This window comes from Xiphophorus maculatus, chromosome 21 (assembly GCF_002775205.1).
Source record: "Xiphophorus maculatus strain JP 163 A chromosome 21, X_maculatus-5.0-male, whole genome shotgun sequence".
In the NCBI taxonomy this organism is placed as follows: domain Eukaryota; kingdom Metazoa; phylum Chordata; class Actinopteri; order Cyprinodontiformes; family Poeciliidae; genus Xiphophorus; species Xiphophorus maculatus.
Genome location: NC_036463.1, coordinates 15,880,386 through 16,088,929, shown reverse-complemented (window position 1 = coordinate 16,088,929; position 208,544 = coordinate 15,880,386). Strand labels below are relative to the sequence as shown.

The window sequence follows — 208,544 nt, the reverse complement described above, 5'->3', positions numbered from 1 at the left end:
TGTCCATGTCCGCGCAGGTTTTGTATTTCCATCTTTGAACGGTGGATTGAAAAATACCCTGAGAGCTCTCCAACGCTTGGGAAATTGTTTTATAACCTGGTTTAAACATCTCCACGTCTTGCAACACCACCCAGCATGTGTCTTTGTGCCGTAATACTGTTTTCCCGCATTTTTGAACATCACACTGTCCAAAGTCAGCAGTGTTTCCAGTAGCAACACAAGAATCATAGCCGTATCATAACCAGGACTCAGGATGTGACCAGCAGAGGTGAACCGATCTCTTTTCCAGACAGCTGAAACCCATTGCAGCAAGCACCTGTTCTACACACACACACACACACACACACCCACACGCCCACACGCCCGCACACACAAAGGGAAAGGGCTTTTCCACAGGACTGAATCACTCCAATAAAAAATAAAACATAAAAGCATGGAAATAAGAGAAAACCTTGTGTCCTCATCTGGGTGGCTATGAAACGGATGGTGGGTGTAGGAAAGTGACAAGTGGATAAAGCATAACAGAGAAAATGCAAAGTGAAATAAAGTTACTGTATATTTAAGGGAAATTGGAAACAAAAAGAGGTGGGAAAGCAGCTAGACCAGAAAAAAAATGCAGGGAAGAATGTGAGACGTTTAAGAAGGTGCTCACGATTACCACAAGATCTCCCCTTTCCCCCCCCCACTCGGGTGTTGAGGTTCTACCACTGCGCCTCTAACATGGAAGATTTCCAAAAAGTTGACATTCTTTAAGAGTTAGTTGCCGTTTAATCAGCAACTGACCACGTTGCTTTCGGTCCTGTTTGAGTCTTGCTCTTTGCATTTGTCCAGATCGCAGTTTGAGCTTTCGTTCCTTCCCATCTGTGCCGTGAAAGAACCGACACGGCGTTGCACTTTGATGCATATTCATAGCAGCCACTCGAGGACAGACACTGTAGGTGGGGACAGAAGCTGCCTCTTCGCAGACACTTGTAGGTTTAGAGCTTTCTTTGTCAGAGACCTGCTTCCTGCTGGGAAAACCATCAGGGGGAACCGACCAAAATGTGAAAGAGGCTTTGATGAGGCAGAAAAACAGAAGAAAAAGGCTGGAAGAACAGAGATTGGGTGCACTTCCATGGGTATATTTGTATTTGAAAAACAAAAAAACATAAAACAAAAACAAAACAAAACAAAAAAACCTTCAAAATTAATTATGTAAACTTCTTCTCCTCACATAATCTGATATTACAAATTCATTCTTCACATTTATTTGCAGAACAGGCAAAGATAAAACTGTAAAATAAGTGAGTTAATTAATGTTTTCACCATAATTGAACACAGACATTTCTAAAGAACCTTTAATTTATGCAGGTCAGTTTAGCGGGGAAATCCATGCTTTACTCAATCAGAGCTTTAGAGCATTATAGATAACCAATCAATTGATTGACCAACCGACCGACTGACCGAGCGATCGATCGATCGATCAACAAGGCTCAAAGTGCTCTAATCATTAAAACACCAAAATAACGAGTCATAACAACGTCATACTGTCACCAATTGAGAAACCACAAACAAACATCACATTTTTGTCGAGTGCCATCATGAAGATCATCAATACAAGCAATTCTACTCTGGTGGGATTTTAGCTTTGATTTAAAGGAGCTCAGTGTTTCGGCTGTTTTACAGTTTTCTGGAAGTTTGTTCCAGATTTGCACAGAAGCTGAATGCTGCCTCTCCATGTTTGGTTCTGGTTCTGGGGATGCAGAGCAGAACCAGAACCAGCAGACCCGAGTGATCGTACTTAGCAGTGTGAATTAGGTACCTTTTCAAATAATGATCCATTGTTTCACACTAGAGCCACTTGGATTTCTCTGCGTGCCAAAGAGCCTAATCTTTATCTAATCCTTACCAAAGCATAAAAGTTAAAAAGGTTCCCAGAAGCTTCTAGTTTCCTTTTGTGATGGTGGGACAGAGAAAGATGTTGCGAGGTTGCAGTTCATTAATCTACTCTTTCAAAGCAAATAATGTGACAAGGTCCTACTTGTATCCATATCAGATCCTTATGGTGTGAGAGAGTTTCTGAAGCAGAAAACAGGCCTTCCTTATGGGAATGAATGTGATGCTGCTGTTTTGTTCCAGAAAAAGAAAATGCTGGGACTTCTCTTGCAACCACGATGCATCCAAATATTTCTGACAGCCCACAAATCAGGCAGCTGCCATGTAGGCCTGAAGCTACAGCACTCTGAAGTGAAACTCAAGCAGACAGTATTTCACATGAGGCGAGCCATAAATGTCATCAATAACCAGCGAGGCTACATTTTGCCTGAGCAAAAGTCATGCATAAGAATTGACGTTTTATTCGTTTTGGATTAGGAGCAACACACGTTAAGGGTGCGTGCTGTCGTTGCAGAGAGGTTTGTTTTGATTTAGTCATTTTTAAAAATTTCTTTCAAAAAATAGAAAATGTAAATAAAAAAATAAAGTCATTACAGATGCTGTCACCTAGTCGCCGCGCTCCTGCTGGCTCTCATGGAAAATCTCAAAAAGGGGCCCAGCCTTGTTGAGCTCAGGCTGACATTACCAGCGTGTTGTGGCCAAGTCACAAAACAGATGTTTACTGTTTTTGTGAGCCGTATTTTTCTCTCCGCCTCGACACTGACCCCGGGCCCAGGCGGTTCGGTTTAAGAGAGCGCTGGCGTTTGAGGGGACAGACGGGGTCACGGTGCAGAAAACCAGGCGATAATGTTTTACTGTAAACGTGGGACCGACTGAAAGCATGTTTTCTGACGTGGGAGAGTTTATGACTCTGACAGGTGCTTGGGTTCATCCACGATTCAGGCGGCTGGTGTGATAAAGCGATCAGATGGATCACACGTTGGAAAATTGGGGCTGTGTGCGATCTCGTCCTGAATGTGTCACCCTGCGGGAGCAGTGAACGGGGTTGTGAGAGAGGTTTTTTTTTTTTTTTGTGTGTGTGTGTGTGTGTGTTTTGCTGTGTAGGCTGCAGCTTCGGAGAGTCTGCAGAGACAGTTACGGAGACGGTAAAGGTCTCTCCACAGAAGCCATTAAGCTGTGCGTCTGTTAGAATGATGTGTTTTCCTTGGCTGCGCGGCAGCAGCAGGTGCTGGGAGGACCAGCTTGGAGCCTCTGCTGCTGACCTGCTTTGATGTGCAGCCCAGGAACCAGCCTCTTTTTGTGTCTTTCTCTTCCATTTCTTTTTTGTTGTCATCCTTTTTCCACAACTTTGTTCCTCCCTCTAACTTCCTTCCCCCCCCCTCTCTATATTTTACATGCTGCTAAAAGGCTTAATTTTTTCCCACTGTTTGTTCAGTTTGATTTTTACCCTTCATAACATTACCGAGTTCCACTTTTACTCTTTATTTTTTTTCAAAAAAGGTTTTCTACTTTAGCCTTCTGCTCTGTTTCTATATCTCTCCTAGCAGCTAGCTGCAGCTGCTAAACATCCAGAGCCGTTCAGGGTGCATAGCCTTTAAATTATTTCATTAAAAAGATTTCTGGAAGAGAAGTGCCAGGAAGAGTCCAACAGAGACAAGTTTCCATTTCTTCTAGACATGGTTTGTCTGGGGCCTTAAGCAGAATAGTATTCAGGGGCCCCTCATCAGCACAACCAACAGCGTTTCAGTACAGATTTGGTGGAATCTTTACACCTTGTCAAATAAACCTAAATTTAAATGTTAAAAAAAAGTTACTTTTTTTTTTTTTTTTTTTAGCTTAATAGTATTCTCATTGTCAATAAACAAACGTAAAGATTCTTGCTCTCATAGAACATCTAAAAAGTTGATGTCCAAGCATTTATGGAGGGTCCCAAAAGTCTGGGGTTCCCTAAGCAGCTGCTTAGTTTGCCTATGGCTTGGGCTGGCTCTGTTTAATTAAACTAAACTAACTAAACTAATTAAAGCTCAGTTTAATTAGTTTTGTGCATTTCAGGGTTTAAAATGGATGAGCTGCAGAGAAACTGACCCAATTCAATACTTGGCATGAAGTCAACACAATTATGGAACTCCAAATGTGAATTATCACTTGACACCTAAATTAAAAGTATTATACTGCAAACTAGTTTATATCAGTTTGCATAAACTACAAACTGAGTTTATGCTAACTCAGTTTGTAGCATAAACAAGTTGCTGCAAACTTGTGCAGCAGTTTCCTTCCAGAAGGAAACGGCTTCCTTCTGGAAGGAAACTGCTGCACGGCTGACAGAGAAACGAGACTGCGAACCGAAAACCTGTACTCAACTTAGCTAATGTGTGAGCATGATTATTTACATACAGCACCCTCATTACATGTTGTCTCTGCGTATAATGTGTAAAAAAAAAGAAAAGTGCGCCAGCATATTCTCACACTAAAACGTTTGTAGAAAGATTAAGTTACCTCGAGTACATTCATTCTGTTTTGAACATTTTCTTTGTAAAGAAATGGGATTCTGGGAAAAGCTTTTTTAAATTTATATTCTATACAGATTGTTCTTTAAAAAAAAAAAAAAATTTCACATTGAAAAGCAAATTTCAATATCAGACAAAAATACCTGGAGTAAATAAAAAAAAAAGTTTTCTAAAAAAAGAGAGAAAGGGAGAAAACTATTTTAAGTAAAAAAAAAAAAAAAAAAACCAACAAACAAAACAAAACAACAACAAAAAAGAACAGCCATAACATTCATTGCTCAACATGGGCATCTTACTGACCAGTGTTAATCTTAGTGCCCTCCCTTCCCCTGCATCCTTCCCCCTCAGCCTCAAGGTAAAGCCATTACGCCTGAAACGATGGAGCAGCGAAGGCACAAGCCCACTTGGGTTCAGAGACACAGGGGAGGTAAAGCATGAAAAGAAAAAGCCAAGCGCTGTCCACAGCCCGCGAGGAGCGCTGCCTTTTATTTAAGATCCCACTCCCAGACATTCCTTTGCCAAGAAGCGGGGCCTCCCTGGAGAAAGCCAGGATGAGTGGCTGAACTCGCATTCAGATGGGGGGTTCAGAGACTTGAGATACACAAAATCTCATACAGTCTCTGCAGAAATGAAAAAGCAAAAAAAAAAAAAACCCCGTCACACACACACACACAGCGATGCCCACACCTTGTTCATCCACCTCCTTTGCCTTTCATTGTTCTGTCAGTCAGGATGGTTTTCTTAGCTGCAGTCCACAGCAGGGAGTTTCTGTTTCACGAATGGTCACAGACTTGTAAAAGAACAACTGATTGATTTATTGGGCTGGAGGGGGCAGAGGTAGGTGGGGTATTAGGAGCTCCTTGGAGATCTCAATGTGAAATTCCAGTTCAACAACAACTCAAAATGGCACAAAAAGGGCACCGATGCTTAGCTTTGAGATGTAGCCTCTACGTTAAAAATCGGGCTAAATTTGAAGATCTAGAATTTTACTCTCATGCTTACAGCCCGTTCAGACATCTGTGTTATTTGAGCTGCGCTGTATTTGTTTAGACTCGACCAGTTTACGTAGATCCTCGTATGAAATCAGCCCCCTGCAAACTTCCTTATGGATCTTGCTGAAAGGTTTGCATTAGAACAACATTGAAAAGCACATGTCAGGAGATGGATCTTCTCGTCACCCAAATGGATTTAAGGTGACAGTACTGTGAGGCCAATTTGTAAAGAATTTTGGCTGCAAACATCACATCCAAATCTGGAGACCACATGTTGTGCCGGCTCACAAAGAACTGTAGCTGAATTTATAGACCATCCTTACTTTTATAGCTTCATTTCATAGAACATTTACAATACTAAAAAAAAAAAAAAAATTGGCATTTAAAATCATCTGTGGGTGCAGCTAAACTTTAAACATATCGCTCACTTAATGATACAGACAAAAGATATGCTTTGAAAAGTGCCTGTGTTTTTTTTTTCTTTGGAGAACTTCTACTGTAAAATATCTGTTGGTTCAATCAGCGAATATAGGTGGACACCCACTGCATCAAGGCTTTGAATCATTCTTTATACTGTATCATTCTCCTTCCTGCTCCATGATTTCTCTCCTCCAAGCGATCCCCAGGCAATGAGTTATAAATATCGAATCTAAAAAAGCTCAGGCGGAATGGTTTTCCACAAAAAACTGGATCTACTGTAAGTCATGCGATGTGCTTCACACTGTGCAGAAGTTTAAAAGACAGAAGATGTAAATCAAGACATGGTAGGGGTGGGAGGAAGTTATTTTTAAGTCATCAAGAGGATTAATAGATGAGATTCTTCTTCTCGGTTTGTTTAGCATAAAAAACTTGGTTTAATAAATGACTTTGAGACATTTACATCAGTCCGCTGCTCGGGTTACTCTTTCACATATGCGAAGGACAATGTGAAAAAAAAAAAGAATTTCAAGGAAAAGATCTGTGTCTTACATCAAGCGAAAAAAAAAAAAGGCAGATCGCCATTTTGTAAATTACACAAACTGCCAGATTGATGAACCAGCGAACATCTGCATGCTTGTGTTATGATGCTTGGACTGATGACAAATAATAGGTTCAAAAGAAAAACACTTTTGCATATTAGATGCTTTTACTCATTATTCATTCATTCTTGAAGTTGCTGCTAGCTTTTGAAAAGCTGCAGCAAAGTGCTAGTTAGCATTTCAAATTATACACAGATTGTCTGGGACATTTTGAGGGAAATGTGAAAGAAGTTGTGGTTGTCAATGATGAAACCTGTAATTTTTACTTTTATTTTAATAATTTTTTGTCATTTATTTATATATAAAAAAATTCTCTTCCATGTCCACAAGTTGTCAAGCAAACAGGGAGGTTTTAGTTACTTTAAAAGTTAATTGTGTTCATTTATCAGTTTCACTTTTTCAAAAAAAAAAAACTTATTCCACCCAAAGCAGGATTTTTACCTTTCCAGCGGTTTACTAAGTGTACTTAAAGGAAAAAAGGAGGAGGATTTACATATATTTGTTTATGAAAAATCCATGATGGAAAACTAACAGTTTATTAATCATTAATAATTTCCCTGACAGGAGGAAAAGCAGGGCATATGGAGAGGACCCAAGGTTCTTGTGCAGTACATGTCTTCCAAAACGGCGCTTCTCCAGGCAGCAGGAAATTCTGGGACAGGAGTCATGGCGACGCACAAACCAGCCAATCAGAAGAGGAATCCAGCAAAACCATTGCAATGACTTGATAATTGAAGAAAAATTATCACCTGATGTGAACTTGTTTTACAGCATTTGAAAGACAGTGCTTATGCAGGTGTTTAGCATCAACACAGATGTTGATGCTAAACATAAATGTGGAACAATTTCATCTAAATTATAAAATGCAGTCAGATAAAGTGAGCAGAAGAGCAGAGTCCTTGCAGGTGAAAGATCACAATCAACATAAACTAAAGATTTGTTCATCCCATGCTATTATTTTTGCATAGTTCCTCTCCCATCAACCATGTTTTTTTTTTTTTTTTTACATTTGGCTGGTGTGTATGCACGTATATAGCAACAAAGAAAACATAAACTGATAATCACAACTAGCTACAGGCTGAAAAAACTTTTCAGATGGCTCTAAAGAAGTAGGTGTTGAACAAACTTATACATCCGGGATGATTTGTGTTACTAATAACAAAAGCCTGTTACAACACAATACAGCTGTGCGCCATTTTAAAAAACGTAATCTCTTGAGATAACAGCTGCCTTTAATTGCAACATTTTAGTTTTTTTGGTCAAGCGGAGATACAATCCCCCCCAAAAATACCTGGCTGATAATGAAAACAAGGAAAAATCAACGGTACAGAGGAGGTATGTGGCTGGCATTGAAGCCAGACATTCCTCAGAGCTCCAGGAATCCAGACGACAACAAGCTCTGCTGCTGCTGGTAGCCACCGGCCGATGACAACCTGCGCTCCACATCGTCTCTGGCCATTGTTTAGTCTGTGGTTGACCGATGAAGGTGTTTGTTGTTGCTGGACTCTTATCTGTGTTTCTTGGACGGCATTACGTTGACGAAGCGGCCTGTTGAAACGAAGCAGGCGCATAACATCGTGTGCTGTTCGGCCGTTTCAACGTTTTAGGCTTAAAAGATGTCAATGAAAAGAGTTATAAGATAAGATAAGTTGCTTTTATGTTGCACATTTTGTTTTGTCAGAAAGAAATTCAGTGCTCACTAATAAGGAAAGGCTGGCATTCATAGCGAGAGGTGGGATATTTAATCTCCAACACTTTTCGTTCAGTCGATTGCTTTTAAATGCCACCCAGTGCTCATTTTTCTAAAGCCGCCACAGTCAGAAAGTCTTCAGCATCCATTGCACACTACCCCCCAGAAAAATATCAATTTCATACCACAGATCTGAGATCTCTCTCTATGGGTGACTGTTAACTATTGCCAAAGAATTCATATTACCACAAGCATAGCTATCCGCCCAGGACCCATCACCGACTCCCTGGGGTGTTGTTATGTTGGGTTATTAACTTGAAAGTGCAGCCTTTTTTTTTTTACTGGCATTTTTGTTTTGTGGCCCTTAGTAATTTAGTAACAGGGGCCCATCAAGCTGCACAAAAGAGAAACAAGTGAGCATGCAGAGGCTGAAAATTCTCATAAGCCGACAGAAGAAAGAGAGGAAAGCACCTCCTTTCTTTTTATTGCTCCAAGAAAAAAACTGCCGAAAACTTTTTTCCTGATCGTCGTTGGAATGAAACTGAAAGGAATCCTTCAAGGATAAAAAAAAAAATAAAAAATAGACGGTTTGTGCCAAACTGTTGTCAGTCTCAGCTGAAGTCATCTGCATTATATTTCTTTCTTAGTGGAAGTTCAAACTCCACTGTTGTTTTCTCAGAGGTTTCAGAGAGTTCAGGTTTAGAGAGCGTCGAATGCTTGCATTTTAATCTACGCACTCGCAACATGAGAAAGATTTAACAGTGGAAACAGAACAAAGGACCTTTTAATTCAGATCTGAATGGCTGGACTTCAAAAGTCAGCAAATCGCTTCAAGACGTTCATATTGTCAGAGCAATATTTGAAAAGTTTGGAATAACTGAGGCTATGTTGAATAAAGTCTAGACAACAACACAAATTTTCCTTGTCACATCACAGACTGAGCCTTATGGGAAGGAAGTTAGAAAATATCAATCAATCAATCAATTAATCAATCAATCAATCAATCAATCAGTCAGACTCTTCATACACAATGAGTGCAATGCTGTTCTTTAAATCAGATAAAAGAAAAGCACAATAGAAATGAAGCAAACAATGGAATAAAAACATAAAATCTTATGAACTAAAGAAGAGATAAACGTTGGACTTAAAGCAGACAAAAACTTCCAAATGGCAGAATGTGTGGAAATGTTTCCAAGCTATTGTTTTGCCTAAATATTTGTATCTGTCAAAAGTAAATATCCAGTGTTCTGAAACAGCTTTTTTTTTTTTAAGGTACATTGCAAACCGGGACCAGTGAGAACATTCAAAGTTTTTTTTTACCCTGCTATTTTAAAAAACTAGAATTTGCAGTAGTGTCGCTTAAGAAAAGTATCAATATTCCCACATTCCTTTGCTTTGAGTGTCCATGTAATCAGATATGACTGGTTTGTAGGGAAATACTTTCTACACGGCATCAGCATGGAGGGACAGGAAAGCTCTCAGTATCTGACCGCTTTAACCATTGCCCCTTTTATCTGTGTTCCTCGCCTTGCCGAGCTCCAGCTGGGTGCCGCTGTTTCCTTCAGCATTTTCATTGGCACAGTCCACGGCCAGAGAGCACTTCACCGCCTGCAAAACAGGAAGAGCAGGCCGCTTTCAGACAGAAAACAAGCCGACGCGGTTTCCAGAAACACCAGGCAGCGAGCGGAAGGAAAATGATAACGCTACATTTCATCTGGTGCCCGTTTGGTGCCTGAGCGTGACTGAGTTTCATCCTATATGTCGTCGTGAGAGAAAGTCTCTCCGCTGGCTGGAAGCTTCCTCTTAATGTTGATCATACTTCTCACTCTCCATATGTGAACTGCCTCTTGTAAGGTTACAAGATTGTGATTCCTGATGCTGTTGCTCATCTTTTTCTTGGCCAGTAATCTTTTGATCGGCAGCTAATATTTTAGTGCCTGTTTCAGTTACACCAAGCAAAAAAACCCCCAACAAACCAACAAACAAACAATGAAGTAATTATAATATATAAACTAAGCAAATAAAATCTCACAACCAAAGTTATTAATTGTGAGGAAGTAAATGAGAAGAGTGAGGAACATCTTTGTGGCTGTGACTAAAAGAAGTTGGGTGTGAACAGCAAACAGAACGAAACGCTGCAGAAACTTGGTTTGATCAGGAAATGAAGCAAATGCTAAGAGATCTTACAAAAGAAACTCGGACAGACATTTGGTTTCTCGTTTACTTACGTTTTCGATTTATCAAGAGAGTTACCTTTGCATTATTTAATCAGTTACACGCACAGCGACTTTTCCTAATATCAAACTCGCATATTTGAAGTCAGCCCAGCTATTTGGACACATGTATCAAAAACTGTCTTTCTTACTTTTCTTACTTTGCTTTTGTTTTTAGTAGATGTGTGAGTGGAAATCTAAACCTCCTTCTTTAAAAAAACAATCTGCACACACACGAGATTGTGCACTGTAAAAATGATTGTGTTGAAGTGCAAAGGGAAGTAATACCCGGTTCTACTCTTTACTGTCATGCACTTTGTTCTCTGGCAAGCAAGGAAGGATTAAGATTTAGTCTTGTACATCCTCATGTTTCAAATAAAGAGATTGACAAAAAGCCTTCCTCTTTTTATTGTTCTTTCTTCACTTTATAAGTAAAAAAAAAAATAAAAATAAAATAAATAAAAAATAGAACGCAAACTGTAAAGCTGTGCTCTATGTCAGTGGAGAAATAATTTTGTGAAATCATTTCAACAAAACCATCTAAAAAAAAAAGGGACAACAACAAACATATAAAATGAGTCATATAAGTTGACATGAGGTCACATATTACCTGCCGTTGAGATAAACTAGGTTCATGTTTTTAAGTTCCTCTTGGCCCATTTCCTTTCTGGTGTCTTCAATAAAGGCGTCCCGTGTTGGAAAAAAAAGCACAAACTTGATCCGACATGTCGGCTCCTCACGACAACATGAGGAATTGCTGCTGTTTATTATATGAAAGCGTCAAAAGAAACTGGGAGCTCAGTTGTTGCTGAGATGGAGACAGGAAACATGATGGACCTGCGTGAATTATTTTACTGTTGCAGAAGAACAAAAAAGGCACCGAAGCATCCTTATATGTGTAGCTATAAGCTCGATTTTAATTTCATCAACCCAAACATTACATTTTTACTTGACCATATTGTCGCCCGTGTGCCTTTTACCGAACTCCAGCGGAGCGTTGATATGAGTTTCCTTCAACAGTGGTTTTCTCATCGCCACTCTGTCATACAGCTTTGATGTGTGAAGAGCCTTTAACTGGTTCTGGGTAATAGGTATCAGCCTTTCTCACCAGCCTCCTTCTCCTTGTGAGGATGTAATGATGATTGAGTTCACTGAAATCCACTGCCTAAGAGAATTTCTTTTGTCTCCATCCCCTGACTTATACTTTTCAGTATTCGTTTTCTCTGATTTCCTTGGTGTGTTCTTTGCGGTTTTCGTGCTGTAATGGTAACCGGGAATACTTATCAACCAGTGAATGGACTTTCCAGACATATGTGTCTAAAGTAAAAATAACGTTGTTTTTTAATTTCTTCTTTACAGCCAAATATGATCTTTGTCTTTGTTTAAAGTTCCTGGACACCAGTGAGATATGTAACTCCAATGTTTCATGAAGAAAAGTTATTGTTGGTATTCTGCAGCTGCTAATGAAGATACTATTTGCCACAACTATCAGGAAGCTCTATTTTTTTATCATCAATTTGTCAGCAATCTTTATACACTAGACATTAGAACATGTCCAGTGTAACATTGGAATCCCAAACTTAATATCCAAATCAATTAACTAATGTAAAAATATTAATATTCAAGAAAAAAGATTTTGAAGCAGGATAATAAATACAACAAAATTGGATGTTTGAAAGAAAATATGGATTTAGCTTTAGATAACTGTAAAAAACAAACATTTCATTGCGAACAGAAGCTAAGAATTTTTTGCATAAAATCCTCCACCTAATCCCTGTCACATTATTCAAACTGTTATAAACACTCAACGGGCTTCAGTGAGGTAAAATAAATATTTAATCAAACACACCCTGAGAATCTAATTGTGTACCTGACATCCTTTTTTTTACAGAAGAGGAAGAAACGCAGTTGCTGGTTTTCACACAGAGAAGCTGCTCTTTTGATTTTCTGTTCGCCAGGAAATATTTGCATATTTCTTCATTTGAAGCCAATTTGCTGAATTGGTTTAGCTCAATATTGATTGGGTAAGAATATCTTTATAACGTATGCAGTTTTTGTGACTTTTACTGAAAAAAAAAGTAACTTTTGTTTGTAATATTAACTGAACATAGTACGATTAATTTAACTTGACTTTGTTTTCAACAGGTTCTTCTGAAATCTTCTCCAGTTTGAGAGATGAAGGACCGTCAGCCTCTGATGGCGGCACTGAATGAGAACATGCTGATCGTCAACATGCTACTGAGTCTCTTCTTTCTTCCAGGTGAGATGTTTGCTCTGTTCCTTTCAAGTTGAGATGTAAAAAATATATTTCTAGTCTGACATATTTTATCTTGACATTTTTTAAAGGCTCAACTTGTAACATGGTACAAGTGAACAGGAGATGTTTGGATTATGAATTTTCTCTAAAGGCAGATTTTGCTCCACATTATGTTCATTTTCTGTCTGCTTTTCAGGTGCTTTGACTGTTTACTGTGGTGGTTATAATCCTGCCCTCAGGATCACTACACCAAATAACATGGAAGCTCTGATTGGATCTTGTTTGCAAATCCCATGTACCTATAACACAAAGGATCCTACATATAACAGCAGTAAAACTATCTATGGAATTTGGATGAAAGGTGGTGTAAATTTTGGGGTAAATCCAAGCCCTGTTATTTTCAACAGCAGTGGGTTAATTAACACCTTTTCACTGAATATTACTGGAAACCTGAAAGAGAAAAACTGCACCACTCTGTTTCCTAATCTAACAACAAGTCATACAAACAAATACTTCTTCAGAGTTGAGAACGGGCCATTCAGAGTGACAGCTTGTGCTGATCCTCTTCAAATAACAGTTAAAGGTAAAAACATTTTCTTCATGGAATGATATTATACAATGTTGTTCTGGTTAAATGGTTAAGCTTGAGTACTAGAAGCATATTTACACAATATGCTTTTACAGCCTTTGCAACAAGAGCTAACAAGTTTTATCATTAGTTGAGTATCATTAGTTAACTATTTATTAGTTAGTGGCATTTGAATGTTTACATTAAGATCTTTCTGGAAAATACTAAGATATGGTCCAAATATTTATTATTTTGTTAATGTAAGACCAGAAAGTATCAGTTAACTTTAAGAAATGTTGTCTAAGTGTGTTGCAGATAGAGATGTCATAGTTCTTTTGCTTGGAACAATTGAACTGTTTTGGAGCACATTCAACAACTCTTTATTTAGTACAATGAATGTGCACTCTTTTTTTACAATGTGTGCCTAATTTAAACCCCAGATTCTCCTTGGAGTCCCAGCATTAATGTTCCCTCTGACCTGAAGGAGAATCAGTCTGTCACTGTAACCTGCTCAGCTTTCACTCCGTGTCCACAATCACCTCCTGAACTCACCTGGAATCTCCAACAAGACTCTCTCAGACAAACAGAGAAAAACACAAATGGAACCTTTACAACTAAAATCCAGAAGAACATCACTCTGTCAGACACACATGATGGATACAACATCAGCTGTTCTGCCAGATATCCTGTGATTGGAGGAAACAAGACAGCAGAGACTAAAGTGACTCTTAGTGTTTCATGTAAGTGATCCAGTCAGCAGGTCATGGTTCAAAAATGTTTCTGATCAATAAAGTTCATGTGTGTCTCATTTTCCTCAGATGCTCCTAGAAACACCTCAGCATCCATCAGTCCATCAGCTTTGGTGTCAGCAGGTAGCAGGGTGGAGCTGAGCTGCTCCAGCAGAGCCAAACCTCCACCCAGCTTCACCTGGTTCAGGAACAGCAAAGATGGAGCCACTAAAGTGTCTGTTAGCCAGGTTTACAGCTTCAATGTTACTGAGGAAGAAAAGTTTTACTGTGTGGCTACAAATGATCTGGGTCAACAAAAATCGTCTGTGATTCTTGTTGATATTAAAGGTAATACATTAACTTACACGCATCTTGTCATGTTCTTTTAGGATTATAGTTTGTCTTGCATCATGTTTCAGAATTCATATTTTGTCACTTTTATAAAGAATTACTGTTAGTTCAGATTCTGGCTTATAAAGAAAATAAAAAACTTTAATGAAACATCCCATTTGAGATATTTGCAGTACAAAAGAATTATGAGGATTCACTTCATTGTCTTTCTTGTTGCAGATGATCAATCATCTGAATTCCAGATCCTTAATATATTGAAGATCCTGGGGATTGTATTGCTCTGCACTAGCATCATCATCTTTGAGTGGTGAGATGCTTTTCTATGAGTTGATACTTTGCAGCTGCTGCTGGACTTTGGTGTTTAAATATTTTTTGTTCTTTCAGCTGGTTCAGATTCTCCAAGAAACCAAAGAAGGTAAACTAACTGAGTTGTATGAATTGTAACACAAACAATGTGTTGCAATTTGTTAGAAAAGATTGTTCAGGCGACAATATTTTATTTGATGTCGAAGGATTTTAGAAATGGTTAATGTGAAAATCCAGTGTCCTTATCATAAATGATAAATATTCTGCATATATATAATATTTAAACTTCTAAAATTAGAGGCTACAGTGAGTTACATTCCCTCAAATACATCCATACACTGATGTACAGGATCATTAGATAACTCAGGGTTCAATTTTACCCAAAGACACTTCAACCATGATGAAAGGAAGCTGGAATTGAACTCACAACCAAATTTCAGACGAATACCACAAAACTACAATTTACCATCTCATTAAAGGACAAATGTTGTATTTTGTATGTTTAGCTTCCAGTGAGACTGAAAGCAAAGAGACCAGCCTCTATTTCCTCTGAAACAGTTTGAGCTCAAGTACATTTACTGTAAAATAAGTTTTGTTTTTTCTCTACACAGGAACCAGAAGAACCAACCTATGTCAACAATGTGATGGTGACTAAAGCATCATGAGCCACAAAAAGATCAAGAAGATGTCAAGGCCTCTGTCAGAGAGAGGATTTATTATTTCTATCCAATTGTTCAAGTTTGTGTCTCAAGAAGCTTTTTTCTATGTGCAAAGACCAATAGGTGGAGGTCTGGATACACTGTGGACGCGTCACCAGTCCATCACATCCCCATTCGTTGTGCTTTAGAAATTTCTTATTATTTCTTGACACTTATTTTTGCACTTAAGTTTGGTACTAATGGAGTATGCTGATGCTTTGTTGGATTGCTGTGTCAAAATAGAGGTCTCTTTCTATTTCAGGTGTAAAACATGCAATGTAAAATAAGATAATTATAATAACAGTACGTATATACAGTATACTTCTGTAAAACAAGTATGAACTGGATGTCAGAAGCATTTGTTATTATTTCAGGCCATATTACCCCAAATTGAGCAGATGAAACTAAAATAACCTCACAGTTTTAATATTGTTTATTTTCATATTTTCATATCTTTTATTGTTATTAGTCACAAATGACACCACACATAAGTTACACAGATTTGAAGTCAGCTCAGCTACGTGAACACACGTATCAAAAACTCTTTCTTATCTTGCTTTTTAAAAAAAATCATATTTCAGTGGAGATCTAAACCTACTTCTTAAAAAAAACAATATGTCCACGCAGAATTGTGCACAGTATCAATAAGTGCAAAGAGAAGCAATGGAAAGGTACTGTATACTCTTTATTGTTCTCTGCCAAGCGTGGAAGGCTTCAGATGTAGCTATATATCTGCCTTTTTCAAATAAAGACCCTGGTAAAAAAAAACAAAACTTCTTTTTCTTGTTCTTTTATTCTCATTGCGAGTGACAGAACACAAACTGCAGTGCTTCTCTAAAATGTGTTTTTCGCTGTAGTTCATCTTATGGATTTATTTACATGAATCTCACTTTAATAATTTGGTTTACTGATGACAACTTACGTTTTTTTTCTGTTCAATTAACTTAAAAGTTTCAAATCTAACTAACTTCAATGAACTTAATTAACTTGAAAGGAACTTCTAATTTTGACTTTATTTGAAACAACTGAGTTCCCAACATTACCCAACATCCTTTTTTAGAAGAGGAACAACAAACACAGCTGCTTGATTTCACACGGCATCGGCACAGAGGAATCTACATACTTACACATTCCTATATATTGATTGGGTAAGAACATCTTTACGTTACTGTGACTCTTATAAATATATATTTATGAAATCATGTTTGCGTGCTATGCCTCAGTTTGGCGTAAATAATTTTACTTGACTTTATGGCATGTTTTTATTCGAGATCAACCAGTCGACTTCTACTTCTACTGTAGGTAAGATAAGATCTTCTTTATTTTATACTTTACAAATGGAAGTATTAATTAATTGCCAAACATGATACAAACTTTACCTAAAATAGACTTTATTTGAAAAAAAAAAAAAAAAGACATGTAATTATTTTTTCTGACATCTTCTCCAGTTTGACAGATGAAGGTCAATCAGAGTCTGATGGCGGCTCTGACTGAGAACATGCTGATCGTCAACATGTTACTGAGTGTCTTCTTTCTTCCAGGTGAGATGTTTGTACTCTTCTATTTGGAGCAAACACATGAATAATTTGTAGTCAGAAATGTTTGATCCTGATTTTGTTTAAAGGTTTCACATGTAACATGATAAAGCTGAACTGGAGTTTTTTGGATTATGAACTTTCTCTACACTTGTCTTGCTTCAGATTATGTTCATTTTTATTCTGGTTTACAGGTGCTTTGGCTGATTACTGTTTTGATTTAATACCAGCCCTCAGGATCATTACACCAAATAACATGGAAGCTCTGACTGGATCTTGTTTGCAAATCCCATGTACCTATAACACAGAGCATAGTAACCACAACAGCAGCAGAAGTATCTATGGAGTTTGGATGAAAGGTGGCATAGATTTAGGGTCCGTTAGAAGCAATCTTGTTTTCAACAGCAGTGGGTCAATTAACACCTATTCACTGAGTATTACTGGAAATCTGAAAGAGAAAAACTGCACCACTCTGTTTCCCAATCTAACAACAAGTCATACAGACAAATATTTATTCAGACTTGAAAACTATCCATTCAGAGCAACAGCTTGTGCCGATCCTCTTCAAATAACAGTTAAAGGTAAGAATTTTTGTTTTTGTTTTATTGTAGCATAACATTAATATAATTGCTGCTCTGATGAATATTCAAAATACCCAGTCTTCCTCAGTATTTTATTTTAATGTTACAATATGCTTTTTCAGCTTAATGTTGTTTGAAGGTTCACTTTCGTTTCTTTTGAAAGACTCTTCTGTATAACTGTTACACAAAGAATTTAATAATGTTTGGTACAAGCAACATTAATTAGTAATGGTGGATAAAAAATATCTAAAAAATATACTTTGTATTCAGTTTTACTCATGATAAATGCTAGTGGACCCATTTAAAGAACTTTTGGTTGAAGTTGAGGAAGATAGTGATTGGATATTTGTTTTTATTTTAACAACTGTTTAGTCATTTTCTGAAAACTGGAAGTTTTAGTTCAATAAAATATCTATCTGATGCGAAACTCCTAGATTCTCCTCAGCGTCCCAGCATTAATCTTCCCTCTGACCTGAAGGAGCATCAGTCTGTCACTGTAACCTGCTCAGCTTTCACACCCTGTCCACACTCACCTCCTGAACTCACCTGGAATCTCCAACAAGACTCTCTCAATCAAACAGAGAAAAACACAGATGGAACCTTTACAACTAAAATTCAGAAGACCATCACTCTGTCAGACACACATGATGGATACAACATCAGCTGTTCTGCCAGATATCCTGTGAATGGAGGAATCAAGACAGCAGAGACTAAAGTGACTCTCAGTGTTTCCTGTAAGTGATCCTGTCAGCAGGTCATGGTTCAGCTGTTTCTGATCAATAAAGTTCATGTGTGTCTCATTTTCCTTAGATGCTCCTAAAGACACCTCAGCATCCATCAGTCCATCAGGTTTGGTGTCAGCAGGTAGCTGGGTGGAGCTGAGCTGCTCCAGCAGAGCCAAACCTCCTATCAGGAGCTTCACCTGGTTCAGGAACTACAAACGTGGAGCCACTAAAGTGTCTGTTGGCCAAGTTTACAGCTTCAATGTTTCTGAGCGAGGAGAGTTTCACTGTGTGGCTACAAATGATCTGGGTCAACAAAAATCATCTGTGATCCTTGTTGCTATTAAAGGTAATACATTAACTTGAACTCATCTGGTCATGTTTTTTTTTTTCTTTTAGGATGATTCTATTTGTTTTGTTTTCCAGATTTAACATTGAGTTATCTTAACTAATTAGTTCAAAAATTGGTTTACAAATCACATTTTAAATATCAAAACATTCAATATGATGTTTTTTACAGTAACAAATAATTATGAGGATTTACTGAATATACTTTTTTGTTGCAGATGATCAAACATCTGAATTCCAGATCCTTAATATATTGAAGATCTTGGGGATTGTATTGCTCTGCACTAGCATCATCATCTTTGAGTGGTGAGATGCTTTTCTATGAGTTGATACTTTGCAGCTGCTGTTAGACGTTGGTGTTTAAACATTGTCTTTTTCTTTCAGCTGGTTCAGATTCTCCAACAAACCAAAGAAGGTAAACAGTGTTCATTCTTTGCATCCTAACACACACAAAAAATACAAAAACTGTTCAGCACCATCTAAAATATATATGTCAGGTTTTATTAAAAACACTTTTATTTTATGTCAGAAGTTTTTAGAAATTATTAAGGTCAAAATTTTTAATGAACAGCTGATGAAGTTCGTTACCATAAATCAGTGGTGCCCAAAGTCTTTCCTCTAGGGCCTCCATCCTGCATGTTTTAGTTCTCTCCCTGGTTTAACATACCTGGATGAAATAATGGCTCATTAGAAGAACTAAGAAGAACATTAACTTGCTGTTAGTACCACAAGGGAGAGAACTAAAACATGCAGGATGCTGGCCCTCGAGGACTGACTTTGGGCACTACTGCCATAAATAGATATAATACTTAAACGTCTAAAATTAGAGGCTACAGTGAGTTACATTCACTCAAATACATCCATACACTGATGTACAGGATCATTAGGGTAACTTAGGGTTCAATTTTACCCAAAGACACTTCAACCATGATGAAAGGAAGCTGGAATTGAACTCACAACCAAATTTCAGACGATTACCACAGAGTTACAATTTACCATCTCATTAAAGGACAAATGTTGTATTTTGTACTTTTAGTTGGGAATCCAGTGAGACTGAAAGCAAAGAGACCAAACTTTATTTCCTCTGAAACAGTTTGAGCTCAAATAAATTTACTGCAGGGAAGCAAAACACAAGTTTGTTTTTTTCTGGCCACAGGAAACAGAAGAACCAACCTATGTCAACAATGTGATGGTGACTACAGCATCATGAGCCGCAAGGAGACCAGGAAGATGCCAAGGCCTCTGTCAGAGAGAGGATTTATTATTTCTATCCAATTGTTCAAGTTTTTGTCTCAAGAAGCTTTTTACCAGTCTAGTTTCTCTGTCCAATAATTAATGTTTGTGTTTCAATAAGTTTATTCCTATCTGCAAAGGCCAGTTGCTGAAACGCTGGATACGCCCCGAACGTTTCACCAGTTTCATTTCATTCATATCACCATTTATTGTGGTTTAGAAATCCCTTACTATTATTATTATTATTTCTTGATATTTTTTTCAGCAATTATGTGTAATACTAATGGAGTAAATACGAGTCCTTTTGTGGATCACTGAGTTATAAGAGATCTAAAAACGTCACAAAATAAAGAGGTTGTTTGAGTGAAGCAGAACTCCTGCTGGATGTAACATTTCTTTGTGTGAATAGAAGTGGATTGTTTTTGAAAGTTATCTTTTTGATTATTACTGCTACATATTGCCATTTTTAACAAATCTTTAACAATTGCACTGGATGTTTTGGCTGTCAGCAAAAGGCGTAAAATGTGATATATTCCATAATGTGAGGTTGAAAAGCTGTACTCTTTGTCTAAGGTTTTTATTTCTCATATTTCCCTGAACGGGAATTTCAGTGTAGGATGTTGTACAAAGGATAGTTGCAGTTACAGCAACAGCTAACAGGTGTGGACACAGGATGATTTCTTCATCATGGTTTCATAAAGTTGTTGATGTGATACATGTCGAATAAGGTTTAGTACTCTTGCGTAACAGGAAGATTTCAAATAGTGAAACACAGGTTTCAGTATTTAATGTGCGTAGTTCTGAACGCTTCTGGGGTTTTTTTCTTGGTGTTTTGGTCTTGCTTTATATGTCCATCCCTTCTCTTTTTACATTTTCGGTGTTTTTTCCACGTGTTTTCTTGTCTTCTTTTTTTTTTTTTTTCAATTTGCCGCTAAGATGTAATTCATTAGCTTTATCACTTTCTGTAAAGATTTTTGAAACAATAAATAAAAATGATTCTGAGAAAAGGAGTCATTGGTGCTTCATTTTCTGGAGAAGCTGGTAAGAGCCAGAGTCCTGATTGATTTAATTGATGTTAATTATTCAAAAGGAGCCAGCGCAAATGAACAAACGTACAATGTCGTCAAAATGAGGTATGAGGGAAGAATCTGACAGTGAACAAACAAAACAAAACAAACCAGCTTATACACTGAGGCAGAGGTGGAAAATAACAAGGAACTAATCAGAGGTGATGAGGAACAGCTGTGGCAGAAAACGATAAGGAAACAAAAGGAGAGACACCAATCAAGTTAAGTTGACTTGCATAGAACATTTCAGAAGCAAGACAGTTCAAAGCCTTTTAAATCATTAAAACATCATAGTGGAGTTAATTGTGAAACAAGCAATGAATATTACATTTTATTGAACTCCAGCATTATAATCATCAAGCAAATAAACATCAAATATGTTGATCAGGGTCCCTGTTACTGCTGATAATTAACACGACGAGGCACTCAGAGAAACTCCACATCAAGAATCCTGAAAAGAACAAAGCAACAAACTAAAACACCAAATGCAAAGGAATAACAATAATGCCCAGAGAGAAATGAGGTGAATTATGGCAAGATGTGATGACACAAAGAAACTCTGAAAAAAAAAAAGACAAAAAAATCAACAACTACTACCTGAAACGAAAACACAGTGGATCATCACGGTCATGACCATATTAATCCTTCTCAGCTGCAGGACCATCGTTATTTTTATTGGTAATGGTTATTTTTCATTCGTTTTTCAGCAGCAAATAAATACTGCCCGTTGATTGCCAAATCATTAAAATCGTATTTTTTCAGGATTGGTCATTGTATGATGGTGCTAGATAATAAAGAAAAACGACTGAAAGAAAATGTCAATTATGTTTTAAGTAACTGTAAAAAAAAAAATAGACATTTTTCTTAATAAACACTATAAATAACTAAACTTTGAAAACTAAACGAAATCTACTGTTTTTCATAAAATCCCCTACTTATTCCTCATCTACAAATTAAAACTGTTATTCAACACATAGTGGACGTCAGTGAGGTAGTTTATGGACATAATCAATCAACCACACCATAAAAACAAATTCTGTACCCAACATCCTCTTTTACATAAGAGGAAGAATGAGCACAGATACAGGCTTTCATACATCAGCTAGAGCAGGTTGCTTTTTAGATCTTTTCTCACCGGCGGAAATTTACGCTTTTCTTGATTTGGAGCAACTTTTATTCTACTGCTAATTGACTGGGTAAGGGCATTTTATGAAGTTCACATATTTTTCAACTTTTAAATCAGAAAACTAACTTCTTGCCATTAAAATAGTAGAATTTATTGTCCTTATTTTTACTCTATTTTGGAGACATGTAACTTATATATAAAGATATAAATGTGTATGTGGTTGAATGTGATTGTCTTCTAACACAGCAGGAAGTGTATGTTCCTGTCTACTTTCTAGTACATGAGATCTGTTTTAATTCCCTGCCAAAGACGATGCAAGCTTTATTTAAAAAAATACTTTGATGAGAAAATTGAAATGTTGCTGATTCTGAAACCTTCTCCAGTTTGACAGATGAAGGTCTATCAGAGTCTGACTGAGAACATGCTGACAGTCAACATGTTACTGAGTGTCTTCTTTCTTCCAGGTGAGATGTTTGTTTACGTCCTTTCATTGGTAGAGGCCAGATAAATTACTTCAAGTCTAAAATATTTGATCATGATGTTGTCTATAGTCTCCACATGACAGATGCTGCAGCTGAACTGGAGTTTATGGATCATAAATTTTCTCTGCAGGCAGACTTTGCTCTTTATATTCACTTTTTGTTTGGTTTACAGGTGCTTTGACCGTTTACTGTGGTGTTTATAATCCTGCCCTCAGGATCATTACACCAAATAACATGGAAGCTCTGATTGGATCTTGTTTGCAAATCCCATGTACCTATAACACAACGGAAAAATCATATAACAGCAGTAAAACTATCTATGGAGTTTGGCTGAAAGGTGGTGTAAATTTTGGGCCAAATCCAAGCTTTGTTATTTTCAACAGCAGTGGGTCAATTAACAACTATTCACTGAGTATTACTGGAAACCTGAAAGAGAAAAACTGCACCACTCTGTTTCCTAATCTAACAGCAAGTCATACAAACAAATACTTCTTCAGAGTTGAAAACTGGCCCTTCAGAGCATCAGCTTGTGCTGATCCTCTTCAAATAACAGTTAAAGGTAAAAACATTTTCTTCATGGAATGATATTATACAATGTTGTTCTGGTTAAATGGTTAAGCTTGAGTACTAGAAGCATATTTACACAATATGCTTTTACAGCCTTTGCAACAAGAGCTAACAAGTTTTATCATTAGTTGAGTATCATTAGTTAACTATTTATTAGTTAGTGGCATTTGAATGTTTACATTAAGATGTTTCTGGAAATATATTAAGATATGGTCCAAATATTTATTATTTTGTTAATGTAAGACCAGAAAGTATCAGTTAACTTTAAGAAATGTTGTCTAAGTGTGTTGCAGATAGAGATGTCATAGTTCTATTGCTTGGAACAATTGAACTGTTTTGGAGCACATTCAACAACTCTTTATTTAGTACAATGAATGTGCACTCTTTTTTTACAATGTGTGCCTAATTTAAACCCCAGATTCTCCTCAGAGTCCCAGCATTAATCTTCCCTCTGACCTGAAGGAGCATCAGTCTGTCATTGTAACCTGCTCAGCTTTCACTCCCTGTCCACAATCACCTCCTGAACTCACCTGGAATCTCCAACAAGACTCTCTCAGACAAACAGAGAAAAACACAAATGGAACCTTTACAACTAAAATCCAGAAGAACATCACTCTGTCAGACACACATGATGGATACAACATCAGCTGTTCTGCCAGATATCCTGTGATTGCAGGAAACAAGACAGCAGAGACTAAAGTGACTCTCAGTGTTTCATGTAAGTGATCCTGTCAGCAGGTCATGGTTCAAAAATGTTTCTGATCAATAAAGTTCATGTGTGTCTCATTTTCCTCAGATGCTCCTAGAAACACCTCAGCATCCATCAGTCCATCAGCTTTGGTGTCAGCAGGTAGCAGGGTGGAGCTGAGCTGCTCCAGCAGAGCCAAACCCGTCAGCTTCACCTGGTTCAGGAATGGCTTAAAAGAGTCAGAAAAACAAAATTACAGCTTCAATGTCACTGAAGAAGGAGAGTTTTACTGTGTGGCCAAAAATAACTTAGGAAATGAAACATCGTCAAGGATCTGTGTCAGTATTAAAGGTAAATGTTGTTACTTCTCGCTTCAAATCAATTCTGATTCTAGAAACGTAGATCAATAACATCAGAAGCAGTTACATGTGAGCACATAGTGATCAGAATCTGCTTGACCCCATATTTGGGATTTTATTATCTATTATCTATAATTTGTTCTTTTTTCAAGGTGTAATGGTTTTCCAACTTACACCTGCAATGATTTGAAAATCAAGCATTAAGAGCACAAATTTAAATTTAATGCAGTTTTTCTCTGATCCACCAACAAATCCAATTAGTTTTAGATGGTTTTGCCATTACAATTGATATTTGACCAGTGTTGATATCAAAAATGGTAGATTTTAATCTAGAAGAGACCAATCTATAAGCACAATGCCAGTCTTCTTTATCCACTTTTAAATTATATTGTGATGTATGTTAAAGGTCAAAGTTTGTCATGCACTCAGCTGTGGTAAAGCTTTATTAAACAGACTGCAAGTATCAACTCCAATGACATAAATGAGGATGTTTGAGGACCTATCCTGCAACCGTCAAAGCGTAAGCCTGTCATAAACATGGTGTTATTGTTCACAGTGAAGCAAGTTTCAAATCAAAATAGATTAGAGCAGTATTAACATAAAGAAAATAACATTTTCTAAACTATAAAACTTCTACATGCAGCCAAGAATATGTCAAATAACTTCTGAAGAAATGATTTATGGTGTGAGGAGACAAAGATTGATCTGTTAAGACACAATGAGGCTTTAAAAGCAAATTAGAGAGCATGGAAGAGGTGGCTCTATGGCTACATTGAAAGTAGCATATTTCACAAAATTGCAAAATATAAACACTGAGATTATGGACTTGTGTTTTACTGAATGTTGCAAATGTTTTTCGCACATTTGTAAAGGAAATGCAGCTACTCGTGCTGAAAACTTTAAAAACTATACTTGATGTTTGTCTAAACTCCAAACTGGTACTTCCTCAAACTAATAATATGTTTCATATCTTATGTCCCAGATTCTCCTTGGAGGCCCAGCATTAATGTTCCCTCTGACCTGAAGGAGCATCAGTCTGTCATTGTAACCTGCTCAGCTTTCACTCCCTGTCCACAATCACCTCCTGAACTCACCTGGAATCTCCAACAAGACTCTCTCAATCAAACAGAGAAAAACACAAATGGAACATTTACAACTAAAATCCAGGAGAACATCATTCTGTCAGACACACATGATGGATACAACATCAGCTGTTCTGCCAGATATCCTGTGATTGGAGGAAACAAGACAGCAGAGACAAAAGTGACTCTCAATGTTTCATGTAAGTGATCCTGTCAGCAGGTCATGGTTCAGCTATTTCTGATCAGTAAAGTTCATGTGTGTCTCATTTTCCTCAGATGCTCCTAGAAACACCTCAGCATCCATCAGTCCATCAGCTTTGGTGTCAGCAGGTAGCTGGGTGGAGCTGGGCTGCTCCAGCAGAGCCAAACCTCCACCCAGCTTCAACTGGTTCAGGAACAGCGGACATGGAGCCATGAATGTATCTATGGAGCAGGTTTACAGCTTCAATGTTTCTATGGGAGGAGAGTATCACTGTGTGGCTACAAATGATCTGGGTCAACAAAAATCAACTGTGATCCTTGTCAGTGTTAATGGTAAATGTTTTAGCTCCACTGAATCTTGCCTAAATGTTTAAAATTACCCTTCTAACACTAGCTATTTAATTTTTTTTGTCTGTTTTATTTGCTTGTCGAAAAGCCAACAGACATTTTGATACAATGGGAATCGCAGTGGGAGTATCAGTGACCGTCTTCCTTATTGTTTGCCTCGGTGTGTCTTTTTGGTGAGTATCACAATTAAAATTAAAATGTTACACAATGAAGATAACATTTTGTTCAAAACAGAGTGTGTTTAAAAACTATGTAAAGGTTTTAGTTTTAACAGCATGTCTTTCTTTACATGCCTTTGCATTTTGAATAGTGCACTTCCTGTTGCAAATTAAATACAAATAAAACCAGCAAAAATCTTAGTTCTTCCCTTCAGTGAAATGAGTCAAAGGGAATGTTTGGCTTGTAAAAAAAAGCTGCAGCTTCTTGTGGTTATATGTAGAGTGAAGGGAAATAATTAGGTTTTTAGTCATATTATGATACCACAGAAAAAGTTTTCAACCGTTTTCTTTTTATTGTCTGTAGCAGCTTAAGGAAAATTTGCAGATTCTTTGTCTTTTTTGGCTGTTTTGTGATTCAGTGGAGTGATAGCTTTATATTTCCTTACATTTCTTTGTGTTTCTGCACAGTCTATCATTTTTTGCCTTAGTTTTTCTATGTTTGCCACTCTCCAGTCAAACCTTTGTTCAAAAACACTATTCTCCTGAACTGAGAAAAATGCACAAATGTTTTAGTTTTCTGTAATTCTGGAATTAACACTGACTATGAAATGTTTTCTGATGGTAGCAGTGCAAATAGTAAACAGCATTTGCCATATAGACATATGATTTTGACAGTAAACTGTTTAATACAGCTACTGATGTTGGACGGCTTTTACTTGTTGTGGTGTTGTTTATGCTGAACGTTTGATCCAGGCAACATCAGACTTTAGATAAGTATTGATATTAATAAAAATGTAAAGAACGACCCAGAATGTTAAACAAATAGGAGAAAAGACAATGTATACATAAATTAGTAATATCTAGGAAGAATGAAACACATCTAACAGCTGTGAAACACTGCAGCCTAATGGACTAACAGCACAATAACAGCGTCTATGATTTCACCTTCTAGCTTCAGCAATGTTTACATTTGTTGCCAGAAAATGTTTTTACTTCACAGGTTTTACTAAACTGATGAGAGCCTCTTCACTGGATTTTTGTAATAAATTACATTTTATGCATCATGTTTTTGAGCAAACATTAGAAGATAATGTCAAGAAAATGTCAATTTCAATCAATCAATCAATCAATCAATCAAATTTTATTTGTATAGCACATTTCAGCAGCAAGGCATTTCAAAGTGCTTTACATCATTACAAACACAGAAACACAAAGCAACATAGAATCATAATCAAAACACAGCATTAAGTCAAGTTCCATCAATAAATTTGTAATTGATTACATTTCAAATACAATCCTAAACAGGTGGGTTTTTAGTTGAGATTTAAAAGAAGTCAGTGTTTTAGCTGTTTTACAGTTTTCTGGAAGTTTGTTCCAGATTTGTGGTGCATAGATGCTGAAAGCTGCTTCTCCTCGTTTGGTTCTGGTTCTGGGGATGCAGAGCAGAACCAGAACCGGAAGACCTGAGAGGTCTGGAAGGTTGATACAATAAGAGCAGATCTTTAATGTATTGTGGTGCTAAGCCGTTCAGTGATTTATAAACTAACAACAGTATTTTAAAGTCTATTCTTTGAGCTACAGGGAGCCAGTGCAGGGACTTTAAAACTGGTGTTATGTGCTCTGTCTTCCTGGTTTTAGTGAGAACGCGAGCAGCAGCATTCTGGATCAGCTGCAGCTGTTTGATTGAGATAATTCAAGAGATAATTCAATCAAAAGGAAAGGAAAGAATGACAATTTGTGGAAAATACTTAGCTTCAGAGGACTTGTCTAATTTTCTGTGTTGCCATGGTTATTGTTATCGTTGTCTAGACAAATTATTTCTTATATTACAAATGTATAACCAAACTGGTGTCAAATTAACACAATGAGGAAAAAGTATTTTTTGTTCCACTTAAAACCCTTAATATCCACTTCGATTATACCTGAAACTTTATCCTTGAAAATGACCTCTTGTTTGTCTTTCAGTTATTGTTTAACTTGACCAGGATGTGATTAAACTCATGTTTATCTTCTAATGTTTGCTTCACATAAAGTCTTGACTGTCTTGGGTCTTTGCATTATCACCTGAAGCACAGTAGAAATCTTCTGCAATCTAATGTCTTCCAGGTGCTTTAAGTCCAAACATTCAAATCTACAAAAGAGTCAGGTGAGGAAATGTTCATCGTCCGCGTGCAGCACTGCAGTGTGCTGTCATGTTTGTGGCCACATCAGCATGAATAACTAACGCATGTCTCATTATTTTCCACAGAGTCAAACAGGCATTGAGGCTGATGCTCCGATGTCAGAAGTCAACCAAACAGAAGGGGAAGTTAATTATGGGGAAATTAACTTCATCAAAAAGACACCCGAGGCTTCCTCTTCGCCAGTGCAGAGCAGTGACCAGCAGGAGACGGTGTACGCTCAGGTCAAAGTGTCAACGGCGGAAAACTCCTCGACACAGACCGCTGAGAGTCCAGAGAGTCTCTACGCTCAAGTGAAGAAAAAATAATGTTTCCTTGTTAAATATGAAACACTGAGTTTTATTTTCTTTTACACAAATCAATTAGTTCATGTCAGACTTTAAGGGAATCTGCTTCTCTCAATCTGTGGATCCTTTTTGTCACTTTTAATTAAATGCTTTTCAATGATTCAAGATGAATGGATGAATGAATGAATGAATTATGTGATGCATTCCACCGGATCAAAGCTAATGCTTACATACTGTATTCCATAGTTTGAATACATTTTATTATATGTTTATCAATTAATGCAACATAAATACAAATGAACAAGTTATATAGGCAGGAAATACTCATTATATGTAGTTGTAAAAATAAACACCCACACATGCACAAATACCTCACACTTTATTAGGGAATATGTCTGAAGAGGAGTATGGAGAAGTAGAATTTGTTTAATCACCGTCCTTCACATGCAGTGGTTGTTGACATAAATAATCTTCTTGTTTCCGCTGAGTCAAAAATGCTTCAAAGTCAAAATTTAAATGATATACAGATAACCATATGCCCACTCTATCAGTCAAAGACTGCTGAATATTATGAGCTAATGAATTTAGCTTCATACATCATCTGCGATGTTTGAAATTCTATCTAATCGGGCAGTGTGCAAAGACAGGAAATGATAAATAAACTATTAGTTTGGTCATAAAAACCAACCCTGGGAACCATTCTGATGACTATTTTTTGATATAAGGGTAATGGTCAAAGTGTTGCCCCAAACTTCAACACAGTAACTTAAATATGGCAAAATTAAGAGCATATGACCGCAGTGTGATTCAGAAAATGTCTAGATTTAACATATTTTCTGAGGTTTCCAGCAGATATTTGAATTAAATGTATTAATATTAGTAATTATTATTATTATTATTATTATTATTATTATTATTATTATTATTATTATTAAATGTGTTAATATTAAAACCCTCTTTCAGTTTACATAACTCTGAATGGATTTCTGCAAAGAAATGTTGTGAATTTTGTTCAAAAAATAAATGCATCGTCTGCAAACAGAACTGAATTAAGTCTTTTTGAAGCCTCACAAAAATGAAATACTGTCCAGAATATCAACAGTGTTAGTCCCAATACTGACCTCTGCAGGCCACCATAAACAATGTCCAAGCGTGATGACAATAAGTCACCCGCTTCATTTGTACAAATTGTTGCCTTTTGTTGAGACAGCTCTTCATCCAGTGTAGAACTTCTCCTCTTATACTAAAGCGCTCCAAGTTCTTGAATAGTATTTCATGATAAATTGTTTTATCAAAAACTGTTTTGAAATGAAGAAATGTCTTTTTGTCTAACAAGCTGCTGATTTCTTCTAATCTTATTGCTGTGAATCTTTGTGACCTAAATCCATATCGACTCTCAGAGAGAGTTGATGTTTACCAATAAATCTATCCAGTCTTCCAATAAGTAAGTTGTGTCCTTCGTCAGCTGATCACTAATATCATTAATTAGTTATCCACATATTGCCCTGCTTGCAAAAAGATTTTGACATGCTTATTGCGTTCTATTTTTGTTTCGTTTACATGAAAACAGCAAAGTCTTTGCACAGGAGTGAGTAAAACCTTTAATTACTTCTGTACCAAATGGATCAGATTAAACCCACCCATTCCTTCTCTGCACCTGCTTCATTTGGTTGACTTCACCAGATGGCTGTAACCTAAATGAAAGACGACAAAGAGCTGAGATGCATCATAGACAGGTCACCATAGGAACAGAAACAAGCATCTACACACACACCCACCCGCACACACACTCTTAAGGAGAATTCAGTGTTGCTGGTTATTCTGCAATAGCTGTTGGACCTTCTTGCTGTGAGCAGCAAAATCAGACGTCGAGTTTTGGTAACTCTAACTAGCTTGTCTGTGATCTTCACAGCAGGATCAGATGTTCTCTTTTATAGTTTTCTGATAATGTAGGTCAAAATTGTGCTCGTTTGCTTCAGTAATTGTGGTGTGATTGGTTCTCCCTGTGGGCTGAAAATTAAGGATCCTTCACTTTTTATGACCGGAAACCAAACAAATCTCATTTGCTGTCGAAGTCGAAGTCGTGTCGAAATATTCAAGCTGTTTTCAAGACACATTGAGGAATGAACTGTAAAAAAGGGAATGGAGCTCCCACTTAAATAACTGAGTTAGCTTGTTACAATTAATCCACTTAAGTTTGTCAGGCTTCATTTATTTGTGTTTGTTTAACATGACAACTTAATGAACTTAATATTTTCATTTGGATGCCACTTAATTTGATTATTTGTGACAACAAATCTCAGATATTTTTTTTTTAAGTTGGAGCATGTGTTTTGTTTTTTCAGTGTATCAATGTGCATTTCCAGTTGCTAATACATGCTCTGACAATCAAATTAAAATCAAACCAACATCCTCTTTTGAAGAAGAAAGCATAAATACAGCCGTTGTCTTTGACACAACGTTATATTTTTAAAAATAGAGAAGTTCGTCCCTGGATCCACAGCTCATCAGATGAAACACATTATTTGACTGAAAGGTAAATCCTTGAACATTTTTGGCTTCTGATTCAAATGAGAGAATGTTTGCGTTTATCTATTTATGACTTTGAGTCCCAAAACCACACGGCTTCTTACTTTGGAAACATTTTAAAATTTCTTCAAAGTGTGGTTTTCTATTTGAATTTTATCTTGTCCTTGGTTTGTCTGAAATGAAACCTGTGTTTTATTCAGCAGTGACGTTGATTTAAAACACAAATAGTGAACTGTAAATCTTTTTGTCCAGTCTAAGAGACTGGCAGCTTTGCTGACAATCAACATGTTGATATATAAACATGCAGAAAATAAGCTTAATTTTGAAGATTGATACGTCTACAAAATACTGACCTGAGTTTCTGCATGCTTGGTTGGCGTGTTTTCAAAGAAATTTCTAGTTTTGTTTAATTTTGTTAAGATGTGCTGACAGAGTAAAAAAAACATAAATAAATTTTTTTTAAATAAAACAAATAATGCATATATTGGTACATGTCATGTAAAGTAAAACATATTCCTGGCTTTTAACTTCAAAATGCAGTTTTGTTTCAAGTCATTTTGGGCCTAAATGTGTTTGTGTTGGATATACAATCACAACCACATCTTGTTAATATTGATTATCTTCATATTTTCATTTATTTTATTATCATTGGTTACAAATGACATCACACATAAGTTACACAGATCTAAAATCAGCTTCAAATCTGTCAAAAACTGTGTTTCTTCCTTTTCTTACCCTGTAGATTGGTGAGTGGAAATATAAATCTATTTTTTTCAAAAATGTATCTGCCCACAACACATGAGATTGTGCGCAGTAGAAATCGTTATGTAGAGATGCGAAGGGAAGCAATGCAAATTTCTATTCATTATTTTTATGCACTTTGTTCTCTGCCACGCTATGAATAGTTCAGAGGGAGGCGTACATCCTCCTGTTTCAAATAAAGGCATTGAAAAAAAGCCTTCTTCTTCCTTTTCTTGTTCTTCTTTTTGTCTCTTTGCAATTGAAAAGAGGGCTGACAGAAAACAAACTGCCATGCTTCTTCTTTTCAATGCTCCATGTTAATTCACACAATTTATTTTTGCGTGAAAATAAATCGTCATCCAAACATTGCATCCCCTTTTAGAACAGGAACAAAGAGATTGTGCTTGATTTCACACAACATATGCTTTTAAACAAACAGGTCTGCATGATTTTCTTATCGCCAGATGGTTTTAACACATTCCTTGATTTGGAGAAATGTTATTTTATTGCCTTAATTCTACATTGATTGGGTAAGAAGTGAACATCTTTATGAATTATACAGTTATTCACATTTGCCATGACTCTGTTAGCTCAACTTGTCTGCAATTGCACTATTACAGAGTAATTATATTTTTCTCAGTTTGGTGTAAATCATTTTTCTTCACTTCATTGTGTGTTTCTTATTTGAGTTCAATCAGTTGATTCCTACTTCTAGCACAGTAACACTTAGTAGTAACACTAACACTTCTAACCTGTCATTCTTCTGTATTTCCTAGTTTATATTAGGTCAGTTTTAATTCATTGTCAAAGACGATACAAACTTTATTCAAAAGAGACTTTATTTGAAAAAACTGAAATGTAATTTTTTTTCTGAAATCTTCTCCAGTTTGACAGATGAAGGTCAATCAGAGTCTGATGGCGGCTCTGACTGAGAACATGCTGATCGTCAACATGTTACTGAGTGTCTTCTTTCTTCCAGGTGAGATGTTTGTACTCTTCTATTTGGAGCAAACGCATGAATAATTTGTAGTCAGAAATGTTTGATCCTGATTTTGTTTAAAGGCTTCACATGTAACATGATAAAACTGAACTGGAGTTTTTTGGATTATGAACTTTCTCTACACTTGTCTTGCTTCAGATTATGTTCATTTTTATTCTGGTTTACAGGTGCTTTGGCTGATTACTGTGGTCCTAATATACCAGCCCTCAGGATCACTACACCAAATAAAATGGAAGCTCTGACTGGATCTTGTTTGCAAATCCCATGTACCTATGAGACATATCATCCTACATATAACAGCAGTAAAACTATCTATGGAATTTGGATGAAAGGTGGTGTAAATTTTGGCACAGATAGAGATAAAGTTATTTTCAACAGCAGTGGGTTAATTAACAGCTATTCACTGAATATTACTGGAAACCTGAAAGAGAAAAACTGCACCACTCTGTTTCCTAATCTAACAACAAGTCATACAGACAAATACTTCTTCAGAGTTGAGAACGGTGACTACATGGCATCAGGTTGTGCTGATCCTCTTCAAATAACAGTTAAAGGTAAGAGCATTTTTTTGTCAATATACTATTGTGATTCTATGGTGATCTGTTTTATATATTAGGGACAACTTGCTGGTTTCCCTGTGAATTTGTAAAGCTAGAAAGTTCAAGTTTCTTTCCAAAGACTTAGAAAAAAAAACATTTTCTGTGGTTACTACTCAAACAATATACGGTAACCGGAATAGACAACTGAATGAAATTGGATTTACTATGGTGACAGGATGTTTTCCTTCTGTCTTGGAAGAATTTTTCTTAATTGTGGAACAATACATTTCTCTAGTTCAATTGTCCACTCTACTGTACAGTAAATTAGAAGCAAATAGTGCTTTCATGGCGCTTGTTGTCGATGTTGGACTTAAAGTCGTGTAAGTTGTGTCCTTGTCAGAGACACTTCATCCTCCTTGCCTGCTGCTGATGTAGTCCAGGACAGCTGTGGCTACATCAGTGTGTGAATGAAACTTTGGAGTCCTTTGGTCTAGATAAAGTGCTACAGAAGTAAAGGCTATTTACCATTTAAACTGTTAGCAATTTATTTAAGAAATACCAATGTGTCTAAATATCTGTTTTGTTTCTAAGTTGTTGCTCTAATGTTTAAATATAGATTCTCCTTGGAGTCCCAGCATTAATGTTCCCTCTGACCTGAAGGAGCATCAGTCTGTCACTGTAACCTGCTCAGCTTTCACTCCCTGTCCACAATCACCTCCTGAACTCACCTGGAATCTCCAACAAGACTCTCTCAGACAAACAGAGAAAAACACAAATGGAACCTTTACAACTAAAATCCAGAAGAACATCACTCTGTCAGACACACATGATGGACACAACATCAGCTGTTCTGCCAGATATCTTGTGATTGGAGGAAACAAGACAACAGAGACAGAAGTGACTCTCAGTGTTTCATGTAAGTGATCCTGTCAGCAGGTCATGGTTCAAAAATGTTTCTGATCAATAAAGTTCATCTGTGTCTCATTTTCCTCAGATGCTCCTAGAAACACCTCAGCATCCATCAGTACATCAGGTTTGGTGTCAGCAGGTAGCAGGGTGGAGCTGAACTGCTCCAGCAGAGCCAAACCTCCACCCAGCTTCACCTGGTTCAGGAACAACAAAGATGGAGTCACTAATGTGTCCATGGGGCCCGTTTACGGCTTGAATGTTACTGAGGAAGGAGAGTTTTATTGTGTGGCCAAAAATGATTTAGGAAATGAAACATCATCAAGGATCTGTGTCAGTATTAAAGGTAAATGTTGTTACTTATCGCTTCAAATCAATTCTGATTCTAGAAACGTAGATCAATATCAGAAGCAGTTACATGTGAGCACATAGTGATCAGAATCTGCTTGACCCCATATTTGGGATTTTATTATCTATTATCTATAATTTGCTCTTTTTTCAAGGTGTAATGGTTTTCCAACTTACACCTGCAATGATTTGAAAATCAAGCATTAAGAGCACAGATTCAAATTTAATGCAGTTTTTCTCTGATCCACCAACAAATCAAATTAGTTTTAGATGGTTTTGCCATTACAATTGATATTTGACCAGTGTTGTTACCAAAAATGGTAGATTTTAATCTAGAAGAGACCAATCTATAAGCACAATGCCAGTCTTCTTTATCCATTTTTAAATTATATTGTGATGTATGTTAAAGGTCAAGGTTTGTCATGCACTCAGCTGTGGTAAAGCTTTATTAAACAGGCTGTAAGTATCAACTCCAATGACATAAATGAGGATGTTTGAGGACCTATCCTGCAACCGTCAAAGTGTAAGCCTGTCAAAAACATGGTGTTATTGTTCACAGTGAAGCAAGTTTCAAATCAAAATAGATTAATGCAGTATTAACATAAAGAAAATAACATTTTCTAAACTATAAAACTTGTACATGCAGCCAAGAATATGTCAAATAACTTCTGAAGAAATGATTTATGGTGTAAGGAGACAAAGATTGATCTGTTAAGACACAATGAGGCTTTAAAAGCAAATTAGAGAGCATGGAAGAGGTGGCTTTATGGCTACATTGAAAGTAACGTATTTCACAAAATTGCAAAATATAAAAACTGAGGATATGGACTTGTGTTTTACTGAATGTTGCAAATGTTTTTCTCACATTTGTAAAGGAAATGCAGCTACTTGTGCTGAAAACTTTAAAAACTATACTTGATGTTTGTCTAAACTCCAAACTGGTACTTCCTCAAACTAATAATATGTTTCATATCTTATGTCCCAGATTCTCCTTGGAGTCCCAGCATTAATGTTCCCTCTGACCTGAAGGAGCATCAATCTGTCACTGTAACCTGCTCAGCTTTCACTCCTTGTCCACAATCACCTCCTGAACTCACCTGGAATCTCCAACAAGACTCTCTCAGACAAACAGAGAAAAACACAAATGGAACCTTTACAACTAAAATCCAGGAGAACATCACTCTGTCAGACACACATGATGGATACAACATCAGATGTTCTGCCAGATATCCTGTGATTGGAGGAATCAAGACAGCAGAGACAGAAGTGACTCTTAGTGTTTCATGTAAGTGATCCTGTCAGCAGGTCATGGTTCAGCTGTTTCTGATCAATAAAGTTCATGTGTGTCTCATTTTCCTCAGATGCTCCTAAAGACACCTCAGCATCCATCAGTCCATCAGGTTTGGTGTCAGCAGGTACCTGGGTGGAGCTGAGCTGCTCCAGCAGAGCCAAACCTCCACCCAGCTTCACCTGGTTGTGGATCAGCAAACATGGAGCCACTAATGTGTCTGTGGGGCAGGTTTACAAATTCAACTCTACTGAGGAAGAAAAGTTTTACTGTGTGGCTACAAATGATCTGGGTCAACAAAAATCATCTGTAATTCTTGTTGATATTAAAGGTAATACATTAACTTCCACACATCTTGTCATGTTCTATAAAGAATTACTGTTAGTTCAAATTTTAGCTCATAAAGAAAATAAAAAAATAAAACATCAAATTTTAAATATCTGCAGTACAAAAGAATGATGAGGATTCACTTCATTGTCTTTCTTGTTGCAGATGATCAATCATCTGAATTCCAGATCCTTAATATATTGAAGATCCTGGGGATTGTATTGCTCTGCACTAGCATCATCATCTTTGAGTGGTGAGATGCTTTTCTATGAGTTGATACTTTGCAGCTGCTGTTTGACGTTGGTGTTTAAATATTTGTTGTTCTTTCAGGTGGTTCAGATTCTCCAAGAAACCAAAGAAGGTAAACTAACTGAGTTGTTTGCATCGTAACACAAAGAATGTGTTGCAATTTGTTAGAAAAGATTGTTCAGGTGACAATATTTTATTTTATGTCTAAGTAACTTAGAAATGGATAATGTGAAAATCCAATGTCCTTATTATCAGCTCATGCAGTTCTTTACCATAAATGATAAAAATATTCTGCATATATATATAATACTTAAACTTCTAAAATTAGAGGCTACAGTGAGTTACATTCCCTCAAATACATCCATACACTGATGTACAGGATCATTAGGTAACTTAGGGCTGAATTTTACCCAAAGACACTTCAACCATGATGAAAGGAAGCTGGAATTGAACTCACAACCAAATTTCAGACGATTACCACAAAGCTACAATTTACCATCTCATTAAAGGACAAATGTTGTATTTTGTACTTTTAGTTGGAAATCCAGGGAGACTGAAAGTCTCCAGTTTGCATTTTGTGTGTTGATCTTCCTTTTACCCTTCGATTCTTTATCTTTGTTAGTTGATTTTCTTCATTAAAATATCCACGATATGCTCCGTCTACCCAATGCTGAGATTGTGTCCACTGCCACACACATCATGATATTGAGTTTAAGTCAAATGATTTCATAAACGGTTGAAACTGCGGTATGTAAATTTAATTACATATTTTCTTTTTCAACTGTCACTATGTTGTGACAGCTTGGTGTGAGACATGCTATAATGATTCCCCCACTGAGCTCCTTCAGACTAGCCAGCAGCAATTTGCAAACACTTGCTTGAACTGTGCATCTGCTGAGCTCATTAAGTGCAACACTGCTAAGAGGTTAATAGAGGAGCAACGTTGTGATGACTTCCTGAATGCTGAGAGAGCAAAAGTTTCTTAAAGAGACATAGGCCCAATTTCAAGTAGGAAGTCAAATTTCTATCAAGTCACATTTAATATTTGTGTAATACATGCTTTTTTTTTTTTAATTGTGAATCCAGTGAGACTAAAACTAAAGGACTAGTTTTAATTTCCTACAAACAATTTGAGCTCAAGTGAGTTGACTTTAAAAAAAAGAGTTTTTGCTTTATGTCTACAGAAAACAGAGGAGCTAATCTATGTCAACAATATGGTGATGACTAAAGCATCATGAGCTGAAAGGAGACCAGGAAGATGCCAAGAAGAGGAGAGAGATGATTTTTTTTTATTATCCATCGATTTTTCTTTCCAATTGTTCAAATTGTTAAGAGGCTTTTTCCTATCTGCAAGACCCAGTTGCTGAAAGGCTGGATAGACCCTGAAAGGATCTCCAGTCCATCACATCACCAAGGCCTCTTCACAGTGGGAGGATTTATTATTTCTATCCATCCATCTAGTGTTTTTGTCCAGTTGTTAAAGTTTGTGTCTCAAGAGGCTGTTTCCTATCTGCAAAGGCCAGATGATGAAAGGCTGGAAACACTGTTCATCACATCTCCAGTCGTTGTGTTTAGACATGATTTATTATTTCTTGATACTTGTTTCTGCATTTAGATGTGATGATACCTATGGAGTAAATAGTAATGCTTTTGTGGATCACCGAGCGATTAAAACAGCTGTAAAAAATGCTAAAAAATAAAGAGGTGGTGGGAGTGAAGCAGAACTTCTGCTGAATGTAAAAGTTTCGTCTCTAAACAGGTGAAGTAGATTTATTTTTAATAGCTGGCTTTCTCTTTATTACTGCTTCATACAGGCTTGTGTGGTTTTAATTTTTTACTGATTTAAAAAAAAATTATACTGGATATTTCTGCTGACATGAAATGTGAAGCATAAACGTCACCAGTCTTGTATTTTTTTCTGTTTCAGATGTTTAAATGAGTAAATGTAATATCAGGGAAATTTTAATCAGCTGTTGTTTCCTGCTATCAGTGCATGAAATCATTCTCAAGCAGGCAGAACAAATATAGCTACATATATACATGTAGCTATAAACACAAACTATTTTCCTTGACTCTGTAAATTGTAACATTGAATTTGAATAAAGAAGAGTGAACATAACTTGACATTGGTCATGATTTTGTAACATTCAACCAAAGTCCAATGAATCTTTGGGTGTATATTGAATTACAGTGACTTTCATCAAATGAATTTCATCTATTTTCTTTTACTCAGCACTTGATTTAAACTAGTTGGAGATCTTTTGAGGTAAAAAAAAGTTTTAAAAATGTACTTTTTGTCTACACTGTAAAGAAAAACGTCTCTAATTTCCTGTAAAATACCAACAGCTGTGGTTGAAGGAATTTTACCGTATTTATCGGGTAAAACTCCAGCAACCACAGCTGCTGATATTTTACCATAAATTAGATATGTCTTTTTTTTATTAATTTTTTTACAGTGTAGTTAGATCAGACACCATTCGCTGGTGGACATGTCGTCTTCCTGTCTTCCTTTTTGCAGGAATCAATAAAGTGATGGCTGAATGAAAATCACTGATTGCTGTGTGGTAGCTGAAAGTGACACATTGTTTTTTTTTCTGTCTTTTAAGTTACAAATAGACAATGAACATGGTATTTCCCTCCTAATCCTGACCTTAGTGGACTTTAACCAGCCACTAGGGGTCAGCATTATCAACTACAAAGGGAGAGTTACACTTAGATTAAACCCATTTACAATTTATGGCATAACTTCATAAGGAATTTAGATTTTATTTTATTCCAGGGCATAAGTAGAAGTAGAATTGAATAAAAGTGCATGCCACATCTTTTGCATTTGTTCAACAAATTGATAATGGAAAAATTTCCTTTCACTGCGTTTTACTCTATTGCTCATCAAAGCAATAGATGAACAATAGAGAACAACAAGTGGTTGTTATGTGACATAAAATGAAAAACTTAAAGGGGTTTCATTACTTTTGCAAATAACAGAAATCAGAAAATAGGTCTGATTATTACCATGCTTGGTTATTCTACTGTTTTAAAAATTACTTCTGTTTCTCTAGTGGAATTATTATTTCACTTCAATCAGAATGGAAAACCTTTTAAACCTATTCATACCATTCTCACCAAATCTTTCAAAAGGGGCTTGCAAACCTTTTATAAACCCCAGCGCATTCACTTTAAAGGGGAATTTAGTGTTGCTGGTAATCCTACAATAGATGCTGGAGGAATCTTATAGCTGTGAGCTGAGTTGGAGCTAACCACCACCTGACTGCAGCAAAACCAGAAATCCAGTGTTGCTAACCCCACTTAGCTTACATGTGATGTAGTTGAAGCTCTTTTCTCCTCTGAAGTCTCCTGATGACGTATCTGTACATCCTGTTTGTTTTCTTCATCAGCTTTTGAGTCATTAGTTCTCCTTGTGGGTCAAAAATGAAGCAAATTTAATAAACTATGCTCAGCAAATCTGATCAAACTTGTTATGTACATCCATTTCTGAGCAGACTAACAAAATCCTCCACCTATTCCATGTCTAAATATCCAAACTGTTGTTCAACACAGTTGGAGGTAAGTCAGTAAGTTAAAATGTGTGTGTGTGTGTGTGTGTGTTTACAGGTGCTCATACATATTCTGACAACCAAATTAAAAACCAGCCAACATCCTTCTTTTTTTTAAAAGAAGAAGTTAGTATAAATATAGCCGTGGGCATCAAAACTGCTGGTTTGTAGAAAAAAAGAAGTGATTTCCTTTTCTGCCGCTCATCAGCTGAAATTCACACTTTACGTCATTTACAGGTAATTTATCAAACTATTTTAACTTCAGATTCTTCAGATGAAATTTCTTTAGCAGTTTTTTTATTCCAATTTTGTTTTACCATGAAAAATAAATTGCGATTCCTATGTTTAAAGTACCTGTCCTATATTTAATGGGCAATTTAAGTATTTTTTTTGCATTTTATACTGAAATTGTGAACATCTGAAGATTCATGTGGTTTTGATTATTTTTTCAACACAGCAAATTGGAATTTAAGTTTCTGATTTTGCTGCTTTATTTAGAAGTGACTTTGGTTTATAACAAAAATATTAACCCATAATTCTCTGGTATTTTAATCCATTTCTAAGAGAGCTGACAGAGGACTGTGAGAGTGATGGCGGCTCTGTCTGTGAACCTGCTGGCAGTACTGAGTGCCGTCTTTCTTCCAGGTGAGCCGTTTGTTTAATTCTTTTCACCTGGAGACATCACATGAAATGTTTCATCCTGACGTTGTTTTAAGCTCCACAAATTAAATGCTGTGGCTGAACTGGAGTTTCTAGCTCATAAAATGTGTCTGCAGTCAATCTTTTCTTCATGTTATCTGTTTTTACAGGTGACTTCGCTGGTTGTCCCAATCCAGATCTTATTGCTAACACACCTGGGCAGATTGAAGCTCTGTGTGGATCTTGTTTGCAAATCCCATGTAGCTTCAATTCAACACATTATACGTATAACAACAGGAGACTCATCTATGGAGTTTGGTTGAAAAATATCTCAAATTTCAATGCCAAACCAAGCCCTGTTATTTTCAACAGCAGTAGGTCAGTTAACAAATATTCACTGAATATGACTGGAAACCTGAGTGAGGAAAGTTACACCACTCTGTTTACTGATTTAGAGACTAGTTATACTGACAGTTACTTCCTCCGCATCGAGAACGGGAAATTTAAGGCAACAGATGTTTGTCATCCTCTTCAGATAAAAGTTAGAGGTAAGAAAATGGTTTTGTTTTTTTATACTATTGCAACAGCAATGTTGTTAAAAATCAATCATATCTTTGATATTTAGAAAAAGATTTTTTCACTCAAACAAGTTTTTTCCCTGATGGGAAATGAGATTTACAGATCTCAAATTCAAATAAAATATTGAAAGTAGGAAAGACAATGACACATTAAGGATCATCTGTTTTCACAAGAATGAGTTTACATAAAAGAAAAACCACTTACATGAAAATTATTATTAATTTCCTTCCAAAGAAAATTAAATTGGTATTCAAAACCTTTTCATAATAACTGATTTTTAAAATTATTTTATTTGATTTATTTTTAGTGACAAACTCAAAGGGCTACTACACCCTTATAGTAAGTTTATATTGTCATATATGTTTAGATCAAAAATTGACTGATGTAACATTTTAGCATGAAGCTTTTTCAGTCACAACACAATTTGTTACTTCAAAAACATTCTGATGTTGATCTTGATCCATAATCAAATTATTGCATATATAACCAATAGGAATATAAAGATATAACAAATGAACAGAGAAATGCAACATCTATGAAATTATACATTTTTCCTGGTATTTTTTGTTGTTTTCAGGACAAAAAATGGTTCAATGACAAACTTTTAGTCAATTATTGTAAAAAAAAACAACAAAAAAACACAACGTAGGAACCAAAGAGAACATATTTCCTGTTTGAACCTACTGAGAACTGTTGTGGTTTCTTTCTGCACATTTTACATACATTTCTTTTTATTCTGTTGGTTTAATGTGAAATCCTAGATTCTCCTCAGAGTCCCAATATTATTATCCTCCCTGATTTGAAGGAGCATCAGTCTGTCACTGTAACCTGCTCAGCTTTCACTCCCTGTCCACAATCACCTCCTGAACTCACCTGGAATCTCCAACAAGACTCTCTCAGACAAACAGAGAAAAACACAAATGGAACCTTTACAACTAAAATCCAGGAGACCATCACTCTGTCAGACACACATGATGGATACAACATCAGATGTTCTGCTCAGTGGAGCTCACATGAAACCCACCATAGAGTCAGACGTGCTGCAGTATGATTTATCTAAACAAAACTCCGCTTATTTGCCATCGAAACCAAGACCAGGTCTTACATTCTTCCAACAAGCTTTGAAAAGGAATGCTGGTAGCCATTTTGCAGACTTTATTTTTAAATATATTATTGAATGTTTTTTTTATGTTTGCTTTGGTCAAATGTGACGTGTAATATTTCTCCTGAGTTTGGCATTTGAGTTCTTCTCCACTCTTCTTATTCAACAAGTTTATTAGAATTGTTATTTACATTTCTCTCTCTCTACAAGATTTGTTCATTTTTTGGTAACAGAATATGCATCACCTTAAATGTGACAAAGGTTTTAAACCTTTTTATCGCCTTCTTTACACATTTTTGATTGGGGTGAGCAAATGTTTTATATCTGATAAAACAGAATGAATCATAAGAAACTCATTCATTATTTTCTGTACCAATTTCCTCCTGTTTGCTCTGCCAGAGCTCTGGAACCTTTGCAAGAGATGCCAACAAGGTGGGGCACTTTGCAGTAATTTACTGTGAGTAAAAGTGATTACCTTGGTAAAAATAAAAGACGAATAAAATAAAAGTTAAAAGCACCTTGTCAACATTTTACTTTAAAAGTTACGTAGCTCATTTCTATGAGCAGAAGAAAGTTCTGCTTGTGGTTTTCACAAAGCAAATGAGAACATGTTGGTCTCAAACTGTTTAAATTAAAGGAGCAACTTTATAAATAATAATGTAACACAAAATAAGACATTTTAGCAATGTGACATCATGAATATTTGGGAAGTATATAATATAATATGGGCATGGTGTTTCTGTGAAGCTTCTCTGTGGTTTTTCTTGTTCTCTGAAACTGGCAGATATTCATCCCATTGTTTGTCTAATAAATGCATTGTTCCTGCTGCCGAAAATTTTAATTGGTTGATTTAAAAATGAATAGGTTAACATCCCCTTTCACAACAATAGGAAGGATAAAAAGTGCACCAGTAAACTCTGAAGTGACATTGACTTCCAAACACAGAAGTTGCTTGTTGGATGTTTTGCTCACTGAGTGAAATTCCTACGAAACCAGATGAACATTTTTCTAGTTTTATCTGCACATTATTCAGGTAAGAACATTTTTAAAATGAAAAATGATTTTGACAATATGTCTTTTCCTAAACCAGTCTGTTTCTTTGCTATAAAAACTGCCACTGTTTTCATGTTTAAAATTGTTGTTTTAAATTATACATTGAATTTGTTATCAAAAAGCTATGCTGCAGTTGTTCTTGAGCTCTGGGTCATGTAGTGTAAGTCTGAAGATGGACCAAAATGAAGACAGGAGCTTGGACATGCTCTTTTACTGATTAAAAAAGGAGACCTGCTTTTCTCCTTGGGAAATCCTGGGAAAGTGACACCATATATACTTGTAAAATAAAGAGCTCTTCTTCAAACTGGCTTCTGGATTTTAAAAACAAAAACAAAAAGAATCACTAGTGTTATTTTTCTGGTTACCTGCCGATAATAAATCACATATTTGACTAATATTATACAATAAAAATAAACTCTAACCCTATTACTCTATAATCTCATTGTTATTCTGAATAAAGGAAATTTCATAATCATTTACTAATTTCAGAATTTCCACATTTTGGCAACAACTTCCCCAGATATTCTTTAGTGAAGATGTGTCTGTAATCATTATTTAATATTTTTCAATCGCATTAGTTATAACTAACTGTTGTACTTTTCCTTACTTTTTTATGTTTTGTGTTTCAATTCACAATTATGATTATTATGATTATGATTATGATTACGATTATTATTATTATTATTATTATTAAGCATGTTCATTGTTAAGGTAATCACAACTCATGTTATTCCTGTGTTTTTCTGACTGTATCAGCTTATATGTAGGCTACACTATTATATGAAGGCCCATAGTGTAGCCTTCACACATGCACACCCCCACATATCACACACATGAATTCACGAATGCACAAACTCTTCTTGCTACATGAAATATATCTCTTCAATGAACATTTCAATTCTTTTTTCCTGGGATTCAGCCAATTAATCTGACCTCTTAATCTTAACCAATCTGACCTCTTAACCGTGTCTCATCTCTCTCATCCTCCAACACCAATGAATCCCCTCATAATCTTTAATTCTCCCTCCTTCTCTGGTGCTGAATCTGCTCCAGTGGCTGAAGTTTGTGTGGTTCATATCAGTCAGGTTGACACATTTCTTCTGTGTCTACTTTAGCGCTCTTTAGTCATTGCTCTCACAACTTTTCACAGTTTTTCTGGACCTGCTCCACCACAAATCCCCTCCGATCTGCTGAAATTACAGAATTTGTATCCTTGAAGGAGAATGGAGGGATGGATCAAGGAGGAGAGATTTCATTGGATTAACAAAATGTCCTTCAAGAAAATGTACCAGTGCACTGTTGTGATTGATGAAAATTATTTTTAACATAATTGGCAAACAGGACATTGCTCAGGACGCTGGACGCCCGCTCCACTCCTAAAGAAAACAGGCTGGAGCACAAAGAGGAAATATAGATGAATAAATTAACTAACATATATTCATTAAAATGGCAACATATAAGTAAGCAAACTTACAAAGTGATGAATACAAACCCAAGTGAGACTAAAAGTCCAAATACATACAGATCATGACCTGCTTGTCATGATTCCAGCCCTTCAGCTCTGGCTTGGCTGTGCTGATTGCTCATTGCCCTCACCTGCACTGAGCTGGTCCCTACTTAATCAGCTGCTCGTCACCAGCTCAGTGCGAGATCGTCTGTTGCCCCTGTCACAGCTTTCAAGCCTTGTCTCATGTTTCAAAGTGTTTTCTGGTTTCTGATCCTGCCTGTTTTTGACCACAGATTTTTGCCTAATCCTTTTGCTGTTGAAAGTCCTGTTGCTGAACCCTGCCTGTTTCTGACCCTGCCTCCTGCCTTCTGGATTCTGGATTCTGGATTTTCACTGCCTGAGACCCTCCCGTGCATGACCCTGGACCGTTTCACGACTCAGCCTCTGGTTGGTGGATTTTGCCCCTGTCGTCTGTTTGTCCCCTGAGACTCCCACAGATCTCCCCTTGTCCATTCACCCTCCCCTCCCCCGGCTGGACTCCTGACCCCTGTGGATTCCTCGTCCCTGACCCACTAGTGTGACCACATCCTTCTACACCATTTACTTTAGTAATAAAACTTTTTGGTTAACCATCCTCTTATTGTGGCTGCGTTTTGGGTTCTGGTTGATTCTGCTTTTACCATTACACTGCTTAACAAATTGCTAAATTAATTTTTACATGAAATTTGTTTAAAACACTGGATTGCAGGAGTTGTTCTCATCTTTTTACAGTCTGATGGCGGCTCTGTCAGAGAACGTGTTGACAGTCAGCATGTTACTGAGTGTCGTCTTTCTTCCAGGTGAGATGTTTGTTCTCTTCCTTTCATTTGGAGACATCACATGAGTCATTACTCTGAAATATTTCATCTTGATATTGTTTAGAGGCTCAACATGTAACAGTTTCCTCCTTAACACAAGGAGCTTATAGTGGACTTCAGGAAGAAGTTTGACATCATGTAGCCACTTACCAGAAATAGAGACTTTGTGGATGTGATGAAGACCTGAAAGAGTTTTTACTTTGTACTTCTTAGAAGAAACAGCATCACTAAGAAACTGCTGCTGTCCTTTTATCTTTGCATTATCTTAACTTACTGTCTTTGTACAAAGTATTCCAGCTGCAAACTAACACAATAAAAAAAGCTCCACAGGTGCCTTAAGGTCTCTCAGCAGATAATCCACTATCCTCTGCCTGCAAACTAGAACTGTATAATTCTCGCTGATTCAGGAACATCATGAAAATTCTCCAATGACATGAACTTCTGCCTTTGGGCAGACGTTTCAGATCTGTAAGGACTAAAACCAAATAGACTGAGAAACAGTTTTTACCCATCAGCCATCACCATGCTGAATGCTGTTAAGTGGTCAATTTGACATTGTCTATTTTTTTTGTGTCTGTCTTTGGTATAAATTAATGTTTTAATCAAGGGAGAAGAGCAATATAAGTAATTATTTGTCATTTTTTTAACTGAGACATTGTTTTTATCTGGATAATTGCATTCACATTTTATTGTACATTTTTTCATTGTTACAGTGACAAAAAGTATATTCTATTCTAAGTATATCTGTACAATAAAAAATGTAGTCTATTCTATTCTATCAAAAATTTATTTGCAGGAAGATTTTGCTCCACATCATGTTCATTATTTTTTTGTTATTACAGGTGCTTTGGCTGATTGTCCCAATCCAGTCCTTATTGCTAACACACCTGGGCAGATGGAAGCTCTGAGTGGATCTTGTTTGCAAGTTCCATGTAGCTTCAATTCAACACATTCCGATTTTGGCAAAACTAATGATTATTATGGAATTTGGTTGAAAAATACTGATTCTTTGAATCACTGTCCAAGCTGTATTATTTTCAACAGCAGTGGGTCAGTTAACAAATATTCACTGAAAATGATTGGAAACCTGAGTGAGAAAAACTGCACCACTCTGTTTACTTATTTAAATACGAGTTATACTGACACATACTACCTCCACATTGAGAACGGGGCATTTAGGTCAACATGTCATTGTTATCCTCTCCATATAAAAGTAAATGGTAAGAAACGTTTTGCTTGTTTATACTATATCTGGCTGAACTGCTATAAAACAGTATTATCAAACATGTTTATAATATTACTTGTACTTTCACTCTAAAAGAGAATTGTGTGTTAAAATGGCAGAACTTTAAAAATTTTGATTACGGTACAAAATTTTCTTTAGGACGTTGTAATAGTAAACAAATAGTGAATTTATGATTTTGAATACTCAATAATTGACTGATGGACAATCATTGCCCAAGTTTTTTCAGACAGTACAAGAAATATTGTCCATGACTTTAAAAAAATGTCTAACTTTTGTCCTTGATACATGACCTAGGGATTATTGAGGATTTAAAACAATTAAAACAAGTAAAAAAAAATAGATGAATAAAACTTGAACATGGAAATGAGACGTCCATTTCTAACCTGTTTTTTTTAATGTGAAATCCCAGATTCTCCTTGGAGTCCCAGCATTAATCTTCCTTCTGACCTGAAGGAGCATCAGTCTGTCACTGTAACCTGCTCAGCTTTCACTCCCTGTCCACAATCACCTCCTGAACTCACCTGTAATCTCCAACAAGACTCTCTCAATCAAACAGAGAAAAACACAGATGGAACCTTTACAACTAAAATCCAGAAGACCATCACTCTGTCAGACACACATGATGGATACAACATCAGATGTTCTGCCAGATATCCTGTGAATGGAGGAATCAAGACAGCAGAGACTAAAGTGACTCTTAGTGTTTCATGTAAGTGATCCTGTCAGCAGGTCATGGTTCAGCTGTTTCTGATCAATAAAGTTCATGTGTGTCTCATTTTCCTCAGATGCTCCTAGAAACACCTCAGCATCCATCAGTCCATCAGGTTTGGTGTCAGCAGGTAGCAGGGTGGAGCTGAACTGCTCCAGCAGAGCCAAACCTCCACCCAGCTTCACCTGGTTCAGGAACAACAAAGATGGAGCCACTAATGTGTCTGTGGGGCAGGTTTACAAATTCAACGCTACTGAGGAGGAAGAAAAGTTTTACTGTGTGGCTACAAATGATCTGGGTCAACAAAAATCATCTGTGATTCTTGTTGATATTAAAGGTAATACATTAATGTACACACATTTTGTCATGTCCTTTTAGGATTATAGTTTGTCTTGCATCATGTTTCAAAATTCATATTTTGTCACTTTCATAAAGAATTACTGTTAGTACAGATTCTGGCTTATAAAGAAAAAAAAATAAAACATCCCATTTGAGATCTTTGCAGTACAAAGAATTATGAGGATTCACTTCATTGTCTTTCTTTTTGCAGATGATCAATCATCTGAATTCCAGATCCTTAATATATTGAAGATCCTGGGGATTGTATTGCTCTGCACTAGCATCATCATCTTTGAGTGGTGAGATGCTTTTCTATGAGTTGATACTTTGCAGCTGTTGTTAGATGTTGGTGTTTAAATATTTTTTGTTCTTTCAGCTGGTTCAGATTCTCCAAGAAAACAAAGAAGGTAAACTAACTGAGTTGTTTGCATTGTAACACAAACAATGTGTTGAAATTTGTTAGAAACGATTGTTCAGGCGACAATATTTTATTTTATGTCGAAGGATTTTAGAAATGGTTAATGTGAAAATCCAACGTCCTTATCATAAATGATCAATATTCTGCATATATGTATAATACTTAAACTTCTAAAATTAGAGGCTACAGTGAGTTACATTCCCTCAAACACATCCATACACTGATGTACAGGATCATTAGATAACTTAGGGTTCAATTTTACCCAAAGACACTTCAACCATGATGAAAGGAAGCTGGAATTGAACTCACAACCAAATTTCAGACGATTACCACAAGCTACAATTTACCATCTCATTAAAGGACAAATGTTGTATTTTGTATGTTTAGCTTCCAGTGAGACTGAAAGCAAAGAGACCAGCCTCTATTTCCTCTGAAACAGTTTGAGCTCAAGTACATTTACTGTAAAATAAGTTTTGTTTTTTCTCTACACAGGAAACAGAAGAACCAACCTATGTCAACAATGTGATGGTGACTAAAGCATCATGAGCCACAAAAAGACCAAGAAGATGTCAAGGCCTCTGTCAGAGAGAGGATTTATTATTTCTATCCAATTGTTCAAGTTTGTGTCTCAAGAAGCTTTTTTCTATGTGCAAAGACCAATAGGTGGAGGTCTGGATACACTGTGGACGCGTCACCAGTCCATCACATCCCCATTCGTTGTGCTTTAGAAATTACTTATTATTTCTTGACACTTTGTTTCAATATAATATTGACTAAATAGTAATGCTTTGGTAGAACACTGTAGTATATACAGAATACATACAGTATATATACTGTATATACTATACATATACAGTATATTTGTATACTGTATATGTGTGTGTACGTGGAAGGTTGAATAGCTTTATGCATTTTCCTTAGTTTTTCACCTAAGTTTGTAAGACAAAACTACTCATCATATTTTCCTGAATGAGAAACTCAGTGTAGGATGTCGTATGCCGTATATATTGCAGTTTCAGAAAGAGTTAGCAGGTGTGTACACAGGATGATTTCTAAATCATGCTTTCATAAAGGTGTTCATGTAATATGTGCAGAATGGAGTTTAGTACTCTTATATAGCAGATCCATGACAGGTTTCAGTATTTGTTGTGCGTAGTTCTGAACTATTCTTGTTTATGTTTTTGGTGTTTTGATTTTTCAACTTATGCTGAATATGTTCATTCCTTCTCTATTTGAGCATAGTATGTTAATTGACATGTCTAACTTTGAATAGCTTTTTTTTCCCACAAATTTTGCATGTAGAGCATCAGAAAAGTCACATTTTTGCCTCACATCATGTTTTGCACAGATTAATGTGCTTTATTATTTCTTTTTTATAACAATGGATTTCTTCTTGGTACTCATCCATAAAGGACATGTCTGAGAAGTAAACACCTAATAATCGTCCCTTAATCAAATTTTCCCACCTGAGATCAAAACCTTATCTTGGTGGGTTTGAAGTTGTGCTATTCATCGCTAAACTCAATGTTCAGGTAGAGAATAACATCATCATCGTCATAATAAACTGATTTTGTTTTACACTTAGGATTAAATCACAATGTATGTAAATAGTTTTAATCTTCCTATGTAATTGAAGTGCCTTATAATGATATTATCATTTCTGAATGGGAATTTTATGTAATTGTCCTACAGTTTCTTGAGATGACGTTTTGCTGTGAAATTATGCATAAAAATAATCCATATTGAAATTAATCAGAAAGTTAATGTATAGATATAATTCTCCTCTTCTGTGTTGTACACCATGGCAGATAATGTGTTTGAAAGGCTAACATCCTCTTTCACAAAAGAGGATGCACTTTTGTGCATAAACAAAGGACAAACAGCACTTATCAGCTTTGACTTAAAATTGACTTTCAAACACAGAAGTTGCTCTTGAGATGTTTTGAAATTCTCACAGAGCCAGAATTAGATTTTTCTTGCTGTTTCATCTGCACAATATTTAGGTAAGAACAGTGTCGATACATGTTTGTGACAACACGTTTTTTCCAGTCTTCGTCTTTCCTATAAAAACTGCAATTGTTTCTATTTGAGAACTAGTTGTTTTTAATACACCACTAATTATTTAAAAGCACAATTTATTTTTCAGCTCTGTGTCATGTAGTGCAACTTTTACCTAAAGGAGCCCAGAATGACCATTAGCTGCATGTTTAGTGATAAATAAGAAAACTTACAAAGATTTTGGCAGGGTAAGAATACAGCAGCGACAACAGAGAAAACTGATGAGAGCATCAGTGGAGAGCAATGATTATAAAAAGGTCTAAATACTCTGAGACTGACAGAGAGACGGAAGACGACAGACAACAAATAAAAGTCTAAGAGAGCAAGCCACATGCAAAGTTGACTAATTTAATGGACTTTTAATACAAGTTTCAATGCAATTTTGCACTAAACGTGTCATTATTTACCGAATGACACTTCATGCCAACAGTCGTAAACATTCATGAAAACGCCTTCATGTTCATCACAGGAGTTATGTCATGTTTATCACAGTGTAATGTCAGTTTTATGCACACCCCGTCGAATAAAGTGTTACCAAGTTTTCATACAAAGACATTACTAACAGCTACTTTTCGTCATATGGTTATCTGGAAACAAAAGACTAAATAAATATCGTTGTTCAAACTGGATTCCCAGCAGAGCATTCGCATTCTGAAGAGAAAGGTCAGCATTTTTCTCTTCGCAGCAGTTTTATTAAAATTTTAAACAGCATTGTCACTTCTCCATACATGGTGATGAGGGCTGTATCGATGTGCTTTGACATGATTATTTTCATACAGGCTTTTAAGTAGAATGTCAGTGAGCTGAAATCAAACCTGTTTCTTTCAGTAAAGGTGGAACCATGTACAGTTTGAAAGAGCTTGAACTTCAGTGCAAAGGGAAGTAATGGAAATTTTGACTCTTGACAGTCACACATGAGCTTTGTTCTCGACACTGCCTGACATTTTGGCCTGCATGTGTTAGCCAGACACTAAAGTTCGTGAAGTACCACAGACAGCTAACTCCTATACTGGAAATGGAAATAGAAGAAAATACATTTTTTGTGTATCAAGAATTGCTGAAAGACTTTGTTGGAGTAAATGATATCCAGCCGTACCAATATAACACTAAACAGACAGACAGACGTTCAGGATTCACTAGAAACTCTTCAGATTTGTACTCTGATGATCAAGACCGCCATCGCCAACAAGACGACACACATAACAAATAAAAGTTGGGAACGTAGAAAGATGAGCTTGAGAAAAGCTCCTCATTTCAATACAACAGCAGAAAAAAATGACAAGTGGTTCAATTTGTTTATATTTTGTCCTGGTCATATATTGATATATTTACAATTCAAAAATAATGGCTGTTGTTTTTCTGCAGCTGTTGATGAAGCTACTACATGCCACAAACACATTAAAACTAATCATCTATAAACAAATCAGTAAGCTCTATTTCTTTATCATGAGTATCAGGAGTCTTTATATGATTCATTTTATAATATGATACAAGTTTAATTATCAGTACTTACTGTTTTATTTCAAGACTAGACAGTAAATTAAACTTAATTTGGATGTTTGGAAGAAAATGTTGATTTTGCTTTTGGTTAGATGAACCCCTAATTTAACTAACCATTACAAAAATACAACAAATGTTCCTTATCTTCACAATCAAACTGTTATTCAACACACAATGGATACAAGTGTCATGTTACAAGGAAGTAATCAGTCAAACAGACTCTGAAAAGCTAATCTTACACCAAACTTCCTCTTTTGCAAACGAGGAAGAAAAAATACGGCTCCTTGATTTCATACAACATGAACTTTTAAACAGAGAAGTTGTTCTTTTGGATCTTCTGCTCACCTGCTGAAATTTATATTCTCCTTAATGTGAAGCGATTTTGTTACAGGTGTTGATTCTTTGGGTAAGAACATTTTATGAATTACATTTCTTTTGCAGCTTTTAAAGTAATAAATTACTTTTTTGCTGTTAAAAAAGCTGTTGAGATTAGTGTAATGAATTATACTTGACTCTGCTTGCATGTTTTTCATTTAGTTTAACCACTTCTGAGAAAAAGCCATTGATTTCCATCCTTTCTAACAGAGTATGGTCTTTATATTCTTGTTTATAATATGTCAGTTTTAATTTGCTGCCAAATTATTTATCCAAAAGAAACTTTGATTTAAAACCTGAAAAACATTTTTCTGAGATCTTCTCCACTTTGACAGACGAAGGACGACTATCAGTCCGATGGCGGCTCTGTCTGAGAACATGCTGACAGTCAACATGTTACTGAGTCTCTTCTTTCTTCCAGGTGAGATGTTTGTTCACTTCCTTTCATTTGGAGAATGTGACACATCACATGAAACATTTTTATTGTCTAAAATATTTCATCTTGATCTTGTTTAAAGTTTCCACATGTTACATGATGCAGCAAATCTGGAGTTTGTGGATCATGAAGTTTTCCTGTTGGCAGATTTTGCTCTACATTGTGTTTATTCTCATTCTGCTTTATAGGGACTTTGGCTGATGACTGTGGAAACATTATACCTACCCTCAAGATCATTACACCGAATAACATGGAAGCTCTGTCTGGATCTTGTTTGCAAATCCCATGTACCTATAACACAGATAATCCTACATATGACAGCAGTAAAACTATCTATGGAATTTGGATGAAAGGTGGTGTAAATTATGGCACAGATAGAGATAAAGTTATTTTCGACAGCAGTGGGTCAATTAACACCTTTTCACTGAATATTACTGGAAACCTGAAAGAGAAAAACTGCACCACTCTGTTTCCTAATCTAACAACAAGTCATACAGACAAATACTTCTTCAGAGTTGAGAACGGTGACTACAAGGCATCAGCTTGTGCTGATCCTCTTCAAATTACAGTTAAAGGTAAGAACATTTTGTTTTAATGTAGTGTAACATAGAATTGCTGCTATGTTAATGATGATAAATATTTAAAATTTTGTTATTGTGCAACAAGAGCACTTGACTTTCCTCAAGTTTTTCCAAGTCTTTCAAATTGTTAGCACATGATCTTTTAATTTAGTGTTGTTTGAAAGTTTACTTTAATTCTTTCCTACAAAATACAACATATATATGTATTTGGGACAACTGTCTCTCAAAATATATTAAATATTTTTGGGCTTTCTTCCACAAACTTATGAATGTCAAAATGACACATTTGAATTAATTGCAGGAACACCTTTTGATGAATTTCAAGGTCACACCTTTAACACACTGCTTTCTTGTTTGACACAATAGGAAAGTCAAAAGAAATCAGCTAAGATATCAGGAAGGAAATTGTGCAGTTGCACAAGTCGGGTTCCTTCTTGTGAACAATCTACCTATGACTGCATGTGCCAAATTAATTTGTTCAAACAATTATATGCAAATGTGGGAATGTCCAATGATCATAGTGCTCATGAAGGAGACGGTTCTGTGTTACAGAGATGAATGACTTTTGGGCTGCAATGTGTAGATTGACCCCAGAACAAAAGCCAAAGCTCCTGGTGTAGATTCTGCTAAAGAATGTTAAATATGATTATCCACAGAAAAACCAGTCTTGTTCCAACATGGGCTGAAAGACCACTCAGTGAGCATTAAACATTTACTTCAAAAGAAGCATTAAAAGCCAGATTGCAGTTTGCAGATAAACACATTTTTGGAGGCATGTCCTGTAGTCTGATGAAACTAAAGTGGAACAAATTGGCCATAATAACAATCATTACATTTGGAGGAGAATTGGGGATGCTTGCATCATCCTAACTGTCAACTATCGGATCATGATGTGGGACTGCTTGCTTCAGGGGGAACTGGTACCCATCATAAAACTGATGGCATCATGAGGAAAGATCACTATTAGCAAATATTGAAGCAACATCTGAAGACTTCAGCCCTGGTCTGAAAAGACCTGTGAGTGAGGCTGCCAACAAACTTGACTCAGTTTCACCAGTTCTGTCAGGAGGAATGGACACCAGCAGCAAACTATTAGGAAAAGGTTGTGGCAGAAATCCCAAAAAGGTTTGATCCAAGTCATATATTTTAAAAGACAGTGTCTGTTATTGTGCAATAGCCAGCCTCGCCCACTCCTCACAACTCTCTTGGGCTGACTACTGACCAGTTCTCTGTCTAACAGGTCCGGAAAATCTCTGAGACCTGGATATTACCCTAAAAGAGATCTATTAGAGATAATCTATTCAAACTGGTGGCGAAGGCGATTCGTCTAGCTCTAACTACCTCCGATCCAGAAGTTACGACCCTTCACAGTTAAGAAACAATCAGCTGAGTAGCCCTCGCAGCTGCATAATTCCAATAACCACTTCTGTTAACGGTAGCTCGCCTCCTAAAATATAACTCGCTCTTGGAACCGGCTAGATTAATTTTAGTGACTTAGATTTAAGTCCCAGGGTCATTATTTGCTCTCACTAAAGGAAATTATGAAGCCACATATTTACTAGAATCATGTACATTAGTTTTACCACAATTAAAAGAACTGAAAATTAATTAAATGACTCAATTAATCCCAATGTCCACCAATCCTCATTAGAATTTTATAGTATAAATTTATTGAGCAAGCTTAAGCAGGGATATGTGACATACAAATCAATAATTAATTGTATATAATTCAAGAGCAGTATAATAAAATCAACATGTATAACCATACTATCCTGTCTCTTTTCCCTAACCTATGTCGCAAGTTCTGAGATGGACTTTTAGGGAGCAGATTCAACTCACACCCAGTTGGTGGTGGATCTTAGCAACAGGAACATCTAGAATCCTTGGTCAGAGTCTTTGTTCTTGTGTGGAAAAAATCCTCCTTAGAATAGAAGCAAAGCAGAACGGGTCCAATTCCTTCGAAAACCCCGCTCTTTATCCCTCAGGGACCTTTGTCTATTCTCCAAGTCTGTTGCAGAGTTAGAGATCGTTGGGTTGAGGCAGGGCCAACGGTCGAATCAAGAACCAGGGCTGGGGCGGTAGGATCTTGTCCCTTCTTAGCGGCGCGAAGTCTCAACTTCCCCGTGGCTCCGAGGTGCGGTCCTCTGTTGTTCCTCAATCTGCTTCTCCGTGTTGACTCGTCTCCAGCGCCGCGGACTAAGAACAGTTGCTTCCTCATTTCAGTCCCCTTTTATACGTTTTTCCACCATGTGTGTGTATGGAGAGCTTGGTCTACGTGACTTTCTGAACATCTGCTGATTCTCGTGGAAAGCCCCGACGGTCCCCATCCTGTTTGCTGAGTCTTGTGGAAAGTCCCATCTCTCCCCATCTTGCGACATATCCTGACAGCAGGACCTCACCCATCATGCTGACTTTAACATTATAACTTCCTCTCTTTTCTATAACTCACTATATTATCTGTTACAATTCATTAACCACATTCAACCCATATTAAAATCATTTGAATCGATTTCAAATCATCTCAGCTTTGATATTCATTAAGAATTAATCACATCTCTTACTGTTTATGAATCATCAAACATAATCATTACATTGTTGTTACCATTACAGATCATTATTCAGGAATACATTTCAGAAAGTTATTTAGTGATTACTTATAAACATATTACCAATTGTATTCATACATATTCAACTTAATTATTATTTTAATGAAACCACAAGATTGCTTTATTTCTCTCAGGCCTTTATGCACTTTTTCTGCGTGTACCTGGAAAGATCTCACAACCCCATGCCAGTTTTCTTGACAACAGTTTCTCTGATAGTGACCAAATTTACGTAAACTTGTGAATTTGAGGAAAGTTTGAAAAAATTTATGTTCTTGCTGATTTTTCTTTCATTTAGCAAATAGAAATAATTTTGGTAATTATAGCTAATATAAAACAACAACAAAAAAAGGTTTCACTGGATTTAGTTTCATAGAGTCAGAAAAAAAGTGCATGTGTCTCTTTATTGTGTTTGTGAAAATATCTGGTGTCAACTGTGTATATGTTTGCATACGTAAAAACGTGTGTGTGGTAAAATAATCATTTGTTTCCTTTTTGTCTTCCAATTTGTTAATGCAAGGGTGATAAATGTCAATGGATCACTCGTCCATTTGAGGACAATTGTGTTAGCGTACTTCTTTTTCTGAGAATAATTAAACTTATTGAAAAATATTTTAACAACAATTTGGTAGTTTTGGGCACTAAAAGTCTGCTTTGTTTATTAAAATTTGTGTCTGTTGTGAAATTATAGAATCTCCCTGGAGACCCAGGATTAATATCTCTGATGGTGACCTGAAGGAGAATCAGTCTGTCACTGTAACCTGCTCAGCTTTCACTCCGTGTCCACAATCACCTCCTGAACTCACCTGGAATCTCCAACAAGACTCTCTCAGACAAACAGAGAAAAACACAGATGGAACCTTTACAACTAAAATCCAGGAGACCATCACTCTGTCAGACACACATGATGGATACAACATCAGCTGTTCTGCCAGATATCCTGTGATTGGAGGAATCAAGACAGAAATGACAAAAGTGACTCTCAGTGTTTCATGTAAGTGATCCTGTCAGCAGGTCATGGTTCAGCTGTTTCTGACCAATAAAGTTCATGTGTGTCTCATTTTCCTCAGATTCTCCTAGAAACACCTCAGCATCCATCAGTCCATCAGCTTTGGTGTCAGCAGGTACCTGGGTGGAGCTGAGCTGCTCCAGCAGAGCCAAACCTCCACCCAGCTTCACCTGGTTCAGGATCAACAAACATGGAGCCACTAATGTGTCTGTGGGGCCAGTTTACAAATTCAACTCTAATGAGGAAGAAAAGTTTTACTGTGTGGCTACAAATGATCTGGGTCAACAAAAATCATCTGTGATTCTTGTTGATATTAGAGGTAATACGTTAACTTACACGCATTTTGTCATGTCTTTTTAGGATTATAGTTTGTCTTGCATCATGTTTCAGAATTCATATTTTTTATCCCTTTTATAAAGAATTACTGTTAATTCAGATTCCGGCTTATAAAGAAAATACAAAAAAATTAATAAAACATCAAATTTTAAATATCTGCAGTACAAAAGAATTATGAGGATTCACTTCATTGTCTTTCTTGTTGCAGATGATCAATCATCTGTATTCCAGATCCTTAATATATTGAAGATCATGGGGATTGTATTGCTCTGCACTAGCATCATCATCTTTGAGTGGTGAGATGCTTTTCTATGAGTTGATACTTTGCAGCTGTTGTTAGATGTTGGTGTTTAAATATTGTTTGTTCTTTCAGCTGGTTCAGATTCTCCAAGAAACCAAAGAAGGTAAACTAACTGAGTTGTTTGCATTGTAACACAAACAATGTGTTGAAATTTGTTAGAAAAGATTGTTCAGGTGACAATATTTTATTTTATGTCAAAGGATTTTAGAAATGGTTAATGTGAAAATCCAGTGTCCTTATCATAAATGATAAATATTCTGCATATATATAGAATACTTAAACTTCTAAAATTAGAGGCTACAGTGAGTTACATTCCCTCAAACACATCCATACACTGATGTACAGGATCATTAGATAACTTAGGGTTCAATTTTACCCAAAGACACTTCAACCATGATGAAAGGAAGCTGGAATTGAACTCACAACCAAATTTCAGACGATTACCAAAGAGCTACAATTTACCATCTCATTAAAGGACAAATGTTGTATTTTGTATGTTTAGCTTCCAGTGAGACTGAAAGCAAAGAGACCAGCCTCTATTTCCTCTGAAACAGTTTGAGCTCAAGTACATTTCCTGTAAAATAAGTTTTGTTTTTTCTCTACACAGGAACCAGAAGAACCAACCTATGTCAACAATGTGATGGTGACTAAAGCATCATGAGCCACAAAAAGACCAAGAAGATGTCAAGGCCTCTGTCAGAGAGAGGATTTATTATTTCTATCCAATTGTTCAAGTTTGTTTCTCAAGAAGCTTTTTTCTATGTGCAAAGACCAATAGGTGGAGGTCTGGATACACTGTGGACGCGTCACCAGTCCATCACATCCCCATTCGTTGTGCTTTAGAAATTACTTATTATTTCTTGACACTTTGTTTCAATATAATACTTATTGACTAAATAGTAATGCTTTGGTAGAACACTGTAGTATATACAGAATACATACAGTATATATACTGTATATACTATACATATACAGTATATTTATATACTGTATATGTGTGTGTACGTTGAAGGTTGAACGGCTTTATGCATTTTCCTTAGTTTTTCACCTCAGTTTTTAAGACAAAACTACTCATCATATTTTCCTGAATGAGAAACTCAGAGTAGGATGTCGTACGTCGTATATATTGCAGTTTCCGAAAGAGTTAACAGGTGTGTACACAGGATGATTTCTAAATCATCCATCCATCCATCCATCCATCCACTTTCTGTTCACCCTTGTCCCTAATGGGGTCGGGAGGGTTGCTGGTGCCCATCTCCAGCTACGTTCTGGGCGAGAGGCGGGGTACACCCTGGACAGGTCGCCAGTCTGTCGCAGGGCAACACAGAGACATACAGGACAAACAACCATGCACACACACACTCACACCTAGGGAGAATTTAGAGAAACCAATTGACCTGACAGTCATGTTTTTGGACTGTGGGAGGAAGCCAGAGTACCCGGAGAGAACCCACGCATGCACAGGGAGAACATGCAAACTCCATGCAGAAAGACCCCGGCCGGGAATCGAACCCAGGACCTTCTTGCTGCAAGGCAACAGTGCTACCAACTGCGCCACTGTGCAGCTGATTTCTAAATCATGCTTTCATAAAGGTGTTCATGTAATATGTGCAGAATGGAGTTTAGTACTCTTATATAGCAGATCCATGACAGGTTTCAGTATTTGTTGTGCTTAGTTCTGAACTATTCTTGTTTATGTTTTTGGTGTTTTGATTTTTCAACTTATGCTGAATATGTTCATTCCTTCTCTATTAGAGCATAGTATGTTAATTGACATGTCTAACTTTGAATAGCTTTTTTTCCCACAAATTTTGTATGTAGAGCATCAGAAAAAAGTCACATTTTTGCCTCACATCATGTTTTGCACAGATTAATGTGTTTTATTATTCCTTTATTATAACAATGGATTTCTTCTTGGTACTCATCCATAAAAGACATGTCTGAGAAGTAAACACCTAATAATCGTCCCTTAATCAAATTTTCCCACCTGAGATCCAAACCTTTTCTTGGTGGGTTTGAAGTTGTGCTATTCATCGCTAAACTCAATGTTCAGGTAGAGAATAACATCATCATCGTCATAATAAACTGATTTTGTTTTACACTTAGGATTAAATCACAATGTATGTAAATAGTTTTAATCTTCCTATGTAACTCAAGTGCCTTATAATGATATTATCATTTCTGAATGGGAATTTTATGTAATTGTCCTACAGTTTCTTGAGATGACGTTTTGCTGTGAAATTATGCATAAAAATAATCCATATTGAAATTAATCAGAAAGTTAATGTATAGATATAATTCTCCTCTTCTGTGTTGTACACCATGGCAGATAATGTGTTTGAAAGGCTAACATCCTCTTTCACAAAAGAGGATGCACTTTTGTGCATAAACAAAGGACAAACAGCACTTATCAGCTTTGACTTAAAATTGACTTTCAAACACAGAAGTTGCTCTTGAGATGTTTTGAAATTCTCACAGAGCCAGAATTAGATTTTTCTTGCTGTTTCATCTGCACAATATTTAGGTAAGAACAGTGTCGATACATGTTTGTGACAACACGTTTTTTCCAGTCTTCGTCTTTCCTATAAAAACTGCAATTGTTTCTATTTGAGAACTAGTTGTTTTTAATACACCACTTATTATTTAAAAGCACAATTTATTTTTCAGCTCTGTGTCATGTAGTGCAGCTCCTACCTAAAGGAGCCCAGAATGACCATTAGCTGCATGTTTAGTGATAAATAAGAAAACGTACAAAGATTTTGGCAGGGTAAGAATACAGCAGCGACAACAGAGAAAACTGCTGAGAGCATCAATGGAGAGCAATGATTATAAAAAGGTCTAAATACTCTGAGACTGACAGAGAGACGGAAGACGACAGATAACAAATAAAAGTCTAAGAGAGCAAGCCACATGCAAAGTTGATAAATTTAATGGACTTTTAATACAAGTTTCAATGCAATTTTGCACTAAACGTGTCATTATTTATCGAATGACACTTCATGCCAACAGTCGTAAACATTCATGAAAACGCCTTCATGTTCATCACAGGAGTTATGTCATGTTTATCACAGTGTAATGTCAGTTTTATGCACACCCTGTCGAATAAAGTGTTACCAAGTTTTCATACAAAGACATTACTAACAGCTACTTTTCGTCATATGGTTATCTGGAAACAAAAGACTAAATAAATATCGTTGTTCAAACTGGATTCCCAGCAGAGCATTAGCATTCTGAAGAGAAAGGTCAGCATTTTTCTCTTCGCAGCAGTTTTATTAAAATTTTAAACAGCATTGTCAATTCTCCAAACATGGTGATGAGGGCTGTATCGATGAGCTTTTACATGATTATTTTCATACAGGCTTTTAAGTAGAATGTCAGTGAGCTGAAATCAAACCTGTTTCTTTCAGTAAAGGTGGAACCATGTACAGTTTGAAAGGGCTTGAATTTCAGTGCAAAGGGAAGTAATGGAAATTCTGACTCTTGACAGTCACACATGAGCTTTGTTCTCGACACTGCCTGACATTTTGGCCTGCATGTGTTAGCCAGACACTAAAGTTAGTGAAGTACCACAGACAGCTAACTCCTATACTGGAAATGGAAATAGAAGAAAATACATTTTTTGTGTATCAAGAATTGTTGAAAGACTTTGTTGGAGTAAATGATATCCAACCGTACCAGTATAACCCTAAACCGACAGACAGACGTTCAGGATTCAGTAGAAACTCTTCAGATTTGTACTCTGATGATCAAGACCGCCATCGCCAACAAGACGACACACATAACAAATAAAAGTTGGGAACGTAGAAAGATGAGCTTGAGAAAAGCTCCTCATTTCAATACAACAGCAGAAAAATATGACAAGTGGTTGGATTTGTTTATATTTTGTCCTGGTCATATATTGATATATTTACAATTCAAAAATAATGGCTGTTGTTTTTCTGCAGCTGTTGATGAAGCTACTACATGCCACAAACACATTAAAACTAATCATCTATAAACAAATCAGTAAGCTCTATGTCTTTATCATGAGTATCAGGAGTCTTTATATGATTCATTTTATAACATGATACAAGTTTAATTATCAGTACTTACTGTTTTATTTCAACACTAGACAGTGAATTAAACTTAATTTGGGGGGCGTGTCGTGGTGGCGTAGCGGTTAGCGCGACCCGTATTTGAAGGCCTTGAGTCCTCGAAGCGGCAGTCGCGGGTTCGACTCCCGGACCCAACGACATTTGTCGCATGTCTTCCCCCCTCTCCTTCCCTGTTTCCTGTCAGCCCACTATCATATAAGGGACACTAGAGCCCACAAAAATACCCCCTGGAAGAGCTAAAAAAAAAAAAAAACTTTATTTGGATGTTTGGAAGAAAATGTCGATTTTGCTTTTGGTTAGATGAACCCCAAATTTAACTAACCCTTACAAAAATACAACAAATGTTCCTTATATTGCAAAATGCCCTGTGTGTTAATTATCTTCATAATCAAACTGTTATTCAACACACAGTGGATACAAGTGTCATGTTACAAGGAAGTAATCAGTCAAACAGACTCTGAAAAGCTAATCTTACACCAAACTTCCTCTTTTGCAAACGAGGAAGAAAATATACGGCTCCTTGATTTCATACAACATGAACTTTTAAACAGAGAAGTTGTTCTTTTGGATCTTCTGCTCACCTGCTGAAATTTATATTCTCCTTAATGTGAAGCGATTTTGTTACAGGTGTTGATTCTTTGGGTAAGAACATTTTATGAATTACATTTCTTTTGCAGCTTTTAAAGTAATAAATTACATTTTTGCCGTTAAAAAGGCTGTTGAGATTAATGTAATAAATTATACTTGACTCTGCTTGCATGTTTTTCATTGAGTTTAACCACTACTGAGAAAAAGCCATTGATTTCCATCCTTTCTAACAGAGTATGGTCTGTATATTCTTGTTTATAATATGTCAGTTTTAATTTGCTGCCAAATTATTTATCCAAAAGAAACTTTGATTTAAAACCTGAAAAATATTTTTCTGAGATCTTCTCCACTTTGACAGACGAAGGACGACTATCAGTCCGATGGCGGCTCTGTCTGAGAACATGCTGACAGTCAACATGTTACTGAGTCTCTTCTTTCTTCCAGGTGAGATGTTTGTTCACTTTCTTTCATTTGGAGAATGTGAGACATCACATGAAACATTTTTATTGTCTAAAATATTTCATCTTGATCTTGTTTAAAGTTTCCACATGTTACATGATGCAGCTAATCTGGAGTTTGTGGATCATGAAGTTTTCCTGTTGGTAGATTTTGCTCTACATCGTGTTTATTATCATTCTGCTTTACAGGGACTTTGGCTGATGACTGTGGAAACAATAAACCTGCCCTCAAGATCATTACACCGAATAACATGGAAGCTCTGTCTGGATCTTGTTTGCAAATCCCATGTACCTATAACACAGATAATCCTACATATGACAGCAGTAAAACAATCAATGGAATTTGGATGAAAGGTGGTGTAAATTATGGCACAGATAGAAGTAATGTTATTTTCGACAGCAGTGGGTCAATTAACACCTTTTCACTCAATATTACTGGAAACCTGAAAGAGAAAAACTGCACCACTCTGTTTCCCAATCTAACAACAAGTCATACAGACAAATACTTCTTCAGAGTTGAGAACGGTGTCTACAAGGCATCAGCTTGTGCTGATCCTCTTCAAATTACAGTTAGAGGTAAGAACATTTTTGTTTTAATGTAGTGTAACATAGAATTGCTGCTATGTTAATGATGATAAATATTTAAAATTTTGTTATTGTGCAACAAGAGCACTTGACTTTCCTCAAGTTTTTCCAAGTCTTTCAAATTGTTAGCACATGATCTTTTAATTTAGTGTTGTTTGAAAGTTTACTTTAATTATTTCCTACAAAATACAACATATATATGTATTTGGGACAACTGTCTCTCAAAATATATTAAATATTTTTGGGCTTTCTTCCACAAACATATGACTGGTAAAATGACACATTTGAATTAATTGCAGGAACACCTTTTGATGAATTTCAAGGTCACACCTTTAACACACTGCTTTCTTGTTTGACACAATAGGAAAGTCAAAAGAAATCAGCTAAGATATCAGTAAGGAAATTGTGCAGTTGCACAAGTCGGGTTCCTTCTTGTGAACAATCTACCTATGACTGCATGTGCCAAATTAATTTGTTCAAACAATTATATGCAAATGTGGGAATGTCCAATAATCATAGTGCTCATGAAGGAGACGGTTCTGTGTTACAGAGATGAATGACTTTTGGGCTGCAATGTGTAGATTGACCCCAGAACAAAAGCCAAAGCTCCTGGTGTAGATTCTGCTAAAGAATGTTAAATATGATTATCCACAGAAAAACCTGTCTTGTTCCAACATGGGCTGAAAGACCACTCAGTGAGGACAAAACCTTTACTTCAAAAGAAGCATTAAAAGCCAGATTGCAGTTTGCAGATAAACACATTTTTGGAGGCATGTCCTGTGGTCTGATGAAACTAAAGTGGAACTGATTGGCCATAATAACAATCATTACATTTGGAGGAGAATTGGGGATGCTTGCATCATCCTAACTGTCAACTATGGGAGTGGCAGCATCATGATGTGGGACTGCTTGCTGCAGGAGGAACTGGTACCCATCGTAAAACTGATGGCATCATGAGGAAAGAGCACTATTAGCAAATATTGAAGCAACATCTGAAGACTTCAGCCCTGGTCTGAAAAGACCTGTGAGTGAGGCTGCCTACAAACTTGACTCAGTTTCACCAGTTCTGTCAGGAGGAATGGACACCAGCAGCAAACTATTAGGAAAAGGTTGTGGCAGAAATCCCAAAAAGGTTTGATCTAAGTCATATATTTTAAAAGACAGTTTCTCTGATAGTGACCAAATTTATGTAAACTTGTGAATCTGAGGAAAGTTTGAAAAAAAAGTTCTTGCTGATTTTTCTTTCATTTAGCAAATAGAAATAATTTTGGTAATTATAGCTAATATAAAACAACAACAAAAAAGGTTTCGCCGGATTTAGTTTCATAGAGTCAGAAAAAAAGTGCATGTGTCTCTTTATTGTGTTTGTGAAAATATCTGGTGTCAACTGTGTATATGCTTGCATACGTAAAAACGTGTGTGTGGTAAAATAATAATTTGTTTCCTTTTGGTCTTCCAATTTGTTAATGCAAGGGTGATAAATGTCAATGGATCACTTGTCCATTTGAGGACAATTGTGTTAGAGTATTTCTGTTTCTAGGATTAATGAAACTTATTGAAAAATATTTTAACAACCTTTTGGTAGTTTTGGGCACTAAACGTCTGCTTTGTTTATTAAAATGTGCGTCTGATGTGAAATTATAGAATCTCCCTGGAGACCCAGGATTAATATCTCTGATGGTGACCTGAAGGAGAATCAGTCTGTCACTATAACCTGCTCAGCTTCAACTCCGTGTCCACACTCACCTCCTGAACTCACCTGGAATCTCCAACAAGACTCTCTCAGACAAACAGAGAAAAACACAGATGGAACCTTTACAACTAAAATCCAGGAGAACATCACTCTGTCAGACACACATGATGGATACAACATCAGCTGTTCTGCCGGATATCCTGTGAAAGGAAGAATCAAGACAGCAGAGACAGAAGTGACTCTTAATGTTTCATGTAAGTGATCCTGTCAGCAGGTCATGGTTCAGCTGTTTCTAATCAATAAAGTTCATGTGTGTCTCATTTTCCTCAGATGCTCCTAGAAACACCTCAGCATCCATCAGTCCATCAGGTTTGGTGTCAGCAGGTAGCAGGGTGGAGCTGAACTGCTCCAGCAGAGCCAAACCTCCACCCAGCTTCACCTGGTTCAGGAACAACAAAGATGGAGCCATTAATGTGTCTGTGGGGCCAGTTTACGGCTTGAATGTTACTGAAAGAGGAGAGTTTTACTGTGTGGCTACAAATGATCTGGGTAATCAGACATCCTATGTGAACATTAACATTGAAGGTATTTCTTGACTCCATTACAAACATTTGAACATATTCTCTCACCATGATCCTTTTCAGTTTGTCTTTGATTTTCATGTTGTACTGTTTTTCTTAGGTCCTTCAACAAAAGCAGATTTTCCCACTGTGCCAATGGCAGTGGGACTATCTGTGGCCATCATTGTGGGTTTATGTCTGGTTTTAACTTATTGGTGAGTATCATAATTATTAAAATCATGCTGCACTTTGTGGATGTAGTTACCTTAAAAAGTTAGTTAATATCGAACTCCTCAAAATCGCTTTGATTTCCACACGTACATTTTGAACAATAGAATTTACATTCATAAAACACAAAGTATTTTTTGATTCCTTCTGCTGCCAGTCGGGAAAAGTTGTATTTTAAAGAATGAAATAAAACCGATTGTACAAATAACATAATTACAAAATAAAGAAGTGAGGCAGAAGAAAGCGTTTTCAAATCAAATTTTGTTCAACAAAAAAACTTAGAAAAGCAATAGTTACATTATGTAATGCATATTATACACTCAACAAAAATATGAATGCAACACTTTTGTTTTTGCTCCCATTTTTCAAGAGATGGACTCAAAGATCTAAAATTCATTCCAGATAAACAATATTACCATTTCTTTCAAATGTTGTCCACAAATCTGTCTAAAAGTTTGATAGTGAGCACTTCTGCTTTGCTGAGATAATCCATCCCACCTCATAGGTGTGCCACATCAAGATGCTGATCTGACATGATTAGTGCACAGGTGTACCTTATACTGCCCACAATAAAAGGCCACTCTGAAATGCGCAGTTTTGTCTCACAGCAAAATGCCACAGATGTCACAAGCATTGAGGGAGCGTGCATTTGGCATGCTGACAGCAGGAATGTCAACCAGATCTGTTGCTCATGCATTGACTGTTCATTTCTCCACCATAAGCCGTCTCCAAAGGTGTTTCAGAGAATATGGCAGTACATCCAACCGGCCTCACAACCGCAGACCACGTGTAACCATACCAGCCCAGGACCTCCACATCCTGCAGGTTCACCTCCAAGATTGTCTGAGACCAGCCACTCAGACAGCTGCTGAAACAATTGGTTTGCATAACCAAAGAATTTCTGCACAAACTGTCAGAAACCATCTCAGGGAAGCTCAACTGCATGCTAGTCGTCCTCATCGGGGTCTTAACTTGACTCCAGATCGTTGCCGTAACAGACTTGAGTGGCAAATGCTCACATTCGATGGCGTCTGGCACGTTGGAGAGGTGTTCTCTTCACGGATGAATCTCGGTTTACATTGTTCAGGGCAGATGGCAGACAGCGTGTGTGGCGTCGGGTGGGTGAGCGCTTTGCTTATCCCGATGTTGTGGATCGAGTGGCCCATGGTGGTGGTGGGGTTATGGTATGGGCAGGCATCTGTTATGGACGAAGAACACAGGTGCACTAGTCTCCTGTTTCAATGTTTCCATGGTGATTTTGTTGGTTAATTATACAGCAAGATGTGTTTGATCAAACTGGTGTCACTTACACACCATGATGAAAAATTAATGTTTTTTGAACAGTCGAAACCTCCATATGTACACCTGAAACTTTGTCTAGCAAAATGCATCTTGTTTTGTTTTTCAGTTTTTGTAGTTTTCTGTATTTAAATCTGATTACATTGATGATCATCTTTTAATGCGGTCGCCTCAAATACTGCAGAAATGTTCTGACAGATCTCTAATGTCTTCCAGTTGTTTTAAGGCCAAACAATCTTCTCCTCAACAGACTCAGGTGAGGAAATGATCATCTTCTCTATGCAGATCCTCAGTAATTGTTCATGTTTGTGACTTCATATGCATTTCCCAGCAGGATCTATTTTATATTACTACCCTTACCAGACTTTAAAATTCCAGTTCAGTTAATGTTTTGCATAAAGGTCTCAATAATAATAATACATCTCAGGAGGGCTACACATATATATATTTATTTTTCTATCCGACAGAGTCAAACAGGCGTTGAAGCTGATGTTCAGGTATCAGACGACAAAGAAACAAAAGGAGAAGTTCATTATGGAGAAGTGAACATCATAAAGAAGTCACCTGAAGCTTCCTCTTTGCCAGTGCCGGACGGCGAACAGACGTCGGTGTACGCTCAGGTCAAAGTGCCAATGGCAGAGAAATCCACAACACAGACTGCTGAGAGTCCAGAGAATCTCTACGCTCAAGTGAAGAAGGATTAATGTTCGTTTGTACGATAAAATCAGGATTTATTTGTGCAATAAGTAAGATCTTGTCAGACATGGTAGACATGTTTTTCTGAATGTGCTCATCCTTAGTTTAATTGTTCTGAGGCTTTTGATTTCATACTTTGTAAAGATCTCAGTTATTTTGTACTTGTTTTAACAGTGAGATCTGCAGATGGATCTCCTTGTCATGAAATGATTTTTGAAAAGAAAAAAAGTGTTAAAAGCAGAGAATAATTTATTTCCTTCTCATTTAAACTTTCCTAAAAACTGAAGGTTAATTTAAGACTGTGTGTGTGTTTATGTTTTATGGCTTGCTAGAGTGTCAACCATAACATTTTCAGTTTATCACCTGCTGGTCACAGAAAAACGTGTTGAAATAAAAATGTGACCAAACTAATTCAAGTAAGTTTGTAAAAGTAATTATTTTCACAGGAGCTACTCTAGTGTGGCACCTCTTACAGAAATATAACTGATATAAAAGTTAATGACTCTTTTTGTCTGGTTAGAACAGAAAATAGGCTGGGCAGCCATGCCGTGGTAGCTACGTCATACTTCCTGTAGGCCATAGGAATTGAATGCAGACAGTGTTTGGGTAGCATAGCGTTAGATCTAGTTACAATAGCGTTAGAACTAGTTACATTATGACGGGTTTCTTGATCAGACATTTGCATAGTGTTTACATAGGTTTTGTAGCAGTGGAGCCTTTATGTAATATGTAGTGTGTCTGACCTGTGACAGTCAGAGAGCCTCTCTGGCAGCCTGGCCTAAAAGTGGAGCTCACATGAAACCCACCATAGAGTCAGACGTGCTGCAGTATGATTTATCTAAACGAAACTCCCCTTATTTGACATCGAAACCAAGACCAGGTCTTACATTCTTCCAACAAGCTTTGAAAAGGAATGCTGGTAGCCATTTTGCAGACTTTATTTTTAAATATATTATTGAATGTTTTTGTATCTTTGCTTTGGTCAAATGTGACGTGTAATATTTCTCCTGAGCTTGGCATTTGAGTTCTTCTCCACTCTTCTTATTCAACAAGTTTATTAGAATTGTTATTTACATTTCTCTCTCTCTACTAGATTTGTTTATTTTTTGGTAACAGAATATGCATCAACTTAAATTTGAGAAAGGTTTCAAACCTTTTTATCGCCTTCTTTACACATTTTTGAATGGGGTGAGCAAATGTTTTATATCTGAAAAACAGAATGAATCATAAGAAACTCATTCATTATTTTCTGTACCAATTTCCTGCTGTTTGCTCTGCCAGAGCTCTGGAACCTTTGCAAGAGATGCCAACAAGGTGGGGCACTTTGCAGTAATTTACTGTGAGTAAAAGTGATTACCTTGATAAAAGTAAAAGATGAATAAACAAAAGTTAAAAGAACCTTGTAAACATTTTATTTTAAATAAAAGTTACGTAGCTCATTTCTATGAGCAGAAGAAAGTTCTGCTTGTGGATTTGCAAATGAGAACATGTTGGTCTCAAACTGTTTAAATTAAAGGAGCAACTTTATAAATTATAATGTAACACAAAATAATTTTAGCAATGTGACATCATGAATATTTGGGAAGTATTATAATATGGGCATGGTGTTTCTGTGAAGCTTCTCTGTGGTTTTTCTTGTTCTCTGAAACTGGCAGATATTCATCCCATTGTTTGTCTAATAAATGCACTGTTCCTGCTGCCGAAAATTTTAATTGGTTGATTTAAAAATAAATAGGTTAACATCCTCTTTCACAACAATAGGAAGGATAAAAAGTGCACCAGTAAACTCTGACGTGACATTGACTTCCAAACACAGAAGTTGCTTGTTGGATGTTTTGCTCACTGAGTGAAATTCCTACGAAACCAGATGAAAATTTTTCTAGTTTTATCTGCACATTATTCAGGTAAGAACATTTTTAAAATGAAAAATGCTTTTGACAATATGTCTTTTCCTAAACCAGTCTTTTTCTTTGCTATAAAAACTGCCATTGTTTTCATGTTTAAAATTGTTGCTTTAAATTATACATTGAATTTGTTATCAAAAAGCTATGCTGCAGTTGTTCTTGAGCTCTGTGTCATGTAGTGTAAGTCTGTAGATGGACCAAAATGAAGACAGGAGTTTGGACATGCTCTTTTACTGATTAAAAAAGGAGACCTGCTTTTCTCCTTGGGAAATCCTGGGAAAGTGAAAAAGAATTTAAAACAAAAATTAGACAAATAACAGGGAAACCAGTTTATTCTCATATATGAGAATTGAGGAGAATAAATTAGCTCAAGCACTGTGATTATCTCCATTCGTTCCTCAGAGTGACACAGAAACAGCCGAGGGACAAGAGCAGGCAGAGGAGGATAAACCGAAAGTTTAAAACACAGGGAAACTAAAGCTAATAGTTACTAATCTAAGAGAACCAGGACTGAACTGTCACAAAAAAAAAACTTCTCTGGCATTTTTGGTTTTGGCAGCTCAATATAATTATATGATATGTGAAGGTACATGACATACCAGAGGATATTCAATGTTGTGATTTGTTTTAAAATTTAAAATAAAGCAGAGCAGCCGACTTGGAGGAGAGTAACCATGTTAAAAAATATTAGATACCTTAGAGTTAAGATACCTTAGATGTATGACAAGTTTGTTATCTTTTTATGTAGATTGTTATGGTTACTATTTCTTTGTTAGAGTCTTGTCCAAGCTCTGTGTAATGTTTGGGTTTTTGCTTGGAACGTTTTTGTTGGTTTGTCTGCACAAAACACAATTTGAGGGAGGCAAGTTACAGCTTAACTTTGTATCTTATTTGTGTCTTTTTAAAAGACAGCATAAAGTAACATGCTGGTGTACTCTGAAGATGAGCATTAAGGCTTGCACATGGAACGTAAAAGGTTCTAACAATGCAATAAAAAGGAAGCTATCCTAAATAGTTTAGAGAAGGACTGGACCCAAGTAGCGTTTCTACAAATAACTCTTCTCACGGATGAGGAACATAAAAAATGTTTAAGGGAATGGGTTGGTCAAGTTCATTTCTCATCATATTCAACAAATAAAAGGGGAGTCATAATCTTAATACATAAAAATCTCCCTTTCACAGCTTTAGACACATTTAAAGACACAGAAGGTAGAATCATCTTGATTAAGGGTGCTCTATATGGAGAGAGTTTTTTGCTTGGTAGTGTACATGGCCCAAATATAAATGACGAGGATTTCTTTGCAGTCCTTCTCAAACAAATTGCTGAGATGGATTGACCAATCATACTTATCGGCGGTGACTTTAATTACTCTTTATGCCCTCTCATGGACAGGTGTCCCCCTCAAAACACCCAGTCTAGAAACTCTAGGGCAGTAAAAAATATTCTAGAGGAACTGGATTTAATAGACATATGGAGGCCTTTCAACCCCTTTACAAAAAGCTCTGTACTCTGAAAACATCAATCCTGTGATTTTTCATATTAAGGATAAGTTGGTGAGATGGAAGAAACTCCCCATAACTTTTTGGGGAGAGTTAACCTTATTAAGATGATAATTCTCCCTAAGTTAATTTATCCAGTGTCTATGCTGTTTTTGTTTAGTGACTTTATAGATTTAGCTGGAATCAATAAAGCAATATCAGAATTTATTTGGGCAGACAGGAAACCTAAAATTAAAATTGAGGTCTTACAACTTTCCAGAACATTGGGTGGATGGGGCCTGCCCAAGGTCAAGAACTATGCACTGTCTTTACATGCAAGAATTATGTCACTCTGGGCTACACACAAACATGCTAATCCATGGCTTGAGATCGAAGGAAGTGTTTGTAAACCTAGTCACCCTATAAATATGTTAAATAAACAAAACCGAGAACTCCCACTCACTGTCAAAGATAATTTTCTAATTACTAATACTATTAAGGCATGGGGCATTCTGAGGAAAATGTTTGGTCAGAATAAAACTTTTTCATCTCTGACAACATTGGTAGACAACCCGGATTTGACAGTAGAGGGTCCTGGACCTGATCTTAGGTCTTGGCAAGATGCTGGCATTACCAGGATACATGATCTATGGAATAATGGAAAAGTCAAGACATTTGAGGATTTAAGAACACAATATGACATTGTCTCCAGGGACTTTTATAAATATCTTCAGCTAAGACATAACGTTAAGGCAAAAATGGACTCACTTGAGTTCCCAGAGGATTATTACTTACTTGAAAAAAGTATTCTTGATTGTCATAAACGTGGGAGATTTGTGTCAGGATTCTATGATGAGCCCTAAGGAAAGATAATATGGAGAATTTAAGATCAACCTGGAATATAACTCTGAAAAGCACAATTGATTCAGAAGCATGGGAAGACATTTTGACTCTGCCTTCTAGAATCTCAGTATGTAACCGTTATGAAGAAATGCAATATAATATTTTACATAATATATATAGTAAGTACACACCAGGAAGTTCTCCAAACTGTCCCACATGTAAAGTAATTACAGGGACTAGAATTCACTGTTTATGGGAGCGTAAAAATATAGAGGCATTCTGGCGAGCAGTATGTCGAGAAATTAGCTCCACTATTGGACAAACTGTCAGGTCTAAATACCTATTAGAGACAATTTAAACAAACACAAGAAAGACAAGAGAGTTAGATTCTGTTATACTCGCGAGGAGAACGGACAGAGATGTGCTTCCAGTTACAAATCTCCTTCCGCTCTGGCAAACACATCTCCCGCTCCTCTATTTTATTGATTTCAGGAACCCTGCCACACGGGGCGCTGCAACTCTATGGGGTGGGGTCAAAGCATTCATCATATGGTTGCAGCGCTAAATAACATTCACTAGTCTAGACACACGTTATCTATACTCTAAATCCCTTTTGCTCCAAGCACGGTGTGGAATAAGACACGTTGCATAGCTTCAAAGCAACGGCTTTGTATCACAAAGCAGCACAGAGCAGAGTTTATTGTCAGGCTTGTAAAACTCTGCTGGGAGCAATTAACACTTCCGTCTCTCATAGGAAGTCCTGCAGGGCAACAGCTGCTGAGAGTAGCTGTCACCCCTATTTCCCAGGGAAATCTCAGGATAGAATCAAAGTTATTTAACACACAGAAACATTATCTAAATGCAACTGCAAGGCTACATGATACAACAAATATTTGATAATTACTAAAAATACAATTTACCTAACACAAACACTTCTGCCTAGTCCAGTCCTGTGTCTCCTTGGGTTCATGCCAAGTTATCTGGATACTCACAAAGAGACTGTGCAGTTCCTATTGATGTTGGCCAGAAAATCTATAATGCTTAAATGGGTTTGTTGTCATGCCCCTTCGATCCAGCTATCGAAAAATTTACTCTCTGAAGTTATTGTGTTAGAAAGATTAAGATACTGTCTGAATGGGAAATTCTCCGCTTTTAAAAAAGAGATGGGAACGTATTCTTGAATACTTCTAAATTTCAAAATTAAAAGTCCAGTAATGGGAATCCGAATGATGTATATGTTCACGTTTATGTATAAATTGGTTACTTTTCTCAAATGATTGCTGTAATTTATGTACATGCCTCCAGTCTTGTTTTCTGTATCAGTGCTGTATAAGTTTTGTCCTTTTGTTGTTTTTTCCATTTCTTTTGTATAAATGTTCAAAATACCTAATAAACTATATATATATATATATACATTAAAAAAAAATTAGATTCTCTCACCGTCCCTTAAATCTTTGGAGACCAACCTGAAGTAAAAGCGAATGTCAGAGAAACTCTGATGGAGAGTTCTTTTCACTGTTTTATGAAATATATTGTTTGTGCAAAACATATTTTTGCCCATACTGACATCATATATACTTGTAAAATAAAGAGCTCCTCATCAAACTGGCTTCTAAAGTTTAAAAACAAAAACAAAAAGAATCACTAGTGTTATTTTTCTGGTTACCTGCCAATAATAAATCACATATTTGACTAATATTATACGATAAAAATAAACTCTAACCCTATTACTCTATAATCTCATTGTTATTCTGAATTAAAGAAATTTCATAATCATTTACTAATTTCAGAATTTCCACATTTTGGCAACAACTTCCCCTAATAATCTTTAGTGAAGATGTGTCGGTAGTCATTATTTAACATTTTTCAATCGCATTAGTTATAACTAACTGTTGTACTTTTTCTTACTTTTTTATGTTTTGTGTTTCCATTCACATTTATTATTATCATCATTATTATTATTATTATTATTATTATTATTAATAATATTGTTATTTAAAAAGCGTGTTCATTGTTAAGGTCATCACAACTCATGTTATTCCTGTGTTTTTCTGACTGTGTGTCAGCTTATATGTAGGCTACACTATGATTTGACCCCATAGTGTAGCCTACACACAACACACACACACATATCACACATATCACACATGCACATGAAAATGCACGAATGCACAAACTCTTCTCGATACATGAAATATATCTTTTCTATGAACATTTCAGTACCGTTTTACTGGGATTCATTAATTAATCTGACCTCTTAATCAGTCTGTCCCCGGGAATGAAAATTATTTTTAACATAATTGGCAAACCGGACATAGCTCAGGATGCTGGATGCCCACTCCACTCCTAAAGTAAACAGGCTGGAGCACAAAGAGGAAATATAGATGAATAAATTAACTAACATACAGTACAGACCAAATCTTTGGACACACCTTTTAGTTCAATGAGTTTCCTTTATTTTCATGACTATTGACATTGTAGATTCTCACTGAAGGCATCAAAACTATGAATAACACATGTGGAAATATGCACTAAACAAAAAAGTGTAAAACAACTGAAAATACCCCTTATATTCTAGTTTCTTCAAAGTAGCAACCTTTTGCTGTGATTACTGCTTTGCACACACTCTGCATTTTCTTGATGAGCTTCAAGAGGTCGTCACCTGGAATGGTTTTCACTTCATAGCTGTGCCCTGTCAGGTTAATAAGTGGGATTTCTTGCCTTATAAATAGTCATGAAAATAAAGAAAACCCATTGAATTAGAAAGGTGTGTCCAAACTTTTGGTCTGTACTGTATATTCATTAAAATGGCAACATATAAGTAAGCAAACTTACTTAGTGATAAATACAAACCCAAGTGAGACTAAAAGTCCAAACAGATACAGATCATGACATGCAAAACAAATTGCTAAATTAATTTTTACATAAAATTTGTTTAAAACACTGGATTGCAGGAGTTGTTCTCATCTTTTACAGTCTGATGGCGGCTCTGTCAGAGAACGTGTTGACAGTCAGCATGTTACTGAGTGTCGTCTTTCTTCCAGGTGAGATGTTTGTTCTCTTCCTTTCATTTGGAGACATCACATGAGTCATTACTCTGAAATATTTCATCTTGATATTGTTTAGAGGCTCAACATGTAACAGTTTCCTCCTTAACACAAGCAGCTTATAGTGGACTTCAGGAAGAAGTTTGACATCATGTAGCCACTTAACAGAAATAGAGACTTTGTGGATGTGATGAAGACCTGAAAGAGTTTTTACTTTGTACTTCTTAGAAGAAACAACATCACTAAGAAACTGCTGCTGTCCTTTTATCTTTGCATTATCTTAACTTACTGTCTTTGTACAAAGTATTCCAGCTGCACACTAACTCAATAAAAAAAAGCTCCACAGGTGCCTTAAGGTCTCCCAGCAGATAATCCACTATCCTCTGCCTGCAAACTAGAACTGTATAATTCTCACTGATTCAGGAACATCATGAAAATTCTCCAATGACATGAACTTCTGCCTTTGGGCAGACGTTTCAGATCTGTAAAGATTAAAACCAAATAGACTGAGAAACAGTTTTTACCCATCAGCCATCACCATGCTGAATGCTGTTAAGTGGTCAATTTGACATTGTCTATTTTTTTTATGTCTGTTTTAGTTTTTATCTGGATAACTGCATCCAAATTTGATTGTATGATTTTTCATTGTTACAATGACAATAAAAATGTATTTTATTCTATTCTAAGAAATTTATCTGCAGGAAGATTTTGCTCCACATCATGTTCATTATTTTTCTTTTATTACAGGTGATGCGGCTGGTTGTACCAATCCAGTCCTTATTGCTAACACACCTGGGCAGATTGAAGCTCTGAGTGGATCTTGTTTGCAAGTTTCATGTAGCTTCAATTCAACACATACCGATTTTGGCAAAACTAATATTTATTATGGAATTTGGCTGAAAAATATTACAAATTTGAATGACAATCCAAGCTGTCTTATTTTCAACAGCAGTGGGTCAGTTAACAAATATTCACTGAAAATGATTGGAAACGTGAGTGAGAAAAACTGCACCACTCTGTTTACTGATTTAAATACGAGTTATAATGACACATACTACCTCCGCATTGAGAACGGGGCATTTAAGGCAACAGATGTTTGTCCTCTAAATATAAAAGTGAAAGGTAAGAAACTTTTTGCTTGTTTATGCAATGATCCTAATGTACAATGTTAAGAATTATTCATATCCAAGACATATTTAGATTGATTTCCGTCAATCGACAAGTTTTTTTTTTATTGATCCCAAAATAAATATTAAACTCTCAAAAGATAATAAAACAATGTCAAAGATTGATAAATTTTTAAACTTCTGCTTTTGTTTACATTCCAAAGATGAACAGAATGATTGTCTTTAATATCCATTTCCTTCAAAGAAAAATTTAGTTTGGATTTACATTATGGAAGTAAAAAAAAAATACAATTGTAATTTTTGATCATCTTCTTTCACATTTCTATCTGTATCTTAGCAATTTATTTGAATTATTTTCAGTGAAAACAGATGATATTAAAGTCAGGACTCTGGCTGAACAGCTATAAAACAATTTAATAAAATGTTGATAATATTACTTGTACTTTCACTGTAAAACAGCATTGTGTGTTAAAATGCAGAACTTTAAAACATTAGATTACATTAATTTCTTTATGACTTTGAAATTGTAAACCAAAAGTGAATTTATGATTTTGTATACTCAAAAATTGATTGATGGACAATCATTGCCCAGGGTTTTTCAGACATAACAAGAAATATTGTCCATGACTTTAAAAGAATTCTAACTTTTGTCCTTGATACATGACCGAGGGATTATTGAGGATTTAAAACCATTAAAACAAGTGAAAAAAAAAAAGATGACTAAAACTTGAACATGCAAATGAGACGTCCATTTCTAACCTGTTTCTTTAATGTGAAATTGCAGATTCTCCTTGGAGTCCCAGCATTAATGTTCCCTCTGACCTGAAGGAGCATCAGTCTGTCACTGTAACCTGCTCAGCTTTCACTCCGTGTCCACAATCACCTCCTAAACTCACCTGGAATCTCCAACAAGACTCTCTCAATCAAACAGTGAAAAACACAGATGGAACCTTTACAACTAAAATCCAGGAGAACATCACTCTGTCAGACACACATGATGGATACAACATCAGATGTTCTGCCAGATATCCTGTGACTGGAGGAAACAAGACAGCAGAGACTAATGTGACTCTCAGTGTATCATGTAAGTGATCCTGTCAGCAGGTCATGGTTCAGCTGTTACTGATCAATAAATTTTATATGTGTCTCATTTTCCTCAGATGCTCCTAGAAACACCTCAGCATCCATCAGTCCATCAGGTTTGGTGTCAGCAGGTAGCTGGGTGGAGCTGAACTGCTCCAGCAGAGCCAAACCTCCACCCAGCTTCACCTGGTTCAGGAACAACAAACAAGGAGCCATGAATGTGTCTGTTGGCCAGGTTTACAGCTTCAATGTTACTGAGGGAGGAGAGTATTACTGTGTGGCTACAAATGATCTGGGTAATGAAACGTCATCCAGGCTCTGTGTTGGAATCAAAGGTAACTGATTTGTTGCTACATGTTTCAGATTTAGGGCTGCACAGTGGCGCAGTTGGTAGCATTGTTGCCTTGCAGCAAGAGGGTCCTAGTTTCAATTCCTGGCCCGGGGTGTATCTGCACGGAGTGTGCATGTTCTCCCTGTGCATGTGTGGGTTCTTTCCTGGTACTCCGCCTTCTTTCCACAGTCCAAAAACATGACTGTCAGGTTAATTTGTCTCTCTAAATTCTCCCTAGGTATGAGTGCGTGTGTGCATGGTTGTTTGTCCTGTATGTCTCTGTGTTGCCCTGCAACAGACTGGCAATCTGTCCAGGTTGTTCCCTGCCTCTCGCCCGGAATGCTAACTGGACATAGGCACCAGCACCTCCCGACCCCTCTAGGGACAAAGGTGTACAGAAAATTGATTGATGGATTCATTTCAGATGTTTTTTACCTTGTAAAATATGAGGTGCTTATTGGAAAGAGACAGATTAATATTACCAGAGTTTCTTTTGACCAACAAGCAACTCTATAACATATAGGTCTGCTTGCACCAATATATTACTTTGCATATTTCTGTAAAATGTGTTTTAATTTATACTCCAGATTCTCCTTGGAGTCCCAGCATTAATGTTCCCTCTGACCTGAAGGAGCATCAGTCTGTCACTGTAACCTGCTCAGCTTTCACTCCGTGTCCACAATCACCTCCTAAACTCACCTGGAATCTCCAACAAGACTCTCTCAATCAAACAGAGAAAAACACAGATGGAACCTTTACAACTAAAATCCAGAAGAACATCACTCTGTCAGACACACATGATGGATACAACATCAGCTGTTCTGCCAGATATCCTGTGGTTTTGGGAAACAAGACAGACGAGACAAAAGTGACTCTCAGTGTTTCATGTAAGTGATCCTGTCAGCAGGTCATGGTTCAGCTGTTTCTGATCAATAAAGTTCATGTGTGTCTCATTTTCCTCAGATGCTCCTAGAAACACCTCAGCATCCATCCGTCCATCAGGTTTGGTGTCAGCAGGTAGCAGGGTGGAGCTGAGCTGCTCCAGCAGAGCCAAACCTCCACCCAGCTTCACCTGGTTCAGGAATAGTGAACAAGGAGCCATTAACGTATCTATGGAGCAGATTTACAGCTTCAATGTACCTGAGGGAGGAGAGTATCACTGTATGGCTACAAATCATTTGGGTAAAGAAGGGTCATCAGTTATACTAGTTACAATGACAGGTAATTATTAAACTTAAAAGTCTACTTTGAGAAATAGCTGCCTTTAATTATTTGTAATATATGTATCTGTTTTCTTTCTGTAAGGTGAAAAACTTTTGGTCCCCGTCACCGTGGGGATTATTGTGGTCATCTGCTTTCTTGTTTTTCTGGTTGTGTCTGTTTGGTGAGTTTCACCTATTAACATTTTCAGATGAAATAAAGGTCCAAGCCTAAGTAGAACGCTACACTGTATACATTACTTTTGTACAGCTTCAAATATATATTACTAGATAGGTAAGAGATTGGTTCAAAAAGTATTACATCGAATGTGAGTTATACAAAAAGGTTTGAAGGAGGATGTGTTTTGTTCATTTCACATTCGTTATTTTCAAACAGCCAAAAATATTACATTTGGAAACCTTTTAGTCAATAAATTAATACGTACATTAGTGAGCTCAAATTATCAGACTTAAGTTTTACAGATGACATTATAGAGATTTATTCAGATTGTTTACAGAATTTATTCACTCTTGGTGGCAGATTGTTGGAGTAGCCCTTTTTTTTTTAGACTTCTGTACATCATTTCATTTGCTCGAGAAATTGCAAGTTTGGATAATCATCTTCTCTGGTTTAGGTTTTTTACCCTTCCTTTTTAAATTTTACCCAGTTGCTATGATGCATACCTATGGCAACAAGATATTGTTTTCACAAATGGGAGCAATTATTAGCATCTCAACAAGTCAAATTATACCTGAAATATAGACTCAATTCCCACAGTTGTAAATGCAGGTTTCGTGGACGTAGAGCAGAACCAAAAAGCAGAGAGAGAAGGAGATAGTTTGAGCCAGATATTTCATCAATAATGGGAAAAGGTTCTATCTCTATATAGAGACTCCTAAGTCTCTGTCTGATCATGCAGCCAGACAGAGATTTAAAAAGAAAACAACATGTGGGTACAGTGTAGCTTACCTTACCTCTACCAGTGTGTGAATATGTGAACAATTGAAGGTACTATGAATCTGCAACTGCATAGATTTTACTTGATCCTAAGGTAGTAGTTGCTGACTACCACATTACCTAAAACATGGTTGGTCAAGTCTAGTCTTCAAGATCTACCATCCTCCCACCGAATCTAAATTTCTTGACCATATGCAACCCATATCTGACTTTTTCCCGACAGTATGAATAGCTCACTTCCAATCTTTCCAGCCCCATTAAAACCAGATTTGTGCCACTACTGTATGTGGTACCAGATGTGGAAACATATAGCGTATAATGTAACATGTAGTTTTGAAAGAAACTGCTGTCAGAACGGTCATGCTACATTCATCCAAATTTTACATCATTGCTGTGATCCGTGCATTATTATTCTGCAGCAGATGTAATAATTCCAGACATAAACAGATAACTGGAAATTATAATTATGAAATTATGAAATAAGTCTGTGTCACTGAAGCACATCACATGACAACTCCACCTCTCTCCTGGCTCCGACTACACATCCAAACTTCTCAACAGAAATTGCAGTCAATGTTCTGCAAAAGACCATTGCTATTAGTTGTTCTTCCTTTTTTATTGACTTTATCTGTGTTATGATTTTGTGACAATACTGCTGACTCCCGGTGTTGTCACAAAGATCGCTTCATAGACAGCTGCATCCATTATAACTTCTCTAAACAGTCTTCCGTGCAAGCGGGTCATTTTGGGAACTTAAACCATCCACACAGAAGTCTGAGTGCATCATTCAGTGAGTTGTATGAAGGACTATAAAAGAAATGGATTTCAGCAAAAAATAAAAAATAAATAAATAAATAGTGGAATTAAGCATCAAGACCTGCTATATTAAGGTAGCTTAAAATTTGCAGGATGGTAGCTCTTGAGGTCCAGACTTGGGCATCATAGACCTAAAACAAAGACTGAAGTTTTCTGGAGCCTCCTTTAGGTGAACACAATAAAACACTGAGAATGGGGATTAATAGGAAGCTTGACCTTCAAGTGGCCAATGTTTTGGTTCCACTCACACCTTATACCACTCCCTAAGCCACTGTGGATTATTCCTTTGCCACTGGTATTGTCACTGCTTATGTAGCAATCCCTAAGACATACAATGCATCCTGGGAGCCTGTTTGGGATAAACAAGGTTGGAGTTGACACCATTGGCCCAATTGGTCCTCACACTGGGCCGTTACAATATTGTAAGTACGGGGAATGTCCATTGATGCTCCCTTCATTGTTTTATGAAAATGACATTGTAGACTCCAAATTGTGACTGATCTGCCATGGAATCTGCCCCATGGTGAAGATAGTTTTTAGTCTCATGATGCCCTAGTATTGGATACACCCAACATCTTATTCAGCCAAAGAAACATAGAAACACTATGTCTTGGAAAAAAAAAAATCTTTGATAGCTCAACACTGTAGTCTAAAACAAAAACATCACAGAAACAGGCTCATGAGTCTGCGCTAGTAGCCATTCCCCTTTCATCTACAAATAAGTAACGGCTGTAAATTTGTTAGCTTTAGAAGACCATGAAAATGTATCATTCTTTGTAGGAAGAATGACAACAACAAAACAGCTAGCATCCTTTTTGGCAATTTCATTATATTCAGGCTGATTAGTGAGACAGCGTATGCTCCGACATGAAACTGTACTACAAATTAAACTCGTTAACAAAGCAATGTGAAAGAAACATTGTGCCTACTATTGGTTCTTTTTCATTTTCTTAGTGTACGTTCTAATCAGGTTTTCTCTAAAACAAAAGCTTGAAAACCCAACAGTATTTCAAGCTAACCAGATATAAATGTACGGTGGCCGACAGGTGCAAATGCGCAGCAAAAGAGAAAACATGCAAACAAAAAAGAAGACACCCCCGAATGAAATGCAGCAAATAAAAAGAGAGACGCAAACACCCCCGAATGAAATGCAGCAAATAAAAAGAGAGACGCAAACACCCCCGAATGAAATGCAGCAAATAAAAAGAGAGACGCAAACACCCCCGAATGAAATGCAGCAAATAAAAAGTGTTGAAAACGGAAGTGCTCCAGACCACTAGGGGGAGTCAAAGAAAATAGTATTCATTTCTATGGGACCAGATGCAAGATTCTTCTTCTTCTTCTTCTTCTTCTTGGTATTTATTGGCGGTTGGCAACAAACTTACAGTAGCATTACCGCCACTTACCAGTATGGAGTGTGGTTCGAGATGGTCTATAAACTTTCACTTTCTACCTTTTCCCTCCATTAACTCCTGATTAAACATACCCCCACACATACACACCTGCTTATATTATCCAACTTGCTTATAGCTTTATATACCCCTCTTTGATATTCTTTACACACTCACACCCAACTTGCTCTACTCATATCCTATGAAATAGCTTTGTTTTTTTAAGATACCGAATAATTATTTGAATATGTCTACTCCCGAAATCTCTCCTCAAAAATTCTATTAAATTAAACCTTTCTTTAATACCTACACACTCTCTCAGCATGCATCTTCTCTCTTCTTCATACTTACAACACTCTAAAATAACATGCTCTATTGTTTCAGACTTCTCACAATAATCACACTTTCCAGATGCAAGATTCAGAGAGATACCTTTACTTTCTTTCAAATTTCTTTCTCTGAATCTTGCATCTGGTCCCATAGAAATGAATACTATTTTCTTTGACTCCCCCTAGTGGTCTGGAGCACTTCCGTTTTCAACACTTTTTATTTGCTGCATTTCATTCGGGGGTGTTTGCGTCTCTCTTTTTATTTGCTGCATTTCATTCGGGGGTGTCTTCTTTTTTGTTTGCATGTTTTCTCTTTTGCTGCGCATTTGCACCTGTCGGCCACCGTATAAATGGGATTGAATTACGGCAATTATCTTTTTCAAATGTTTTTTGCATATTAGTCTTGACTCTCTCTCTGTTTGTGTTATCACCTGAAACACAGCACCATTATTCTGACAGCTCTCTAATGTCTTGCAGGTATTTTATGTCCAAACATTCACCTCCACAAAAGCTTCAGGTGGGGAAATGTTCATCCTTTGTGTGCAGCGCTCCTGTAAGATTCTGTTTACATATTTGTTGCCTTCTGAAATTTTCTTTTTCTGCAGAGTCAAATGGACATAGATCTTGGTGTTCAGAATCCAGCATTTGAGCAAGAGGAAGAACTGCATTATGGGGAAATCAAAGTAATCAAGAAGGCACCCATAGTTTCACTTATTCCAGTGCAGGACAATGATCAGCAGGAGACGATATACGCACAGGTCAAAGTGTCAACGCCAGAAAACCCTTCAACACAGCCTGATGACAGCCCAGAGAATAACTACGCTGAAGTGAAGAAAAAATAATGCTTGTCGTGAGATAAGAAATTTTTTCTTTTGTTTTGTGTCATGAATCTATTCACTTTAGACAAAAAGAGGATTTGTTTCTTTCAACCTGCAGGTCCTTAAGTTTTTATGGTCTGTATTCCATTTTCTCCAACGATTTCAACATTCAACTTTTTCTCAGCTCAGAATTTCAAACAAATCTTCTTTTTTTTTTTTAAATCAGGGCTATTCGGAAAAGTTGATATATATATATATATATATATATATATATATATATATATATATATATATATATATATATATATATATATTATATTATATTTATATTTATATATATATATATATTGAAAATGTTTAGCAAACTCAGCTTCCCTAAATATTTTTTTTTCCAGATGAATTGTAAAGCACTAATTTATGTGACTGATTTATGTGGCTGATTTGTAACCTTTCAATTGGATAAACTTCAAGATCTGAATTGGTTTGGTTGACTTTTCAAGTTAGCCATTTATACTCACATTCTTACTTTGAAAGGGGTTAAACTGTTTATGCAGCAGTCCAGTTTCCTTTCCTCATATTCTACCTCTTTTGTTCCTCCAATAACTTTATTTAAAATAAGAAAAGTACCGGACCAAATAAAATGGACAACAGAAACCAAGATATAAATATAAATACATTATAGAAATGCAAATTAATGTCAAAAGTATTGGTGTTCGAGGGCTGTAGTCTTTCAAGGGCTTTAGCATTTAAACTTGATTTTAAGGACACTAGAGTCCCACATTTATTGAAAATAAGAAAATCTGAAGTGAGTTTTTTTTTTGCAGATGCTTGGAGTCATGAATATGATATTTACCATAAATACTAAAAAAAGTTAACATTTAAAAAGTTTGTATCACTAAGGTCACATTTTTCTATTCCAAATAAAACAGCCGTATTTGTTACTGTCTGGTTAGGTCAGGCTTTTATTAAAAGTAAAGAACTCTTGATCCTTGGATCACTGAACTCAATGTTCAAGATAACCGTGTCAGCAGTTTGCAGCTAATCTGCTTTTGACTATGTTTCTTTTATAGCCAGGATTAAATCAAAATATATGTAAATAGTTTTGTTCTGCTTATGTGGTTGAAATGTACGGGATATATTTGATCATATATTTCTGGATATGAATTTGATGTGTTTGTCATAATGTTTCTTGAGATGATATTTGTTGTAAATTTGTGCTTCATAAATCAAAAGTAAATACAACTAAATGAAGCTCTTCACCTTTGGCTTCTCATGGTGCAGTAATCTGATTACTTTTATATAAGCTCAACTAAAGTACCAAAAGTGTCATTTGATAATTCTTCAGAGCCGGGTGAAATAAATGCAAATTAAAAATGATGTTTTTCATTCAAAATGAACAGCACCAAAACTTCTAGTTTTTTTTTACCCCCACACCTTCATCAGTTTCCCAGATTATTTCATATATTGCTTTTGACTTTGTTAAATGTTAGATGTAAAACCCCAGATTCTCCGTGGAGTCCCAGCATTAATCTTCCCTCTGACCTGAAGGAGCATCAGTCTGTCACTGTAACCTGCTCAGCTTTCACTCCGTGTCCACAATCACCTCCTGAACTCACCTGGAATCTCCAACAAGACTCTCTCAGACAAACAGAGAAAAACACAGAGGGAATCTTTACAACTAAAATCCAGAAGAACATCACTCTGTCAGACACACATGATGGATACAACATCACATGTTCTGCCAGATATCCTGTGATTGGAGGAAACAACACAGCAGAGACAGAAGTGACTCTCAATGTTTCATGTAAGTGATCCTGTCAGCAGGTCATGGTTCAGCTGTTTCTGATCAGTAAAGTTCATGTGTGTCTCATTTTCCTCAGATGCTCCTAGAAACACCTCAGCATCCATCAGTCCATCAGGTTTGGTATCAACATTATGTTTCTTTGAAGCTACTCTGTGGTTTTCCTCGTACTCTGAACCTGACAGTCATAATATTCATCCTATGCTTTGCCTAATAAATGCACTGTTCCTGGGTTTAAATATTAACAGGCTATCCTCCTCTTTTACAACAAGAGGAAGGATAAATATTGCACCAGTAAACTCTGACGTGACATTGACTTTGAAACACAGAAGTTGCTTCTTGGATGTTTTGCTCACTGAGTGAAATTCTTATGAAACCAGATTCACACTTTTTTCATTTTATCTGCACATTATTCGGGTAAGAACGCTGTACAAATGAAAGTGCTTTTGACAATGTGTTTTTCCTAAACCAGTATTTTTTCTTGCTATAAAAACTACCATTGTTTTTATTTGAAAATAGTTGTTTTGAGTTATACATTCAATTTGTTATCAAAAAGCTATGCTGCAGTTGTTCATGTAGTTAAAGTTTGAAGATGGACCAAAATGTATGAGGGGTCGTTCAGGACAAGAACTGCGTTTTCTCTCACACACACTACTACGGATTCTCACACAAACAGAAGACTAAAATTGCACTTACACACTGTTAAAATATCACACACAGCGAAAGGGTACCTATGACCGCCGATGTTGTGGCTATATGTGCTACCTCATCAGCAATTTTCGAAAGGTAGCATCGACAGATAGACATGGCTGTCTAGATCCGCTGCGGTAGGAAAATCTGATGAGGAAGCACAGATAGTCAGAACACCTATCAAACCAAAAGCCCAAATGTTGAGCACAGGTTGATATTGTCACAGAAAGTAGCTACACGGATGACTGCCCTTCATCTTTTCCCTTTGTCCTCTTTGGGAAGTTAACACTTCCACCCTCAGATTGAACCTCCCAGAGGCAAAGCTTGGAAACTAAATGATACTGCAGTTTTCATGTTAGGTTTTAGTTTTTCTACAATTCAGTGGCTCTTTTGTAGTTATTACCTTTTCAATACCTATCAGATCTGGACTGCAATAAACTCACCTTCTCATGGTGACAACATGTCGCAACAAATAAGTAAAACTGTACTTCCCTCAAACATGTAATTTTCTCTAAAACGTCCCACAAAACTTGCTTGACATCGTATAGAGATACAAAAGCTTTTTTTCAAATTTTTGCTAAAGCCTTTATTCTCGCTGGTGTTGTTGGCACATTCTTGTAGCACTCTATTGCAGTTCTCCTGTACCTACTTCTTTTGTTCAGTTCTGTCTGAATAAATCAAATCAGCTCCAGTTCCTTCTTAATATATCGTCCTTCCCCCCTTTCATTGTAAGTTTGTTACCTAACGCTACACGTCTGGCAAAACAGTTTCTACTTTATTCGTTGGATTGTCAACTAGACTATAGGATCACCGCTGCTCCAGCTGTTACTCAGGGTAAGAACCATCTCTCTTTTTAAGGCGGATTTCATGTCCTGCTTCGGATTGTTTGACTATCCAAATCGGTCAAACAGGCCTGTTTGACTGCTTTGACTATATAAATTTGGTGAATTTATATAGTCAAGCAGACTTATATAAATTCTGTCGAAACGTGTGACCTGTCTAGAAACAAAGGAGGTCTGTCAGAGTCTGATGGTGTCTGAGAACATGCTGACGGTCAACATGTTACTGAGGGTCTTCTTTCTTCCAGGTGAGATGTTTGTTTTTCTTGTCTGAAATCTTTGTTCTTTACATTTGAAGGCTCCGCATGTAACATGATGCAGCTGAACTGGATTGCATCAATCATGAACTTTCGCTTGAAGGCGATTTACTCCACATCATTTGTCTGTCTTCACAGGTGCTTTGGCTGGTTGTCCCAGTTCTTTCCTCTTTGTTAACATGCCTCATCAGATGGAAGCACTGAGTGGATCTTGTCTGCAAATCCCATGTAGCTTCAGTGTAACTCATCCTGACTATAACCCCACTAATTCGATCCTTGGAATTTGGTTTAAAAATACCACAGTTACCACCTCCAAACCAAACCCTCTTATTTTCAAAAGCGATGGGTCAGTCAACAAGTATTCACTGAACATGATTGGAAACGTGAATGAGGAAAACTGTACCACTGTGTTTCCTGATTTAAAGACTACTTATACTGACACTTACTACCTCCGCATTGAGAAGGGGAAATTCAAAGCAAGCGCCGTCTGTGAACCTCTTCATATAACAGTAGGAGGTAAGAAAGTTTTTGTTTAGTGTACTTTGATACTGATATACAAAGTTATTCCAAATTATTCACACCCTGATTGAAATTACTTTTCTTTAATCAAGAAGTTTGATTCCAGTGGGAAAGGAAATGACATCTCAAAAGAAATATATGTAGAAAGTACATTAGTACATTTTACACAGTAAAAAGTAAAATGACACATACATTTTATGTTAATATGGCACTTTCAATTGCTATAAAAATGCTGTATTGATTAAAACTATCTTCAGAATTTGAGGACTTGGAATTGGCCCTGTATCGCTACATCATAACATAATATGGAGCTAAACCAGGTCAATTTTGCATAATTTAAGAGATTACTTAAATCTTATAATTACCAGGGTACAAATAAATCTGAGTAAAACAGTGTTACAATGGTATGATTGAATTTTAAGGGTCACTCATTCAAATAGAATGCTTGAACGTTTTTAAAATGTGAACAAAAACTTTGGTTTCTATTTTCGTTTGCATGTGTATAAATCAAAAACTGACTCGTACAGCATCTTAGTACAACCCCTTTCAGGCATGAAGATACTGTACATTGTTCTTGATTAAAAGAACATTCTAACTTTTGTATCTGATACATCATCTAGGAATTATTGTGCAATCAGCATGAATAGGAAAATTATCGAAATAAGACATCTTTCTCAGAATTATCACCTATGTTGGCGATAAAATATTTTTTCAGATATTTTTTCTGGTCTTCAGGAACAAAAACGTAACACTGAAAACGGCAGAAGACCCCATACATGTTCCTTATGTTTAGAACAAGTAAAATATATTTGAAAATGATTGACAACTGTTGAGACTTTGTTGAATATTTTTGTATGTTTCACTGTATTCACTGTCTGATAAATGTGAAATCCCAGATTCTCCATGGAGTCCCAGCATTAATCTTCCCTCTGACCTGAAGGAGCATCAGTCTGTCACTGTAACCTGCTCAGCTTTCACTCCTTGTCCACAATCACCTCCTGAACTCACCTGGAATCTCCAACAAGACTCTCTCAATCAAACAGAGAAAAACACAGATGGAACCTTTACAACTAAAATCCAGAAGAACATCACTCTGTCAGACACACATGATGGATACAACATCAGATGTTCTGCCAGATATCCTGTGACTGGAGGAAACAAGACAGCAGAGACAAAAGTGACCCTCAATGTTTCATGTAAGTGATCCTGTCAGCAGGTCATGGTTCAGCTGTTTCTAATCAATAAAGTTCATGTGTGTCTCATTTTCCTCAGATGCTCCTAGAAACACCTCAGCATCCATCAGTCCATCAGCTTTGGTGTCAGCAGGTAGCAGGGTGGAGCTGAGCTGCTCCAGCAGAGCCAAACCTCCACCCAGCTTCACCTGGTTCAGGAACAGCAAAGATGGAGCCATGAATGTGTCTGTGGGGCAGGTTCACAGCTTCAATGTTACTGAGGGAGGAGAGTATTACTGTGTGGCTACAAATAATCTGGGCAATGATTCATCATCAAGGATCTGTATTAGTACTAAAGATAAAGGTTAGTTTCTTTATCTTTTGGTCTTTTCTTATTCTTTTAAAACACAAATATACTGTATGTAATGACACTGGGTGGGGACCCGGAAATTCAACCACACACAGGAGTTGCAAAGGAAAAAAAGTTTAATCAAATTTTCAGATACTGGTTGCGGCTCCGGATGTGGTCATCCAACACAGCACTGAGAAGAGAGGAGAGAAGGCTGGTGATGCACCGATAGAGGGGTAACTTAGATATGTTCAGCTTAACTGACCTGTAGTGCAATGGACGGGTGGAGCAGAGAACCCAGGAGGAGACTAAGACGATAATCAGGCAGAGGTCATACACAGGAGAGCAGAGAGAGCAAACTTAGCTTGAGGGGCAGGCAATAGTCGATGGTCGTGAGGCAAAGCTTGGGTCAGGGTCCAGAAATCCAGAACAGTTGGGATCCGTGAAGGGCTTGGCAGGGGTGGTCAATCGGTGGACAGAAAAGGGTCGAAGAAACACTGAAGGCTTTTAAGGAAACGCTGGATCTCTACTGGCTCGTGGCTGTCGATAATCTGGCAAGGAGGCAGAGGCTGAGGGGAGTTTAAGTAGGGCAGGGACCAGGAGGAACAGGTAAGCAATCAGCAGGCGTGGCAGGTGAACTGAATGAGTGTTAACGCACAGCATGGACAGGACAGAACATGAATCATGACAAGTATAATTTTATGACCATGTAAGAAACTCTGTTGAAACAAACATACAACAATTCATTCAGAGTTTGTTGTATTTTAGATTAATATACTTAGAGCTGATCTAAAGCTCATATATGTGATGTGCCATGAGAAAACCTGGAACATATCGCAGGTGCAAAAATGGAGAAAAAGAAAATAAACACTAAAAAATTCAGAGAATCATCAGCTTTCTTGATTATTTCATGTATTGTTTTGACTTTGTTAAATGTTTGTCTGATGTGAAACCGCAGATTCTCCTTGGAGACCCAGCATTAATCTTCCATCTGACCTGAAGGAGCATCAGTCTGTCACTGTAACCTGCTCAGCTTCAACTCCTTGTCCACAATCACCTCCTGAACTCACCTGGAATCTCCAACAAGACTCTCTCAATCAAACAGAGAAAAACACAGAGGGAATCTTTACAACTAAAATCCAGGAGAACATCACTCTGTCACACACACATGATGGATACAACATCAGCTGTTCTGCCAGATATCATGTGACTGGAGGAAACAAGACAGCAGAGACAGAAGTGACTCTCAGTGTTTCATGTAAGTGATCCTGTCAGCAGGTCATGGTTCAGCTGTTTCTGACCAATAAAGTTCATGTGTGTCTCATTTTCCTCAGATGCTCCTAGAAACACCTCAGCATCCATCAGTCCATCAGGTTTGGTGTCAGCAGGTAGCGGGGTGGAGCTGAGCTGCTCCAGCAGAGCCAAACCTCCACCCAGCCTCACCTGGTTTAAGAACAGTTCAGAAGGAGCCATTAAGTTATCTGTGGGCCAGGTTCATAGCTTCAGTGCCATACAGGGAGGTGAATATTATTGTATAGCCATAAATGATCTGGGAAATCAAACATCTCCAGTGATCTATGTTACTGTCACTGGTAAGTTGGTAACTACATGTATATTGTATCTTCTGTTCTGCAACATATAGATAATCTCTCTAAACTCAGAACGTTTTGTATGTTTCATTAAGGTTTGCCGTTTAACCCTCTTTACTGGGGAATCATTCCAGTAGGATGTATAATGTTCATCTGTCTCTTTGCTGGCTTTTGGTGAGTATCAGAAATTAAATTTGTGAGAAGCTAAACCCAGGTAACCCTGTCCAGGTACGCTTCTTCTCACTGCAGTGGGATTTTGTCCCTACTGGGAAATATGAAGGCTGAAAGAAGATCTTTTCCTTTTGCTCCATGAAGGGTGCTTGAACCTAATTGCAAACCAAATCTAATTTTTGAGATCATTACACATCCTCTCCAGTAATTAGATAATTTACACTTAAACATAATTTCAAACTTTTGTAGGTAAGAATTAACAGCATAAAAAAATACTTTGGTATAAAACTAAGAAGACACTTTCAAACTGGACGTCTTGTTTTGTTTTTTGAGTAAGTGTGTTGTTCATTTTGCTTTGCTGCTGTTCTGAATAGTGCATGTGTACAGGGATCAAGATTGCAAAATTCACAGAGTTCCGCCTTTTAAGGACAGAGTAAATTTATTTTTGCGCCATGAGATGCTTATTGTTGACTTATTATTTGGAATTACAGATTAACCAACAATGAATCCAACCCCGAATTATATTTCAGGGCTGGTTGAGTGTCTCCAATATATTGGATAATTATTATCTCAATAATTGAGAGAATAAGCCATGACATCGGTTTCAGCTTACAGTCATGGTACACATGTACAGCACATGTAGTGTGTGTCTTCAATCATGCAGTCGAATTATTATTATTATTTTGCTTATCCCAAAAATGTAGGGTAGGCAAGCTTATCTGGAGATCCATTTGTATATTGTACTGTTGTATCAAAGCCATAGTAAAATGACTTGTGAACTTTTTTTCTATGTCATTGAAATAAAAGTCAGTTACGCAATGACATGAATAGGGCATTGAGGCAAGAGGAAGATGTTTCAGTAACAGAGTTCTTGTTACTGAAATGTTGGCACTAAACCTACAGCATGAATAACTTTGGATCCTTGCTGGCAGTCCCCTCTCAAAATACTGTGTTGCTCTTGATTTGTATTTACATTTTATGTGTTACTGAAACAGATTTACCTGTCTATGTGATACTGCATGATTCTGGTAGAAAAAGTCCTTGACTTAATATCTGAATCTTAACATTTTTATTTTATGCCCAAGCTTTGTAATATTCTTTCATTCGCTTTAACATCCTGTAAAGTAATTTTGATTGTCTTGAGTATGTAGGACACCATATAAATAATCTTCCCTTGCCTTATTATCTATGTCTGCCAGGTACTTTATCTCCAAATACCGAGCTCCCAAACTGACTCAGGTGAGCAAATATTACAGTTGTATCTACAGAACTGCAATCAGTTTTTACTTGTACATTTTTCTTTCACATCATCTGCATGAACATTGTTTGTTCTTCAGAGTCAAAACAGCGATGTCCAAATGTCAGCCGCTAAACCAGAGGAACAATTGCATTATGGAGAAATAGCATTTTGCAGAAAGACGCCTGAAACGTCCTCCGAATTGGTGCAGCACAACGAACAGACTGTGTACGCGGAGGTAAAATTGTCGCAGTGAGGAATCAGCTCAAAGCAGACTCCTGAGAACCCCGAGGATCTTAGCTGTGAAGAAAAGAAAGAATAATTTCTGTTGTGTGATGGCAAACATCTAAGTTTTGTCTGTGTAAGGGGAAAGGTCATGATAAAGATGGAGAGTCTGCACCTCAAGACCTTGTCACCCTCCACTGCGCATGCTTCTGTCACTTATTAGGGATGAATGAAATTGATTGAAAGGTTTTCTATGATATTTTGTAATATTTATTGGAATAACAACAAGAGTGATGAGAAAACAGATTTAATTTCAATCTCCTTTGGTAAAAGACTATGGCTGTGAGTGAATTTCCCCTCAGTCAAAAGCTACGATCCATTTATCCATTTAAGCTGGAGTCGGATTTAGCCTCGCGCTCGAGGTAACAGCGTTCCAATTAATATAGTCAAAGAAATGAGCATTTTAACATGATGTCCAAGAAGAAATGGTTCACCATACCTCTCACAAACACTGCTTAAAGAATTACTATGCATACAAAAGCACAACTTTTAATTTGTTCAGTTTACAGTTACTGGTGCTACATGTAACAATGTAGCACTCTCCCGTCATAGATACTTCTGTTGATGCCTGGAGCGGCCATGTTGATTTGTGAATTTACCGTCACCAGTTGCAACTGTCAGAGGTGCTACCGCTGTCCCAGTGTGAAGTCCGACTTCAGGGGGTCATTTTTCCAACTGAGGAGTCAGAATCTTTGAGTACCAACTACAAATGGAGCGCAAGAAGTTCCTTAACTTTGAAATTTGAGTAAAAGAAATTTACTCAAATCTAGTAACATTAGAAAACCATGTAGAAAAAGGTTTGATTAAACAAAAAATCCTGTGGTTTTCTAGAAACACTAGAAAACCAGTTGTTTTTTTTTTACTTTAAGGTGGTTCTAAATAGTCATGGAAAATTTCAGAACCAAGTTATTGCTGTTATGTCCTAATACGTAAAACATGCAGACTATTAGAGTTTGTACTTTCTTTTTGTTTTCTCACTTTCTGTCTTTTTTTACTTAGACTGTAACTATATAGCACAATGTTTTATGTTGAATGATAGATTGCAGGTCAGTTGGTGTTTCTGGTAATGTCTGGACTTCCCATTTCTGTAGTGACTAGTGATTATTCACAATTTGTGGTCAAATTGTGCTATTGTACAAGACAGTGCATTAGTTCTCTGCATTATGAACAAGCTATTATGTGGACAATGTTGCTAATTTTTTTTGCTCAAAAAAGGAAGGGTTGCCTTCCCTTTTCCAAGGTTCAGTGAATGGCACACGATTTTAAAACTTAGTAAACGCACAAATAAGGAAGTAAATTTTTTTTTCTTTTTCTGAAGCTCAGAAAATGGTTGTTTTCTATACGTTCACCTGTTGCCAGTAAAATAATTAGCACATTTTCCGGAATTTAAACTTATATTACTCAGTTTGTGCTTTTCTCCCATTTTTCCCTTCATCAAGAAGTAACGGCGCTCGTAAAATAACATGCTTTAGCATTTGTTGGGTAAGTGTGCCAATGTGTGTTTTTTTAATCAAAGCTGGTGGGAAAATACAACTTCTGTAAACTTCTGTAAAAAAAAAAATCTTGCCTTATAAATAAGCTGGGACAATTATTGTTCAATTATTCTTTTTAACTTTCCCTTGACTTATGTAACATGTTAAATGCTTATTAGATAAAATGAACCCATTATTTTTTTTCTCTGTTTTCAATATCATTCCAATTTTTTTGTCTGAGTTATCAATTTTCTTTTTATGTCAACAGACTCATGTCACTATTATATAATGACTCATGTCTCATTTAGAAGGCTGTTTTATGTTCAAATAGAACTGCGGTTCTCTGAACATATGCCATTAAGGCATAAAATTATTTCAATCTGGAGAGACTCAGACGGAAAAAACAGCGATTAAAAAGGTTTATTGACATGCATGAATTTAAAGTTCTTTGGCGCTCGGGCCCCGGCTGAGGACATTGAGCTGTGAATTGCGATCAGCTCGGATGAGCATTCCCGATGTAGGTTAGGAATGTCATCCCCGGGACCCGACACTGGTGGTGGGGTCGGTGAAGGATGGGAGCCTGAAGAGTGGAGGTGGAGAAGGGGTGGAGGAGGGTTGAGCGCAGCTGGAAAGCGGAAGATGCCATGGATGGAGGTCCTTATCAACTGGGCCTTGGTCGGTGATTGGACGTGATGTGGCTTGGTCCAGCGTTGATAGGTCGGCGGTGATGAGCGGGACACGCCGACTGGATGATGCAGGTGGGGCTAAAGAGTCTTCCAGTTTGAATTTGCGCCTAGGCTTCATGACCACTGACAAGAATAACACTAATCTCTTGAACATGGCATCTAACAGCGGGTGAACTATATTAGTTAAACATTTGTTCTTAAAATTGACGTCTTAGAAGAAAGGATAACAGAAAAGCATAAGACTCTCAGCAGGCTTGACATATAATGCATTGTGATGGTTTGACATGTGGATCAGATTATCTTCAAAACTGGATTTTTTTTTTTTTGGTGTTTCTGGCCAGTATGTATCTAAATCTGTCCAAAGAAAGAACAGAGATAAACTGGGGACATAGAAATGGGCAACTAAGACTCGTGGAGAACAAATGCTGTTCTTTTGGCCTGTTCCTACAAATAATCTCCTGTAGCTGCAGTTCAGGAGTTCATCGTGCGTGATAACAGAGATAGTTTTGGTCTTGTTTACTTTGCCTACTGGTTTCTGCTTATTTGCATGAAAAACAACCACATGAAGCCGCCATTGTTACTACTTAGTAAGTTTTTCATAGATCAACAGAGGCAACAGTGTGCAGTGTAAGGGTGTGCACTTACACATAGCTCCCCAGGAACACGGTTCACACTGGATTTGAAGCGTAATAGAGACTTGAAACGGTGGTCCGAAGGAGTTGAGTTTGATTTAGATCTATTTTGTCTAAGCATCCGGAAAGGAAGACATACAGACATGCCAAGCTGCAGTTTGTGGAGATTTGTGAGCACAAGTCTTAATTTTTGGAGATGCTTATGAATCTCAGCTTGCTTAAAGTTAGATTATTATAACATCCAGCATCCTCTCAATAAGAAAATAAAAATAAATAAAAATTATGGCGTGCTGAGATGAGGGGAGGAAATCTATACCACCCTCAACATTTATTAGTACTCCCAGTAAAGACGTTATATAAAGTCTTAAAGGGGCAGGAGTATTATGTATTTCCCAGGCACACAGTGCCATTTTATTGCATAATCAAGTAACTATGTTGTTACAAAAAAGATGTACATATCAAAAATGACGAAAAACAAATTTGTGTATCGCAGGCATTTCTGACACCATTAACCCTGTCATGCATAGTGGTCACTACAGTGGACAGCTATCTAAAAGCCATTTTCTTGTGCTTCCTGTGGATTTTTATGTTATAAATGCACACAGACCACTGAAGTGGACACTAATGCATCATAAAATATACCATCAACTACTGGCCATCAGCTGCAAATGCAAGAAATTATTTTTGTTAAATACAATATGGCCAACAGACAAAAAAGCATGAGAACCGACCCGGTCCCTCCTTCTACTGTAGACGACTCTCGCAAGTAAAAAAAATATTGTGACATCAGATAACCCCTAAGGAACAATACTACTGATGTATTTTTCAAATAACAACTTTGTATTTGGACAAAATTACAATTGATCACATAAAAATTTAAAATAAAAAAAAAATTATTTTTACAAAAAAAAATTCCTACCTTTTTTATGCCTTAATAAAAAAAATAAAAAAAATGGAAAATAAATTCTGACACATAGGATCATAATTCATGCATGAAAGGGTTAAATTGGCCTTTGTCTCTTTAAGAGTCTCCTACTGTTTCCAATAATCCATCTTTAGCACATCATTACAGCAATCCTTCTCCAAGTGTTGGGTCACCTCCAAATGGTTCCCACGGGAGACTCAAGGATTCCTCAAACACGCATGAAAATGTCAAAGCCACACTCCAGTGTGTTTTTGATGAAAGGAATAACATTATAATTTAAAGCACCAACAAAGTATTTTTGCATAATTGTGTTTTTTGAGTGAAAGCTGAGCAGGTTATAGTGACAGACTGATGCTCCTTCAGATCACCAACAGAGATATTAATGCTGGGTTTCCAAGGAGAATCAAGGAGAATACATGAAACCAGCAGATTAAAAAGTGAAATGTGTAAAATATGTCCACTGTATAACTCTAACCCTAGTACTCAAAAGGTTTTCAACATAGTCGACATGTCACAAACAGGAAATATGTACATAATATTTTTCTTATTGAAGCATTTGTAGTCTTGAAGACAAGAGAGAACATCTCAAAATAAGGCCTCATTCTCATCACAGCAGGTGATTGTTCTCAGACAGACTGTGATAGTCCTTCATCTTCTCTCAGACCTAAAACAAGATGGAAACAAGTCAGTCAAACAAAACTAAGAAGTTTAGGTTACATTCTTGTGTGGAAAAGTTAAAATGTAATTTTAAATAAAGAAGGTAAACTTTATTATACCAGAATGTCAGAGAATTTGGACTTCGAAAATGATTTAAATCATTAAATCAAAACCTTTTCAAATGCAAAAATATTTAAACACAGAGTGCTAATATATTTTTAAAGAAGTAAATTAAAAAATAATAATAATTTCAGTAACGTTTAAAATCCTTCAGTTAAATCTAGTAAACCTTGAATTTCACTCCATCAGCAGCAGATCAAATAACCATCCACTCTGTTCAAAAGCTCCAGTCGTATAAAACCAACCAGCTGCATTTATTCTTCCTCCTTTTTTGAAAGAGGATGTCAGAACGTCTTCTGCTTGTGTGGCTCGTTTATTGTTCAAGACGTTTACAGTTCTTCCTTAAACTGTCTGCTCAAAGGTAGCCAGAGTGTTCATGCAATTTGCAGAGCTGGTTTCTAAGATTAAATAATTATATTTAGCTTAGCTTATCTTTGCTCCTGAAAAATATATGTGCAAAAATAAAGCAGACAGTCAGACGTATCAGTATTTTGATAAAGTATCTGTTGGGAACCTTATAATAACTTGCACCTTGTCTTAGTTTACATGGAGATGTAAAGTTTCAGGTTTATTTCATTTCTCCATCTTTTGAGAAACATTGCCAAACTAAGATCAATTGTCTCCCAATTTGAGCTGGAAATAATTTCATTTTGGTCGGGTTGGTTCAGTACACTATGCACATCTCAGGAGAGCCAACAAAGGCTGCAAGTTGTTCAGATGCTGATGCTGGGATTCTGACTACACAGTTTAACTTTTCACATGTGGCTCCATTCTCTATGCATCTACACTGGCTTCTGTTTGTCATTATTGTTTAAATTATTTCTGGCTCTAGGGTTTTTCCATTAGTTTGTTGTGAAGCACATTCTGATTTTTATACATTGAATGGTGCTATACAACCAAAGCTTTACTTCATTAAATAAAACAACAGTTTCTACAGGTTACAAGTGTCCAGGCTGTTGGTTACAGAGACGATAACCATGGAAACGAAATGCTACACCTCCTCATTTAACAAGATTTAGAAATGAAATGAGGATCTTGCCGACTGAACCAAATAAACCAACTTCCTCTTTTTTATTTCAAATGCTCCTCTTTTTCTCGGAACGTTATACTCAGTTCACATGAAACCAATATGTGCTAAGCTAATTGTGAGTTATCAGATGTAGAAATGTGTAGCTTTGCATGAGCTAACACTATTTTGATATTCTGCAAATTAACTGGACTTCCACTAAGTCAGAGCCTCAACAGTATGAAGAGAAGGCATTCTGCATGATAAACTGTAGAAATGTGAAATACAGTCACAGACATCAAAGTGACATTAAGACTGAAATACTAGAGGCTGCTGATGACACTAAAATAAACCTGAATGATACAAATAGAACCACGTACATTTGCTTTTGTTAAAGGAAAGTTTTATTTGTACATGAGAAAAATGTGAAGGCAGAAGGAGTCATAACTCTGCACCAGCAGCATTGCTGCTCAAACAGGAAAGTTAAAGACAGAGTTTAGATTAATACACATTAAAAGCATATCTTAATGACATATTTTTTATTTGTGATCCATATTATGTACTATTCATATAAGGATAAAATAATTGTTAGGAATCAATAATACTTAAAGAAAAGTTACATTATTATTATTATTATTATTATTATTATTATTATTATTATTATTATTATTATTGCTGGTCTTTAGGGTCAGAATGCTTTTCCAGTCAATAATAATTGATCCTATTAATTAAAAACTGTTTGAATTGTCTGATCCTGGATTAAAGTGGTTCAGATGTTAGCTGGCAGACAAATACTAATTTGTGTCATTTTGTAATTTTTAACAAAATTAAGTGTTGCTGTTTCTCCATTTTCAGACCATTTCATTCAGAATCAAAATGATCTTCTTGCCTGTAAATCATGCAGATGTAATCCAGCTGTTGCAGCTCTGGATTACAGAATGCTGCAACATCTCCCATAATGTTATGCTATATTTTTAGATTTAAAGAAAGCCTTCGACTCACACTATGTTCACTAACTTGAACTTTTCCACACGTTCTCTAAATTGGTATGACTTTTGTTATATATATAGTAGGTGGAGGAAAATCTCCCTGCCAAAATGTTCTACTGTTGTTCTTCAAGCTTTGTTTCTCCTTACAACATCATTTGCTCTATTCATTAATACACAACAACATTTATTTTGAGCTGTTTGTATCCATGTGTTTGTAAACATTACATTACCATATCCTACGTGTTTCTTTAATGAAATTCATTTTTAAAGATCCTATTTTTAAAATTATTTTAATGATATTGATATTTTCTATAAAACACTTGGGTTTGTTTTCAGTCTGAATGCTGCTAGATAAATAATGTTGCTTTGACTGGGTCCAAAATCAACCATCCTACCTTGTTTGCAGCATCTCTGTTATATAAGATTCTTTTATTTAAAACAAAAATTAAAAAATGATCTTTGTTTTCAATAAAGTTAACTATCTTAAAGGTAATAACTTTTTGATCTTTATCACTTAAAGCTTGTGTGGTTTTGTTGCTGCTCACTAGCGGAAACATTTGTAGCAATTATACATCTGCTCTGCTTTCTTAGACCAATAATTAAACAGGTTAACAAGTTTCTCTAATAAGTTATTTGTTGTGAGTTTGTGTCTGTGTGTGACTGCATGTTATGTGTCTCTTTGGTTCTGGTTCTGTCATAAACTGGTGACTTGACCAGTATGGATCTGTCTAGATGGCTAGTTCAGTGTTGTGTTCAGGATTGTTTTCAATGTTTTTCTCGGAACATTTAACAACTAGTATCATTTAATAATCAGAAATAAGAAATTCTATTTCTGCAAAATTGACTTCAGATTGGGAAAAAAAAGAAACATCACATACATCATATGTGATGAAGTATTCTTGATTATGATAAAAACTTTCCCTTTATTTGTTGTTGTCTTTATATCAGCATCATCATCTTTAACAAGAATTATTTTATGGTTTATGAGTGACTGCTAATCGAGACTAAACGTATCATTCCTGTTTTTTTCCCAGCAGTTTACATATTCCCACCTCAGGTTCTGTAAACTTTCTCATCTAAATTTCTCTCCAGGTGTCATTGACTTCATTTTATATCTAACTTCACATGTGCATTAAAAAGATGTGTGACTGTTACAACTGTTTCTTTAAAACCTCAGTTGTATGTGTCAAATTTGAACAATGAACAATGAAATGTGAATTCAAAGATCTTTGTATTTCATTCGCATTTCTTCTCTTTTCAAGCAGAAAAAGCTAAATTTACAGCATTGCAGACATTTTTTTCTGAATAACATTTAGTTGCTTGGATGATTTAGCTAAACAAAACATTACAAATTACTATAAATAATAACACTTGCAAAGACAGAAAACAGGATGAGGAAATATAAAAATCCTCCTTCTCAGAATGAATTTAGCATCTTTGCCTTGTGACTCATAATTCCTGAACCTCCATTACTCTGTTAGCCCTCTATGGCATGGCGTTGCCCTCAGGCAACAAACCACATAGCTGTACCTCACATTGCTCCTTTATTTTATTTTTTGGGGGGCATGATTTTTGACATATTTTTGTCCAAAAAATAGTTCTTTTATGAATATAGTTTTTGTTTGATTTGTATTTCATTTCTCATAATCAGTGTAGACAATCTTGGTGTTCTAGACCAATGTTACCCTGAGGCAACAAACCCAAATCTGGTTCCAGGAGGTGTCAGAGTCCGATTTTATGATTGACATGTAATTAGGGACCACCAAGCTCCCAAAGAATGCAGGAAGATATTTCTTCCCCACAAAAATAAAAAGTCATGCCATAGAGGGTTAGCAACATTTGCTTCTTCTGTGTCCTGTAGAGATCAAGCATAAAAGAAAAATATTATTGCTCTTCAGGAAATGTACTACATATTTTTAATGGGTTTATAAAGCATATTTTAATTCTTGATTTTTAGGAGACATGTTTAAAACCTGCTTCAAGGTTGGCATTTTCTAAAAGTACTTGTAGTTTGACAAACAAGCCTCATCACAACGCATGCTCTAATTCCAGGTTACCTACAATATTGTGCAACAGGCCTGACTGTCCACACAACAACCAGAAATTTCAGCAGAAAGTAAAAAGATTCATTTACATGTAAATCTGCCAAGAGTCTGAATATTTTAAGGCTTAACGTCACGTTGAGATTAGTCAGTTTACCTTTTTCAGTCTCTTGGAGAATCTAAACCAGCTGAAAATGAAAGAGACAAGATTAATATTAGTGAATAATAAATACAACAGGTGAGCAACCTCAAAGAATGAACTCATAAAAATCTGTCTCTCACCACTCAAAGATGATGATGGCGCCACAGAGCATTAAAGACCCCAGGATCTTTATTATAGTGTAGACACCAAGTCCAGAACCTTGATGAAAACAGATGTTCAGCATGAAATATTGAATTAAACGAAGAATAAATGTTCCATCCATCCATCCATCCATCCATCCATCCATCCATCCATCCATCCATCCATCCATCCATCTTCTTCTGCTTATCCGGGGTCGGGTCACGGGGGTAGCAGCTTCAGAAGGGAGGCCCAGACTTCCCTCTCCCCGGCCACTTCTTCCAGCTCTTCCGGGGGAATCCCGAGGCGTTCCCAGGCCAGCTGAGAGACATAGTCTCTCCAGCGTGTCCTGGGTCTTCCCCGGGGCCTCCTCCCGGTGGGACGTGCCTGCAACACCTCACTAGGGAGGCGTCCAGGAGGCATCCTGACCAGATGCCCGAGCCACCTCAACTGGCTCCTCTCGATGTGAAGGAGCAGCGGCTCTACTCTGAGTCCCTCCCGGATGACTGAGCTTCTCACCCTATCTCTAAGGGAGAGCCCAGCCACCCTACGGAGAAAACCCATTTCGGCCGCTTGTATCCGCGATCTCGTTCTTTCGGTCATGACCCAAAGTTCATGACCATAGATGAGGGTGGGAACGTAGATCGACCAGTAAATCGAGAGCTTTGCTTTTTGGCTCAGCTCTCTCTTCACCACGACGGACCGGTAAAGCGCCAGCTTGACGGCAGACGCTGCGCCAATCCGCCTGTCGATCTCCCGCTCCCTTCTTCCCCCATTTGTGAACAAGATCCCGAGATACTTGAACTCCTCCACTTGGGGCAGGACACCCCCCCCCGACCCAGAGCAGGCACTCTACCCTTTTCCGGCTCAAGACCATGGCCTCGGATTTGGAGGCACTGATCCCCATCCCGGCCGCTTCACACTCGGCTGCGAACCGCTCCAGCGAGAGCTGCAGATCACGACCCGATGAAGCCAGAAGGACCACATTGTCTGCAAGGAGCAGAGATGAGATCCTAATGGCCACCAAATCGGATACCCTCAACACCTTGGCTGCGCCTAGAAATTCTGTCCATGGAAGTGATGAACAGAATCGGTGACAAAGGGCAGCCCTGGCGGAGTCCAACTCTCACCGGAAACGAGCCCGACTTACTGCCGGCAATGCGGACCAGACTCTGACTCCGGTCATACAGGGACCTGACAGCCCGTATCAAAGGGCCCGGTACCCCTTGGTTACAGAAGATTAAATGTTGTCAGAGTTTATTTAATACTTTAAGTGTATTTGAATACATTTCAGTGAACAGGTTAGCTACAGTTTCTATATCTTCCCAATTGATCATTTGGAGTCTGTAAATCTGTCTCACTGATAGATAAGAGGCTCAATGTTTGCTGTTCATGAATGAAGTAAAATAAAGTAAAATTTTGCTCTTGAGTAAATCAGTTTGCACCAGGTAATATGAAGAAATAACAATTATTTGACTCCGTTTTAAAGCAATGGTCAAACACTTTTAATACCAGTTATGAATTACCTTTACTGGTAACTACGATCACAGATGATCTGGTTTGACCCAGATCATTTGTGGCCACACAGGAATACTCTCCTCCTTCAGTAATATTGAAGCTGTAAACTGGCCCCACAGACACATTAATGGCTCCATGTTCACACTTCCAGAACCAGGTGAAGCTGGGTGGAGGTTTGGCTCTGCTGGAGCAGCTCAGCTCCACCCAGCTACCTGCTGACACCAAAGCTGATGGACTGATGGATGCTGAGGTGTTTCTAGGAGCATCTGAGGAAAATGAGACACACATGAACTTTATTGATCAGAAACAGCTGAACCATGACCTGCTGACAGGATCACTTACATGAAACATTGAGGGTCACTTCTGTCTCTGCTGTCTTGATTCCTCCAATCACATGATATCTGGCAGAACATCTGATGTTGTATCCATCATGTGTGTCTGACAGAGTGATGTTCTCCTGGATTTTAGTTGTAAAGGTTCCATCTGTGTTTTTCTCTGTTTGTCTGAGAGAGTCTTGTTGGAGATTCCAGGTGAGTTCAGGAGGTGATTGTGGACACGGAGTGAAAGCTGAGCAGGTTACAGTGACAGACTGATGCTCCTTCAGATTTGTTAGATCAATAGCAATGTTTGGTTTCCAGGCAGAATCTGAAATTCCACATTAGAGACATAGTTATTTTTTAGGTTCACAATTAAATAAATATTTTATGCATTTAAGCAGAAGTGAACATACTCTGGTACTAAACAACAATTTTTTTTCCCTTTTACATTCATTTATATTTCAACTAATTCAAGATGTGATTAAAATGCTGACTTTGGGATTTGATTAATATTCCACAACGGTAAAGCATTAACTCAAGATTGACTATGGGTTACTTATCTAAAGCATTTTTTTTATGTTCATGCCTTCCTAAAACAATCAATGATAAATAGTGTGATGGTCTCTCAGAAGGGCTAAAAATCCTTTTCATCTTGATTTTCCACTACTACTAAAACTGAGCCAATAAACATTGCAGCTAGAAAAAAGTGCATCTTTGACTTAATTAAATGATGAGTGACAAGTTTTGCTTTGTCTTGGGTTTTGTTTTGTTTTGTTTTTGTCTTTATCTTTAGATGATTTCATTTAACACAAAAAACAGCATCAGCTGAAGATTATTGTATTCATATATTCACAAAGAGTCTCTTGCTTATTTATTTTATGTATGCATAATGGAGTGGTAGTGTTGAAAAATGAGTCTTATCTAGGAATAATAATACTGACAATAAAGAACATCTTTTCCAACAGCATTTTATTCCTGTGTAAGAATGAGTTAAAGCTCAGCAGATGTACCTTTTTTTCCCTAAGAAACAAACAATAAAAAAAATGGTTCCCAGTGTTTGAGCATTAAAGTAAATAATAAAATCCTTAAAACTGTATTTTTTAATAGCTTTGCATTCTACTGCAGACAACAGATGACCAGAAAATATACATGTGAAAAGCCAAATGCTTATAATGGGATTTCTGTTATTTGAAATTAATGGAGTGATGAAGATAAAATTCTTACCTTTAACTTTTATTTGAACGGGATCACAATAAGCTGTTGCCTTAAATTTCCCGTTCTCGATTCTGAAATAGTATTTATCTTGATGGCTGGTGTTTAAATAAGAAAATAGAGTTGTGCAGTCATTTTTCTTGAGGATTCCAGTAATGTTCATTGGATAGGCATTGACTGATTTGCTGCTGTCAAAAATTACATTCTTTAAATTGCTATGATCATTTTTATACCAAATTCCAACGATTTCAATACTATTGTCAAAACTAACCACCCCGTTGATTGCTTCAAATGTACAGGGGATATGCAAACAGGATCCGCTTAGTGTTTCCATCTCCTTTAAGGCACTAATGCGAAGGTGTGTTGTGGCCACAACACCTGTAAAAGCAGACCAAGAAAAAAAAGATGTGGATAAAAATTTGAGAAAGAATAAACTTTCTACAAACTTCAGTTTAGATGCTGGAAGTTACATGTGGAGCCTTTAAACATTATCAGGATCAAATATTTCAGACTATTAAATGATTCATGTGACGTCTCCTAACAAGAGGAAGAAAAATCTCACCTGGAAGAAAGAAAACACCCAGTAACATGTTGACTGTCAGCACGTTCTCACACAGAGCCGCCATCAGAGCCTGACGGTCCTTCTTCACCTGTTTGTACTTTTAAGGTATATATTAAGCACAGAACCCTGTTAAGAATAAAATGTTACTTTTAGAAGTCATGAAGCTAAGCCGACGATTCCAATAAAATTATTCAACGTACAACTACATCAATTCACAAGCAATAAGAAAATAAAAATGTGTCATGTAAATGTAATATACTTACCAAATTAATCCAAATTTAAAGCAAAATCTGAATTTAAACCTGGCAACGTGACCCTGTCAGTTCTTCAGCAGGAGGACTAGAAGCTTTTAAGAAGGAAGCATTATTTTTAAGCTTCACGCGTACTGGTCCTTCCTCCTTCTTTAAAAGAGGATGCTCGATGATGAAGGCCTCCTCTGTTTGCAATACTGAAGAACACGTTCAACCCATAAACATACTGTATGAGCATATGTCTATGACATATTTTATGTTCACACAGTTATTGTGTTGGGGATGCTTATTGATTCACAGCAGTGCATCTCACATAAAATCTGCATAATTCATAATGCAGTACTGATCACCGGGTGTTAAAAATATTCCACCCACTAGGTGTCACAATGTGGAGAGAATGTGGAGAACCATTTGTCAAATTGTATTTGCATGCATGTCTTCAGTCACCTTCCTTCATCATATTATCTGTAGATCAGTGAAAGAACAGAAACATGACCTTCCTCTGACACACAGCTGTTTGTCATGTGTCAGTGTGACAAATGCACCTAAGTACTTAAAATGTACTTAGGTTAAAGGTTATTTATTTCTAAATTTGCTAGATAGAGATTTTGCATGTTCCTTTAATCAAAGATTCAATTATTTCAAGCTTTTTCACACTTCTTCTCCAGGACATGCTGTAGCATGCAATGTGGAGGACGCTGTAAATACAACAGTAATCAAAACCACCAAACTGTAACTCTGAGTTCATGACCGTCAATGAACACTTCCAAATAATCAAGGGAGCAGGATGAGTCTCATAAATGCTTGGTTTATTTCATTCCTGCTTGGAAATCAATGAGGTAGGCAGAGACATGATACATGCAAATACACCCCAACACACAAAAGCATGTCTGTGCCACCTGTCACAAAAAATAAAATAAAATAAATACTGTACAAACCGCAGTGATTGGCTCTGGAACCATCCTAACCCACATTTGCATCCAAAACAGGTAGACAGACACGCAAAAGAGTGCTTGCATGAGATTGGAAAGCAAGGCAAAGTCACTGCTGACGAGAATGAAAAGGAAAGTGTCACTTTCAGTGCATCATACAGCAGTAAATGCAAATCAGCTCTGGTGATACAAATGGGAAAAACACATTTTTCCAGCCGCAGTCAACGGGACCGGGATGGGATATGTGATGATGTGCAGTTTGAAGGAGTTGAGAGGCACATTGTGGACGGACACTGTCAAGAACAGCTAAGATAAATATTAAAAGCAAAACAAGCTTGAATGAAAATGAGGAATAGCTCATAGTAAATAATCCGTCAATCCATACGTCACCTACAAAGTTGATATGTGAAAGATAAGAACAGTGCACACGAGTAGGTCATCAGCACAGCACATAAGCAGCAGACCGCAGGGTAACGTACTCAAGTCTGGTCCAGCGTGCCATGACCGCACACGCCCAGATTACTCATCAGATCAGCGTCTCTGCTCATGGCAACCTCTAGGGGGCGGAAGACTCACACAGTGTGTCTGGGGAATTCAGTTTCGAGGTTCTCCATCCTAAAGTGTTTTAATTTAATGTTGCTTCACGACAGAATAATATGAAACCAGCTAAGCCGTTAGAGTTGAAACATAGCTCAGATTCTGTGTTTTTGTTAAATAAAATTCTTTGCTTTGCTCCCTAAACTACAACACTGCCCAGATCACAGTGCAACGCAGATGTGCAGCGATCTTAAAGAATATTCTAAGAACAAAGACATACAGAAAATGTATATAACTTTCATGAGGGGAAGGCTTTTAATGTACTAGCATTGATCATTGTTGGTAGGATTCGAACCTTCGCAGGGAGACCCCTATATGTTTCAAATCCATCGCCTTAACCTCTCGACCTCAATAGACCACGTATTTGCAGGGTTGAGACACCAGGTGAAATTTCAGGAACCATTTTACAATTTGCTCTCTCTCTAAAAAACGATCTCTTACATATTCTATGAACTCTTCACATACTCGCACTGATCATTGTTGGCAGGATTTGAACCTGCACTGTGAGACACCAATGGATTTCTAGTTCATCTGTTTTTCAGTGACTGATATAAGGATAGATTTCAGGAGCCTTTTTACTACATTCACGTCCCTAATTACTCCACTCATGTCTGATAATTTCCATGTTTAGCTTTAGAGTTCGTTTTGGTTTGCTGACATGAAAAATGTTTTAAATCCTCTCATCTGGCTCCCTTACGATCAGTTTTCACGAGAAATAAATAGACCTCACATCCTCTCCAGTTCTACAAAGTTGGCACCAAATAGTCAAAACTCATGGCAAATTAAAAAAATCTGAACTTACTCAAATAAACCACTTTATTACCGTAAGTCACATTGACACATGACAAACAGCTGTGTGTCAGAGGAAGGTCATGTTCCTGTTTTTCACTGATCTACAGATAATATAATGAAGGAAGGTGACTGAAGACATGCATGCAAATACAATTTGACAAATGATTTCAAAGCAGAACAACTTGGATGGAAATGTTTTAAATTAATTTGAATAATTATCTGAGCTTGATGCTAACTAGAATCAATTGGGATGTGTGTCTGATTGACTTGAAATGACTTTTGGACATTTGTCCTGAACGGTCATTATGTAAATAAACGGAATTGAATTAAGCTGAATTAACATTGTAACTAGTGATTAAAATTAAAGTGATTCTCTCCACATTGTGATACCTAGTGGGTGGAATATTTTTAACACCCGGTGATCAGTACTGCATTATGAATTATGCAGATTTTATGTGAAATGCACTGCTGTAAATCAATAAGCATCCCCAACACAATAACTGTGTGAACATAAAATATGTCATAAACATATGCTCATACAGTATGTTTATGGGTTGAACGTGTTCTTCAGTATTGCAAACAGAGGAGGCCTTCATCATCGAGCATCCTCTTTTAAAGAAGGAGGAAGGACCAGTACGTGTGAAGCTTAAAAATAATGCTTCCTTATTAAAAGCGTCTAGACCTCCTGCTGAAGAACTGACAGGGTCACGTTGACAGGTTTAAATTTTAATTTTGCTTCAAATTTGGATTAATTTGGTAAGTATATTACATTTACATGACACATTTTTATTTTCTTATTGCTTATGAATTGATGTAGTTGTACCTTGAATAATTTTATTGGAATCGTCGGCTTAGCTTCATGACTTCTAAAAGTAACATTTTATTCTCATATACATATTGTATCTGCATTTTTTGAATCTTTGCAAGGACTGCTATAAGTTGCTTTTATATTAACAGCATGTTATATTTTATTTTATTTTCTATTTTGTCTACAACTGCTACTCAGTGGTGGTTGTTGTTCTGTCTTGTCTCTATGCTGCTGTAACTGCGAAGTAATTTCCCTGCTGGAATGAATAAAGTAATTCTATTCTCTTCTATTAACAGGGTCCTGTGCTTAATATATACCTTAAAAGCACAAACAGGTGAAGAAGGACCGTCAGGCTCTGATGGCGGCTCTGTGTGAGAACGTGCTGACAGTCAACATGTTACTGGGTGTTTTCTTTCTTCCAGGTGAGATTTTTGCTTTCTTCCTCTTGTAAGGAGACGTCACATGAATCGTTTAATAGTCTGAAATATTTGATCCTGATAATGTTTAAAGGCTCCACATGTAACTTCCAGCAGCTAAACTGAAGTTTGTCGAAAGTTTTTTCTTTCTCAGATTTTTATCCACATCATTTTTTTTGTTGCTCTGCTTTTACAGGTGTTGTGGCCACAACACACCTTCACATTAATGCCTCAAAGGAGATGGAAACACTAAGCGGATCCTGTTTGCATATCCCCTGTACATTTGAAGCAATCAGAGGGGAGGCTAGTTTTAACAATAGTATTGAAATCATTGGAATTTGGTATAAAAATGATCATAAAAATGTAAATAATCTAGTTTTTGACAGCAGCAATTCAGTCAATGCCTATCCAATGAACATTACTGGAATCCTCAAGAAAAATGACTGCACAACTCTATTTTCTGATTTAAACACCAGCCATCAAGATAAATACTATTTCAGAATCGAGAACGGGGAATTTAAGGCAACAGCTGATTTGGATCCCATTCAAATAAAAGTTAAAGGTAAGAATTTTATCTTCATCACTCCATTAATTTCAAATATCAGAAATCCCATTATAAGCATTTGGCTTTTCACATGTATATTTTCTGATCATCTGTTGTCTGCAGTAGAATGCAAAGCTATTAAAAAAATAAAGTTTTAAGGATTTTATTATTTTCTTAAATGCTCAAACACTGGGAACCTTTTTTATTGTTTGTTTCTGAGAAAAAAAAGGTACATCTGCTGAGCTTTAACTCATTCTTACACAAGATTAAAATGCTGTTGAAGAAAATGTTAGAACAAAAACATTTTCAACTTCTTCTTTATTGTCAGTATTATTATTCCTAGAAAAAAATTCATTTTTTAACACTACCGCTCCATTATGCAGACATAAAATAAATAAGCAAAGAGACTCTTTGTGAATATATGAATACAATAATCTTCAGCTGATGCTGGTTTTTTGTGTTAAATGAAATCATCTAAAGATAAAGACAAAAACAAAACAAAACCCAAGACAAAGCAAAATTCATCACTCATCATGTAATTTGAGTCAAAGATGCACTTTTTTCTAGCTGCAATGTTTATTGGCTCAGTTTTAGTAGTAGTGGAAAATCAAGATGAAAAGGATTTTTAGCCCTTCTGAGAGACCATCACACTATTTATCATTGATTGTTTTAGGAAGGCATGAACATAAAATAAGGCTTTAGATAAGTAACCCATAGTCAATCTTGAGTTAATGCTTTACCTTTGTGGAACATTAATCAAATCCTAAAGTCAACATTTTAATCACATCTTGAATTAGTTGAAATATAAATGAATGTAAAAGGAAAAAAAAAATGTTGTTTAGTACCAGAGTATGTTCACTTCTGCTTAAATGCATAGAATATTTATTTCATTGTAAACCTAAAAAATAATAATGTCTCTAATGTGGAATTTCAGATTCTGCCTGGAAACCAAACATTGCTATTGATCTAACAAATCTGAAGGAGCATCAGTCTGTCACTGTAACCTGCTCAGCTTCAACTCCCTGTCCACAATCACCTCCTGAACTCACCTGGAATCTCCAACAAGACTCTCTCAGACAAACAGAGAAAAACACAGATGGAACCTTTACAACTAAAATCCAGGAGAACATCACTCTGTCACACACACATGATGGATACAACATCAGATGTTCTGCCAGATATCCTGTGAAAGGAGAACACAAGACAGCAGAGACAGAAGTGACTCTCAGTGTTTCATGTAAGTGATCCTGTCAGCAGGTCATGATTCAGCTGTTTCTGATCAATAAAGTTCATGTGTGTCTCATTTTCCTCAGATGCTCCTAAAAACACCTCAGCATCCATCAGTCCATCAGGTTTGGTATCAGCAGGTACCTGGGTGGAGCTGAGCTGCTCCAGCAGAGCCAAACCTCCGATCAGGAACTTCACCTGGTTCAGGATCAGCAAGCATGGAGCCATGAATGTGTCTGTGGGGCCGGTTTACAGCTTCAACGCCACGGAGGCAGGAGATTTTTACTGTGAGGTTACAAATGATCTGGGAAATCAGAAATCATCAGTGAGGTTTCTTAGGATTAAAGGTAGTTATTTTTAAAACCACTGAACATGAGGAACAATCTCAACATCTGATGTCTAAATGTTGGTGTAAATGTCCCTATTTTGTTTCATTTAGGTATATTGAATGGACATCTTTTCTGGCTGATAATTGCACTTGCTATTGGGCTGTTGTTGCTCATCTTCCTGGTTATTTATGTGAGGTAAGTATCAGCAATGAGAGAATCAATTATCTCAGTGAAGTAAACCAAATATGTTCTTAGTTTAGAATATGGATATGTCAACAACAATCCAATTTGTCCACATGTACAAAACGTCCAATTACATACCTCCAAAAATTTGATTAGAGGAATGACAATGAGTATCATCTGGACAGAAAAAGACAAGCGTGAGCGAAAAGCAACAGAAAGCCAAGAAGTCGGCTACATTTCTGTCAGTATGTTGAAAACATTCCTGCTTCTATGTGCAAATCAATGTTTATGGCAGGTTTAATTTTCCTGGGAAAACAGTAGATTATGCATTAGCTGCTTTGGCCTCTTCGAACATTCGCCGCACAACATTCCACAGTTGAAGAAAAAGGATGTTGAAGCTTGTTTAAAATTTGCTGCATGGGATTTGGACAAGCCAGTGAAAAACAGGAGGAACAGTCCTACCTACTACTAGTAGAAGTAGTAGTATTAATAAACATATTTAGGAGTCATCACACACACAATGTTTGGATGAAGAATGGCAAAAACTGACTAAGTCTACACACTCACTGTGCCTGCATACTCCTTTGCAATTGATGATACTTAGTGTTTTACATTAGTGTTGTCTAACCCTAACCCTTCTGAAGAAAATGTAGTTCTATAATAATCACTATTATCATTACAGTACATCACACCAAAAGCATCTTGAGGTTTGCAGATGTATCATGATGTGTGATGTCTGAAATTGTAGAGTGCTTTCTGTAATTGATTTAAATGAAGACATATTTCTTTGCACTAAACAGCCTAATTATTAATGGAGAAATGTGCTTTTCTTATGAGCGTTCTTGTAAACATCTGACGAAAGCAAAAATGTGGATCACATGCAAGACAATTAAAATAAAATAAAAACTCTTAATTGATCCTAAGAACCTTCAAGATTAAAAAAAGAGAGAAATGAGCCAAAGAACTGAGCAATGTATGCTACTAGTTTCTCTATACAGGAAACATTTTGAAGTAAATCTCACAAAGAAATGCTTCATGACAAATTATTGATTATAATAGAAACATTTAAAGTGAGGAAAATAAAGACATTGTCCATCCCTGCTATAGTTTTGAACTATAGTACTAAAATAGATTTACCTTTCAATGACTAAATGCAACAATGACTTTAAAGACTTATTCTGACAACTCTCCAATGTCTTCCAGATGTTTCAAGTCCAAACAGCCAACTCATCAACAGACTCAGGTGGGTAAATGTTCAGCACTGCAACGTATCTTCAGGAGTTGAGTCTGTGCCAGAATCGGTTTAAGCATGAACTGTTTTTTAAGAGTTATTTTCCCATAGACTCCAGCTGGTGAGGAGGCTGCGGTACAAACACTTTCTACTGCAGCAGCTGAAGAACTGCAGTATGGAGAAGTAACTTTCTTCAAGGGGAAACCTGAAGCTTCCTCTACCTCCGTGGAGTACGGCAAACAGGAAGAGACAGTTTATGCACACGTCAAAGTGTCCAAGTCAAGAAAGTGCTCAACACACACCACTGACAGTCCAGATGATATCTATGCTCAAGTGAAGAAAAAGTAACTTTTCATTTAAAATAAAGTTAGCTAAAGACCTCACTTAAAGCTACTTTGCATCTCTTAGGAACAATGCATATATATATATTTTTTTTTCTCCAAAGAGTTTTTGCAGTGCTAGTGGCTCGTATTTTTTTGACAGTAGGCAGACAGGAAGGAAGTGAGGAGAGGGGGGAAGACATGCGGCAAAGGTCGCCGGGAATCGAACCCGCAATGTCCGCGTCGAGGACTAAGGCCTCCAAACGTGGGGCGTGCTAACCCGCTGCGCCACCACAGCACCTCAGGAACAATGCATATTTATCATGTGCTATATTATGATATTTTTTGTGCTGCTGTTTTGTTGTTTTTATTTTATTTCGGGTTGTGTGACACCTTGCATGGGATTGTGGCACGAAGTAATCATGTTTGTTACTTCAACAAAGTATTTAAAGCCTAGCCTTCTTAATTATTATTAAAAGAATACGTTAAACACACAAAGTGGGGAATTTTATTTTCACTTAATCATTTCACTGCACCATATTTAAGATAGTTAATAGTTAGATGGCGATGTGACGCTCCACTTCTTCTTTCAACCGTCAGACAAACCGTTGCAATAGCTCTGTGTTAAACTATGTTCCCCTTTTTCAATTTGTTGAACACATTGCGACCACACACAGCAACTTGGTCTCCTTGGTCTGGGCGTTTGCGTTTTCAACACCTTTTTTTAAAAGGAACTTGGGTTTTTTTGGGGCCGGAACACAGAACAGTTTTCTATCTTGAACTTCTTCCACAGGACACGTCTGACAGGCCTTCTCGTCAGAGCTGAGGAAGCTGGGGAGGCGTATGTTATTCACATAAAGCTAAACAAGATCATACGTGTGCAACATGAGCATTTTTACTCTAAGAGTAAATTCTTACTTGAGCGAGTTTATTTTTTATTTACAACCATTTTATCACTCAAAATCTCCTCACAAATCTAAATTCTCAAATACATAGAAAAACAAAGTTAAACACTGCGAGGCTAAATGAAAACATTGTCACCGGAACAAATAGCTGCACGCATCATGTTGGAGAATTGCTGACTGGGTCAAAAGACGTGGCTGAGGAAAAGATGTTTGTCAGTTCAAGCAGATGAAAGCCATTGACATGCGTCAAGCAGAGAAACCATGTAATGAGATTGAGTAAACTACTATATTAGGCTTAAGAAGTATTGCTGAAAGAAAAACAAAATTCAAAAGAAGACATTTTGGAAAAAACAAAACAAAACAGCAACAAAAAACCCCGTAAGATATGGTGATCTGTGATCACCTAAAAGTTTAGTAAAAGCAAATTGAGGAAAAAACAAAAGTAGATCTCACGGTGAAAGGAAGAATAATAAAAGTAACGCTCCAGATTATATTTAAACACATCATAGTGACTCACCAACATGTCATAAACTGTCTGCGGAGGTAGATGCAGATTTAGAGAAATCGGGCGAGATAAAAGGTGACTACAACAGCTGCCAACTGGACCTCAACCTGGTGAGCGCTACAGGAGGAGGAAATGAGATTTGTTGTGGCAGTGTCGCAAATAATGCATTGCATCAGATCATAACAGTTAACATGACTCAAGGTTGGCTTTCGAATTTAATGCAGAAGTCACTGCGACATGTTAGAAGCTTTGAATTGTTTATTGAACTACAGCCTCAGGGAGGCAGCAGCATTCAAAACCTGAAAACTGCATGATGGTCCAGGAACGTAAAGGGACATCTGCTTCTTCTTCTTCTAGGATTTTTTTGCCATCCGGGATTTTTATTATAATTATTATTAGTATTAGTAGGAGTAGTAGTAGTACTAGTAGTAGTATTAATAAACATATTTAAAACTTGAGAGACATTTTCATGGCAGAAATTATGTCCGTATTCTTCTTAAACATTTTTATTAATCTTTCTATCCTCATTATTAATGGATTGCATATAACTTCAGTGGCAAATACCACCACCTATTATCCATGCATGTGTAACCTTGTTGCCTCCACCTGCCATATTTGTTTAAATTTTGTATTGTGCAAAAATAAGAATAAGGCGATGTTACGATGACATCAGTGAGGATGATCTCATTCTACCACATTAAGATATCCCCTTCTCTGCTCTTTGAAAAATAAGCAGAGATGACAATAACACCATGGTATATACAGTAGTATGTGTTCAGAGAAGCAGAGGATCTTTTATAGACGAAGCCAGATTAACAACAGTGTTTAAAACAGCTACATGCACGGAGTGTAGCACTTTTCACACTCCTTTCAAAAAATCTGAATAAGCCCGTCCTGTTCGGGACGGGTCTATTCAAAGTTTCAGACGCTTCGGGAGCGCTGCAGCATTCAATGAGAGAACCCAACATATCACGCAGAGGGAACCTGACCAAGCATCCATATATGAAGAGAAGGCACTGATTACCATTGTTAAGACCAAGTGTTTTATAAATGCTGCAGCTTTTGATTATGGAAAAAGTAAACGGAAGTGAATAATTCACACTAGTACGACTCGAGAGCAAGTGATCTCACAGTTTGGTACAGCGGATGCAGACGTTCACTCTGCCACTGTTTTCTCACACAATAATTTCCATCCAGCCTGGTTTTTGGCCAGACCAGGCCTGAATTTTAGCTAGGGCTACACATCTAAACTCTGCTGTAGGTTACCAATCTGTACATATTACTGCTACTACAGCCACTAATGGTAGTAATAATAATATTAACATTGCCTTTTTAAAATAAAAATCTCTCACTTAAAAAGAAAGGCACTGAAAAGCTATTCTTGTCCACAGAAGACTTAAACATTTCGACGCCAAGATGCCGTCTCAGCAAGACATTTTGAAAAATCTTTCTAAAAGTCCACGTCATCTTTCACACCGTCAGACTTTGTACAAACCTCTCAAACAAAACTGTCTGAATTCCCTCAGTATTTTCTATGCAGCAATAAAAATCATATTCTCATCCGCAGCTGATAGATGGAAATGAGCAAAATCGACACCTGTTTTCGCCTGGAGTACAATATAAGTGATCGATAATTGTGAATGTTTTGTTGAAAACATTCATTCCAAAAGCATCTTCTGCTCATTGAACATCTGAATATTTGATTGAGACTTACTCTACTGTTCAACAGTAGTCAAGTAAGTCTGTATTATTAAACACCCCTAATAAGGTAACACTGTGGTAACAGCAAGATGTTAAAAAGGTAGCTTCCTCTTTCTTGAGGGATGTGAAGGGGAGACAAATTAAGACAAGTCGACTTGTTTTGCCAACACACATTCAGAGGTCGGCTATTGGATCTGATTCTAATCAGCTCAAACGAGAGCTAGGGAAACTGAACTATTTCCATTTTAACTGCAGATCTTTGGTAAGTTGGTGCTGTGGTTTCCACACAGACATTTTAAACTGAGATTTTTAAAAAATCTCAGTTTAATCCCAAGTCTTTTGGGATTATTTAAAAATTAATTAAGTAAATCTGGACAAGTAGGAAGGTAGGCTGAAGGTTTTACTGAAGGTTTTAAAATGCCTCAGGATTTGTTTTTTTTTGGTTTTTTTATTGAAGGACGACTGTGAGACGAATGGCAGCTCTTCCTGGGAACGTGCTGACCGTCAGCGTGTTACTGAGTGTCTTCTTTCTTCCAGGTACGATGCGATGTTTGTTCCCTTCCTCCCATTTAGAGACATCGCATGAATCACATCTCCACGTGTTAACCTGCTGCAGCTCAACTGGAGTTTAGGGATAATGAAGTTTCTGCTGATAAATGACTTTCGTTGACATTATGTCCATCATTTGTTTGTTTTTTTGTTTGTTTTTTTTCCAGGTGCTTTGCCTCATTACTGTGATAAAAAATCAGCGGACTTGAATATCACTGCACCAAACAACATTGAAGCTCTGAGTGGATCTTGTTTGGCGATCCCATGTAGTTTTACTGCAAATCATTTAGAATTTAATAGGACCATTAGTATCTATGGAGTTTGGATGAAACATACTTTAGACTTTGAGTCTAATAAAAATAATGTTATTTTCAACAGCAGTGAGTCAGTAAACAATTATTCATTGGAATTAAGTGGAAACCTTGCAGATAAAAACTGCACCACTCTGTTTACTGAAATAAACTCAAGTTATACAGACAAATACTTCTTCAGGATTGAGAACGGACAATTCAAAGCAACAGCCTGCGCTCATCCTCTCAATATAAAAGTTGGAGGTAAGATAACTTTCTTTTAAATATTTTACTCTATTTTCTGAATCCTAATTGTGGTGATTTAGCATTATCGGTCAGATATGGCAATTCATCATGACATCATAAATTTAAAGAAGTTAAGCATGAGATGAAGAGGATTAATTATTTTTAAACATCCATTTATCGCTTCAGCAGAGTTGCGTAGTGGCTTCATTTCCTGATCTGCTCAGGAAAGTTGCTGAAGCAAACAGTCAAAAAGCTGACATGAGCTAATATGACAGGTATGAAATAACTTTAAGATCAAGTTCCAGGTCTCATATTGTCTGCTAATCTAGTAAAGTATGATATCATAAAGTAACTAAGTTACATTAAAAGTAACTTTTTTTAGTTACTTTCAGCAGCTGCTAACAACAACGCTCCGCCTCCTGTGAAAATTACATTGAGCTTTGCCGATACTTAATTGTAAGTTATTTTATAATGGTAACATCAACAATGTGTCTCCACTTATAAGGTTGAACTGAGGAGTAGATTGTTTAATGGTTACAACAGTGCAAAAAAAAAAAAAAACGTGAGTAATTTGTTTGGTCCACTGTTGTCTGGAAAACTCTAAGAAGGATTTTAAAGCCCCCATATTTCCCCCCAGCCTCCAGGTTCTGCGTTACGGTCCTGCGTTTGGTGTTAAAGCGCAGCGCACAGCGCTCCTCCTGCAGCTCCGCAACTAAGATGGCTGCACAGATTTGTGACACTTATCTTAATTTTAATAATTATAATGGCGTTAAGTTGCCATTGTAATTATATTGGCAACTATACGGACACGTTTATTCGTGGCTGTTTTCACGTTTATTGCGCTGTTCAAGTTAGTCTCGATGTTTGCAGTTTTCTGGAGCGCAACGCGAAGCTCAACGTCATTCAGAGGTAATATTTTAACTTGACATTAACAAAGACACAGCGGGACGGATCATCCGGGAAATGATGAGCACGGACTAAAACTACCTTAATGACGGACAAATTCTGGGATTTATTATGAGTCTCTGCTTATTTCCAAGTCCAAATGAGTAACTTCACGTCCAAAAACGAGACCAAAATGGCGCAACCCGCCACTCATTAAATTTGCAAGCGACTTAAAAAAAAAAAAAAAACCTAAAAAAAAAAGAAACCCACAGCCGCTTATAATTACGGAGCCCTCTAGGGGACATGGGGATTTTTTTTCTTTTGCGTTACCTCGCAAAACTTTTGCGTTACCTCGCAATACTTTTGCGTTACCTCGCAAAACTTTTGCGTTCCCTCGCAATACTTTTGCGTTACCTCGCAAAACTTTTGCGTTACCTCGCAAAACTTTTGCGTTCCCTCGCAATACTTTTGCGTTACCTCGCAAAACTTTTGCGTTACCTCGCAAAACCTTTTGCGTTACCTCGCAATACTGTACTGGTCAGTTATGCAGCATAATTGAATACTGCAAGCCTTTCCTACGGTGGGCGCCGTACTTTATGCTTTAATATAAGGTTATGTGAGGTTTTTCCGTGAATGTTAGTATCTTTTTGTGAAATATCTGAAGTTTTATATCTTTCTTTAGGATAGAAAAGCACCACAAACCTACGATATAAACAGAAACCTTCCGTAAGTAGGAAAGAAATAAAAATACATCCTAATTTGGACTATTTCTGAGTTATTATCGCGGTTAATAAATCATCTGACAGTTTTGATTGTGTCTCTGTTGTGTTCGTAGTCTGAATGGTTTAAAGAGCTGCTTTCAGTGCCGCTCCATCTTAACCTTAACAGATATAAACATGCAGTAAAAAATAAATCGATTTTCAATCAGTGTTTTGCACCAAACAGTTTTTACTGTTAACAAGTTTTTATTATTAAACACACGACAAACTAATGATGGTAAAGGGCCGCACTGGGTTAACTCGGGGAATCTCATCTGTCCGTGTATCAATCAGCTCCAAACCATTTCTTTGTTCTGTCACAATTATCGATTTATTCCATTTTGATGATCAGGTTCCAAACTTTGCCAGGACTGACCGCCCCACTCACCGCTTCCTAATACACACAAAGCCAGTATCCTTCCCATTCATACCTGGTGACGTCACTCCCACGTCGACACACCTAAGTGTCAAAGCCGCTGCTCCTGTCATATCAATAATTACTTATTTCATTCATATGGCTCTTACAGAGCCTCAGTGAAAACGTGTTTATTATTATTAACTGTTTGGTGCAAAACACTGATTGAAAATCGATTTATTTTTTACTGCATGTTTATGTCTGTTAAGGTTAAGATGGAGCGGCACTGAAAGCAGCTCTTTAAACCATTCAGACTACGAACACAACAGAGACACAATCAAAACTGTCAGATGATTTATTACCCGCGATAATTACTCAGAAATAGTCCAAATTATAATGTATTTTTATTTCTTTCCTACTTACGGAAGGTTTCTGTTTATATCGTAGGTTTGTGGTGCCTTTCTATCCTAAAGAAAGATATAAAACTTCAGATATTTCACAAAAAGATACTAACATTCACGGAAAAACCTCACATAACCTTATATTAAAGCATAAAGTACGGCGCCCACCGTAGGAAAGGCTTGCAGTATTCAATTATGCTGCATAACTGACCAGTACAGTATTGCGAGGTAACGCAAAAGGTTTTGCGAGGTAACGCAAAAGTTTTGCGAGGTAACGCAAAAGTATTGCGAGGGAACGCAAAAGTTTTGCGAGGTAACGCAAAAGTTTTGCGAGGTAACGCAAAAGTATTGCGAGGTAACGCAAAAGTATTGCGAGGTAACGCAAAAGTTTTGCGAGGTAACGCAAAAGTATTGCGAGGGAACGCAAAAGTTTTGCGAGGTAACGCAAAAGTTTTGCGAGGTAACGCAAAAGTATTGCGAGGGAACGCAAAAGTTTTGCGAGGTAACGCAAAAGAAAAAAAAATCCCCATGTCCCCTAGAGGGCTCCGTATATAATAATCGGACTTCACGACAGAAACTCAAAATAGTTCCAGTGTTTCCACCAACAAAATGCGCACCTCCCTCCATTGTTTACATTTCTGTCGCATAGAGACGTCGGTCACTCGACAAGACGCGTAGAGGAAATACGATTAAATAACGAAAGAAGATAGTAACGCACAGTAACGCAAAGTGATTTCGATACGTAACTGTAGTCTGACTACTGGATTTGAAATAGCAACGCGTTAGATTACTCGTTACTGAAAAAAGTGGTCCGACTAGTACCGTACCACAACATCTGCAATTTTGATTGCAAAAAAAAAACAAAAAAAAAACACACTGTCAGGATCTGTGTTTTTCCTTGTTTATTTAGAGTTTTCTGTGTCCTTAAGTCTCTTCGTTGTCCTGTCCTCCCCTTGATTGTTCCCAGGTGTGTCTCGTTTCTGTGATTACCCTCCCGTGTATTTATCTCCACCTGTGTTCCTTGTTCCTCGTCGTCGTCGTCAATGTCTAGTCTATTCGTCGTCAGTGTGTCCATGTGCCTGCTGCTCGTTGTTGCTGGACTTATTCATCATTAAAATCATTTATTCATCTTACCTGGGTCCGCTGCGTCTGCCTCACCACCAACACCGCACCGCATTTCATGGCACACACACACTAAAACAATCCCAAAATCCTGGAGGAACAGATATTTCTTAATATTTTAACAGTTTAATTGGTTTTATCAATACATTCTAGAACAACAGGCCCTTTAAGAGCTTTAGGATTTTTATGACTTCGACACCCCTGGTCTAGAGTATTTGCAAATAACCTGTGTGTACAATTTGACCACAGCTCATACAAAAGCAACATTAGATTAGAAAGATTATGAAGCAGTTAACAAAGAAATATGTGTAAATATACTTAATGTTTAATACTATATTTACAATAGTATTAAACAGCAGTAAATATACTTTACTGATGTTCTTTTGTTTTGTTTGCTTTTGTTTGCATATAACTTTGTTTATTCTTTAATTACACTATGTTCAATAAGATCAAAGAACTACTATCACTATCTAGGCTTTTCTTTGTGGTGTTATGTATTTGTAACTCTAATTTATATAGGAATAAGAGCTCTTGGGAGCCTCCTTGTGGGCTGATAAATCTATGCAGCAGATCATATTTGCATCCACTTACTGTCGAACTCTTCTCATCAGTTCTTTTTTTCTTTTTCTTTTTTTTTTCATCATTGCATGTTTTGTTTTTCCCAGATTCTCCTTGGAGGCCCAGCATTAATGTTCCCTCTGACCTGAAGGAGCATCAGTCTGTCATTGTAACCTGCTCAGCTTTCACTCCGTGTCCACAATCACCTCCTGAACTCACCTGGAATCTCCAGCAAGACTCTCTCAGACAAATAGAGAAAAACACAAATGGAACCTTTACAACTAAAATCCAGAAGAACATCACTCTGTCAGACACACATGATGGATACAACATCAAATGTTCTGCCACATATCCTGTGATTGGAGGAAACAAGACAGCAGAGACTAATGTGACTCTCAATGTTTCATGTAAGTGATCCTGTCAGCAGGTCATGGTTCAGCTGTTTCTGATCAATAAAGTTCATGTGTCTCATTTTCCTCAGATGCTCCTAGAAACACCTCAGCATCCATCAGTCCATCAGGTTTGGTGTCAGCAGGTACCTGGGTGGAGCTGAGCTGCTCCAGCAGAGCCAAACCTCCACCCAGCTTCACCTGGTTCAGGAACAGCGAACATGGAGCCATTAATGTGTCTGTGGGGCCAGTTTACAGACTTCAGAAGACCAACATGTCAAATATAGAAAGTCATTTTTGTGTGGCTGCAAATAGTCTTGGTAGTCAGACATCATGGAGTCACTTGAGAAATAAAGGTAACATCTGTGTTTCATTTATAATTATTTCTGCTTGTCCATATCACTGTAACCTTTATAAAAAATTTTATTTTTATAATTTTAAAGTTTTATATTTCACAGTACAGCTTTCTTTGTCCTATACTTCTTTACTTTATTTGTTATCTGTTTATTATTGTGTTTCTTTCCAAGAAACAGGGATGCGGACAGTCCTTGGCTCAGTTATTTTGCTGTTCATTTTCGCTGCGCTCATCTGCTTGGTTCCCTCAGTTTTGTGAGTATAAACAAGCGGCTTCCTCAGGTGTAGGTGTAGGTGCCCAGCCTGTGGTGCCCTGGGCATAGTTCTCCACCACATTTACATGTACAGTAGATCAGATGCAAGGACATGTGTCAGTAAAACAACAAAAAAAAAAGTTAAGCTGTCAAAATAAATAAATAACATCAGGATTATTCTGATACCACTCCAATATTTTTCCAGTTTCTTCAAGTCCAAACATCAAACTCCCCAACAGCCTCAGGTCAGGGATTCAACCTGTACGTTAAATTTGACACCATCAGCACAAAGTGAAATATTAATGTACTTTTTTTTCCCCCCATAGGCTGAACCAGATGAGGACGTTACAGTTCAAATGCTTCCTGATAAAACTGAAGACCAAACTTATGAGGACATGAACGGTTTCCAGAGACAACCAGAAGTTTTCCATGAATCTAAGAAGGACAGAGGACTGGAGGAGGCAGTTTACTCCCGGGTCCAAAAGTTCAGGGCAAGAAACTGCTCAGTGCAGAGGGCTGACAGTTTGGCGGATACTTACATTGAAATGAAGCACCAATAACTGCTGTTGTGCGATCACAGAAATATAGTTTTTGTTTTTACATTATGTCAGATCATTATGATTCTCTTTCCCTGTTGTACTTGGTTTCATCACAGTTTTATCATTTTATTGTAATAGAGCAGCTGCATTTTGGCTTTTTGGTGGCTTTCTTCTGGGTGACAAACTTTGATAGACTTCACATCATGTCTGCCATAACTCTTATGTTTTTGTTTTGTTTTTTGTTTTTTTTTTAAAGAAATTGACTTTTAATCTATTAGATAATTTATATTTCTGATACCACAAGAACACAAAACCTCCACTGATATTCTGGTGAAAATTCATTTTTTTTTCTGCCTTTAACGTTCAAAAGCCAAAAGAACTGATCTCCTGAGTTGCATGGTGGTTGGATTTTCCTATCATGTTAATTCTTACAATAGTAGCATAAAATTGCTTGAACAGATGAATGCGGCACCTTCTAGGATCTGTAAAATCTTCCCAAGGATGAACCAGACTTGTGCAGCTGCTCAACGCTCTTCCTGATGTCTTGAGCTGATTTCTTTTGACTTTCCCATCATGTCAAAACAAGAAACCCAAATGTTTCAGGCAATTATGTAAAAAAGCATATACATATATTTTTAGACATTTTTAATCAAAGTTGCATACTGCTAACCATTGTGTCTTGATTCATCTCTTTTTTTTCCAAGTTACTAATTTTTAAACATATTCCACAAGTTCACTCTAAAACAAGTAAATAGGATTGTTAAATAAAAATAAAATTTCGTCAGTTTTTATGTGCTTGAGCTATTTCTTTATTCTGTGATCCAATTGAAGACATTCTGAATCTGTGTGTCTGGTTATCCTAACTGAGAATGTCAAATATAAACGCTGAATGATGGAGGATCTCTGCTGTTCTGTGAGATGTTCTGTGTACAACAACGGTTGCCGACGTATCCAGAGGACGTCACGCTGACCTTGATTTGAAGTATGTTTGAAACTTTGCTTGTTTTTTGACAAAAGGCTCCTGGGATGTACAATGCGCTAATCACTTACCAGTGCGCTGCTAAACACAAAACATATTTTACGAATATAATTCAGTTGCGTGACAAGACTTTCAAAGCTGCTCTGCATATTTCAGTATTCAGTTGGGGGTTTTTTATCAGACAGTTGCAAAATCTGTTTGGTCATGTCCACCCAGACAAGATGATCTCTTGACACAATAAAGAATGTTAAATGCAGCTGACACACGCAAGAATCCTTTGGACAGAAGACGGTTGTTCATCTGCTGACTGACTTCATAAACACCTGATTTAAAACAAAATTTTACTTTGCATTTAGATTTAATTGGTAAGAAAATGTTTACTCTGTTGAACTTTTTGGAGATAAAATCATGTTTTTGCTTAGTGGACTTTATGGAGGTTCTCTCAAAATGCAACAGTGCATTTTTTTAAGTGTTACATAAAGATTGTTTTAAAGAAACCTAATTATTCTTTTAAGAACGTTTCTAAGTGACTTGTTTTCATCATGTTTTCATTCCGTCTGCAGGGTGATGAAGGACATCTAGAGTGTCACGGCAGCGCTGTCTGGAAATATGTCGACGCTCGAAATGTTACTGAGTCTCGTCTTTCTTCCAAGTGAGCCGTTTGTTCTCTTTCTTTCATTTGGTTTGCAGGAAGATTATGCTGCATATTATGTTCACCATTATTTTACCTTTACAGGTATTTTGGCTGTTTGTGAGAGACCAGGTGTCTCACTTACTTTACCAACCCCAATCGAGGCATTGAGTGGATCTTGTTTTCAAGTCCCATGTCGCTTTATAGAACACAATGGATTTAATTCCACAGGAGCACGTGAAGGAGTGTGGATTAAACATGGCAAGGATATTTACACAACCGCACATGGAATTAACAAATATCCAATAGAAATTACCGGAGACTTGGACAAATTCAACTGCTCCACCCTGCTTTCTGACGTAAATACAAATCTTGCGGGGAAGTACTTCTTAAGGCTTGACAACAAACAAAGCACGGCAACAGCTTGTGCTCATCCACTCTGGGTAACTGTGAGAGGTGAGTGTCTTATCTGTCATAAAGTATTTAGTCAACCCTGAAATTAGGTACTGCTTTGCATAGTTCTCTTATTCAAGGTTCCTGGTCATGATTGTGCCAGAAAAAAAACCCCAACACTTTTGTAACCTTTACTTTCACAGGCATGTTGGGCAAGGCAGTATTATTTACGCAATTCATACACAAGACAATCCAAAGTGCTTTTTAAAAAATGTATGGGTAACATGTAAATATGAAGCATAAACATAAAAGCCTGGCATAAAAGAATTCATAACACAGACTTTAATTAATAGATTTTTAGACTACTTTCACACTGCAACCTGAAATGACCCAAAAACGGCTTGCCCTTATGTGACATTCATCCGCCCTGAACATTATTGATACTCGACAAACGTCATTATTCTGCATCCTGATATGCCAAGCAGGAAGAAGAGCAACCGTGGCGGACGACAATGCATATTAAGTTGCGCTGACTCCGGTTGGACAACAATCACAACACACTCTCCCACATACATGTTTACTTCCATGAACACTGAGCATGCTCGCTATATCTGACACTATTGTATGCTTAGATACACATGCAGGATGCTTTCTGATTTTTTGCAGTTCACATTAGGAGACCACGTACAAGTTGCATATCTTTGGAAATGTCAACGGCCAGGCAAAACATCGGAATTGAGCATTAAAGCATGCAGTGTGAATGAAGTGTGAAGGCTTAATTTTTGTCTTAGTTGTAGTCTTGTAGTAGGCTTGTTGGAGAACGTCATCACTAGTTTAGCTAGCTTTCAATTCCAGATATTTTGTACCAGGGAGCCAGTCGATGTGTAACGGATCATAGGCCAGCACTCTCTGCGATTTGCTTGTTAATATGTTTTAAGATTTACAGCAGTATCAGGTAGAGTAGAGTGACATTAGCATATATGATAGGACGTGTAGGGCTACTTTATAATATGTTAGGTTCTGGATCAGGTTGTAGAGCAGACACGAAAAAGGTATGATACTTTAAAATGGGAAGGTTTAATGCATTTTTTGTTCTAAAGTTATTTTTGTGCACCTGATATTTTCAGGCCAAAATTAGTGCAGTGTAATTAACACTGATTCAAATGCTACATTGCACAATCTATGTACAAAGTCTATGCACAATGTTTGATATTAATTATTAATTATTTCACAGTTTTCTGTTGTTAAAAATGTACATAAATGTGGAATTACAGATTCTCCTTGGAGTCCCAGCATTAATCTTCCCTCTGACCTGAAGGAGCATCAGTCTGTCATTGTAACCTGCTCAGCTTTCACTCCCTGTCCACACTCACCTCCTAAACTCACCTGGAATCTCCAACAAGACTCTCTCAGACAAACAGAGGAAAACACAGATGGAACCTTTACAACTAAAATCCAGGAGACCATCACTCTGTCAGACACACATGATGGATACAACATCAGCTGTTCTGCCAGATATCCTGTGATTGGAGGAAACAAGACAGCAGAGACAAAAGTGACTCTCAGTGTTTCATGTAAGTGATCCTGTCAGCAGGTCATGGTTCAGCTGTTTCTGATCAATAAAGTTCATGTGTGTCTCATTTTCCTCAGATGCTCCTAGAAACACCTCAGCATCCATCCGTCCATCAGGTTTGGTGTCAGCAGGTAGAAGGGTGGAGCTGAGCTGCTCCAGCAGAGCCAAACCTCCACCCAGATTCACCTGGTTCAGGAAGTGTGAACATGGAACCACTAATGTATCTGTGGGGCCAGTTTACAGCTTTGCTGTTACCAAGGGAGGAGAGTATTATTGTGTGGCTACAAATGGTCTGGGAAATCAGAGATCACCAGATATCTATTTAAGGATTAAAGGTAATTTAATGGCTATTTTTAGTCCTTCTTTATTAGTTTTTTTAAAATGATTTTTATTTTTAGATTATTATACCTGTTACTGCTAAATAAAACATAAAGTAATTCAAAGAATTTGTTGGAAAGTTAACAAACAGTTCTGTTCAAACCACTGTAGTTACTATAAACACAAAACATACAGTATGTTTTACTTTCTACTGTGTCTGATGTGAAATCCCAGAAACCCCTGGAAGTCCCAGCATTGATCTTCCCTCTGACCTGAAGGAGCATCAGTCTGTCACTGTAACCTGCTCAGCTTTCACTCCCTGTCCACACTCACCTCCTAAACTCACCTGGAATCTCCAACAAGACTCTCTCAGACAAACAGAGAAAAACACAGATGGAACCTTTACAACTAAAATCCAGGAGACCATCACTCTGTCAGACACACATGATGGATACAACATCAGATGTTCTGCCAAATATCCTGTGATTGGAGGAATCAAGACAGCAGAGACAGAAGAGACTCTCAGTGTTTCATGTAAGTGATCCTGTCAGCAGGTCATGGTTCAGCTGTTTCTGATCAATAAAGTTCATGTGTGTCTCATTTTCCTCAGATGCTCCTAGAAACACTTTTGCATCCATCAGTCCATCAGGTTTGGTGTCAGCAGGTAGCAGGGTGGAGCTGAGCTGCTTCAGCAGAGCCAAACCTCCACCCAGCTTCACCTGGTTCTGGAAGAGCAAACATGGAGAAGTTGACGTATCTGTGGGGCCAGCTTACAACCTCAGCGTTACTGAGAAAGGAGAATATTACTGTGTGGCTTCAAATAATCTGGGGAGTCAGACATCATCAGTGATTCATCTTAATATTGAAGGTAATTACTAACTGGTATTCAGAAATTTAAGCTTAAAGACGTGTGACATTGTACAATAATTTCAAAAGAGTTCATGCAGCGAATTATTCATGTTAGCTGGCTGGAGTTTCAACCCAGCCAAGCCTTCCTTCTTGCATCATGATAAAAATATATGACTTTATGGCTGCAAATAGTCTTAGTTATGAAATGTCTTCATAACTAAATTGAATTAAAAATCAAACGTAAACAAAAACTGATAATTTGATCTGGGTTTGTATTCTGAAAGACTAAAAGCAGCTGCCAGCAATGAAGTGTCTTAGACTTTCTGAAACTGTAAAGTTCATCTTATAATTTTACTTCAGTAAGATAAAAGTAATTCATTGCTAAAACTACAAGCTGACTACATTTCCAGAAAGCTGATGTCATCACCACAACTTCTCCTTCTGTTTGCTGATTGGCCAGGATGAAATTCTGTCCGATGAATCCAGTTTTGTGAGCAGGGAAAATGGCAGGAATACTGACAGAGACGAGAGATATTCTTTATAAAATGGGCAGAGCACTGCCAACAGCAGGCACTTCATTTTGATACAGCAATGAAGAATAATTAATTTAATTTTGCATTGTCTCATCGTCATTACGCACTCTTCGTGATTTTGTTTTGTGTATCAATCAATCAAATTCAAAACGAGAACTTATTGATTCTGTTCAGAAGGAGCTACGTGTGAAAGCTACCAGACCATATTATGATTCTTAAAACAATGCAGTTTGTTCGTGTTACGGTCAGTGGCCTTGCATGTTTTTTTTTCTTTCTTTTTCTTTCTGTTTTCCTTTTCTGTATAGTTGCAGCTTCATGCCTGTTGACTCCACTCTGAGAGGCAGGGCTGCACTCAGCCGTCCTCCTTACTAAATCATATGCCAACCGCCATTAAGGAAAAAGTCGAAGAACCAATCACAAGAGATAGTGTCGCACCTAGCAACAGGGTCAAGACAAGGATTTCTCCTTGCTCAGAGATTACCGAATTACACTAAGGCTGCGACTCCTTGGCAGGAATCTTATGCGCTGATAGGAGCTCTGATGATCTTTGAGCATATGGGGCCTGATCTTCTTGTCAACAAAGATTTTTATCATTTCTCACTGCCCAAGATGTTTATTCTTAAAAATATATAAATACGTTGAAAATATATGTCACGGATAGTTGTAGTTCAGGCTCTTAAACCATGCAAAGTCCTGATAACATTTCAACTTTGCTCTGTTGAACATTATTCTTTGATCAAGAGTCTAGAGTTTCCATCTACTCCACAATGACGATCGTGGGATTGGTGATGCTCTGTGGTGCCGTCATCATCTTTGAATGGTGAGAGACAATTTTCTATGAGATTTTTTTTTTGCTGTGCACCTGTTTTATATTTAGTAACGCTAACATCCTTTTATTTTTAATTTTAGCTGGCTTAGATTCTCCAAGAAACCAGCGGAGGTGAGAAAATTGACCTCATAAATAAAGTTAATCCTGAAATGATTCATGCTTCTTGCACCTGCGTGTCTGAGTTGCTCCCGGTGTGATATGTAGGTATTAACTGCAGTATAAAAAACTGCGTAGCAACAACGCTGTTTGTTTCTTTGTTGTTTCCTGTCTACAGGACACAAACGAAGCAGAGTGACGGAGGCACAGGCATCATGAAAATAAAGATGTAAACTTCACTCTGCAGTGGAGAATTTCTTCTTCCCTACCCTATCACGTACCTCCATTACTTGTAATGCTTTCTTTCAAAGATTCAGCCATGCAGGCAAATATTTGAATCATTTTTTTTGTTCAAAGTAAGGAAATTTAAACATCTGCTATGTTTTGAGTGTTGCTTTCACTGCATAAAAATCACTGCAAAAATAAACAGCAGATAGAAGAGCCAACAGCTGGTTATGTCATCCAGGACATGTTACTGTGAAATATCATCTCCGTCTTTGTCATCCAGTAACAGTCAGTCAGATGTTTCTTATTGCTGCTGGAGACGTTTCCTGCTCACAGAGTCTGCAACGACTCTTTCAAGTTACTTGTGTATTGCGAGTTTGTGTAACGTTTAATTGTGCTTTTGTTAAGATAAGGTGTTTCTGAATTGAATTGTTGACTTCCTCTACCGAGGCTTCAAATAAATGTCTTCACCACATGCACAGCAACAGCTTCCACCCTTTCAGACTTTGTTTTCAAAGCACTGCTTATTGCAGCTGGTCTCAGCAGGTGAATTTAGTCAAACCAAGAAGATTGAAAACGTGGTTTGTCATTTCTAACAACAAGAAACTGCGTTGGCGTCTTCCAGTCCGGCTGACATCTAAGTTGTTCTTAGCTGACGTCTAAGAACAGACGGCACCACTGACAGCCTTAAAACAAAGTTAATAGAGTCTATCAAGTCCACAAAGTCTTGGATCAGGAGATTCTCGGGATCAAACGCAATCAAAATCTGATCAGATCGTGATCCAGAATCACCAGCTCTTTGTTTCTTCTGTGATCCAGCGGAGTGTCTATGTTTAGATATAAAATACAGTAGAGTATTTGATATAACCAGAGGAAGCCACTCCAACATCTCATTTACGTTTCTGTTTTTGCTTCTGCTTTTTTTTCTTCTTTATTTTAATTCGTAACTAGTTACTGAGAAGTAAATGAAAGGAACCATATAATTGCGTGGGGCGAAAGTGTCAAACTTGTTGATAAAATATAATTCAGTTCCGTGACAGAGGCTTCCCAGGTGAATGTTCAGTCGCTCTTCTCAGACAGTAGCAAACATTGTTTGGCAGGACAAATGGACAATACAAGCTGACATCCTCTTTTACACAAGAATGAAGGCTTACTGCTGCAGCTTGCCTCCACACGTCAGAAGCTTTTAAACAAAACGCTGACTGAGTGAAGATTTATTCGGTAAGAAAGTCTTTCTAAGTTTAACCTTTTGTCACTTTTCACTCTGAAGGACATTTAAATGTTAAAAAAATGCATCTGTTTAATACTTTATGAAAGTTCTCTCAAAGTATAACAATACATTAAGTGTTATAAAATGTTGACATAAGGAGACAATGATTTATCAAGACTTTTGATTCATGTTTCCAGTCTGAAGAACGATGAGACTGATTGCAGCTTTGTCTGAGAATATAGTGACAGCCAGCATGTTACTGAGTGTCATCTTTCTTCCAGGTGAGCTGTTTGTTTGTTTGCTTTTTTATCATTCACTTTGATTAGTGGTTAGTAAAGTTTCTCTCCGGGAAGATTATGCTCCATGTTATGTTCACCATTAGTTTGTTTTTGCAGGTGTCTTGGCAGTTTGTAATAATGTAAACCCAAGTTTCTCAATCACCACACCAAACCAGAATGAGGCACTCAATGGATCTTGTCTGCATGTCCCATGTAGCTTTAAAGCACTAAGTGGATTTAATATACATGGAAATGTTTTTGGAGTGTGGATTAAAAGTGACAAGAATATCTACGAGACCGAACAAGGAGTTAATAAATACCCACTAGAAATTACTGGAGACTTGAATCAATACAACTGCACCACCCTGTTTTCTGATGTAAACACAAATGTTCAGGGCTTGTACTTCTTAAGACTTTACAACGGTAACCTCAAGGCAACAGCGTGTGCTGATCCTCTTTCGGTAAACGTCAGAGGTAAGAGTGTTATTTTGAATATCTCATAAAGTTCTTAGTCGACACTGAATTAGGTACTGCTTTGCATTCAAGGCATTTTAGTTGTAAAGGTTATGTTGTAAAGGGCTTTCAATGGAAAATTTGAATTCCATCTGTGTCCTGTGTATAAATGACAAAGTCATCTGTGTACAAATTAAAGGGAGATCAATTAGAAAAAATTACAACACCAATTTGATTAGCATAAGAAGGGGTTCTTAGTGCTTGTTTTTTATATTGATAAAAGGAAAAATGTTTCAAAATGTTTTGTTTGTCATATCTTGTATATCTTACTCCCAAGTTACTTCTGCTTCCAGTAATTTCAGACCAAATTCAATGACATTTTCACAAATTCAAATGCAAAGTTTTAAATGAATTGCTTGAATATGTATATATTGTTTGAAATAATGAACTATTTTAATGTGTTTGTTGTTGAAAATCTACATCAATGTGAATTTATAGATTATCCTTGGAGTCCCAGCGTCAATATCTCTGCTGGTGACCTGAAGGAGCATCAGTCTGTCACTGTAACCTGCTCAGCTTTCACTCCCTGTCCACAATCACCTCCTGAACTCACCTGGAATCTCCAACAAGACTCTCTCAATCAAACAGAGAAAAACACAGATGGACCCTTTACAACTAAAATCCAGGAGACCATCACTCTGTCAGACACACATGATGGATACAACATCAGCTGTTCTGCCAGATATCCTGTGATTGGAGGAAACAAGACAGCAGAGACAGAAGTGACTCTCAGTGTTTCATGTAAGTGATCCTGTCAGCAGGTCATGGTTCAGCTGTTTCTGATCAATAAAGTTCATGTGTCTCATTTTCCTCAGATGCTCCTAGAAACACCTCAGCATCCATCAGTCCATCAGGTTTGGTGTCAGCAGGTAGCAGGGTGGAGCTGAGCTGCTCCAGCAGAGCCAAACCTCCACCCAGCTTCACCTGGTTCAGGAACAGCAAAGATGGAGCCACTAACGTGTCTGTAGGGCAGGTTTACAGCTTCAATGCCTCTGAGGAAGGAGAGTTTCACTGCGTGGCTTCAAATGACCTTGGTCAAACCAATTCATCTGTGATCCTCCTTTCGATTAAAGGTGGTTTGATAAATGGTATTCAAAACTATACGTCATGTGCTTTTGCAATTTTTTTTTTTTTTTTTTTTTGCTGAGTCCATAGGATTGAATCTTTCATGTTAATTTCATTTCATTAAGTTATATAGTATATAAAATAGCTATATTTTTAACTACAATGGTAAGTTATTCAACACATGCTTTTCAAGTGACAATTGTTTTTTCTTCTGGGGACAGGGAATTTAAAGTTTTTATGTCCACTTCTTGCTTTGATCGTTTTCCCTGTGCTCATCTCCCTTCTGATCTCTGTTTGGTGAGTACCATAAAATTAATGTTTTTCTTAGATGCATGTGATGGTTGAGATGATCTGCTAGCTAAAATAATACAAATATGTACAGTTTTCAGCTGAGGCAACATTTGGAGCAATACAGCTCTGCAAAGATTTGATTAGGTTGATGCTTGATCCGATTTGTTTAGGTATTGCAACTGAACATAGTTCTTGAGTCGTTTTATAATATGTAACTGTCATGGTTTGTTGAAGGACCCAAGCACAGAGAGCCAATAAGTTTGAAGTTTTCAAAGAGGAAAAAAAACCTCAACATAAATAGATTTAACATAAAACAGCACAGGAACATGTCAGCATCCAGCAATTGGTGACAGAAAATGAGGAGCTTAAATATCAGGGAAACTGATTACTGGAAAGGAAGAGGGATTGATTGGAAACAGGGTGCAGCTGTGAGTGGAGGCCAGGCAGGCAGGCTGAGGGAGAGGCAGAAGGCATCAGAGGAGCAGGAAAGGTAATAAAAAAAATAAAAAAATCAGGATCTTGGTTTGTAGTATTTTTTGTCGAAATAGTTATTATTTCTCTAGTAGCAATAAAGAATAGTACAAAAGAATAACCAAAGAAATACGTAAATAAACAGCTCGGGAAAATTGATATAAAATACAGCAGGGCTAACAAGAACATAAGACTAGTAACTAATCAAACAATAAAACAAACAAAAATAAGTAATCAAAATGCAAATCCAGGAGATGCCTAAACCTAAATTGTCCCAGGATCCTGACAGTATGCATGACAACCTCACATTTTTGCACAACTCTTGGCCAGTCGGTTTTTCAGATATTTCTGAAGAATTACATTTTACTTCTTTTATGCCAAAAATGTTATGTTTTACTTGAGGAAACTGATTTGAGTGACTTCAATTTGTCACTCATCAGCACAAGCTTTCATCCATTTACACAGAAACTACACAGAGAGAGAGAGATACAAATGTATTGTACTATTTATTGTATTTACACTTCTTGCTGTGTAAATCAGTCGCCTTTTAGTGTTGTCAACAGACTCCTTCACCTGGATTTTAATCTGATCTTATTTTTATGAAGTCCATCTTTTAAGGCCCATTTGAGACCAGCCTGGACTCTAAATCTCTGTCTTTGTGTTGTCCTCTGAAGCACAGCAGAAATATTCTGACCGCTCTGTAACGTCTTGCAGGTGCTTTAAGTCCAAACGTTCAACTCCACAAAAGACTCAGGTTGGGAAAAATTCAACACTCCACTGAGTTTTCATTTGAAGGTTTGTGACAGAATCAAAATGAACAATACTTTTTTTTTTTCCCCCACAGAGTCAAACTGGTGAAGAGGTTCATGCTGAAAAAGGAGCCAATAAACCAGAAGAAGAACTCCAATATGTGGATATAAACTTCTTTAAGAGGACACCCGAAGCTCCTTCTGACTCAGTGCAGGAAAGCGGACAGCTGGAGACGGTGTACGCACAGGTCAAAGCGCCGGACACAGGAAACAGAAAATACTCTGTAGATTGATGAGATACACACTTTGGAAAGTGTGTGTCATGTTACACCTGGCCATGGTACCAACAATCAAACATGGGGGTGGTAGTGTGAGGATTCGCGGCTGCTATCTTTCTTTTAAGGATTTTTTTTTAGCTGTAGTGGCCTTTGTTTTTGAGGGAGGGAGAAAACATGCAACTACATTCTATCATGTCTTATACTTAACCAAAAGTCATGTGTGGTTTGCCCTACAGGCAGAGTGCAGCGTCGTGACAGAAAGAGCATGATAATCCCTCTGATACGCATTCGGTAAACGTTTCTCAATTTTTGAAAGCGGAAATTCGACATAATCCTCCATTGTTGTGACTCGGACTTATTTCCACATTGTACATCAAAGAGATCAGCATTTCCGTGGTAACAGAATGATGCGTGCAGCTAACTGGAACTAGCCAGAGCTTTGCTCATGACAGGCTGCTGCCAAATCCTGTGTGCAGCGTGGGAGGAGATTATTCCCTCCAATTGTTTTTTTTAACAAAAGGTACTTCCTCATGTGAAACTGCCGCTGGTATAGATCCTGTCTAAGATCTTAGATAGAGGATAAATGTTGTAAGTAGGTTATGAAATTTAAGAGAAAAAGAGGGGAGACGTAGCTGTTGTTTCTATTAAAGAACTTCATTGAAGTCAGTTAATTCAGATTTATTTATTTGTTACTTATTTTGCAGGTTTCACCATTTCAGCATTGTAAATCTTACAGTAAATCCTATTGGCTAGACTTACAGACTGTTTCACCACTGTGTCGTTATAATTTTTTCAGGTGTTCAAATCTCAGAAGGAATTTTGTTGTTTCCTCACTCAGTAAACCACTGATTAAAATTGAAAATTATCCAAGTTAAGATTCTTATTTTTATTAAAATAGAAACACATTTCCCCCACACTCCAAAATTCTTAGTTTGTTCATGTTACTCAGAGGCCTGGAGCTCTGCAGAAGAACAAGTGGGCCATAAAAAGTATCTGTATCTTTATTATATAAGAAATATTGGAGAAGGCCCCATCGCCTCAAACAAACCTAATAGAAACAAAGAAGGTTTTTACTTGTTGTGTGTCTGCCTCCATCTGCTGGATTCTCTCCTTCATGTCATAAGTTTATCAGTTGATTGCTCTTTGCTCATCACACAGTGGCTGATACTGGTTTGTTCTGCAAAATGATTTGTGTAAAAGGTTCTTCTTAAATTTTAGCAGCACCTTTTTATGTATTAAAGCTAACAATCATTTAAGATGTATAATTTCTTAGTTTCAAGGCTTAAACTTGAGCGTTACCACTAGAGCATCATATTAAAGACAGTACTGTTTTCATATTGTAAATCTGGTAATCCATGTTACATTTCTATTTCTGTAATGTAAATACATGCTCTCCAAAAACTGTTAGAGTTCTATGTTCTCATAATTATATTTTTTTATGTTTCACCCATTATTTATGTTGAAACAAAGTTCTAGGACATGGCTGTGTGTTTCTGTATTTTTTTAAGTTATTCTCTGTCACTTTCTTGGTATTTGGAATACAAAAAATGTTAATGAAGTACTCAGGAATTTTGATTGTTGCCCCCTTTTGTTTCTTCTCAAGAAAAGAGTTTAAACAAATTAAAATTATGACTTGACATAATGTTCTTTACCTGTACCTTTAAATCTACTCTGAATTATCATCTTTTATCAATTTTTCTCCAGATTATTTTGTTGGTGACGTTTCACTGCAAACAATTAAATTTAGCTCTTTCTTCATGAACTGTCAGAGGGAATATGAGTTCACTTAGATGGCAGGTATTCAGTCAAGCCTGAAACCTGGAAAGTTTTAAGACTTATAGGAGTTTAAAGTGGTACAAGCCTGTTTCGTAAAAGCTTGACGGTTTAGATATTATTTGCATGCTCCTGTAAGTTTGTCACTTGTCTGTCTGAGAGAAGTGGTCAGATGTAAAGTCATGTTGCAGACAAAACGTTGTGAAAATTTGTGAAAAAGAAGCCAAAAAGGGAAGTTGGTTGTCTGGTTTTGTTAGATCCTCTTTGTGACGACCACCCTTCAGTTTTCTTGTTTGAAGTCTCTTCATCACGTTGACCACAATTTTAGGTTCTTCAAAAAGGATTTTTAAAAAAAATCATCTCTATTTGTATTATTGAATAATAAACCTGATGTTTGTACATCGTCATGACACTTTTGTTTAACTTCGTCTTTGCAGGATTGAGTCATGGTGATGAAATAGGAAAATAGCAACTTCCTTTTTTGCACAGCGCAATAGGAGAACACTGAGAACTTAGCATAAAGATGTAAGTCTAAGCTCAACATGGCCACACAATGTCATGCATAGTTAGATATTATCTGCAATTTGCACAAAGTCTTATTTAAGTCATTCTATGCATGGAAATCATCCAACAATTGGTAGCAAACAAGGATTCTGTATAACAGGTGCATTTCTTACAAAGTAAAATTTGCTCTAGCTTTAATTCTGTACTAAATATTTGCTCAGTGTCTATACCTTTTGACAAAAACACTGCACAAGTCATCAGCTTATCATCTCACAGGATGTGCTATTCTCTGAAAAGTTTCAGGCATCCTTTGAGCAGACGGTAGATAGAAAAAAAGGTGGAAAAAATAACATTTTGTGTGATTATCTTGATAAAAGAAAGCAACAATTGAGAGTTAGAATAGAAGTTGCCCTGACATCCTCTTTCACAGGAAGGATGACCACAATAGTCGCTTTTAAATAGAGAAGCTTGCTTGAGCTCCTGCTGTCTGACTAAAATTTACCTGAGTCACCACAAGATTTTATATTGGAAGTCAAATAATTTGGTAAGAAAATTAAACTTTATTTAACTTTTCCAGCTTAAAATCTGTTCAGCATAGTCTGCTAAAAAGATCTATATACTCTTATTTTCAAGCAAAGCTACATGTTACTGAGTGTCTTCTTTCTTCCAGGTGAGATGTTTGTTTGTTTTCTTTCTTTCATATGGAGACATCACACAAATTATTTTAGTCTAAAACGTTTGGTGCTGATATTGCTTAAATGATCCATAAGTAACATGATGCAGCTGAACTGCAGTTTGCTGGTTATGAACTTTCTCTGCTGACAGATTTTGCTCCACTTTATGATCATCTATAGTTTGTTTTTACAGGTGTCTTTGCTGAACGTTGTGGTCGTTTTCCACCTTCCCTTCTCGTTACAACACCGAAGTCCACTCAGTGCTACAGTGGACTTGCAATGTAGCTTCACAGTTAAGATATGCTTTTAATGTGTATTAATCTAAACTCTGTCTTTAACTTTCCTGTTTGAGCAGCAATGCTGCTGGTGCAGAGTTATGACTCCTTCTGCCTTCACATTTTTGTCATGTACAAATAAAACTTTCCTTTAACAAAAGCAAATGTACGAGGTTCTATTTGTATCATTCAGGTTTATTTTAGTGTCATCAGCAGCCTCTAGTATTTCAGTCTTAATGTCACTTTGATGTCTGTGACTGTATTTCACATTTCTACAGTTTATCATGCAGAATGCCTTCTCTTCATACTGTTGAGGCTCTGACTTAGTGGAAGTCCAGTTAATTTGCAGAATATCAAAATAAGTGTCTTCATAGCTCATAGACTTGCGTGTTGTTCAAATGATGGAAGTGTAAGCTAATACAAAGCTACAGATTACTACATCTGATAACTCACAATTAGCTTAGCACATATTGGTTTCATGTGAACTGAGTATAAAGTTCCGAGAAAAAGAGGAGCATTTGAAATAAAAAGAGGAAGTTGGTTAATTTTGTTCTATCATCAGGATCCTCATTTCATTTTTAAATCTTGTTAAATGAGGAGGTGTAGCATTTCGTTTCCATGGTTATTGTCTCTGTAACCAACAGCCTGGACACTTGTAACCTGTAGAAACTGTTGTTTTATTTAATGAAGTGAAACTTCATTAAATGGCACCTTTCAATGTATAAAAATCAGAATGTGCTTCACAACAAACTAATGGAAAAACCCTAGAGACAGAAATAATTTAAACAATAATGACAAACAGAAGCCAGTGTAGATGCATTGAGAATGGAGCCACATGTGAAAAGTTAAACTGTGTAGTCAGAATCCCAGCATCAGCATCTGAACAACTTGCAGCCTTTGTTGGCTCTCCTGAGATGTGCATAGTGTACTGAACCAACCCGACCAAAATGAAATTATTTCCACCTCAAATTGGGAGACAATTGATCTTAGTTTGGCAATGTTTCTCAAAAGATGGAGAAACTAAATAAACCAGAAACTTGACATCTCCATGTAAACTAAGACAAGACGCAAGTTATTATAAGGTTCCCAACAGATACTTTACCAAAATACTGATACGTCTGACAGTCTGCTTTATTTTTGCACATATACACTGCCTGGCCAAAAAAAAGTCGCCACCAAAAAATGGTCACACTCTCTAATATTTTGTTGGACCGCCTTTAGCTTTGATTACAGCCTGCATTCGCTGTGGCATTGTTTCAATAAGCTTCTGCAGTGTCACAAGATTTATTTCCATCCAGTGTTGCATTAATCTTTCACCAAGATCTTGTATTGATGATGTGAGAGTCTGACCACTGCGCAAAGCCTTCTCCAGCACATCCCAAAGATTCTCAATGGGGTTAAGGTCTGGACTCTGTGGTGGCCAATCCATGTGTGAAAAAGATGTCTCATGCTCCCTGAACCACTCTTTCACAATGTGAGCCCAATGAATCCTGGCATTGTCATCTTGGAATATGCCCGTTCCATTTGGGAAGACAAAATCCATTGATGGAATAACCTGGTCATTCAGTATATTCAGGTAGTCAGCTGACCTCATTCTTTGGGCACACAATGTTGCTGAACCTAGACCTGACCAACTGCAGCAACCCCAGATCACAGCACTGCCCCCACAGGCTTGTACAGTAGGCACTAGGCATGATGGGTGCATCACTTCACCTGCCTCTCTTCTTACCCTGATGCGCCCATCACTCTGGAACAGGGTAAATCTGGACTCATCAGACCACATGACCCTCTTCCATTCCTCCAGAGTCCAATCTTTATGCTCCCTAGCAAACTGAAGTCTTTTTTTCAGTGTTGTATAGTAACGAAGTAAAAATACTTCACTACTTTACTTAAGTATATTTTGGAGTACTTCCTCTTTTCATACTTTCCTCGAGTATGAAAATTTTTGATGACTTTCACTTTTACTTCACTATATTTCCGAACTTAATTGCGTACTTTTACTCCGATACATTTTCAATATGTGGTTTAGTTACTCGTTACAAAAAAGCGAGAGAGAGAAACGCAAGTGTTTTGATCCCACCTACTGATTGACTGCAACAAAGTCGGTAGCCTGCTTGCCTGGGCTTGTTCATCACCACCAATAGGATACACCTGTTTCACTTCTCCCATTAAACACAAAGCAAGTCTCGCAATCAGCAGCAGCCACATGGAGGAGGAGACGGAGACCACAACGACTGCAACTACGTCGGACACGGCTCCAGGGGAACCACCAGCTGGTGATGAGAGCCCATGGCCTTATTTAAACACAATACACTCTTTCGTGGGTGTTAAAGATTTGTCATACCGCATGAAGTGTAAGTTATTCCTGCCCGAAGATGTGGAAATTCTATCTTACAAAAACTCCCCGTCCAACTTGAAGAAACACATCGAGGTAACGTCTTATGAAATGGTTATAATCCTCCTGTTTCAGTAACTATAGCTTGGTCACTAGACACTATTGTGAAATCTTGAGCATAACGTTACCTGTATAAATGAACTTTGTTTGGCATTGTTTCAGTTCCACACGTGGTGTATTTAGCTTAGGCCTAATGTTGACTGTAGCAGGCTACCTAGACTCCTCTGTTCAAGGGGGACAGAAGCCATAGCGATAGCAATTTAGACTAAATTTAACAAATATAGGAAAGGCATGCAAGTTCAAAACCACAAACCATTAACATGTGCTACTCTTTAAAACTGGAACAATTTATTAGTAGGTTTAATTTTGCCTGCACTTGGTTGTGTACATTATTTTAAGTGTATTTGACAAGTTTACCAAAATATAAAAAGTGTCATTCAAACTGCATTTGCTTTGTTTTACTTTTTACTTGTACTTTTCATTACATTACTTGAGTACATCCATTTTTACAGTAATTTCCATACTTAAGTACAAGAAGTTTCAGATACTTTAAGACTTTAACTCAAGTAACATTTCAGTCAGTGACTTAGACTTTTACCAAAGTCATATTTTGGAGAGGTACTTATACTTTTACTTGACTCTGAGATTTCAGTACTTTATATAACACTGCTTTTTTTATGGTTAGCCTTACTGATTAGAGGTTTTCTTATGGCTACACAGCTGTTCAATCCCAACCCCTTGAGTTCCCTTCGCATTCTGCGTGTGGAAATGCTTTTGCGTTCACAATTAAACATACTCCTGAGTTCTGCTGTTGTTTTTCTTCGATTTGATTTGACCAAACGTTTAAGTAATCGACGATCACGATCATTCAGGATTTTTTTCCAACCACATTTCTTCCTGGAAGACAATGGTTCCCCACCATCCTTCCAGTTTTTAATGATGCGTTGGACAGTTCTTAACCCAATTCTAGTAGTTTCTGCAATCTCCTTAGATGTTTTCTCTGCTTGATGCATGCCAATGATTTGACCCTTCTTAAACAGACTAACGTCTTTTCCACGACCACAGGATGTGTCTTTTGTCATGGTTGTTTAAGAAATAAGGAGTTACTCATTGCATCAGCTGGGGTTAAATAACTTGTTGCCAGCTGAAAGATAATCGCCTATGCAGTACTTATCCAATAGGAGGCTTGTACCTATTTGCTTAGTTAAATCCAGGTGTCGACTTTTTTTTTGGCCAGGCAGTGTATTTTTCAGGAGTAAAGATAAGCTAAGCTAAATATAATTATTTAATCTTAGAAACTAGCTCTGCAAATTGCATGAACACTCTGGCTACCTTTGAGCAGACAGTTTAAGGAAGAACTGTAAACGTCTTGAACAATAAACAAGCAGAAGACGTTCTGACATCCTCTTTCAAAAAAGGAGGAAGAATAAATGCAGCTGGTTGGTTTTATACGACTGGAGCTTTTGAACAGAGTGGATGGTTATTTGATCTGCTGCTGATGGAGTGAAATTCAAGATTTACTAGATTTAACTGAAGAATTTTAATTTAAGGTAAGAAAATGTTACTGAAATTATTATTAATTTTAATTTTACTGCTTTAAAAATATATTAGCACTCTGTGCTTAAATATTTTTGCATTTGAAAAGGTTTTGATTTAATGATTTAAATAATTTTCAAAGTCCAAATTCTCTTACATTCTGGTATAATAAAGTTTACCTTCTTTATTTAAAATTACATTTTAACTTTTCCACACAAGAATGTAACCTAAACTTCTTAGTTTTGTTTGACTGACTTGTTTCCGTCTTGTTTTAGGTCTGAGAGAAGATGAAGGACTATCACAGTCTGTCTGAGAACATGTTGACAGTCAACATGTTACTGAGTGTCTTCTTTCTTTCAGGTGAGCTCTTTCTTCACCTCCTTGTAATTAGGGGCATTACTTGTTTAATTTTTAGTCCAAGTATTTGATCCTGATATTGCTTAAATGTTCATTGTGTAATTTGGTGCAGCTGAACTGCAGTTTGTTTATCATGAACTTTCTCTGCTGACAGATTTTGCTCCACTTTATGTTCATCTATAGTTTGTTTTTACAGGTGGCTTTGCTGATCATTGTCAAGGTCGTACACCTTCCTTTTTAATTACAACACCAAAGTCCATCGTAGCACTGAGTGGATCTTGTTTGCAAGTCCCATGTAGCTTCACAGTTAAAGAGGCAGAAAATGATTTTAACAGTGGAGAACAAACCTCTGCAGCTTGGATTCCAAGTACTAAGAATATTTTTGACATCAGTCAGGGATTTAATAACCATCAAATAAATATTACTGGAAACATAAAACAGAAAAATTGCACCACTGTGTTTTCTGATATAAATACAAAACAAGAAACGGAATATTTCCTCAGAATCGAGACGGATAAATACAGAGGATCAGGTTGTTCTACTCCTCTAAAGATTACAGTTCAAGGTAAGACTTTTACTCTAAACACCTTACAATGTTATACAAATAAATTGATTCCAACTTTGATTTAATTAACCTTCACTTTACCTGTTTATGTTTATATTTCATGTTAATTTTATGATCTATAATTCTGTATAGTTTATGGTGCAATATCTAATTCTGAAGACACATTTTTAGCTTTTGTTCATAAAGACAAAATCTTCTGAAGTATGACCTTGAGGCATTTAGTTTTTTTATACTTTATATGAAACCCAATCGTTATTTTGGTGCTTCTGATCATTTCAGAGCAAATTTGCAGTCGGGTTTCACACATTCATTTTACATTTACTCTGCAGTAAATATTAATGCATAAGTAAATACTTAATCAGATTGGAAAAGATGCCTTAAATAAAAGCAGAATAAAACTTTCTAGCTTTTTTCTCTAATGAATTCAGCTTGTTTTTAATAAAACAAAAACAAACTAAATCTTGGTCTCAACTAGAGTTTTTCCATCCAATAGTTTTGTGGCATATTTTTCAGAGTCTATTAAGATTTGATAAAGTTTCTTAAATTTTAAAAAAACTTTTAAAAAGTTTAAAAATGTGAATGAGCTGATTTCTCTCAGGAACATTTGGGCAGGTGGTTACAGGTCAAGCAAGGGTCACTGCAGGCTGGCAAAGGACAATGATATAACATTCAGATCCTACTTATATACTTTAGAATGATAAACATAGTGAGTTTGTCCATAAGTACATTTATTTCTGACACAAAGCATGGTATGACATAAATTGTTGGAGTCCTAAATATGTACTCAGTTGATGCTCTTTATTATCAAGATACAAAGTTTAAACACTGTTCAGAACAATATAGAGGAATTATGGTCTTTATGATTTCTGTTGCACAGAAAGAGATGCAGATTAGCTGGTCAGTTTTCTGCTTTAGTCGTGTCTAGTCTGTCCCAGCTGGTTGTATTTATCTAAACCACTGAGTCACAGCTTCTTCCATGTATTCTGTTCTCTTAAACTGAAGCTTAGAAATGTATTCATACCCGACTACAGAAACCTGGGCCCCATGTTAAATTATAATTTCTCTAACACTAATCATTGACATATTACATACTTGTGTGCAATGTTTTGTCTTAAGACATATATATATAGAAATTGATCACCAGTCAGTTGTTCAGTTACTCCTGATTTTTAGGAAACAGAAAAAAAATAATAATAAAAAAATTACATGGAGGCTGTAAACTGTAAAAAATGACAAGACAAAATTGTGAAATCATTCCAGACTATTTACAAATTTTTGACTGTTTATATGAAATCCAGAGTTGTACAGTAATAGGGTGATTCCTGGGCAATTATCTAGAAAAATTAATTAATAAATGTTTTACTTAGTAAGTTGTTAGCAACATTTTAACATATAAAAATGGGACACAAGAAAGCACAAAATGACGTGACATTTCTCTGCTTAGGAAAATAAATCTTTCATCACATGCTCATTACTTCATTCAAAAAATGTTGTTTTGCAGTTTTAATCTATAAAGTATTCAACATAATATTTATTGTGTTATGCTAATTTATTTATGTTTTAATGTGAAATTATAGATTCTCCTGAGAAACCCAGAATTGAAACCGATCTGACAAATCTGAAGGAGCATCAGTCTGTCACTGTAAACTGCTCAGCTTTCACTCCCTGTCCACAATCACCTCCTGAACTCACCTGGAATCTCCAACAAGACTCTCTCAGACAAACAAAGAAAAACACAGATGGAACCTTTACAACTAAAATCCAGAAGAACATCACTCTGTCAGACACACATGATGGATACAACATCAGCTGTTCTGCCAAATATCCTGTGATTGGAGGAATCAAGACAGCAGAGACAGAAGTGACTCTCAGTGTTTCATGTAAGTGATCCTGTCAGCAGGTCATGGTTCAGCTGTTTCTGATCAATAAAGTTCATGTGATTCATTTTCCTCAGATGCTCCTAGAAACACTTTAGCATCCATCAGTCCATCAGCTTTGGTGTCAGCAGGTACCTGGGTGGAGCTGAGCTGCTCCAGCAGAGCCAAACCTCCACCCAGCTTCACCTGGTTCAGGAAAAGCAAAGATGGAGCCATGAATGTGTCTGTGGGGCCAGTTTACAGCTTCAATGCCACTGAGGGAGAAGAGTATTACTGTGTGGCCACAAATGATCTGGGTACAAACAGATCATCTGTGATCCTAGTTACCAATAAAGGTAATTCAAAGCTGGTATTAAAATATATTCAATACAAACCATTTATTACATTTCTCCAAAATTCTCTGCAACAAAACTCCATATAACTTGCTCTTCTTCTTTTATAATCCCAATTTCCTTCCTTGGACTCACCTAGTTTTTTCTTTTATTGCAGCATTTCCATTATGGATTGCACTTCTTGCATCAATCATTGTCATTTTGCTCATCTGCCTGGTGATCTGTGTTTGGTGAGTCTCATCAATTGATGTGTTTTAGATGAATTCATGATGAACATTTTTAAGTTCAGTCAGTGTTAGTATTTAGTTACTACCTATTTCCCGCAGAATATATATTTGATAAAATTTGAGTTGAACACCAGGGATATGAATTAAATGTGAATTAGAACTTGTCATATTTAATGATGTAAAAACACCACATTTTTGAGAGAATACCAGACATTGAATTAATGCAATCAACCCTAAAGTCTTTGCAAAATTCAAGTTTGTTTCTGCATCAGGTGAGTCTTCCTTCATAGCAAATAAATGAATGCGAGCAAGGTGGATGGTACAGAGAAAAATGTTTTGTTCTTTTCTTATTGTGGCAGTGTTAGACAGGTGCGAAATTTTGTTTGTTAATTTTTTCCCTTTTTTGTGTACAGTCATTCTCTCTCTCTTGTTCTCTGTAAAAGAAACTACAGTTGTCCAGACTTTTCTTTCTTTTGGTGATTTTATATATCCATTAATCCTCAAGTCAGTTTGTGACTTTTCATTGTCTCCTGAAATATATCAGAATCATGCTCACAGATCTCTAATGTCTTCCAGGTGTAAGGTCAAACATCCAACTCCACGACAGACTCAGGTGAGTAAATATTCACCTTTTATGTGCAGCTCTGTAGTGAGTTGCATGTGTTATGTTTGTGGTTGCATCTGTGTGAAACATGTATGTCATTTGTCCACAGACTCAAACAGAGACGGAGGTTCAAATGTCAGACAGAAAGCCAGATGAAGAAATCCACTATGGTGAAGTGAGCTTCCTCCCGAGGAGACCTGAAGCCTCCGCCGTCTCAGTGCAGGACAGTGGACAGCAGGAGTTGGTGTACGCTTCGGTCAAAGGGTCTGCTGATCGTTCAGAGGATCTCTACGCTCATGTGAAGAAAAACTAACTTATGTTGTTGGATCAAAACATACATATGTACTGTTGAGGAAAAATGATTATTTTTAGTGCTTAATACAGTTAATCTTACGGCATGTGTAAAAGGCATATTGAACACTCTTATTTTGAACAAATTTCTTAATTTTGAACAGGTTTGTGTTAAGGATTTAAAATTAAACCAGATGGGCAAGCATTCAGACCACAGGAGGCCGTAAAATTAGCATCTTCTCCAGGGCACTATTACTTGAGACTGGGGGAGATAACAGGAGAGACTTCGGATTTCACAGGCATCTGTGAAATCTTATCTCATGTTTTTTGTATGTCTGTATAAGGTAGAGAATGCATATCTCTGTTCCTCTGCAGCTTTGTTGTTGATTCATACGTTGCTTTGTATGGGATTAAACTCTGTGATTCTGTGACGTCAACACGCATTGTTGTTTTCCTTGTGGCTGCACGTCGCCCGATGAGAGGACCCGGAAGTTTAAGGAAGAGAGAGCCAAACGTTTTGTCCAAAGTTAATTTATAAATTAATCTTCCTTAATAGTACCTACTGTATGTATGCATGTCTACATTAATAGATATTTTTAAATAAAATGTCTCAGTTTAAAAGACAAACATCTTCATGCTCCATTTCACTTGTTTTTTTGTCCTTCATAAAATGATTATGCTCCTATTTTAGGCCTTTTGTTGTTTCATAACCTGGTAAGTTCTTTGCATTTCTCACCATGTTAGATAATAGTGGAAGAAGTTTTCATGTTCCATTCTTTAACACTGAAACTACAAGACTAAAAACCCTTTTAATGAAACAAAGTAACATTTAAACAAAGGGATAACTCTTGTTTTACAACAATGTCTCTCTAAAAATTGAGCTCTTTCTCTCAGTGAATTTTTAAATAATATTCAGTTTTTCTAAAGCCAGATGAAGAAATCCACAAAACTGCTTGTTATGTGATGTATGATGATTTTTTTCAAGTCTGTAATCTTTTTACAGTCTGCTTCAGCTTCTATTTAATCCTGACCACAGAAATTAAATGTGTGAGCAGGTTTTGTTTTCAAGTAATGACTGCTTATATTTTCTTGATATTTTGATTCCCATGTTTTATTTTCTTTTTTAGCTTTTGACTTTATCTGATTTTAATAAAACAATTTATTTCTAATTCTATGCATTTCTTTTATTAGCGTCATATTGAAACTGTATCATATCAAGTCAAATGCATTATGCTGCAAATGGTGACACTATAGATGTGTCTTAACACCAAACACAGCAACACAAAATGTATTTTTTCACATAGAGAATACAATACATTTTACAATTCAATAAAAAAAAGCATTTTATTGAGGACTGTTCTCTCACACAGAAGGTCCAACTAAATTCAGCATCAGGGGGAAAATATCTATAAATAGTTTAGCTCTACATAGACTTTTAACTGAAATCATGTAACATTATTTATGTGCTCAGAAGGGTCTAAATTTAAGCTTCCTGTTAAGCTGAGCTCAACCTATCATCAGAAGTCTTACAGAGAGTGATGTATTTCACATATTGCTGAAATGTCATATATATAGCAGTTCAAATATGATCATCTGCTCATTAACACCAGCTCTTGTTTTTCTGGCAGCTTTAAGTACAACAAGTTTGCTGTACTGTTTGCCATTTGTTTAACAAAGTGTTGATACAATAGAAAAGCGATCAGAGAGAAAGTTGTGCCAAGTCCTTCTTCTTTTCACTAAAGCGAGTGCTGATTTCTCCAACAGCCTTAGCATGCTCCTCATCCACCTCTTCCTTTAGTCTCTGCTGCTCCTTCAGAAACTCCGCCCAGTCCTCTTTCAATTTCTCCATGTTCGCCTGCAGCTGGGAGCTCTGGAAGATTACGATGATAAAACTTTGGTAAATACTTCAAGAAAATTGTGTGTTGATTTTAAAACAGAACTGACCAATAAGGTCAGACCGTCTCAATCCATTGCAAAGTTGTGATCATCGTTCGTCTTTACCTGTTGGGTCTCTAGCTCCCTCTGCTGGACTCTGTCTGCCATGTGATTAGCAGCCTCCACTGGGGAGAGAGAATGAGATCAACTCACAATCATTTAATTGCAAAACATTGCAAACAGCAAAATTACACGTATTTCAAAGTGTGGGATCCTGAAAACACATCACAGAAAGAAAGAGTTGGCTTTAGCAAATCTATCTGCTTTTTTATCCCAACTAATAAAGTATGAACATAGTACATAGTACATAACATGCAGTCACACACAGACACAAACTCACAACAAATAACTTATTAGAGAAACTTGTTAACCTGTTTAATTATTGGTCTAAGAAAGCAGTGCAGATGTATAATTGCTACAAATGTTTCCGCTAGTGAGCAGCAACAAAACCACACAAGCTTTAAGTGATAAAGATCAAAAAGTTATTACCTTTAAGTTAGTTAACTTTATTGAAAACAAAGATCATTTTTTTAATTTTGTTTTAATAATAGAAACTTACATAACAGAGACACTGCAAACAAGGTATGATGGTTGATTTTGGACCCAGTCAAAGCAACATTATTTAGCTAGCAGCATTCAGACTGAAAACAAACCCAAGTGCTTTATAGAAAATATCAATATCATTAAAACAATAATAAAAAAATCTAGTCTTTAAAAAGAATTGCATTAAAGAAACACGTAGCATATGGTAATGTCATGTTTACACACACATGGGTACAAACAGCTCAAAATAAATGTTGTTGTGTATTAATGAATAGAGCAAATGATGTTGTAAGGAGAAACAAAGCTTGAAGAACAACAGTAGAACATTTTGGCAGGGAGATTTTCCTCCACCTACTATATATATAACACAAGTCATACCAATTTAGACAATGTGTGGAAAAGTTCAAGTTAGTGAACATAGTGTGAGTCGAAGGCTTTCTTTAAATCTAAAAATATAGCATAACATTATGGGAGATGTTGCAGCACTCTGTAATCCAGAGCTGCAACATCTGGATTACATCTACATGATTTACAGGCAAGAAGATCATTTTGATTCTGAATGAAATGGTCTGAAAATGGACCCTTGAGAAACAGCAACACTTAATTTTGTTAAAAATTACAAAATGACACAAATTAGTATTTGTCTGCCAGCTAACATCTGAACCACTTTAATCCAGTTTCAGACAATTCAAACAGTTTTTAATTAATATGATCAATTATTATTGACTGGAAAAGCATTCTGACCCTAAAGACCAGCAATAATAATAATAATAATAATAATAATAATAATAATAATAATAATAATAATAATAATAACAATGTAACTTTTCTTTAAGTATTATTGATTCCTAACAATTATTTTATCCTTATATGAATAATACATAAAATGGATCACAAATAAAAAATATGTCATTAAGATATGCGTTTAATGTGTATTAATCTAAACTCTGTGTTTAACTTTCCTGTTTGAGCAGCAATGCTGCTGGTGCAGAGTTATGACTCCTTCTGCCTTCACATTTTTCTCATGTACAAATAAAACTTTCCTTTAACAAAAGCAAATGTACCTGGTTCTATTTGTATCATTCAGGTTTCTTTTAGTGTCATCAGCAGCCTCTAGTATTTCAGTCTTAATGTCACTTTGATGTCTGTGACTGTATTTCACATTTCTACAGTTTATCATGCAGAATGCCTTCTCTTCATACTGTTGAGGCTCTGACTTAGTGCAAGTCCAGTTAATTTGCAGAATATCAAAATAAGTGTCTTCATAGCTCATAGACTTGCGTGTTGTTCAAATGATGGAAGTGTAAGCTAATGCAAAGCTACACATTTCTACATCTGATAACTTACAATTAGCTTAGCACATATTGGTTTCATGTGAACTGAGTATATTGTTCCGAGAAAAAGAGGAGCATTTGAAATAAAAAGAGGAAGTTGGTTTATTTGGTTCGGTCGGCAAGATCCTCATTTCATTTCTAAATCTTGTTAAATGAGGAGGTGTAGCATTTGTTTCCATGGTTATTGTCTCTGTAACCAACAGCCTGGACACTTGTAACCTGTAGAAACTGTTGTTTTATTTAATGAAGTAAAGCTTTGGTTGTATAGCACCATTCAATGTATAAAAATCAGAATGTGCTTCACAACAAACTAATGGAAAAACCCTAGAGACAGAAATATTTTAAACAATAATGCCAAACAGAAGCCAGTGTAGATGCATTGAGAATGGAGCCACATGTGAAAAGTTAAACTGTGTAGTCAGAATCCCAGCATCAGCATCTGAACAACTTGCAGCCTTTGTTGGCTCTCCTGAGATGTGCATAGTGTACTGAACCAACCCGACCAAAATGAAATTATTTCCAGCTCAAATTGGGAGACAATTGATCTTAGTTTGGCAATGTTTCTCAAAAGATGGAGAAACTAAATAAAGCAGAAACTTGACATCTCCATGTAAACTAAGACAAGGTGCAAGTTATTATAAGGTTCCCAACAGATGACTTTACCAAAATACTGATACGTCTGACAGTCTGCTTTATTTTTGCACATATATTTTTCAGGTGCAAAGATAAGCTAAGCTAAATATAATTATTTAATCTTAGAAACCAGCTCTGCAAATTGCATGAACACTCTGGCTACCTTTGAGCAGACAGTTTAAGGAAGAACTGTAAACGTCTTGAACAATAAACGAGCCACACAAGCAGAAGACGTTCTGACATCCTCTTTCAAAAAAGGAGGAAGAATAAATGCAGCTGGTTGGTTTTATACGACTGGAGCTTTTGAACAGAGTGGATGGTTATTTGATCTGCTGCTGATGGAGTGAAATTCAAGATTTACTAGATTTAACTGAAGAATTTTAAATTTAAGGTAAGAAAATGTTACTGAAATTATTATTATTATTTAATTTTACTGATTTAAAAATATATTAGCACTTTGTGCTTAAATATTTTTGCATTTGAAAAGGTTTTGATTTAATGATTTAAATCATTTTCAAAGTCCAAATTCTCTGACATTCTGGTATAATAAAGTTTACCTTCTTTATTTAAAATTACATTTTAACTTTTCCACACAAGAATGTAACCTAAACTTCTTAGTTTTGTTTGACTGACTTGTTTCCATCTTGTTTTAGGTCTGAGAGAAGATGAAGGACTATCACAGTCTGTCTGAGAACATGTTGACAGTCAACATGTTACTGAGTGTCTTCTTTCTTTCAGGTGAGCTCTTTCTTCACCTCCTTGTAGTTAGGGGCATTACTTGTTTATTTTTTAGTCCAAATATTTGATCCTGATAATGTTTAAATATTCATTGTGTAATTTGGTGCAGCTGAACTGCAGTTTGTTGATCATGAACTTTCTCTGCTGACAGATTTTGCTCCAGTTTATGTTCATCTATAGTTTGTTTTTACAGGTGGCTTTGCTGATCATTGTGGTCGTCATTCACCTTCCTTTGTCATTGCAACACCAAAGTCCATGGTAGCACTGAGTGGATCTTGTTTGCAAGTCCCATGTAGCTTCACAGTTCAACAAGCAGAAAAAGATTTTAACAGTGGAAAACAAACCTCTGCAGCTTGGATTCCAAGTAATAAGGATATTTTTGACATCAGTCAGGGATTTAATAACCATCAAATAAATATTACTGGAAACATAAAAGAGAAAAATTGCACCACTGTGTTTTCTGATATAAATACAACACAAGAAACGGAATATTTCCTCAGAATAGAGATGGATAAATACAAAGGAACAGGTTGTTCTACTCCTTTAAAGATTACAGGTCAAGGTAAGACTTTTACTCTAAACACCTTACAAAGTTATACAAATAAATTGATTCCAACTTTGATTTAATTAACCTTCACTTTACCTGTTTATGTTTATATTTTATGTTAATTTTATGTTCTATAATTCAGTATAGTTTATGGTGCAATATCTAATTCTGAAGACACATTTTTAGCTTTTGTTCATAAAGACAAAATCTTCTGAAGTATGACCTTGAGTCATTTAGTTTTTTTATACTTTATATGAAACCCAATCGTTATTTTGGTGCTTCTGATCATTTCAGACCAAATTCGCAGTCAGATTTCACACATCCATTTTACATTTACTCTGCAGTAAATATTAATGCATAAGTAAATACTTAATCAGATTGGAAAAGATGCCTTAAATAAAAGAAGCTTGTTCAGTTTGTTTTTAGTAAAACAAAAACAAACCAAATTTTGTTTTCAAATAGTTTTTCCATCCAATAGTTTTGTGTTACAGTTTCTTAAACTTTAAAAAAAACCTTTAAAAACAGTTTGATTCTGATTAAGGAAATGTGAGTGAGCTGATTTCTCTCAGGAACATTTTGGGCAGGTGGTCACAGGTCAAGCAAGGGTCACTGCAGGCTGGCAAAGGACAATGATCTAATATTCATCCATCCATTTTCTGTACACCCTTGTCCCTTAGAGGGTTCAGGAGGGGTGCTGGTGCCTATCTCCAGCTAACGTTCCAAGCAAAAGGCGGGGTCACCCTGGACAGGTCGCCCAGTCGTAGTCACAGAAATAGACAGGACTAACAACCATGCTGACACCGAGGGAGAATTTAGAGAGACCAATTACCCTAACAGTCATGTTAGGAGGATTGTGGGAGGAAGCCGGAGTTCCCAGAGAGACAACATGCATGTACAGGGAGAACATGCAAACTCCATGCAGAAAGACCCCGGGAAGGGAAGCGAACCCAAGAACTTCTTGCTGCAAGGCAACACCTCTACCAACTACGCCACTATGCAGCCCTTCATCTAAAATTCAGATCCTACTTATATACTTTAGAATGATAAACATAGTGAGTTTGTCCATAAGTACATTCATTTCTGACACAAAGCATGGTATGACATAAATTGTTGGAGTCCTAAATATGTACTCAGTTGATGCTCTTTATTATCAAGATACAAAGTTTGACATATTAAATACTTGTGTGCAATGTTTTGTCTTAAGACAAATATAGAAATTGATCACCAGTCAGTTGTTTAGTAACTCATGAGTTTTAGGAAACATACAAAAAAAAATTATTAAAAAAATAACATGGAGGCTGTAAACTGTACAGTAATAGGGTGATTCCTGGGCAATTATCTAAAAAAAATTAATTAATAAATGTTTTACTTAGTAAGTTGTTAGCAACATTTTAACACATGATGATGGGACACAAGAAAGCACAAAATGACGTGACATTTCTCTGCTTAGGAAAATAAATCTTTCATCACATGCTCATTACTTCATTCAAAAAATGTTGTTTTGCAGCTTAATCTGGAAAGTATTCAACATAATATTTATTGTGTTATGCTAATTTATTTATGTTTTAATGTGAAATTATAGATTCTCCTGAGAAACCCAGAATTGAACTTGATCTGACAAATCTGAAGGAGCATCAGTCTGTCACTGTAACCTGCTCAGCTTTCACTCCCTGTCCACAATCACCTCCTGAACTCACCTGGAATCTCCAACAAGACTCTCTCAGACAAACAGAGAAAAACACAGATGAAACCTTTACAACTAAAATCCAGAAGAACATCACTCTGTCAGACACACATGATGGATACAACATCAGCTGTTCTGCCAAATATCCTGTGAATGGAGGAATCAAGACAGCAGAGACTAATGTGACTCTCAGTGTTTCATGTAAGTGATCCTGTCAGCAGGTCATGGTTCAGCTGTTTCTGATCAATAAAGTTCATGTGTGTCTCATTTTCCTCAGATGCTCCTAGAAACACTTTAGCATCCATCCGTCCATCAGGTTTGGTGTCAGCAGGTACCTGGTGGAGCTGAGCTGCTCCAGCAGAGCCAAACCTCCACCCAGCTTCACCTGGTTCAGGAACAGCAAAGATGGAGCCATGAATGTGTCTGTGGGGCCAGTTTACAGCTTCAATGCCACTGAGGGAGAAGAGTATTACTGTGTGGCCACAAATGATCTGGGTCAAACCAGATCACCTGTGATCCTAGTTACCAATAAAGGTAATTGATAACTGGTAGTAAAATATATTCAATAGAAACCATTTATTACATTTCTCCAAAATTCTCTGCAACAAAACTCCATATAACTTGCGCTTCCTCTTTTAAAATCCCAATTTCTTTCCTTGGACTCATCTAGTTTTTTCTTTTATTGCAGCATTTCCATTATGGATTGCACTTCTTGCATCAATCATTGTCATTTTGCTCATCTGCCTGGTGATCTGTGTTTGGTGAGTCTCATCAATTGTTGTGTTTTAGATGAATTCATGATGAACATTTTTAAGTTCAGTCAGTGTTAGTATTTAGTTACTACCTATTTCCCGCAGAATATATATTTGATAAAATTTGAGGATTCTGTCATTGTGTATTATTACTGAACATAGAGCTTGAGTTGAACACCAGGGATATGAATTAAATGTGAATTAGAACTTGTCATATTTAATGATGTAAAAGCACCACAGTTTTGTTTGTTAATTGTTTCCCTTTTTGTGTACAGCCATTCTCTCTCTCTTGTTCTCTGTAAAAGAAACTACAGTTGTCCAGACTTTTCTTTCTTTTGGTGATTTTATATATCCATTAATCCTCTAATATTTGCCTCAAATCAGTTTGTGTCTTTTCATCGTCTCCTGAAATATATCAGAATCATGCTCACAGATCTCTAATGTCTTATAGGTGGTTTAAGTTCAAACATCCAAACCCACAACAGACTCAGGTGAGTAAATATTCACCTTTTATGTGCAGCTCTGTAGTGAGTTGCATGTGTTATGTTTGTGGTTGCATCTGTGTGAAACATGTATGTCATTTGTCCACAGACTCAAACAGAGACGGAGGTTCAAATGTCAGACAGAAAGCCAGATGAAGAAATCCACTATGGTGAAGTGAGCTTCCTCCCGAGGAGACCTGAAGCCTCCGCCGTCTCAGTGCAGGACAGTGGACAGCAGGAGTTGGTGTACGCTTCGGTCAAAGGGTCTGCTGATCGTTCAGAGGATCTCTACGCTCAAGTGAAGAAAAACTAACTCATGTTGTTGGATCAAAACATACATGTGTACATATGCATGCATGTCTGTATATATACTGCTCAAAAAAATAAATGGAACACTTAAACAACACAATATAACTCCAAGTAAATCAAACTTCTGTGAAATCAAACTGTCCACTTAGGAAGCAACACTGATTGACAATCAATGTCACCTGCTGCTGTGCAAATGGAACTTTGTACAGAACAAAGTATTCAATGAGAATATTTCTTTCATTCAGATCTAGGATGTGTTATTTGAGTGTTCCCTTTATTTTTTTGAGCAGTGTATATATATATATATATATATATTATTTTTTTTTTTATAAAATGTCTCAGTTTAAAAGACAAACATCTTCATGCTCCATTTCACTTGTTTTTTTGTCCTTCATAAAATGATTATGCTCCTATTTTAGGCCTTTTGTTGTTTCATAACCTGGTAAGTTCTTTGCATTTCTCACCATTTTAGATAATAGTGGAAGAAGTTTTCATGTTTCATTCTTTAACAAAAACTACACGACTAAAAACCCTTTTAATGAAACAAAATAACATTTTAAAAAGGGATAACTCTTGTTTTACAACGTCTCTCTGAAACTTGAGCACTTTCTCAGTGAATTTTTAAATAATATTCAGTTTTTCTAAAGCCAGATGAAGAAATCCACAAAACTGCTTGTTATGTGCTGTATTATAATTTTTTTTAAGTCTGTAATCTTTTTACAGTCTGCTTCAGCTTCTATTTAATCCTGACCACAGAAATTAAATGTGTGAGCAGGTTTTGTTTTCAAGTAATGACTGCTTATATTTTCCTGATATTTTGATTCCCATGTTTTATTTTGTTTTAGCTTTTGGCTTTATCTGATTTTAATAAAACAATTTATTTCTAATTCTATGCATTTCTTTTATTAACGTCATATTGAAACTGTATCATATCAAGTCAAATGCATTATGCTGCAAATGGTGACACTATAGATGTGTCTTAACACCAAACACAGCAACACAAAATGTATTTTTTCACATAGAGAATACAATACATTTTACAATTCAATAAAAAAAGCATTTTATTGAGGACTGTTCTCTCACACAGAAGGTCCAACTAAATTCAGCATCAGGGGGAAAATATCTATAAATAGTTTAGCTCTACATAGACTTTTAACTGAAATCATGTAACATTATTTATGTGCTCAGAAGGGTCTAAATTTAAGCTTCCTGTTAACCTGAGCTCAACCTATCATCAGAAGTCTTACAGAGAGTGATGTATTTCACATATTGCTGAAATGTCATATATATAGCAGTTCAAATATGATCATCTGCTCATTAACACCAGCTCTTGTTTTTCTGGCAGCTTTAAGTACAACAAGTTTGCTGTACTGTTTGCCATTTGTTTAACAAAGTGTTGATACAATAGAAAAGCGATCAGAGAGAAAGTTGTGCCAAGTCCTTCTTCTTTTCACTAAAGCGAGTGCTGATTTCTCCAACAGCCTTAGCATGCTCCTCATCCACCTCTTCCTTTAGTCTCTGCTGCTCCTTCAGAAACTCCGCCCAGTCCTCTTTCAATTTCTCCATGTTCGCCTGCAGCTGGGAGCTCTGGAAGATTACGATGATAAAACTTTGGTAAATACTTCAAGAAAGTTGTGTGTTGATTTTAAAACAGAACTGACCAATAAGGTCAGACCGTCTCAATCCATTGCAAAGTTGTGATCATCGTTCCTCTTTACCTGTTGGGTCTCTAGCTCCCTCTGCTGGACTCTGTCTGCCATGTGATTAGCAGCCTCCACTGGGGAGAGAGAATGAGATCAACTCACAATCATTTAATTGCAAAACATTCACTGTGATTAGAACAAGTTATAAATGATAATGTGGAAGTCACTTACAGCGCGTACTGATGTCAGATAGTTTCTGGCTCATTTCCTGTAAGTTAGCGGGCACCATGTGCTCATTTGTCTCCTGCACCGTTTTATTCAGGTTCTCCAAAAGTCGAGTCTCCCTCAGGCCTCGCTTCTCCTAAAGAGGCACCGAGAAAAATACAAACCAATATCCATATGTTTAATTTTTACTGTGTATGAGCCAAATGATTTGTGTGAAAAGCACAACGGTGTTAACATTTGTGACCACTAATAAGCATTTGAAAGGCTGCATCAGTGTTATGGTTAAATTACCTCAAACTCTCTGACAAAGTAGCGAACTTCTGCACTGATAACAGGCCTGTGGTCCAACAGTCTGGACTGGATGTCACCAACATCTGCAGAATCAACAAGTAAATACAGTTTACTTGTATATATATATATATACATATATATATAAGAAAACAGCAAAATTACACGTATTTCAATGTGTGGGATCCTGAAAACACATCACAGAAAGAAAGGGTTGGCTTTAGCAAATCCAATCTATCTGCTTTTTTAGCCCAACTAATAAAGTATGGTCTTTATTAGTTGGTGCGGTCTTGAAAAGGAAATGACATAAACATTAGCTGAAGGACTATAACTCACCTTTAGCAATCTTCTCCATCATTAGAAAGCCTCCTGAATGTTGCTTTGGAAATGAAACCCTGATATTTGTCTCTGTAGAGCAGTTGCTAGCTAAACAAACTGCTAATGTAGCAGCTTCTAAACTGGATATCGTGCTGATTTAAGGATTTCAGTCAGAGTGAAGAAGGCAGAAACTCAGTACAGATTATATGTAACTAAAGGAAGCCCTTTATGTATCATAAATAGCTGCAGGAACATATTACAAGCTGATATCAGTCAGGTGAAAGGAAGTCAGCTGACTCAAATTGTAAACACTTCTACTACTTCCGGGTGACGGATCGAAAAAAGTTGTTGCATCCGGGTTCAGTCGCTCCCCCATTCGTGGTTAATTGTTTTACATGTGTCTGAATATGACAAATCAAATTCTTATTAAAAAATATGTTACGTCTTCAACGCAGTAAAATTTTAATTTATTTTCTTTAATGTGTAAATTTGTGCAAGTAATGTCGTGTGTCAGTTCTGCATGTCTGACGCTAGATGTCAGTGTTGCTCCGAAGTTGAAAGCAACAATCAGACTATATGAACTTCACTTCTAAAGCGTCAGTCCTTTGACCAATAGAGTATTTTATTACTTGATCTTTTCCTTTACATGTTTGAGTCCAGTCTTGATTTAAGAGATATCTGTGACTATAAACTATGTGGTGATTTGTTCAATGGCTATACAAGTCTGATAATGTATAGGCAAACTAAAACAAATAAAAGGTGGATTTTTACACCTTTGCTTTGAGCTCCTGTCCATATTTGGTCCTTTTTCAGCTTGGCCTATAATCACCCACAATATGGCCCTATCCAATTGAATAAATTGTTAGTATAAATATTTCAATATAAATGATAAATATAACAAAAATAATTTTAAAAACTATACATAGCAACATTAACAAATAATAATATTACAATTAACCAAAATCTGTGTGAATTTTATTAGAATTATTATTGGTTTTAACATCTTCTAACTTTATTTATTTTTCTACAAAGTTTTTTTTTTGTTGTTTTTTTCCCCCAATACAAAATACATTATTGTAAAAGATACACCCTGGGATGTTTTTTCTACCTTTGGTTTATATTACACACATTTTTAAATCAACAAATGTCGTTGTCAACAATGACAACTCAAGCAAAATACAGTATTGAAATTGTAATTTCCCTTAAGTGAGAAAGCTTTCCAAATCCACCAGTATAACAATATAACTGTGTGTATCTTAAATAGTGCAACTGTCTGTTAAACCCTTAAGAACCAACGCAGACAAGTGATTTTAATGTTTGTGTGCTTTCTTTATGACAGTAGATGTCAGTGTTGCTCTTTTGTTGAGTGTGGCATCGCTTTTAAAAACTCATACTGTCACATTACTTCCCTGCTGAAATGCAGTATAATAACAGTGTATCTTAAACAGTTTTAGTGATTATTTTTTATGACCTTTACATTTCCATCATACTGTTTGTAAACTTTAAAGTCCGTTTTATGAGAATGGCTAATAGAGCGAGACAGCGCTGACACTCCGTCTCCCTTGTCGCTGGTCCCTGCAGGTCAGCTGGCTGAAAGAAAAGCGGCGCAACCTTACTTCTCTTACAAGACAAATTTAGCTGTTAGGAAATATTTCTGGCTGATAACCACAGACAGTCATGGCGCATAATTTAAAGGAGAGCCATCTATCACTCTTGTTAAGGTAGTGCTGTTTTAATACAACATTTACATAAACTATTGTTACTTCAAACAGCTGCATCATTGGGTACATTTTTGTTTTTTCAGTTTTCTGTATATAGGCCCCTTCATTACTGGACTTTTTTTTTAACAACCTTCAGCAAACTGGATTACCTTTATGCCTCCACACTTGCAAAGTTTTCACACAACATTTAAAATGACACTATAGTTTAGATAAAATTATGACAAAGCGTTTTGGAAAGATTTAGACATTTTCACTCTTATTTTTAATTTAAAACAAAAATAGTGTTCACCACTAGTTCTGCATTATTCTTAATTGCATTGTGCTCAATGTTTTGTTGCAGTCAATAACCTCTCAAGCATGAAATTTGTGCAAGTTTTCAGATCTGTTTGTGCATTTTTGCTTTGCAGTGGGACTATCCCATAGACAAGTGGCACATCACTTTGATAAAGCTAAAACACACAGATGATCATTCATTGCTCATTGCTAAAAGACTATCATAAGTCAGCTAGTGATCAATTTGTAGTCCAGGAACATTTGTGACTATAAAACGGCTCAGTTTAGGAAAATGTCTTCATTCCCCCCCCCCCCCCCCCCCCCCCCCCCCCACAAGATGGCACTAAACCCATCAGTCGCTCTGAATCCGTTGGTGTTCAAAAAAATCTGTGCGGTTTATCTTGGTTTAGCAAACACTTGCTGCACTCCGTGGCATGCAAATATTTTGGAATAAATGTATTTATAAGCAGATCATTCTTGGCGAGAACAAACTCACTCAGTCAGAGTGAGAAGAGGCATAGTTGGGGGCAAACGTTACATATTAGTTGTCAAAAGTTTGCTTGTAAGCCCCATATTCATTTGAACTGTCATGCTCAGTTAGGAGAAAATCATTAAGATTCCACTTAAGTCCCCCCTCTTTACTGTCCACATTTGTTTAGTTAAACACTTATTACATGCACCATTAGTTTTGATTGGGGCCTATTAAAGAGATTAAGTGATTGATCAGTAGCCGAGGGATAAAAGCGAGTACTGCGCTGCAGCCCGGGGTCTGCGTGAAAAGCACGAGAGGAACTCTGACAAGAAAACATGTCAGAACCAGCAAAGGCCTCCCTGGCGGGAATGTGCATCATTCTCTCGTTTTGTTTATTCATGATCCTGGAGGGCAAAATTAAAAACATTCAGATAAGATGCGAAACTGTTAGCGGGGCTTGTTGAACACACCATTGATTATCGTATTCACATTAAGGTCCAACATACAGTTTGCAACTCAACAAATTGGGAAAACTCTGAAACTATAAATCACTCCCGTATATTACTTCATATCTATATCATGGTAGCACAAAATGCTTATATCCCTTGCAAATTTAGATGTATAAATGTTATCCATTCTGGAAGTTCTGTTTTTGACTGGAAATGAGATGTGACACTGCCAAAAAAAACAAAAACAAAAAAACAACATCAACTCTGAGAAACTTTAAGTTTTGCAAATTATTTTGCATCTTATTAAAATCACATGTTGAAAATCACTTAAACCCTTCTCAATATTTAGTAGAAAAGTCTTTGAGGCGTAGTTTTACTGCACTGCCCTTTGTACTTGAGTATTGTTATTTTGAAGAAACTCCATTTTCATTTGAGAGCAATTTCTGGCTGCAATACCCACTTCTAGTTACTGTATTGAATGAGAAACCTTTTTACACCAGCTTTGGCGCTTTCATGTTATTTTCTCTACTATCTGCTGAGCCTGTTGTGCCACTTGGTTCTCAAGTGAATGGGCAGCAAACACTAGATACCTCAGTACTTTGCTGCTCTTTGGTAATATTTGTTTCAAACCTTTACTTTGTAGAAAACCGAGATTTAAAAACATGTTTTTCTTCTGCTCAAATTGGTTATTGGATACTGACCTTCACATCTTATGATTTGTATGATAGTCAATGAGTCGACTTTTCGCAGAATATATATATTTTTTACTCTAACTTGAGTAGTTTCTTGGACAACTACTTTTTACTTCTACATGCATGGAAATATGCTGCAGTAGTGCTACTCTCATTTGAGTCCAGTTTTTGCTTCCTCTCTTCACCTCTGTTTACCTTTGCAGAGGAGCTCCAAGTCTTCACGCCAGGAAAGTCTTTTTTCTTCCCAAAACCTTAATCTTTAGCTTCCTCCACAGATTCGCAGCCTGTCCTCTTGAAATGCTGCAGGGCAACTTTAAATGTATAACTGTATGACTATTTTTCAATGCTTATCCACTCCTGCACCTGACTTTATATGCAATTTATTAATCAAAATGGTAATTCCATACCTATACAGATGCAAATTTGCTCCCAAGTCACCTACATATCAGAGCCCTATTTATATTCACACATTTTAATACAAATGAACAGATAAAATAACTTATTTTATCAAAACTCATTCATATACATATTAATTATGCACTTCTTTTTTATATACTTGAAAAAAAAACAACTTTTTTTCTTTGCTTAATTTCTTTGTCTGGACTATTCTGATATGCACATACATTTAAAAAATTCTGCTTTAAATTACATTTCCCTGTCAGGTCACACCTATGTATTCTTGAATAAATTTTGAATATTACTTGGAAGTATTTTATTTTTTTAATTCTTTTATTTTGTTTTGAATATCACATGAGTAATTTTCAATAGGGCCACCAAATTTAGACGTTTCATAAGTTGCAATTTCAAGCATATTAAATGGGACATCCATCAGCTGAAACAAAGCATTCTAACAGCATGATGCTGCCAACACCGTGTTTCCTGATGGGCGTATTATCCTCAGCTTGACATGAAGTGTGAGTTTTAATCCCCACAGCACTTTGCTTACTGGCCAAAAAGTACATTTTTGCTTCATCTTTTACATTCAAATCCATTTTAGCATCCATAAAACCTTCTGTTGATGTTGGATGTGGTACATTTAAAATGTTTGAAAAATGCAGAGTTGGGATTATTGCAGCTTTACAGAAGTGGGAACGCCTCGCCAACATCATCATAACACACATATTTGTCCCCCTCCATAATTATGTGCGAGCACTCTGATGTTGTGACTGTAATTTTGCATGCAGAAGCTCGTTGCACGGCAGCGGATCGTGTTTCGCCGAGCTTCAGTCTCACAAGTCTATTAAGTGAATTCTGTTTTCTTATTTGACACCCCTGCACACTCCACTGAGGCATTCTGGGACACTCTCCCAGAAATCAGCGTTCTCAAAGTTATAGCCTTGTAAAGACCTGAAATAAATGCCAGGCTTTATTTTAGTAATGCAGTTTTTTTTTTCTCTTTTTTTTCCAGTCGCTGCTCTCAGTTTAGTTCAGCTCATAGCTTAGGCTTTTCATAACAAGATAATCCCTCTGCTCTGCTGCAGTAGATGTTCTGTAGGATCAGATCAGATTAAGCTTAATTCAACATTTCTAATAAAACAGGCAATAATGCAATACAAATATTAAGACTTCATAATTTACTCCTCTAACGTGTTTTTGTTTCCTCAAGTGCCCATGCACTTCAAATGCAAGTGAATCGATGAAGAAGATCCCATTTTGCATAGACTTTAATAAACATTGAAGCCTTTGATATGTGAACAGAAAACTTTGGGGGTTATTTTTAATTGCTCTTCCTTAATTTCAATTGTTTAACACAGAAATGTGTAGTTGTTTCTCTGCTCTTTTCTCTGAACTCTCTCTCTCTCTCTCTTTGTGAATTCACATTCACGTATCCATACGGCGCATTGTAGGACCAGAACTAGCCGAGTTTGGCCCCTCGTGAGTACACACTCGGCGGCGGCGTCCGCGTGATCTCCTGCAGCACTCCCACCAACGGCGCTTGAGCGGTGCAGCGGGACATCTCTGAGTGTGGTTTACCATCGTGCCCACTGGCCCCGCGAGCTCGCCCCGGTGACGCTGCTGCCTCCTCGGCCCCCGACCACACTGGCCCCTGTAAGAACGGTGCTCGTTTTACCCACCGGGTATAATTATTCTGCATTTAGCTCCTCTCCGTCCTCTTTTCCTCTCATGTTTGCTCTCTCCGTCTCCCTATCGCTCGCTTTCTCAGCTCGGCTCTTGACACCGAGGTTCAGAAAGTGGGCCGTAGGGCCCTCTGCTTTGTGTTCACAACACGCTGAGCGACACTGACTGTACAGCGGCTCTGAACAGGTGGGGGAGGCAGTGATGAGGGGAGGAAACTCAGCCGGCAGGCTGGAGGGGAGATGGGGCAGGAGGAGATGACCTGCTGCCCAGCAGCCCGCCTACCTGCATTTGCCCTTCTCTCGCTTTCTCTCTTTCCCTGTCCAGTTTCTCATTTCATTCAACATTTCAGCCTGGATGTGAAGCTGGTCACTCTTCTGGGTGCTACCCCTCTCATGTAACCCTGCCTGAAGGACGAACGGTGCTGAGGACTCTCCATAGCAAGGAAGAGGATGAGAAAGGGCATAAGAAGAAACTATATACGTATATAAAAAAAAGAAAAGCAAAGAGTAGAGGGCATTAAGACTATTCTTGTTTGGAGTAGTGATACTGAGTGGGTTCCAACACTGTAAAAACACAAAATCCTACCTACTGTATTTGGTCTAGTTTCACGTGCAAGCTTGAAATAAGAAAAAAAAAACTATCTCACGTTTGTTTTTTTCAGCACTATGTAGGAGCTTGTTTAAAGTAAATAATTCCGTAATATTGCTTAAGAAGTACTAATTCCACTGGCAGATTATATTATATCAAGACATTTTTCCCTATTATTAGGAAAAATATCTGTCAGTAGAACAATATTAAGGAGTTATTGAATTAAAACATGCTCCTGTGTCTTGCTGAAAAGTTACTTGTAAGTTACTTAAGTCCTTTTTCAAGAGTGCTAAGATATTTACTCAAGAATCTAGACCAAAAATATTTGGTAAGATTTTGTGCTTTTTGCAGCAAAGTCTTGCAATTTTAGATCAGTATTGAAGTCAGATGACCTACGATCCTGAAAATGGATGCAACTGCAATTCTGCACTTTTCAGTGAATAAATAATGTCCGCTTTGCTGAAAGACTGAATGAACCTCGTGGTATCTCACAGCTACTGTCCTTCCTCCTTCCATCTGGAGACGAGCTCCCATGTTTCCAGGGAGATCTGGCAAACTGCGTCCCTACGGGGCGAGGCCAGCGCGTCGGCTGCGATTAGTATTTGCAGTGGGCTCCTGCTGCCATTTTTAGCCTCGCTCTAGAGCTTAATGGCAATGAGATCGCCCTGTCTCCGAAGAAGGACCGTCTCTCCGTTCTGCTCTTTCCTGTGAGAACAACTGCCTCGTTTTTTAGGTGGCGGTTGTGTGAGGCAACAGGCTGGAGGAGGGTCGTGGGACCTGTTGAAGCAGAACTCCACGCAAAACGGCCACAATCAAAGCGGCAGATGCAGTACGACAGCCGCACCGGACGTGGACGTCTCGATTTTTTGTTGCCGTTGGAAAAAAAAACAACAAAAAAAACACGTCTCCAAGCTGGGGCATTTCTAACACACACCCATGGGCTGGAATGACACACAAACATGCGCACTGACGCACAGCTACCTGTCTAGAAGTGAAGCTCGAGAGTGAGAGGTTAAGGAGGAGAATCGACCGAGTGCCACATGATGGTTGTTGAAGTTTTACTCCACTTTGAGCGTGCATGTGTGTGTGTGTGGGGGGGGGGGGTCAGTGAGCAGAGGAGGAGAAAGGCAAGAAGTGTAGGGGGAAAAAAAGGGGCTCAGCCCTGGGGGGTCACACTCGCATGCACACCCCCACACACACCCAAAGACACGCGCACACACACGCTTCCCGAGCTGCTGTGGCATGTTTGGAGCGGTGCCTCGTCAGATTAGGGCCATGCTGGCTGTGTTTGATGGCCAACCTGGACAGACAAGGCCTGCCAGGCACAAACTGCTCAGGCACATGATGTCAGGGCGGACACGCATACACACACACACACACACGCATGCACGCACGCAAAAATTATCCCGCGCCAGACCAAAGAGACAGATGACACCCAGCATGAAGCTAAAGCCAAATCTGTAAGCATCCGCTGCGATCCAGCTGGCTAGCCCTAGGGTACCTGTCTCTGCGAAGTGGAATCAGCGTCACCCCCGTGAGCTGTCAAATTAGCTCACAGGGCTGGAAATGCTGAAGAGATTTGGCCCCTCGTCGTGGAAGAGCAAAAAAAGAGGGGGGCGGGGGAGGGTAAGGGGAAGGTGCGTTTAAAACATGTTGTTAATTCGTCCTCGTGTTCGGGAAAAAATAGTTAAAAGTTCCACAAAAAAATAAAAAACCCAGAAAGAAAAGGTGACGCTGACACCGAGACGCAGGGAACACACCAGTCACAGTAATGACCACACTCTCCCATGGTGTTCCAACAACAAACAAGCAAGTACACACACATGCATGAATGTATGTATGTATACATACATTCCTGGTTTGAGACAAATTCACACACCCCCACATGCTCCGATCTTGAATTCACACACACTCGTGCAGCTTCATATGCAAGGCGCCAGGGGCGAGATTTCAATTACTGCCAGTGCTAAGCAGTCACCTGGGAGAGATGTACTATGTTGGAGGGGAACAGCATTTCCACCAAGACTTTTTATCTCCCCCCCCAGCCGTCGCTTCTTGTCCCAGTTGTTAAGACAGCTGTGGACGTCCGATCAAAGGTGACGCCAAGAGAAAACTGTAAATGTTTCCTCGGTGAAAACTTAACGTCATGGGAGGTTATTAAGATAAACTTGTTCGAGAAGTGAGACTTGAAACAACTGTTGAATGTTTTAGGAAAATAAGGGCACCTTGTTGACAGGCTGGGAAGATTAGACTCCCAATTTTCTAAGGCAAAACGAGACGAGACGTCTGTATCAGTTCGGCCTTTTGGGTACAAACCAAATGGCACAAATAAGTAAACAACTGTAAGAAAAGGAAAGGTTTTCACACATCTTAAGTCTTTTCTCGTTTTGTTATGCTGCGAACACAAAATTCGGTTGAGACGGCTCAATACAAAGCAACAAGTCATTGTAGGACTACCCTGTATTTCGCTGAAGAAAAGCATTCCCATAAAACAATGCTGCATCCTTGGTGAAGACCTCTGTGCTGTCCCACCTGGTAATCCAGTTTCCCTCTGGAATCTCCCTTAACTAACCTTCGGTATGAGTGAGTGCAAGGCTGTTTGTTATTATGCTAGCATTGGATGGAGTGGCAATCTGTTCAGTGGTTAGCTTTTCACCCAGTAACCAATGGAAATAGTTACTGAACCCTACTAAGGCATGGATGGATGGACAGACTGACGGATGGATGGATGGATGATCCATCTTCCACACACTTCTTCTGCCTCCTACATAGAACTTTCTTTAGCAAAGTTTTTTATGCAGTTAGATTATAACCTGACCTAACTCAGCTTTAAATTTCTCCTTAAATTCATACCTGATCTGTTGGCGGCGTTCCTTGGTCTTCATGATGCTGTTTGGTCACTAATGTTCTTTGATAAAAAAAAACTCTGAGACGTTTTTCACATAACAGCTGCGCTTATACTGATATTGTATTGCTCACAAGTGGACTCTATCTACTAGAACGGCGAATGAAATGGATTTTACTTTAGGGTATCAGATTAAAAGGGGTTTAATTTATATGTATGCCACAATTTTCAGGTTTTTATCCATCCATCCATCCATCCATCCATCCATCCATCCATCCCCTCCATCCATTTTCTATACGTCCTTGTCCCTATTGGGGTCAGGTTCAGATTTTAAAGAATTTTTAAAATGAAACATATTCCATATCATTTATTCTTTTATGACAAAAAAAATCCTAATAAAATACAGGAAAGTTTATTGTTGTAAAGTGACAGAACATGCAAATTTTCAAGAATCTGAACGTTTTAGCTGCTTCATGGTTGGAATCTTTTTCTGCAATGCTGACATGTTAACAGCCGCAGCGGTTTATCTGTGTATGAGGTTACAAGGACAACAGCAGAGAGGTATGGAGAGCCACAAGCAGCAAAGTCTCCTGGTGAGACACGTTGGTGAGTCTGTTCTGCCTTAAGACAGCACAGTGTGTGTTTTAGGGTGTTAGATGGAAGCTGACAGGAGTTTAGTGCTGATGACCACCAACAGTGAGAAATGGAAACCCCCTGCCCCCAACCTGCAGGCAGAAGTTGTCACTCTCCAGTGTCGGCGTGTGGCTGTGAGCGTGGTCTGGTCTGGTCTGGTCTGTCAGAACTTCATTAAGCTTGCAAAGTTTTTGAAATGGAACAAGTTGTAGTTTTAAAGTTGGTTTTTGATCAATAAATATATTTGAAAAACATCAAATTTACCTCAGCAGATCCATCAAACTGTTCCACAAACTGCGTGATGATTAAAATACTTTACGGACACAAAAGGTGTGCATGAATTTATGGCACCAATTTAGAAATGTTTGTAAGGAATATTCATATTTGCGCTAATGTATGATGTTAAATGTGACTTTTTATTACGTTCCGTATCAATTACGGACTACAACGTGACATCAGTTAAGGCTGTAGTCACTTAAACTCAATGATTTTGACCAACTTTGAGAAAATATGCAGTAAAATCAGAAATAAAAATGTGGAGATTTGTTGATTTTGTGTGAATTTTCCAGATTTGTGAAAAACTGAAAGAACTTATTGATTTAATAGGGAGACTAAAGGGCCACATAAAAAGCTACGGCGGGCCAGATTTGGGCCCCCGGGCCGTGAATTTGTTTCTGAATCGTCTGGATTGTCTGAAGGCACCTTCGTCTCCTATCTCTTCTTCTCTCCTCTCTGTGCCGATGTTTGTCCCTGGAGGTGCTCTTTGAAGCATGTCCACAAATTACGCCAGCAACCTAGATCCAATGAAGAACTTGTGGCAAGACCTGAAAACTGTTGTTCACATCCCATCCAATTTGACTAACTTTGAGGTATTTCGCAAAGAAAAAGGTGCCAACACTTCCCTCTCTAAATGCGTAGAGCTGGGAGAGACATGCCTCAAATCATCTGCTCCTGTAACCACAAGAAAGGTAGCTATACCAAGCATGGATTCAATGTTTCTATGTAATATGGTACTTTGTGCATTTTCCCAAATAAAATTGCATATAAGTCACTGGACCTAAACAAAGGCGACAAAGGTTTAAGGCTTATAAATCCCTCTTACACAAAGATTTATAGAAATCCTTTTATTGATGACAAACAATAACAGGTTGATAGGAAGGAGAGGAGCTGCTGCTCCGGTCATCTTTGAACAAGATAAAAGATATGGATTAAGACTCTAACACAGCTCTGAATCGCCTTCGTCTCCGATCTCTTCTTCTCTCCTCTCTGTGCCGATGTTTGTCGCTGGAGGTGCTCTCTTAATGTCTTTGACTAAACTTCAGCCAGTCTTGACAGCGCCGTCGCCCACAGGAACAAAGTTGAGAGGGATACCAATATGATTGTAATGGAGGGTTTGCGGGCAGGGTCTTTCACACTGTGTCACTTAAAAAAAGCACAAAAGCCAACTGGCGGGGGTGCGTGGCACTTCTGGCTACGGCGATGAAAAAAGAAAAGACCAAAAAAAAAAAAAAATGACGCTCATCTGCTTTATAGAGACGCTGCGGACGGAGGGGACATTTTCATTTCTGTGTTGTGTGTGTGTTACACTTGCCAGCTGAAGCGCCGAAGACGGTGGTGTCAGTCTGGCAGGAGAGGGGAAGTTTTTCTAAAGAATAGCCTTGTGGAAAGGTGACATTATCATATTTTTGTGTCACACTGAATAAAGCGATGGTTTAAAGCATTTGAAGGGGCTCTTTCTTCTTTGACGTGCCTTTATTTACAAAAAACAAATGTCAGGCACACAAGGGTTTCGCTCAGACGAAGCTGATCTAATTTCCATTACAGAGATCATAGCGGGCAGAGAAAGTTTTGCACATTTTCTGGTGTTTGACGAGACTCGGTCCGTATCATTAGTGATGCAGATCAGAGTGTGAAACATCATTAAGACAAAGAGCGCTCAGTGTAACCAATGCGCCAATGCTTGGCCAAAATGAGCTTATTTTTTTTGTTGATTGTGCGATTAACTGTAATTTTGTGGTTGCGTGCACATCAATAAGTGTGTTTGTGAGGATCTTGATGTGTGTGCGCGTGCGGGCGCGGGCGTGTGTGTGTTTGTGGTGAGGCATCATCACATGCTCCTGTCCCTTAGGTTAGTGGATGAATGAAAGCTGTAAAGAGGAGTATGACAGCTGTGAAAGTCACAAGGGGAGTCCACCAGTGCTGTAAAGAAGGCAAAGTTTCCCTCCCTCTGGGTATGACCTGAGAGTGTTTGTGTGTATCTGTGTGTATCTGTGTTTGTGGGAATGCATATGTCTCTGTTAGACCACACAATGGCCATGGTGTTTGTGTTTAACAGAGAAAAAAAAAAAAACAAAACTCAAATCGGATATATATATATTTATTTATACGATTCCGTTCGTTTCCGTCTCTGTTTGGGAGCGTGTGGCCCGTCCCGAAGCTAAATGCAGCACACTGGGGCCTATTGTTGAGACTATCTGCACTCTATCATCGCCTCACATCCCCGTTTTCCTCAACGGCATCTTTCATTGCGGGGCCTCTCGCTCCTACCTTCGCCACCCTCCCCTCCGCCCTGGGGCGCACACCGTGTGTACGTGTGTGAGACAGTGAGTTTGTATCCTCAGGATCTCACTTCAAAGACTGGTGGTTTCCGATGGGTCAAAGTTTGTGAAATGCTCAGGCGCATTTAAGATGGATAGATAGAGCAATGTGTGTGTGTGTGTGTGTGGGTGTGTGTGTGCGGGCGTGTATGTGTGTGTGTGTTTTAACCTCAGCAGCACTGGGAGGATCAGGAGATACAGAGATGACTTTGTGCTTTCCTGCCCAAATGTCGATTTCATGCCACCCTCGTTTTGTGGGGTTCTTTTCAAAGAAGCCAGTGATCAGCTGTGTGTCATGTGCTGTTAAATTTAGCCAAGACTAGGAGTGGTTTTTTCTGGGTTTTTTTATGGAGATCAAATGTTATTAACACCGCACTAAAGACACGGGGGCACAAACACACAAATCAGCAGCTGTCCCTCCGGGTCACCTTTAAACAGGACTTTTGTTCAGGAGAGCGCATTCTTACTATGACATTTGAACCTGATCAAAGTTCATCAATTCAGCTGATAAGTTCTTTTTTTTTTCACAGCTGCAATCTTCTGCAGAGCTTCAACTGATGTCAGATGAGCTGATTTTAGGCCCCCTCTGGCCCTTCACTTTTTTCACAAGAAGGCCCACTGGGTATTGTGCTGCACAACCAGCCTGTAATTCATTTCATGGGATGCTGCCAGAGAATATAAAAGCATCCTTTAACAGCGCGCTGAGCAAATTGGTAAATAGTTTGCCTTTAACCTTTTAGTGATCTGTTTGTCTTCTGCTTATCCATGCCTGTCAAGGCTGAATGCTCACATCTGAATGTTGAAAGCTGTTAATCTAGCCTCCAGAGTTTTGACATGCATTCGGGATGAATGAGGCCTATCAAAACCTGAATGGACGTTTCACAGCTCTAAATTCATCCTTGAAACAAGTCAGAATTAGCTTTTGCTTCTTTCTAAGTTGACTGTGATCTTGGCATTGCTTCACATTGCTTAAAAGTGGAGATGCTGGGCTGCAAAGTGATGAAATTGTCGCAGCAAGGTCTAAGTTTGAATGTCCTCCCCTTGCACATATTTCCAGCATCCTCTCACAGTCAGAAAAACATGCATGTTAGTTTTATGGTGTATTCTAAACTGACCTAAGGTGTGAGAATAACATTTTGTCTCACATAGCACAGGCAGAGCACTGACCCCAACCTTCTAGGCTCCACTGACCAAACTTTATGTGGGTCTTACACTCTTATAACAAATGTGTTGTATTTTAACACATTTTCTGTGTTGACATCCTGTATTGTTTTCTACACTTTGTGCGTTGCTCTTATTAAACAACTGGACACACAGGATATGTGTTACACCATCAACCAATCGCGTCACTTCTTGGACGTCTAGAATTCTGGAATATTCCTCATAGAAAAAGTCAATTGAAGCAATCCCCATAGCAGGACGTCGGTAAGTAAAAAGGAAATAAAACGGTAAAATAACGTTTTATTCAATAAACTGTTAACAAATCCTAAGTGGGATTCCTTAATGAGGATATTGATTTGTGCTGTTTAGTTAATAAGTCAGTCTGTTGTGACTCATACTGCTTTGACATCGGTCAGTGACGGTTAGCTTAGCTCACAACAACATTCTTTAGCTAGAATATATATTTAAAGACTTGCTTGTTATTTTCAAGCTACTAAGTTTATTGGCGTTTTATTCCACTGAGGAGGAAGCTAATGCACCTGCCAGCTATACCCACTAAAAAGGCTTTAGGTTAGCCATAGCACAGAAATTACATTTAGCTTACTTGTGTAGCAATACACCGTTGCTCTGTCGTCCTTGTCGACATGAATGCTTTTCTTGCTGCTTCCTTTCCCTTTGCGTCCTATTGCTTCTCAAATGCACCAGGTTTCGTTGCTAGTGACTTGCCCTGCCCCACCTGTTGCTTCAGGCTGCCTATCTGGTGGCTAAACCAAAGCTACTACGCTTTTTCCTTGCTTACAAGGAAGACAAGTTCAGCTTGTTGGAAATATATCCAGTCAACATAATGGACAGTCAAAGCAATGCCCCTCATCACTCCCACTCCTTTAAAGTTGGCAACGTATGAGTGGTAAGATGGTTAACTGGTGATTATAAGCTCTTTCCAAGCACATAGCATGACAAATTAACTTGCTAATATCAGCTTGTTGCACTTGGGCACAATAATTCATAATATTAAGGAAACTGGAAAGTGTAATCTATTTTTAAGATGATACAATGAACAGTTAAGTTTTAATGATAACATTATAATAACTGTGACACAGTGATGTGTATTAATACAACCATACAAGCACTGCCTGCTGCTACAGGCTTCCAGACCAACCATGACCCAAAGCAAAACCGAGCGGATGCCGAAAATGAGTGACTGAGGCCATTTCTCAAAAATAAATAAATAAATAATAATAATAGAGTCTGTATTCTCACTTCACCCCTGGCCTGATCCAGCAACTCTGGTGGAACATTTGTGTTTAACCAACACATTCGACATTTGATTACATTCCTCACAAGTCACCATTTTTCTTCTCTCCCTTCCCTTTTTCCTCTGGATGGTTTTTCTTACATTTCAGGAAATACAAATGTAACATGTGGGTTAAAGATGTTTCCAGTGTTAATGGAAATACCGATGTTGTGAAGTCCAGTTGAAAATGCAAGTGGTTTCACGGAAATTTCCAGCTCAGTTGACATTTGCCTTCTCCTCGCCATTCTCGCATCTTCCAGGTTATAAGCCGCACTAATTTTTCTCGAGTGTCATACATGCGGTATGTGAGTATATGATTGCCTATAAGTCAATTATATAAGCATGCATCGGTGAAAGGCACCTTGTTAACATGCACAGACAAAATAAGTTGTAACATATGTATATGTTTGGTCCATGAATGTCATGAAAAGATACAGTTTGATGGCTGTTCTCCCATTCAGATAATGTGTAAAACTACTGGTATGTAGTCATGACTACAGCCCAAACCATGTGGTTCTGCACTTTTTGTGAAAATAATGGTCACTTGCAGTTTCTGTGGAGTTGTATGAGATGGATGAGGGATGTCTTACAATTTGCCAATAATTTCAGTCTGAAATTTTATTGAATTAGTTGTTGTACATGTAAAGCAAAATAACACAGACGTACACCAGTATTACATATGAGTGTGTGTCCCACCAATGATGACACTATAATTTCTTTTATCAGTTATACTGAAAATGACAGATATTTTGTCTGTCTGAGGTTCTATTCTTATAGATTCACTATTTGTTTATAGAAATAAATCTTGTGGCGTTTTCATTTGGAGAGCTTTGCTTAAGTGCTACACTAACATTAGCTTGTTTACTCTCTGTTTTGATGCGATTTGCCGCTGTCCGACTCTCAACATATTTTATCCTGGTTTACCGTGTGAGAATGAAACTCATGGAAAAAGTCATGTTTGCTTCTTAAACTTAGCACTTTGCTTTGAACACTGTAAAGTGTAATAGATAGTGTTTTTAGTTGTTCTTTGTGGAACCGTTCCAAGATGATGGCGATGTCTGAGTCATATGATATGAGCAAAAGGTACAAAGAAGATCGCATGATACAGAGATAATAAGCAGAAGCTATTTCTCTTGAAGTTCTAATCTGTTCTTGGTTCACACAGCTCACTGGGGAGGCTGCTGAAAAAAATCACAGAAAAAAAAAGTTTATATCTAGGCCCTGAGGCAATATCTCAGATCATATCAGGACATAAGAACAACATGAGACTCAGTATTTTATTCATTTAGAAATCTGAGACGAATATAAAGGTCTGATTATTGACATCATTTTGCCCTGACAATAACAAATTTTGCTGGAATGGCTAACTTAAGGCATTTGGCAATTAAAGTTTTTTTGCTTAATGAATGATATACAAAGGGCACCCCCCTGCCTCCCTCCCAAAAGCTGCACATTGATTTTATATGTACTATATTTAACATAAAGAACATAACTTTCTTGAAGAAGCGGGTGCTTTATTATATTTTTAGTGTCCATGTGAAAATAAAACCACTTCAAGGTGGAAGCTTGAGGAACGCTGCAACCTAAAACAGAAACAACATCTTAAAAGTCAGTCAGTTACCATAAAGCTGCACTGCAAACTGAACAACAGATGCTTTTCCCTGAACTTATTTTTTTTTACTTTTTTTTTTTTTTTAACCAAATTTTCAAAGGAAAATGAATGTCAATAAGTCTTATTGAATGAGCGGTTGGTTTATTTGGTTAATTTCAGGAAATGTGTCACCTAGAAGAGTCTAATAGGGTAAAAGGGGTTACTCTTAAAGCTGCCAATCTGTTTCTTTTCACAAATTATTATTTTTTTTAATTTTCCGCTCATTGTATGACAATATTTTGTTGGATTTTTGGTTGTTGTTGTTTGTTTGCTTTTGGCACCCATGAAAGGGAGGGGAGAAAGACGGGTATATGCTGGAGAGTCAAAGAATTGGCAGAAAGTTGATTTCTTTTTCCATCTTCAGTTGAAAGGAGATCTATTCGAACATGACAAACATCACTAGAAAGACTGCAATGAAGCTTGACTTCAAAATCAGGGAACGAGAGAAAAAATTTGACAAAAGAAGCAACGTTTCAATGTGGCTAAAATCTGAGTCAATGGTGCAAAAAAATTCTGTACTGTGTTTAAACGCAACCTGAAAAATTTCAGGAAGAAAAATAAAAGGATTAAAAAATTCAAATTCACATCCAGTCAGGTAAGACGGAGGCTGTGTTTCAGCATGCACTGCAATTAGTAAAAACCTGAGGTGTAAAGATAAGAAGGAGGTCAGGCAATTACTGATGCTTAGATCGATTGGTAAAGTGGAAACTGAGGAGTCTAAAAGAAATAACTTTTGCATCTTGAATTAATCCCTGCTCCGAGAGAAATCGGCAATTCCGGAGGGAGAGAGGTTTACATTTAGATTACTGGAACTGCAGCGCGGCCCTAAATCATCCGCAGATGGTCTTATCCTCTCTGTTTGGAATCAAACCTTTTGTTTTTATGGTGGGAGCACGGCGCCAGGTCATTTCTCCCTGCACCGCATCCATGTGCTCATTATAAATAACTAGCTGGTTTGCACGCAGGAATAATAAACGGAAGGTGGTGGGGGGGGGAAGGGTCATTAAGGGTAACCACTCATATTCAAAGTTAATGATATGAAACCTTGTTTATGTCCTATGAAATGTTTTTAATCATTGAGGAAATGAGATGCGTTACGAGGAGAGAGGACTTCGCATTAATTCCAGGTCTAAATTTGTCACCTCAAATTAAAACCAAGCTGTTACGATAAAGAAAGATGGCGACGTATGCAGATGAGCAGAAGAAATATGCAAATTGGGAATGCTGGTGCTGGTATTTTTCCCATGGAGGTCAAATTACAGGAAAAGGCCGAGGGCACCGAGCTTCTTCCCTCCATCCCCCTCACCCCACCACGCTGCCATCCTCTACGCTGATTTCAAATGCCATCCTCCCTGTGTTGCGCTCTCCATTTTTCCCCACATCTTTTCCAAAGCACAACTCCCCTGTCACTGGGTTTCAGCTGCAATTACTTTTAGTATCACTTCTCAGTGAGAAGTCAACTTCCCTGGAGCCTTCCTATCAGAACCTATTACAGCAGGGGTGCTGGCTAAAGTTAAGTGGCGTGACCTGTGGGGCGGATGGAGCGGGCAGGGGGGATGTAAATGTAGGGCTAATTTGCAGAACATTTGAATAGCAGGATGAGGATTGGGGGTTTTTTGGGGGGGAGGGATTAAGGGGTTGCGGAGGGGGCGCAGACGAGGGTTACAATGTTGCGATAGTGGACGAGAGAGGACGTTGAAGAAGCCTCGGTTCGCGTAGGCAGCGCAAACGACTGCGACTGTTCCCCCACTACGGCTACAGGCCGGCTTTTGCTGAACTCAGGCAGCTGAGCAGGTTTGTCCCGTTCCTCGCTTTTTCACCCTTCGTTCACCTCCTACCCCTCTGGGCAGAATCCGTAACCCCATGAACAACTTCATGACCACACACAGGCTGGCAGAATAAAAAAAGAAGAAGAAGAAGAAGCTGCAGCTGAGGTATGGCTGCAGAAGAAAGCGAAGGAGCGACTCAGGCGGCTAATTCAAGAAGAATCATCTGTGTGTGAGAGAAAGAGAAAGACAGAGAGAGTTCTTAGGTGCAGCCTTGTGCAATCTTTTTGCCCCGGGTCACACATATGTAGTTTTGCACCTACGTGCCGAGTCAGCCACCCATCTATCTGATTGATGAGATGAGCGGTTGCATCTCTAAAAGCTCAGTACACCTGGGATCCTTATGCAACTCCAAAAGCTTTTGTTTTTTTTTTCAGGATAAAGATAAACATTAGAAGGAAATAAAAACAATATTATTCCTCTTTTACATGCATGAACACACCAAAACTTTCCTTTAAACTCTTGAAGAGAAGACAAGCAATCAAACTCATGTCTGATTCTATAATTTTATTTTTTTTTTAAATTGCGATGATCCATCAGATCCATCAATTAAAAACACAGTTTATTAATCACAAAGGGACTTATAAGGAGCATTTATTTTCTGGCATTGTGTTCCAGTGTAGGAGGGAAGCAGATGTGTTCTCACAACCACAGATCAGTCTGGTTTTGTCCAATGTTTTCTGAATTTCACAACTCTTTGCCAAGACCAGCGTAGGTCATGCATGCAGACTAATAAATCACCTTGGATGCTAGAAGTCTAAGGAGCAATAAAGACTCCCCTTCCCCTGAACTCAGTGTTAAAAAACTTTGTCTTGTAAATACATAAATATTCACAATTCTCCTGAGAACCGCCTTATTTAAGGTCTAATTAAATGTATAGACTCTGTGCTTCCGAAGAACACATGTTCAGGTCAGGTCAGTTTACTCCATTGGAAATGGAGAAATCCTTTTTTTTTCCCACTGACATTTCCAGAATCTGGTGACTTCTTTAAGGAATTCATGTCTGGAGAAGGAGACAAAAAGGCAACATTGTGATTTGTGGTCTGGAAATGTCAGAAAATTAAGCTTTTTGATTTTGGACTTAAAAACCAGTCTTCCTCAAAACACCTTGAAGGACACCTTACTAAGCTTTCTCCAGATCCACAAAGTGGCTTGGACAACCAAACAGACACAATCCTCCTCAGTAATTCCTTGAGAGAAAAGATTTGGTCTTCTAGTCCACTGCTCTACAACTAAGAAAAATGACTGAAATGTTAAACCGACGCTATAAATTACCTCCTGGTAAAATGCAAACATGGCTCATTTTGAGGTCTATCCTCTAACATTATCTAATCGTTGAATCTGCCTTATTTTTTTCCCAAGCTGTTTGGTCAGGTTTGGATTATAAACTTTGTTTCTTACATAGGAAAGTGTAGGTTGTACTTATGAGACATGTGGATGCCATCCCAGTGTCCAACACCGGCATCACCCTAATTAAATGTTACAACGTCCATCACGTTTCACTATATATTACCCATCACACTCTTCATCACATGCCTCAACCAGAGATGTTTCTAAGCCGTGATAAGAACAGAGATGGTATAGATATCCCTAAAGCCCCAGAAGAGAATGCTAATGTTCACTGTACATGTTCGTCCTAAGGCCTTTGGAAACGTTCCAGTTTTCAGAGCTCAAATGTTTTGTTCATATATTAGACCTCGCATTAAAACAAGACTCTCGCCTACAAACGATCCAGATTAATGTTAATATCAGCCAGCAATGTTTGACACAAACATTAAATTGCTAAAAATGAACTCTGATTAAGCACATAACAAAAGAAATTAGAACGTCATCTCTGCTCTGCAGAAATCGCTACAATCTATACAAACATGCAAAGCACATATGTGCACCCTAGCCACTTTAAAGGCACTTTTGTCCTTTGTGACCATAAAAATGAGCTTAGCAAAAAAAAGCACGTTGTGAAGAACACATGTACTCCCACCCCGCTTCCTGTCCCTTTTGTGCCCTTCACTGCACCATCCTTGCTCAAGCACTCATATAATTGCAGTAGACAATCAGATGCCATCTTTATGGGCGCATGGTACAACTGTCACAACGTGTAAGAGCACGATAAAGCGTGGTCGATAAGTCCTGTCAAAAGAGCTTATGACATGTTAACGCTCCCCTCACCACCAAGCGGTGTTGATTGTTCCACTGAATCAGTCAGCGAGAGATGGCGGGGCCCTGTTCCTAGCAGATGTCGTGGCTGATGCTTCTCCCCCGGCCTTACGTTGTTAATAAGAGTTAGGAGGGATGGTGGCGGCCGAGTGTTTGTCGCGGCGTAGGTGGAGTGGGGGTGGTGCATCTTGTATTGTTAGTAAACTTATCTTGACAAAGGTGTTGCGAGATGATGAAGAGGTGAAGGCTAAATGACACCAGGAAGAATCCTAATGTGTTTATCACGGTGTCATCGGCACACTGGGCTGCCCAGCTCTCAATGGATTTTTAGTCAATTGAATGTTTGTTGTTCTTGCAATCCCATGTCAAAGAATTGCCACGAGACATAATAACTCAAAACACCTTTAAGACCGTATGCCTTATTCAGCTTTTATTGCTATATGCAAACATTTCCAAAAGTGGGGCTAAATTTTGGGAGTATTTCACAAAGTTGTTTTTTTTTACAATGCTAATAAGCAACACTTCAGCACACCTCTTGCTTATGTCATTTAGCGGTGACATCTTTAGAAGTAAATGAAAGACGTGAAATGAAAAAAACTTCATGGTTCTTCATGCAGAAAAGAGCCATGACACAAACCCTTAAAGGTAAGGTCTTGGTGACTGCTGTGTGCTGATGCATGTGTGACTGTCTAAGTACAGTGTCGGCTGACAGAAATCAATGTCTGTGAACCCGGTGACAACAGATTCCTCTCCCCTTGCTTTAAGCTTGATTCTAACCCAGTTCACTTTAAGCCTTTAAATTTAAACTGAATGTTTGTGTCCCGATGATTTCACTGCGCCAAGTTTTACTGTTAAAAAAAGGGGAACGAAATAATAGGCTCACTTCCTAATTTCCTCTCTGATTTTTAGATCTTTTTCCTTTACATGACAGAAGATTTTCCAGCCTAAGTGTTTTAACGGAGTCGGTATTTTCTTAAAAAGGATCACCAACTTCTTGGTGCTTTAAGAGTGGCTCTAAATAAAAACATAGTCTCACTGGGGAAACGTTCGGTCAAACTTTCACTATTAGTGTGCAAACATATGAATGAGAGGGTGAAGTACAGTATGTTTAAGTGTTGAGTTATGAACGTGAATTATTTCAGTTTTAACATTGTCAGATGAATTTGTAGCTAGCTCTTGATAAGGGCGAACTGGCACAACACTGTCAGTTCCTTTTTCTTATAAATGGAAATGGAAGTGGCTTAGAGGGGAAAAGGGAATTATTACCTTCTTCTCTTCTCATTCCTATTTTCCTCAGACTTGGCATTTGGCAACTTTTTTTGCTGTTGTTGCTTTAACAACTGGTGACAGCTGCCGGGTACAGGAAGGCCAGTTTAGGACTGAGTCCGTTCCTTACCTGTCAGCTGGCAAATGACAGCTAGAACTGATGATGTGTGGCAACAGGAGGAGTTTCCTGTTTAAATATTTTGTTGACAGGAGGAGATATAAACCAGTGACAACCTGAGCAATTTAAGATTGTCCACTGATAACATAAATGTGCCACTGAGAAACTGGAATTCATCGCATATGGCGTAGTCTATGTCTTTATTCACTAATTCAAGGCAAAAGTTTAGTCTTGGTTCTAAAACAAACTTTTTATTTTTACTATCTTTAAGCCACATCATTGTTTGTTTCTGCTTAGGTTAGGTAATTAAAAGTAACATGCTGAAACATGCTAACTAGTATCAAACACCAACAAGTGTGTGCAAAAGCCCAAACATTAAAGCTATCTCTCACTAATTTCTGCCTATCCTGCTTTTCAACAATTTCCCAGAAACTTTTTCTTTATACTTTGGATAATCTCAAAGTTGCTGTTTTACTATCTTATGCCCAGCATTCTTTGTCTGTCAAGCGATTCGATCTCACTGTGCTTCATGTTTTCAGCCATCTGATAAGATGCCTGTCTAAAATTCTCTTTCGTCAAAAAATAAAAATAATGCAAATTAATATACATTTTTGCCCCAGTCCAACTCTTATATCTTTCTTGCAACAGTTCCATTGTTAAACATAAAGTTATAAAGTATTCTGATGACCACTACAGCGTATTGATCTCTTGCAATCCACTCACAATTCAACAAGCTAAACTGCCCTTTATGTTGCTGTTGGCTTGGCTAACTTAGTGCCGTAGTGGTCAGGACTTAAAGGAGTTGACCCACGGTTTCTACAGACGGCCCCTGCACAGCGTTTCCCCCCTTTTGCCTTTAGACAGTGGTGCGAAGGTCGCCTTTCATTCACGCTTCTGTACTGATTTCCTGCTGTGGCCTCATGACTTTGTCTGGCTTTGACTTCAGTCAGGCTCCATCAGTGAGGAACCCGACAGTGAGAATATACCACAAAGGCATTCTGGGACTGTGCCAACGGGGTGAGCAAGAAGAGGCAAGAGGAAATGTGTAAAAGTTTGAAGCTGACTGCACAAGAGAATCAAAGGGTCAACTCCAAATTATGGAATCAGAATTGACAGAAACTATTAACCATAGCAAATGTTTGGAGGGAGATTTTATCCAATAGATAAAAACCAAGTAGCATTGAGCTAAGATGTGGAAGAAAAATAATAAATGTTTGAGTCTTGTTTATCTTTTTTTTTTTTTTTTTAGGAAAATTAAAATCTGTTGCATGTATTTGTCTTTAGTCTTCCTTTTTTTTTTTTTTACCATTATACACCTAGATATCAAATATTACCAAAGACATAGCATCGTTACGACCAAAGAAGACACAAGATAGGTCAAAAATAATGTCGAGGAGAGTAATGCATAAGTGGAATACAAAATAATGGCCAATTGTAAAGAGGAAAGACAAAGAATGCTTGTTTTTCAGAGGATATCATGAAACCATGCATTACAGTTGTGTGTCTCTATTGCCACCAAAGATTATTGGATAGGCACCAGCTTCCTGCAAGGATCTACACATATAGACGATGGATGATGAACTGATTATCCATGAACTACTTCTGGGTTGGGATATTATTCTATAACCTAACTCTGCTTATATTTCCTCACATTTATTTTCTCTTATCTACACAAGTAGTCTATTTAGTAACTCTGTGACTTCTAAAGGTGGGTTGTTTTGCTTAGGGGTGTCAGAGGCGGGGGGGGGACTAATACAAATAGATACCTTGCTTAAGTTGTACTCAGAAACAAAGCAAAACCTTATTCTTCACTAGAAATTATACACTTATCACATAAAAAATGCTTGAGTTTAGGAAAAAAAATGTCAAAGGGTGTGAATACTTTTGCAAAGCACTTTACATATTTTTATTTCATCACCGAGTTTCAATCGTTTGCACTATACTTGGTTCCACCCTGTTCTAAAGGATTGATTTTAAACATTGTGGGTGTCCATAACATTAACCCTGCATGGTGTGAAGCTACCGCTTTGCCACACACAGAACTTAAAGCGGCTTGTCCGGATTTAACTCCTGTGGGAAAAACTTAATTCACACCTCTGTGGTGAGCAGTGTTGTCTGCTGGTGTGCTCGCTGGAAAGATGAATTTCAGAAGAATGTTAACATAACCGGGAGGACAAGGCCTTCTTTAATGGTTCGACCGCAGAATAAACGGCCCCAACTAGTCACAAGGCTCGCTCAAATGACTTTGAGCTGTTTTTATCCTTCGTATCTACTTTGTAACACTTTGTAACAAACGCAAGGCGAGGGATCCAACACAACTTCAATGAACAATGGCTCTGTCTTCTGGCTGGTTTATGCAAAACATTTTTTGTTTTAAAAAGAATACCACAAGTATACACGGAGTAGTTGGCATAGGAGTCAGAGGTCAGGGGCTCTGCATGTATCTGATTTATTGGCACAGGATGAAAAATATGCTGACATCAGACAAAAAAGAAAAGAAAAAAAAGACTCGCTTTGAGCAATAATTTTAATATGCAGAGCATGTAAGCAGGAAAGAAACAAAAACTGTTTAAACAGCGACCAGGAAAGCTAAAAAAAAAAACAACACTCCAACAGATTTGAATATTTAAAAGGTCACACAGACTAATCAGTAGAAGGTATTTATAAGTTATTACCCAAAATGTACCTCTCATCTTCTCTGCATTTCCATTTCTCATTACCTCCATGATGTAAACACACCAGCTCTCCTAGCACTGGCGGGATCGGGCCTGTTAATGGTGCTAATAGCAAGCATCCAGCCAGCAGCAGTCGGGCTTTAGGAGGCGCAGATCATTGTTCACTTGTCACGAAAAAGATCCCTCGGCCTCTGGGTGCTCTTTTGCTGTGTGGCCTCCGTCCTTTCGTCACACACTCCGCTTGCTCACTCGCTCGCTGCCTCTCTTCGTCCTTCTCTCTCCAGTAGCCCCCTGTGGGAGCGTGAGGGTGAAATGACACACAGTGGCTGACTGTCGCCCAGGGGCCCTCGGGTTCTGGCCTTGGCTGGCTGGATCTGTGTGGCAGCTGGTGAGCCCGCTGCCCTCTCCGTGGCCCGCAGCATCAACAGTGGTGGTAGTGGGACTGATTGGGGCCTCTCTCTGATCGCCGACTCTAGGGCTGACGTTTAACTGTTCGCTGCTGCCCACACAACTGGTGGCGAGGAAGTGGAATGGAGAGCGGAGATTGGAAAAAACACGACACACGCAAAGAAACTACGACGAGGGGATGGGGGAGAAGAAATGTGCTGAGAGGTTTAATGAGGTAAAATTTGAAAAGTTAAGAGTATGGGCTGTGGTGTTTATAGGGTTACAACATTAATCCAGCAACCACATCAAGCAAGAGCTTGGGGACGTAATGCGCTGCCAGTCAAGTCCGTTCACCTCCGATAACAGCGGTAGAAGACTCCAGGCTCAGATTAAACAAAAACGACATTCACCAACAGAAAAGCTACAGTAGCAGCACTGCCTTGCATACAGTTTTCCCTTTAAAAACAAACAATGCCATAAAAATACCTGAACTCTGCGATTAAGTCATTTCACTGCTCTGTGGAAAAATTAGGAGGGTTAAGATGCCTGAATCTTTATAAATAGTGCTTGCAAGACTGAGACATTGATTACTTATTAAAAACAGACATTGCTTTAGAACTCAACTATGTTTCTTATCCTCAACAAAAAAACAAAAAAAATCAGCAGGGACATATTGTTGACACAGAACTTGAATAAGAGAACATTGATATGGCGATGTGGCAAGACCCTTAATTTGATCCATGTTGTACTTTAGGAGATCAGTTGTCCAGATCTGATCAGAAGATTAGTACCGAGTAAGGCTGGGGGGAGGAGGAGGATGATGATGATGATGTCAGTGCTCAGTGGTGTCTGCTGGTGTATAGTCTGTTCCTGAGCACAACTACTGGGGGGAGGTGGTGTCGGACCCCTGGGTGGTGCTGGATGTGGTCGAACCACCGCGCCACGTTCACGTACTGCTCCTTCTCCTGGACGGCCAAGTCCAGCTGGGGAGGAAGGGGGGATAACGAGAGAGAGTGAGAGGTGTGTTTTGAAAGCAGCATGACATCATGAGAAGGCTAGTAAATACATTTTATAATATTCACAGATGCTGTGGATTGTTCATTTACATTTTAAACCTAGATATTTTCAATCAAAGTTATACATAATTAAGGTTGTTTTAATGATTTTTAATCCAATACACTTTATTTTTGATACATTATATTGTTTTGGAGATGTACTGATAATTTTATTTATTTTATCTTTATGAGCCCAGAAGATGCCACAGTAAGTGTCAAACTAATTTTAATATAGTCTAAAAAAAAATTCTTAATTTTTCAAGTTTCTATGGAAAAAGCAAAACTGAGAAAACATAATAAAAACAAAATATGATGAAAAAAATAACTACAACAGGTTCCACATGTTGGGTCAGAGTAATAATTTCATCATGAAGCAGAACTATATTTAAAGGCACAAAATGATGTTTACACTTCAGCATTGCTGCATTTCTGCTCATGGTAAATTATATTTAAAAAAAAGCAAAACACAGTAAAAATATCGAATTTTCAAGGAAAATTTTAAAATTGACCAGAATCAGATAGCAAATAAAAAAAAGTTAATAAAACAGATCAGCTTCAATCAGATGAAAAAATTTTAATTTCTACACAGGTGTCAAACTTTCATCTCAGAAAGATGAAACTTTGATTTGTGTTCGATGCTGCAACACAAATCTAATTAGGCCTACGTTTATTTTTCATTATGCTATTAAGTGAAATAGGCAAATCCCACACATATACAAACACTCGGCCTGGAAGCCACGTAGCATCAGTCAGGTTTAATGTTTGTGCAAAGTTGTTTTTCTTGAATTGAACATCGGCACTGGCCGAGGTCAGGGGTTGAGCCAGCTGACCCGCTGTCCCCGAGGTTAAAAACCACACTGACAGCGAATCAAAGTGACGCTCATCTGCCTGGTGGCGGGGGCCAAGCTTCCATCTCCGCCACAACCGCTGACATCTCTCAACATGTGATCCCTCCCTCCCCGAGTCGCGTTCTGCCGCTCCCGTTTCTGAACTCGCTTTTCTTTCATCCTGGAAGGCAGAACAAACTTACTTGTCCCTGGTCTGAGGCTAAAGCCATCACTTTATGCCACATCACTTAATCTGTTTGAAGGGAGCTGAAAATGTGTTTAGAATCCGGGTGTTCATTGCCAGCTTGTCCCCGATGCCCTTTGGCCATATGACTGGTCTAATTGTGTGTTATATACGATGACAAATTGATAATTAGAGCTGTGGTTTGAGAAAAGTGAGAGACGAGATTAATTTAATATAGAAGGGAGAAGGAATGGATGCCTCGCTTCTCACTGTATGGTTATAAGAACTCCAAGACATAATCAATCAAACTTACTCATGAATATACAATTCAGCATCACATTATAGAAACTAAAGCGGCCTAAAGTTGGCTGTGAAGTTCTGTGTTGTCACGAAACAAAACATTTAGAATACATCAAAATCTTTATTAGCATTATATTAACAGAGCAAGCAAGAATATTAAAGAAATAAAGCAAAACATGCAAAAATATTTCTACACATGGAACTTTTTCACATTTTATCCCGTTATTATGACACAAACTTCGATACATTTTATTTGAATTGTATCTGACAGACACAATTCAAATAAAAAGAGCAAAATAGATTGTTCTATATCTACTGTAACATGCGGTAATAGTAACTAAAACTAAAAAAAAAAGAAAAAAAAGAAGAGAACTTACTATGATTGAGTGTATTCCATAGTACATAAGAACATCAGCTAAAGTTAACTGGTTCCCTGCCAGGTAGACTTTGTCTTGCATGTAGAGGTTGAGGTCCTGAAAGAGGAAATTTCCAAACAACACAACATATGCAAATTAAGTCTCAAAATATGATAATTTATGCATTATGGTAAATATTTCTGTGTAAACACACTTGTCTTCACATGACAGATGAAAACATTCCATGAATCACTAATGAAGCTCCCCCCGTATTTGACTTTTAGTCTTATCTTACTCCAAAATTCTGTTCCGGATATCATTATCAGCCTAATATTGTCTGCGACAGTTTCTTTTGTGCATGGCTGTCGTCATATTCTGTATTAAATTGAGCTCCTTTAAACATGTAAATGTGCCGAAGCAGCAGGTTCATATCTTTTATATATCTGAGGGTGCATGAGGTACATAGGAGTGCAGCTGTTGCATCTGCATGTCTGCGATGTGAATAGAAATAATTTGTAACCTGAGGGCCCCCGTCGTCTCTCGTCATGGCTGGAGACTTAGCGCAGATGCCCAACAAAACGAACTGTTTGTTTGCTCCACGACAAAACGACCGCAAATCCAGTGAAGCCTTTTCAAACTCTGGTGGCCTTTTTGTGCGTTTCTCAGCCGTCGCCTGTGTATGCAAAGTCGCACGTGGAAGTGCTGGTCCCAGGGGACGAGGGAGGGGGGAGGAGGGACCTCTTTAGCGCTTGTACATTACACAAAGGGAAGACTTTCCACACACACTTACAGAAGCATCTTGGGGGCAAATGGAGTTATTGTGCGGGAAGAGTGGGTGATGCCAAACAAGGCATGAAGACTGCAGACTTCCTCCCCTTCAAGAATCAGATCCTTGCTTTTCTTTGCCTACAGCCATGGAGCTAAAGCCCAGTCGTGCATCTGAGGAGGGGAGGCTCTCCTAGTAACCCCCACCGACACACGGAGCTCCAAGCTCAGTTCTCTTCTACCTTAACTGGGCATTTAACCTAACTGAATCATAAGCTGCGTTTCAATAATCAGTTCTAATGCACAAGTGTACAACTTTTAAGTCTAATCGATGAGAATTTCATCATTCATAATTTCAATGCTACAATATTTCAAAAGGTTATGCTCTTTCATTAAGCACAGATATTTATTATACTTCACACACACTGCCAAATACTTAACGATGCTGTTAATGCATTATACTTAATATTTTTGGATCAATCTTTTTCTTTCGTACCTTACTACATATATAAAGGTCAAACATCTGTTACCTTAATACTGCAGAAAAAAATGGACAGAGTTGTTTTCTTTGTTTTTAAAAAAAATTGATTTTGGGACATTTTACATCGATTTTGGATCATACTAAGTAAGAATCCATTTTTTGGCATGCCCAAAAGGTGCGAACAAACTTGCTCATGTTAGTAAATACCATGTTGATGCTTTTGGTGACATAAAAACAGGAGCTTGCATATCCTGTTACCTGAATACTGCTGGAGTTCGTGGATCATAAAAGAAATGACAGTCATCTGCAGCAGCAAATTACCAAGTAAACCTAAATGGTTTAAGGTGGGGTTCCCAGATTAATTATTACGTAGCTACCTTCAAACACAGTGCACTACTCAAAAGGTTTAGCAGATGTTAGATGTTTACTTAAAAAGCTAGTCGAGCCTCTGAAAGTATGAATTTCTTATTTACATCCCCGGGAGTGGGAGTTTAAGAGATCCTGCTGTTGTCACTTTTGCATCTCTGAATAATTTAATGGGAGATGACTGAAGCGCTTGAAAGAAGGGAGTTAAGGATGCAGCTGAAGCAGCAGGACAGGACAGGGGGGCCAACGGCACCAGCGCCGAGCCGCTCAGGGCGACTTCCTCCTGTAAGTGGCGCCATTAAAATATTTAAAGGCCTGTCCAGATAACATGCTGCAACACAGCATGACTCCTCAGCCATGCCACAACAGTGTGTCACGCTGCGAAGAGAGCACGCACGCAAACACACACACACACACACACGCAGAGACTTCACACTGACAGGACGGTGCCAAGAGGCGCCCAGCGTCCAGCGCAAGAGTGGCTGACGATCCGTTTCATGCTGACTGGCGTCAGGCACATTAAAGCGCTTTTCTCTGTCGTGCGGGGTCGTGTCACTGAAGGGGCCATATATGAGCCTTTATTCCTGTCGCTTGTCCCTTAACGAGACAAACAAACAGATACAGGCGTATTGATCGAGCAGAGGAAAGGTTCAATATTTGTTGATGAGGAGCTGTTGAGAAACGTAACGACACTATTTTTATTGGAAGAAATAAATTAACGTATTCAGAATTAGCAGCTTTATGATCTGTGAAAAATATATTTGGACCTTAAAGAGGGAAGATATCAAAGTTTTTCTTTATGACTTTTTACCTTCAGGATGCTCTTGGTGTCCTCTATGTGGCTGTCAAGTTTGGTCACCCTGTACTCCAGCCACTGCTGCACCACCGCCCTGCCTTCTGCACCGTCACCCAGCAGCTCTGGGCGCTTGGCCTCTTTTACCAGGTGACAGGCAATGGTCACCAGTCCCACCAGTGGGGGGGCGTTATTATTCTGTAACACAGGCACCTGAAGGGGGAGGTGTGAAAAGGGGAGGGGCAGCAAGATGTCAACAACTGGGTTTCAGCAAAACTGGGTTCCTGCAGAAGCCTCATGTCAAAATGATAGACTTTTTCAAACATCCTTTTTTCCGTACTCTCACTCCTGTTTATTTAGTCTGTGTTAAAATTGTATATACAGAATCTCATTATGGATTTATGACAGAAACTGCAGTAGGGATCATCAAGCTTAAATATGGACTGGACAAAAACCAGATTGCAAGGAAGAGAATGGGTGATGCAACACTTGTGGAAGAGGCAATAAAGACTGAAGATACAAATATTTTCTATAATGTGTATTTTTCACTCCTGTGTCCATCACCAGCAGTGGGAGTGAACACCCACTTTAAATGGCTCGGAGTCCACACTCAGTACACAGCCGACTCCACCCCTCTTATACAGAGCATGCTGCTCCTTTCATAGAGACTCTATGTTGAAATCGGAAAATCCGGTTTATATGCCGAAATAACATTATTCTTCCGAATTAAATGTAATAATATAAGCCAATGGTATGAGAACAAAAGCTAGCAACAAAAGCTACCCCCTATTTAATACACATGTTTAGCTTGTTAGCATTTCTTTGACAGACAACGTGCACTCGCCCGCAGCTGTTTGAAAGCACCCATTCAATTAAATACCGATTCGCCTCCATAATAGGGTGGGAAAACAAATAACCGACATATTACCTTTTTATCTCCCTGTGTGCTATACTTGTTCGGCTTTTTAAGGCCCAAGTATTTTTCCAGAGACGCTAACTCCCGCAACGCCATGTTTCTGAGTGTGGAGAAGCAGCGGAGAAGAGCGGCCGACGTGATTGGATGAAAAGCTTAACTCCCGCCTCCACACGGTTTGACTGACAGGAAATGTAACCAATCAAAACGCTCAAGATGCTTGCGCGTCTCTGTCATTTTATTGCGTCAGTGAATATGACAAATAAACGTAAAATGTTATTTTTAACTCACCAGTCTTCATTTTTTGTATATAAAAAATTAATTTTTATTGTTTTTTTTTAATGTAAGGGAAGAATAAAAAGGGAGTGACTTACCAGATAAATTAATTACCAGCTAAATATTATTTTAAAGTGCTTATATTTTATATTAACCCTGATGATTACTAAGATTCATTATTATTTTATCCGTATTTCAAATAGGATCATACTAACTTGGGGTTTATTAAATACGCAAAAATATTTAGTTTATTTGTGTAGCAAAATATGTGAAACAAATACAAACAGTCCATTAGCAGTCTGTACTGGACTCAACACATTTATGCCTTGTTATAGCATTGTTGTAAACATTCTCTGCTGATGATGTGCACAAACTGACAGTGGGGGGTCTGAAGTTTCGTTTCTCAATGCTGCTGCTCAGTTTATCTTTTCTGTAAGCCGGTCTGGTTCTGCTCTGAATCCTTTGGCATTACGTACTCCACATCTTTTTGGATCTATTCTATGCGTTTGTTATTCCCCTATAATGAAATGTCACTTGTCAGTCAAGACGCAGTTTACTAACTATGGACCATCCAGGTGGATGTAATAGTAGGGATCTATACATTTTAATGTGAAGTGATACAAAGTGATGGTTGAGCTCAGGTTTTTATGCCACACTTTTAACTCTCAACAGATCTAATAAATAAAAAAAGTACTTTAGATCATGTAATCAGCCTGAGAAAACATCCATCCTATTCTACTTGAACATATTGCTCTCTAGAATAGGTGAGTAGGTCTGGAAAAGTGTCCACAAGTAGGCAAGTCCCTGAACACACCACTTCCACTTTAAAACATGAGCATCATGCTTCGGGGATGTTTTTCTTCAGACAGTTCTAAAGGAAAAGCTGTTAGAGACGAGAAAAGGTTTGAAATTGAAGCACATCATGTACTTCCAGGAGAACGACACAAAACACACAAACAAGGCTGCACTGAAATTGTTTAGATCGAAACACATGTGTGTTAGAATGACCCAGTCAAGTCCAAGTAACGTAAGAACTTGTGCCAAGAGTTGAAAATGTATGTTGACAGAAACACTTCTTCCGATCTGATAGAGCCATTTTACAACAAAAAGTAGGACAATTCTCAGACATATTCAAAAACAGTTGAAAGTGCTAAATGGGGATTCCTCAAAATATTGACTCAGAAGGTTGAATATAAATGCACATAACACTTTGGAGATTTTTATTTGAAATATAGAATACATAGTGTTGAAAAGTATCATTTCACCTTAATTGACCATTATATCTTACTTTATATATTTGACTTTAAATGTGCTGTTGTGTCACAGAGATAAAGCACAGCCCATGTATGGAGGCCTTAGTCCTCGATGTGACCGTCACACGTTCGAATCCCTGCCTGATAATCATGGAGGCATGTCTTCCCCTTCTCTTATTGCCTAATTTCTTGTCTGACCTCTGTCAAATCAAGGCCACTAAAGCCAGTAAAACCTTAAAAAACAGCAAAGATATGTCCCAAAAATACTTAGCAGATTGTGGTTGTAACATAACAAAATATGAAAAACAACATTGAATTCACAAATTAATCAGTTACGAGTTTACTCATCTTTAATTTTACTATAGTGTTAAATTAAGTGTTTAACTTTGTCACTCTAAACTGGCTTGATATTGCTTTTGCTTTGTGCGAAATGAAATGGGAATTTTTTTTCTTTGGATTCCACCTGTAAATATCGTAGTCACTACAGACGTTCAGATGAGATAGCAGACATTTTATCCTGTATAAAACAACAATTTAGTGAGTTTTTTTTTTATGTTGTATTTTTTTTCTGTTTCTACAAAAATGTTTAAATTGCACTTCCTCATGCAAAATACTTTAAGTGAAATTTATATCTCAGAGATTTTAAAGTGAGGTTCAGCATGCCCCTTTTCATCTAATCCTTGTAATACTTAACAACAGATGATATTTTTAAACCCAATTTGTCGAGAAAACGCTGTCCTAGAAAACAAATTAATCATAAAAATAAGTACACATACCATCATAAAAGATTAGATGCCATGAAACAAGGTGAGGCTAATTCTCAGATTTTTTTTTTTTTATCCCATCCAATCTTCCTTTTTTTTATGTTTGTTTATAGACTCCAGCACGTCATACACTTTCACTATTGCAAGGCTCTCTTAAATGTATGCCTGCAGCATTAAAGTGCATCTCCTTTAACTGAATGCCTCCGAGCTGCCACATCCTGTCTGCGCCCAGGCGGGCTGAGGACAACGATCTCTACTGCCTGGGACTAACCGTATAGCCTTTGGGAGTTCTCTCAATGCAGATTGTGATACAGAATCCTGGGTCAAATTAGTAAGGAAATTTACAGCAGGAGGGGGTCAGTGATAGCGCCGTGGGGCTTCCCAAACGCAGGCATAGCCATAAACACAGCCTCAGTCCCGGTTGATACATCCCCTCTGCCTAGTTGAGAGCCTACAATATGCTGTTACACTGATTCGTCTGGCCGGGAAGCAAGGCCCGCAGTTCCGCCTGTCCCCTCGTTTACCTTTTATAACCTGTGAAAGCTCTTTGACGGAATACGCGGCTCCAACCGCACAGGGAAGCTCAGGGGAGGAGGATTGGGGGGGATCTGTTGTGAGCAGTCGACATGAGCGCTGTCAGCACAGATTGGGGAAATTGCGTATTGGTGCTGGATCAGATCTCCAACATAGGGCGAGCATGGGGACAGGCGGCAGGCGGCTCTGTGACAGTTCGGGAGAGGGCTGAGCGCTGGGAGATGAAGACAGACAGATGCATGGAGGTCAGCTTGCTGCCTGCACCTTCAGCTCCTGTCAGATGTTTTGGTTTTAGTTTAGTTTATTCCGTGCATGTGATAGAAGGCTGACAGAACAGATACAAAGATAGATTTTGGTAAAACTATTAGAAATTGTACAGTGCTTTCTCTGGTATCTGTAAAGTAAGAAAAAGTTACTGTAAAACCTAATTGTGCTCAGGTGGAAATTGTGACAAGGGAGAATGTGTGCAAGTGAGCAAAATTATGACTTTTTAAAAATAAAATAAAACTAATTATTATTTTGAATTAATAATTTTGGCGAGAACTTCTTTTTTCTTCTATATTGAGCACAAATCATAAACAAACACACAGACAAGTAGTTCTACTTCTTTGACTATCTTAACAGATTAAAGCAGTAGTACAACCAGACACTTTTTTGTTCAATTTCCTTGCATTATTTCATTTAACCAAATGAAAGACAAAATCTTTTTCATTCATTACACTGAAAGATTAATCGATGAATGTCAAACTTGCTAGCAAGTTTTAAAAGGTGGTCCATCTTAGCTGCTTTTGTTAGAAAAAAGGTTCATGTGCCACAATAACATTTCATATTTTCGTCACTTACCAGCTATTTGTTTTTACACGGTGTACCATGGAGGGACAAGCCAGCCTAGCAAAAATGTAATTTAATAATTTCACTGAATCATTCAAATTGAAACTAACATTTGGTTAATATATTCAAATGTCTTTTACATGAAAAAAAAACAACATTTTACTCAGAAATGTTCATCCACCTAGACAAAATGTATGCAAATTGTTACATCCATTTTATTGGTTAAGTTTAAATCTTGTTTTATTTTGGAAAGGAATTAAAAACTAATTACAGCTATTGGGAAAGAAGGAAAATAACGAAAGGTTTCCGGTCATGTCTTTCATATTGGAGATTAGCTATAAGAAACCTGATTTGAAACCTAATCTTGGAAGATTCAATGTCATCTCCAAGACATATTTCCTCCCCGTTCCCCTGCCAGATACTATACAGTAAGTCACTTTCAGTCAGTGTAGTACATGACTAATGGCAGTCTGGCTTTTGGCTCCAGAGCTGCTGGCTCCAAAGTGAAGGAGAGTTGGAGGATGCCAGAAATGTCGCACCTCCAGGCGGGACCCTATGGGCCCTCGTGACGACAACAGTGATGGGATTATAGGAACCACCCTGCTGCTCCCTGCAGAAGCGGGGCACCCAAAGGCTAAAAACAACAAGCTTGTCCCACACTCTGTCATTAACACACACGCACATGCAAATGAGAGCATGTTGTGTGCTTAAGAAGGCGGGAGGAAGCGCTGAATGAGCTGGTGACATGGGTGGAGAGATGACATTTTTGTGGCATTTCATGTCTTTCTTTAACGTTTGATTAGCATTAGAATGCGCTCATAAATGTTTGTGTGCGAGTGCAAGTGGATGTAGGGCATCTGGAAGTCTGATCCGAACAGGTCCCCTGAAGACAAGCGAACAAGTAATAGAAGCACTTTCTCTGTTTCCTGCTCCTATGCTTACATGCCAACCCACAAGACGGTGGAGCATGCTGGGGGACACGGCACCAGCTCACCAACCCTGTCCCTGCCTCGCATCCAGCAGCAGTCACTTAGGAGTATTAATTACTGCTCTAAATTTCTTCCTCCATAGCCATCCGTGTCCCCCTCAGACAAACAGCCACGGTGGGAGGATCTTGATTTTTATAGCTTCTGAAACATCAGATGTCTTTCACTGAAGTTGCCCACTGGCCATGCAGGTTTCTCTCCATCTCTCTATGGCTCATTCTCTCTTCCCGTGTCTCTCAGCCATGATTCAGACAAAATCTTGGGAGGAAAGCTGTTGTGCCGGTGCTCCTGCCGTGGCCGGGAGCTCGATGGGGTAGACTCCCATGGTGTTAGAGGTTTGGAATCGGGCGGACTCGCACACACTTGGCGAAGTCTGGCTGCAAGCTGTTCACAGAACTGCTCTTTTGTAGTTCACCAGCAGGGAGCACTGTGGGTCTTTCAAAGAATCCTAAAGTCGGCGTCGGCGTGGGTTGAGAGCCCAGCTCCAACTGACACCTGAGCCCTGTCCAGGCGGAAAAAGATAAATCCCATTTTATGAGGGACTGCATCCTGACTGTTTGGTAGAGATGCAACAAAAATACTGGAACCAATTTTGAAAGCAATCAAGCATCTTTAAACCAACATTTGTACAGGGACTTTTGCACTACTCCATATTTTATTATTATTATTATTATTATTATTATTATTATTATTATTATTATTATTATTATTATTATTATTATTATTTTACATTTTCTTAATCATCTGTTAACTTCGTAAAGGCGCTTGCTAACATCATAGATAAGGGTCAGGTATTATCTAATGAGGTCTGCTTGATGAAACGTCCTGGCTCAGAGGTGCATTAAGGTTATTTTTTTTTTCTCACCACTTCCAAAAGGTTAAAAGGAAACTCCATCTTTTTCATTGCAAAGTTGGAAACATTAAAGAATCCCAGACTCTTGAGGACACATTTGGGAAACCTCAGCCCCTGCTCCTAATCCGCCCCTCTCATCCGTCTTCATGTCTTTAACCCATTAGTTTGATTCACTGCCTCTGGAGCAGGAAAGTGAAAGCTCAGGCCAGCACTTGTCTCTCCTATGACTGCGTCCACTATATCCCTTCTGTGTGGCACTTTATGGCCTCCTGAAAAGAGGTAGAAGGAACATTGAGGTGTATGTGTGAGTGTGTGTGCTGAAAAAGAAGACAGAGCATCATGGATGGAGTTGGGGGGGGTTGGGAGGGGAGAGTTGAGAGATAGATATGGGGAGATTCAGAAGGTTATTTGTCCCTCTTCCTCTCTCCGAGAGCAAGGAATCATGGTCTTCATGACAGGTCGCCAGCGCCCGTTGGGGCCGATCTATATGAGGCCCTCTTTATTGGCAATTTCAACCCAGGGACAGATGAGGCTCCAGCCGGCCAGGCAGCCGGCCGGACAGGCAGACTATGATGAAAGCAGCCAGGACTCACCTGTGACTCTCGTACTGAAGGCTGCAGGAATAATGCATCAAAGGTTATACGTGGAGCTATGCGCACCGTGTGGTGTGTAGACGTACCAGTCGAAATAATGTATGGCTGCTGTCATGCCCAGAGGTCTCTGTTTAATATGAGGAGAATCACTGGGTTGTGTTGGAGGAAGATTTCGATTGAGATGCTCTGGATACTTTACATATTGTTGGAATGTAGGGTAAATAATTCAACTCGGAGCAACAGTCAAGAGCCTGTCCGTGATTTATTGCTTTTGGCTTCCTTGGAGTAACACTGCGGCTGTGAACATGCGTATTTTATAACTATGCATCTATAGTGCATCGCGTGGCAATCCTATAAAACCATGTCTGCGCCCGTATGAATAGAATATTGTTTCGCCCGAGTGCCGAGCGACATTAAAAAGCATTCTTAAACCTGAATGTTGAGCTGATTGTAATAAAACATTAAAGGCGCCATAAGTACTAACACATCGCTTTTCTGATTCTGCTTGAACTGACACGCAGCTCCACTCGGCAACAGACGTTTCTTAACATCTCGCGCGGGGTAGCGCTCGTATCACGCGCGGCCCTTCCTCCTCAAGTCTCCGAGACGCGTTTCCCATTTTTCAAAGTTCCTGAATCACACGAGGCAAATCAGTGGGAACTAGCATGACAACATTCAAGCTCTGAGCAGACAATATGTCCCGAGGCCAATTCCTCCATCCAACGAGCTGCTGAATGAAAGGCAGATTCTGAGAAACTGACGAACACCATGAAATAGCCCTGTAATGAACAATTGCTCTCACATGAGAGGGCCCGTTCTGTGAGGAACAGCCATTAGAGCCGTCTCCCTCTGTTAATTCCTAATCGATTGGCACAGTCTGTAAAGCATTGATCAGCGGCTCGCTTTCAAAAGTGTTGAAAGTGTGAAAAGGTTTAAAGAAAATATGATTCAGGGGCGCTGAACGGGTTATGAGAGAAGAAAACTACGGTACGTCTGTGTGTTGGAAGAAAGATTTCCCATTTAGGATAAATGAATTCAGAAAAGGTTGGTTGTTTTTCCATTTCTGTTTAAACTACATAGTGCCTTGGAAAAATTATTCAAAATTCTTAAACTTTTTCACATTTTGCCTTCCTACCACAGTCTTAGTTTATTGAGACATGTGATACACAAAAACAAAGTAGGGCCTAATAGTGAGAGTCAAATTAGATGGAGAGTGAGTGTAAACATCAATGTTCAAGTCTTGACTGGGATTTGCGATTAGATTTTAGCTGGTTCATCACACTTCACGGCGAACCTGCATTGTTGTTCTTGCTGAAGAAAAGCAACTGCAGAATTATGTTACCAAAGCACTTTATTCTGGTGTTTTTATGTATGAAGTTTGGCAAGAGAAGTTACATTTGGTCTCATTTGACAAGCGCACCTTTCTCCACATGTTTGCACTGTTCCACACATAATATCATGGCGAAGGGCAAAATGTTAAAAAGCTTATAGGGAACTAAACACTGTTGCATGGTACAATATTAAGACTTAAAGGCCAAGAAGAAATGTTGAATGAGAAAGATTTAGGAACAGAAATTCAACTCAATAACTGCACACATAGATATGACGATGTCCAGACTTCTGTTTTTTTTTTTTTAAATAAATATTTTAGATGGTTACAATGAGCTTAAAGTTTTTATCTGCTTCATTTAGCAAACTATGCATAGTTATAGGTATGTCTAAATGTATTTCCGCCCCTGGAAGGAGTCATTTCAACCCCAATTACTTGGTACTCATAGTGAAAGATGAAGGGTCAAAAATACCAGTGGGGACATGCAAAAAGCTTATTAACAATTATAAGAAGGGATTGAACACTATGAAGACAGTTATGCTTTTCCTATCGATTGTTCAGAAAGGTGTTTATTAAAACTTATATATGTATATAACAACCTGAGCAATTCTGGTTTGATCTTAGTGATACCTCTGTCACTTCAGATCACCAAAAAACACTTCTTGTTTGACTAAAAATTACTTTAAATTAAAATTTGCAGGGGTATGAATAATGTTTGAGCCTCACCAAACATGTATGTGTATGGATATGCAGTATAACCAAAAAGGTACATTTATAAACACCATAAATATACACATACATATGTATATTTTTGTAACAGATTCTGTGAAAAGACTTGTGTAGTCTGCTGTAGCTTCTCCTTGTGTTTGTCCTTCTATCTCTCCATGCTTTTCCTCCCTTTTCCTCCATGTACACTCAGCCTCTAATTAATTTAATAAAGTGTAGCAATTTTGACATTTAGGGCTCTAATTGTCTCCACAGTAGCGGACCGGCTGACCAGCGCTGCAGATAACACAGACTGACAGGATCAGAGAAATGTCTGTTTATCTGGGGAATTAAAGGGTAAAACCAGGCCTGGCTTAGTAATAGGTGCTCTCCTGCACTCATGTGTATGCGTGTCTGTCTTTGTGTGTGAAAGGTAAAGTTTTGTTGTTTTTTTTTGTCTGTGAACTTGGGTTTTTACAAGTGTGAGGATTCTCCGTGAGAGACAAGCTCGGTTATTGCTTAAATGGATGGGGCTAATGGTTGATACAGGCGCTTCACTTGTTTACGCCTATCAGTGTTGTCCATCTTAAAATGGACACTTGTGACCTTTGCCTCAGGTTCGGTTTGGGTTGCTGGTGGCAATACACATGTGCAGCGGTCTGTCTGTGCAAATTGCCCTCTTAATAAAGCTATCAGATTCACCAATAGGCCAAAAGATGAGGCCCGGACCCAGCAGTGCTCTTTTTGCCGATGCAGCCAAAGACAATCTTTCCATTTACCTGAGGGGACCTGCTAGCGCCAGCGCTTGCAGCTATTCGCATCTTCCATCAAAACATCACTGACAAGTCAAGTTGCTCTCTCTCTCCCCTTTCCTGCCGCCTCCGACCCGTAACCCATTTATCTTGAGATAACTTTGTCAGATTGTCAACCAAACTCTCCGGCGGGAGCCAGGCCCAAAGCTTATTACAGGGGAATCAGCGCGGGCCAAGGCTGGTCACTGCTAAACGGATACTCCCTCCGAGCTCCCGCTGACTTGACTGCATTATTGGAGCGGTTGTCCCCACATCAGCTGAAGTCAGTCGGTCAGTCAGGCTGCCAACAATTAGGCTGCTATATTGATCGCATCAAAAAACTTGGCTTTGAATGAGAACCTTTAGAAAGATCATGACAGCATGTATAGACACCTTTTGATCCGCTGTTGCAATGTTTCCTTCCATGCCATACATTTTTGGGTATTAAGACACACATCACACACAGTAATAAATGTAAGAAGCTAAAGTAGTTAGTTGATTTTGTTGCACTCTCAGTTTGAATAATACATAATGTTAGGATCAAGCGTGGGGACTTCACAAGTCATAACTATTTTAGGACAGGATACGTACTTCTTTTTTCCTGTGGGTCACCTCTTGCTGTATTTCATCCATTTGTAATCCAGGGATTAAGTGTTGCTTGAGATTAAGTTGAAATCTTCATGGCTAATTAATGCAATGCTTGAGTAGTGTTTTTGTAAATGCCACAGTGGTGGTGTCGTTGTGGCGGTATGCTAAGGAAATATTCATCAATGGTAGCATTTCTTCTCCAACCATTGAGACTTACTGTGTGTAAATTTTGTTCTATTGTTTTGTTACTCTTGATGAGGTTTTCACACTTTCTGATGCGGATTACTCTGTACCCTGTGTTCAGATATGAACAGACAGTTGTGAGAGGGCTGCGGAGAAGGTAGAGTAAGGTAGAGTTTATGGCTTTTGGAACAAGGCGCTGAGCTTAACAAGCAGGAGGATAAATCTACAAATACGGTCAAGTGACAATTTATTGAAATGGTTTCATTATCAACAAGCAATGTCAAATAAATCTAGAAACATTAGCTTTGCAGCTCAGCGAAGTCCTTTGAATGAAATCATCGTCAGCAGGAGCAAACTGCGAGTTCATCCAAGACTGTAGCTGTAAGTGTCAAGTCGGATATGTGTTGAGAAACATCCGCTCTCTCTGTTCTTCCTCTGGCTATTGAAAATAAACATATGGACTGAAAAATCGAATCATTTAATTTAAGTGGGATCCATGCTGAGTGAAAGCAGCAGCCTCAGAATGATGTGTTTGTTTGCGAATCTTTACTTATTTTTTTTCTTTTTTCTTTTTACACCAATGCTTTGTGACATGTTGCCCAGGACACGACGCTATTCCCGGCCAGAAGACCTTGGCTTCATGAATAATGTGCCAACGTTAATCTTGAGTGGTCTTGATTTATTCTGGGATGTCTTTGATGCACCAACACGCTGAGGGCTTCACAGGGACAGCTACCACACTGCGGAGACTAAGCGCAGCAATAAAGGGAACTGAAAGGAGGAGAGAAATAGCTAGACGGTGTGACCAAAATCTCTTCACTTGCAGCTGTTTCAAAGGTCTAATGTGCCAGTTACTGATAAGTAATTCATTACAAAGATTGTCATTTAGCACATTTAAAACAATGTCAATTGGATATGACCCACAACTTTAAAACTTCTTGGGAAGCTAGAATTCCTTAGCATGCTTTAAAAGAAAACATGTTGAAAATCTGAACAATTAAGGCAAACACACTGCCAAAACTAGAATTATTATATGATGTAGATGTGAAATTCTCTTTGGGTGTTAATCAACAAGGTGATTCAAGCAAATTTGTCAATTTTTTTACAAGAACAGGAAATGATGTATTTGTTCGATGAGCGCCTGTCATAATGAGGTGTCAGTAGATGAGCACACATTTCTTGGCAGCTCTGTGGTAACAAAAAAGCTGTCAAATACATATGTAACACTTTAAATTTTGCTAAATAGGACATAAATACTCTTCGGAGCTTTTCTAAAGTTTTTCCCTAAGTTTACTTAACTGGCAAGTTAAGTAAACTTAACTTGTGACTTATGAATTCATAAGACACTTCATCTCAAGACATTTACAGGGACAAAAAGTAGTAAAGTTCATATTATTAAAAAATCTAATTTGGTCCAAAATAAAAAAACTCCTACCTCTCCAGGTTGTTCCAATATTACCCAGCAAAGTTAGATTACACAATTACACAGTCAATTTTGATGCAAAATAGAAAACAAAATAGTTACTTATTCAATGCAAGTTGGGAAAATGTCTTCTATTGAATAAAGCCCGGTGATCACTAAGACAATAATTTTAAATCAAATCCTTATTGTTAACAAGCATTTGGTAATAGTTGAGAGAAACGTCCTTTTAACAGGAAGAAACCCCCATTAGTGACAGAAAAGTTATAGCCATGCAACTGCTGAGGCCTCCAGGTGCCCGACAACGTGGAAAGCAAGCACAGAGCTTGGCGGTCCAAAAGTACTTTAGAATAGAAAAAACAAAAGCAGTAAAAGGCTTTGTCAATGGTTTCTGTCCAGGAAAGAGACAAAGCCAAACACAAAAGGGAAGGGAGTAGTCTCTATGGGATAGAAAAACAAAGATTGCACACAAAGCAAATGGAAGCAACAGATTTCTCTATGATTTTTTTCAAGGAAAATAGACACAAAAGCACCGAGCTCGATTTACTTTTTAATAGAAAGACAGACTAGGCTCGAAGAATGTTCAGCACATCAATATCTCAAATGGCTTTGTGTAAAAAAAAAGACCCTGCTAAACACAGGAAGTCCGAATGACTTTCTATCGGGGAAAAAACCTCAAAGAGAATATACTTCGGTCATATAGCTAATAGCAAAAATAGCTCCACCACTGGTTTTGTCCAGGACAGAAACCTTTACAAAAGCACTAAATGAGAACTACATTCTACGAAAGGAAGATATTAATGGCTTACTCAAGCCAAGCAGTAAGTTTAAAAAGCATTAAGGCTCTGCCCTCTCTTTACTGCTAGCTTACTTGAAAACAAACAAACTAACCTTATATGTAAACAAAAATGCCTTTGAAGTTTTTCAATGCAAATAGGACAGAATTTGAATGTTCACCAGGTCGTCCTCAATTTTCCTAAGAAAAACATCACAAGAACAAACTACTGTGCACTCTGTTCCTCTTGTGCGTGACGTCCTCACTGTGAACGGTACATCGTTAACTTAGTCAGCAGACAAAAGAGGAACCCTAGCTCTACCACTCAGTTAAATACAAATGAGTTTTATTGATAAAAGTGCTGAAATTGGACAGGTGTGGGGAAATGTGAAGTGTAGTTTTTATGTTTTTGTTAGCTTACTTGACTGGACAATAGATACTGACGAATAAGGGTGCATAGTAAGAGGGACGAACATGTCACCCCTCCCAAAGACGTCTATGATACACCCCAGTTTAGCAGTGCAATGACCCAGTACTAACAGCATTTACTTTATAGTGTCAGCCGCTACGTTCTGAACCAGCGACCAAAAACACACTCACAGGTACTCAACACACAATATTGTAAATTATTAAAGATTTTACAGTCAGAGTTGAAAGATACTCATTCAGTTTAAAGGTTTGACCAACCAATAAGTAAATATCTAAAGAAAAGAAACACAATGAATCCTATTGTGTCTTTTTTTTAAATCTTGTCTTTTGTCTTTCCTATTTCAGCAGAGGGAAGAAATAGGCTTCTGAGTAACTCCTGTGAAAATCATGGATAAGTACTTCAAAATTCCTCTAAAACCATTTGACTCAGTTCAACTCAACAGAATAAAAATAAAATGTAAAAAAAATTCCAGGCAGGAGTGGCTTGGTAAAAATATTTCTTTTATCTTAACATAGGACTTTTTCTTCCCTCACTAGTACTGTACAGAAAATAAAGTTGTGATTTTCAAAGACCTTTAATTGTAGCATTAAATTATTGCAATAAAAAACTATTTAAAACTATATTTTTTGTCAAAAGGTACAGAAGGTGCTGTGAATTTGGACATCGTTAAGACCAATTAATAATTGTTTATTTTAATCTCTTCCTTTATTTAAAAAATTACATTAGGATGATTTTTTTTAAGTGTCTGAATGCTTGATTTGTTGGCTAAACCAAAACAGTGTGACTGCCCTGTTTGCTAGTCCTCCGATGAACAATTGCCCAGGGCGCCTGTCTGCAGTGGAATCAGGCTTTATAGAAATTTGTAACAACTTTTTGACAAATAAATTGACCTGTTCTTGAAATGTGGCCCTCCCGTATGTGTCTTATGGATGACCCTGCTTAACCAGGCTATGCATGTGTGCAGACGTTGTGACTTGTTAGCATACAGAGTGCAGTCACAGGTGTTGTCTCTCTCTTGTTTTTGGACCTGGCCCCCGAAGGCCGAGTTAAGGCTTGTTGTTTGGGCTGGGGGGCTGAGGACTGGGATTTATTCAAAGGTGGACTCAGTAAACTCGTCACTCTGAATAGGATCCAGGAACAAACCCGGGGCGAAACCTGGTAAACTATTTGTTGAATCACACTCAAACAACAGTGAGGTGGGCATTCTTTCCTGATGAGCATTTTCTGTACAGAAACCAACACTGTCTAAAAAAAAAAAAAAATGTTTCCATTCTCTCGCTCCAATTGTGATCCAACTGTGATGCAATCAGAAGCTCAGTCAAACTGAAATACTTTATATAAATAAAATGCTGTACATAAACTAACGCCAATTAAAGCAAATATTTGTAACGGCATGCCCATAAGAGCTACCATAATACAATGGAGAAATTGCATAACCTTAATGCAATTCCCAATGTTTAAACGTTTAAAAAGTGTTTGCAGAAGCCAATTTCTGTTGGGATAGAAGATGGGCGGTTTCGCCCAAATACTTGCTCAAAAATTGTGACCCAGTTTGAAAAACTGAATTAAAAAAATCATTTAGTCCAAAATATTTCCTAACACAGTGAGATTTTTATTTTTATTTTTTTACACCTAAACTAATCTTAAAATGTTAGAGTTTTAGACAGTGTCACAACATTTTAGTGATATCAAGGATAAACAAATAGTGCAGATTATTTGAGAAAACAAAATACCAGTTTAATTTTGATGGGGCTATCAAAATTATGTGTGTGGAACATCGTTGTTTTTTTTTTTTTTTAAAGAAACAATCTTTAGGAACATTCTGGCCATTTTAAGCTATCTGGAGGGGTCCAGACAAACAGAACTAAAGAACACGAGCTCATTTAGGATTCCTGCGTCTTCCAATTTCCTATAAGCATTATCTACTTATAGAAGGATAAATAGCTGAGATATGTATCACCGCATAGTTAATTTAACTTCCTAGGAATGCTTAGTCTGAATGCCTAGTATCAACAAAAAAATAGCTGGACTTCCTTAAAGACACGTGATGATCCATGTTTTCAACCCTTCAGCTCTCTAGGGAGTTTAAAATCATAAAAAAAAGGACAAGCTAAGGAATAAAAAAAGAAAAAGGAAAAAAAGCCCATCCCGGTGTATTGTAAAACTTAATAAACCAAAACAGACCAGAAACATTTATAATAAGAACCTACTAGACCTGAATGTTGACACCCAGACTATGTGTGCAGTGGCCATGACTAAGTATCACCGAATTATGTTAAAAAAAAGAAAGGTAATGTGTTACGTTGATTTCTCTGATTTTGGCTCTTATTGTTTGAAGGCGAGTGGTAACTGACACAGACATCCCTATCATTCCCCTTTCAGCCTCTGCCTCACCTTCTCGGGGTGAGGTGGGGGGTTCCGCCAAGGAGTCGTCTTTGTGGCAGAACGAGTAGCCTGCCTGTCATCTCTGTCTTGTCCAGGCTCGGCAATCTCACTAACTATACTCTCCCGTGGCCCAGCCTCGCTGGCTGGCCGGGTTTTCCACCAGCACTGACAGCCCACATATAATTAAGGGCCATGAATGCAGTGCTACCTATGAGTGGAGCTGACAGCAAGGGGGTCTACCTATAGCTAATCTCCTCCTCCTTCTTATTTTCAGACTCCTCCACGCACCCGTTAAGCAACAGCTCAGCAGAGCGGTGGGCTGGCTAACGGGCGGATGGGGACCCACTGGCCCTAATTGATGATCTCTTAGTCTGGGGAGGGTAGGTCTGGAGGGGCAAGTGGAAGGCATGGGGGTGGCTGTTTTTGGATATCCAGGCCCATCTCCCTCACTCCTCCCCCTTCCTCCGTCTTTCAGTTGCTTGGTGTGGAGGTGCTACCGATCTCTGTCTTGGTTCTCCGGAACTGAAAGTCCAATGTATGCAACAGAACAATTTTCTTCCCTCCTGATTACCGAAGAGTGGACGAGAAGAGATTTGTGGAATGTATGCCTACAATTTACATAGAAGCACCAGTCTTTAGGGCCTTTCTTTAATTGTAAAAGCACGGCACATGGAAAAATAATTCTAAAAGGACCGAAACCTTCGGAATTTAGAAGAGAAATAAAGGAACATAGATTAAGTAGAAAATTCCTCAAAGTCAAAGAAAAAGATTGAGAGCGGCTTAAATACAAGATATTTGTTAATGTGTCAAGTCTTGACACATTAACAGAATCCCAGAGGAAGTGGTATATGAAAGCCATGTTGTTCCCTATGCGGACTGGCATGTGTGCACGGGGAACCGGGAGGACAAGGAAGTAGAAATGGGGTTTTGGTCGGGAGCCGTCAAGTGATTAGAACAATTACTCGTCAAGGATCTGTCACAGCCAATCACATCTGTCACTGTAGTCTCAGCGGAGCCTTGGCGAGAGGGTGACCTAGACCTATCCGCGCACTCTCAGAATACAGTTGTGTTGTTAGTGATAGTGGGCTAATATGGGCTTCAGTAGGCTAGTCATATCCCAAGGTTTTTATGTCTAACTAATCAGCTGACAGCAAAGTGGCACTAGTCATCGCTCAGCACTGAGAGTCTCAATAGAGGTTGAGGAAAAGTTGGTCATCGGAAAGAATTGCCTATAATTTGTATAAGTGTGTGGGGGTGTATGTGTATGTGTGAGGGGCAGGAGATTGGGTAGCTCAGAATCTTTCCTGTGAAAAAAAATATTTTTTGCCGTCTGATAACCATGACACATCATACATTATATTTTACACTCCCTTGTTTGTGCCATGATCAGAAGGACTTTGAGTATAGCTTTGTCTGAGTGCTGCGGTGTGGTTTCTGCATCTTGAGTTTGTTCTTGGTATTTAGCTCAGTTCTCATATTACTTACTGTTATATCATCAGTTCCCATTTTTCCTGTGAATCCATTCAGTGTCATTTCCTTGCCAGGCTCCTCAACTGACTCCAGTACTATGATTTCCCTCCCACCCCCCAACAATTGCAATCCGTTTTTCAGTCCAGAAATTGCCTCCCCAGCATTTGAGCATCCACTTTTCAGTCATTCTTTACCAGATTTTAAATCTACCCAGTTCAAATGGCTTTCCTCATCTCCTCATCTGCTCTCCTGCTGGTGCGCTCTCTTATCCATTTGTGTTTCTCCATGAACCTCTACGTTTTTCCATTAGCTAATATTTTACTTCAGAACCACCTCAGAACATGACAGCTGCATCTGCTAAGAAAGAGCTAGGCATGTACATATACATGTGTATATCTACACACACCATGTTTAAATCTTTATAATAACATTACCACAACAAAATAGTATTTATTTAAAAACTATTGACTGGTTAGCTTTCGCCTATGATGCTGTGACTGCTGTATTTCATTCTCCTTCCTTTTATCCTGTTTGTTCTCTCCTTGTTGCTACAGCACATACCCTTCTTTCCACTTCTGCCTCTTTGACTCTGCTAAATTCAGAGCTGTGACACTAAATGGAGGCTTTTTGGCAGCTCTGTGCTGTTATGGAGGACCGACTGCCCCGCATATCCCTTGCTGCAGGAACCCTGGCAGCTCAGCTCTGAGATCGTTGCAGATGACCTGCGTTCTGTGCTGTTGCCGAGTCTCCTGTGCGCAGGCTTGCGGTTCTGCTGCTGCTGTGCCCGTGTTTATCTTAGGCCTTCGTGACCCCTCTCTGTTCGAGTGTGCCCGTGTGTTGTTGCAGCATTGACTTAAAGGGCGCCTCTGAGGTCAGATAAAAAGCACTTTTGTAGCTGTTATTTAAAAAAAGAAAAAAAGAACTATTTAAAGACACAATAACACATGGATAAAAACAATGGACAGAAATAATATTCTTTGTAATTACACCAAATCTCAACGCTAACTGAAGTTTAATCTTACATATAATGTCAATGCACGACAAAAAAAAACATATGAATTTGTGCCTAATCCAGTTCAATTACTGTATGATCCAAAGAGAAGAAAAATCTTAACAGAGAAAAAAAAGAGAACAGTGTGTCAGTGATCTGGTCCCACAATTTGACTTGTAATGTTCGCACTCTGCATGACGACTTTAGTCTTAAAATGAGCTTACATGCATGGTGCTTGTGTCACTAAGTCTGTCACACGTGGGAATAAGCTCGTATGTCTGTACAAATATGATGTCCTTTGTTTTGCAAATAGAGGTGATTATAAGTGATTATCGTCAAAAAGCCCTGCCTGTGCTCCATGTATGTTTGTGATTACATATGTGTGTAAAAACAAGGATTAACCGGTCTTAGTCATTTTAGGTGAATGGGCTAAGTTGAATTTTTTGCACAGTATAAAACTTCCCTCTGTTCAGCTCAGGAACCAGAACAGAAGCCAGTATGTATTCACCTACTTACTTGAATATTAAATCCAGCTCATAATTAAAGGTTACACAGGGTAGGTTGTATGTCTGCAGATGGATTTGTTTGTTAAGTGGGCTAATCTTCCTCTGCCTTTTAGAAAGGCAACCAAGAATAGCAAACTGTCACAATCTGCCAGAAACTGTGACTGGCTGGGGCTGTGAATGCACGCTCCAGGCATTTTCCAGCCCTATCTCAAAACCTTACATCATCTATTATTCTCCAGCTCATATTGATATGTAATTTTTTTTTTCTTTTATCTATGTACAAATTCAAAATGACAGACACAGGAGAGCAAAGAACAACAGAAGAACTCACATAGAGAAGTTTGTTGGAAAAGTGTTCATATATACTGTATATATACATACATACATAAAAATATATTTTTAAATAAATCGCTCTCAAACATTTGTGTGATTGTTTTTGAAGTCGGATATATTGTTTGCGATGTCTCCACGCAGTCCGGCTGTCACCGGCCCCCAACGTCTACATACTGGATATTATTTCTGTCTGTCCGCACTCCATCTTGGGGCACAATGGAGCCTCTTTCATTTTCCGTGTCATAATGCGATAGCACAAATTTCCCTGCGAGGCATCACACTATTGGAAAAGCGAATAACATATGTTGTGTCTCAAACTCACCCTTCTTCCCCTTATCCCACTGGTGCAGATGACCAGTGAGTGTGCCAGTGCCAAGGGCTGAGGACGAAGAGGGAACGCAAGAGGAAGAGGAGAGCGTTCCGGGAAACATGTCACATAGACTATCATTCATCTCCGGAGAAGAGAAATAATGGGAAATCTCCCTATCAAAGCCTAAGAAGAGGCGCCATAATTCATTAACTTCAGAGTACCTTCACCACCGAATATAGTTTTGTAATGTTTTGCACGTATGTTTTATAGATATTGGAGGAGAAGAGTCTGCACTGCCTTGAGGAACCTTACAAAGCAGATTATCTTTTTCTTGGCATGTACTCTAGCTCGGTGCTTTCCGACAGGGTGTGTGTTTAGGTCCTCATTTTGTGTGCGTGCGCAGGGGTGTGTGTGTGTGTTTTCTATTGTATCATGTTTCACTTAGTAGCTTGCCCATGCTAATCTTTCACCCAGCACCAGGCTTGCAGGGCATGCTGGCAGCTCATGTAATGAGAGGATAAATAAGCTCATGGAACTAGAAACTTTAACTGTCAAATCCATGCTGTTGGCCTATTTTAAATAAATAAGTAATACACAGTCTTGCCAATGTATTCGTGTTTATTGATATTTCTTTTTCACATTTTGCCACATTACAACCACGAACGTCAATTTGTTTTAGTGGGATTTCACCTGAGCGATCAACACAAATAGATCTTCTCAGCATATGAAGTATCAGCAACATGACTCTGTCTAGTTTATTGTTCAGGTGAACACCCAGGTATTTCCAAGAGGCAGTTACATCAAAGTGTCACTTTCTTGGAAATTCACCTGAATCAGTGTGTAAGGTCTGAGCCTATAAATCATTTTGCTGTTACAATAACTGCTATTTTTTTAAGTCTCTACAAGAGGTTTGTCTATCTATTTTTCTCTGCAAAGTGGTTCAACCTTTGGCAAATTTGATGGATTCACCAATTGGATTTAGGTGTGGACTTTGACTGGGTCATTCTAGTATTTGAATTTCTCTAAATCCACTGTTATGCAACTTTTGAATTGCATCCCTGGTCAAACACACCTCAAGATGCCCAAAGTATACCGTCAGTATAACGGGTTCTGCATAGGCATACTGAAGTGTGTTACACTAGGGATGGGTCTAAAAGTTGAAAATTCAGAATTTCATCAGCGAATAAATGTGAAAATCACAAATTATCACAATTATGTTCCACTATGTTTAGGTCTGTCACATGAAAGCTTTAAAAATATAATGCAATTTGTGGTTATAGCAACACAAAATGTAAAAAACAAAAAAGTTTAAGTGGCGTGAATACCTACACCAAGCGTTGCATTTTCATCTACTTCGGTGAAACACAGATGCACGGCTTTGACATCCAGGTGGCTTCAGATGTCTCGTCTGTCCCTTGATTGGACGACGAGGGGCGCTTATTACACCGAAGATAAAGAGAAAGTGAAATGGAGAGCGAGCAATCGAAGTGGCGAGCGGGGAAAGGAGGAGAGTTGGTGAAAGTGAGAGAAAGTTCAAATGAGGAGAAGAAGATGATGAAAAGAGGAGCCACTCTGTCCTTTGAGACTCCTTTTCCTCCCTTGCTGCCAAATTAGCCCAATTAGTCAAAGTGGCCTCTGTTCAGGCTGCTGTCAAACCCCAACACTAAGCAGCAGTGCCAGCGGTCATTCTCCCTCATTTAAGTCTTCTGACTCTTCTCCTCTGCCGTTTCTTCTCCTGAGCCACCTGTGCTCAGGAGAAGCACAGTGGCTCAGTGCTGAACGGTTAAGGCTGTAAGCGTGCGTGCACGTACCAAGTCAGTGAACCTGTGTTTTTGCGTGTTTGTGAAGAAGGCTTGAAAGGAAGACGTTCTCTTTTAAATCAATCCCTCTCCCAGCATGGAGCCTTGGCATTCCTTCTCCTAGTTGCAGTCTCCACAGCAGAGGTGTGAGATATTTTTTCTCACCTCAGGTAAAATCTACCAATTCTCTTTAAAGCGTACCGTTGCCAAAACTCTTTTATGTTGCAACATCTGAAGCGCTGATACAAAGAAAAGATTTTAGAAAAAGAAATGGAGGCTGGGGATGGGTAAAGTCTGGAAATGCCCTCAGCATGGGTACATATATGGAGTTATTGGACAACAAAGCCTGAAAGTACGATGAAAAGTAAACCTCGTCAATTTACCGTAATTGTTTGGCCTGGCATGCGAAAACACAAGTGACTCCTGGAAGAGAATAATGGGCACCTTCACCCTACAGCGTCGTTCATGACATCATTCCGTCACCAGTAACACAAATCCACAGTCCCTTTAAAAAAACAAGCCACTCCTTGTTCCTTGCGACGAAGGGATCACTTAGAACTCAATAGCTGTCATCTTTCATTTCAAATCTCTGAAATTGGAGGAAAAGCGAGTGTGTGATAATCACTTGCCCACGGCCCATTGGAGAACAGAAGAAGAAGGAGTGTAGGAGGCCTGGGTAAGAGAGGGAGGGCTTTAATTGGTCAACCTTGTTGGATGAACAAACACACCTTAAGCCAGTTCAGTGGTGGGAGGAAGAAAGGGAAGTCTAAGTGGGCTAAAGTGCATGCATTCATCTCTTTAATATACCTCAACAGTGCGGTATTTCACCTTGGGCTCTGTCTCGACAAAGTCAAACACAGTTCTGACCTGTCGCAAAACAAAAATCTTTGTTTGTCCGTGAAACTCTGGGACTGAATAAGAGTTTGGAATCAAACAATGCTGTAACATCAACTGCTCTTTGGGACTCGAATGGACCTGGAGCCAAACAATCAAAAGTCACGGGACATGCAACGTCTTGCAAAAAGTGCTCCTACACGTTGAACTTGCTCACATTTCATTTTGTCGCATAATAAAAACCGGAATGTATTATAATATGGAGAATAAATGCAAACAAGTGCATCATTGTGAGATATATTGTTCAGACTGCATCTGTGAACATAAACCTTTAAACCTTGGATTTATGTGTGGTCTTTGACAGTGTATTTCTAACACATGTTTACATGCTAACCATTCCATTGTAGCTCTGGTTGCATGTTTGGCACTGAAAGATGAATTACACCAGTTTCAAATATTGTTTTGACCTTCAATGCATTGTCTTTCATATATTGTTTATTTTAAATGGAGGGGTATAATGTCATTTCTAGGCATACAGTGCCATTTTACACCACAATCAAATACCTATGTTGCCTTACTTGTGATTTCTTATGACATTCTTTTAACAACGACTTTGATGTATGTAGTGCTTCCACCTGGGCTGTGGTTCTTTGCAACTCCTCCCAAAGTATCTAGTTTATATACTTTGGATCAACATTATTAGACTACTTTTTAGACTCCTGTTCATCCAACTCAGAACTGGAATTAGACCAGAGGACACTTAGCAACCCTGAACAGGAGCACCTAGCTTACATACTTCAGATCAACAATAGATTTTTTTTTCTTCTTTTGCTCTTTCTTTTGGTTTGTTATTTTGTTTGTATTTCCTTTTAATTCTTGTAAAGCACTTTGTATTGCCTTGTTGCTGAAAATGTGCTATATAAATAAACTTACCTTTACCTTTACCCAAACTATCATGACCTTCTCGGCTGGTTCTCTGATTTGTCCATTTTTCTTGCCCAGTAACTTTAGGTGGACGGTCGTGTCT

At 37.7% G+C, this 208,544-nt stretch overlaps 17 protein-coding genes, 1 long non-coding RNA gene and 1 pseudogene across 27 annotated transcripts; 16 read left to right on the top strand and 3 right to left on the bottom strand.

The window, feature by feature from the left end:
• The first annotated feature begins 12,225 nt into the window (after positions 1 to 12,225).
• Positions 12,226 to 15,922, top strand: LOC102235821 (myelin-associated glycoprotein-like). Its single transcript, XM_023326516.1, has 8 exons — positions 12,226 to 12,320; positions 12,442 to 12,556; positions 12,750 to 13,136; positions 13,562 to 13,861; positions 13,940 to 14,197; positions 14,420 to 14,507; positions 14,585 to 14,615; positions 15,118 to 15,922. The coding sequence occupies exons 2-8, from the start codon at positions 12,472 to 12,474 to the stop codon at positions 15,169 to 15,171; spliced, it is 1,203 nt and encodes a 400-aa protein (XP_023182284.1). The 5' UTR covers positions 12,226 to 12,320; positions 12,442 to 12,471; the 3' UTR covers positions 15,172 to 15,922.
• Positions 15,923 to 16,268: 346 nt separating this feature from the next.
• On the top strand, positions 16,269 to 38,177 carry LOC102235048 (B-cell receptor CD22-like). Of its 7 annotated transcripts, XM_023326508.1 has the most exons (11): positions 16,269 to 16,352; positions 16,476 to 16,506; positions 32,325 to 32,417; positions 32,606 to 32,992; positions 33,594 to 33,893; positions 33,972 to 34,229; positions 35,217 to 35,516; positions 35,593 to 35,850; positions 36,012 to 36,099; positions 36,177 to 36,207; positions 37,280 to 38,177. In XM_023326508.1, exons 3-11 carry the CDS (start codon positions 32,333 to 32,335, stop codon positions 37,331 to 37,333), a joined length of 1,761 nt encoding a protein of 586 aa, XP_023182276.1. In that variant the 5' UTR covers positions 16,269 to 16,352; positions 16,476 to 16,506; positions 32,325 to 32,332; the 3' UTR covers positions 37,334 to 38,177. The 7 variants fall into 7 exon arrangements, with proteins under 7 accessions (XP_023182276.1, XP_023182281.1, XP_023182282.1 ...); XM_023326509.1 differs by having other exon boundaries at positions 16,302 to 16,506; XM_023326510.1 differs by lacking the exons at positions 16,269 to 16,352; positions 16,476 to 16,506 and adding an exon at positions 30,651 to 30,704.
• LOC102235311 (vascular cell adhesion protein 1-like) lies at positions 21,765 to 29,589 on the top strand. The gene is made up of 10 exons (XM_023326507.1): positions 21,765 to 21,886; positions 22,200 to 22,280; positions 22,471 to 22,857; positions 23,284 to 23,583; positions 23,662 to 23,904; positions 24,895 to 25,194; positions 25,271 to 25,528; positions 25,632 to 25,716; positions 27,808 to 27,847; positions 27,950 to 29,589. Exons 2-10 carry the CDS (start codon positions 22,208 to 22,210, stop codon positions 28,187 to 28,189), a joined length of 1,926 nt encoding a protein of 641 aa, XP_023182275.1. The 5' UTR covers positions 21,765 to 21,886; positions 22,200 to 22,207; the 3' UTR covers positions 28,190 to 29,589.
• Positions 38,178 to 40,239: 2,062 nt separating the features above from the next.
• LOC102234783 (sialic acid-binding Ig-like lectin 10) lies at positions 40,240 to 41,918 on the top strand. Its single transcript, XM_023326793.1, has 3 exons — positions 40,240 to 40,294; positions 40,459 to 40,836; positions 41,629 to 41,918. The coding sequence occupies exons 1-3, from the start codon at positions 40,240 to 40,242 to the stop codon at positions 41,916 to 41,918; spliced, it is 723 nt and encodes a 240-aa protein (XP_023182561.1).
• Positions 41,919 to 42,917: 999 nt separating this feature from the next.
• LOC102233565 (sialic acid-binding Ig-like lectin 14) lies at positions 42,918 to 50,608 on the top strand. The gene is made up of 8 exons (XM_023326515.1): positions 42,918 to 43,002; positions 45,241 to 45,308; positions 46,169 to 46,546; positions 46,982 to 47,281; positions 47,358 to 47,618; positions 47,832 to 47,919; positions 47,997 to 48,027; positions 48,531 to 50,608. Exons 1-8 carry the CDS (start codon positions 42,929 to 42,931, stop codon positions 48,582 to 48,584), a joined length of 1,254 nt encoding a protein of 417 aa, XP_023182283.1. The 5' UTR covers positions 42,918 to 42,928; the 3' UTR covers positions 48,585 to 50,608.
• Positions 50,609 to 51,908: 1,300 nt separating this feature from the next.
• On the top strand, positions 51,909 to 58,469 carry LOC106700341 (sialic acid-binding Ig-like lectin 12). Of its 2 annotated transcripts, none has more exons than XM_023326517.1 (8): positions 51,909 to 52,002; positions 52,307 to 52,392; positions 52,596 to 52,982; positions 56,283 to 56,585; positions 56,662 to 56,919; positions 57,145 to 57,232; positions 57,310 to 57,340; positions 57,845 to 58,469. In XM_023326517.1, exons 2-8 carry the CDS (start codon positions 52,329 to 52,331, stop codon positions 57,896 to 57,898), a joined length of 1,185 nt encoding a protein of 394 aa, XP_023182285.1. In that variant the 5' UTR covers positions 51,909 to 52,002; positions 52,307 to 52,328; the 3' UTR covers positions 57,899 to 58,469. The 2 variants fall into 2 exon arrangements, with proteins under 2 accessions (XP_023182285.1, XP_023182286.1); XM_023326518.1 differs by having other exon boundaries at positions 52,134 to 52,392.
• A 3,409-nt stretch (positions 58,470 to 61,878) lies between these two features.
• On the top strand, positions 61,879 to 68,832 carry LOC111606187 (B-cell receptor CD22-like). Its single transcript, XM_023326037.1, has 8 exons — positions 61,879 to 61,973; positions 62,278 to 62,363; positions 62,567 to 62,953; positions 64,607 to 64,909; positions 64,986 to 65,240; positions 65,337 to 65,430; positions 66,959 to 66,998; positions 67,210 to 68,832. Exons 2-8 carry the CDS (start codon positions 62,300 to 62,302, stop codon positions 67,444 to 67,446), a joined length of 1,380 nt encoding a protein of 459 aa, XP_023181805.1. The 5' UTR covers positions 61,879 to 61,973; positions 62,278 to 62,299; the 3' UTR covers positions 67,447 to 68,832.
• Positions 68,833 to 69,257: 425 nt separating this feature from the next.
• LOC102226800 (myelin-associated glycoprotein-like) lies at positions 69,258 to 82,983 on the top strand. Its single transcript, XM_023326068.1, has 10 exons — positions 69,258 to 69,342; positions 74,641 to 74,708; positions 75,459 to 75,833; positions 76,623 to 76,922; positions 76,999 to 77,256; positions 77,840 to 78,139; positions 78,216 to 78,473; positions 78,558 to 78,636; positions 82,423 to 82,462; positions 82,551 to 82,983. The coding sequence occupies exons 1-10, from the start codon at positions 69,269 to 69,271 to the stop codon at positions 82,785 to 82,787; spliced, it is 1,989 nt and encodes a 662-aa protein (XP_023181836.1). The 5' UTR covers positions 69,258 to 69,268; the 3' UTR covers positions 82,788 to 82,983.
• A 597-nt stretch (positions 82,984 to 83,580) lies between these two features.
• Positions 83,581 to 93,475, top strand: LOC102227059 (myelin-associated glycoprotein-like). Its single transcript, XM_023325978.1, has 11 exons — positions 83,581 to 84,567; positions 84,644 to 86,088; positions 86,258 to 86,341; positions 86,489 to 86,866; positions 87,766 to 88,065; positions 88,142 to 88,405; positions 89,349 to 89,648; positions 89,725 to 89,982; positions 90,075 to 90,153; positions 91,350 to 91,389; positions 91,488 to 93,475. Exons 3-11 carry the CDS (start codon positions 86,284 to 86,286, stop codon positions 91,641 to 91,643), a joined length of 1,833 nt encoding a protein of 610 aa, XP_023181746.1. The 5' UTR covers positions 83,581 to 84,567; positions 84,644 to 86,088; positions 86,258 to 86,283; the 3' UTR covers positions 91,644 to 93,475.
• A 1,974-nt stretch (positions 93,476 to 95,449) lies between these two features.
• Positions 95,450 to 104,417, bottom strand: LOC102227311 (vascular cell adhesion protein 1-like). Its single transcript, XM_023325809.1, has 8 exons — positions 104,354 to 104,417; positions 104,091 to 104,216; positions 103,541 to 103,906; positions 102,342 to 102,644; positions 102,008 to 102,265; positions 100,484 to 100,562; positions 100,359 to 100,389; positions 95,450 to 96,051 (listed from the first exon to the last, which is right to left on the bottom strand). Exons 2-8 carry the CDS (start codon positions 104,152 to 104,154, stop codon positions 96,046 to 96,048), a joined length of 1,107 nt encoding a protein of 368 aa, XP_023181577.1. The 5' UTR covers positions 104,155 to 104,216; positions 104,354 to 104,417; the 3' UTR covers positions 95,450 to 96,045.
• Positions 104,418 to 107,334: 2,917 nt separating this feature from the next.
• Positions 107,335 to 111,867, top strand: LOC102227573 (vascular cell adhesion protein 1-like). Its single transcript, XM_023325805.1, has 8 exons — positions 107,335 to 107,418; positions 107,767 to 107,892; positions 108,083 to 108,448; positions 109,365 to 109,667; positions 109,744 to 110,004; positions 110,097 to 110,181; positions 111,373 to 111,412; positions 111,512 to 111,867. The coding sequence occupies exons 2-8, from the start codon at positions 107,829 to 107,831 to the stop codon at positions 111,746 to 111,748; spliced, it is 1,356 nt and encodes a 451-aa protein (XP_023181573.1). The 5' UTR covers positions 107,335 to 107,418; positions 107,767 to 107,828; the 3' UTR covers positions 111,749 to 111,867.
• A 3,053-nt stretch (positions 111,868 to 114,920) lies between these two features.
• Positions 114,921 to 121,638, top strand: LOC111606282 (myelin-associated glycoprotein-like). The gene is made up of 7 exons (XM_023326792.1): positions 114,921 to 114,931; positions 115,289 to 115,368; positions 115,548 to 115,934; positions 120,103 to 120,402; positions 120,477 to 120,740; positions 121,198 to 121,253; positions 121,319 to 121,638. The coding sequence occupies exons 1-7, from the start codon at positions 114,921 to 114,923 to the stop codon at positions 121,550 to 121,552; spliced, it is 1,332 nt and encodes a 443-aa protein (XP_023182560.1). The 3' UTR covers positions 121,553 to 121,638.
• A 1,124-nt stretch (positions 121,639 to 122,762) lies between these two features.
• Positions 122,763 to 128,430, top strand: LOC111606134 (B-cell receptor CD22-like). Its single transcript, XM_023325804.1, has 10 exons — positions 122,763 to 122,875; positions 123,074 to 123,162; positions 123,247 to 123,597; positions 124,809 to 125,108; positions 125,185 to 125,442; positions 125,660 to 125,959; positions 126,036 to 126,293; positions 127,549 to 127,627; positions 127,717 to 127,747; positions 127,911 to 128,430. The coding sequence occupies exons 2-10, from the start codon at positions 123,120 to 123,122 to the stop codon at positions 127,929 to 127,931; spliced, it is 1,641 nt and encodes a 546-aa protein (XP_023181572.1). The 5' UTR covers positions 122,763 to 122,875; positions 123,074 to 123,119; the 3' UTR covers positions 127,932 to 128,430.
• Positions 128,431 to 129,013: 583 nt separating this feature from the next.
• On the top strand, positions 129,014 to 134,894 carry LOC106700185 (B-cell receptor CD22-like). Of its 3 annotated transcripts, XM_023325806.1 has the most exons (8): positions 129,014 to 129,178; positions 129,365 to 129,448; positions 129,563 to 129,919; positions 130,397 to 130,699; positions 130,774 to 131,031; positions 131,245 to 131,320; positions 132,500 to 132,539; positions 132,630 to 134,894. In XM_023325806.1, the coding sequence occupies exons 2-8, from the start codon at positions 129,376 to 129,378 to the stop codon at positions 132,825 to 132,827; spliced, it is 1,305 nt and encodes a 434-aa protein (XP_023181574.1). In that variant the 5' UTR covers positions 129,014 to 129,178; positions 129,365 to 129,375; the 3' UTR covers positions 132,828 to 134,894. The 3 variants fall into 3 exon arrangements, with proteins under 3 accessions (XP_023181574.1, XP_023181576.1, XP_023181575.1); XM_023325808.1 differs by lacking the exon at positions 129,563 to 129,919; XM_023325807.1 differs by lacking the exon at positions 132,630 to 134,894 and having other exon boundaries at positions 132,460 to 132,507.
• A 4,916-nt stretch (positions 134,895 to 139,810) lies between these two features.
• On the top strand, positions 139,811 to 145,323 carry LOC102234526 (sialic acid-binding Ig-like lectin 14). The gene is made up of 8 exons (XM_014470460.2): positions 139,811 to 139,983; positions 140,245 to 140,329; positions 140,523 to 140,891; positions 142,469 to 142,771; positions 142,846 to 143,103; positions 143,258 to 143,330; positions 143,904 to 143,940; positions 144,041 to 145,323. Exons 2-8 carry the CDS (start codon positions 140,257 to 140,259, stop codon positions 144,242 to 144,244), a joined length of 1,317 nt encoding a protein of 438 aa, XP_014325946.2. The 5' UTR covers positions 139,811 to 139,983; positions 140,245 to 140,256; the 3' UTR covers positions 144,245 to 145,323.
• A 3,537-nt stretch (positions 145,324 to 148,860) lies between these two features.
• LOC111606260 lies at positions 148,861 to 149,981 on the top strand. Its single transcript, XR_002752003.1, has 3 exons — positions 148,861 to 149,058; positions 149,321 to 149,405; positions 149,599 to 149,981. It is a non-coding gene; the product is annotated as an uncharacterized LOC111606260 (long non-coding RNA).
• Positions 149,982 to 150,838: 857 nt separating this feature from the next.
• Positions 150,839 to 153,249, top strand: LOC102217995 (annotated as a pseudogene).
• A 965-nt stretch (positions 153,250 to 154,214) lies between these two features.
• bloc1s5 (biogenesis of lysosomal organelles complex 1 subunit 5) lies at positions 154,215 to 155,972 on the bottom strand. Its single transcript, XM_023326550.1, has 5 exons — positions 155,672 to 155,972; positions 155,339 to 155,421; positions 155,054 to 155,183; positions 154,898 to 154,956; positions 154,215 to 154,766 (listed from the first exon to the last, which is right to left on the bottom strand). Exons 1-5 carry the CDS (start codon positions 155,691 to 155,693, stop codon positions 154,596 to 154,598), a joined length of 465 nt encoding a protein of 154 aa, XP_023182318.1. The 5' UTR covers positions 155,694 to 155,972; the 3' UTR covers positions 154,215 to 154,595.
• Positions 155,973 to 179,908: 23,936 nt separating this feature from the next.
• Positions 179,909 to 186,708, bottom strand: eef1e1 (eukaryotic translation elongation factor 1 epsilon 1). The gene is made up of 4 exons (XM_005803640.3): positions 186,593 to 186,708; positions 185,683 to 185,877; positions 183,281 to 183,376; positions 179,909 to 181,520 (listed from the first exon to the last, which is right to left on the bottom strand). Exons 1-4 carry the CDS (start codon positions 186,674 to 186,676, stop codon positions 181,377 to 181,379), a joined length of 519 nt encoding a protein of 172 aa, XP_005803697.1. The 5' UTR covers positions 186,677 to 186,708; the 3' UTR covers positions 179,909 to 181,376.
• Between the last annotated feature and the right edge of the window lie 21,836 nt (positions 186,709 to 208,544).

Excerpts from the sequence above, each read along its gene's own strand:
- LOC102235821 (XM_023326516.1), top strand. The coding sequence starts at position 12,472 with ATGAAGGACCGTCAGCCTCTGATGGCGGCACTGAATGAGAACATGCTG. Across the intron at positions 14,198-14,419 it reads GATTCTTGTTGATATTAAAG|ATGATCAATCATCTGAATTC; the intron begins GTAATACATTAA and ends TTCTTGTTGCAG. Across the intron at positions 14,508-14,584 it reads AGCATCATCATCTTTGAGTG|CTGGTTCAGATTCTCCAAGA; the intron begins GTGAGATGCTTT and ends TTGTTCTTTCAG.
- LOC102235311 (XM_023326507.1), top strand. The coding sequence starts at position 22,208 with ATGAAGGTCTATCAGAGTCTGACTGAGAACATGCTGACAGTCAACATG. Across the intron at positions 22,858-23,283 it reads TCTTCAAATAACAGTTAAAG|ATTCTCCTCAGAGTCCCAGC; the intron begins GTAAAAACATTT and ends TTTAAACCCCAG. Across the intron at positions 25,717-27,807 it reads TGCCTCGGTGTGTCTTTTTG|GTGCTTTAAGTCCAAACATT; the intron begins GTGAGTATCACA and ends AATGTCTTCCAG.
- LOC102235048 (XM_023326508.1), top strand. The coding sequence starts at position 32,333 with ATGAAGGTCAATCAGAGTCTGATGGCGGCTCTGACTGAGAACATGCTG. Across the intron at positions 32,993-33,593 it reads TCTTCAAATAACAGTTAAAG|ATTCTCCTTGGAGTCCCAGC; the intron begins GTAAGAGCATTT and ends GTTTAAATATAG. Across the intron at positions 36,100-36,176 it reads AGCATCATCATCTTTGAGTG|GTGGTTCAGATTCTCCAAGA; the intron begins GTGAGATGCTTT and ends TTGTTCTTTCAG.
- LOC102234783 (XM_023326793.1), top strand. The coding sequence starts at position 40,240 with ATGGCGGCTCTGTCTGTGAACCTGCTGGCAGTACTGAGTGCCGTCTTT. Across the intron at positions 40,295-40,458 it reads GAGTGCCGTCTTTCTTCCAG|GTGACTTCGCTGGTTGTCCC; the intron begins GTGAGCCGTTTG and ends CTGTTTTTACAG. Across the intron at positions 40,837-41,628 it reads TCTTCAGATAAAAGTTAGAG|ATTCTCCTCAGAGTCCCAAT; the intron begins GTAAGAAAATGG and ends GTGAAATCCTAG.
- LOC102233565 (XM_023326515.1), top strand. The coding sequence starts at position 42,929 with ATGTTTTGCTCACTGAGTGAAATTCCTACGAAACCAGATGAACATTTT. Across the intron at positions 45,309-46,168 it reads GAGTGTCGTCTTTCTTCCAG|GTGCTTTGGCTGATTGTCCC; the intron begins GTGAGATGTTTG and ends TTGTTATTACAG. Across the intron at positions 47,619-47,831 it reads GATTCTTGTTGATATTAAAG|ATGATCAATCATCTGAATTC; the intron begins GTAATACATTAA and ends TTCTTTTTGCAG.
- LOC106700341 (XM_023326517.1), top strand. The coding sequence starts at position 52,329 with ATGGCGGCTCTGTCTGAGAACATGCTGACAGTCAACATGTTACTGAGT. Across the intron at positions 52,393-52,595 it reads GAGTCTCTTCTTTCTTCCAG|GGACTTTGGCTGATGACTGT; the intron begins GTGAGATGTTTG and ends TCTGCTTTATAG. Across the intron at positions 56,586-56,661 it reads AGTGACTCTCAGTGTTTCAT|ATTCTCCTAGAAACACCTCA; the intron begins GTAAGTGATCCT and ends CATTTTCCTCAG.
- LOC111606187 (XM_023326037.1), top strand. The coding sequence starts at position 62,300 with ATGGCGGCTCTGTCTGAGAACATGCTGACAGTCAACATGTTACTGAGT. Across the intron at positions 65,431-66,958 it reads TGTCTGGTTTTAACTTATTG|TTGTTTTAAGGCCAAACAAT; the intron begins GTGAGTATCATA and ends AATGTCTTCCAG. Across the intron at positions 66,999-67,209 it reads CTTCTCCTCAACAGACTCAG|AGTCAAACAGGCGTTGAAGC; the intron begins GTGAGGAAATGA and ends TCTATCCGACAG.
- LOC102226800 (XM_023326068.1), top strand. The coding sequence starts at position 69,269 with ATGTTTTGCTCACTGAGTGAAATTCCTACGAAACCAGATGAAAATTTT. Across the intron at positions 78,474-78,557 it reads TATACTAGTTACAATGACAG|GTGAAAAACTTTTGGTCCCC; the intron begins GTAATTATTAAA and ends TCTTTCTGTAAG. Across the intron at positions 78,637-82,422 it reads TTTCTGGTTGTGTCTGTTTG|GTATTTTATGTCCAAACATT; the intron begins GTGAGTTTCACC and ends AATGTCTTGCAG.
- LOC102227059 (XM_023325978.1), top strand. The coding sequence starts at position 86,284 with ATGGTGTCTGAGAACATGCTGACGGTCAACATGTTACTGAGGGTCTTC. Across the intron at positions 89,983-90,074 it reads GATCTATGTTACTGTCACTG|GTTTGCCGTTTAACCCTCTT; the intron begins GTAAGTTGGTAA and ends TGTTTCATTAAG. Across the intron at positions 91,390-91,487 it reads GAGCTCCCAAACTGACTCAG|AGTCAAAACAGCGATGTCCA; the intron begins GTGAGCAAATAT and ends TTTGTTCTTCAG.
- LOC102227311 (XM_023325809.1), bottom strand. The coding sequence starts at position 104,154 with ATGGCGGCTCTGTGTGAGAACGTGCTGACAGTCAACATGTTACTGGGT. Across the intron at positions 103,907-104,090 it reads GGGTGTTTTCTTTCTTCCAG|GTGTTGTGGCCACAACACAC; the intron begins GTGAGATTTTTC and ends CTGCTTTTACAG. Across the intron at positions 100,390-100,483 it reads GCCATCATCATCTTTGAGTG|CTGGTTTAGATTCTCCAAGA; the intron begins GTGAGAGACAGA and ends TTTCATTTTCAG.
- LOC102227573 (XM_023325805.1), top strand. The coding sequence starts at position 107,829 with ATGGCGGCTCTGTGTGAGAACGTGCTGACAGTCAACATGTTACTGGGT. Across the intron at positions 107,893-108,082 it reads GGGTGTTTTCTTTCTTCCAG|GTGTTGTGGCCACAACACAC; the intron begins GTGAGATTTTTG and ends CTGCTTTTACAG. Across the intron at positions 111,413-111,511 it reads CAACTCATCAACAGACTCAG|ACTCCAGCTGGTGAGGAGGC; the intron begins GTGGGTAAATGT and ends ATTTTCCCATAG.
- LOC111606282 (XM_023326792.1), top strand. Across the intron at positions 120,403-120,476 it reads TGTGACTCTCAATGTTTCAT|ATGCTCCTAGAAACACCTCA; the intron begins GTAAGTGATCCT and ends CATTTTCCTCAG. Across the intron at positions 120,741-121,197 it reads GAGTCACTTGAGAAATAAAG|TTTCTTCAAGTCCAAACATC; the intron begins GTAACATCTGTG and ends ATATTTTTCCAG.
- LOC111606134 (XM_023325804.1), top strand. The coding sequence starts at position 123,120 with ATGTCGACGCTCGAAATGTTACTGAGTCTCGTCTTTCTTCCAA. Across the intron at positions 126,294-127,548 it reads GATTCATCTTAATATTGAAG|AGTCTAGAGTTTCCATCTAC; the intron begins GTAATTACTAAC and ends TCTTTGATCAAG. Across the intron at positions 127,628-127,716 it reads GCCGTCATCATCTTTGAATG|CTGGCTTAGATTCTCCAAGA; the intron begins GTGAGAGACAAT and ends TTTTAATTTTAG.
- LOC106700185 (XM_023325806.1), top strand. The coding sequence starts at position 129,376 with ATGAGACTGATTGCAGCTTTGTCTGAGAATATAGTGACAGCCAGCATG. Across the intron at positions 129,920-130,396 it reads TCTTTCGGTAAACGTCAGAG|ATTATCCTTGGAGTCCCAGC; the intron begins GTAAGAGTGTTA and ends GTGAATTTATAG. Across the intron at positions 131,321-132,499 it reads TCCCTTCTGATCTCTGTTTG|GTGCTTTAAGTCCAAACGTT; the intron begins GTGAGTACCATA and ends AACGTCTTGCAG.
- LOC102234526 (XM_014470460.2), top strand. The coding sequence starts at position 140,257 with ATGAAGGACTATCACAGTCTGTCTGAGAACATGTTGACAGTCAACATG. Across the intron at positions 140,892-142,468 it reads TCTAAAGATTACAGTTCAAG|ATTCTCCTGAGAAACCCAGA; the intron begins GTAAGACTTTTA and ends GTGAAATTATAG. Across the intron at positions 143,104-143,257 it reads GATCCTAGTTACCAATAAAG|CATTTCCATTATGGATTGCA; the intron begins GTAATTCAAAGC and ends CTTTTATTGCAG.
- bloc1s5 (XM_023326550.1), bottom strand. The coding sequence starts at position 155,693 with ATGATGGAGAAGATTGCTAAAG. Across the intron at positions 155,422-155,671 it reads GATGGAGAAGATTGCTAAAG|ATGTTGGTGACATCCAGTCC; the intron begins GTGAGTTATAGT and ends TTGATTCTGCAG. Across the intron at positions 155,184-155,338 it reads ACTTTGTCAGAGAGTTTGAG|GAGAAGCGAGGCCTGAGGGA; the intron begins GTAATTTAACCA and ends GTGCCTCTTTAG.
- eef1e1 (XM_005803640.3), bottom strand. The coding sequence starts at position 186,676 with ATGGCGTTGCGGGAGTTAGCGTCTCTGGAAAAATACTTGGGCCTTAAA. Across the intron at positions 185,878-186,592 it reads GCACACAGGGAGATAAAAAG|GTGCCTGTGTTACAGAATAA; the intron begins GTAATATGTCGG and ends CTCCCCCTTCAG. Across the intron at positions 181,521-183,280 it reads ATGGAATACACTCAATCATA|CTGGACTTGGCCGTCCAGGA; the intron begins GTAAGTTCTCTT and ends CTTCCTCCCCAG.